The sequence below is a fragment of the Pan troglodytes genome, chromosome 4, assembly GCF_028858775.2.
Source record: "Pan troglodytes isolate AG18354 chromosome 4, NHGRI_mPanTro3-v2.0_pri, whole genome shotgun sequence".
Classification (NCBI taxonomy): domain Eukaryota; kingdom Metazoa; phylum Chordata; class Mammalia; order Primates; family Hominidae; genus Pan; species Pan troglodytes.
Window position 1 is genome coordinate 100,034,445 of NC_072402.2, and position 288,358 is coordinate 100,322,802.

The following is a 288,358-nucleotide window of genomic DNA, read 5'->3' on the forward strand; positions in this document are numbered from 1 at the left end:
CACACACACATTCTCTGTCATCTTGTCCTGCTTACTTTTCTTGTATCTTTTAAAATAATTTAGATAATTTTTTACTTATTTATTATTATCTCTTTCCTAAACCAGAATAGCTTTATACTTCCAGTTCTAGCACAGTTAGGGTGCGATAAACATGTGTTAAATAAAATGAATCAGTGTGAAAGTGATCCACAAAATAGGTATGATTGTATGAATCATTATGATAGCTACCGTTTATTTCAACAGTAACATGCTAAGTCCTTTATCTTAGCATGTTATTGTGTCCTAACCTTCACCCCACACCTTCCATGATGTGGCAAACAGCTTCTAAAATGGCTGTCAATGAAACATGCCTCCTGGCACTCATGCCCTGTGTCATCCTCTCCCCTTGTGTGTGATGACTGGACCTAGTAACTTATTTGTAACAAACAGAATATGTCAAAAGTGGTGAGATGACAAAAAAAAATAGTAACTTTATTGAAGTGAAAATGGGTAGATATGACCTTGACCATCATCAGAGTCAACAGCACTAGTAATACATACTGACATCATGTACTCCATGATATGATACAAAGGGCAAACCACTTCTGTGTTATCCTTCCTGTAATGCAAAATTTCAGCCTAACTCTGAAAAAATATAAAGCAAACCTAAATTGAGAGGCATTTTACAAAGTAACTACCAGTCCTTCTCAAAATTATCAAGATTTTGAAACACAAAAAAACCTTAGGAATGGTCATAGATCAAAAAGACTAGGAAGACATGACAACTAAATGCAATGTGATGTGGGGGATTAGATCCTTGGAACAGAAAAAATGTTTCCACTGGTAGAGAAAATGGTGAAACCTGAGTAAAGTTGTAATCTAGTTTTATAAAAAAAAGTTACAGGAAGTCAATTTCCTTTTTTTTGAGACAAGGTCTCACTCTGTCATCCAGGCTGGAGTACAGTTGTGTGATCTTGGCTCTCCTGGGCTCAAGCGATCTTCCTACCTTGATATTCCAAAGTGCTAGGATTACAGGCATGAGCCACTGCTCCTGGCCTCTGGCTCTTCTTGCTTACTGCTCTGATGAAGCAACTTCCATATGAGCTGTCCTGTGGAGAGGCCCACATGGCAAAGAACCAAAGGATTCAGTGACTGAGGAACTGAATCCTTCCAACAACCTTATTAGTGGGCGAGGAAGAAGATTCTTCCCTACTTAAACATTAAGATGACTACATTTATAGCTGACACATTGATTCCATTCCTGGGACACCCTGAGCCACAGAACTCAGATAGACTGCATCCAGATTCCTAATCCACAGAATCTGGGATGATAAATGTTGTTTTAAGTCACTAAATTTTGGGTTAACTTGTTACACATTAATAGTTGTTGTTTTAAGCTACTAAGTTTTAGATTAATTTGTTATACAGTAATAGATAACTAACACACATGGTTCTGTATAATTATTATCTCTATTTTTACAATGAGGCAAGTGGTTTAAAGAAGTTAGATAACTAGTCCAAAGTTACATAATTAAGCGACAAACTGGAATTTAAACCTGGGCTCTCAGAGACCGTTTATGGTCCGAGTCACTGCATTATAATGCACTCACAAGGCCCTGTACAATAGTAGTTATATTTTTACTAATGAAATTGTTCTAAGCCAGGATAAACTTTTACAAAGCATCTGAACCTATTGCCAAATAAATTTAAGAAAAAAATGCAGCTGGGCACAATGGCCCACACCTGTAATCCCAACCCTTTGGAATACCAACAAGGAAGGATCTCTTGAAGCCAAGAGTTTGAGACCAGCCTGGGCAACTAATCAAGACCCCACTCTACATAAGTAAAAATAAAAATAAATTAGCCAGGTGCAGTGGCTCACGCCTGTGGTCCCAGCTACTCAAAAGGCTGAGGCAGGAGGATTGTTTGCATCCAGGAGTTTGAGGCTGCAGTGAGCTACGATCATGCCATTGCGCTTCAGCCTAGGGGACAGGGACCCCATCTTTAAAAAAAAATAAAAATAAAATAATAAAGAAAAAATACTTCTTAACATCTGTGTCAAAGTAATACTATGTTTTGGGGAGTGGTTATTCACCATAATCCAAATAATAATATTAAGTAATCTTATTTAACTAGTAAATTCTTTCAGCTACTTTAAGGTACTTTTGAAAATAGCATTTAGTGGGCCTAATAATGATAGATAAAATCATTCTATAAGAGTCGGTAGTGATTTAGAGGAATTTCAGGGCTGATCAAGGCAAATGATATGACATGAGCTTTATTTAGGCAACATTTTGACAGGAATGCATGTGGGCAAAGTCCCCCACAGCATGATACCATCCAAAGGCTATATAGCACTTGCGAGGGTAAGGGATGAGGGCAAGGGAACTCAGAGGGGAGAGGGGATCATAGAGAGGTATTGTGTGTAGGTAATGTTACGCAGCACTCCAGCAGTGAGTCTGGGTCAGAGAGCTACAAAAGGCAGAAGCAGCTTGGGATATTTTATAGCTACAGGGTTGATCTTATCTATGGCTAGCAGATGTTGGGCACAGTTTCCTGTGATATACAAAGCAGGCAGGCTCTAACTGGCTAAACATTTATTTGGGCTATGTTGAAAACAACTGGATATGTAAAAATTTGAGTTTGCCACTGGTAGGCTTTTGAGCTCACAGATTGTAGACTGCTGTGAAGAAATAAACCAGCTAAGGGTCATCTTTTACTCATTCATGTAACAGATTCACACTAAAGTTCATCTACAATTGACTTGGTCAAATGACAACAACTTACCTTTAAAAGCTAGCCTGATATACAAGAATAACTTTTAGTTCTCTGGCAGGTAACTCTGAATTGTCAAATAAGTATTTGTTTAGGCATGAGAGGCTCAAAACAGAAAATTATTGGCCTATTGCCAGGCATTGTTGTAGACTGCCCTGGGAACTTCCAAGAGGAGGTGGGATTACCTCTAGACAAAAATAAACAACCTTTTTAATACATATAGTTGCATCATGTATACATATGTAACAAACCTGCACGTTGTGCACATGTACCCGAGAACTTAAAGTATAATAAAAAAATGCATACAGTTGCATCTTCTATTTTTTAAAAAACTCTTTTATTATAAATCAGATACGCATTTTTAACTTCAGGTACGAGCCAGAAAACACAATTTAGAATTATTAATCTGTGTGCTATAAATGCAGATGAAATATAGCAGTTTAAAGGGAATGATCGCCATGAAGTATTCTAAATTTTTTAAGCCCTGTCTCCAAGCCAGAACTCTAGAAATGAGAGAAATCAGCTCCTGAGTAAAATATCTTTACTAAGCTATAATTTAGCATCTGTATTTTTTAGGACATGCTATATTATGTCACATTACGGTAACACATTACTCCTCAAATTGTGGTGCCTTAACATAATAACGAAAAAAAAAAAACCTATTTCTAGCTCCAGTGCATGTTCAATAAGGATTTAAGGGTGTTTGGTATGCTATATATTTTCACTTAGAAGCTCAGGTTGAGTAAGGATCTATCTGAGCTGTACTATCTGAGACATTACAGATGTAGTATCTGATGTACATTACAGATGTACTATCTGAGACATTACAGATGTAGTAGCAGAAAAAGTGAATCTGAAGAGTGACCCATTTCACTTCTGCTCACATTTCATTGGCCAGAATTAGTAATACCTTACTTCAAAAGGACTGGAAAATGTTACGTGGAGGATGCGAATAGAGTATTTGATGAATACTATCTCTGTGACAGTGCCATTTCCCTAAATTTTGTAAAACAAATATGACAATTGTATTGGTTTCTTATTGCTGCTTTAGAAAATGACCACAAACTAGTGACTTTAAAAAAATAAATAAATAAATTTATTATCTTACAGTTCTGAAGGTCAGAAATCCAAATGTGTCTCACTGTACTAAAATCAAGGTGTCACCATTACTTGGCTCCTAGACCTCTTCTATCTTCAAAGGCAGAAATGTTTTTTGCCATTTAACATAACATATTCATTGGTTCTGGGAATTAAGGCACAGACACATTTGGGGGGCCATTTTTTTTTTTGCCAACTACAATATTGTATGAAAAACATTTGTACAGCTTCTGCATACCTGCTATTAAGGATAATGCTTATTATGTTTTGCAATTACTTTCCTATAAAATTCACATTTAAAAAACTGTAAGAACTGATAAGCTTCCTTTTATCAGTTCATGGGAAAGAAGTAACACAATCTGTTTTCCTTTTGTCTTAGAGACAAGGAAGAAGAAAAACAAATTCAATAATGCAATAGGCAATTCAGTATCAGCTTCTGGAACAAGTAAATCCTGTTTCCCTAGGTCATCCAATTTCTTTCTCCATTTAAAAAAAAACAGTTCCCTGCTATTTCCAATGCTGTTAGAAACAAAAGGTATTGTAAAATACATTCATAAAAAAATAGAATATTAATATTGGCACTATGGAATCAGACAAAATCATAGAATACTGGATGCAAAGTGAAAGGAAAAATAAATATTGAACATTATTCTGCAGAATAAACTTGATCTTTTATTTACAACAGAGAGAAAGGCACATATGTAGTTGAAGGAGAGAATATTCAGAGGAATAAAATAGTGTTCCCTCCCTCAAGGAGCATAATATTTATTTCAGGTGACAAAAACATATAATAAAGGCATAACTAGCTACATCTAGCAGGAAATAAGCAGAAAAGTGTCTTATAAATAAATGCTATAAGAGTTGAGTAGCTGGCAAATATTTTCTCCCATTTGTGGGTTGTCTCTTCACTTTGTTGATTGTATCTTTTGCTGTGCAAAAGCTTTTTAACTTGATGTGATCCCATTTGTACATGTTTGCTTTGGTTGCCTGTGCTGGTGGGGTATTGCTCGAGAAATCTTTGCCCATACCAGTGTCTTGGAGATTTTTCCCAATGCTTTCCTATAGTAGTTTCATAGTTTGAGGTCTTAGATTTAAGTCTTTAATCCATCTTGATTTGATTTTTGTGTATGGTGAAAGGTACGGATCTAGTTTTATTCTTCTGCATATGGATATCCAGTATTCCCAGTACCGTTTATTGAACAGACTGTCTTTTCCCCAGCTTATGTTCTTGTCACCTTTGTTAAAAATGAGTTTGCTGGAGATGTATGAATTTGTTTCTGGGTTCTCTAGTCTGTTCCATCGGTCTATGTGTCTGTTTTTATTCCAGTACGATGCTGTTTTGGTTACTACAGCTCTGTAGTGTAATTTGATGTCAGGTAATGTGATTCCTCCAGTTTTGTTCTTTTTTCAAGTTTGTCAATTTTGTTTAACTGTTAAAAAAAACCTTTTTGTTTCATTCACCTGTTGCATTTTTAAATTTCAATTTCACTTATTTCTGCTCTGATCTTTATTATTTCTTTTCTTCTACTAAATTTGGATTTGGTTTGCTCTTGTTTTTCTAGTTCTTTAAGATGCATCATTGGATTGTTCATTTGAAGGTTTTTCACCTTTTTGATGTAGGCACTTATAGCTATAAACTTCCCACTTACGCTGTATCCCATAGGTTTGAGTATGTAGTGTTTCTATTATTATTTGTTTCAAGAAATTTTTCAGTTTTCTTCTTAATTTCTTCAGTGACCCCACTGGTCATTCAGAAGCATATTGATTAATTTCCATTTATTTGTATAGTTTCCAAAATTCCTCTTAGTATTAATTTTCAGTTTTATTTTATTGTGATCAGGGAAGATGCTTGATATTATTTCAATTTTTCTGAATGTTTTAAAACTTGTTTTGTAAACTAACATATGATCTATACTTGAGAAAGATCCATATACTGAATAAAAGAATGTGTATTCAGCAGCTCTTGGATGAAATGTTGTGTAAATATCTGTTAGATCCATATGGTCTATAGTGCAGATTAAGTCTGGCATTTCTTTCTTGATATTCTGTTTGGAGGATCTGTCCAATGCTGAATGTAGGGTGTTGAAGTCTCCAGCTATTATGGTATCAGGGTCTATCTCTCTCCATAGCTCTAATAATACTTGCTTTATATATCTGGGTGCTCCAGTTTTTGGTACATATATATTTAAAATTGTTGTATCTTCTTTCTGAATTGATCACTTTATTGTTATATAGTGACCTTCTTTGTCTCCTCTTAGAGCTTTTGTCTTGAAATCTGTTTTGTCTAGGTATAATGACTCCTACTCTTTTTCAGTTTCCATTGGCATGGGATATGTCTTACCATCCTTTTATTTTCAGTCTATGTGTTTCTTTATAGATGAAGTGTGTTTCTTGTAGACAACAGATCTACGAGTCTTGTTTTTTTATACAATCAGCCAGGGTATGTTTTTTGACTGGAGAGTTTAGTCCATTTAGATTCAATGTTATTATTGATAAGTAAGGACTTACTCCTGCCATTTTATTATTTGTTTTCCAGTTGTTTTATGGTTTTACCCTTCTTCTTTCTTTCCTTCCTGTCTTCCTCTAGATAAGGTGATTTTTCTCTGGTGGTATGATTTAGTTTCTTGCTTTTTGTTTGTCGTATATCCATTGTATTTTTATTTTTTATATATCCACTGTGTTTTTTGGTTTGAAGTTACCATGAGGCTTGCAAATATTATTTTATAATCCATTATTTTAACCTGATAACAACTTACACAATTTGTATCAAAAAACAAGCAAAAGGAAAACTAATGAAAAATCTTTGCTTACCTTCATCCCTCCACTTTTTAACTTTTTGTTGTTTCCATTTATTTCTTACTGTACTGTTTTTAAAAAGCTGTCGTAGTTATTATTTTTGATTTATTCATCATTTAGTCTTTCTACTTAGAATAAGAGTAGTTGATGCATCACAATTACAGTGTTATAATAGTCTTTGTTTTTCTGTGTACTTTCTATTACCAGTGAGTTTTGTACCTTCAGGTGAGTACTTACTGCGCATTAATGTCTTTTGCTTTTCCACTGAAATACTTACTCCCTTTAGCATTGCTTGTAGGACAGGCCTGGCATTGATGAAATCCCTTAGCTTTGGTTTGTCTGGAAAAGTCTTTATTTCTTTCTCACGTATAAAGGATATTTTAATCAGATATGCTATTCCTTCAGTACTTTAAATATGCCATGCCATTCTGTAAGGTTTCCACTTAAAAAGTCTGCAGCCAGACTTTGGAGCTCCATTGTATGTTATTTGTTTCTACTTTTAGGATTTTATTTATTTTTTTTGAGTTTGTAGGTGTGTTATTTTGAGTTTGCTGAGCCCCCAAGGAAACTTTTTTCTTTTGCCAGGGAAGATGTTGAGTTTGTATTCTTGCCATTGTGAAATGACTTGTGAAATGACTTTGTGCAAGGGGTTTTTTTCCTTCTTCTTTTTTTTTTTTTTTTTTTTTTTTTTTTTTTTTTGGAGACAAAGTCTTGCTCTGTCACCCAAGCTGGAGTGCAGTGATGCGATCTTAGCTCACTGCAGCCTCAGCCTCCCGGGTTTAAGCAATCCTGTTGCCTCAGTCTCCTGAGTAGCTGGGGTTACAGGTGCCTGCCACCACACCCAGCTAATTTTTGTGTTTTTAGTAGAGATAGGGTTTCACCATGTTGGCCAGGCTGGTCTTGAACTCCTGACCTCAGGTGATCTCCCCCCTCAGCCTCCCAAAGTGCTAGGATTACCGGCATGAGCCACCATGCCTGGCCTAGGATCCTTTTTTTATCCTTGACCTTAGGGAGTTTCTTTCTCTAGGTTTGGGAAGTTTTCTGTAATTATCCCTTTGAGGGAAACTTCTACCCCTATCTCTCTTTCTACTACCTTTTTAAGGCCAATAACTCTTAGATTTGCCCCTTTGAGGCTATTTTGTAGATCCGGTAGGTGGGCTTCATTTTTTTTTTTTTTTTTTTTACTCTTTTGTCTTTTCTAACTGTATATTTTCCAGTAGCCTGTTTTCAAGCTCAATATTTCTTTCTTCTCGTTGATTTATTCTGCTATTAAAGGACTCTGATACATTAATTGGTATGCCAATTGCATTTTTCAGCTAGAGAATTTCTGCTTCGTTCTTTTTAATTATTTCAATCTTTTTGTTAAATACATCTGATAGAATTCTGAATTTCTTCTCTGGTTTCTTGAATTTCTTTGAGTTTGCTCAACAGAGCTATTTTGAATTCTCTGTCTGAAAATTTGCACATCTCTGTTTCTCTAGAATTGGTTCATTTTTTCAGTTCATGTTTTCCTGGATGGTGTTGATGCTAGTAGATGTTCTTCAATGTCTGGACATTGAAGTGTTAGAGATTCTAGTCTTCACTGTCTGGTCTTTTTTGCATCCGTCTTTCTTGGGAAGGCTTTCAAGATATTTGGAAAGTCTTGGGTGTTGTGATCTAAACTGTATCTACTTTAGAGGGCACTCCAACCCCAGTTAACACTGTGGTTCTTGTTAACTCGTAAGTATACTGGCTTGATGGTCTTTACTAGATCTGGGAGAATTTTCTGGATTACCAGGAAGAGCCTCTTGTTCTCTTCTCTTACTTTCTCCCAAACATAACAGAGTCTCTCTCTCTCTGTTCTGAGCAACCTAAAGCTAGTGGCAGAGTGACACAAGGACCCTTGTGGCTACCACTGCTAAGACTGAACTGGGTCAGACCTGCAGCCAGCACAGCACTGAGTCTCATTCAAGGTCTGTTGTAAGCACTCCCTGGCTACTGCCTATTTTTGTTCAAGGGTCTGGGGTACTGCAATCACCAGATGGCAAAGTCAGCCAGGCCTGCATTCTACCCTTCAGGGCAGTGAGGTCCCTCAGGCCCTGGGTAAGTTCAGAAGTGCCATCCAGGATTCAGGGACTAGAGTCAAATTGTGTTTCAGCTGAGCTGGCCCTGAAACTGCAGGACACAGTCTTTACCATTCTTCCCTCCTTTTTCCAAAGGCAGAGGAGCCTCACTCTGTAGACACCACTATCCCAGGCCATGAGGAATATTGACAGACTACCACTAATGTTCCCTTAAGGCCCAAGGTCTCTTAAGTCAGCTTGTCATGAATGCTGCCTGGCCTGGGACTCAAGCTGCAGGGTAGTCGACTCCCATCTGACCCAGGGTAGTTCCAGAAATGCTGTCCAAGAGTCAAGTTTTGGAACTGGGGACCCCAAAAGCCTGCTTGGTGATTTGCCCCCTGTGGCAGTGCTGGTACCTAAGGTGCAAGACAAAGTCCCCTTTACTTTTCCCTCTGCTTTTCTGAAGCAGAGTGAGTTTTGCCCTGTAGCCACCACAGCTAGTAATGTGCTGAGTCTTTTCTGAAGCCAGCAAATCTCACAGTCTCAACCAAGGCCCTCAGTGTAGTACCTGGGTATTGGTGCTGGTTATTCAGGCCCAAGGGGTCTTCAGTTAACAGGTGATGAATGCTGCCAGGACTGGATTCTTTCCTTCAAGATAGTGGGCTCCTTACTGGCCCAGTGTGTCTGGAAATGTTGCCTAGGTCCTTGGGCCTGGAATGGGAAGGCCTCAAAAGTCTGACTGGTGCTCTATCCTCCTGTAGCTGAGTTGTTATCCTAGATGCAAGACAAAATCCTCCCCACTCTTCCCTCTCCTCTCAAGTGGCAAGAATGAGTCTCTTTGGAACCTGGAGCTGTGCAGCCTGGGATTGGTGGAGGGGTGATGCCAGCACTTCCTTGTCTGCCCCAGCTGGTGTCTCAGTATGTCCTGTGCCCACTCAGTCCACTGTCTTTGGGCTTAGTTCAGCCCTAGGACGGGCCTAACAGTTGCAGTTCTTATGGCCTAGACTGCCTTTAAAGTTTACTTTGAGACACAGAATGCTGTAGGCCTTGCAGGCAATCAAGTTTGGACAGGTGGGATTGATGATTCCCCTCTGGCTAGTGCTGGTTTAAATGACCCTTCCCTGGGTGAGTGTCAGATGAGTTTGGTCTGGTTTCTTGTGTTCTCCCTCCCCCAGCACTGAGATGCTCTCTGCATAATGTGGCCACTGCCCGAGGTTGGCGAGGGGTGGTGTCCAGGATTCAGGATTGTTTTTTCTATCTGTTCAGTGACTCTTTTGGTGAATGTGAAGTTAAAACAAGGTACTATGAGTGCTGACCTGATTTTTGGTTCTTATCAGCACGTTTTCTTCTGTGTAGATAGTTAACTTGGTGTACTTGCAGGAGGAACAATTGGTGGAGTTTTCTATTTCCTCATCTTGATATTCCTCCCCTGATAATTCAATTTTCAAGAGCATTTTGGAAATAGTTTATAACATTGAAGAGATGCATATCTTATTACACAGCAACTCTTATATGAATATATGTATGCATGTAGTATGTATGTATTTGTGCATGGATGTATGACTGGATGTGTTTTCTCTCAAAGCATTCACTCATGAATTTCAAAAGAGTTGTAGGAGAAAATTCATAACAGAATTGTTTGTTACAGCAAGATATTTTTTAAAATGGCCAGGCGTGGTGGCTCATGCTTGTAATCCCAGCACTTTTGGAGGCCGAGGCGGGTGGATCACAAGGTCAGGAGATCGAGACCATCCTGGCTAACACGGTGAAACCCCGTCTCTACTAAAAATACAAAAAATTAGCCGGGCGTGGTGGCAGGTGCCTGTAGTCCTAGCTACTCAGGAGGCTGAGGCAGGAGAATGGCGTGAACCCGGGAGGCGGAGCTTGCAGTGAGCCGAGATGGCGCCACTGCACTCCAGCCTGGGGGACAGAGCGAGACTCCATTTCAAAAAAAAAAAAAAAAGAATTTAAATGTGCATCAACAGAAAATACATAAGTAATTTTTAATTTATAAAGTGGAAATACAACAATCAAAATTAATAAACTAGAGCTACACATATCAAAATGGATGTATGTCAAAGAAATGTTTACTGACAAATTCCAAAACATGATTCATCTGATATCACTTATGTAATATTTAAGAACATGCAACATTTCATCTGTTACCTAAAGATACAAACATATATGGTAAAAGTTTAAAGTAATAGACAATATACTCAACAAATTCAGAACAGTGAGTATCTCTGAGCTAAGAGGAATGGGTATCAGTAAAATGTAATTTCTTTAAGTGGTGAACAAATGGTTACTTATTTTATATATAAAGATTAATATTTTTAAAAAAATTTATATGTCTCAAATTCTGAGAAATAAAACAATTTGCTTATTGTCCTGACTATATAGGGATACTCTAAGATGTCAACTTGATTGAAATCTAGATGTTAATATCAGTAGTTCCTTATCTTTTTAAATATAAAAACTAATATCATCAACTTTGTTGACAACTTTCATTGGGAAAATTTATCATTATTAAGAACCTGCTGTTAATTCAACATTTTAAAATATTTTTATTTTATTAATTAAAATAGTATCCACATGAGTTTTTTATGCTTCAATATTAGGGGATCTAAATTTAAAAGTCAAATGAAAATGCTTAGTGAGTACATGGATTTCTCAAACCTCAGGGAACATCTGTGCCTCACATCTCAGTTCATCAGGGGTCTCCCAGCTGCCAGGTTGTCGACCACTCATCTACATCATGCTTCATTAGCCTAGAAAGCTAACAAAGGATATGAATCTATACTTAATCGGCAACATAGGCAGAACAGGAATATTTCTGAAGGTATGTCTTCAAAATCACTGTGCATCAATATTTACTTGAAACTTGTTTGAAAGAATTGTGTATCTGGCATGCTTGCCAGATATGGATTCATTTATTCCTTTAAAGACTTTAAAGTGCATTAGGCCAGACCATCAGAAACTGTGGACCCGAAGACATTGCTTTCACATGATATAGAATTGGTTTTATCGAACTACTCTCTAGAGGTACGTTATCAGTATACATTGGGGAATGAAACTCCTATTTATTATAAGACTGTTGCTGCTGAAGTGTTTCTTTAAATTGCATGGTTTCTAGCTTGGTGACCTTGATGTGTGCATCATTACTTATTTGTACAAATGAAAGAAATGAGAGTATTTATGTAATATGATTGATGTTAAAATTAATTGTGCTAATTCATATGAAATGCATAAAACAATTTTTAACAGTCAGCAAGCACTCAGTATTATTATTAATATTATTTTCTTTAATAATAAATGGGAATTTCTTTTCTCAAGTCTAAGTATCAGAAATAGTTGTGCATTTTCACATATAGTAGTTGTTCTATAATCACCTGATTAACTATAATACTTTTGCACTAGCTTCTATCTAGAAAGGATATATGATGTCAAAGATAAAATCATTTGAATTTCTTCCTTTTATTACTTCTTGTTGAAGTTTGGAATTTTGATAACAAATTATTTTGTAGTAAGATGATGTTATAAATTGAGTAAATAAACAAATATTTTTTCCTACTACTCCAAGGGCTACTCTATTACAAGTAAACACTTCCTTTTGAACTTGCCAATTTTCTTTTTTTTTTTTTTTTGAGATGGAGTCTCACTCTGTTGCCCAGGCTGGAGTGCAGTAGCACAATCACAGCTCACTGTAGCCTCGACCTTCCAGGCTCAAGTGATCCTCCCATCTCAGCCTCCCAAGCAGCTAGGACTACAGGCAGGAGCCACGATTCCCAGTTAATTTTTGTATTTTTTTGGTACAGTCTGGGTTTTGCCATATTGCCCTTGAATCCTGGATTCAAACATCTGCCTTGGCCTCACAAAGTGCTAGGATTGATCCTTAATTCTTTGGTAACTAAGCATTTTGAAATTAAGTGTTCCTTCTCTCTGTACCACACATTTTCTTTCAAGCAAAAATTTTTTCTTCTGTCCCTGAAACTTACAAACTTTTAAAATGCCTGTCATGTGACCAATATGCCTATTTCTAACCAACTTTTAGAAAACAAAATTTCTATAATTGTGGCAGATAATTGTTTGTTGGTTATCCACCATGTATTCCCTTTTCTTTTAAAAGTAACCCCAGTGTTTTTGTTGTTGTTGCTGTTGTTGTTTTACAATGATGACACATGCACTTCAAAATTACATTTCTAGTTTAATTGTCACTAGGGAACTTCAAGTGACAGTTTAGGACAATGAGTTTAAGTATGTAAACAAAGCCACTGGATGGGACTTTTAACATGTGACTTTTTTCATGCTTGTCTTTGCTCTTCTCCTTTCTCCCTTTCTTTATGCCTATAATAAGGAGAAAAAGCCTGGAGCATCCATGACTATGACAAGGGAAGTCAAATGTTGAGGATGGCAGAGGAGAAAGACAGAAAAAAACTGGGTCCTTATTTTCTTGAGCCTCTGAACCAACTCCAAACTCTCTACTCAAAACTTTCTGCTTTGTGAGAAAAGTCAGCCCCTAATTGGTGCCATTTTGTCGTCATCACCATTCTCTGTCTGACCTTTTCATTTTAGGATCATATACATCCTATGTTCTCTTTAATAAAATTTCATTTACAGAAAGCGGGCTCCTGGCTTTGCTCCCAGCTGGACCAGATGTTTTCAGTTAGTTCATAGAATCACCAATATGTAATTAGTAGTTGTCCTAAAGAAAATAGCCACTTTTCCCAAATTCTTGTTTGAGACTGATACCCCAAAGACATTCATACGCCTAAACAGGTGTTAAATGTTTTAGGAATCCTCTACTACACTATTGCCTTGGTTTTCTCATGGGCTCTTTTCCAATAAGAAATTAGTTTTAATTTCTAAACTAGGCTTTAAAAATATATCTCTCTCTTTACTCACACTTCCGAAACAAAAAGCAATGATTCTTCTCATAGTCACTGCTCCAATGTACATTTTCTGTGCTTTATACTAGGAGAGACACACTTTTCATGTGTATAAAAGAGGTATTTATATGTTTATGGGGGCAGGGAGGAAGGTAATTTTTTAGATCTGTTGTACACTATCTGGGATCTTCATAGACAGTAATGGAGATACCAAAGCTATGTACAATATGCCAGAAAGACTAATAAAAACAGCATATTTGGCCCCAACGAAACTATGTAAGATTTTCTTTAATAACTGCAGTCTAGTTTTTGAACAAAAAATCTTTCCAAATTACAGACCACACGAGAAAAAAGAAAATAAAATCAACATTATTGGTTAGTTAGCACTTGAATATTCTAGGAAGAAGACTATTGAAAGCTCTGCTCATGTAAGCAGTTACTAAACTCAGTCTGTCTCATCAAAGATACTGCTAGTTCATAAATTACATTTCTAGATGGTCTTGAGATGGATTTTTATTACAATGTAGGAAAACATTATATATTTCTTCTAAGAGTGAAAATCTTGTTTAAATTCCAATAAGTTGCTTCCTAAGCATGCATGTTTTGAATTTGCACTCATTTTTTATTTCAAGAGTGTTTTTTTTTTTTTTTTTTTTTTTTTTTTTTTGAGACGGAGTCTTGCTGTCTCCCAGGCTGGGGTGCAGTGGCGCGATCTCGGCTCACTGCAAGCTCCGCCTCCCAGGTTCACACCATTCTCCTGCCTCAGCCTCCCGAGTAGCTGGGACTACAGGAATCCGCCACCACGCCCGGCTAACGTTTTGTATTTTTAGAAGAGACGGGGTTTCACCGTGTTAGCCAGGATGGTCTCGATCTCCTGACCTCGTGATCCACCCGCCTTGACCTCTCAAAGTGTTGGGATTACAGGCGCGAGCCACCGCGCCCAGCCTAATTTTGTATTTTTAGTAGAGACGGGGTTTCATCATGTTGGCCAGGCTGGTCTCGAACTCCTGACCTCGTGATCCACCTGCCTCGGCCTCCCTAAGTGCTGGGATTACAGGTGTGAGCCACTGCGCCCAGACTGTTGTCTCATTTCTTTATGAATGCTGAATTGTTTAGCTGCTGAGAAAGTATATTAGTTTTCTTACTTTCATGTTTAACCTTATGATAAATTGCATCAGTGGAATTAACAGTGTCTGTTCCTTTTAATCTGAAAGAGCTTAAACACAAAAATTATCTAGTGCAGTGATTCTGTGGCAATGGACGAAATCTTTTCTCTTTACTACAGCGAATTTATCTCCCTGTGTTTTGGACTCCACCTTATCCCCTCTGTCTTCTGAGAAATCTAGCTCTATTAGTTATATTTTTTCTCATAAACAACAACCTCCTATTTGCTCCCTGACACCAACCTCTGAACATGCTCAAGCTCATCACAACAGTAATAGCAACAGCCCTCATATCTACCACCCTTTACAAACATCAGTACTCCAGCCAGTTAGTCTTATATTTTCTGTTGACAGCCATATTTATAGAAGTTGTTTACACTTGATATCTCCAATTGCTCTTCTCAAATGCATTCCTTGATCCACTGATCCACTGCCATTTGGCTTCTGCAACTACAATTCCTCGAAAATTGCTTTTATCCTGTTTTTACAACAACCATTTTGTTCATAAATCTAGTAGATCACTTACTTCCCCATGATGCTCAGCAACATGTGGCAATTTTGACTACTCTCACTTTCTTCATATACTGTTTTGCCTTGGCTTTTAGTGTATCCATTTTAATCCTTCCTTTCTTCCTTTTTCTTTCTTTCTTTCTTTCTTTCTTTCTTTCTCTTTCTTTCTTTCTCTCTCTCTCTCTCTCTCTCTGTCTTTCTTTCTTTCTTCACGTTCTTACTTTTTCCCTTTGACCATTTGTTATACGCTATGCTCCTCAAAATCACTTTATACTAGGCCCTTTTCTCTTCTTAGGCAAATGTATCTTTTTCCATGTCTCAAATTATCATTTTTATACATATGATCCCTAATTACTGCTCCATTGAGTTCTCTCTTGAACTTCGTATATGCCTTTTTTTTTTTTTTTTTTTGAGATGGAGTCTTGCTCTGTTGCCCAGGCTGGAGTGCAGTGGCATGATCTCGGCTCACTGCAAGCTCCACCTCCCAGGTTCACGCCATTCTCCTGCCTCAGCCTCCCGAGTAGCTGGGACTATAGGTGCCCACCACCATGCCTGGCTAATTTTTTGTAATTTTAGTAGAGACGGGGTTTCACTGTGTTATCCAGGATCGTCTGAATCTCCTGATCTCGTGATCCGCTTGCCTAGGCCTCCTAAAGTGCTAGGATTACAGGCATGAGCCACCACGCCCTCATATATGTATTTTTAACTGCCAAATGCTACTTGGCTGCTCATTGCTACCACAAACTTAGTATGTGCAAAACTGAACTCATCTTCTTTAAATCTGTTAAGAAATAAATAAATAAATCTGTTAAGTCAATCTGGTTATTACATCCATAATTATTATTGTTATGGAGTGGGCAGGTAACCAAAATTTGTCCAACCAGACTGAGGCAAAAACAAATTTCGTTTTCAGAGTTAGGAAGAAAATTATTTATCTCCCACTGTAAGCAACGCAGCATGTTGCTTCTGTTGCAAATAGATGTTTTATTATTCTCTTAAGCTTCTTTATAATTTTTATTATATAGATCATATTTACATACATTTGTACTAGAATGCCTATAAATGATATTTAGAGTTTTATTAGATGTTACATATGTTTATATATATGATCTGCAATTTGACATTTTTTCTCAAAATTTTATTTAAAGATTTATTCATTTTAATAGCTACACTTCAGTATCATTCATTTTCATATTGGTATTGTTTCCATTGCAAAAAATAGAAACAATGTATTTATGTATTATCTTATTTATTATTATGTGTATTGTTTCCCTTACTTGCCAATACAAACCAAATGCTTTTATAAACATTTCTGAACATGTCTCTTCTTGGACTTACGTGAGAATTTTCCAAGACATAAATTCCCATGAATGGAATTGCTGGATTATGAGAAAGACTCTTTCAACTTAGAAGATAAAACTGAATGGCTGTTCAAAATGCCTGCTTCATTTTACACTTCCACTAGAAGTCTAAGAGAAGTCTTGTTCTGCCAAATTCTAAATGATAAATTTTGTCATGCCATTTTACTTTTTGTCGTTTTAATGAATATGAAATCATATCTTTGTGGTATATTTAGATTTGTGTATCTTCATAATTGCTAATTAGCTTGAACATCTTTTCATATTATTCTTAGACAATTATGTTTCCTTTCCTATAAAATGCCCCCCTTTTTTTTCTTTTGGGGTTTGTCTTTTGCTTAGTAAAGTTAAAAGTTTTATTATTTTATTTATATTAATATATTTGGTATTGCCCTAGACTCAGGGAAGGAGCACCATTGTCTCCATATTCGTGCTTTATAAGGCCCAACTTACTCTAGCTATACTCCAGCTTCACCCTTTACCACTGGATGAGGAGCCCATTAGGCCAGGAGGCTACACCAACACCTCCAGGAACTCGGAGTTTTCTGACCAAGCAGCTCCAAGCCTGCTTCATTAACCGACACTGGCCTTTTCCTCTTCCCTAGATTCATCGGCTGGAGGTTATGCCACATCTCTAGTGTGCACACTCTTAATCCCACGGGGTGGCCAAGGGACAACCTAGAGAAGGTGGGGCTACACAAGAGACAGTTGACATGAGGACTGATGTGCCTATGACTACACACAGTGCAGAAAACACTTAAGCCAACATTTTACTTTAAAAAAGTAGAAAATTCCAGCAATGGGGAAAGGATTCCCTATTTAATAAATGGTGCTGGGAAAACTGGCTAGCCATATGTAGAAAGCTGAAACTGGACCCCTTCCTTACACCTTACACAAAAATTAATTCAAGATGGATTAGAAACTTAAACGTTAGACCTAAAACCATAAAAACCCTAGAAGAAAACCTAGGCATTACCATTCAGGACATAGGCACGGGCAAGGACTTCATGTCTAAAACACCAAAAGCAATGGCAACAAAAGACAAAATTGACAAATGGGATCTAATGAAACTAAAGAGCTTCTGCACAGCAAAAGAAACTACCATCAGAGTGAACAGGCAACCTACAAAATGGGAGAAAATTTTTGCAACCTACTCATCTGACAAAGGGCTAATATCCAGAATCTACAATGAACTCCAACAAATTTACAAGAAAAAAAACAAACAAACCCATCAAAAAGTGGGCGAAGGACATGAACAGACACTTCTCAAAAGAAGACATTTATACAGCCAAAAAACACATGAAAAAATGCTCACCATCACTGGCCATCAGAGAAATGCAAATCAAAACCACAATGAGATACCATCTCACACCACTTAGAATGGCAATCATTCAAAAGTCAGGAAACAACAGGTGCTGGAGAGGATGTGGAGAAATAGGAACACTTTTACACTGTTGGTGGGACTGTAAACTAGTTCAACCATTGTGGAAGTCAGTGTGGCAATTCCTCAGGGATCTAGAACTAGAAATACCATTTGACCCAGCCATCCCATTACTGGGTATATACCCAAAGGATTATAAATCATGCTGCTATAAAGACACATGCACACGTATGTTTATTGCGGCACTATTCACAATAGCAAAAACTTGGAACCAACCCAAATGTCCAACAATGATAGACTGGATTAAGAAAATGTGGCATATATACACCATGGAATACTATGCAGCCATAAAAAATGATGAGTTCATGTCCTTTGTAGGGACATGGATGAAATTGGAAATCATCATTCTCAGTAAACTATCACAAGAACAAAAAACCAAACACCGCATATTCTCACTCATAGGTGGGAATTGAACAATGAGAACACATGGACACAGGAAGGGGAACATCACACTCTGGGGACTGCTGTGGGGTGGGGGGACGAGGGAGGGATAGCTTTACGAGATATACCTAATGCTAAATGACGAGTTAATGGGTGCAGCATACCAGCATGGCACATGTATACATACGTAACGAACCTGCACATTGTGCACATGTACCCCAAAACTGAAAGTATATTAATAATAAAATAAAATTTTAAAAAAGTAGAAAATTCAGAATACATAAAGAACAACATCAAGGTAGTAAAAATCATTAAAAATATATCAGTAATTATGTTGAAAGTATTTCGGTTAAATTTGTACAGTACAGACATTAATTACATGGTATAGACAAATATATTTAGAATATTAAGACAGAAAATATTGAAATTAAAATATGGAAAAAGTTATAGCAGGCAAATATTTAAAAAAGCTCTATTAATTATAAAATATTGCAAGACAAAAGATAATTGAAAGCAAAGAATACTATATGTGATGTAAAAATGTAAGGTTTTATAATTTTTTCCTCCACTATTATTATTGTTGTATTACTGCTACTAATGACAGCACTGCAATTACTGTAACTATTACTACTACTCTTCAATCAGCCAGGTTTTCTGAGATCGAGCCAGGTTTTCCTTTGTTCGTAATTTGTTCTTGCCTCTTATACTGTCCTGGAATTATTTTCCTATTCCGGAAGTACATTTTCAGAAGTTAAGTGACAGTCATTTTTAAGTAAAATCTCTCAATTTTTGTTTGTCTGAAAAAGTATTTTTTTATCCTCATACCCGAAAGGTATTTTTTGCTTAGTATGTAATTTCAGGTTGACAGTTTTTTTTTTTTTTGAAGCCAAATAGTTTTGAAGACAGTTATTTTTTAACCATAAATTTGAAGATCACATTCCACCATTTTTTGGCTTTCACTTTGAAAAGCCTATTGTAATCAAATTTTTCATTCATTTGTATCTAATCTGTCTTTCTATCTCTCATACTTAAAGAACATTTTTATTTTTATATTATGCAATTCTATTTTAAGGTATGTAGGCATAAATTTGAATTCTGGGATTCATGTCTTTTATGATTAAATGAAAAATTTCAATCATTAACTGTCTTAATATTTTATCTCATTCTTTATATTATTTAATTCTGAAACTAAAATTTTTCCTATGTTTGTTCTTTTACTTCAAGCTTCTGCATTTTTTTACTCTGTTTAATATTTGTCCCTTTTTTTCTTTTCTATGATTCTTGGGTAATTTCTTTCAATCTCTTCTCCTGTTCATCGATTCTCTCATTAACTGTGTCTTGGCAGTTCTTTAACCCATGCACTGAATTTTTTATTTTAATTATACTATTCTTCCTTTCTACTGCAAATTTGTTTTTAGTTACTTTCAAATCTTCCTAGATATTTTGATACTTTTATTCTTTACTCATTTATTTAGTTATCTTTTTGTTTCTTTAAAATTTTACATAGTTCTAATATTTAATGATGTTAGATGTTAGAAGGAGGTATTATACAATTCTGCTGTTAATTGTTTCTGCTGACTCTCACTTATGATGGCTTATCTCATCATGTGTTTTGTAATTTTTTATTGTACATGAATGTTTATTTGGTTCAAATCTGTGGGGATCTAAGAAGCCTGGATTGAAGGCCCATGAGGATTTGTTTTGCTTATGACTGGCAGCTTAGTTTGATATCTGCAAATACTTTAAATTAATGGGTTGGCTTAGAATTTCTGGAACATATAGGTAATGTAAATTCTGATCACAATTCCGCGTGATAGAAGGACTATGAGGACCACATCTAAAGGGGATATTTTATTCTTCACAAGAATGTAAGGCCAAAAAGGCAAGTTACTGTGCCCTCTCCCTTTGCTAGAAGACAGGATTAAAAAATGCTGACCAGCTTTTCACTGATGTTATTGCCCTTCAGTGATTCTGGCTTTACAGAGATGAGGAAATTTCCATTCTATCTACAAATATTGTGCTAGTCCAAAGCCTTGTCATGGATTCCTTTATATTATTGTAAGCCCATTTATACACTTAATTGAATATTTGTTGTATTTAAACCAAAATATTGAGATGCTTTTTCATATTTTTCAGATTATTTAGCCTAGAAGTTTTATTTGAAGTCACCCCTTCTTCTCACTCTAACTCAAAAATAAAGAATATCTTTTAAAAGCATATATATACAATTGCTTACAGAGTTCAGAGTTTGGCAAACAGTTCAATTTTATTACCACTTTAAGTAATTTTCCTGTGGCTTTGTTATACACATTCCCCTAGAAACAGAGCCTGGGATAAGGAATTGAGTGCAAGCAGTTTATTTTGGAAGATGTACTAAAGGAGGAATGGAAAGTGAAATAGGGAATGGAACGAAGCCCATAGATAGTGTGCTAATGAATAGATTATTACTAAAGGTACATGGGGCCTAATTCTTCTGAAAACCTATGGGAGACCATGTGAAGCATGCCTCAAAGTTTTCTCATCTGAATGACAAAGAATATTTTGTGTTTATTCTCCAATTCCCCAAAACTAAAGTACGCTCATGGAGTCACATCAAATAACGAATTTTCTGATATTTTTGGCCTACCTTCATTCACAGGTTGAAAGAAACCTCTCAGATGGAGAATCATAGGAGCTTGTGCTAGGATGCTTTCAACATGCAGTAGAACAGTGAATATTGAGAATATATATCACAGACATGTGATAAAGTTTACCCCTTGCACAGCTCAGATTCCCTTGTGCTCTATGTTAAGGTTATTTAAGTTAAATTCCAATATTTTATTTATTGTGTTGCTTCCCTGTATGAGAAGATGAACAATTAATTGGGGGCTATGCCACCAAAAATAAGGAATTGAATAAAAGGTTATTAAGTAGGCTTGGGCGAAGACTTGGACAGTACATTGCAGTTGATTTTGTTCAATTTCATCTCTTAGCATAGTAGCAGCAACTCATCCCTCACTTCCAACCCTAGGTCAGGCACCTGTGCATGTGTTCCTGGAAAAATGTGCACACAGTTACCAGGAACCATGGTGAGAAAAAAACCCACCAATTCCTATAAATATGTGGGACCTGTGCTCTTACCCCTCATTACTGCTTCTAATCACAGAGGTGTAGACAAAGAGGCAGGTAACTGTGGTTGTTACACCTGCTGCCATATTGTTTCAAGCTCCTCTTTTTCTAGCTGAAGTGTCTTTTATAAAATTTAAATGTTTGGAACTCTTTTTCCTCTTCAGTTTTCTCTTCTTACTCCCTTTTGGTAGCAAGGCATTAGAGAGTAAAACATTCAAAAGCAACTGCATAAACAGAGAAAATTAGAAAGTGGCTGCATATGTCCAGGGAATGATGCAGGCTCAGAAAAGACCTGAGGAGGCCTTAAGTTTATACCTCAGGCAGGTTCTTTGCACAGAGAGCCTAAAACAATTTTTACAACAATAAATAAAAATGACAATCAATAAAAATAAAGCTTAGGGTAAGGTGCAGAACCTGATCTCCAGGGTTACAACATTATTAAATTGTCCAGTTTTCAACTAAAAAATTACAAATCATACAAAAGAATAGGACATCAAGACCCATTCCAAGGAAAAAAGTAGACTGGTAGAAATTTTCCCTGAAAAAAAACATGTGATGGCAGAGCTACTAAAAAAAAAAAACTTTAAAGCAAATCTCATAGAGATGCTTAAAGAGAAAAAAAAAGATGTAAAGAAAGCAAAACAAAAAAAGGCAATATGTGAAAAAAATGAAAATATCAATAAAAAGATAGAAAACCTATAAGAAACCAAAAAGAAATTCTAGAGCTGAAAATTATAACTAAAATAAAAATTTACTAGAAGAATTCCAAAACAGATTTGAGCAGGCAGAATAAAGTATCAGTAAACTTGAAAATAGGACACTAAAAATATGGATTCTAAAGAATAGAAAGATAAAAAGATTGAAGAAAAGTGAACAGAGCCAAAGGGACCTATGGGAAACCATCAAGTGGACCAATGTACAGATGATGAGACTCTCAGAAGGAGAAGACAGGGAGAAAGGAGCAGAGAGAATATTTGAAAAAACATTGGCTGAAAAGTTTTCAAATTTGATGAAAGGCATAAATATAAGCATTCAAGAAGCCTGATGAACTCCAAGAAAGATGAGCTCTGAAACAGATGCACATTGAGACACATTTTTATCAAACTTTAAAAAGACAAAGATGACGAGAGAATCTTGACATCAGGAAGACAGAAACAACTCGTTACATATGAGGGCTTCTCAATATGCTTATAAATCCATTTTTTTTTTAAACAGAAACTTTAAAAGCCAGAAGGCAATGGGCTGATATATTCAAAATACTAGAAGAAAAAAGTCAACTCCAAGAAAGATGAACTCTGAAAAAGATGCACATTGAGATACATTTTTATCAAACTTTAAAAAGACAAAGATGAAGAGAGAATCTTGACATCAGGAAGAGAGAAACAACTCATTACATACGAGGGCTTCTCAATATGCTTATAAATTGATTTTTTTTTAAATCAGAAACTTTAAAAGCCTGAAGGCAATGGGCTGATATACTCAAAATGCTAAAAGAAAAAAGTCAACTATGAATTCTATATCCAGCAAAATTGACCTTCACAAGTGAGGGAGAAATTAAGGCATTCCCAAATAAACAAAAGCAGAGAGAGCTCATTCATTACCAGTAGTCGTGCTCTGCAAGAAAGTCCTGCAGAATGAAATGAAAACACACTAAACTGTAACTAAAAACTGTAGTAAGAAATAAATGTCAATAAAGCAAAATAAATGAAAAAATTTTAAATCTAGTGTTATTGTAACAACAGTTTAAACCTCCTCCTTTTGTTTTCTACTAGATTTAACAGACATACATTTTTAAAAACAACTATTAATCTAAAAATTATTATTATTGTAACTTTGATTTGTAACTTTACATTTTGTTTTCTACATAATTTTAGAGACTAATAAATTTAGAAAGAATTATTAGTTTATGTTTTGGAGTACACAATGTAGAAAGATGTAATTTTGTGACACCAACAACCACAAAGGTAGGAGATGAATTCATTAAAGGAGCAAAGTTTTTGTATATTATTGATGTTAAGCTGGTATAACTTCAAATTAGAGTGTTGTAACTTTAGGATTTTAAGTGCTATTTCCATGGTAAACACAAAGGAAACAGCAATAGATAGATGATACATAGATAAATAGATAAATAAAGGAATTTAAATGTTTCACTACAAAAAAAGCTAAACACAAAAGAGAATAATAATGCAGGAAATGAGAGACAAAAAAGCTATAACACATATGGAAAAGAAATCATAAAATGACAGAAGTTAATCCTTCCTTAATTACTTCAACTGTAAAAGTAACAAACTCTTTAATCAAAAGATAGAGATTGGGAAAGTGGATAAAAATCATGATCCAGTTACAGACAGCCCCTGGTTTAAAATGGTTCAATTTATGATTTTTGAACTTTACGACAGTGTGAAAGTGACATGCATTAAGTGGCAATTGTACTTTGAATTTTGATTTTTTTTTTTCCTAGGCTAGCAATATGTGGTACAATACTCTCTCATATTCTCCTGCGATGTTTCCAGTAATCCACAAAATCATGAGAGTAAACAACAATAATGCACTGTGTTCAAAAAATTATATAAGATATTTAACACTATTATAAAATAGGCTTTGTATTAGAATATTTTGCCCAACTGGAGGCTAACGTAAGTGTTCTCAGCACCTTTAAGGTAGGCTAAGCTAAACTATGATGTCAGATAAATTAGGTGTATTAAATGTATTTTTTCATTTGCATTATTTTTATCTTACTATGGGTTTATTGGAATGTAGCTTCAGTGTAAGTCAAGCATTCATATATGCTGTCTACAAGAGATTTACTTTAGATCCAGATCCAGATTAAAAGCAAAATGATAGAAAAATATATTCCATGCAAATAATAACCAAATGAGTAGGAGTGGCTATGCTAATATTAGACAAAATAGACTTTAAAAAGTTGACAAGAGACAAAAGGGACATTATATATTAATAAAAGTTTCAATACTGCAAAAAGATATCACAATTATAAAAATTTATGTATCTAATAACAGACTATCAAAATATATAAAGCAAAAACTACAGAATTGAGGGAGAAACATAAAGTTTTACAATAATAGATGGAGAATTTAATATGCCATTCTCAATAACAAGTAGAACAACCAGGCAGAGACAAATGAGAAATAGAGAACTTAACACAACAAACCAACTAGATCTAACAGACAAATACAGAACACAATGACAGCATACACATTTTTTTCAAATCCATATGGACATTTTCCAGGATAGACCATCTATTAGACCACAAATTAAGTCTTAATAAATTTAAAAATATAGATATCATACAATCTTTTTCTCTCTAATGGCAACAGAATAAAGTTAGAAATTAAAAACAGAAGCAAAACTGGAAAATGCACAAAATTATAGAAACAAAACAGCACAGCCTTAAAGAACCAATGAATTTTTTTTAAATTACAAGAGAAATTAGAAAATACTTAGAGATGAATGAAATTAAAAACATAACTTACCAAAACTTATGGGGCAAAGCAAAAGCAGTGCTTAGAGGGGAAATTTATAACTATAATTTTTTTATTAAAAAAGAACTCAAATCAGCAACCTAACTTTACAACATAAGCAAGTAAAAAAAGAACAAACTAAATTCAAAGCTAGCCAAAGAAAGGAAATTATAAAAACTGGAACAGAGATAAACAAAATAGAGAATAGAAAAGTAATACAGAAGATCAACTAAACCAAAATTTGTTTCTTTGAAAAGATCAACAAAACTGACAAAACTTTAGCTAGATAACCTAATAAAAACTAAAATCAGAAATGAAAAGAGACCTTACTACCAGTTCTACAGGGAAAAAGGGTTATAAGACAGTACTATGAACAATTATATGCTAACAAATTGGATAATGTGAATGAAATAAATTGTTAGAAACACAAAACCTGCTAAGTTTAATCACAAATAACTAGAAAATCTTAGTAGATTTGTAATTAGTAAGGAGATTGAATTAGTAATCAATACTCTCTCAACTCAGAAAAGCTCTGGACCTGGTGCCTTCAATGGTAATTTATATCAAACATTTAAAGAATGATTAACACCAATGCTTCTGAAATTTTCCAAAAAAATTGAAGAGGAAGGAACACTTTCTCACTCATTCTATGAGACCAGCAGGACTCTGATACTAAGTCAAAAAACTACAAGAAGATGAAACTACAGACCAATATCCCTCATAAATATTGAGGCAAAAATCCTCAAGAAAATACTAGCAAATAAAACTCAACAGCATATTAAAAATACCATCGGCACTGGAAAGGGGTCCTGATCCAGACTCTAAGAGAGGGTTCTTGGATCTTATGCAAGAAAGAATTCAGGGTGAGTCCGTAGTGAAAAGCAAAAGCAAGTTTATTAAGAAAGTAAAGTGGTGGAAGAACAGCTACTCCATAGACAGAGTAGGGTGTTCCCAAAAGTAAGAGGAGGAACATGCCCACCCTAGGTATGATACTTGTTTATATATAGGATTAAAAAAAGATCATGGAGAGATGTGCTCTACTACAAGGGTTTGTGATAAAAAACTGATTTTCCTTATTTTTTATATGTGAAGAAAAATACAGAATTTTAAAAATTAAGTCAGTTTGTTGCATAGGTAGTTTGTGTTCATGGTACAAAATACAAATGGTATGAGACACTATGAGTCATCCTACTATTTCATAGGAATTAATAAAAGAGAAAAGAACAATTTAAAAATTAATTTTCTTAATTACTATATTTCGTAAGAATTGATATTGTTATCTTTAAAGCAAAATTAGGAATGCTTCTATTCTCAGGATATCAAGATATCAGGACACTCCTAAGTCTGGGTCTGTTTAGTAAATGTTATCTGTCTGTTCCCTTAGCCATAAACATCTAGAGACTAGGAATGCCTAACTTTCTAGGAATGCAGCCCAGAAGTGGGTAGAGAGGAGCACAGTCAGATAGTGTCAGTATGGTGAGGGTTGCTTAGAACTCTGAGTTTCAACAAAAGGTGATATCTGGAAAATTAATGTGTCCAATTTAAGAAAACATTGAGTAAGCTTGTCTTGCATTCCTCCACAGAGTACAACCACAATATACTCCACAATAGCAAAGCAAAATAAGTAAAATCATTCCATAAACTAAACAGGAAGGCTTTCCAAGAACTGGTCAGTTGTTGGAACCAAGCAGATACAGGGTCTATTGACAGTAAATCAATGGCAGAAATATGAGTGTCTAAAGCTTTCATAGCCTGGGTAATATTATGTGAATAATCTGGAACATACACACAACATTTGGGTTTGATCAAACACATGTTCCTCCTTGGGCTGCTGTTAAAATGTCCAAAGCCATATGATTTTGTAAGGCTACTGAGAAATTTCCTCAGTTAGGAGGGTAAGGGCATGGCATTATTATTGAAAGCTGCAGCCATGTGCTTGGCTAAGGCTTCAACTTGTAACTCAATACTGATTGTAGCTGCCTGTGGGGAAAATATAGCCATTGGGTAGAACCACCAAAATGCCCATTTTTGTCACCTATGGAGAGCCTTTACAATTTCCCAGTTAGATGGGAGAGTCCTATTTAGTGAGGTCGAAGTTTCATCCCAGGAGATAAGGACAACCCCACGTACACCTTCCAGTCCAGTTATAAGGTGAGTATGGCCAGCCATGAGTTCCACAAGCCCATAACCACTCCCAGCGAGAAGGGTAGACACCCATTTTTGGCAAATTATGTTGCCATCCCATCCACATCTGCCTTGTTGAAAGAAGGATCTAATTACATTGTTGAGGTGATAACCATCCCATATCATGAGTTCTAGTCTGGTGGTGACTACTATTGTGACTTTGTAAACAGAGACTCTTTTCTTGGTACCTGTACTTGAACAGCTGTCATCTGCCCAAGTCCATCGTGAACAGTAGAACCTAAAGTTGGGGTGAAGTTTAGCTGTTTCCTAATTAGATGAAAAGGTGCCTTCTTGTCTCACAGTAGGAGAGGAATAGGCTAAGGCCTGTGTGGCTATGATACATGGGAAAAGAGGGGCTATTTTTACAATGTTCAGTTTCTCAATCATAATAAAATCCCCACAAACTTAGGTTGGCCAGTTGAATATGCCAGAGCAATCCGGAAGTGGAGGAAAGTGGCAGTTCTCCACATACTCAACAGTTTGTCTGATTATGTAGAGAGGCTAAAGTCTGTGCCCATTCAGCAAATAAGTTACTTTCTGTGTGATTTCAACTTATACCCAAAAGTAGAATGTTAATCTATATCTCTATGTTACCTATCCCTTTCATTTCTTCTGAACCGGAGCTGGAGGTCCCTGCTTGGCTCACAGCAATACGTGGGATCAGTCTCTTTTGTTCTGTCGGCTTGTGAGACCTCCTCAGAGACAGGTTTAACTCGAGATAAGTGGACCCAGTTGTTTATTCCCGAAAGTTTAACGGCAGTTGGGGTACCATGGACAACTTGATAGGGTACCTTCCATTTGAGGGAAAGTTGGCCTGCTGGGGATATTTCCAAGTTTTTAATAGGAGCCAATTTCCCTGCTGGGTTATAAAAAGATTATCTTCCTTATTAGAGGAAGGGAGTCTTTGATTTCCATATTCAAGGAGTGCCTTTTGTACTTGTCCTATGTTGATTACAGAATTTGGTAGCTTGAAAGTATCTATGTCTATTAGGAAGTTTGTGGTTAAGAAAAGCCTTCCATACATTATTTTGAAAGGGCTGGGCTGGAGATTGCTCTGGAAGCCACTCAAACATGCAACAAGGCTACAAGCGATAAAGACGGCCAGGTTTCTGACGACTCCTGGCATAGTTTAGCACAAGTCCTTTTTAGAGTTTCATGGGCTCTTTCTACTTTCCCTGAAGACGGTGGCCTCCATGCCAAGTGAAGACAGCACTGAATTTCTAGGGGTGAAGATATGTTTTGGGTAATTGTTGCTGTGAAAGATGAGCCATTATTACTCTTCAAGCTCTTAGGCAGCCCAAATCTAGGAATTATTTCCTTTAATAGGAGGTTAGAAATTCAATTTCCTTTTCACACCTGGTAGGAAAAGCCTAGATCCAACAGGTAAAGGTGTTGAGAATACTAATAAATAATTAAACTCTTTACGCTGGGGCATCTGAGTATAATCTACTTGCCAATCTTCACCAGGAAACACCCCCCTATGCTGAACAGGACCTACTAAAGGAAGAGGTAAAGATTGGTTATTTGGGTTATTCTGGGCACAGAGTTCACAGGCCTGACTTACCTGCTTTACTGTTGTAAGCCTTTTCCTATGAAAAGCCAAGACATCAATTGAAACAGGAAATCTCTTCCCAAGTGAGTGGAGTCATGCAAATGCTTAACTATTTCCCACTGATTAGCACCTGGTATCAACAGTTTGTTGTCATTCATAAGCCATCCGGAAGACTCTTGAATTAAACCCTGACCTTTAGCCCATTCTTGTTCCTCTTTAGTATATCTTGGTTCTATCATTACTGGGGCAGATGACACTAATATGCCTACAAGTCCAACTGGCTCCTTTAATGCAGCTGCCTTAGCTGCCACATCTGCAAAGAAGTTTCCCTTTTGCCACACTACAGTCTCCTTTTTGATGCCCTCTGCAATGAATTACAGCTGCTTCCTTGGACAGCAAAACAGCATCCAATAGATTCAGAATTTCCAAATAATGTTTTACTGGGGAACCCTTAGCAGTTAGGAGTTCCCATTCTTTCCAGATAGCAGCATGAACATGAAGTATCAGAAAGGCATACTCAGAATCAGTGTAAATGTTGATTCTCAAGTCCTTTCCCTATTCCAGGGCTCTACTAAGAGCTATTAATTCAGCCTTTTAAACCAAGGTTGAAGCTGGTAAGGCCTGAGATTCAAATACCTTGTGTTAACTGACAACAGCATGCCCAGCTTTCCTGTTTCCCTGGTGAACAAAGCTACTTCTATCGTAAACCATTCTACCTCAGGATTATCTAGAGGCTCATCCTTTAAATCTGGCTGGCTGCAGTAAACTTGCTCCATGACTTGTATACAAGAATGATCTAGGGTACCTGTGTGTTCAGGCTAAAAGGCAGCTGGATTCAAAGTCTGGCATACTTTAAGAGTTACATCAGGAGTGTCTAGCAGCAAAGCCTGATATTTCAGTAAGCATCCCCCTGTCATCCACTGGTGTCCTTTAGCTTCTGTTTGGAAATGCATTGGATAGAGAATTAAGAATGTTACAGTTAAATAAGGCACTCTTATCCAATATGTGGATGACTTAAACTTGGACCCTTGTACTTGGTGTGGGGTTAAAACCTCCAGATGTTGTCCTAAAGCCAGTTTATTAGTTTCATTTACTAAAAGAGCAGTTGCTGCAACTACCCTGACGCATCCAGGCCATCCTGAAATGACGTGGTCTAATTGTTTAGAAAAATATGCCACTGCTTGGGGGATATCTCCCAGCTTCTGGACAAGGACACCTAGGGCTGTTCCTTGTTTTTCAGCTGCATAAAGTAAAAATGACTAGTCAAGATTAGGAATTCCTAGGGCAGGAGCTAATCCTAATTATCTTTTGAGAGCATTAAAAGCTTGTTTACAATTACTATCTGATTCAAAAGGATCTACATCTGCTCCTTTCAGGGCCTCCTATAAAGGCTTGGCTATAAGCCCAAATCCAGGCACTCAAATTGCAAAAGCTTGCCATCCCTAGGAAAACCCACAGCTGCTTTCTAGTTTGGTATTCTGGAATGCCCAAGGTAGCTTTCCTTTCTGGTGCTATTGCCTGGGTGCCAAGGGTTAGGACATATCCTAAGTATTTAACCCTTTGAGTTGAAATCTGGGCCTTATGCAGCAAGAGCCTATACTTATTAGTTCCCAGAAAATTTAGCATCTTAATGGTATTTTCATCTGAATCTCTTTTGGTGGAGCTAGTTACCAATAAGTCATCCATGTGTTGGATAATAGTGTCTTATTTAATTGTAACATTCTTAATTCTCTAGCCAATGCATTTCCAGACAAATGAGGGCTATCCCTAAACCCTTGGGGAAGAACCGTCCAAGTTAATGACTACCAGAATCAGTCTATTCAAAAGCAAAGATGAATTGTGAATCAGGGTGTACTGGAATGCAAAAAAACCGGCATCCTTGGCCGGGCTCAGTCGCTCACGCCTGTAATCCCAGCACTTTGGGAGGCCGAGGCAGGCAGATCACGAGGTCAGGAGATCGAGACCATCCTGGCTAACACGGTGAAACCCCGTCTCTACTAAAAATACAAAAAATTAGCCTGGCATGGTGGCAGGCGCCTGTAGTTCCAGCTACTCAGGAGGCTGAGGCAGGAGAATGGCATGAACCCTGGAGGCGCAGCTTGCAGTGAGCTGAGATCGCGCCACTGCACTCCAGCCTGGGTGACAGAGTGAGACTCCATCTCAAAACAAACAAACAAACAAAAAACAAAACAAAAAAAAAAAACAAAAAAACGGCATCCTTAAGATCTAAGACCATAAACCAATCGGCATCCCTAGGGACCTGGACTAACAGCATGTAGGGATTGGGGACTATAAAATGTAAGGAAACAACAGCCTCTTTGACAGCTTGAAGATCTTGAACAAATCTAAAGTCTCCATCTGGCTTTTTAACTAGCAAGATTGGCATATTATGAGGAGATTCATGGGGACTTAACAACCCAAATTGCAAAAACTTAGCTATTAATGGTTTGATCCCTCTTTGTGCCTCTGGCTTTAAGGGGTAGTGTCTCTTACCAGGGGTATGGGACACTAGGCCTAAGTTAGATGCAAACTGGGGGAATGTTTAACACATTGCCTGGAATCTCAGTATCTCATACTATAGGATTTACTTGGGACGTTACTTCAATAGGTAAACTAGATAAATCCCATATTGACTTACCTCTCTTATCACAGAAAAGGAAAAGGAGCAATCCCTCATCTGCTTTATGATTTCCAAAATATAGCACTGTTAGCAGCTGAATCAACAAATCCCTTTCCAACAAAGGCGTTGTGCATTCAGGCATAATAAGGAAGGCATATGAGTAAACCGAGGACCCTGAAGACCAGCTTAAAGAATAGGCAAAATGGCTTCCATGAGCTTGTCCATCTAACCCTGTGACCATTCAGTTTTTGGGTGACAGAGGCCCATTATAATGGATCAAAACAGAGTAAACAGCTCCTATATCCAGAAGGAAGTTAATATTCTTACTTGCCATGTCAAGGGTTACCTAAGGCTCCTCCTGAGATATGACTAGTTGTCCAATGGGAGCTGTGGCAGAAGGTTCCAGGCCCTGTCACTCTTGGGCTTGACTGGCTATTTCAGCCATTATTGGTTTGGGTGCTGATGGCTCTCTTAAGAGTACTAGGCAGTCTCTCTTCCAATGGCCAGTTTATTTACAGTATGCACATTGATTTATACCCAAGGCACGGTGACTTGGATGCCCAGCTTTGGGCTTTCCACCTTTCTGCATCCCTTATTTAGGCCAAGACTCAGGAGGGCAACTCCATGTGGGAGGTGAGCTTAAGGCTGAAGCCAAGAGCTGCACCTTGTTGGAGGTCCTTCTTGCTCTTTCTGCTCTGTCCCTGTTATTAAAAACTAAAAACGCCATATCCAAAAGCTGTTCCATAGGGGTCTGGGAACTGATCATTGCTTTTTGCAGTTTCCTACTGACATAAGGGGCACACTGGCTTATAAGAGGTACTCCCAAAAGGGTCTTTCCTTCCTTTGAGGCAGGATCGTGTTAGTATATTTCCTAATTGCCTCAACTAACCACTCTTGAAACAAAGCTGGATTCTCATATTTACCCTTAACCTCTTCATAGTTAACAGGTTTTTTCATACATTTCTTCATCCCTTCCAACAAACAAGCAATGATATGATCTCTCCTCCCCAAGTCCCCTGTACCTTTGATAGTTTCATTCTAGATCTTGATCTGGAACTGCTATACCTCCTGCCTAATATATATTATGATTAGGGTTGTGAGCCAATACTTGATCTGCATGGGTCTTAGCCGTCCCCAAAATGTGTTGTTTCTCTTCCACTGTACAACACAGAGGCAACAAAACATGCGGATCCTGCCAAGTTAAACTATAGGTCAGAGTTAATTTCTCAAATTCATCTACAAATTTTCCTGGATTTTCAGAGAAATGACCAAACTTCTCTTTACATATAACAACATCAGACATAGAAAAGGGGACATGTATTCTTACAGTGCCTTTTCCCTCATTTACCACCTCTCTAAGTGGACAAAGATCTCCTCCTGGAGGTTGATAAGAGGCTCTACTATAAGTAGTACTCACAAGGCTAGGTTTCTCAGGGAGTGGTGGGTATAGAGCGGAATTAGACAAGTGAGGAGGGGATAAAAGTTTCTCAATAGAACTTTCAGGTGGACTAGAGGGAGAAAGGACCAACACATCTGAACCTTCAAAGCTGACAGAAGGAGGTTCTGCTCCACTGAAAAATGCACATTGAACGGCGGGTGATTGCACCAAGGGATCATCTAATATGTCTAGTTTTTTTTTATTCCTTTCCTTTCATCAAACATGCACATGTCTGCTGCCAGGTTTTATCCTGATTGAGCAATAAAAATGCTTGAACATATGGTATTTTATCCCATTTTCTCTCCCACTTACAAAACAAATCAAGTTTAAGAATAGTATTAAAGGCTGTAGTTCCAGTAGGTCATTTCTCTTGTTTTTCCAAATAACACTGAGACTAAACAGTATTACATAGAAACACCAGTTTTCTATTCTTAAGCCTATTTAGTTTAAACTGTTCCAAATATTCAAGAATACATCCTAGCTGTGAGTCCTTTGGCATCAATGCTGTGTTTCCCATGAAGGAGGCAGGTGATGTTAAAAAAAATAGTTCCAAACCTATGAGATTGTATTGCCACTGGCCAAGTTCCACCAAAAACGATAAAAGAGGTTTTAAAGGCCAGCTACAGTAATGAGGGGATCCCTGACGAAAACTGAATTCTCTTATTCACACTATCTGAATAATATAAATGAGCTGAGCCATGAATCTCATAAACCACAACATGGAATCCAACAAAAGAAATGTTGAATGAAGTAAAGGAAATGAAGAGGATTTAGATGGGAATGACCAGAACAAACAGGTTCTGCGCAATAGCGGCAGCATGGATTGGATAAGCAAAGCTGATTTGCCTGAATCGAAGACAGGAAAGAAGTGCTTTAAAAATTATTTATTTATTTATTTATAGCGTATAAATGAAATGAAATAGCAAAAAGAAAAGTTCCCTGATTTCCATCCTAATGCCTCTTGATCACACATAGTGGGCATAGCTGCAACAAAACATAACCACATCTATCTAATCTTATTGCTCATAGCTGTTAAATACCAAATCTCAGTCAGTAATTTTAGAGACAGAGACTTCAATGCTTTTTGTTCCCAATGTTTCACAAGCAAATGGACAGAAATTAGGAGGCACATAGGGAAATAGTAATTTAAAGTTCCTAAGACCAGCTAAATGAAGTCTTCTGAAAATGACAGTGAAACTGAGACGGCAACCAAGGAATCGACTCATGCAACAGAGGACAAGGCAGATTAATACAAAGAGCATAACAGTTAACACCCCATGGTGCCAAACCCTTTCTTAGGTGAAAGGGACTTTACTGAGCGGGGCCTCTATCCCCCTAAATCTTAGTAAGGACTCTAACCTTCCCAAATTGGGCCTCAAACCCAAGGTCAGTCCAGTGTCCTTGCCTTAAATGAGAAGAGTCTTTTTAACCCTCTCTGTCTTAGGAGAGGGTCTAACTCCTCTAAGTTGGGTCTCTAACCCAATCCCATCCTTTACCCAGTTACCCTGACACTTATCCAAAGTCAGCAAATCAGTGTCTCAGTCCATTTCCTTTGAGTTAGAGGGGTTTCTTCAGTATCATCCCTTCCAAGGTTCACCAGAAAGATGTGGCCAGAAAGGGGTTAGAATCCGGAGTATGCACCTTCTGTGGGGCTGCACTCACTCTGGATTGTTCTAGAAAGGCTGTCTACAGGTGCCTCCACACTAAATTCCTATGGGGGAAGCCCCAGCTGTGTCTGCTCTGGAGTGCCAGGGGAAACAAGAACCCCCTCTCCAAGAGCCTTCATGATCAGAGACGCTGCCTTCCTGTTGGGGTATAAGTGTGGACTTTCCCTACTGCACCCAACACTGCAATTGTGTCTATGCTGTGAAAAACTACTCAAAATTGGAAAGGTCTGAAACTCATGGCCTGCTGTTCAGATTCTTTTATCCCATGGTGTGATCCCTTGATGTGGTACTCTCCACCTTCCCTAGGGATTAAGCTTCCTAAGAGCCAGACTGCAGTGATTGTTTATTATTCTTCTAGGTCTAACCACCCAGCGGGGCTACCAGGTTCTGGGCTGGGGAAAAAGAGAAATCTAAATGTTTGGAAAACTTAGTTGAGGGAAAAATTGAAGAAAACTTCCCAGCCTTGCTAGAGATCTAGACATCCAAATACAAGAAGCTCAAAAATTCCTGAAAATTTTTCACAAAAAGATTATCATCCAGACAGATAAGTCATGACATTATCTAAAATTAAGGTGAAGAAAAAAATCGTAAAAGCTGTGACAAAAACATCAGGCAACCTATGAAGGAAAACCTGTGAGATTTACAGCTGATATCTCAGCAGAAACCTCTCAAGCCAGAAGGGACTGTGATCCTATCTTTAGTCTCCTGAAACAAAATAATTGTCAGACAAGAATTTTGTATCCAGTGAAACTAAGCTTCATAAATGAAGGAGAGATAGTCTTTTTTCAAACAAATGCTGAGAGAATTAATCACTACCAGGCCAGCACTACAAGAAATGCTAAAAGAAGTTCGAAATCTTGAAACAAAATCTTAAAATATAGCAAAATAGAATCTTCTTAGGACATAAATCTCACAAGGCCAATAAAACAATAATAAAATTTAAAAAAACCAAACTATTTAGGCAACAGTTAACATGATGAATAGAATAGTAGCTCACATCTCAATACTAACGTTGAAAGTGAGTGGCCTAAATGCTCCAGTGTAAAGATACAGACTGGCAGAATGGATAAAAATCCACCAACCAAGTGTCTTCTGTCTTCAAGAGACTGACCTGACACATGAGGACTCACATAAACTTAAGGTAAAAAAGTGAAGAAAGATATTCCATGCAAATGGAAACCAAAAGCAAGCAGGAGTAGCTATTCTTATATCAGATAAAACACGCTTTATAGCAACAACAGTAAAAAAAAAAAAAAAAAAAAAGACCGAGAAGGACATTATACAATGATAAAAGGATTCATTAAAAAAGAAAATATCACAATTTTAAATATATGCACCTAACACTGGAGCTCCCAAGTTCATAAAACAATTACAACTAGACCTAGGAAATCAGATAAACAACAACACAATAATAGTGGGGGATTTCAATACTCCACTGACAGTACTAGATAGGTCACCTAGACAGAAAGTCAACAAAGAAAAAATGGACTTAAACTATATCCTAGAACAAATGAACTTAACAGATATTTCCAGAACATTCTACCCAACAACTGCAGGATATACATTCTTTTCATTGGCACATGGAACATTCTTCAAGATAGATCATATGATAGGCCACAAAACAAGTCTCAATAAATGTAAGACAATCGAAGTCATATCAAGTATTCTCTCAGACCACAGTGGAATAAAACTGGAAATTAACTCCAAAAGGAACCCTCAAAACAATACAAACACATGGAAATTAATCTGATCTTGAATGATTTTTGGGTCAACAGTAAAATGAAGATGACAATTAATACATTCTTTAAACTGAATGGTAATAGTGACACAACTTACCAAAACCTCTGGGATATAGCAAAAGTGGTGCTAAGAGAAAAGCTTATAGGATTAAATGCCTATATCAAAAGGTCTGAAAGAATACAAATAGACAATCTAAGGTCACACCTCAAGGAACTAGAGAAACAAGAACAAACCAAATCCAAAACCAGCAGAAGAAAAGAAATAACAAAGATCAGAGCAGAACTAAATGAAATCGAAACAAACAAAAAACAATACAAAAGGTAAATAACACAAAAAGCTGGTGTTTTGAAGAACATAAAATTGATAGATCATTAGTGAGATTAACCAAGAAAAGAAGAGAGAAGATACAAATAAGCTCAATTAGAAATGAAAGGGGGAGATATTACCACCAATACTGCAGAAATATAAAAGAGAATTTAAGGCTACTATGAACACTATTATGTACCCAAACTAGAAAATCTAGAGGAGATGAATAAATCCTGGAAATATACAGCCCTCCTAGATTAAATAAGGAAGAAATAAAAACTCTGAACAGACCAACAGCAAGTAGTGAGATTGAAACAGTGATAGAAAAATTGCCCACAAAAAAATGTCTAGGACCAGATTAATTCACAGCTAAATTCTGTCAGACATTCAAAGAAGAATTGATACCAATCCTACTGAAATTATTCCAAAAGAGAGAGAAAGAGGCAATTCTCCCTAAATCATTCTGTGAAGCCAGTATCACCATAATACTAAAACCAGGAAAGGACATAACAAAAAAGAAAACTACAGACCAATATCCCTGATGAACATAGATGCAGAAATCCTCAAAAAAATGCTAGCTAACCGAATTCAATAGCATATCAAAAAGATAACACATCATGATCAAGTGGGTTTCATACCAAGAATGCAGGGATGGTTTAACATGCTCAAGTCAATAAATGTGATGCATCACATAAATAGAATTAAAAACAAAAATTATACAATTACCTCAATAGATGCAGAAAATGCATTTGACAAAATCCAGCATCAATTTGTAATAAAAACTCTCAACAAAATTGACGTATAAGGGGCAAACTGCAAGGTAATAAAAGGTATCTATGACAAATCCACAGCCAACATCATCCTGAACAGGGAAAAGTTGAAAACATTCCCCCTGAGAACGGGAATAAGACAAAGATGCCCACTTTCACCACTTCTATTCAATCCAGTACTAGAAGTAATAGCCAGAGCAATCAGACAAGATAAAGAAGTAAAGGGCATCCAAATCCATAAAACGGAAGTCAAACTGTTGCTGTTTGCCAATGATATAATTATATATCTGGAAAACCCTGAAGACTTATCCAAAAAGCTCCTAGATCTGACAGATAAATTCAGCATACTTTCAGGATGCAAAAACCAATATACACAAATCAGTAGAACTGCTATACACCAACAATGATAAAGCTGAGAAACAAAGCAAGAACTCAATCCCTTTTACAACAGCTGCAAAATGAAAAAACACTTAGGAATATACCTAACCAAAGAGGGGAAAGATCTCTATAAAGAAAACTAAAAAACACTGCTGAAAGAAATCACAGATGACACAAACAAATGGAAACATATGCTCATGGATGGGTAGAATCAACATTGTGAAAATGACTATATTGCCAAAAGAAATCTACAGATTCAATGCAATTCCCATCAAAATACCATCATTATTCATCACAGAACTAGGAAAAAAAAATCCTAAAATTCATATGAAACAAAAAAAAGAGCCTGAATAGCCAAAGCAAGACTAAGCAAAAAGAACAATTCAGGAGGTATTACATTACCCAACTTCAAACTATACTACAAGGCTATAGTTACCAAATAGCATGGTACTAATATAAAAACAGGCACATAGACCAATGGAACAGAATAGAGAACCCAGAAACCGGGTCAATTACTTACAACCAACTGATCTTCAACAAAGCAAACAAAAATATAAATTGGGGAAAAAACACCCTATTTAACAAATAGTGCTGGGATAATTGGCAAGCCACACATAGACAAATTAAACTGGATGCTCATCTTTCACCTTATACAAGAATCAACTCAAGATGGATAAAAAACTTAAATCTAAGATCTGAAGCCATAAAAATTCCAGAGATAACATTGGAAAAACTGATGTTGGCTTAGGCAAAGACTTCATGACCAAGAACACAAAAGCAAATGCAACAAATAAATAAATAAATAGATGGGACCTAATTAAACTAAACAGTTTCTGCACAGCAAAAGAAATAAATAGCAGAGTAAACAGACAACTCAAAGAGTGAGAGAAAACATTCACAAATTATGCGTCTGACAAGAGACTAATTTCCAAATCTACAAGGAACTCCAATCAGCAAGAAAAAAGAAATAATACCATCATAAAGTGGTCTGAGGACATGAATAGACAATTCTCAAAAGAAGACATAAAATAGCCAACAAACATATGAAAAAAATTCAACATTATTAATTATCAGGGAAATGCAAATTAAAGCTACAGTGAGATACCACCTCACTCCTGCAAGAATGACCATAATCAAAAAGTAAAAAAATAACAGATATTGTCATGGATTTGGTTAAAAGGGAACACTTTTACACTGCTGGTGAGAATGTAACCTAGCACCACCCCTGTGGAAAACAGAAAGGAGATTCCTTAAAGAACTAAAAGTAGAACTACCGTTTGATCCAGTAGTCTCACTATTGGGTATCCACCCAAAGGAAAAGAAGTCATTATATTAAAAAGATATTTTCACACGCAAGTTTATAGCACAATTCGCAATTGTGAAATACAGAACCAGCCTAAATTCCTGTCAATCAACATGTGGATAAAGAAAATGTGCTACATATACACCATGGAATACTACTCAGCCATAAAAAGAAATGAAATAATGGCATTTGCAGCAACTTGGAGGGAGTTGGAGAACATTATTCTAAGTGAAGTAACTCAGGATTGGAAACCAAATATCATATATTCTAACTTGTAAGTGGGAGCTAAGCTATGAGGATGCAAAGGCATAAGAATGATACAATGGGGTAGGTGTTCCAAGACGGCTGAATAGGAAGAGCTCCAGTCTGCAGCTCCCAGCGTGATCAATGCAGAAGACAGGTGATTTCTGCATTTCCAACTGAGGTACCTGGTTCATCTCATTGGGACTGGTTGGACAGTGGGTGCAGCCCATGGAAGGTGAGCTGAAGCAGGGTGGAGCATCAACTCACCTGGGAAGCACAAGGGGTCAGGGGATTTCCCCTTCCTAGCCAAGGGAAGCCATGACAGACTGTACCTGGAAAAATGGGACATTCCCACCTAAATACCGCACTTTTCCAATGGTCTTAGCAAATGGGAGACCAGGAGATTCTCTCCCGCACCTGGCTAGGTGGGTCCCATGCCCACAGAGCCTTGCTCTCTGCTAGCGCACAGTCTGAGATGGACCTGCCAGGTAGCAGCCTGGCAGGGGGAGGGGCATCCACCATTGCTGAGGCTTGAGTAGGCAAACAACACAGCCTAGAAGTTTGAACTGGGAGAAGCCCACCACAGCTCAGCAAGGCCTACTGCCTCTATTAACTCCACCTCTGAGGGCAGGGCATAGGTGAACGAAAGGCAACAGAAACTTCTACAGACTTAAACTTCCCTGACTGACAGCTCTGAAGAAGCAGTGGTTCTCCCAGCATGCTGTTTGAGCTCTGAGAATGGACAGACTGCCTCCTCAAGTGGGTCTCTGACCCCCGTGTTGCCTAACTGAGAGACATCTCTCAGTAGAGGCCGACTGACACCTCATACAGGTGGGTGCCCCTCTGGGATGAAGCTTCCAGAGGAAGGATCAGGCAGGAATATTTGCTGTTCTGCAGCCTCTGCTGGTGATACCCAGGCAGACAGAGTCTGGAGTGGACCTCCAGCAAACTCCAACAGACATGCAGCTGAGGGACCTGACTGTTAGAAGGAAAACTAACAAACAGAAAGGAATAGCATCAACATCAACAAAAAGGACATCCACACCAAAACCCCATCTGTAGGTCACCAACATCAAAGACCAAAAGTAGATAAAACCACAAAGATGGGGAGAAACCAGAGAAGAAAAGCTGAAAATTCTAAAAACCAGAGTGTTTCTTCTCCTCCAAAGGATCGCAGCTCATTGCCAGCAACAGAACAAAGCTGGACAAAAAATGACCTGACAATTTGACAGAAGTAGGCTTCACAAGGTTGGTAATAACAAAGTTCTCCGAGCTAAAGGAAGATGTTCGAACCCATTGCAAGGAAGGTAAAAACCTTGAAAAAAGATTAGATGAATGGCTAACTAGAATAAACAGTGTAGAGAAGACCTTAAATGACCTGATGGAAACAAAAACCATGGCACGAGAACTATGTCACGCATGCACAAGCTTCAGTAGCCAATTTGATCAAGTGGAAGAAAGGATATCAATGATTGAAGATCAAATTAGTGAAATAAAGCAAGAGGAGAAGTTTAGAGAAAAAAGAGTAAAAAGAAACAAACAAAGCCTCCAAGAAATATGGGACTACAGGAAAAGACCAAATCTACGTTTGATTGGTGTACCTGAAAGTGACAGGGAGAATTGAACCAAATTGGAAAACACTCTTCAGGATATTATCCAGGAGAACTTCCCCAACCTAGCAAGGCAGGCCAACATTCAAATTCATGAAAGATAGAGAACACCACAAAGATACTCCTCGAGAAGAGCAACCCCAAGACACATAATTGTCAGATTCACCAAGGTTGAAATGAAGGAAAAAATGTTAAGGGCAGACAGAGAGAAAGTCGGGTTACCCACAAAGGGAAGCCCATTAAACTAACAGCAGATCTCCTGGCAGAAACTCTACAAGCCAGAAGACAGTGGGAGCCAATATTCAACATTCTTAAAGAAAAGAATTTTCAACCCAGAATTTTATATCCAGCCAAACTAAGCTTCCTAAGTGAAGGAGAAATAAAATCCTTTACAGATGAGAAAATGCTGAGAGATTTTGTAATCACCATGCCTCCCTTACAAGAGCTCCTGAAGGAAGAATTAAACATGGAAAGGAACAACCGGTACCAGCCACTGCAAAAACATGCCAGATTGTAAAGACCATCGATACTAGGAAGAAACTGCATCAACTAACGGGCAAAATAATCAGCTAACATCATAATGTCAGGATGAAATTCACATATAACAATATTAACCTTAAATGTAAATGGCCTAAATGCCCCAATTAAAAGACACAGACTGGCAAATTGGATAAAGAGTCAAGAGCCATCCGTGTGCTGTATTTAGGAGACCCATCTCACTGCAGAGACACACATAGGCTCAAAATAAAGGGATGGAGGAAGGTTTACCAAGCAAATGGAAAGCCCAGAAAAAAAAAAGCAGGGGTTGCAATCCTAGTCTCTGATAAAACAGACTTTAAACCAACAAAGATCAAAAGAGACAAAGAAGGCCATCACATAATGGTAAAGGGATCAATTCAATAAGAAGAGCTAACTATCCTAAATATATATGCACCCAATACAGGAGCATCTAGATTCATACTGCAAGTTCTTAGAGACCTAAAAAGAGACTTAGACTCCCACACAATAATAAGGGGAGACTTTAACACTCCACTGTCAGTATTAGACAGATCAATGAGACAGAAGGTTAACAAGGATATCCAGCACAGGAACTCAGCTCTGCACCTAATAGACATCTATAGAACTCTCCACCCCAAATCAACAGAATATACATTCTTCTCAGCACCACATCACACTTATTCTAAAAATGACCACATAGTTAGAAGTAAAACACTGCTCAGCAAATGTAAAAGAACAGAAATCACAACAACTGTCTCTCAGACCACAGTGCAATAAAATTAGAATGCAGGATTAAGAAACTCACTCAAAACTGCACAACTACATGGAAACTGAACAACCTGCTCCTGAATGACTACTGGGTACATAACGAAATGAAGGCAGAAATAACGATGTTCTTTGAAACCAATGAGAACAAAGACACAATGTACCATAATCTCCGGAACACATTCAAAGCAGTGTTTAGAGGGAAATTTATAGCACTAAATGCCCACAAGAGAAAGCAGGAAAGATCTAAAATTCACACCCTAACATCACAATTAAAAGAACTGGAGAAGCAAGAGCAAACACATTCAAAAGCTAGCAGAAGGCAAGAAATAACTAAGATCAGAGCAGAACTGAAGGAGATAGAGACACAAAAATCCTTCAAAAAATCAATGAATCCAGGAGCTGGTTTTTTGAAAAGATCAACAAAATTGATAGACTGCTAGCAAGACTAATAAAGAAGAAAATAGAGAAGAATCAAATAGACATAATAAAAAATGATAAAGGGGATATCATCACCGATCCCACAGAAATACAAACTACCATCAGAGAATTCTATAAACACCTCTATGCAAATAGACTAGAAAATCTAGAAGAAATGGATGAATTCCTGGAAACATACACCCTCCCAAGACTAAACCAGGAAGAAGTTGAATCTCTGAATAGACCAATAACAGGCTCTGAAATTGAGGCCATAATCAATAGCCTACCAACCAAAAAAGTCCAGGACCAGACGGATTCACTGCCGAAATCTACTAGAGGTACAAAGAGGAGCTGGTACCGTCCCTTCTGGAACTATTACAATCAATAGAAAAAGAGAGAATCCTCCCTAACACATTTTAGGAGGCCAGCATCACCCTGATACCAAAGCCTGGTAGAGACAAGACAAAAAAAGAGATAATTTTAGACCAACATCCCTGATGAACACTGATGCGGAAATCTTCAATAAAGTACTGACAAACCAAATCCAGCAGCACATTAAAAACCTTATCCACCACGATCAAGTGGGCTTCATCCCTGGGATGCAAGGCTGGTTCAACATATGCAAATCAATAAACACAATCCATCGAATAAACAGAACCAATGACAAAAACCACATGATTATCTCAATAGATGCAGAAAAGGCCTTTGACAAAATTCAACAGCCCTTCATGCTAGAAACGCTCAATAAACTAGGTATTTATGGAATGTATATCAAAATAATAAGAGCTATTTATGACAAATCCACAGCCAATATCATACTGAATGGGCAAAAACTGGAAGCATTCCCTTTGAAAACTGGCACAAGACAGGGATGCCCTCTCTCACCACTCCTATTCAACATAGTGTTGGAAGTTCTGGCCAGGGCAATCAGGCAAGAGAAAGAAATAAAGGGTATTCGATTAAGAAAAGAGGAATTCAAAATGTTCCTGTTTGCAGATGACATGATTGTATATTTAGAAAACCCCATCATCTCAGCCCAAAATCTCCTTAAGCTGATAAGCAACTTCAGCAAAGTCTCAGGATACAAAATCAATGTGCAAAAATCACAAGCATTCCTATACACCAATAACAGACAAACAGAGAGCCAAATCATGAGTGAACTCCCATTCACAATTGCTACAAAGAGAATAAAATACCTAGGAATCCAACTTACAAGGGATGTGAAGGAACTCTTCAAGGAGAACTACAAACCACTGCCCAATGAAATAAAGGAGGACACAAACAAATGGAAGAACATTCCATGCTCGTGGATAGGAAGAATCAATATTGTGAAAATGGCCATACTGCCCAAGGTAATTTATAGATTCAATGCCATTCCCATCAAGCTACCAATGACTTTCTTCACAGAATTGGAAAAAACTACTTTAAAGTTCATATGGAACCAAAAAAGAGCCCTCATTGCCAAGACAATCCTAAGCCAAAAGAACAAAGCTGGAGGCATCATGCTACCTGACTTCAAATTATCCTACAAGGCTACATGGTACTGGAACCAAAACACAGAGATAGACCAATGGAACAAAACAGAGGCCTCAGAAATAACACCACACATCTACAACCATCTGATCTTTGACAAACCTGACAAAAACAAGAAATGGGGAAAGGATTCCCTATTTAATAAATGGTGCTGGGAAAACTGGCTAGCCATATGGAGAAAGCTGAAACTGGATCCGTTCCTTACACCGTATACAAAAATTAATTCAAGATGGATTAAAGACTTCAATGTTAGATCTAAGACCATAAAAACCCTAGAAGAAAACCTAGGCAATACCATTCAGGACACAGGCATGGGCAAGGACTTCATGACTAAAACACCAAAAGCAATGGCAACAAAAGCCAAAATAGACAAATGGGATCTAATTAAACTGAAGAGCTTCTGCACAACAAAGGAAAACACCATCAGAGTGAACAGGCAATCTACAGAATGGGAGAAAATTTTTGAAGACAAATGCACACATATATTGCGGCACTATTCACAATAGCAAAGACTTGGAACCAACCCAAATGTCCATCACTGATATACTGGATTAAGAAAATGTGGCGCATATACACCATGGAATAATATGTAGCCATAAAAAAGGATGAGTTCATGTCCTTTGTAGGGACATGGATGAAGCTGGAAACCATCATTCTGAGCAAACTATCACAAGGACAGAAAATGAAACACTACATATTCTCACTCATAGGTGGGAACTGAACAATGAAAACACTTGGACACAGGGCGGGGAACATCACACACTGGGGCCTGTCATAGGGTAGGGGGTCTAGAGGAGGGATAGCATTAGGAGAAATGCCTGATGTAAATGGTGACTTAATGAGTGCAGTTAACCAACATGGCACATGTATACCTATGTAACAAACCTGCACGTTGTGCACATGTACCCTAGAACTTAAAGTATAGTAATAATAATAATAAAAGAATGATAGAGTGGGGTTTGGGGACTTAGGGGGAAGCATGGGAGGGAGGGTGAAGGATGAAATACTACCATTTAATACGGAGTACACTGATCAGGTGATGGTTGCTCCAAAATCTCAGAAATCACCACTAAAGAACTTATCCACGTAACCAAAAACCACCTGTTCGTCCAAAACTACTGAAGGTAAAAGAAGATACATTAAATATCAGTTGCATTTTTATCACTAACAATGAACAAACTGGAAAGAAAAATTACAAAAACAATTTCACTTACAATAGCATCAAAAATAATCAAATACATATGAATTAACTTAACCAAAGAGGTGATTCTTTTGCATGAAAACTATAAAACTTTGCAGAAATAAATTTGAGAAGACAGAAATAAATACAAATACATCTCTGTTCATGGATTGGAAAATTTAACATTGTTAAAATGTCAATACTACCGAAAGTAGCCTACAGATTCTATTCCCTCTCAAAAATCCAAAGACATTTTGTGCAAAAATAGAGAATCCCATATCAAAATTCATATGAAATTTTAAGAGACAATGAATTGTCAAAATCACCTTGAACAAAGCTGGAAGAATGACACTTCCTGATTTACAAAACTGCAGCAATCAAAGCAGTGTGATACTGGCATAAAAACTTATATATATATATATATATGTATATATATATATATAATATATGTATATCAATGTAATAGAATAGATAGCCCAGAAATAAACCCTTAAATATATAGTCAAATGATTCTTAAAAAGTGTGATAAGACAACTCAATGGAGAAAAGACAGCCTTTTCTTTTTTTATTATTATTATAGTTTAAGTTTTAGGGTACATGTGCACAATGTGCAGGTTAGTTACATATGTATACATGTGACATGCTGGTGCGCTGCACCCACTAACTCGTCATCTAGCATTAGGTATATCTCCCAGTGCTATCCGTCCCCCCTCCCCCCACCCCACAACAGTCCCCAGAGTGTGATGTTCCTCTTCCCGTGTCCATGTGTTCTCATTGTTCAATTCCCACCTATGAGTGAGAATATGCGGTGTTTGGTTTTTTGTTCTTGCGATAGTTTACTGAGAATGATGATTTCCAATTTCATCCATGTCCCTACAGAGGACATGAACTCACCATTTTTTATGGCTGCATAGTATTCCATGGTGTATATGTGCCACATTTTCTTAATCCAGTCTATCATTGTTGCACATTTGGGTTGGTTCCAAGTCTTTGCTATTGTGAATAGTGCCACAATAAACATACGTGTGCATGTGTCTTTATAGCAGCATGATTTATAGTCCTTTGGGTATATACCCAGTAATGGGATTGCTGGGTCAAATGGTATTTCTAGTTCTACATCCCTGAGGAATCGCCACACTGACTTCCACAATGGTTGAACTAGTTTACAGTCCCACCAACAGTGTAAAAGTGTTCCTATTTCTCCACATCCTCTCCAGCACCTGTTGTTTCCTGACTTTTGAATGATTGCCATTCTAACTGGTGTGAGATGATATCTCATTGTGGTTTTGATTTGCATTTCTCTGATGGCCAGTGATGGTGAGCATTTTTTCATGTGTTTTTTGGCTGCATAAATGTCTTCTTTTGAGAAGTGTCTGTTCATGTCCTTCGCCCACTTTTTGATGGGGTTGTTTTTTTCTTGTAAATTTATTGGCATTCATTGTAGATTCTGGATATTAGCTCTTTGTCAGATGAGTAGGTTGTGAAAATTTTCTCCCATTTTGTGGGTTGCCTGTTCACTCTGATGGTAGTTTCTTTTGCTGTGCAGAAGCTCTTTAGTTTAATTAGATCCCATTTGTCACTTTTAGCTTTTGTTGCCATTGCTTTTGGTGTTTTAGACATGAAGTCCTTGCCCGTGCCTATGTCCTGAATGGTAATGCCTAGGTTTTCTTCTAGGGTTTTTATGGTTTTAGGTCTAACGTTTAAGTTTTTAATCCATCTTGAATTGATTTTTGTATAAGGTGTAAGGCAGGGATACAGTTTCAGCTTTCTCCATATGGCTAGCCAGTTTTCCCAGCACCATTTATTAAGCAGGGAATCCTTTCCCCATTGTTTGTTTTTCTCAGGTTTGTCAAAGATCAGATAGTTGTAGATATGTGGCATTATTTCTGAGGGCTCTGTTCTGTTCCATTGATCTATATCTCTGTTTTGGTACCAGTACCATGCTGTTTTGGTTACTGTAGCCTTGTAATATAATTTGAAGTCAGGTAGCGTGATGCCTCCAGCTTTGTTCTTTTGGCTTAGGACTGACTTGGCGATGCGGGCTCTTTTTTGGTTCCATATGAACTTTAAAGTAGTTTTTTCCAATTCTGTGAAGAAAGTCATTGGTAGCTTGATGGGGATGGCATTGAATCTATAAATTACCTTGGGCAGTATGGCCATTTTCACGATATTGATTCTTCCTACCCATGAGCACAGAATGTTCTTCCATTTGTTTGTATCCTCTTTTATTTCCTTGAGCAGTGGTTTGTAGTTCTCCTTGAAGAGGTCCTTCACGTCCCTTGTAAGGTGGATTCCTAGGTATTTTATTCTCTTTGAAGCAATTGTGAATGGGAGTTCACTCATTATTTGGCTGTCTGTTTGTCTGTTATTGGTGTATAAGAATGCTTGTGATTTTTGTACATTGATTTTGTATCCTGAGACTTTGCTGAAGTTGCTTATCAGCTTAAGGAGATTTTGGGCTGAGACAATGGGGTTTTCTAGATATACAATCATGTCGTCTGCAAACAGGGACAATTTGACTTCCTCTTTTCCTAATTGAATACCCTTCATTTCCTTCTCCTGCCTAATTGCCCTGGCCAGAACTTCCAACACTATGTTGAATAGGAGTGGTGAGAGAGGGCATCCCTGTCTTGTGCCAGTTTTCAAAGGGAATGCTTCCAGTTTTTGCCCATTCAGTATGATATTGGCTGTTGGTTTGTCATAGATAGCTCTTATAAGGAGGAACTGGTACCATTGCTTCTGAAACTATTCCAATCAATAGAAAAAGAGGGAATCCTCTCTAACTCATTTTATGAGGCCAGCATCATCCTGATACCAAAGCTGGGCAGAAACACAACCAAAAAAGAGAATTTTAGATCAATATGCTTGATGAACATTGATGCAAAAATTCTCAATAAAATACTGGCAAACTGAATCCAGCAGCACATCAAAAAGCTTATCCACCATGATTAAGTGGGCTTCATCCCTGGGATGCAAGGCTGGTTCAATATACGCAAATCAATAAATGTAATCCAGCATATAAACAGAACCAAAGCCAAAAACCACATGGTTATCTCAATAGATGCAGAAAAGGCCTTTGACAAAATTCAACAACGCTTCATGCTAAAAACTCTCAATAAATTAGGTATTGATGGGACATATCTCAAAATAATAAGAGTTATCTATGACAAATCCACAGCCAATATCATACTGAATGGGCAAAAACTGGAAGCATTCCCTTTGAAGACAGCCTTTTCAACAAAACCTGCTGGGAAAACTGGATATCCACATGGAAGATAATGAAGTTGAATCCTTATCTGTCACCACATACAAAAAATAACTCAAAATGGATTAAATACCTAAATGTAAGACATAAAATATAAAATTCTAAGAAGAAAATAAAGGCGATACCTTAATGATAATGCATTCGGCAATAATATAACACCAACAGAACAGGTAGCAACACCAACAAAATACCAAACTGGACTTCTTGAAAATCAAATAATTTTATGCATCAAAAGACCATATGAACAGGGTAAAACAACAACACACAGAATCGGAGAAAATATTTACAAATCATACATATAAGAAGAGATTAATATCCAGAATTTAGAGAGCTCCTAAAATCATCAACAAAAAAATAAATAACCTGATTCCAAAATGAGCAAAAGACTTAAATAGACATTTAATAAAATAAAATATACAAATAGCCAACCAGCATATGAAAGGATGTTCAATACCACCACTCATTAGGGAAATGCATATCAAATCTATAATGAGATACCTTCCTCATATCCATTAGTATGGCTAGTATAAACCAACAAACAAAAACAAAACCACAAAATAACAAGTGTTGGTTTGGATATGAAGAAATTTGAAAGCTTGTAATCTATTGGTAGGAATATACAATGGTGCAGCCAATATATAAGGCAGTGCAGCAATTCCTCAAAAAGTTAAAAATACAATTACTCTACAATCCAGAAATTTAAAATCTGGCTATATATCTAAATTATTGAATGATTGAAAGCAGGATTTTGAAGAGATATTTGTACACCTGTGTTTGTATATTCATGCAATGGAATATTATTCAGCCTGATGCATGCTACAACATGGACATAACTTGCTAAGTTAAATAAGCCAGTGATAAAAAAAAGAAAGACAAATACTGCATGATTCCACTTACATGAGGCACTTAGAAAAGTCAAAATCATAGAGACAAAAAGTATAAAGCTGGTTGTTAGGGGCTGGGGGAAAGGGATAAAAAGCTATTGTTTAATAAGTATAGAGTTTCGGTTTTATGAGAGTTATGGAGATACATGTTGCTGAAGGTTGCACAATATTATGAATGTATTTAATACTACTGAAATGAGAACTTTACAATGGTTGTGATGGCAAATTTTATGTTGTTTGTATTTTAGCAAAATAAAAAATTAGAAAATTGCTGAAAACTGCATTAAAAATAAAACATCTCCTCTACATAATGAGGCAATTTCAAAGTTTCATCAAATTACATCATTCAGCTCCAAGTACAGGTCTTCTATCACTACCATTTGGTCTAAATGTGGCTTATTGTGTTGGCATATTGCTAGATAGAATAAAATAATTCCTATATAGTCACAAAACCTTAATAAAAATTTCCGGTTAGAAAAAATATAGAATAGAAAAAGCACACAGTAGTCACTATACAAATAGAAGATGTAATACACTTCTTTACAGTAGTACTAACAACTTCTTTTTCTGGAAACAAAGTTTTTTAGAAAGCCAAGATGAATAGAAAAAAATTCTTATAGGCTTAAAAAATATATGAAATGCTTGACAAAAGAAGCTGAGATTAGGCTGAATAATGAGAAATTCCAATGGAAGATGATAACAGAAATGCACTTCTAAAATATACACCTTGAGTTTAAGGGTTCACTTTAAAGCATTAAGCCTATATACCAATGTAAAAGTGAAAAAAACCTCAAACTGTTTTTCCTCAGCTCTCACATCACAACAATCCACACAGGCAAAAGACTTCTGTGACCAAATGTGAGGAGTTTCTCCCCACCACCAAGTAAGCAATAAATTCTGCAGTGGAAACAATCTGGGTGCCCTATTCAATTCAATTTTGACACTATTTTCCTGAAGATAGTGTGTGTATTAGTCCATTTCACACTGCTGATAAACATACCCAAGAGCTGGATGAAAAAGAGGTTTAATTGGACTTACAGTTCCACATGGTAGCTGGGGAGGCCTCAGAATCATGGCAGGAAGTAAAAGGCACTTCTTACCTGACAGTGGCAAGAGAAAATAAGAGGAATACAGAAGTGGAAACCCCTGATAAAACCATCAGATCTTGTGATATTTGTTCACATGAGAACAGTATGGAGGAAACCACACCCATGATTCAAATTATCTCCCACTGAGTCCCACTCACAACATGTGGGAATTATGGGAGTACAATTCAAAATGAGATTTGGGTGGGGACACAGAGCCCTACCATATCATTCCACCCCTGGCCCTTCCAAATTTCATGTCCTCACATTTCAAAACCAATCATGTCTCCCCAACAGTCCCCCAAAGTTTTAACTCATTTCAGCATGGACCCAAAAGTCCACAGTCCAAAGTCTCATCTGAGACAAGGCCCTTCTACCTATGAGCCTGAAAAATCAAAAGCAACCTAGTTACTTCCTAGATACAATGGGAGTACAGGTATTGGGTAAATACAATTGTTCCAAAGGGGAAAAATTGGCCAAAACGAAGGGGTTACAGGGCCCATGCAAGTCCAAAATCCAGTGGAGCGGTCAAATTTTAAAGATCCAAAATGATCTCCTTCAACTCCAGGTCTTGCATCCACGTCTTGCTGATACAAGAGGTGGGTTCTTATGGTCTTGGGCAGCTCCACCCCTGTGGCTTTGCAGGATATAGGCCCTCTCCTGGCTGCTTTCATGAGCTGGCATTGATGTCTGCAGCTTTTCAAGGCATACGGTGCAAGCTGTTGGTGGATCTAACATTCTGGGGTCTGGAGGACAGTGGCCCTCTTCTCACAGCTCCACTAGGTGGTCCCCCAGTAAGGACTCTGTGTGGGGGTTCCGACCCCACATTTCCCTTCTGCATTGCCCTAGCAGAGGTTCTCCCCGAGGGCCCGCCCCTGCAGCACACTTTTGCCTGGGCATCCAGGCATTTCCATACATCTTCTGAAATCTAGGGAGTTTCCCAAACCTCCGTTCTTGACTTCTGTGCACTCACAGGCTCAACACCACGTGGAAGCTGCCAAGATGTGGGGCTTCTACCCTCTGAAGCAACAGCCCAAGCTATACCTTGGCCCTTTTTAGTCATGGCTGGAGTGGGTGGGATGCAGGGCACCAAGTCACTAGACTGCACACAGCACAGGGACCCTGGGCCAGGCCCAAGAAACCATTTTCTCCTAGGCCTCCAGGCCTGCGATGGGAGTGGTTTCTGTGAACACCTCTGACATGCCCTGGAGATATTTTCCCCAGTGTCTTGGAGATTAACATTCAGCTCCTCATCTTTTATGCAACTTTCTACAGCCAGCTTGAATATCTTCTCAGAAAATGGGTTTTTCTTTTCTATCACATTATAAGGCTGCCATTTTTTTGAACTTTTGTGTTCTGCTTCTCTTATAAAACTGAATGCCTTTAACATCACCTAAGTCACCTCTTGAATGCTTTGTGCTTAGAAATTTATCCCACTGGATACCCTACACCATCTCTCTCAAGTTCAAAGTTCCAAAAATCAATCTCTAGGGCAGGGGCAAAATGTCACCAGTCTCTGCTAAAATATAACAAGAGTCGCCTTTGCTCCAGTTCCCCAAAAGTTCCTCATCTCCATCTGAGACCACCTCAGCCTGGACCTTATCGTCCATATCACTATCAGCCTTTTGGGCAAAACCATTCAACAAGCCTCTAAGAAGTTCCAAACTTTCCCACATTTTTCTGTCTTCTTCTGAGCCCCCCAAACTGTTCCAACCTCTGTCTGTTACCCAGCTCAAAGGCCCTTCCACATTTTTGGGCATCTTTTCAGCAGCACCCACTCCTGGTACCAATTTACTGTATTATTCATTTTCACACTGCCAATAAAGACATACCTGAGACTGGGAAGAAAAAAAGGTTTAATTGAACTTACAGTTCCATATGGCTGGGAAGGCATCAGAATCATGACGGGAGGTAAAAGGCACTTCTTACGTTGCGATGGCAAGAGAAAATGAGAGGAATGCAAATGTGGAAATCCCTGATAAAACCATCAGATCTTGTGAGACTTATTCACTACCACAAGAATAGTATGGGAGAAAGTGCCCCCATGATTCAAATTATCTCCAACCAGTTACCTCCTACAACACATGGGAATTATGGAATACAATTCAAGATGAGATTTGGGTGGGGACACAGAGCCAAACCATATCAGTGTCAAATCCCACAAGTTTAGAGATCTGTCCCCAAAACTGTCCCTGTTTCAGACACCAGTCACAAGACTGGGCCTCTGGAACTTCTCACCGACAGGCTCCAAATTGGAGTTTCCACAACCCCCTTTTGAGTTGATTAGTTTGCTAGAGCAGCTCACAAAACTCAGGAAAACACATTTACCAGTGTATTATAAGGCACATTACAAAAGATATGTATAGATGAAGAGACATATAGGGTGAGGCATATGCGAAAGGGCATAGAGCTTCCATGTTCTTCCTGAGCACACCACTCTCCAAGAAACTCCACGTTTCACTATCTGAAAGCCCCCTGAACCCTGTCCTTTTGTAACTTTGAGGAAAACTTCATTGGATAGGCATAATTGATAACCATGTCCGAATGTGATTGGACAAAATGGGTATAATCTAATCCCAGCAAGGCCTGTCTGTTCAGATTCTTCTGGGTCTTTCTGTGCAGCATTCCCTCTTCTAGGGTATGAGGCAGGACCCTCTCTGGGATGAAGGTCTTATGACCCACTGTCAGAGTATAGTCTTGCCTACTGGGCAAGTGAAAGGAGGTTAGGAGAAGGTCACAGAGAGACAATCTTTTTGCTGTAACAAAATATATGGAAGTTATGAGCCAGTAACAATGGTTGAAAGCATACATACATACATATATGTGTGTGACTGAGTGTGTGTATGTGTGTGTGTGTAACTACAACTATATATTATGACATTGTTGAGGACCTATTCAAGATAGGGCACAGATCAGGCAAAGACTTCAAGGAAAGAAATGCAAAGAGACATGGTGGCATGGCCTGCAGAACGGGGCCTCATGAACTACAAGCAAAATATGCATACCTTGAAAGTTATAGACTCAAGTTGAAGTAAAATGAATATATACGAAAATACACTTATACCCAGTTTGATTCACTAAAGTAGAGAAAATAGGAATATACAGATAGTCCTCAACTTACCATGGGATTATATCTTGAAAAACCCATCATAATTTGAAAATACTGTAAATCAAAAATGCATTTACTGCTCCTGACCTATCAAACATTACAGCCAAGTCTAGGCCGCCTTAAATGTGCTCAAAGCACTTACATTCACCTCCAGTTGGGAATAGTCATCTAACACAGGCCTATTTTATAATAAAGTATTGAATATTTTATGTAATTTATTGAATACTACACTGAACATGAAAAACAGAATTGTGGTACTTACAGTATGGTTTGTACTGAATGCATATCACTTTCACACCATGGTAAAGTCAAAAAATTTTAAGTCAAACTATCGATAGTCAGGAACTGTCTATACTTTGAATCAAACAGAGTGACCATGTTAGCAGGAAGCAGCCTGGGTAAATTTTGAAAGAGAGCTTATAAAACTTAGAATGCTATTCTGATCTCTCCCTTAAAGGAACTTCCTGCAAGTAATCAACTGAAACTCAATGCAGGGAATCAGTAATATAATAAGAAATGCAGGAAACAGCAGTAAAATGTACTAATAGAACAAATGAAAAACACGTTAGTTTAAGAAATAGGATATTAAAACAATTGCCTCTTTAAGAGGACTAAAAATAATAAATATAATAACTAAGAGGAGCAATTATAAGATATCAAGAGAAGATGGAATGATAGAACTGAGAGAATTTAGGGGGAAAACAAAACCATCACAGAAAAGGAAAAAAGATGAACATGGAGGAAGCAAAGGTAAGAATAGTCGTCTAGAAATCAACCTGATAATCAAATGGAAGAAATCAAAAAGTAAGCAACTGAATCAGAAATAAAGTGAAAAAGAATTAGATATAAAATAATAGAATACACATGCAAATGATGTAGAATTTGCATAATAGGAGTTAGCAAAAACAAAGAAAACAAATGTTGAATATTTCAATAATTGAACATTTTCAAAAAATAAATCTTATATTTGTGTGTATGGGCATTGTGTATAGCTAAATCAAGAAATAGAGAAATACAAACAATCCTAAAGTTTTTCTCAAGGTGCAATGGACTGAATGCTCCAATTCACAGATGAGTATTGTGACTATAGGTTTACATAACAGTAAGTATATGATCTTTCCCTGCATGTTTATTATCATATGAGTAATTTCTCCATTTGTCAAAGTTTTTAAATATTATTTGAACACAAGGAAAAAAGATTGCAGAGAAATCTTTCCTTCTCAAAATATAATACTTCTATAGAAAAAGACAAAAATACTTTTAAAAAAGATTGAATTGATAGCTTTAAGATATTTATATTTCCTTACATTTGGGTAAATAGTTTTATTCTTAAGCTATTTAGATTATAATATATGTAATACAGTTATGCACTGCGCAATGACATTTTAGCTAATAATGAAAACCTAAGATGGTGGTCCTATAAGATTATAATGTAGCTGAAAAATTTCCCCAAGAAAATTAATAGTGAAAGGTTTAGCAGAAGCTTTTGCAGACCTCAGTAGACTCCTTAAAAAGCTTGAAAACATGGACCCCAACACCGAAAGTTTTTCATTAACAGAGAACAAAATTCATGGTTCATTATTTGCTTAAAAGCAAATTTATCATGAAAAAAATAAACAGGCTGGGCGTGGTGGCTCACGCTTTTAATACCAGCACTTTGGGAGGCCGAGATGGGTGGATCCTATGAGATCAGGAGTTCAAGACCAGCCTGGCCAACATGGCAAAACCCCGTCAGGCTTGGTGATGCATGCCTGTAATCCCGGCTACTCTGGAGGCTGGAACAGGAGAACCACTTGAACCTGGTAGGTGGAGGTTGCAGTGAGCTGAGATCCCTCCATTGCACCCCATCCTGGATGACAGAGTGAGACTTTGTCAAAAAAAGAAAGGAAAGAAAGAAAGAAAAGAAAAGAAAGAGAAAGAAAAAGAGAGAAAAAAAGAGAGAGAGAAAGAAAGAGAGAGAAGGGAAGGGGAAGGGGAAGGGGAAAGAGAAAGAAAGAGAGAAAAGAAAAGAAAAAAGTAAACTAAGCAAACCATCATGGACATATTTCTGAAAAAATGCCACTTTCTCAAGAAAAGCCTCAGGCAGGTCCCTCAGAAATTATTCCAGAAAAAGGCATTATTATCATAAAAGATGACAACTCTATGCCTGTCATCGCCCCTGAAGACCTTCCAGTGGGACAAGTTGTGACGGTGGAAGACAGTGATATCAATGATCCTGACCCTGTGAAGGACTAGACTAATGTGAATTTTTGTGTCTTACTTTTTAACATAAAAGTTTCAAAAGTAAAAAATACATAAAAAATTTTAAAAACAGAAAAAAGCTTATACAATAAGGTTATAAAGAAGGAATTTTTGTTGTTTCTCTTAATTCCCTGAGAATATTCATTTTGTTTTAAATTATTACAAAAGTCAATATTTTTAAAAATTTTAAATTTTATAAAGTAAAAGAGTTACATTGAGCTAAGATTAATTTACTATTGAAGAAAAATATCTTCTATAAATTCAGTGTAGCCTAAATGTACAGTGCTTATAAAGTCTACAGTAATGTAATGTCCTAGGCCTTCACATTCACTCAGCAGTCACTCACTGATTTATCCAGAGCAATTTCCAGTCCTGCAAACTGTATTCATGGTAATTGTTCTATACAAGGGTATGATTTTTAAAATTTTATATGCCATATTCTTACTGTTCCTTTATATACCATATAGCCTAGGTTGGTATAGCCTAAGCTATGCCACCTAGGTTTGTATAAGTACACTCTATGATGCTTGCACAACATTTCTCAAAATGTATCCCCGGTTTGAGTTGACATATGACTATATAAGGAGGTATACCAAAACTTTACCTTTTTATAAATCCAATATTCTACTTTGGATGAATAACAGAACAATACCTATTAGAAAAATGTATGCTGTGCTAACACATAATTGAAAACATAACTGAATTTTGATTTGAACAAATAGTCATGTGTCACTTAATGATGGGGATACATTCATTTTGAGAAATGCATTGTTAGCAATTTTGTTTGTGTGCAAATATCATAGAGTACTTACACAAACTAGAGTATATTGTCATTGTGCATCCTCTCCAATCACTTGTAGCCCCTTACTGACCATATAAGCTGTGGATTTTGTGTGCTTAGAGGCCATCTTGAACAAAATAACACAAGATTCAATCAAGCACAAGAGAAAATAATGCAATCAGGAAGCTGATGCTCATGCATCACGATGTGAAGGGGCATATTGTTTTAAAGTAAACTTTTTTATGAGTAGAAGGAGTACTCTATAAAATAACAATAAAAATTATAGTATGGTATTGTAAATACATAAACTAGTAACATAGTCATTTATATTTTTTATCAAATATTATATACGGTATATATAATAATTGTACATGCTATACTTTTATATGACTGGCAGCACAGTGGATTTATTAACAGCAGCATCACCACGAACACATGAGTAATGTGTTGCACTATGACATTCTATCATTGGCCCATTATAGTTTTACAGATTGTATAAGGGTAAATCACCTTTGTATATGCAATCTGTCATTAACTGAAACATCATTATGCAGCCAATGACTGTAAATACAAAATACTAGATATTTCTTTTCAAATAATTATTCTAAAATGCAACTTCTTTGTGTTATGTCTTGCATTTAGATAGAAACAAGTTTAGGTTTTCTATTTTTTTTTAATCTAGGATTTTCAAGTTGGAAAATAGCTGACTGAATTAGAGGTTGGGGTTGATTAAAATATGTTATTATGTCTTTTGCCCAGTTTTTAGTGAGGTTATTTGTTTCTTGCTTACAAATTTGTTTAAGTTTGTTATATATTCTGGATATTAGACTCTTGTCAGATGCATAGCTTGCAAATATTAAAATTTCAACACTATTGTCATTAGAGAAATGCAAATCAAAACCACAATGAGATACCATCTCATACCAGTAAGGATGGCAATTATAAAAAGGCCAAAAATAGTAGATGCTGACAAGGTTGTGAAGAAAAAGATATGCTTATACACTGCTGGTAGGAATGTAAATTAGTTCTGCCATTGTGGAAAGCAATGTGGCAATTTCCCAAAGAACTTCTAACAGAATTACCATTTAACCCAGTGATGTCATTATTGGGTATATATCCAAAGGAATATAATTCAACCTGCCATAACAACACATGGACAGAGATGTGCATTGCAGCCCTATTCACAATAACAAAGATATGAAATCAACCTGAATGCCCATCAATAGTAGACTGGATGAAGAAAATGTGGTACATATACACCATAAAATACTACACAGCCATAAAAAGAATGAGATCATCTCCTTTGCAGCAACATGGATGGAGCCGGAGGCCATTATCCTAAGCTAACTAACACAGGAACAGAAAACCAAATACATGTTCTCACAAGTGGAAGCTAAATTATGAGAACACATGGACACAAAGAGGGGAGCAACAGACATCAGGGCCTACTTGAAGGTGGAGGGGGAGAGGAGGGTGAGGATGGAAAAACTACCTATTGGTTACTATGCTTATTACCTGGGTGACAAAATAATCTGTACAGCAAACTCTCATGACATACAATTTACCTATATTACAAACCTGCATATGTACCCCAAACTTAAAATAAAAGGTATATATATATATATATATATATATATATATATATAGAGAGAGAGAGAGAGAGAGAGAGAGTAGAGTTTGTTGCTTCAGAGTATATATATATATATATATATATATATATATATATATATACACACACACACAAAGAGAAACATGTAATATATGTTGATTACATATATATATATGTAATCAACAGGGAAGGACTATAATTAATGTTTATAGCTAGTAGAAACCTCCTATATCAAGAGTCAACAATAGATTAATAAATTCATCACCAGCACTTTCAATAGCAGATATTCAGACCCTCAGAAAGTAGTCTCACATTAGAGTTTGAAAACCTATATTGTGCTATATATGATACCCAAATAAAATATTATATTAGACAATGTTAAAAATATAAAGAGTGCTTTAAAAATATTAAATTGAACACACCTTTACTTCTCTGTGTCTGCCAGACTGAAAGAACCAAATAAATATAAAAATGGGAGCAAACTCTTTATGGTGCTGAAAACGGAGAAATACGCCATTAATAAACCCCAAATTGACATTTTCCTAGCTACATATTGCATTTCTGGACTACATTTAACACTAGATTAACTGCTAGATGTTACAAGCAGTAAAATTTCAATCTGATATAAAAAAAGAATCCAAAAAGAAAAAGAGTAAGAACCTGAGATTTTTATAGCAATCATTTTAAGAACTCAGAACAAGTGCAACTTGAAGAACACAAATAAATTATCATCAATTTTAAAATATGAGCATTTCCATATGCATTCATTTACAGTGTCCCTTTAGGCAAAAATAAGCACCAGGACTGAGTAGGCTTATGGAGAAAATATTGTTAAGGTTAAACCATTCAAAAATATTCAACTTTGTAACCAGAGCTCTAACAAAAACAATCAGAATCTTAACACACCTTAGCACAGTTAAACCTCCACTAGCATTTCTACCCACCACCATAGTCAGTCCTTTGTAGGATTAAATGCTGGGGCTCACCTTCCTCCTTTAAAATGTAGGTCCTTGAGGATATGAACTCCAAAAAGAGGCCAGTTTCATCACAGTTAGAATTCCAATATTTAGAAGTATCTTTGCAGCTTCTTCACCTGCACTTACAGTATCCTTAGGTACATTAATACTCTCAAAAGTATAATGATCCTTGATGGCATTAACTCATTCAAAATTGACTCCAAAGGAAGGCACTTCTGTGGGATTTTTAGCATTTTTTAAGATTTAATTTATTGCTAAGATCTTCTCTATAATAGTGAAAAACTTCCCCTGATTACTTAAAGAGGTATTAAATTGGAATTAACCAATAGAACTTCTGAGTTATATTTACATTACTTCCCTGTTTATCGATCCTCCATGAATTAGTTTGTGATACAGAAACACGTACTCTGTTATAGCAAAAATCTATATTTAAATTTAAAGTTTCAACAGTACTTCCCAACCCATAATTTTTATTATACCTTCACTGATTTATTTTCTGAAAAAAAAGAAAGCAAGAGAAACATAAACAGGTAATATGTATCTATACACACACACACACACAAACACCCCACAAACACACTGTACAAGCATGTTCAAAGTGGCTTTGAATGTTATTATTTTACTTTATTTCCTAGTTGTATAATTTTTAATATTTCTAGACAGCAGAATATTAAGAAGAAATGTAAATAATCTAAAATTATTAAACTTTACTTCTCCCAGTAAATCCTAAAAATTCTACATACATTAAAATCATTACCAGAAATGTTTCACAATAGGACACTTTATTATGAAAATGCAGATCACCATAAATATATTTTTGCTACTTATGTAAACATAATGTGTGATTTTCCTCTTCTGAAAGTTGGGCACAGAAACAAATCTTGGAGAATCTGTAAAAGAGAAACTCGTTTTCACACTCTGATCCTCAAATGATCTGCAATCCTGCTGGTTCAAACAGAGAAGAGTCAAGCAATCAAGTAGAGTTTTACATGAAGACTAGTTTATAGGTTTTTAAAATGCATGTTGAAATAAAATATACAACAGGAAATAAAAATGTGTAGTAAGATATGAATATTCCCTGCTTCACATTTTCTTCTGCTAGCCACGACCATGAATAGGGCAATGTCCACCCATCCACATAGGGTCATTGACTAATGTTAATAACAGAGGAGAAATTTTGTCAGCTATTATCACTTCTCCCAAGAGAACAGAGAAACATTGTAGAGAACCTTGTTTCACAACAATCTGATTTTTATACAATATTTGGAAAATCTAATTTCGATTGATGTACAATAATGTATAAAAAATTATAACAAAATCTCTATACAAATGCATTTTAGCTTAAAAAATCTATAAATAGTTGACACATTTTCTACATTTAAATATTTCTTCACATTAAATAATTACGATTAATTGTAAAATGAAGTGTAAAAGCAAGCAGAAAAGTGGGTTTCAACTCAGATTATCAGCTAGTCTTTATCAATAAAATCCAAGTGAAGGTAAAAAAAAAAAAGGAAAAAGGTAACAAAAAACAGGTAGAAGTATATGAGTATATTGAATTTTATGTTTACTAAGATTAAAGAAACATCAAAATATTTATTATAAACTGGTCAATTAACCAAAGAAATTTTCTGAGGAAACCTCTGTACATCAAATCATAGATAAATAAAATGTTAATTTTTAAAAGGTTTAAAATAGTCCTTTTTGGAAAATAAATATAACTTTAATTTCAACTTTAATTATATGAACTTAAGTGGCAAATATACTTTTATTTAGAAAAATGGAGAAATAAATATCTACTGCCCAAATCAAAAGTACTAAGAATAAGCTAAAAAGGGAACCTAATTAATTCCAAATAGCAAAGGCCAACAACTAATGGGCTATCACTTCAGTCAAAATTAACCTAGGTGTATTTTCCTATTTTCACTCAATCTCTTTCAATCAAAGTATTATCTTTCATTGAAAGTATTAAATGTGTATTTTATATTTTTAAAAATTTTAAACACAGACTATATTATTATATTTGCACTCAAAATATAATAAAATATATAGAATTATATGAAGCACATTTGTTAAACATGTAATTACATTATTATTACTTTAAATTTTATTAATATTAATATTTCATTGATAGATTGACAACGTGTAATTCTTACACAATGATGATCCAGTTACAAGTCAGTTTCTTCTTTTTTCTTAACTTTTGGATTCTTCACAGTTACATCTGGGAAGTCAGTGTTCTCATTTAGACGACGTTTGTATATGAAAAATGCAATAGTAGTGAAGACGATAGTGCATAGTTTGCAAAGAAAACCTAAATTTAAAAAATGCAATGATCAGATATGTCCATGTATTTAGAACAAAAATGTAGGCAAAAATGCTATTTACCAAAGAAAGATAAGCATATTTCACCTATAAAGGTATAAATTCCCCGATTTTAGAATGCAATTAATGCCATAAAATTATATTAAGTTACTTAAAGGAGATTTTTAAATGTTTATAATATGTTTTAGATTTCTTAGACATATTACCCCCTTCCCAAGTGCAAGGTGTGCTATTACCTCATAGACTGTGTTAATTCTGAAACATGAAATATAGATTCTGACTTTCAAAACTTAGCTATCAATAGGAACCAGAGCTAAGTCATTTCATGCAGCTTTGCTCTTTTTGAAATATTCATCATTTTTCAAATAAAACAAATATTACAGAAAAGTTCATTAATTTTGTAGGTTTTTTCATTTTCATGTTTCAAGCTGCAGAAAGTTAATACATTACAACATTACAAGCATTATACAAATGTACTTGAATATTGGATGCAATATTTAATTAATTCTTTTTCAATTTTTTAAAATTAATTCTTTTTTTTTTTCTTTTGAGACAGGGTCTCACTCTGTCACCCAGGCTGGAGTGCAGTGGCACGATCTTGGCTTACTGCAGCCTTGACCTTCCCGGCTCAAGCTATCCTCCCACTTCAGCATGTGCCACCACACCTGTCTAATTTTTATAGTTTTTGTAGAGACGGGGTTTTGCCATGTTGCCCAGGGTGCTCTCTCAAACTTGTGAGCTCAGGCGATCTCCTTGCCTTCAAATCCCAAAGTACTGGGATTACAGACAGGAGCCACCACCATGCTTGGCCTATTTTTCTTTTTCTTGAAACAGGACCTCCCTTTATTGCTCAGGCAGGGGTACTGCTAACATAGCTTACTGCAACCTGAACGGCTGGGCTCAAGTGATTCTCTGGCCTCAGCCTCCTGAGTAGCTGGGACTACAGGTGGTGACACCACACCTGGCTAATTTTTTAGAAATGGGATCTTGCTAGTTTGCCCAGGCTGGTCTTGAACTCCTGGCCTCAAGTGATCATCTCGCCTTGGCCTCTCTAAGTGTAAAATATTTTACAGTCACAATATCAATTATCTGACATAATGGTTTCAAGATAAAAAGGAAACATTAATGATTCTATGCCATTTATAATGATACAATAACATTTTATACATTTTACAGGGAAAAATACCATTTTTAAATGGTAGTTATCTCTGACATAGTTGTAACATTAAACAATTGTAACATAGTAAATAACACAGTAAATAGTTATAGTAAATTATTCTCTTTAGGGTATAGCTTGTGAAGAAAAATTGAGCAATTTTGAACAACAAGCCAGTAATGCTTCCAAGAAAAAGGGAATTATTGCAGCAGGCAAATTATCTGAAAATGATAGGAAAAGCTAGATTAAAATCTTCTGTTTAAAGACTTGATAGAGTTGATGAAGAAATGAGAAAGAGATAGATTAATATCCAAGGCAGGGCAGAACTTAAGTGGAGGTGATCCGACTTTTGCAACAGCTTTTTCTCTGTGGTTATTTTCTATATTGGATGGGGGCAAGGGGCTAAGACAAACCTTTACTCTGGCAAAAGATGCTGCTGAAGAACAAAGATTCATTTGGTCTAACAGGGCTGAAGTGACAAAGTTGAAGACAGCAAAGCTTTCAAACAAATAGCAAGACATATGCTGGATATCAAAAGCCAAGAGGGTCAGGACACTCAAAGATATGTAGCCTACTTGTGAAGCACAGGCAGGTCTACACAATTTTGCCATTCTAAAGCACTACTATAAGACAAAGTTCTAATCACTTACCCCTCGAAAATTTGAAGCCAGTAGGGAACCAACTCAAACTAAAGCTGCAAACTAGCCACCAGTTGAGTCAGAAATTTAATTAACTTACCCTCCACTTAGGTAGAATAACAGAAGAAGGAAAATGTCTGTTTCTGAAGGCACATATTTATTTCAGTCTGTATTATTCTATTACACAAAAGGCCTGGAATGCAATCATATGTTGCAAGACATATGAAAAAGCCAGGAAATACTATTTCCCATTAAAAGTGAAAGCAGTCAATAAAAACTCAGAGAGTTTCTAGCAGTTGGAATCAACAGGTGGAAACTTTAAAATAATAATAGTTATGGTGAAACATATTTATGTTTATTTATCTACCAGAAAAGGCCGACAGGGTGCATGAAGAAATGAGAAATTTTCAGTATAGAAATACAAACTACAAAATGAACTTCGTAAAATAACTAGAAATTAAAAAAGGAAAGATAACAGAGCATCCAAGATACATGAAATAGTATCAAGTGATCACACATATATTAAATAGAGCCCCAGAAGGAGAGAGTAGGAAAAATGAGATAAAATAAATATTTTGAATGGTGATGTCCAAATACTTTCCAAAAATGTAGAAGACATCAACCCATGGATCCAAGGAGCTCAGCATACACAAAAGAGGGAAAAAAAGCAATGATACACAGAAAACCATACTTAGGCACATTGTAGTCAATTTAACAAGAGTCAGACAAAATCAAAGAGAAAATCTTGAATAAAATCCAAATAAAAAGACATATTACATGTTGGAAAGCAACATCACTAATGACAGCTAACTTCTCGCCAGAAACAATGGAGACCAGAAAGTGATGTAATGCCTTTAAAATTCCGAGAGTTACAGGATTCTATATTAAGCAAAAATATCTTTCAAAAATAAACATAGCCAAAATACAGTCTCGTTAAACAAAAACGTAAAATAATTCATCTCCTGTATAAAAGAAATGCTAAAAAAGATGTTCTTCAGGTGCCTATACTAGAGAGAATATTGCAGATCTGCAGAAAGGGCACATATTTAGATGAACCTAAAAGAATATATGTACACGTACACATACACATACATCATATTAATATTAAAGACAAGATAGATTTTAAGAAAAAGATCACTAATGGAGGGGGAGAAATGGGCATTAAGTAATAATAAAAATAACAATTCATCAAAAAGACATAAAAATCCTATGTGTGTGTGCCAAACAATAGGGCTTCAAAATATCTAAAGAAAAAAATGGAAAAATTAAAAATAGAAATGGATGTATTAACCAACCTACAAATTTTAGCATCCCTCAAGTCAATAATAGAACACAAATACAATGATACAATCTGAACATGATCTGAATAATACAAAATGAGCTAATTGATATTATCAAAAGACAATACCAAATAACTGCAAAATATGCATGTCTAGGTGTACATGAATAATTCATGAGATAGAGCATCTGATAGGTCATAAGAGACGTTTCAATGAATTTCAACTTCTGTGACCCACCAATTCCACTTTTGGGGTTTTTACCCAATAAAACAAAAACATATGACTATGAAAACATTTGTACAAAAATGTGAGCTGGGCACAGTGGCTAGCACCTGTAATTCCAAAACCTTGGAAGGCGAGGCAGGAGGATCACTTGAGGCCAGGAGTTCAAGATCAGCCTGGGCAACACAGTGAGACTTCCTCTGTATTAAAAGTAAATAAATTAGCTGGGCATGGTGGCATGGACCTGTAATTCTAGCTGCTCTGGAGACTGAGGCGGGAGGATTACTTGAGGACATGAGTTCGAGGTTACAATGACCCATGATCTCTCCACTGCACTCCAGCCTGGGTGACAGAGCAAGACATTGTCTCAAAAAAATATATACACAGAAGCCTCATTTATAATAACCAAACACTGTAAACACTCCAAGTATTGTTAATTAATAAGAGAAAGGATAAACTGTAGCATATTCACAAATTGAAATAGTACTTAGTACTCAGCAATTTCTATAAAGCACAAGCTAATGCTGTAGAAAGAACATTAATGAATCTTCCAAGAGCATAAAATTAAGCAAGATACACACGTAGAAGAGTACAGTCTTCTACTTATATAAATTTCTAGACCAAATAAAACTAAAATATTTTTTAAAAATCTGAAAGGAGTCTATCTGAAAAGGAGGGAAAATGACTGGAAAAGGTTATGGGAAAAATTTCCATATTTTGTTTTGGGTGTTTCCACAAGGGTACTCAATTATCAAAAGCCATCAAGTTGAACTTCTAAAATCTATGTTAATTGTATTAATTACACCTCAGTTTTTTTAAATAAAAAGAGTATTGTTTGATATATATATATAGATATAGACATAGACATATATATAGATATAGATAGATATAGAAACAATCTCACTCTGTCACCTAGGCTGGAGTGCAGGGGCACAATCTCATCTCACTGCAATCTCCACCTCCTAGGCTCAAGTGAGTCTCTTACCTCAGCTTCCCGAGTATCTGGGACTATAGGCGTGAGCCACCACATCCAGCTAATTTTTGCATATTTTTTGTACAGACAGGGTTTTGCCATATTGCCCAGGCTGGTCTTAAACTCTTTTTTTTTTTAATAAAGAACAAAATAGTTTGGCAATTTATTAACTGGTAAACTCTAGCATATAAATTTAATGTATAAGTAATTTTCTGCTTATTGAATATTTATATAATTTCAAATTTTAATATTTATTTTCTTATAATAAACAAGGTATTAATTTTTATTATACAATATATAAGTGTACCAAATGGAATTTTGTAGAAATTAGAATAATTCTCTTGCCCTGGCTCATAGTGATTTGCAAAGTAATTTTCTTTTTTTTTAAATTATACTTTAAGTTTTAGGGTACATAAGAAAATGTGGCACATATACACCATGGAATACTATGCAGCCATAAAAAATGATTAGTTCATGTCCTTTGTAGGGACATGGATGAAGCTGGAAACCATAATTCTCAGCAAACTATCACAAGGACAAAAAACCAAACACTGCATGTTCTCACTCATAGGTCTTAAACTCTTGAGCTCAAGCTATCTGCCCAACTCAGGCTTCCCAAAGTGCTGGGATTAGAGTCATAAGCCACCATGCCTGGCCATTTGATATATTTTTTACAAACCGAACAGTGTGACCATCACTTGAATCATGAATGAAATATTGTTAGCACCCTGGCAACCCTACTTATGATTCCTCAGGGTCACTAACTGATAAAAGTTAGTTTTGTTTGCTCTTGAATATATTTATATAGCAAACCAAAATTATGTAAGTGGAATTATATAGGGCCTACATACTCATTTGTGTCTGGTTTCTTTCATTCAACATGTTTGTGTGATTCATCCAAATTTTATGTAGTTGTGTTCTTTTCATTTTCATTGTTGTACAGAATGCCATTGTTGAATTTACCACAATATATTATCCATTCTATTGTTGTTTTTGTTTGTTTGTTTGTGGTTTTTTTTGAGACAGAGTTTCAGGCTTGTCACCCAGGCGGGAGTGCAGTGGCATGACCTTGGCTCACTGCAACCTCTGCCTCCTGGGTTCAAGAGATTCTCCTGCCTCAACCTCCATTTAGCTGGGGTTACAGGTGCCCGCCACTACGCCTAGCTAATTTTTGTGTTTTTAGTAGAGATGGGGTTTCACCATGTTAGCCAGGATGGTCTCGAACACATGACCTCAGGCAATCTGCCCACCTCGGCCTCCCAAAGTGCTGAGATTACAGGCATGAGCAACTGCACCCAGTCCTTCAATTGTTTTTGGGTATTTGATATCTACTTTTGTGAAGAATTTTTTCAAGTCTTTTATCCACTTTTTTGTAAGGTTATCCTTTATTTATTGATTTGTGGGAGTGCTTTATTTATTCTGATAATTAGTTCTTTTTCACTTTGGTTCACTGTATTCCACATTGTTATCTTTTATCTTAATTTTTTTGGTAATAATTTGTTAATTTTACTACAGTCTGATTTATTTTCTAGGTAGTGCTTCATGTGTCCTGTTTATGTTCTTCCTACTCCAAGGTCATGAAAATATTCTCCCATTTTTCTCAAAAGGCTTTATTGTTTTATCTTTCATATTTAGATATGTAATGCGTCTGGAACTGATGTTTGTATAAGATGTGAGATAGGGATCAAAACACATTTTATTAGACATGCATAAAATGGCCAATAACCTTTTTGTTTGTTTAACCATTGCAGGGTCCCCTTCATCGTAATTAGTTGAGTGTGCATATGAAGGTTTGTTTCTGATTTTTCTATTCTGTTCCATTAATCAATGTGTTGATGCTTGCACCAATACCACATTGTATTAATTATTATAGCTCTATAATAGGTTTTTATATGTTAGCATATATTCCTCAATTTTGTTTCAACTTCAATATTCTCATAGTAATTCTTACCCTTTAGCTTTCCATATGAATTTTAGTTATTTTGTCAATTTCAAAAATTTCTCTTGGGATTAATTTGTGATCACATGCTGTAGATTAATTTAGGATAAATGGCATTTATTAATGTTCTTATCTGTGAACTTTTTCCCATTTATTTAGATTTTATTTAATTTTTCTCAAATTGATTTTGTAGTTGTCAGTGTAGACGTTTTATACAACTTACATTTTTTATTGGTATTTGATTTTTTGGTGTTATTGTATTTATCATATTGTATTTTAATTTGGTTGCATCTGGTATTTGGAAACAAAATTGATTTGGTACAATGATTATATATTTAGCAACTTTGCTGAATTCATTTATTAATTCTAATACATTGTGTTCCCTGATATGGGTGCTAATTACAGGTGTGTTCAATTTATAAAAAAAGTGTTGAGCCATATATTTATATGTTCTCTTTCTTATATATGTATATATTATATTTCAATAAAAATTCTACCAAAGAAACCATGTGAAGTGGTAAAAATGGCAAACTAAGAAACAAAATGTTTGCAAAAGGCTTATCTACTCTACTGCAAATGAACTAGAGCTGATGGAATCCTTCATTTGAGGTAAAAGCATTAGATGAGTCATCCTAATTAAAACTTAAGATTTGAAAAAGAAAGATCAGATAGACTTCCTTGCCAACAAAAAGAACTAATGCAACTAATTTTTATTAATATTTTGAGAATCTGATGAATGTCACAGCCTTTTCCCCAGGAGGAAAAAATTGAACTTACAAATATGTGTGCCAAATTTTCCATTTCAAATATACTGGAGTTCATTCTTAGCACTTAAGATTTCACAGATCACTGTTGAGTAACCCGTGCTCTAGAGTAGTGCTAGGCATAAAACCTTTAGCAATGAAGGCAGTCTTCTACATCTGCACTATTCAATAAAGTAGCCACTAGCCAAATGTGATCATTAAAGATGTAAAATTTGCCTACTGTGACTAAGGAACTAAATTTGTAATTGAATTTAATTTCAGTTAATGTAAATGTAAATTTAAATAGCCACATGTGGCAAATGTCCTTCATATTGGACAGTACAACTCTAGCTCCTCTAACGTATTAAGAGCTATCTTCAGCAGTTTACTATGGTTGAAATCACCTGAGTACTTTATTTAGAGTAAGCATGCCAACCATCAATCCATGGAATTCTTTTCTCCCTAAGCTTTATAATGGTTTAATTGACAAATAAATAAAAAGGGTATATATTTATAGTATAAAGCATTAGTTTTTGATGACTATACACTGTAAAATGATTAAATCAATGTAGTTAATATATTTATCACATTATTCGGTTATTTTTTGGGGGGTGAGAACACTTAAGTTCTATTCCCTTGGCAATTTTCAAGTATACAATACATTAACTAAAGTCACCACATTGAACAATAGATGTCAAGAATTTATTACTTCTGTCTAACTAAAATTTTATATCCTTTGACCAATATCTCTCATTTCCCATTTCCATCACCAGCCCCTGTCAACAACTATTCTATTCTCTGCTTCGGTTTGATTTTTTTAGATTCCATGTATAAGTGAGAGCATGCTGTATTTGTTTTTCTATGCCTAGCTTATTTTGCTTAACATGATGTCCTGTAGTTTCACCCACATTGTTGCAAAAGACAGAATTTTCTTCCTTTTTAAGGATGAATAGTATTCCATTGTATGTATATCTCTCATATTTCCATTGTCTATTTATCTGTCAATGAGCACCTAGGTTATTTCCATATCTTGACTATTGTGAATAATGCTGCAATAAACATGGGAATGCAGATATCTCTTAAACATATTGATTTCATTACCTTTGGATATACACCCAGTAGTGAGATTGCTGGATCATGTGGTAGTTCTATTTCTAATTTTTTGAGAACCTGTTTTCAGTAATGGCTGTACTAATTTGCATTCCCATCAGCAGTTTGCAGGGTTCCCTTTTTTCCACATCCTCACCAATATTTATCTTTTTTTTTTTTTTTGGTAATACACATTCTAACAGATGTGAGGTGATATCTCATCGCAATTTTCACTTGCATTTTCCTGATGATTAGTGATTTAGGCATTCAGAAATATAATTGTTGGCCATTTTTATGTCATCTTTTAAGAAATATCCTTTCATGTCCTTTGTTCATTTTTTAATCAGGTTATTTCTTTACTTACTAATAAGTGTTTGAGTTCCTTATATATTTTGAATATTAGCCCCTTATCAGATATATGGGTTGCAAATATTTCTCTTATTCCATAGGTTATCTCTTTACTCTGTTGACTGTTTCCATTGCTGTGCAAAAAGTAGCTTTTTTGTTTGTTTAATGTAATCCTATTGTCTATTTTTGCTTTTGTTGCCTATGCTTTTTACAGTTACATATATTACGTTTAAGGCTTTAATTCATTTTGAATTGATTTTTGTATATAGCATGAGTTCAATTTCATTATTCTGCATATGGCTATCCTGTTTTCTCTGTGCCATTTATTGAAAAGACTGTCCCATTGTGTGTACTTGGCACGTGTTAAAGATCAATTGTCTATAAATGCATAGTTTATTTCTTTGTTCTCTATTCCGTTTCAATGGCCTATGTCTGTTTTATGCCAGGACCATGCTGTTTTGATTACTATAGCTTTGTAGTATATGTTGAAATTAGATAGGGTTATGCTTTCAGCTTTGTTCATTTTGCCAAAGATTGTATTGGCCATTGAAGGTCTTTTGTGATTTCATGCAAATTTTAGGATTTTTTTTTTCTATTGCTGTGAAAAATGTCATTGGGATTTTGATAGGTACTGCTTGGAATCTGTAGGTCACTCTGGGTACTATGAACATGTTAACAATTTTAATTCTCCCAATCTATGAACATAGGATATTTCCATCTATTAGTGTCTCCTCTTTTATTTCTTTCATCAATCTCTTACGATTTTCAACATACAGATCTTTTACCTCCTCAGTTAAATTTATTTCTGTCTATCTCTTTTTTGACACTACCATAAATGGGAATTTTTTTTTATTCTCTTTTAGATAGTTCTTGTTAGTTGTAGAACTACTACTGGTTTTTAAATGCTGATTTTATCCTGGAACTTTACTGAAATCACTTACTAGTTTTAACAGTTTTTTGGTGGAGATTCATACATATATGTGTGTTCATATATACATATATATACATGAGATATATACGTGTGTGTATATATATGAGAGATATATATGTGTGTATATATATGAGAGATATATGTGTATATATATGAAAAGTCTATTGTATATATATGGTGTACACATATATGTATATATATGACACTCTACCAAAAACTATATATAGTGTATGTATATGTGTGTGTATATATATATAGTGTTTTATATACATAAATAATGTCATTTGCAAAGAGAAACTATTTTGCTTCCTGCTTTCTAATTTTAGGATGCCATGTTTCCTTTTTCTTGCCTAATTGTTCTGTTTAGGACTTCCCACACATATTGAATAGAAGTGGATAGAGCAGATAGACATCTCTGTCTTTTTCCTGATCATAAAGAGAAAGCTTTCAGCTTTTCACAACCATGATATTAGGTCTGAGTAAGTAATATATTTGCTTTATTGTGTTAAGATACATGCCTCTATATCTAATTTTTAAAGGATTTTTATCATGAAATGATGCTAAGTTTTGTAAATACTTTTCCTTTACCTATTGAAATTATCGTATTATTTTTATCCTTTATTTTATTATGGCATATCACATTAACTGATTTGTGTATGTTGAGCCATCCTTGCACCTTAGGGATAAATCCCTCTTGATCATAATATATGATCCTTTTAAATGTACTGTTGAATTCAGTTTGCTAGTATTTTCTTGAGGATTTCAGCATTTGTGTTCATCAGGGATATTGGCCCTTAATTTTATCTTCTTTGGAGTGTTTTCATCTAACTTTGGCATCAGGGTAATTCTGGTCTCATAAAATGAGTTTAGAAATGTTCCTTTCTCTTCAATTTTTAAAAAAGTTTGAGAAAGGTTAGTATTATTTCATCTTTAAATGTTTAGCAGAATTCATCAGTGAAGTCATCGACTCCTGTGCTTTTCTTGATTTTGATTGCTAATTCAACTCTTAATTCATTATTGGTCTGGTCAGATTTTCTACTTATTCATGATTATGTCTTTATGAAGTTTTATGTTTATAGGAATTTGTTCATATTACCCAGGTCATCCAATTTGATGTATAATTTTTCATAATAGTCTCATGATCCTTTTATTTCTGTCGCATAACTTTCAATGTGTTATCTTTCATTTATAATTTTATTTATTTGAGTCTTCTCTCTGTTTTTCTTAGTCTAGCTAAGGGATTGCCAGTTTAATTTATTTTAGCAAAAATCCAACTCTTTATTTTGTTATTTTTTTCTATTATTTTTCTAATCTCTATTTCACTGACATTTGCTCTGATTTTTATTATTTCTTTTATTCTGCTGACTTTGGGCTTAGTTTGTTCTTTTGTTTCCCTTGCCCCTTGAGGTGTAACATTAGATTCAGTCAGTCAGTAATGTTTGATTAGAGATTTTAACCTATTTACATTTAAAGTAATTATTGATAGTTAAGGACTCACAACTGCCATTTTTAAATTGCTCTCTGACTGTTTTCTGACTCTGTTGTTTTCCTACATTCCATTCTTTTTTCTTTGCTGTCTTCCTTTGTGGTTTGAATATTTTTTTGTAGTGGCGGTATGCTTTTTTAAATCCTTTTAACTTTTTTAATATTTTGATCAGATACTCCTTATTTGTTACAGTTTCTGGTTACCATAAGGTGTACATAAAATATTTTACAGGTATAACTATTTGTTTTATGCTGATAACCACTTAACTTCCATTGCATATGGAAACTCTAGATTTTAACTTCTCTTCATCCCACATTTACTTAACATATTACTGTAGCTATAGTTATTTTTTCATACTTTTGTTGAGTTGTATGGTACATTTAAAAATGATTTAATCATCACTATTATAGTAATAGAGTATTCCAAATTTGACTATGTATTTGACCACGTATTTACTTTTACCACTGAGTTTTATACTTTCATATGTTTTCATGTGGTTAGTTAGCAACCTTTCAATTCAACATTAAGACCTCCCTTTAGCATTTCTCTCTCTTTTTAAGCAAAAAAGCAGAGATTTATTAAAAATGAAAGTACACTCCACAGTGTGGGAGCAGGCCTAAGCATAATGGCTTAAGATCTTCCCTTTAGCATTTCTTGTAAGTCAGGTCTAGTGGTGTTGAATTCCCTCAGCTTTTATTGTTCTGGAAAAGTCTTTTTTCTTTTTTCTGATGGATGGACTTCTCAGGTGTAGTATTCTTGGCTGGCAGTTTCTTTCTTTCAGCACTTTAAATATATCATTCTACTGTCTCTTGGCCTGCAAAATTTCTGCTCCTAGTCTTATAGAGGTTCCCCTATAGTGATGAATTGCTTTTCTCTTACTGCTTTCAAAATTCTCTCTTGCCTTTGACTTTTGTGAATTTGATTGTAGTGTTTTCAGTGAAGACTTCCTTACATCTTATCTATTTGGTGTTACTTATGCTTCATGGATCTGGATATTCATTTCTCTCTCCAGATTTGGGAAACTTTCTGTCATTATTTCTTTAAATAAGCTTTCTACCCCTTTATCTTTCTCTGTTCCTTCTGGGACTCTCATAATGCATAGATTGGTTTGCTTCATGGTGTTCTGTAATTCCAATAGGCTTTCTTCACTGTTTTGTATTCTTTTTTATTTTCACTCTTCTGACTGGGTAATTTTGAATGCCCTGCCTTCAAGCTCACTGATTCTTTCTTCTGTTTGATCTACTCTGCAGTTGAAGTTCTCTATGAAATTTTTCAGTTTAATTATTGTGTTATTTAGCTCTAAAATTTATTTCTTTTTTATGGCTTGTATCTCTATTGTATTCTCATTTTGTTTGTGTATTATTTTTGTTATTTTTCTGATTTTGTTTAGCTGTCTGTGTACTCGTGTAGCTTATTGAGCTTCAAGATGACTAATTTGAATTATGTGTCAGGCAGTTCATAAGTCTCCATTTTTCTCCTGTTTTTCCTTTTTTTTTTTTTTTTTTTTTTTTCTTGAGATGGCCTCTGACTATGTTGCCTAGGCTGGCCTTGAATTCCTGGGCTCAAATGATCCTACTGCCTCAGCCTGCCAAGCCTCTCAAGTAGCTGGAATTACAAATACACAACACGACACCTAGTGAGTCTCCATTTCTTTAGAATCAGTTACTGGTGTTTTATTGCATTGCTTTGGTGGTGTCATGTTTTCCTGATTATTTGTAATCCTTGTGCCCAGACATTGGATCTGCACTTTTGAAGAAGTAGACATTTATTCCAGTCCTTACATACTTGACTGACCCAGTGCCTGGGTCAGCAGATGGGCTGGCCTGATTCATGGGTCTACAGGAGCTGGCCTAAAGCCTGGATCCACTGTGATAGGCCTGGATCCTGTGTTCACCTTGACTAGCTTGGTGCCAAGGTCCACTGAGATGGACTTTTTGACTGAGCCCATGAGAGCAGGCCTGGACCCTGAGTTTGTGGGGGCCAACCTCAAGCCTATGTTCATGGGGGTTGAGATGGTGCTGGGGCAGGCCTTGAGCACTTTTGGGGTGGGCCTTGTTTCTGCATCTGCAGAGGTGGTTCTAAAGCGTGGGTCTGCAGGGGCCAGGACAGCATTGGGGTCTACTGGAGTGAGCCTGGACCTTACGTCCATTGGAACCTAGGGCTATGGGGACTACTCTGGAGCCTGGGAATACAGGGGACAGGTCTGGAACTTGTATTTGCAAGGGCTGGCCTGGAAGTTGGGTCTGTGAGTATCAGCCTGGTGCCTCAGGCTGCAAGTTCCCAGCCCAGTGCCTAGGGCTGCAGGTGCTGGCCTGAAACTAAGGTTTTTGGGTTCCAGTCTTGTGTAACACAGGATTGGGGGCATAGTCTGTGGGTGCCAGCCTGAAGTGCAGGGCTTTGGGACTCAACCTGTAGTTGCAGCAGGCCTGGAGTTTCCTCCACAGGTGTCTGCCTAGAGCCTGGTGCTAAGAGGGTCAGCCTAGAGCTGTATTTCACTAAGACAGACTTGGTTTCGAGTCAATGGCAATCAGGTTCTTGCTTAGAGTTCATTCCTTCACATGGAGGGTATCTCTCTGCACTGTTCTGCCAGACTTTGGGGAAGGGTGATGCAGGTCATGTGAAATTATACTTCCTACCCTCTTCAATGTGTCTTTTCTTATTTCTCTGCTACATCCATGTGCTATATTCTTTCAATGTAATTTCTCTAGCTCTCCTGAAGGTATTTTCACACATGGATGGTCAAATAAATGTTTCTGTGAGGGAAGAAGTGCTGAAAACTCCTATTCCTCTATTTTGCTGATGTCTTCTAATCCCTGGAATTCTAATTCAGGGCCTCAGAATGTATATTTTTAATAAGAACACCAAGTGATTCCGAGTCATATAACCAATGAAATATATTTAAAAATATACTGGCTTACACTAAATTGCCACACATGCATAATGTTGCAGTTCTCTATCTTTGCCTTTTCTATTTGACTATAATTATTTATGTTTTTAATTATTCGTATCTCCTTTCAATAGCTCCCTACTGGAATCTCTTCTAGTTCACCAACTTTGTCAAGTACATACTGTGTTTGAAAACAGGTAACCATGTTACAATTGTATCTAAAATAAAAATTTAAAGTCTCAGCAAAGTTTTAAGACTTCCTTAAGAACATTTCTTATTTTTGTTGAATTGCCTCTAACAAGTTAATTTTGACTTCTCAAGTGTCATTTTGACTTTTTTGATTTTGTTTTATTTTACTCAGTTTCCAGTGTAGGTCAAACTTGCTGAATACTTGACTTCGGAATTAGAAGGCATTGCTCTATACTTTTATCAAACAGATATTTGTTACTCTTAAATATTAAAGTCTATCATTATGTTTTTTTTGAATTACTGAATCTACTCAGTGGAACCATAAAACATATAAACACTTTAAAGTATGTATCACACAAAACATAATATACAATAAAATCATTTAACGTTTACTCTGATTAAGACTTCAGAAATTAGGCAGTACAATATCCTCATTTAACAGATGAATAAATTATTATTCAGGAAGATCTGATAAGTTTTCCAAAGTTATAAAAACATGTCTAGACTTTCCCAACACTTTGACCACATCTCATACCACCACGGCATCTCAAGTCCCTATATCTCTTATTTATTCAACAAATATTGAAAGGTTATTGTGTTCTAGGCACTGTTATATCATTGAACAAAAGAGAAAATATGAAGTGTAGATTTAACTGAAATAAGAGTAGCTTGATGTTCTCTAATGGTGCAAAAATTTTCTTCAAATTTAACCAACTTTTACTGTGGAGGTAGAAAGGGTTACAAGGTCAAGAAATTTTTTTGTATATGTACCTGGGCAAAATTATTTCCCAAACTAAAATTCTGCTAATTATCATTCTTTATTTGGGAACTATTACATATTTAACTCACTGACTCAAATACATAAATTCTATGGTACTTTAGTTTCTAAAATTTTTACTATATAACTAGATAATCCTTTTTTTTAATTTTTATTTTTTTCTTTTGTTTTTGAAAGAGTCTCACTCTGTCACCCAGGCTGGGACAATGATGACTCACTGTAGCCTCGACCTTTCAGGCTCAAGAGACCCTCCCACCTCAGCCTTCTGAATAGCTGGGACTACAAGTATGTGACACCATACTCAGCTATTTTTTTATTTTTTAAAATTTTACTTATAGAGATGTGGTCTCTATTTTGCAGGCTAAGCCTCCTTTACTCATCAAACTACTTATTTAATTCATGGTTTATAATTATAATTCTACATTACTATTAACAACCATAACTTTTAAAAATAATTTTATTTTTCTAAGTTTTTTAATAAGTATCACTTACATATTCCTACCAATAAGAAAGCCATTTTTGTCTTGTTATATATCCAACAACGTCCTGTGTGTCCACATTTATTAACATCCCGTAAAATACAAGAAGTTTCTCCTGACATTTTAAAGATTGATGGTCCAGGAATAGTCCCTATGAAAAATGCAATGATTGTAAATTCTTTGTGAAAGCACTATTCTCTTAAACATGTAATGCACACACACATAATATATATGAATGACGACTCATCATTCAAAACATATCACTTAAAATTAGCTAATAATTTATTTATAAATAGGATTGTTAATCACTGGAAACAATGTGAGTTTTCAAAAACAATCCATATCCCTCTAGGTATGAAACAATTAGTAGTTTTGCTTCTGTTTAGAATGTTGTACATGTTGCTATTTAAACGACATCTCAATACTTTTATTGGCTTTTATGTGAAAAACTTAGGAGAAAGTACTTAAAACAGAGATACCAAACACTGATTCTGTGAAGTTAGTATGTCTTCAAATATCTTTAATTGTAAAATTTTCAACGACTGAAAAATGAGTTTGCAAATGTATATCTGTTATTTATCAAGACATTGAGAAAAATAACTGAAAATGCAAATACACTGGCATGTTTATAGTAGCCCCAGATTCAGATGACCTCAGATCCAGAGGACCAGCTGTGCTGCCTGAGGGAAACCTCTACACAGTCTCAGACAAAATCTCCACAGCAACAATGATACTTTCAGCCAAAAGTGAGTGAACAGTCACACACCCCCCCACCCTCCCCCCCCACACACAGAGTTGCCCCCAAACACACCAGACTCAGATTCTCAGAACTAAAAACTCTGATGGTGGATCATCTTTCTTGACCAAATATCAGGACCTTCTTGCCTAAATGACTCTTGATTCTTGCCAATGTGCATTATCTAGATTCGCTCCTCTTGGTGAGTGATAGTACTCTTTTTTAATTGCTCAAGTTTAAAAAACAATTGACTACTATTCATTTTTTCCATTTTTTACCATCTTTTTTCAATCCATCATACATCTTTGTAACATTAACTCCAAACATATTTTGGATATGTTGTTTTCTCTCTATTTGTACTACAAACCCTAGAATCCACTTTAATATAACTGTTAGACTTCAGCAAAAGCCTCCCTTTTCTTTTCCTCCACATTTATCTCCCGTAAGTATTTTTTCTTCTATCAGCAGAGTTACCTTTTACTTTTTATTTTTAAAAACTGTTATTATTATTATTTTTAGAGACACAGTCTTGTTATATTGCCAAGGCTGGTCTACAACTCCTGGCCTCAAGCCATCCTTCCTCCTCACTCAGCCTCCCCAAGTGCTGGGATTACAAATATGAGCACTGTGCCTAGCCGGGGTTATCTTTTAAATGTAAATCAAATAATATCTATCATATGCTTAAAATTATCTGGCAGAAAAACCCTAAAATATCTATAGACAGTTTATGTCTATAATATTTAATATCATCTTATTCTACCCTCTCCCATTCAAAAATACTCAGCCTTACTGGCTCCCTTTCCAATGCAGGAAACTTCCTGTGTACTGACTGACTGTTTCCTATGCTACCTCTTCCATTACAAATCTCTTACCTAGTGAATCATTGTCCAAAACAAAAATATTATCTAATTTTTCCCAGTTAAAAAGCTAATTTTAATCACACAAGTAGATCTAGCTATAGAATTTCTCTGATCTCTATCAGAGCCGCACTTAGATTTTTCTACATTTTAAAATTATATGCCTTTCAGTCTTTAATCCAAGAATTTAGTAAATCAGAGGTTCTAAACTGGTCATAATGTGCATTTGAAATCTAGTTTTTGCTATTTAAGAAATTCAAAGAAAATAGTACATTACCTCCCAACATTTATTTGTTCTTAGAAACAAATAAATCTTTGAAAACATTAGATTCAATGTCTTTGGTGATGAAAACATTTAAAAATGTTAGTCTAGGTTAGTAACTTCCCAAACATGCAAGCAATGTAAAGTATTACAAGAGTTTTGTATGAGCCTACCAAACCACTCATATGAGATGATTACTATATTTCAAATCAAATTTGTTGTCTCTTCTGATCAAATATAATATGCATATTTTATTTGATAATTTGATAATTAGAATGAGCTTTGCATTAGGTATTCCCTCTTTACATTGTCTCCTAAATTCTGCAAAGCAGCTCCCCCTTTCACTCGCTTTGTGTCATTTACTATTATTTATTTGTAATACTAAATACACATGTAGACATATATACATATCAAAAAAATTTTGATGTAATAAGAGATTGCCAAAAATCCATACCAAATATTCTCAAAATCACATAGCTTACACCCAAGGCCAGAGAACGCAGTTTGTCAGGTACAACCCTGAAAGTAAATAGCAATGATATAATCAGCACATCATTGTTATTAGCACTAAGAATGTATGCTAGATTCAAGGCTAATCTTTTTTTTTTTTTTCTGGTGCATCAGTTGTACTAAGAATCTTTAGCCAATTGACAGAGTTTAAGCTGGCCTGTTAAAGGACTACAACTCCCCATTTCTCCATATCCTGCCCCTTGCCAGCCATTTCCAAAGGTCCTTGGTCTTCCCAAAGAAGAAGGTTTTTATGGCCCAAATCCTCTTCCCCAGCTCCCATTCCTTTGCTGGAAAGACTTAGCACTAGATTTTATACTTACCGGTTTTCATTCTATCATGTACACTCATTATTTTAGAGTTCTTTTTGCCCCTGTGAGATTCACTCTCCACATTTTTCTACCTCGCTTTCTGCCCCGGGAGGCTGAGGTAAATGGACTATATCAATGGGCTCTCTTGTCTTCTGGCTACTGATTGGGACACTTATGAATGAGTGAGGAAAGTGAGGTCAAGATTTGTATTCAAAGGTTCCCTCCCAGCAGTTACCCAGGGTGACAGTGTTCCATGGGTGAAGGAGTCCTCTCTACAGGATTCCTTTTTTCTTCCCAGCCCTTGTTTCTCTTCGGGCCTGGAGTGGAAGGATACCAGAGGTAATGCACTATTATTTGGGATTCCTTACACCTTACCTACATTTTAAATAGTCACTTAATTCAACCTTACTCAAATTGTTCTAATTTGAGGATGCCACCTCTTTCATGTTTGACCTGTGACTACTACACTCACTATTTAAAAGCTAAAATAAATGAAAAATAACTTTTCCAAATATAAAGAATGAAGATCTGTTTTTCCTACTGATCAAACCAAGCATTTGTTTAAAAAAGAAAAAAATGTATAACCATACATATTAGGAGTTTGGAAAATAAATAAAAATACAATTAAAAATAATCCTTGAACATTTTAAAAAGTTAAAAAATAAGAACTACATTATTAATGGGCATTTTAAATAAACTCAATACTTACTTTTTGTTTATTTGCCTTCAAACTTGAACAATAAACTATATTATGACCAATATTTCATCCAACATGATTCTATTTATAAAAATACAGCACATACACAGTATTTTGTAATATTTTGCAAAAAGTGAGATAATTCTACCCATATCAACCTGGTAAAAATATATATTTCTTCCTCATATATTTACTATTAGAAAAATAAAAACAAATTAACCAATTCTCAAATGATAACTAAATTTTTAAATAAAAATAATTTACACTTTCATTATGAGCAGATTCACTAAAGAGAGTTAAAAAAGTCACGTTTTAGAATCACAGTTTAGTGTAATTTTTGATATAAAAGTGGAAATGTTGCCTAACTATAATTCAGTGTTCTCCTTTATTTAGCATAAGTAATTTTCTTTTATGTCATATGATATTGGAGCTATGTGAAGCACATATATAGCTGACCATTATTCATAAGTATAATCATTAAGCAGTATTTATGTATCTTCAGTTTGATTGCCACCCTCTTTCTAACATACAAAACAAGATGAAAAGATAAATAATTTCCAGGATTTTCCAAAATTATTTCAGTGAATAGCACAAAAATAGCTAAGAAATACGAATACACAACTAAGATTTTAATGAAAAACTACTGCGCTTTAACAAAAAAGCATTAACATTTTAAAAATCTAATCTATAATAGAATAGTTAAGAATTTCTTGAAATAAACAACAACAACAAAAAACTTGTCAATACTCTCCCAACATGTAAAAGGAAGCTTTCACTGTTTTTTATATGGCCTCTAAATTTATATTTTTAATCCATATCTTTCTTATAAGACATCGGTTCTAAATATAAATTGCTGTCTTGCACAAAATTTGTTCTCCCCCTAGAGCTCCCCGTTTCAAAATAAAAAAAAACATGGAACATTTGTTTACGCACTTCTCAAGCCCAAATCTTGGAAAAAGGCATTTTCAAAAAGATCTTTTTTTCTCATTCACCACACCTAATCAGTAGATCCAACACTGTCATTAAAAAATTTTTTTCTTATCTCTTTTTTTATCTCTAATACCACTGCCCAATTTCAAGCCTATAGCTTCATGAAATAAATGAAACAATTTATCTCCCAATAACCACCCTTATCCCTTCTGTGCATTCTCCATATAAGAACGAAAGTGATATTTTAAGATGAAATTCTGATTATTCTAATGCCTCACATTAGGATCCTTCAATGGCTTCCCATTGTTCTAAGAATTAAATCTAGAATTGCAAAGAAAATTTAAAATGGTCAGCCTGATCTAATCAGTGTTATTTCATGCCTCTTCTCAACTTTTGCCCCCATCACCCTCCATGCTCATTACATTCTGTAATATGACATGCTTACAAAGCTACTTCTCCCTCCAGACTTTTTGCATCTGTTGTTCCCACTGTGTGAAATACTTATCTTCCATCCTTCAGGGTTTGGTTCAAATGTAACTTCTTCAGGAATACCCTCCCCGAATCCCCAGAATAAGTTAGACTATCATGTAATTTTCTCATTGTGTTTTTCTATTTTGTTTGGAGTATATTTTAATAGTACAATTCAATATTTATTAGTAAAACTACATTTTTTTTTCTGTCTACCTTGTTACATCTAACATCCATCAGAGGAGTAGAGACCTGGTCATTTGTGTTCCTCTTTTATTCCACTTTTTTCCTTAAAGTGCTCCTCCACTCTCTTATTTGAATCCACAGTGACTACCACAATTAAGGAGCCATAAATATGTTAAAATAATGAAGACAGAAGGGAAAATGTTGAAGAACTAGTTTTCTAAATGAGCCTCTTGATGGAAAGATACAGATACATCATGATTCTTTTCTGTTTATACTGAAGCCCTTCACTGCTTCAGATTTCAGCAAATTTCTCAAGAAGAAAAATTATTTTGTCATTCTTAGCCCCATGTGATCACTGAAAACTGCCCGTTTGCTTGTCTTCCAGTTGTGACCCCCAACCTGGGCCTAGTGCAGATTGCCAGCATCTAGCGTGCATCAAGAATTTGGCAAGTACCTCAGGGGCAGTTTTAGATGCCCAGTTCACCTCTGAAAGCTTCTGCTCTCTCTGGAATTTTGATCCCTTTAGTCCTTTGCCTCTTTTTGACTTTTATCCTTTAACCCAGTCTTTCTAGTTGTCCTCTATATGAGCATTGACCTGTTGCAAATCATTGAATGCTATCCCATTTCCTTGCCTTTAATTATCACTTATTTAACAATAATTTCATATTTAATGTCTTTAGCTTTGACTTTTATCGAACTTTTAAAGATTAAACTTTGTTGAATTTGAATTTGTAATATCGTTACATGCTTTGGAAAGCAAAACAATGTAAAGAAGGCACACTGGAGAAATGTGCTTGCTTATACTCCTATCCTCTGTTTATCTGCAAATAGGTAAATTTATTTCTGTAAGGTTACCTATATCATATTACATACAATATCATATTATATGTAGTATACAATATAATATCATATAGATAACAATATGGATAATAAAAACCTGAGAAAAAGCTAAATGCGAAGGAATAGATTGGTTGAATAAGTGATTGCACTTCTGAGCAATGCAATATTATGCAACTGTAAAAAATAAATAGAGAGGATCTCTATGTTTACATGAAAAAAGATATTAAGAATATATTGTTACATTAAAAATCAAAATAGAGAATGGTGAATATAGTATGCTACCTCCTGTGATGAAAGGATAAAATATAGAGATATACATTTATAGTTACTTGTATGTGCATAAAGAAACACTGAAAGTATAAAAAAGACAGTAACCTTTAGGAGATGGGTAGAAATGGAAATAATTTTGGGAAAAAAATATATCAAGTTACAACAGAACCATTTTTCAACAGTCCATCATTGCTGCACTTATTTAAGATTTCACTTTCATTGCATACTAAATTCCCACATGAGTTGGGGTTTATTTCTATACTTACTATTTGTTTATAAGTCACTACTATTTTTTTAATTATTGAGACTTAAAAAAATTTGTTTTTATTATACTTTAAGTTTTAGGGTACATGTGCACAATGTGCAGGTTAGTTACATATATATATATGTGTCATGTTGGTGTGATGCACCCATTAACTCGTCATTTAGCATTAGGTATATCTCCTAATGCTATCCCTCCCACCTCCCCCGACCCCACAACAGGCCCTGGTGTGTGATGTTCCCCTTCCTGTGTCCATGTGTTCTCATTGTTCAATTCCCACCTATGAGTGAGAACATGCGGTGTTTGGTTTTCTGTCCATGTGATAGTTTGCTGAGAATGATGGTTTCCAACTTCATCCATGTCCCTACAAAGGACATGAACTCATCCTTTTTTATGGCTGCATAGTATTCCATGGTGTATATGTGCCACATTTTCTTAATCCAGTCTATCATTGTTGCACATTTGGGTTGGTTCCAAGTCTTTGCTATTGTGAATAGTGCCACAATAAACACACATGTGCATGTGTCTTTATAGCAGCATGATTTATAATCCTTTGGGTATATACCCAGTAATGGGATGGCTGGGTCAAATGGTATTTCTAGTTCTAGATCCCTAAGGAATCGCCACACTGACTTCCACAATGGTTGAACTAGTTTACAGTCCCACCAACAGTGTAAAAGTGTTCCTATTTCTCCACATCCTCTCCAGCACCTCCTGTTTCCTGACTTTTTAATGATCACCATTCTAACTGGTGTGAGATGGTATCTCATCGTGGTTTTGATTTGCATTTCTCTGATGGCCAGTGATGATGAGCATTTTTTCATGTGTCTGGTGGCTGTATAAATGTCTTCTTTTGAGAAATGTCTGTTCATATCCTTCACCCACTTTTTGATGGGGTTGTTTGTTTTTTTCTTGTAAATTTGTTTGAGTTCATTTTAGATTCTGGATATTAGCCCTTTGTCAGATGAGTAGATTGCAAAATTTTTCTCCCATTCTGTAGGTTGCCTGTTCACTCTGATGGTAGTTTCTTTTGCTGTGCAGAAGCTCTTTAGTTTAATTAGATCCCATTTGTCCATTTTGGCTTTTGTTGCCATTGCTTTTGGTGTTTTAGACATGAAGTCCTTGCCCATGCCTATGTCCTGAATGGTATTGCCTAGGTTTTCTTCTAGGGTTTTTATGGTTTTAGGTCTAACATTTAAGTCTTTAATCCATCTTGAATTAATTTTTGTATAAGGTGTAAGGAAGGGATCCAGTTTCAGCTTTCTACACATGGCTAGCCAGTTTTCCCAGCACCATTTATTAAATAGGGAATCCTTTCCCCATTTCTTGTTTTTGTCAGGTTTGTCAAAGATCAGATGGTTGTAGATATGCGGCATTATTTCTGAGACTTTTAGGGTGCCTTTTAGCTTGTGAGGCTAGGCATCAATTATTGTGCTTCTCTGTTTTAGATTCCCAAGCTTACTCTTGCTTGTTATTTTTCCATAAGAACTTTAGAATCAGGCTATGTAGTTCCACAGTTCTACTGGCATTTTCATTATCATGTTAAAATTATAAATTAACTTAAGGAGAATTGATATACTTGTGGTGTTGGCTTTCCTATTCAATAACACAAGACACATCTTTGCTCTTTGTTCAAGTCAGACTGCTTTTGTGTGATATTTGAGTGTGTAGGGAGTGGGTGAGTGGGGTTTGTTGTTCACTTTTATTTTGACAGTATTATAGCCCCACAGGAAATTGTAAAAATAGTACAAAGCATGCTGTGTATCTTCTCCCAACTTCTTCCAATAGTGACATCTTATATAAATGTAACACAATATACACCTTCTGGCTGGTGGGTACTCTGCAGGGTCCTGAGGCAGTACAGGGTATCCCATGTCCAAGGGGCTGAGTGTGTTAGCTCAGGTCTCTCTTTCTCCTCTTACAGAGCCATGAATGCTTCACCCTCATGACCTCATCTAATCCTAAGTACTTCCCAAAAGTTCCACCTCTCAAATACAGCAGTCAGATTGCCTACTCTCTTAATACTGTTACAGTGTGGATTAAGTTGCAACACGAGTTTCAGAGAGGATCTAGTTCTTTTCTTCTGTTCTGTGGCCATGATTGTTTCATTTTTAAAGTTTAAACTCATATGTAGTTACATTTATATTTTTATCTGATACATGGTAACTTTTTTTGGTGAGTTTTCATTGTCTATAGTAATGTTTGATAATTTTCATTTCATTTGTAGCAGTTACTTGTAATTTTGTCCATAGGCAGAATCCTTTCCTTTTCTACTTACTCATTTTTGAATGCAATACATTTTCTTAAACTTGAGGAAGTTTCCAGGGGTGGAGCATGGGCCAAGCTTTGAACCTATAGGTTATCTCTTCTATTGATATAGTAGACTTCAATATGACTTCTATGTGTAGTAACACTTCCTCTGCCTCTCCAAATATGTCCTAGTTCAAAAGAGCTTTTACTGCCAGCCCAGGGTTTTTAAAATCTCTTCACATTTCTTGCTTTCAGAGGTTATATGCATTCATTTGCAAAAGGTGTATTTCCTGGCTTTTTTTGAGGTCGGCCATGTCCGGACCTCCTGGGAAATTTTCAAGCCTCCTTCTCCTTCTTTCCTGAGAGATTCTTCCTCAACTTATCTATGTAAGTCCTGCTCCCAGAAGGTCCATATCAAGACCAAACCCTCTCCTTCTGAGCAGAAATATATGTTAGAGATACCTGTGATCTGTCAGTCCTTGGGTCCTCTGTATATTTTCTGTTCCTTATAACATCTTCTGAACCTACAAGCTGGTTTCCAGTCCTGCTTAAATTTTGGCAACACTTATATGCAATTTCAACTTTGTCATTTTTTTGTTCTATGTCATAATTGTACTGAAACTATAGTGTGTGTCTCTGTGTGTGTTTTATTCTCTTTATCTCTGTCTTGCTATTGAGAGAAGTGAGATTCAGAACTAAACTTCTAGAATATTACTATTATCTCTTTCATCTCACTGCTGGAAACATTGAATGTTTCAAAGAACACTAACTAATAAATGTTCAATATTGTACTGATCATCTTCAGTCTGAGGTTTCTTTTCTCCTTGTATTTCATATTTTAGTTAATGGAATTATCATTCATTCAGTTCCAAACTGGAAGTCTGGATATAATCATAGATTTCTCCATATTTTGTACCAGGCATATCAAATTAATAAACCTTACCCTCTTATTTATTTTTTTTCAGAGTCTCACTCTGGCACACAGGCTGGAGTGCAGTGGCATGGATCTTGGCTCATTGCAGCCTCCGCCCCGAGTTCAAGCGATTCTCCTGCCTCAGCCTTCTGAGTAGCTGGGATTACAGGCCCTCTTCACCACACCTGGCTAATTTTTGTATTTTTAGTAGAGACAGGGTTTCACCATGTTGGCCAGGCTGGTCTCGAATTCCTGACCTCAAGTGATCCATCCGCAACGGCCTCCCAAAGTGCTGGGATTATAGGAGTGAGCCACCGCGCCTGGCCACCACTACTAAATTCTAAGGGCTTTCCATTTTCTCCAGGTTTTCCCCTCAGCTCCATCTTTCACAGTCTTTTCAAAGCATTCTATCTAAAATGCCATCTGATCACTTTCGCTCTTGAGGTTTGCAGTTTTCAGTGGTTCCCAGGTGTATACACAGAATAGCAACATTCATGTTAACATGGCAAAGAAGGTCGTGTTAATGTGAATTGGGCCCTTACCTAGCTCAAATCTCTTTGCCTCATTCATTATCATGCTATCCTGTCACAGCAGACTTTTTGCCAGGATATTTCACACATTTTTTGGCTTCACTTTCACTGCTCACTTTTCCTGCTAAGGTCTTGTCCCCCGCCTGCTTGTATTATGAGAAATCATTTATCTTTATAAGTCATTTTATGGAATAGATCTTATAGTACTTCCAAATCAACTCAGATAGAAATTACCATTTTCCTCTCTTTGTTTCCTGGTCAGCCTATGCAGGCTTTTCACGCCTTAAAGTTTTTTGTTAGCGTCTTGAAAAAAAAAATTGAAAATAACAAAACAATTATTCTGCACTATGATACAAATGAATATTAAATGGATTTCATATATTTAGGAAGAACGCATAAATAATAAATGTTGGTTTTGTTTAGAATAATAATAAAAATTATATACTGAAATTCTAAAAGTTATTATGCTCCTTTGTTGATGACACTCATGCTTTCTCATAGTCAAATTAAGCAATATGGATGTAAATAGTTAATAAATTCCTATAACCAATTATAATGAGTTAAAATTATAATCAAATCTGTTAAAATTAATATTTTTTCCTATATTTATAACATTTCTATGTGTGTTAAATTAGGTAAATACATTGTTTTAAAGTTAAACAATGTGATATTTACATACTCTATGCAAATAAGTTAGCTAAAAGAGAAATAATTATACACATGAATTGTGTCAATTTAACAACTTTTCCTCTGCATTTGCTACCATGAAACACAGAGTAAATTATTTGCTACAATATTCTAAAATCTTTCCAAAATTACTTTTCTTATATATTAAATAAACAATAATAATGAGTAATATATACATACCGCATCATGGCCAAGACGCTTGGTACACCAGAAAAACCAGAAAATATAAGTGTAGAAAAGATAAAAGCAATGAACAAAGGTAACTTATAGCACTTTGCATCACATTTCCCAGGTCTGGCATCAATAAAATCACCTTCTGCATCTGCAGTTATTAATCCTTCTTTAATGCAAGAACAATTGTAGTACATCTGTGAGTATTGAAGACAGGAAACAATCTTTCAGAAAAATAGTCATAAACAAAAGTTCTTATCATAAAATAAAAATTAAATCAATAACTGCAAGGAGACTCATTAGTTTTATTTCAAAATGTCTTTATATTAAGCCTGCTATGTATTATTTAGAAATGAAACATTAATGATAAATCCAAGGTATTTTACATGGCAAAAAATCTGTGTGTGTGTAATTATAATTACTTAGGAAAAGCTCTGTTAATTTAAGAAATTTTCCTCAAAATATTTATATTCAAATTCATAAGAAATTGTTAAATATATAAATTGAGGGAAATTAAAAATAATGTAACAAAAAATGGAATTTTAGCTGAGATTTAAAATATGGATAGTTACCCAATTGTGAAAGGCTTTGAAACCATACTAAAAAGACTTTATTTTGTATGTAATAATGACAGGGCTGCTATCCATTTGGGACAACAGACACAATGCCTAGAATCTGTAACATATTCAGAACCACATAAAATATTTTAATTTTAAAGCATTTTAAAATCAAAGAAAAAAGTGTATAATAATAAATTATATAAAATGAATATATAATGATGAATCCAGCTTGGATTGTATTTTTTCACACCAATGTGGTGTAGATAAAATAATTTCTTTATCATTATTAATTTTTTAGTGAAGAAAAGAGAGCACGAAGGCAAAAGTGTCTAGAGTCAATGGGATTCATACTGCAGTCCTGAATGGAAAGCCAATGAGAATTTGGAGTTGTGGCTGTAGGGTGGATAATTTAAGGCAGATGAATTGGTGACATTTTCTAAGGAGAATTAAACAGAGTTTAAAGATGCAGAGACCAGTTCGCAATTTATTAATTTATTGGAAATATTCTAAACTACAAAATAAGAAGAAGAAAAGAACAATACAATAAATTTAGCAGAAATATTGAATTAGATTTTACTAGTGAAAAAATAAGAGAAATTAAACATAACTTGAATCTGGGTTATTCAGAAAATTATAATTCAGACAAATTTATGTCAGTTTGATGGGTGAAGTTGCTGAGAGGTTAATAAATATGTTAAATAATATAAATACCCAAATATCCAAATATCAATTCCTTCATTCCACCAAATATTTTTTTGAGTGCCTATATGCCAATCATCAATCTAGGTTTTGGGAAAACACAGTAAACAATAATATAGAAACCACCGTTCCATGTAGAAAACTTTCTATTTGGGGAGACAGGACATTTTTAAAAAAAGGAACTTGAGTATTTAATGATAAGTGCTATGGAGAAAATAATAAAACAAGGAAAAGTACAGGGAATATTGGGGGGGTTATAGGACAATACTTAACATGATCAGAGAATGTTTTGATGATGAAGTGATATTTGAGCTGAGATCTGAAAAAGGTAAGTGAGTGGACCACACGGTTATCTAAAAGAATGTTTCAAGTAAAAAAAAAGGAACAGTAATTGAAAAGCCTTGTGGTAGAGCTTGCTTGAAAAGTTGAAAGAAAAACAAGAACAGAATATGCTGGATCAGAATGAACATGAAGGAGACTAAGAGAAAATAAAATCAGGGTGGTAGGAAAGGAAGGATTATACAGCTATCGGGTGGCAATTGCAAGAGCAATGTAAAGAACTTTGGTTTTTATTTTTAGTGATGTGAAGTCATTGGATGGATATATAAATGACATATTTTAAAAGATCATTGTGACTGCTATATTGAGACTTTTGAAATATGTAGGCAAGGGTAAAAGCAGATAAAACAGTTAAAAGTCTATAAAATAAAGTACAAGACAATAGTGCTTGGGAGGCCAGGGTGGTAATCAGAGAAAATGAAAATGGCCAAATTCAGAGTTTCCTTTGAAAATAGGTTTGAAAGGATTTGCTGAAGGATTCTAGAGTGAAAATGGTCACCAGAAAGAAAAGGTCATATGGGGAAGGACTTCCTAAGAGAAACTATGACTTTTAGTCAAGGGAGGCAGTCAGTCATTCACAGCTCAGGGAAAGAACCAAGAAAATAAACACCATGATTTCACTTGCTTTCCCTGTCTTCCTGATTTCCTATTAGGACTCCTTATCATCTTAACCCAGTCCAAAGCCAGAGGGCAAAGGAGCTTTCATCCTATATTGAGGAGGGTAGAGAAAGGTAAAAAATGAATCTGGAGGACAGACAAAAGATATTTAGCACAATAAATAGTTGTAGGCCATACAACCTTTTAGCCATACAAGATGGCTAAAAGGAGAAATAAAAAATACAACGAAGGGTTCATGAACAGATTATGGAATCAGAAGACATTGGGCTCTAAAAGGATTGAAGAACTAAGGAGTCCATGTACTAGAGAAAGTGAGCTGAAAGAAAGGAAGTTGTAGATCAATAGCAGAATAATTGAAATTGAGATCATGGAAGGAGTAAAGTTATTGTAAAGGCCTAGGGTATGACCACCGAAGGACATTGCATGAGGTGGGGTGCAAACAAGATTACCAGGAAAGAATATGTCAAGGAATTATATGGTTAGAGTATTAGAAAGAGCCTCAAGATGAATTTCAAGATTACTAACCACTGTATTAGAAAGAATGCCAGTGAACCAGGGCCTAAAATCCTCAAGGAATGGGAGGAAGTATTCTTGAGTCTGAAAATGACTGTAACAAAAAGGATAGCAGAAGTAATGCCTGCTCAAGTAAGTTTCAATGGAGAATTGGGAAAAAGTAAAGGGAAAATGGTCTAAAAGTACTAATGAGTGTCTTAGCTCACTTTGTGTTGCTATAACAGAATGCCACAGACTGAGCAACTTATTTCTCATAATTCTGAAGGCTGGCAAGTCTAATATGAAGGTGGTGGCATCTAGTGAGGGCCTTTATGCTGCATCATCTCATGGCAGAAGGCAAAATGGTAAGAGAACAGGAGCACAAGAGAGGGCCAAACTGTTTTTATAGCAACCCACCATGACAATAACAAACCTGCTCCTGCAATAATGACATTAATCTCTTGATGAGGGCAAAGTCTTCACGGCCAAATCACCACTTAATGATCCCACTTGTTAATACCATCACAATGACATTACATTTCAATGACTTTTTCCTCATTTAAATTGGAACACCACGATAAAATTTATAAAATATCAACTTTTGCAAATGGCTTGCAAGCCATTGTTAATTACTATATAATGTTAGTTTCTAAGTTACTAATATAGGCCCACAGTCCTCTACACATAATTTTCAAGTCCAGAGAACTCTGAAAACCAAAGAATTTTCTTTGCAGCTTATTTGATGAAAAAATATGACCTAGAATAATGTAAAGCTATTTAATGTTTTCATTTATCTCTCTAAATGAGAATATCATAAGTGTTGGTATAGAAATATTAATGTTTGATTACAGTTGCTGCTCTGCTGAGTGTGGAATATGATATACAATGATTATGTACTATATTTCTTTTTGAAATCCAACAACTGAGATATTTGAATGCAAGAATTTTGGATAAAAGCTTGTGAGCCTTGAACAGGAGTATTTTTCTTACCCAAATGTACTGTCTCAGCTGAGAGGACATGATTAGTCTCTACACAGTTACCAGAGCATAGTAATGGTAATGAAAGTACAGTGCTAACTTAAATTTTGTTACTTTTCATTATAAAAATAATTCATGACCACTGAAAATATTTTTAAGATATAGAAAAATGAAAAAAGTAAAAACAGTCAAGTCCCCAAAGATGGATATTATCTTAAAGTATTTGTTTTTATTTTCTAAGATATCATGTTAAAAGAACAAAGTGCATAAAATATGTATAATATGCTCCCATTTGTATAGAAAAGACTTTATATGCTTTAACATGTATATTTCTATAATGATGCATAAAAACAGACGGTAAAATTTGTTGCTTCTGAATATGAGCACAAGGTATCAATGGCCTGTGATAGAAAGGAGACATATTTAACAGTACAGCTTAAACTATTTGAATTATTTACCATGAAAAACTACTACTTTATCCAAAAAAAGGTGTAAATTTAAAGTAACATTTTAATGATTATTCATCTGACAAATATTTATTAAGCATCTGCAAAGAAACAGGCAGTAATCTAGATACTGCAAATAATGGTGAACCAAAGAGACAAATTTCCTAACAAGTACAGCATATAATCAAGCTTTTTAACTGAATTTTATATTATACATATACTTTTTTCCTATTTTTCTACTTATTTTTTCTAATTATTTTTCTACTTTTTATTTTTCTTATTTTTTGACTAGTCATCTCTGAAAGGTTCATATTATTCTTTCAAGTACATACGTCACCATTTACATAAACTCATTCCTATAACTTGCCAATTTATTCCCTTCTGAGTTTTAAAATATTACTTAGATGTACAATATCTATTTTATTTTCTTGGAATTGAGACTCACTATGGAAAATACTGCATCTAAGAACATCAGCATTTTAAAGGTTGTTTGATATGTATTCTCAAATTGCTTAAGAACATATTTTAGGCTGGGTGTGGTGGCTCTCGCCTGTAATCCCAGCACGTTAGGACACTGAGGCAGGCGGATCACAAGGTCAGGAGATCGAGACCATCCTGGCTAACATGGTGAAACCCCATCTCTACTAAAAATACAAACAATTAGCCAGGTGTGGTGGCAGGCACCTGTAGTCCCAGCTTCTTGGGAGGCTGAGGCAGGAGAATGCCGTGAACCGGGGAGGCGGAGCTTGCAGTGAGCCAAGATCTCGCCACTGCTGTGCCACTGTACTCCAGCCTGGGTGATGGAGAGAGACTGTGTCTCAAAAAAAACAAAAAAAACAAAAAAAGAATATATTTTGAAAGTTTATAACACCAGAAACATATAAGATTATGTGTTAATTTGAACTATCAACATTTTTTAATTTAACAAATTAAAAAGAGAAAAGGGTATCTCTGTGTTGTTTTTATTTATGTTTTAATTTTAGAGTGAAATGTTATTTTCATAAACTTGGTATTACTATAATGGATTTATGTACACAATGTTAGTATGAAATGTTAGACTAATAGAGGCATAAAATATCCAAGTTTTGTGGGAGAACACTAGAGAATGTATACCTGTGCTCTATTACCTATAAAGAGGCAACTACTCAACTGGCATCGCAGAAATTAAACCAAAGAGCAAGGATGAAAAGAGAGAAGTAAGTTCTACATTTGATGAAACAATAAAACAGCCAAAACTTTAATTCAAAACATATGAAAAATCGTGCCTAAATTAAAAGAAAATACACATACCTCCATACACTGGAGGTATCTCACAGAATTCTCCAACACAGGAACATGAATTTAAAAGCCAAAATATTCATTATATTATTATTTGTTATACAATTTTACAGCATTTAAAATAATTAGTGAGAATCCCTTTTCTGACATAATTTAAGTCCTCCAAGTCTCATCCCTCCAACTGATTACAAATAAAAACTCTGGCTAAAATATGCAAAAAGTAACTACCTGTAGAAGTTCTAAATGAAAGAAAAGCAGCTGAATTGTGAAGGAGAAGAGAAAGATATTGGGGCAGAAAAAGGCATTTAAATTAAAAATTGCTGAAAACTACCCAAATTTGGTGAAAATATAAATTTATGGATTCAAGAAGTTCAGTGAATTCCAAACAGGATAAACTCAAAGAAAACCAAACCATCACACTAATGAAAAGCAAAATTAAAAAAAAAAAAGAAATACTGGAAATAGCTAGATAAAACAATATATATTATATACAAGTAAATCAATTATTTGAATCACCATAGATATATCATCAGAAACCATGGATGCTGGAATACAGAGAAGCATCATATTTACAGTGTTGAAAGAAAATAATGATCACCCCAGAATTCAATGTCTAGTGAAAATATCCTTCAGGAATGAAGGCAAGACAAAGATATTTTAAGTTGAAAGAATACTAAAAGGATGTCACCAGCCTACCTCCTTTACAAGAAATGCCAAAATAAGTTCTTCAAACTTAAGGTAAATGATGATGCTGAGTGAAACTCACATCTTCATGAACGATGAATATTAAATTTCTGGGTAAATATAAGACTACATTATTTTCATAAGATATTTTAAGTACAATTTTTTTTAAACAAGTCATAATATTATCTATCACAAATTTGAATATATGTATAGCTATAAGACATGTTACAACTGCAACATAAATGTTACTGGGGAAAAGTAAAGGTACATATATGGTGAGTTTTATACCTATATGGTGAGTTTTATATTACATTATGTGCTATAATATTAATTCTAAATAGACTGTGAAATGTTATATAATCTAAGAGCCATTCAATTAAAAATCAATTCAAAGAGATAAAACAAAATGTCAAGGTATACTAAAGTGAAATAGCAAAGTGTATTCAATTCCAATAATAAAATGAGCAGCTAGATCTAAACTCAGCCATATTGATAACTCTATTAAATGTAAATAATTTTGGAACTCCAATTAAAAGACAGAATAACAGACTGGAGAAAAGGTAAACCCATTACTCTATGCTGGCTACAGGAGACAGTCTAAACATAAAGACACAGGAAAACAAAAGGATAGAAATAAAATACACCATAAAAATAGCAAAATAATGCTATAATAATGATTTAATATCATGCAAAATACACTTCAAGAAAAAGAATATTATTATCGGAGATGAAAAGGGACATTTTAGAAAGATAAATGAATAGTTCATCAAAAAGATGTGACAATTATTAATATGTACGCATATACACGTTAATACACAACACAAAAATAAAGAGAAATAGACAATTATACAATTATATTAGATCTTTTTCATACACAGTGTTCAGAATTTAATACAACATTATAAGCCATACAAAGTGACAAGAAAATTTGGCTTAAAATTAGAGAAAAATAAACAATATAAGTAGATTCATAGGTGAACTAGATAGCAGAGTTAATAGTAAGAATGTTAAAATAGTTATGATTAATGTGTTCCAGAAAGTACAGGAGACAAATGAATAACATAGCTTAAATTATGTAGAATTTCGCCAGAGATTTGTATTCTAAAAAAAAACATTAATACTAGAACTAAAAAATACAAGTGAAATTAGAACCTCAGAAAATGGGTTTAACAGCAGAGCAGGCACTGCGGAATAGAGGCTTAGTAACTGGAAGATAGATGAACAGAAACTATCTATATTTAAATAAACAGATGAAAGGGGACAGAAAAGAGAAAAAGTAGCAAAAGATTATGGAACAGGAGTAGAAATGACTATTTGTAGTCTGCGTTAAGCAGAATTCCAAAACAACACCCAAGATTCTCTCCCTCTATTGTGTATATCCCTACATAATCCCTAGGACTGTAAGTTGATAAGGAAGTAAAAGGCATGACTCAACTCCGTAGATGGGGGCTCAAACATTGGACCAAATTGAGGACTAGCTAAAACAGGGACAGGGTGAAGCAGCTTTCCATAAGACATGTCCACCAGTGTGCCATGTCAGCTTGCCATTGCCATGGCGACAGTAGTAGTTACCACCCCTTTCCATGGCAATGACCCAACAACCCAGTTACCCCCCGCCCTTTTCCTAGAAATTTCTGCATAATCTGTCCCTTAATTTGCATGTAATGAAAGTGGATATAAATATACCTGCAGACCGGCCTCTGAGCTGTTACTGTGGGCACATTGCCTATTGGGTACTGCTGCACAAGGAGCAATACCTCTCTGCTGCTACTGTATACCAGTGCTTCAATAAAAGTTGCTGTGTAATACCAACCTTGAATGATGCCCTTGAATTCTTTCCTGGGCAAGGCCAAGAACCTTCCCGGGCTAAGCCCCAATACTGGAGCTCATCTGCCTGCATCAATCAGTTTTACTCAATTATATTCTATGGCATAGTTTACTTTAAGAAAGAAAGACTATCTTGGATAAACCTCATCTAATTAGGTGAGCCTTAAAATGTACCGGGCTCCTCTTGAAATCAGAGATACAAAATATGTAACATAAGGGAGATTCTCCGTTGCTGACACTGAAGACGGAGTGGGTTATATGTGAAAGAATGTGTGAGGCCTGTGAAAACTAATACTGGCCTCCAACATACAGCTAGCAAAAAAATTAGAGCCTTCTTTTTTTAACCCAAAGGAACCAAATTTGTTCAATAACCTGAACAAACTTAGAAGTGAACTCTTTCCAAGGCCCTCCAGAAAGGAGCACAACTCAGCTATTACCCTGATTTCAGCCTGTGAGACTTGGAGCAGAGGACCCAGTCATGCATGGCATGTCTGGATTGCTGACCTTAGAACTGAAAGCTAATAAATGAGTGTTATTCAAAACCACTAAAATTGTGGTACAATAATCCCCCCTTATCCATGGGAAATACATTCCAAGATCCCTGAATGTCTGAAACCATGAATAGAACTGAACCCTATATCTACTCTTTTTTTCCTATACATACATACCTATAATAAAGTTTAATTTATAAATTAGTCACAGTAAGAGATTAACAGTAACTATTAATAAAATAGAACAATTATAGCAATACTGTAATAAAAGTTATGTGAAGATTCTCTCTCTCTCTCTTTCTGTGTCTCCCAAAATACCTTAATATTTTCAGACCACAGTTGATTGCAGGTCATTTAAATTATGGATGCAGGGGCTACTGTAATTTATTATGTAGCAATAATAAACTAATACATAGTTCCCAAAAATACAGGAAAGAGAGAGAGAGGTTAATAGCTAAGAATTTTTCAACCGATAGACCTGAATCCACAGACTCAAGATACTCTGTGAAACCCAAGCAAAATAAACATAATCAAAGCCACATCAAAGTAAAACTTCTGATAACCAAAAACAAAGAGAAAATCCTAAAGCATCCAGAAACAGAAGGCAACATATGATATTTTTTAAATGTTGGTGGTGGGGGGAATGAGGAGTAGCGGGAATCACTGCCAATCTAAAGTTCCATACCCAGTGAAAACAGTTTTCAAAATGAAGGTGAAATAAGGTTCTTCAGGCAGAAGAAAAATAATCCCATATGAAATAATGAAAATGCAAGGAAAAGGGTAAATAAAAGTCAATATTGACTGTACAAAAGCCAAATTATAATAGCATATTTCATTTAAAACATATAAAAATACATATTAAAAATAACACAAAGATAGGAGGTCAGTAAATAAAATTAAAATATTCCAATGATATTTAAGCTGAATGAAAACCTGAAGCCTTGCTTCTTATAATCCTTAATCCTTTGGATGTGATTTACTTTCCTTTTCAGAGATAAATAGAATGAAGTTTCTGTTGAACCTCTGGAAGAATATTCCATATTGCTATTTTATAATGAAAACTATATCAGCGGCTGAAAGGAATCAGTCTTGGGGAGATCACAAAAAAAGCCCAAGATTTATTTAATATCTATATAAAGAAATTTGAAGATCTTTGGAAGCATGGATAAGAAGAATATGTGTGGTTCTCAGTGAGGAAAAGCTGCCCAGGAATATTATCAATATCAACAGCAGATATCTATTTTCAGTTTTAGTAGAGCTGTACTTTTCTAGAGAAACCTAAAAATCGTTAGAGGTATAGTATTTCCTACTACTCCTCTCACAAACTTTTGCATAAGTTTCATTGAAGAGCATCTAATTCTAACTTATGTTGGCCCTGATCATATTTTGAATAGGAACATTTAATCAGAATTTTTTCATACTTGACATATTTTCATTGAGAAAATATTTTTCAAAGGGGATTCCATTAACAGTATATAGGTACTTGATCATTTTTTGTATAGTGTATCTTATTTTAATTTTTATTTTGTTAAGATTTTTTTATTGGTATTGATCTTTTCCCATTTGAAATTGATGCTTATTCTATCCATTAATCGGTTCCATCCATATCACATTTTACTAAAAGCTTCTACTTTGTAGATTTTCTATCAAAGCCATTTTTCCTAGCAAGGCTAATTGTCCTATTAGGCAATTTCTTTCATATCGATTTTATTTTTTCAGTTTTCATTAAGTATCAAATGTTATCACACAGTTTGAGTGACTATTTTGTGGATTATTTCTATCACTGTTATTCCTCATGAATTAATTACTCCTTAGAGAAATATAAAGAAAACTATGAAGAGTTTCATGAAATAAATAAAGTCTCTAAAAGAGATTCCCTAGAAAAAAAGGACGCAGGGGTTACAGCTATATCCTTCATGGCCTGTTCAGCTCTTGAATATTCTAGGGAATCAAAACATCAAGGTCAAACAGTTTTACTGTATACTGTGATGACATAGTGAGCATTTAAAAATAAAATGAAGGAGAGGAAGTGGTGTTATGGGATCTTTGGGGTGTCACTTTGGAGGCTGGAAATCTCTGTGGCTAATGTGCCTTTGCCCAAGTTCTTATCCTGTGTCCAGGAAGAATGAGGTAGGCAAACAAGTGTAAGGTTAACAAGAAGGAGAGGAGCTTTACTGAGTGTTAAAACAGCTCAAAGGAGAACTGCAGTGGGTAGCTCCTCTCTGTAGGCAGGTCATCCTGTCCAGTGTTCAGCTCTCAGCAGAGAAGAGTCCCTCGAGAGGGTTGCTCCTCTCTGCAACTGGTCATCCCCATGTCTGCAGCTCTAAGCAGAGAGGGTAGCTCCTCTCTGTAGCTGGTCATCCTTCATTGCTCCATCCTCTCCTCTGCTCTGGCTGATCCCTGGGCTTTTATGGACCTCAGAGGGGAGGTAGTGCATGCTGATTTGTCCATGGGTGGCCATGGGCAGGCCAGAAAAGGCACCACACCTCTTTGTTGCTCTCTCCCATTCACGAAGACTAGCCAGAGCAAGGAAAGAGAAAGAGAATTTTCAAAGAATGGATCCATACTTCTATGCTATTTAAAAGGTGAAAGTTGGAGTAGATAGTCCATCATTTAGCCAAAAGCTTATTTATGCAACTTGGGATATTAAAAAATTAACCTCAACAAGTGGTAGAGTGGTCAACTGTTTTTCATGACAGAAGAAGAAAATGTGTTAGCATTTTCCCAGAGAAATAAGGGATTCTGATGGTAATGGCCCCACAGATGAGCACATGAGGGAATTTTTAAATAGCCTCAATTTACATAAATGCCAAAGGACAAACAGAAATAACATATATTCGAGTCACATGTGTTATTGCCCCATGAACCTCTAACTAAGTCTCTCACTTTCCTGGATGTACTAACAAAAGCATACAAGTTAGGGTGACTTCTGATAAACCATAGAAGGACTAATTTCCACATCTAAATTAATGTGGAGCAGAAAGAGAAACAGCAAAAAGGTAGAGAGTAAACACTTTGGATTCTTCAGTAGAAGGAAAAACTGAGTGAAAGGTGACCAAAAGGATAGTATTCGTCAATCTCTAGGTGTGGAAAAGATTGTGGCTTGAAGTTTCAGGGGATTGGGTGCCGCTGTTAAGTAGCATAGAGCTAAGACAAACTACATAGGGGAAGGTTCTCTCAGGCTGTTTCATTCAACTTTGCTATGGCAAGAGGTAGATAAGAGTTCCCCACTGCTTTAAAACAATAAAGTTGGGATGATGTAATATATATGTGTGTGTGTGTGTGTGTGTGTGTGTGTTTTGTTGTGTTTTTATGAGACATGTTCTCACTCTGTCACCCAGGCTGGAGTGCAGTGGCACAATCACGACTCACCATAGCCTTCACCTCCCAGGCTCAGGCAATCCTCCCACCTCAGCCTCCCAAGTACCTGGGACTACAGTCATGCACCACCATGCACAGTTAATTTTTGTATGTTTTGTAGAGACAGGGTTTCGCCATGTTGCCCAGGCTGGTCCCCAACTCCTGGGCTCAAGTGATCCACCCTTTTAGGCCTCCCAAAGTGCTGGGATTATAGGCATGAGCCACTACACCTGGCCCCATAGATGTGTTATTGAGGACTAAGCTCTGATTTTTTTTTTTTTAATCTTGCCCAAACTCCTATCTAAGGGATCTGGGGACTCATGCCCTTCAAACCATAAATTCTCATCAGATGGGTTTTATTTAACCCTCTTTATCATGACTAACTTTGTAATCTGACTCTGGCATAACATTAGGTAACAAAGAAGAAAATCAAAATATTTTACCTCAAAACATGTTTCTTTGCCATATTTTGAAATGGCCCTGCAAAGCAGTCCTTTGTGGGGGGGAAATGTGCATCTGTAAAGAATCCCTATTAGCATAGCAAATAACGTAACATTTCTTTCAGGTCTTTCCAATCCTGAAGAGGTTCACTGAGAGTCAACCACCTTTTAAAAGGTCTGAATAGGAAATATTTGTCATCTGTTGTCTCTTAGGGTAGCCACTATGAGACTTCAAAAGAACCTTGGTCTCCACAATCTTTTTTCTTAACCTGGACATTTCCTTTCTATTGATCCCAAGTCTTTAGACAAACTCAACCAATTGTCGACCAGAAAATGTTTAAATTTACCTACAGCCTGGAAGCCCCACCCCAAAACCCTACCCCAGCTACAACCCTCCCCTCCCCTGTCTTCAAATTGTCCCGCCTTTCTGGATCAAACCAATGTATTTCTCAAATGTATTTGATTGATGTCTCATGCCTCCCTAAAATGTATAATACGAAGCTTCACTGTGACCACCTTGGGCACACGTTCTCAGGACCTCCCAAGGTGTCACAGGCCATGGTCACTCATATCTGGCTGAGAATAAGTCTCTTCAAATATTTTACAGAGTTTGACTCTTTTCATTGACATTTTAATGTAGGAATATCTCTTTCACTCCCAATTTCCATAAGCTCTTTGTATTGTGGCAATATAAAACAAATTTTTGCCAGGCACGGTGACTCACATCTATAATCCCAGCAGTTTTGGAGGTGAGGCTAAGGCAGGTGGATCACTTGAACTTAGGCATTCAAGACCAGCTTGGGCAGCATGGCAAAAACCCATCTCTAAAAAAATTACAAAAATTAGCTGTGTGCGGTGGTGTGTGCCTGTAGTTTCAACTATCCTGTAGGCTGAGGTGGGAGGATGGCTTGAGCCCAAGAGGTGGAGGTTGCAGTGAGCTGGGATCTCTCCACTGCACTCCAGCCTGGGTGACAGAGTCAGACCTTGTCTCAAAAAATAAACACACACCAAAAAAAAAAAAACAAATTTTATTTTCTTGTCTTTAACACTTAAAAGGGGAAAATAAGAAAAAATAGGTTTTATACAGAGTTGGAAGAAAAATGTTAATAGCATCTACAAGTTGAACATTTCACTAAAGAGGAAGAAGCATAAAAAATAATAATTATAATATAATGAAAATATAAATGTATAACAAAACATAATAATTATAAAAAATAATTACCTTTTTTTGGTTTTGTGCTTTAGAATATGTACACCCTGCAAAGCAGGGAGAAAAATATTCAATATCATCTCTTCCACATATAGAAGAATAAATTGAAGATGAGCATCTACATTTTTCATTGCAAGGAGCCGTGAGGTTTCCCAACTTCCCTGTTCTGTAAAAACAAGATTGAATGTAATCATATTACCATTGTTTTATAATTATTGATGCAAATGTCAAGATATCAGTGAGATCCATAAAATATGCTTATTGAAATAATTTCTTTTTTTAACAGCTTTACTGAGGTCTGAGGTACAATAGACTGCACATACTTAGACTAAAATTTGAAAATTTTTGATATGTGTATACACTTGTGAAATCATCACCAAAATCATGCCAACAAACATAATAATCAAAAGTTTATTTATAACAAACATAATAATAAAAAAAACCCCAAAAGTTTCCTTGTGCCCCTTGGTAATTTCCCCACTCCCTGGCATACACTGATCTACTTTCTGTTACTATTCACTTGTTTGAATTTCCTAAGTGTTTATGAAATAGAATCATAGAATATGTCTGGTTTCTTTGGCTTCTTTCATGCAGCTGGTCTTTATTTGGTCTTTGTATGGTCATATGTTTCCATGTCTCTTGGGTAAATATTAAGAAATAGAATGTTTGCATCATGCAGTAGGTGTTCACTTAACTTTTTAAGAAACTGTCAGTTTTTCAGAACTGTTGTGATATTTTACATTTCCATCAGCAGTGTATAAGAGTTTCGTTTGTTCTCCTCACCAACACTTGGTATGGTCTCTTTTTAAAAAAATGTTAGACATTTTAACAGGGATGTAGTAGTTTCATATTTTGGGTTTTAATAGGCATTTTGCTAGTGACAAATGATGTTGATCATCTTTCCATATATTTCTTTTCAAACTGTATTTTTTATTAAATATCTGTTCAAATCATTTGCCTATTTTGTTGGATTGCTTATTTTTTAATATTCTGGAAGTAATTTTTTTGTTAGATATATTATTTTCCAATAGTTTTTCACATTCTATGGCTTGCTTTTTCATACCATAAACAAGTTCTTTCGAACAGTAGTTTTTAAATTTCTGACAAGTTTCAATTTATCAATTCATTTTTTTCTGGATTATGTGTTTGGTGTCACATCTAAAAGATACTTGCCTAATGCAAGATAAAAAATATTTTCTCTTATATTTTTGGAGTTTTATATTTTATATTTACATCTATAATTCATTTTGAACTAATTATTTTATATGGTGCAAGATGTGAATTAAAATTCATTCATTTGCATATAGATATCTATCCAGCATAATTTCTTAAAATTATTGGAGCAAGACAAAATTGCCCACTTTTAGCAGTCCTATTCAAAATAGTACTGGAAGTCCTAGCCAGAGCAACCAGGAAAGAGAAAGAGAATAAAAGGCTTCCAAATTGGAAAAGAGAAAGTCAAATTATCCCTGATCATTGATGATACAATCTTAGACCTAGAAAAACCTAAAGACGCCATTACAAATCTCTTAGATTTGATAAATGAATCCAGTAAAGTTTCAGTGTAGAAAATTAACATACAAAATTAGTAACATTTTTATACACCAATAAAAATCTAGCTGAGAACAAGCCAGGCTGGGCACGATGGCTCATGCCTATAATGCTAGCACTTTGGGAGGTCGGGGCAGGTGGATTGTCTGAGCTCAGGAGTTTCCGACCGGCCTGGGCAACACAGTGAAACCCCATCTCTACTTAAAATGCAAAAAAATAGCCAGGCATAGTGGCATGCACCTGTACTCCCAGCTACTTAGCAGGCTGAGGCAGGAGAATTGCTTGAACCAGGGAAGTGGAGGTTGCAGTGAGCTGAGATTGTACCACGGCACTGCAGCCTGGGCAAAAAGAGTGAAACTCCATCTCAAAGTAAGTAAGTAAATAAATTAATAAATTAATAAATTAATTAATTAATAAGGCAAGCTTGTTTACAATAGGTCCAAAAAGTAAAATACCTAGGAATATATTAAACTAACAAGGTGAAAGGTCTCTATAAGAAAAGAAAACTACAAGAAAGTAATTGTTGATAACACAAACAAATGGAAAAACTTTCCATGCTCATGGATCAGAAGAATTAATCTTGTTAAAATGATTTTACTGCCCAAAGCAATCTACATATTCAATAAAATCCCCATCAAAATATCAGCATCATTTTTATAGAATTTTTTAAATCCTAAAATGCATATACAAACAAAACTAGAAGCCCAAATAGCAAATGTAATTCTAAGCAAAAGGAACAAAATTGGAGGTATCACATTATCCAACTTCAAATTACATTTTAAGGCTACAGTAACCAAAACAGCATTGTAGTGGTATAAAAATAGACCCATATATCAATGAAATAGAACAGAAAACCCAGAAGAAAAGCCACATATTTACAGCCAACTGATCTTTGACAAAGTTAACTGGGATATACATTTAGAGAAAGGACACCCTTTTCAATATATGATGCTGGGAAAATTGGATTGTTATGTATAAGAGAATGAAAATGGACCCCTGTCTGTCACCATATACAAAAAGCACTCAACATGGATTAAAGACTTAAATATAACTCTCCAAACTCTAAAAATACCAGAAGAAAACATAGGAAAAATTCTTTCAGACATTGGTCTAGGCAAAGAATTCGTGATTGATACCTCAAAAGCACCAGCAACCAAACAAAAATAGACAAATGGGACTTAATTAAACTAAAAAGCTTTTGCACAGCAAAAGATATAATCAACAGAGTGAACAAACAACCTGAAGTTTGGGAGAAAATATTTTCAAGCTATCCTTCCAACGAAGACTAATATCCAGAATATATAAGGAACTCAAACAGCTAAACAAAAACCCCCACAAATAATTTCACTGAAAGGGGGCAAATGACATGAATAGACATTTTTCAAAAGAAAACATACAAATAGCCAACAGGTGTATGACAAATGCTCAACATCATTAATCATCAAACAAATGCAAATCCAAACCATAACGAAGTATGATGTTACCCTAGTCAGAATGGCTATTTTTAAAAAGTTAAAAGATAACAGATGTTAGAAAAGATATGGAGAAAAGGGAATGCTTCTACACGGTTGGTGGGAATGTAAATTAGTACAACTTCTATGAAAAACAGTAGATGTTTTCTCAAAAACTAAAAAATATAACTACCATTCAATCTAGTACTCTCACTATTGGGTATCTAACCAGAGAAAAATAAAATAATATATCAAAAAGATATCTGTAGTTATTTATAGCAGCAATATTCACAATAGCAAAGATAAGAAATCATCCTAAATATCCATCAACAGATGATTGAATTAAAAAATGTGATATATAAATATTTATATATACATATATATACACACACGTTGAATACTATTTAGTCATAAGAAAAAAATGAAATAATGTCTTTTATGGCAACATAGATGAAACGGGAAGTCATTATCTTAAGTGAAACAAGCCAGACACAGACAGACAAATATCACATGTTCTCAGTCACAACTGGGAGCTAAAACTTGTGTACCCATAATTGTAGAGAGTGGAATGATAGACCATGGAGACTCAGAAAGGTAAGGAGGTGAGAAGGTGACAGATAATGAGAAATTACTTAATGGGTATAATGTATATTATTTGGGTGATAGATACCCTAAAAGCCCTGACTTGACCACTTATCTCACCTATGCCTGTAACAAAATTGCAATCATACCCCACAAATTTATGCAAATAAAAAATATATTAAAAATGTACTGAGATTGGTTTTGCAATCCGGAATATGCTCCAACTTGGTAACCATTACATGCGTGCATGAATAGAATGTGTATTGTTATGTGGGCCATTTCTACAAATGTCAATTAAGACAGTTGGCAGTATGGTTCAAACCAGAATTTTTTGATCTACTTCTGACCACTGATTTTTTTGGTCTACTTTTTCTATTTATTGTTGAGCCTTCTTCTATCCATTATCTGACTATAGCTGTAAATGTCTTCATTTCTCCTTGCAGTGTACACATTTTTGCTCTACATGCAGTTAATACATACTTAGGATTGTTATGTATTCCTGATGAATTGGTAATTTTATCATTATGTAATGATCTTCTTTATTCCTGCTAATATTCTTTGCTCTCAAAAATACTTGATCTGGTATTATACTCCAGCTTTCTTTTGCTTGTTGTTAATAAGATACATCTTTTCCCATTCTTTCTGCTTAATATACTACTATCTATATTTGAAATGCATTTATAAAATACAGCATATATAGTTGGGTCTTCTTTTTTTTTTTCAAAATAAAGATTATCTCCCTTTTAACTGAGATGTTCAGCTATGTACATTTAATGTGATTACTAATATGGTTAGGTTTAAATCTACCCTCTTCTTGCTTCCCATTTGTCCTATCTCTTTTTGTTCACTTTTTCCTTTTTTTCTGCCTAATTTGGGATTAAATATCTATTTTTTAATAATTTCATTTTAACTATGTTGATTTATGTGTTGTGACTCTGTTATTTTAGTGATTGCTTCAAGATTTATAGTATACATTTTTAACTTAACACAGTCTACCAACATGTGCTATTATAGCATTTCATGTAAACCCATATTACATATTTTTCTGTTTTAAATAATTATTTTCAAAGAGACAAGTAATAATTTTAAAAATGTATATTTATCCACATAGTTAACATTTTTATTGCTCTTCTTTCCTTTATGTAGATTCATATTTACATCTGGTATCATTTATTTCTGACTGAAAGACTTCCTTTAACATTTTATGTAGTGTGGGTCAGGAGTTAAGACCAGCCTGGCCAATATGGTGAACCCTGTCTCTACTAAAAATACAAAAATTAGCTGGGTGTGGTGGAGGTTACATGCCTGTAATCCCAGCTACTAGGAGGCTGAGGTGGGAGAATCGCTTGAACCCTGAAGGTGGAGGTTGCAGTGGGCTGAGATTGTGCCACTGCACTCCAGCTTGGGTGACAAGAGCGAAACTCCATCAAAAAAAAAATTACTTATTTTTTTCGTCTAAAATTATTTCTCCTTCATTTTTTTGACAGATATTCTCGGTTGATATAAAATTACAGGTGACTTTTTTTTAAGGAGTTTAAAAATATTATTCCACTGTCTTCTTACCTGCATTTGTTTCTGATAAAAATATGCCATTACCCTTATCTTTGGACATTTATACATAAAGTATATGTATTTGTATAAAGTATATGTATATACATATACTTTTTGCTAATTTTTGCTAATTTTAAGATTTGCTTTATATCACTTATTTTGAATAATTTGATTACAATGTGTTATGGTGTAATTTTTTTCATGTTTCTTGTACCAAAGTTTTGCTGAGTTTTTAACATGTTTACAGTTTATTTTTATATGAAATTTGAAAAATTTTGGCCATAATATCTTGAAATATTTTTCTTTCTCCAGATGCCCTCCTTTGGGGACTTCAGTTACACATGCAATGGCCATCTGAAGCTGTTCAATTCATTGACATTTTGTTAATTTTTATTAATTCTATTTTCTCTCTGTTTTCTGTTGGATAATTATTGCTACTGATATGAAGTTCACTTATCATTTATATTTTATAGCTTTGGATCATATTATCTCTCTATGACACAGCTTGTTGGCTGACCACACTAACCCAATTAAGAGACCAAATTAACTCCTGGCCAGGCCATAGTACTTTAGAAAGGCCCCTGGCTCCTAGGTCCTAGCCTTACACAGATGTTAATTGAGAACCAGGATTTACCAGGATTCCTTTACCCAGCACACTCTAAACTCTATCTCCTATCTACAGAGCATCACAATATGGCTGGAATTCTTCCCTGATTTTCATGGGATTTCTGCTTGATTTTAGCCTCCTAGCTTCATAATACAGCAAATTTCTTGAGTTATAAGCTGGCAGAGTGTTGCATCATTTGTTTACCTCTCTCTTCTCTCTGATACCATGGCCTTTCTATGTACTAATTTTTTTCTCTTTAGACTCATATGTCTATTAAAATTCTTGTAATCTTACTAGATGCTTCTGCCCAAACTCTTCACCCAAATTCTCAGCTTGTTGCCAATGTTCAGAATCAGCAAATACTCTCAGGGAAAAAGTGGCTGCAAAAAGTTGCCCCTCCTCTCCATGGTTTGCCTTTTCCCAGGATTTTGGCCTTTAAATTCCTAGTTGCCTAAATAACTCTTTGATTCCTTTAACCAAATCTTTTAAAACTGTATTCAGCTTTTCTAGTTATTCTCAGTGAGAAGATTGATCTGCCATAAACTAATCCATTGTTGCTTAAAGTAGAAGTCTTAAACTCTTATTTTACTTGTTCAGTCCTTTGGTTTCCAATTCCAGTTTTGTTATTTAGTATTTAATATCAAGCTTTGCCCAATTCTTCGAATTTTGGCATGTTTAGCTTAAATGAGATATTACCCATGCATACCTTCAGATGAACTTTAGTTTCATTCTTTGATGTCTATAAGAAGGCAGACAAACCAATTCAGAAACACAAGGTAAGACTGGCTTTGCACAGACAGTTAGTACTGTCTCCTAGTTGCTACCCACCCTAATACAAAACTTTATTTCTAGGTTCCAAACCTCTTCAATGTGTTTTTTCTTCATTACTTTACGAATGCATAAACAGTCATATAAAAAGATACCATTATAATATTTGTGCCTTACTATGAAAATTTAAACTGTACTTTATATTTCTTTTATGTGTTCGATAATTCCAATAATTATATGAACATATAAGGGTTACTGGATAGATAATTATTAATTGCCTGAGGAATATGCTGTAGGATTTTGATGTAAAAGTCTAATATACAAGACTACATTTACCCATCATAATCTTCATTGATCCCAGCAAATTGCACTGGATTACAGCGTACAAAAATAATAAACACAAGCAGTATAAGTGATATCACAGATGTAACCATTATAAATCTCATAAGGGCTTTACAAGACATTTCTAATGTGGAAACAATGACACCTCCCAGAAGCTGGCCAAGTGCACCTCCAGGAATTAAAACAAGTCCTAAAAAAAAGGAGGAGAAAAACACAGTTAAAAATAATCAGCTGATAGTACAGATAATACATATATTGATACAATTTCCTTTGCTCTAAACATATAGCAAACATGTATTTAAACTAAAAGACAGAAAATATACAGTTATGCTAAATAGCTTGATGAACCCGAACCTTAATAGAAACAAAAACCTGTCAGCAGGGCTGAAGCCATAGGCCTACTGACTTCAGGGCAGTGATGGTGAAGTTTTGGTCCTTTATAGTAATGCCATCAAGGATAAACCGGGAACTTAGTCCATGCAAAATGGAAGACAAGAGCTGTCTTATTGAGAGCTATTATTAACAAGCTTCCTGGATTTATAGCTTATCACAAGAGACAGGATTATACTGACAAAAGTTCACAGAGATTTGTTAACAAGAATTGAACCAAGCCACCCATTAGTTCTACGAATGAACGTTCAATATTAATAATCTCACAACAAAGTGGGACTCTAGAAGAGCCATTAAAAGACATTGTTTTCTATCCAAGAGTAAGGAATTACAAACAGGTAAGCAAAAGAAAGAGAAAAAGGAGGGGGAGGAGGAGGAGGAGCAGGAGAAATATAGTCAGAAGACAATCAGATGAGATAGCACAGTAAATTCATACATTGATGCAACTCCCTGTAATCCAAATATATAATACTGTTACATCTAAATATGAATTTAACAAGAAAAACATAGGATAAAAAACAACAAAAAAACCCATTAACACTAGATTAAATTTATAGAAGTGCCTGACAAAGACTTGAAAATAAACAATTTTAGAATGCTTAGAAAGATAAATGACATAAAGAGCTCCAGTCTGCAGCTCCCAGAGAGACCAATGCAGAAGGTGAGTGATTTCGGCATTTCCAACTGAGGTACACGGTTCATCTCACCGGGACTCATTAGATAGCGGGTGTAGCCCACGGAGGCCGAGCAGAAGCAGGGTGGGGAATCACCTCACCCGAGAAGCAGAAGGGGCTGGGGAACTCCCTCCCCTAGCCAAGGGAAGCTGTGAGGGACGGTGCTATCCGGCCCAGATACTATGCTTTTCCCATGGTTTTGGCAATCCACAGATAAGGAGATTCCCTCGGGTGCCTACACCACCAGGGTCCCGGGTTTCAAGCACAAAACTGGGCTGCCAGTTGGGCAGACAATGAGCTAGCTGCAGGAGTTTTTTTTTTTCATACCCCAGTGGCACCTGGAACCCCAGTGAGACAGAACTGTTCACTCCCCTGGAAACGGAGCCGAAGCCAGGGAGCCAAGTGGTCTTGCTCAGCAGGTCCCACTCCCATGGAGCCGAGAAAGCTAAGATCCACTGGCTTGAAATTCTTGCTGCCAACACAGCAGTCTGAAGTCAACCTAAGATGCTCGAGCTTGGTGGGGAGAGGGGCATCTGCCATTACTGAGGCTTGAGTAGGCAGTTTTCCCCTCACAGTGTAAACAAAGCCGATGGGAAGTTTGGACTGGTGGAACCCCCAACAGCACGGCAAAGCCAGTGTAGCCAGACTGCCTCTCTTGATTCCTCCTCACTGGGCAGGGCATCCTTGAAAGAAAAGCAGCAGCCCCAGTCTGGGGCTTATAGATGAAACTCCCATCTCCCTGGGACAGAGCACCTGGGGGAAGGGGTGGCTGCGGGTGCAGCTTCAGCAGACCTAAACATTCCTGCCTGCTGCCTCTGAAGAGAGCAGCACATCTCCCAGCACAGTGCTCGAGCTCTGCTAAGGGAATGACTGCTTCCTCAAATGGGTCCCTGACTCCCATGCCTCCTGACTGGAAGACACCTCCCAGCAGGGGTCAGCAGACACTTCATACAGGAGAGCTCTGGCTGGCATTTGGCAGGTGTCCATCTGGGACAAAGCTTCCAGAAAAGGAGCAGGCAGCAATCTCTGCTGCTCTGCAGTCTCTGCTGGTGATACCCAGGCAAACAGGGTCTGGAATGGACCTCCAGCAAACTCCAGCAGACCTGTAGAAGAGAAGCCTTACTGTTAGAAGAAAAACTAACAAACAGAAAGCAATAACATCAACATCCACAAAAAAGATGCCCATGCAAAAACCCCATCCAAAGGTCATCGGCATCAAAGATCAAAGGTAGATAAATCCATAAAGATGAGGAAAAACCAGTGCAAAAAGGCTGAAAATTCCCAAAACCAGAATGCCTCTTCTCCTCCAAAGGATCACAACTCCTCACCAGCAAGGGAACACAAATGGACAAAAAATGAGTTTCACAAATTGACAGAAGTAAGCTTCAGAAGGTGGGTAATAACAAACTCCTCTGAGCTAAAGGAGCACGTTCTAACCCAATGCAAGGAAGCTAAAAACCTTGATAAATGGTTACAGGAGCTGCTAACTAGAATAACCAGCTTAGAAAAGAACACAGATGATCTGATGGAGTTGAAAAACACAGCACGAGAACTTTGTGACGCATACACAAGTAACAATAGCTGAATCGATCAAGTGGAAGAAAGGATATCAGAGATTAAAGATCAACTTAAGGATATAAAGCATGAAGACAAGATTAGAGAAAAAAGAATGAAAAGGAATGAACAAAGCCTAAAAGATATATGGGACTCTATGAAAAGACCAAACCTATGATTGATTGGTGTACCTGAAAGTGATGGGGAGAATGGACCCAGGTTGGAAAACACACTGCAGGATATTATCCAGGAGAACTTCCCCAACCTAGCAAGACAGGCCAACATTCAAATTCAGGAAATACAGAGAACACCACTAAGATACTCCATGAGAAGAGCAACCCCAAGACACATAATCATCAGATTAATCAAGGTTAAAACAAAGCAAAAAATGTTAAGGGCAGCTAGAGAGAAAGGTCAGGTTACCTACTAAGGGAAGCCCATCAGACTAAGAGCAGATCTCTCTGCAGAAACCCTACAAGCCAGAAGATAGTGGGGGCCAATATTCAACATTCTTAAAGAAAATAATTTTAAACCCAGAATTTCATATCCAACCAAACTAAGCTTCATAAGTGAAGGAGAAATAAAATTCTTCACAGACAAGCAAATGTTGAAGGATTTTGTCACCACCAGGACTGCCTTACAAGAGCTCCTGCAGGAAACACTAAATATGGGAAGGAAAAACTAGTACCAGCCACTGCAAAAACACCAAAATATCATGACCAACAACACTATGAAGAAACTCCATCAACTACTGTGCAAAATATCCAGCTATCCTCATGATGACAGGATCAAATTCGCACATAACAATATTAACCTTAAATGTAAATAGGCTAAATACCCCAATTAACAGACACAGAATGGCAAATTGGAAAAAGAGTCAAGACCCTTCAGTGTGCTGTATTCAGGAGACCCATCTCATGTGCAAAGACACACATAGGCTCAAAATAAAGGGATAGAGGAATATTTACCAAGCAAATGGAAAGAAGAAAAAAAAAGCAGTGGTTGCAGTCCTAGTCTCTGATAAAACAGACTTTAAACCAACAAAGATCAAAAAAGCAAAAGAAGGGCATTACATATTGGTAAAGGGATCAATGCAACAAGAGCTAGCTATCTTAAATATATATGCACCCAATACAAGAGCACCAAGATTCATAAAGCAAGTTCTTAGAAACCTACAAAGAGACTTAGACTCTCACACAATAATAGTGGGACACTTTAACACCCCACTGTCAATATTAGACAGATCAACGAGATAGAAAATTAACAAGGATATTCAGGACTTGAACTCAGCTCTGGACCAAGCTGATCTAACAGACAACTACAGAACTCTTCACCCCAAATTAACAGAATATACATTCTTCTCAGCACCACACAGCACTTATTCTAAAATTGACCACATAACTAGAAGTAAAACACTCCTTAGCAAATGCAAAAGAATGGAAATCATAACAAACAGTCTCTCAGACCAAAGTGCAACCAAATTAGATCTCAGGATTAAGAAACACACTCAAAACTGCATAACTACATTGAAACTGAACAACTTGCTACTGAATGACTACTGGGTAAATAATAAAATTAAGGCAGAAATAAATAAGTTCTTTAAAACCAATGAGAACAAAGACAAGGTACCAGAATCTCTGGGACACAGCTAAAGCAGTGTTTAGAGGAAAATTTATAGCACTAAATGCCCACAGGAGAAAGCAGGAAAGATCTAAAATTGACACCATAACGTTGCAATGAAAAGAACTAGAGAAGCAAGAGCAAAAACATTCAAAAGCTAGCAGAAGACAAGACATAACTAAGATCAGAGCAGAACTGAAGGAGACAGAGACACAAAAAGCCCTTCAAAAAATCAATGAATCAAGGAGCTAGTTTTTTGAAAAGATTAACAAACTAGATACACTGCTAGCCAGACTAATAAAAAAGAAAAGAGGGAAGAATCAAACAGACACAATAAAAAATGATAAAAGGGTGTCACCACTGATCTCACAATAATACAAACTACCATCAGAGAATACTATAAACACTTCTATGCAAATAAAGTAGAAAATCGAGAATAAACTGATAAATTCCTGGACACATACACCCTCCCAAGACTAAACCAGGAAGAAGTCGAATCCCTGAGTAGGCCAGTAACAAGTTCTGAAATTGAGGCAGTAATTAGTAGGCTACCAATGAAAAAAAGCCCAGGATCAGATGGATCGACAGCCAAATTCTACAAGAGGTACAAAGAAGAGCTGGTACCATTCCTTCTGAAACTATTCCAAACAATAGAAAAAGAGGGACTCCTCCTTAATTCATTTTATGAGGCCAGCATCATCCAGATACCAAAACCTGGCATAGACAAAACAACAGAGAAATTTCAGACTAATATTCCTGATGAACAGTGTTGGGAAAATCCTCAACAAAATACTGGCAAACCGAATCAAGCAGCACACTAGAAAGCTTATCCACCATAATCAAGTCGCCTTCATTCCTGGGATGCAAGGCTGGTTCAACATACACAAATCAATAAACATAATCCATCACATAAACAGAACCAATGACAAAAACCACATGATTATCTCAATAGATGCAGAAAATCCCTTCGATAAAATTTAACACCCCTTCATGCTAAAAACACTCAATAAACTAGGTATTGATGGAGCATATATCAAAATAATAAGAGCTATTTATGATAAACCCACAGCTAATATCATACTGAATGTGCAAAAGCACGAAGCATTCCCTTTGAAAGCTGGCACAAGACAAGGATGCCCTCTCGCACCACTCCTATGCAACATAGTATTGGAAATTCTGGCCAGGGTGATTAGGCAAGAGAAAGAAATAAAGAGTATTCAAATAGGAAGAGAGGAAGTCAAATTATCTCTGTTTGCAGATAACATGATTGTATATTTAGAAAACCTCATAATCTCAGCCCAAAATCTCCTTAAGAGGATAAGAAACTTTGGCAAAGTCTCAGGATACAAAATCAATGTGCAAAAATCACAGGCATTCCTATACACCATTAGTAGACAGAGTACCAAATCATGAGTGAACTCCCAATCACAACTGCTACAAAGAGAATAAAATACCTAGGAATACAAGGTATTTACAAGGGATGTGAAGAACTAACTTCTTCAAGGAGAACTACAAACCACTGCTCAAGGAAATAAGAGAGGAAAGAAACACATGGAAAAACATTCCATGCTCATGGATAGGAAGAATCAATATCGTGAAAATGGCCATACTGCCCAAAGTAATTTATAGATTTATGCTATTCCCATCAAACTACCATTGACTTTATCCACAGAATTAGAGAAAACTACTTTAAACTTCATATGGAACCAAAAAGAGCCCATATAGCCAAGACAATCCTAAGCCAAATGAACAAAGCTGGAAGCATCACGGTACCTGACTTCAAATTATACTACAAGGCTGCAGTAACCAAAACAGCATGGTACTGGTACCAAAACAGACATATAGACCAATGGAACAGAACACAGCCCTCAGAAATAATGCCGTGTATCTACAACTATCTGATCTTTGACAAACCTGACAAAAACAAGCAATGCGGAAATGATTCCCTATTTTATAAATGGTGCTGGGAAGATTGGCTAGCCATATGCAGAAAACTGAAACTGGACCCCTTCCTTACAGCTTATACAAAAATTAACTCAAGATGGATATAAGACTTAAATGTAAAACCTAAAACCATAAAAACCCTAGAGGAAAACCTAGGCAATACCATTCAGGACATAGGCATGGGCAAAGACTTCATGATTAAAACACTAAAAGCAAAGGCAATAAAAGCCAAAATTGACAAATGGAATCTAATTAAACTAAAGAGCTTCTGCACAGCAAAAGAAACTATCATCAGAGTGAATGGGCAACCTACAGAATGGGAGAAAATTTTTGAAATCTATCCATCTGACAAAGGGCTAATATCCAGAATCTACAAGGAACTTAAACAAATTTACAAGAAAAAAACAAACAACCCCATCAAAAACTGGGCAAAGGATATGAACAGACACTTCTCAAAAGAAGACATTTATGTGGTCAACAAAGACATGAAAAAAAGCTCATCATCACTGGTTATTAGAGAAATGCAAATCAAAACCACAATGAGATACCATCTCATGCCAGTTAGAAAGGCAATCATTAAAAAGTCAGGAAACAACAGATGCTGGCAAGACTGTGGAGAAATAGAAACACTTTTACACTGTTGGTGGGAGTGTAAATTAGTTCAACCATTGCGGAAAACAGTGTGGTGCTTCCTCAAGGGTCTACAACCAGAAATACTATTTGGCCCAGCAATCCCATTACTGCTTATATATCCAAAGGATTATAAATAATTCTACAATAAAGACACATGCACAAGTATGTTTATTGCAGCACTATTTACAATAGCAAAGACTTGGAAGCAACCCAAATGCCCATTCATGATAGACGGGATAAAGAAAATGTGGCACATATACACCATAGAATAGTATGCAGCCATAAAGAAGATTGAGTTCATGTCCTTTGCAGGGTCATGGATAAAACTGGAAACCATCATTCTCCACAAACTAACACAGGAACAGGAAACAAAACATCACATATTCTTACTCATAAGTGGGAGTTGAACAATGACATAAAAATGAAAGTGTTCATATAAATAAAGAAGAAAAATAAAAAGAGATGATAAAAAAGTGAATAAAATATAAATAAGAAACCTGGATATTAAAAAATATAATTCTTAAAAACTCAAATCTCAGGATGACCTTCGGACTAGAGACAATTATAAGCAAATTGATAAATTGGAAAAGTACACTGTGTTATTACAGTGTGTATTAAAAAAAGACAAAAGAGTGAGAGAAGAATAACCAAAACAAACAAAAGACAATGAGTACAGGGGAGAAACCTGGCAAATGCTACCTCAGCCAGGTGATCAAAGTCAAATTCAAAAGCAGTCACTCACATGGATAGTATATTCCCTTGATATGATGTTTTGAAAATGATACTTTACCTCTGGGTCTTCCTTCCAAAAACTATAATCCCAGTCTAATCATGATAAAAATATTAGGCAATTTTCTATAGTGGGACATCTTACAGAACAACTGGCCAGTACTCCTAAAAACTGTAAGGTCATCAAAAACAAGGAAAGACTGAGAAATTGTCATAGCCAAGAGAACTTCAAAGAGACATGACAACTAAATATAGTGTAGTATCTTGAATGAGATCCTGGGACAGAAAAAGGACATTAGGTAAAAATTGAAAAAAATCTGCACAAACTATTGACTTTAGTTAGTAATATTGTATTAATTTTGGTTCATTAATTATGACAAATCTACCATGCTAATATAAGATGTTTATAAAAGGGGAAACTGGGTGTACAGTATGTGGAAACCCCCTCTCTCTGTGTGTGTATGTATGTGTGTGTGTGTATATATATATATATATGTGTGTGTATATATATATATATATATATATATATATATATATATATATATATATTTTGAGACCGAGTCTTGCTGTGTCACTAGGTTGGAGTGCAGTGGCATGGTATTGGCTCACTGTAACCTCTGCCTCTTGGGTTCTAGCCATTCTCCTGCCTTAGCCTCCCAAGTAGCTGGGATTACAGTTGTGCACCACCATACCACCATACTAATTTTTGTATTTTTAGTAGAGACCGGGTTTCACCTTGTTGGCCAAGCTGGTCTTGAACTCCTGACAAGTGATCCACCCACCTCAGCCTCCCAAAGTGCTGAGATTATAGGCATGAACCACCATATCTGGCCAGAAACTCTCAATATTATTTCTATCTTCAAGATATCTAAAACTGTTCAAAAAATAGTTCTTGAAAAAAAGATAATAAAAATAAATAAGAAGCTCCACAAAAAGGCTTCTAGCAGTTGTGAAAAAACAATACAAGTAATACCAGAAAAACAATTGTTTGAAAAATTGCAGCTGAGGATGAAAAATTTACATAATTAATGAAATATTAGCCCTGGAAATAAATGTACACTCCAACTACTGAGAAGTAACAAAAAGTCACCCTTACAGATAACAAGGTAGGAAATCTTCATAATAACAAGAATAAAGAAAAAAATTGTATAAGCTGCTAGAGGACATATTACTTATATTTTACGTTCAGGGATACATATGCAGGTTAGTTATATAGGTAAACTTGTGTCACAAGGGTTTGTTATACAGATTATCTCATTACCCAGGTAAAAAGCTTAGTACCTGATAGTTATTTTTTCTGATCCTCTCCATCCTACCACCCTCCACCCTCAGGTAGGCTCCAGTGTCTGTTGTTCTCCTCTTTGCATCTATAGGTTCTTATTTAGCTTCCATGTCTTTGCTATTGTGAATAGTGCTGCGATGAACATATGCATGCATGTGTCTTTGTATAGAAAAATTTATATTCCTCTGGGTATATATCCAGTAATGAGATTGCTGCATCACATGGTAGTTTTGCCTTTAGCTCTTTGAGGAATCACCACACTGCTTTCCACAATGGCTGAACTAATTTACACTCCCACCAGCAGTGTATAAGCATTCTCTTTTCTCTGCAACCTCGCCAGCACTTGTTATTTTTTGACTTTTTAGTAATAGCCATTCTGAATAGTGTGAGATGGTATCTCGTGGTATTGATTTGCATTTCTCTAATGATAAGTGATACTGAGGTTTTTTCATATGACTGTTGGCCACATGTCTTCTTTTGAGAGGTGTCTGTTTATGTCCTATGCCCACTTTATTATGGGGCTTTCTTTTTCTTCTAGGTTTAAGCTCCTTATAAATGCTTAAGCTCCTTATAAATGCTGGATTTTAGACCTTTGTCAGATGCTTACCTTGGAAATATTTTCTCCCATTCTGTAGATTGTCTAGTTTACTCTGTTGATAGTTTCTTTTGCTGTGCAGAAGCTCTTAAGTTTAATTAGATCCCATTTGTAAACTTTTACTTTTGTTGCAACGGCTTTTGGAGTCTACGTCCTAAAATCTTTGCCAGTTCCTATGTGCAGAATGGTATTCCCTAGGTTTTCTTCTAGGGTTTTTATAGTTTTGGGTTTTACATTTAAGTCTTTAATCCATCTCAAGTTGATTTTTGTATATGGTATAAAGAGAGAGTCCAGTTTCAACCTTCTGCATACAGCTTGCCAGTCATACCAGCACCATTTACTGAATAGGGAATCCTTTCCTCATTGCTTGTTTTAGTCAGGTTTGTTGAAGATCAGATGGTTGTAGGTGTGTGGCCTTACTTCTGGGCTGTCTATTCTGTTCCATTGGTCTATGTGTCTGTTTTTGTACCAGTATGATGCTGTTTTGGTTACTGTAGCCCCGTAGTATAGTCTGAAGTTGGGTAATGTGATGCCTCCAGCTTTGTTCTTTTTGCTTAGGATTGTCTTGGCTATTTGAGCTCTGTTTTGGATCCATATGAATTTTAAAATAGTTTTTATCTAGTTCTGTGAAGAATTGCATTGGTAGTTTAATAGGAATAGCACTGAATCTGTAAACTGCTTTGGGCAGTGTGGCCATTTTAAAGATATTGATTCTTCCTATTCATAAGCATGGAGTGTTTTCCCATTTGTTTGTGTCATCTCTTATTTCTTTGAGCAGTGTTTTGTAACTTATTGTAAAGATCTGTAAATTCCCTGGTTAGCTGCATTCCTAGGTATTTAAATCTTTTTGTGGAAACTGTGAATAGAATTGCATTTCTAATTTGGCTCTCAGCTGGCTGTTGTTGGTGTATAGAAATATTATCGATTTTTGTATATTGATTTTGTATCCAGAAACTTTGCTGATGGCTGTTTATCAGCTTAAGAAGCTTTTGGGCCAAGACTATGGGGTTTTCTAGATATAGAATCATGTTGTTTGCAAACAGGGATAGTTTGGCTTCCTCTCTTTTTATGTAGATGCCCTTCATTTCTTTCTCTTGCCTGATTGTTCTGGGCTGGACTTCTAATATTATGTTGAATAGGAATGGTGAGAGGGGGCATCCTTGTTCTGGTTTTCAAGGGGAATGCTTCCAGCTTTTCCCCATTCAGTATAATGTTGGCTGTGGGTTTGTCATAGATGGCTCTTATTATTTTTAGGTATGTTCCTTCAGTACCAAGTTTGTTGAGAGTTTTTAACATGAAGGGATGTTGAATTTTATTGAAAGTCATTTCTTCATCTATTCAGATGATCATGTGGTTTTCACTTTAGTTCTATTTATGTGATAAATCATGTTTATTGACGTGTGTATGTTTAACCAACCTTGCATTACAGGGATAAAACCTACTTGATCATGGTGGATTAGCTTTTGATGTACTGCTGGATTTATTTGCTAGTATGTATTGAAGATTTTTGCATGTATGTCCATCAAGGATATTGGCCTGAATTTTTGTTTTTTTGTTGGTCTCTTCCAGGTTTTGGTATCAGGATGATTCTGGCCTCATAGAATGAGATGGGGAGGAGTCTCCCCTCCTCAATTTGTTGGAATAGTTTTAGTAGTAATGATACCAGCTCTTCTTTGTACATTTGGTAGAGTTTGACTGTGAATCCATCTAATCCTGGGCTTTTTCTGGTTTGTAGGCTATTTATTGCTATTTCAGTTTTGGAGCTCATTATTAGTCTGTTCAGGAATTTAATTTCTTCCTAGATCAGTCTTGAGAGGCTTTATGTGTCCAGGAATTTATTCATTTTTTCTAGATTTTCTAGTTCATGTTTGTAAAGGTGCTCATAGTAGTCTCTGATTGTTATTTGTGTTTCTGTGGGGTCAGTGGTAATATCCTCCTTATCATTTCTAATTGTGTTTATTTGGATCTTCTCTCTTATTAATTTTTCAAAAAACCAACTCTTGGATTCATTGTTCCTTTGAATGTTTTTTTGTGTCTCCATCCCCTTCAGTTCAGCTCTGATTTTGGTTATTTCTTTTCCTCTTCTAGCTTTAGAATTGGTTTGCTGTTGCTTCTCTAGTTCTTTTTGTTGTGATGTTAGTTTTTAAATTGGGGTTTTTCTAACTTTTTGATGTGAGCATGTGGTGCTATACATTTCCCTCTTCATACTGCCTTAGCTATATCCCAGAGATTCTGGTGTTTTGTATCTCTGTTCTCATTCTGCCTTAATTTCATTACTTACCCAAAAGTCATCCAGGGTGGGTCATTTAATTTCCGCTTAATTGTATGGTTCTGAGCAATTTAATTAGTCTTGATTTCTATTTTTATTGTGCTGCGGTCCAAGAGAGTGGTTGGTATGATTTCAGTTCTTTTACATTTTCTGAGGATTGTTATATATCTGATTTTGTGGTTGATTTTAGAGTATGTGCCATGTGGCAATGAGAAGAATGTATATTCTGTTGTTTTTTTGGTGAAGAGGTCTGTTGATGCCTCTCAGGTCTATTTGGTCTAGCATTGAGCTCAGGTCCTGAACATCTTTGTTAATTTTCTGCCTTGATAACCTTTCTAACACTTTCGGTGAGGTGTTGAAGTCTTCCACTATTATTTGGTGGGGGTCTAAGGCTCTTTGAAGGTCTCTAAGAATTTAATTTATAAATCTGGTTGTTTCTGTGTTGAATGCAGATATATTTAGGATAGTTAGGTCTTCTTGTTGAATTGAACCTTTCACCATTATGTAAAGCCCCTCTTTGTTTTTTACAATATTTGTTTATTTAAAGTCTGAAATTAGAATTGCAACCCCTTCTTTTTTCATTCATTTTCCCCTTCAGTTTCCATTTGCTTGGTAGATTTTTCTTCATCTATTTTTGAGTCTATTGGTGTCATTGTATGTGAGACACATTTCTTGAAGACAGCATATCATTGGGTCTTGCTTCTCTATTCAGCTTGCCACTCTGTCTTTTCATTGGGGCATTTAACCCATTTGCATTCAAGGTTACTATTGCTATATGTGGATTTGATCCTGTCATCGTGTTGTTAGCTGTTTATTATGCTGACTTGTTTGTGTGATTGCTTTATAGTGTCAATGGTTTACATACTTAAGTGCATTTTTGTAGTGGCTGGTAATGGTCTTTCCTTTCCACATTTAGTGCTTCTTTCAGGAGCTCTTGTAAGGCAGGTCTGGTGGTAAAAAATTCCCTCATAATTTTCTTGTTTGAAAATGATTTTATTTCTACTTCACTTATGAAGCTTAGTTTGGCTGGCTATGAATTTGATTGGAATTTCTTTTCTTTTAGAATGTTGAATATAGGCTCCCAGTCTCTTCTGGTTTGTAGGGTTTCTGCTGAGAAGTCTGCTGTTTCTGCTAAGAGGTCTAGCTTGTAGGGTTCCTGCTGATAGGTCTTCTAATAAGCTTTCCTTTGTAGGTGGCCTGTCCTTTCTCTCTAGCTGCCTTTGACATTGTTTTTTCATTTTGAAGTTGGAGAATCCGATGATTATGTCTTAGGGATGATGTTTTTGTGAAGCACTTTGTGAGAGTTTCCTGCATTTTCTAAATTTGAATGTTGTCCTCTCTACATAGGTTGTGAAAGTTTTCATAGATGATATCCTGAAATATGTTTTCTAAGTTGCTTCCATCCTCCCTATCTCTTTCAGGGATGATAGTGAATTGTAGATTTGGTCTCTTTACATAATTGCATATTTTTGTTCATTTTGTTTGTTCCTTTTTATTCTTTTCTCTTTCATGTTTTCTTTCTGTCTTGTTTCAGAAACCCAATCTTCAAGCTCTGAGATTATTTCTTCAGCTTGATCTATCCTGCTGTTAATACTTGTGATTGCATTATGAAATTCTCATAGTGTGTTTTTATCTCTATCAAGTCAGTTATGTTCTTTTCTATACTGGCTACTTTATCTTCCAGATCCCGTATACTTCGTGATTCCTAGCTTCCTTAGAATGAGTTTCAATGTTCCCCTGAATCTTGATTTTTGTTCCTATCCATATTCTGAATTCTATTTCAGTCATTTCAGCCATCTAAGACTGGTTAAGGACCCTTGATGGAGAACTAGTGAGGTTGTTTGAAGGAAAGAAGACCTTACGGCCTTTTGAGTTGTCAGAGTTCTCGTGCTGCTTTTTTATCTTTGTGGGCTGATGCTCCTTTAATCCTTGAAGTTCCTGTCCTTTGGATTTTTTTTTTCTTTTATCCTATTTGATGACCTTGAGGGTTTGCTTGTTGTATAAGGTGGGTTCATTCAACTGGCTTTGTTTCTGGAAGATTTTAGAAGGCAAAGGCTCAGCTCAGGACTCCTGGACTGTGTGGCCTAACTCCTGGGGACCAGTATTGGGCACTGGCTTTGTTCTCTGGCTCCTCAAGGTAGAAACATGCTGTGCTGGAGGGGTCAAGGTGCTCCTGGACTGCTGGTCACAACACTCCAATGGATGGTGGCAGCCAAAGCACTTTGTAGGGCAGTGGCAATGGGATCCATCCTGTTTGCACGTACCAGCAACAGCAGCAGTGGCAGCATGGCAGAGTGCATGCTTTTTGGCTGTGGCAGGGTGCTGGCAGGTACTGGGGTGCTAGCCTCCATGGGGGAGCTAGTGAGGTTTTTTGAAGGAAAAAAGACATTCCAGCTTTTTGAGTTGTCGTAGTTCTTGTGTTCTTTAAAGGATACAATATTTAAAATTATTATAGTTGCACAAGCTTCTCTTTTGGTTAGCATTTGCATCTTTCGTCTATCCTTTCACTTTCAACCTTTTCATGTCCCCATATTTAAGGAGTGCCTCTTGTTAGTAACATATATTGAAATTTTTTTCCCAATCTGACATTCTTTAGACTATTTATATTTAACATAACTACTAATATATTTATTGGGTGAAAACTTTCTGTATATCTTGCAAGCAGAAGCACTGACTGCTCTTTGTTCTCCACTATCTTTTCAAGGATATTTATACGATGAGTAGCCTTGGATAATAAGTATTTCCACGTAGAGCACAGGACAACTTTGCTTAGAATTTTGGAAGACAGAGAGAGTGTCCCCTCTGGACACTCTTTATCAAGTATAATGCCTCCCTCTGGAGCCAAAGACAAGCATAATTACTGCCCACTATAAAAGACCTGGGTTCCCTAACCTCAAGATTTCTTTCATGTAATGCAACTCATTGTGTGTACAGATATCACCTGGCCTCTTTTCACATCACCCTTTGGAAACTGGAGCTCAGAAACCTAGCAGGAACTCTCATTACTGCTATTGCTGTGAGTCATAAACTTTATTTCATCTCTGACCAAGAAGTTTGGTGTCTTCTTCCAGCACACATGAAACTAAGTTAGGTTAACTTGTTAGCTTACAGATAGGATGAAATTCAAACCCATTACAGATCTGAGCACTCTTGGCAACAACGATGGGATGCTAACAGAGACGTGGCTTTCTGTAGCTGCAAGCTGAAGTAGGTTTAAAGACAGCACCATAGAAAGTACCATAGGTCTTATCAACTCTTCTCTAGGCAAGCAAACTTCCTTGTCAATCTGGCCATCAGCTTCAGGACTGCCCCACTGTAAAAACTATTAATATTTTTTTTTCTTATTAGACAGAAGATTCCTTCTGCTTTCAAGTTACAGATAACAGTTCCAGCAATGTGCAATTACCCTGAGTGTAAAAAGAAAAAAAAATTATAGCCACTATGAGCAGGGACCGGTGAATTATCAGAATTTTAGTTCATTTTCTTGGGACATGATAAAGTGCAGTACATAATTTCTTGTTTAAACAAAATAGCCAATAGCTGGGTTGACTGGAGGTCCAGCTCCTCTTCCAGTCTATCATTGGATCCATTCTTGGATCCATTTTAAGACAATAAAAGATCTCAGAGTTTTTTGTAGTGTGTCCTGACTGCTATAAAGTAGCTTTGCTGTGACCCTCTTAGGAAGATTTTCCTAAGACAAATAAAATTCCTGTGTGAAATCATAGATGAGGCATTGAACAGATTTTGAACTCTCATCATTCCTGAAAAGAATGTGAAGTAAGCTTGTGGGTGGTACTCTGGACAATTTCAATGCATGTTTGTTGTAGCCTCAATATACTGATGCTGTAGCTTCAATTTCTAAATATATAATTAGTATTTATATTCTATAATATTATATATGAATGCTGTTAAACTCCAGAAGTGATAATGGAACACATGAATTGTTACCCAACGTGCCTCCCTGTTTCCTCTCACACGGTCTAACAGAAACAATGTAGAATCCAAGAAGCAGAAAGGAAAGTCCTAGCTTTGAGTATATAAGGTAGCAGGGGTACTAAGAAATGCAGTATTTCCATTCAACACACATCATGGCCAGTGTAAAAGGTTATCAGGACCAGGTGTGGTGGCTCACGCCTTTAATCCCAGCACTTTGGGAGGCCAAGGCGGGCAGATCACCTGATGTCGGGAGTTCGCGACCTGCCTGAGCAACATGGAGAAACCCCGTCTCTACTAAAAAATACAAAATTAGCTGGGCATGGTGGTGCATGCCTATAATCCCAGCTACTCGGAAGGCTGAGGCAGGAGAATCGCTTGAACCTGGGAGGTGGAGGTTGTGGTGAGCCTAGATTACATCATTGCACCCTAGCCTGGGCAACAAGAGTGAAACTCCATCTCAAAAAAAAAAAAAAAGTTATCAGGAGCTGGAGCTGGAGGTTTATAGTGGATTGATTATTGTTGAATTCAGTTATTGCTCTTATAACCCTGGCTATTCCAGGCATTGTGATGTAACCAAATCTACTACACAGACTGATTACATTTAATATACTGTATTAGACTTTGCCAAGACATTCTTTTCTATCCCATTGGCACCCAAGGACAAAGACTAATTCTCATTCATGCTTGAAAACCACAAATATACCTTTACAGTAAGAATACTGTAATATTCTTTAGTTATTCCTCAGGAGTACCTAAAGCTCTGCCATTGGCTACAAGAAGGTGCATAAGAATTTAGTGTGATTCCCGTTACCTTCTGATGCCTAAACCTTTCACTGATAGATGATATGCAGTTGGCTAGAGACTCTCAAGCCTTAGACTCAATGGCTCTAACTTTGGTATTATCACACCTTCACCTGCAAGGGTAACTGATAAATCCCAACAAAACCCAAAGACTGCACATCAAGTTTCTGGGGTACTATGCAAATGGATTCACAATGCTCAATTACTCTGGAAGTCAAGCAAAAAAATGTCTCATTTCCCTCCAACCAAAAGGGAACCTAATGTCACTTTGGACTCTGGGTATCAGAGATGGTAGATGTCTGTCTTGGGCATTCTTTTATAACAGCTAACTTACAGGGAGTGTAATTCGCAAACCTACATTGAAGCTGATAAGCAAGCTGTGGCATACTCTCTTCTTTGAGCTGCTAGAAATTTAATGATCCCCATGAGCTACAAATCTCCATGACTGATAATTTCGTGGACTGCAGCCTCTAGATAAAAGATATAGGCTCCATTCAGAAACACCTGCTGTTGTATAACACTCACTGACTCCCTAAAACAGCTACCATTTGAAAAGCAACTACTAGCTTACACTGCCATCTTGTCAAAACCAAAGTCCTAACTTACAGCAATCTTTTGACTTTGTGAACTTATATTCTCATTTTGGGATGAACTAAACCAGCCTCATAACTATTTGACAAGCCTTACTTGTCAAATGGAAATGATAGATTCAAGAACATAGGGGTGGTCATAAAAGATCATCAAGTGTTTATATCACCACCAGCAGATCACATAGCTCTTCGAAGATTAGAAATTTCTCTAAAATGAAGTTACACTCAGTTACTCAAGGGAGCTTCCTGGCAAGATTAGTGGTATGCTATTCATACACAGCCTTACTGAAGCCATCTTTATGATGAGAGTAATACAATTAGAAACTATAGGGCAAAATTTGTCTGTGACTTGACTTGAAATAATCAATGACACCACCTCATTCCTGGAAAGCACTCTGCTCAGCCTCACTTACTGATCAACATTATTACAGATGATAAAATTACCCCAAATTTCATTCTTGCCAAGGTAGAATTTGCAATTGCTAATGTATTCTGTTATATTTTGATATCTCAGGCTAAGTGGAAAGGTCAGTAGAGAAACTTAAGGAGAAAGCCACCTGATTTTTTAAGATAGACCTTGATGGCTTAAGGATTTGTTCAGCTGGCTAGATCCAGGAGCTTGAGGGAGTCAATACTGCATGTAGCCTTACCCTGGTTCTTGGAATCCATTGATAATAGCCTTAATTAAATATAATAAGAAACAAATGGAATGAATTTACTCCTCACGTTCTGCTGATTTGATTAATCAGAGTGCCCCAAACCTGGTATGCTCATGAAAAAATTTGTCATTATGGCCATTGAAAGCTGATCTATTTTGGCTTTTTGGATAATCTGCAGTCAGACAAGCCTTTTATAAAAAATGTACTCCATAAAAGGTTTAGATTTATACTCAGGATTTCTGCACATCTTATTTGCTTTCTATTTTGCCCACATGCTTTTTGTTTTCTGTCGTTCCTTTCTTTTTTTAATTAATTAAATGTTTCCTATTAATATAGTCTCTTACTACTACTACTTTATTGGTTATCCTCAAAGTTACTGGATGCATCCTTGACCTTTTACACCCTAAAATAAATCATTGCATTTACAACTTTCCTATTAATGCTAAAACTTTAAAACATTTAATTCCATTTGCAACCTCTTTTGGAGAGCCAATTCTCAATATCTCATAAAATTGTAAATGTACACAATAGCAATTTCCCTTCAATGTCTAAACTTACATCAACTTTTACAAATGTACAGAAGGAGATATCAACAAACCTTTTCATTACTATGCTGGTTGGAAGAGAGAAAAAGTGGGAGGCAACAACATATCCATTAATTGGATAATACATAAACAATAGTATACTCATAAAATAGGATCATAAAATAAAATAGCAAACTGAAATGCATTAAATAGATATAGATCAACACAAATCTAAAGAACATAATTTCTGATGAAAAAATAAGCTGCAGAAGAGTATATATAAAGTGATACATAAATTTTAGAAATAGGTGTATATAGACAAGCACATAAGCAGTAAACATGTACAAACATGCATGGGAATGATTCACTCTGACTTCAGAAGAGTGATTACCAGTGAAAAGGAATGAAGATAAATGGGATAAAGGAGGAACACGGAAGTTTTTACAAGGATTTATATGTTAAAAATATTGACACTATGATGGCAAAGTGCTCATATTTGTAAAATCTGCACAAATCATATCTAGGTATATAATTCTTTATATTTTTATTTATTTCAAGTATTTCATAAGTACATACAATAAGACAGTGCAAAATTTTTGAAATGACAATAAGAAGGTAAATCTACCTGCAAGTGTAGTTGCCACAGTGGGTGTTAATATAAACTGATTTTCTAAATATATAGGCAAAAATTCAGAAGCTCCAATAATAACTAAATATTCTGTAGCTTTTGACAGAGCTAGGCATATGAACACTGGATTCTTCATCAGAATCTGGAATAAAAATAAGTTATATATCTATTATTTTATTTTGTTAGATAAAGAGGAATAGACAGAACCAAATGCTAATGATCTGTCTACAAAAATTTACCATTCCCAATCTAAACTGAAAAGATAATTGATAGATAGATGATAGATAGATAGATAGATAGATAGATAGATCAGACAGATCCAAACAGCAATCTATGATTCACCAATATACAAATTCTATAAAAGAAAGTTTGTTTTTGACCATTTAAATTTTGATTTGCTCTTCATACTACTTTAATTTTTATTTATGGGCTTGGAATTTTTTTGTAAAGATTAGAGAAAAATAGGTAAATTATTAACCATATATCTAGAATTTCTTCTTACTTTTGCTTGTCTACTTATTTTTTTAAGCAAGTCTTTTTTATTCAACTAAAACACAAACAAAGAAAATTTAAGCAATACTCAAGAAAAACCAGTAGGACTGCAGAAAATGTTTTATATTTTACTCCTGGAAATCTACCTATACAAATAATTAAGTTATTTAAATTTTGCATTTTGGTAAACTTGTGGAACTTATTTAGAAGGCTAAGATGTGATGGTTTATTATTATCTAATATACTACACAGAGTAATTAAAAAGATAGTAAAATATTAACTTTCAAATTAGTTTCTGTATTTCCTTGGTTATGCGTATCTCACTGAAAATATATTTAGTGCTATTTTATGTTTATATATTTCTAATTTATTTAAATTTTCTTTTTCTGGCCCTAAACATCCCTGTTAGGTGTGATCATAGTCTGCAAACTCAACTAGTTCAAATTCTCAGTGCTATCTAATTTTACATAGTGTGATTCTGCCATATTTATTCATTCCCATAATATTAAATACTTGTCTTGCCTTCAACTCCCTACCATCACAAACTACACTACATTAAACACCCCTGTGCATGTACTTTAAGGTCCAGTGATAGAGTGTCTCTAGAAGCATATATCCTAGAAAGGAATTCCTAGGGCATAAGGATTTAGCATACTTTATTCCACCATTTCTCCAGATTGTTCTCCAGAATGTATCAGATTACACTAAAATGACTATACCACCACAATGATGGTAGTGTTTCATTTTCTTCATTTAGCTTGTACTTTCTAAAAGTTATCAAAGAAATATTTATGGTTTAGCATGCCCATCCAGAACTATGTCATTTCCACATAAAAAGGTCATTAAACTTGGAAAGGCGTTCTAATTGTCACAACGAAACAAATAATGCTACATGACTTCTGAGGTTGGGTCATAAAATGAAAATATGACTTTTGCTGGGATCTTTCACAGTCTCAGAACTTTTGCCTTGGGACTCAGTCACCATGTTGTAAAAAAGCCCAAGAGAGATGCAGAGGATATGTATGGGTATTCTAGCAAACAGACAGTATCAAAAAACTATAGAGCAAACAAGCCTTCAGATGGTTCCATTCTCCAGACTTTGATCACTCTAGCTCAGGGATCCCCAGCCTCTATAGAAAGAGTAAGAGGCCAGTCCATGGCCTGTTAGGAAACAAGCTGTGCAGCAGGAGGTGAGTGGCAGGAGTGCTCTGCATCCTGTTAGATCAGCAGCGGCATTAAATTATCATAGGAGCACAAACCCTATTGTGAACTGCACATGTGAGGGATTTAGGTTGTGCGATCCCCATGAGAATCTAATACCTGTTTATCTGTCACTATCTCCCATCACCCCTAGATGGGATGGTCTAGTGGCAGGAAAACAAGCTTAGGGCTCCCACTGATTCTACATTATGGTGAGTATGTAATAATAATAGAAATAAAGTGCACAATAAATGCCATGAGCTTGAATCATCCTAAAACCAGCGCCTCCACCCCAGAAAAAATTTCTTCCACAAAACTGGTCCCTGGTGTCAAAATGTTGGGGACTGCTGCTCTAGTTGACCCCAAGTATAGTTGAGAGGGACAAGCCCTGTCCAAATTGCATTCTCATAAGCAAAATATATTTTATATTGTTTTAATCCACTAAGTTATGGGGTAGTTTATTATGCAGAAGTAGATAACATAATCACAAACACTTGGTATTATTAGCTGGCTTTCAAAATGTTGCAATGGTAACAAGTATAAAGTAGTACCACAATGCTTTGTTTCCTATTTCTCTAATTTCAAATCTAATTGAAACTTTCTTTACACAGTTCTTAGCTATTGGGATTCTTTTTGTGTGTATGAACTGGCTCTTTCTATCTCTGTTAGGCTTCCTGAAATTTGGGGGTAGATTTTCTAAAAATTGCTTGTGTATTCTAAACATTAATCACTTGGATTTAGATATCTGTCACCCATCTATTAATGTGGTCTACAGTTTCTTTCATAGAACAGAAATCCTTGACTTGATATATCTAATCCATAAAGTTCGAATTCATATTTAATACTATTGCAATCTTGTTTAACATTTTCCCACCTCTATACCACAGAGGTATTTCTTTCATTTTTAACATTAACTGTGTTTTATCTAATCACATTTTATTAACCTGGAAATCACTTTTATACATAATAGGAGGTAGAAATCCATGGTCATTTTTCACAAATAGCCCAATTGGCTATCACATCTACTGAACAATTATCTTTGCAGTGACTCTTTTATTACATAGCAAGTTCTTATGTGTAATATTTAGTCTGTTGCTGAATTCTCAGTTCTCTTACATTGATCTATTAATCTATATCAAGGAAATGCTACACTGTTTTTACTACAGTGGTTTTTCTAGTGAGTCTTAATGGGAAATAGGTCCAGTGCTCTTTGTTTTAGGTATCCATTCCCTTATTCTGCCATACAAATTGTATAATCAGTTTCTCATTTTCTAAAAAAATAAAATTTTTGCCATAGTATTGATTATACTTGCATTGGATTCACAGATTATTTAAGAAAAAACTAACATACATGAATATTGTCATTTCAAACATTAACATGGTTTAGCTATCAATTTATCCCAGTCATCTTTAATAATGTTGCATAAAGTTTTAATTTTTTCATGAAGTTTTTTTAGCATCTCTGTTAAATAAATTTCTGAATTACAGTTTTGTGATTACTTTTTACTTTACTTTTACTTTATTAGCTAATTTTAAATGTAGATTATTCTTTTTATTTATTCTATAGTTTTTTTACTTTACCTTTATTTTTTATTTACTTATTTTATGTAGTAGATTCAAATATTGATTAACTAGAGAATTACAGCTTTTTTCATACGTTCTTCTAGCTCACAAATGTTATTTATTCATTTATTTTAAAATAATTATTGAGAACTGAATATTAAACACATTTACCCTAAAGAGAGTTATAGCTGTATCCTATGATTTTATATAAAAATATTGGTCTGTACTAGCTGCAACAGGCAGAATAAGAAACAAATCTAGTTTTTAATCTTGGCCCTGGAACTGATTTTTGGAGCATCAATAAGCAAATCACAGTTTCTCCATATCTCGTTTTTAGGAAGTATTATATTACACTAGGCAGATTTCTGGATTTAGAGTCAAATACAACACTTATTCTTATGCTCTTAGCCTCAATTAAGCCACAAGTAATGGATATGTGTGTTTGTGTGTGTATGTGTGTGCATAACCTATGTTGTTTTGGAAAAATTACTCATTCTTTTTAAATTACTGGTTCACTATCTGTAAACGAGAAACAATAATGTCTATTTTTCTGAGTGGTTATGATAATTGAATACATGTAATGGTTTAATACAACTTCTGGCACATAACAAGTGTCCAGTAAAAATAAACATTAATTTCTTAATTTATAAAATTAAAGGATTGCACTGGATTACGAGATTTGTTATTTGCAAACTTTAGCGTGCCTTGAATTATCTACATGGTATAAAACACAGATCGCAGCTCCTATTCCAGATTTCTGAATCTGGAATGTGTTTAAGCTCTTTCAGATTAAAAGGAACAGACGCTGTTAATTCTACCGATGCAATTTATCATAAGGTTAAACATAAAAGTAAGAAAACTAATACACTTTCTCAGTAGCTAAACAATTCAGCATTCATAAAGAAATGAGACAACGGGTTGGGCGCAGTGGCTCATGCCTGTATTCCCAGCACTTTGGGAGGCCGAGGTGGGCGGCTCATGAGGTCAGGAGTTCGAGACCAGCCTGGCCAACATGGTGAAACCCCGTCTCTACTAAAAATACAAAAATTAGGCTGGGTGCAGTGGCTCACGCCTCTAATCCCAACACTTTGAGAGGTCAAGGCGGGTGGATGACAAGGTCAGGAGATCAAGACCATTCTGGCTAACATGGTGAAACCCTATCTCTACTAAAAACACAAAAAATTAGCCAGGCATAGTGGCAGGCACCTGTTGTCCCAGCTACTCGGGAGGCTGAGGCAGGAGAATGGCATGAACCTGGAAGGCGGAGCTTGCAATGAGCTGAGATGGCGCCACTGCACTCCAAGCCTGGAGACAGAGCGAGACTCCATCTCAAAAAAAGACGGAAAAAAGGAAGTGAGACATCATTCAGAGTAAGTCTTAATTACTTCAAAGACCCAGATATTCAACTTACTTCTGTCTCCTTATTGTGTATTCATCTAGGTCTATTTTAGCTAGTGACTATTTTCTTCATATTTACTTCTCTTTCTCAATGGCCCTTTGTACTTTTATTTTTGCTATGTCAGTATATCAAAGTTGTGTTGTTTGAGTTTCCCACTCTTCCTCTTATTCATACTTTCCCCCAAAAGAGGAATTGACTAGATTAGTTAGTCACTCTTCAACAAGGTGTCCTTACTGGACATTGTTCTCAAATTAGGACATTTCCCAGGTTTAGGGGTAATCTAAAAATTGCTTTATTAAGCTCAAGTGCTGATGCCAAAAACTGTAACAGTTTTAGCTAAAACATTTGGATTACATTATACAGAGCATGGTAACCAATGCACAAGGAAATATTTCTGGGCACTGTATTCTGAAAGGGACTGTGAGAATAGCAAATATTAAGAATGCCATAGATTTCCTTCCAATAAAATACCCAGGATTTTCTGCATTTTAAAAAGTCTATTTCTTTTCTTAAAAATAAATATGACAGGGAAAGGTGAAAGCCAGATAGATATACAAATGAATATACAAAGAGTTTTATGCAGTGAACTCAGGCTCAATTCTGACAGATGTTGATATAAAAAGTGAGAAATCAGAATAGTGCTGTACAGTAGCAGACAGTGCTATTCAACCATCCCTATCTCGCAGTACTGTGGCTATTAGGTAGCCCTTGTTAATCACAGAATTTATCTACAACCAAGGTTTTTTCCACACGAGAAGGGGTTCATTTTGGTCTAGGATTGCTTTCCAGTTAGGCTAGGTACTCCTACATGTGCTTACTTAGTAAGAGTCTGAAATAAGAGTAGGATCTGCAAATATATAAAGTATAAGGTATAAAGGCTGCAGAAAAGTAGTTTTAAGCTAAGGATAGTCCTCTAATAGAAGTCAGAAACAAATGATGAGGAGGAAATAAAGGCAGAGGAATGTTGCAAGGAGGAAAGGGTTTGTAAAATCTCAACCAGGGCTTATTGAAGGTGGGACATATAGTGTTCCAACTAATTTCTAGAATTTTATCTTTCAAGCATTGATTTACTCCCTACCCTAATCAAGTTTGCATGGCAGAAGACACTGATTCTGCCAGTAAAAGACCTTTCCCTAGAGACAAAAAGGATGAAAACATAAGTTAAAGAGGAGACCAATAAATCACTCTGTTTTACTTTGTGATTTAACTTCTTATTTGATCTGTTCTTGATTCTTTATGCTAAATAGCCATAATTAGCCATAGAAAATAAGTAATGGCTCATCAATCTGTCCATCAGAATAAAATATCTCCTCTAGAAAATGCTGCTAATTGCAAATTTAAAATTTTTTTTGCTAGCTCTGCTGGCATTTCACCTCTTTTATTTTCAGAAAAAACAGTTTATTTAGAGTCACACCTAGAAGATGATTCAGAGACTAAAACTACTACAAAATGTTCTGACCTAAATACAAGTGAGAACTATAATTTTGTTTTCTTTCATTTTGTTTTCAACTTTCATTTTAGGTTTGTTACATGGGTAAATTGCATGTCATAAGGGGGTGTGGTTTCAGAAAATTTTGTCACCCAGATAATCAGAATAATGGCCTCCAGCTACTTCCATGTTCCAGTGAAAACTAAAATTTCATTTTTGTATAGCAGCATAGTATTCCATGGTGTATATATACTACATTTTCTTTATCCATTTCACCACTAATGAGCATCTAGGTGGATTCCATGTATTTGCTATTGTGAATAGTACTGTTATGAACATATGCATGCATGTGTCTTTATGATAGAACAATTTATATTCCTTTGGGTTTATATCCAGTAATGGATTGCTGGGTCAAATGGTAGTTCTGTTTTAACTTCTTTGAGGAATTGCCACACTGCTTTCCACAATGGCTGAAGTGATTTATATTCCCTCCAGCGGTGTTTAAGAGTTCCTTTTCTCTGCAACCACACCAGCATCTGTTATTTTTCCACTTTTTAAAATAGCCATTTTTGCTGGTGTGCAATAATATCTTATTGTGGTTTTGATTTGAATTTCCCTAATAATGAGTGACACTGAGCATTTTTCATATGTTTTTTGGCCACGTGTATGTTTTCTTTTGAAAAGACACTCTTGAAAAAGTGTCTGTTTATGTCCTTTGCCCATTTTATAGTGGGGTTGTTTGGGGTTGTTTGGGGTTGTTTTGCTTGCTGATTTGTTTGAGTTCTTTATAGACCTTTGTCAGATGTATAGTTTGCAAATATTTTCTCCTATTCTGTAGGTTGTCTGTGTACTCTGTTGATAGTTTCTTTTGCTGTGCAGAACGCTTTAGTTTAATTAAGTCCCACTTGTCAATTTTTGTTTTTGTCAGATTGCTTTCAGAGTCTCCATCGTGTCTTTGCCTGGGCCAGCATCCAGAATGGTATTTCCTAGATTGTCTTCTATGGTTTTTATACTTTAGATTTTACATTTAAATATTTAATCCATCTTAAGTTGATTTTTGTATATGGTGAAAGGTAGGGGTCCAGTTTCAATTCCACATATAGCTAGCCAGTTATCCCAGCATCATTTATTGAATAGGGAGTAATTTGCCTATTGCTTGTTTTTGGTGGCTTTGTTGAAGATCAGATGGCTGTAGGTGTGCACCTTTATTTCTGTGTTCTCTATTCTGTTCCATTGGTCTCTGTGTCTGTTTATGTACCAGTACCATGCTGTTTTAGGAGTCTTGTAGTATATTTTGAAGTTGGGTAGTGGCATCCTCCAGCTTTGCTCTTTTTGCTTAGGATTGCTTTGGCTCTTGAGGGTTTTTGTTGTTGATGATGTTCCAAATGAATTCTAGAATGGTGGTTTTTACTAAGTCTGTGAAAAATGTCATTGGTAGTTCATTAGGATAGTATTAAATCTGTAAATAGCTGTAAAATGGGCAGAATGGCCATTTTAACTATATTGATTCTTCCTATTCATGAGTATGGAATATTTTTCCATTTGTTTGTGTTGCCTTGATTTCTTTCAGCAGTGTTTTATAGTTCTCCTTGTACGGATCTTTGAACATCCTGGTTAGTTGTATTCCTATATTTTAGTCTTTTTGTGGCTATCGTGAATGGGATTGCATTCTTGATTTGGCTCTCAGCTTGGACATTATTGGTGTAGAGAAATGCTACTGATTTCTGTACATTGATTTTGTACCCTGAAACTTTGCTGAAGTTGTTTATGAAATCTGGGAGCCACTGGGAAGATACTATGGGGCTTTCTAGGTATAGTATTACATTGTCTGTAAAGAAAATAAGTTTGACTTCCTCTCTTCCTATTTGGATGTGCTTTCTTTCTCTTGCTCTGGCCAGGACTTCCAATACTATGTTGAACAGGAGTGGTGAGAGAGGGCATCCTTGTCTTGTTCCAGTTTTCAAAGGGGAATATTTCCAGGTTTTCCCCATTCAGTATGATGTTGGTTATGGGTTTGTAATAGATGACTCTTATTTTGAGGTATGTACCTTCGATGCCTAGTTTATTGAAAGGTTTTTTGTTTTTTGTTTTTTGTTTTTGAAATGGAGACTCACTCTGTCGCCCAGGCTGGAGTGCAATGGAGCGATCTCGGCTCACCGCAACCTCTGCCTCCTGGGTTCAAGTGATTCTTCTGCCTCAGCCTCCCAAGTGGCTGGGATTACAGGCACCCACCACTATGCCCTGCTAATTTTTTGTATTTTGGTAGAGACAGAGTTTCACCATGTTGGCCAGATCAGTCTCAAACTCCTGACCTTGTGATTTGCCACCTCAGCCTCCCAGAGTGCTGGGATTACAGGTGTGAACCGCCACGCCCGGCCCTGTTCAAAGTTTTTAACCAAAAAGGATATTGAATTTTATCAAAAGGATTTTCTGCATCTATCGAGATGATCATGTGCTTTTGTTTTTAGTTCTGTTTATGTGGTGAATCACATTTAGTGATTTGTGTATGTTGAACAAACCTTGCATCCCAGAAATAAAAGCCTACTCAATTGTGGTGGTTTAGTTTTTTGACGTGCACCTGGATTCAGTTTGCTAGTATTTTTTTGAGAATGTTTGCATTTATGTTCATCAGGGATATTGGCCTGAAGCGTTCTTATTTCACTTGTGTCTCTGCCAGGTTTTGGTATCAGAATGACGTTGGCCTCATAGAACGTGTTAAGGAGGAGTACCTCCCCCTTGATTTTTTTAGAATAGTTTCAGTAGGATTGGTTATCAGCTCTTCTTTATGTGTCTAGTAGAATTTGGCTGTGAATCTGTCTCATGCAGAGTCTTTTCTGGTTCGTTGGTCGTTTTTCTTATAATTGATTCAATTTTGGAACTCAATACTTGTCTGTTCAGGGTTTCAATTTCTTCCTGGTTCAATCTTAGAAGGTTGCATGCTTCCAGAAATTTATCCGTTTCTTCCAGATTTTCTAGTTTGTGTGCATAGTGGTGCTTGTAATAGTCTCTGAGGGTTTTTTGTATAACTGTGAGGTTAGTGGTAATTTCCCCTTTGTCATTTCTGATTATGTTTATTTGTATCTTGTCCCTTTTCTTCTTTATTTGTCTACCTAGTGGTCTATCAATCTTATTTATTTTTTCTAAGAACAAACGTTTCATTTCATTGATCTTTTTATGGTTTTTCTCATCTTCGTTTTGTTCAGTTCAGCTCCGATTTTGTTTCCTTCTTTTCTTCTGCTACCTTTGGAGTTGGTTTGCTCTTGTTTTTAGTTTCCCTAGGTGTGATGTTAGATTGTTAATTTGAGACATTTGTAACTTTTTTATGTGAGTGTTTAGCACTATAAACTTCCTTCTTAACAATACTTAAGCTGTGTTCCAGAGATTCTGGTATGTTGTATCTTTGTTTTCATTACTTTCAAAGAATTTCTTGATTTCTGCCTTAATTTTATTGTTTACCCAAAAGTCACTCAGGAGCAGACTGTTTAATTTCCATGTAATTGTATGGTTTTGAGAGATCTTCTTGATATCGATTTCTATTTTTATTGCACTGTTGTTTGAGAGTGCAGTTGGTATGATTTCATTTTATTTGAATTTGTTAAGAATTGCTTTATGGCTGATTGCGTGGTCAATTTTAGAGGATGTGCCATGTGCAGATGAGAAGAATGTATATTTTGTTTTGGTTAGATGGAGTGTTCCATAGATGACTGTTAGGTACATTTGGTCAAGTGTCAAGTTTAGGTCCCAAATATCTGTTAGTATTCTGCCTCAGTGATCTGTCCAATACTGTCAGTGGGGTGTTGAAGTCTCCCACTGTTATTGTGTAGTTATCTAAGTCTCTTCACAAGTCTCTAAGAACTTGTTTTATGAGTCTGGGCATTCCAGTGTTGGTTGCATATATATTTAGGGGAGTTAGCTCTGCTTGTTGAGTTGAACCTTTGTCATTATATAATGCCCCCCTTTGTCCTTTTTGATTATTGTTGGTTTAAAGTTGGTTTTGTCTGAAATAAGAATAGCAATCCCTGCTCTTTATTGCTTTCCACTTGCTTGATAGATATTTCTCCATCCTTTTACTTTAAGCCTATGGGTGTCCTTGCATGCGAGATGGGTCTCTTGAAGATAGCATACAGTTAGATCTTGCTTTATTATCCGACTTGACGGTCTGTGCCTTTTAAGTGGCAGCTATAACCCATTTCTGTTCAAGGTTAATATTCATATGTGTGGATTTGATCCTATCATTGTGTGGTTAGCTGGTTGTTATGTAGACTTGATTGTGTATTTGCTTTATAGTGTCAATAGTACTTGAGTGTGTTTTTGTGGTGGTCAGTAATGGTGTTTCATTTCCATGTTTAGCATCCCCTTAGGAACTTCTTACAAGGCAGGCTTGGTGGTAACAAATTCCCTTAGCATTTGCTTGTCTAAAAAGTATTTTATTTCTCTTTGGATTATGAAGCTTAGTTTGGTTGGATATGAAATTCTTGGTTCTAATTTCTTTTCTTTAAAATTCCAGAATATAGACCCCCAATCTCTTCTGGTTGTAGAGTTTCTGCTGACAGGTCTACTGTTAGCTTGATGGGGTTGACTTTGTAGGTGACCTTTCCCTTCACTCTAGCTGCCTTTAGTGTTTTTTACTTTGCATTGACCTTGGAAGATCTGATAACTATGTCTCTTGGGGATAGTCATCTTGTATAATATCTCACAAGGGTACTTTGAATTTCCTGATTTTTTTTTTTTTTGAGACAGAGTCTCGCTCTGTTGCCCAGGCTGGAGTGCAGTGGCATGATCTCGGCTCACTGCAAGCTCTGCCTCCCAGGTTCATGCCATTCTCCTGCCTAAGCCTCCCAAGTAGCTGAGACTACAGGCACCCGCCACCACACCCAGCTAATTTTTTGTATTTTTAGTAGAAATGGGGTTTCACCGTGTTACCCAGGATGGTCCTGATCTCCTGACCTCGTGATCCGCCCGCCTCGGCCCCCCAAAGTGCTGGGATTACAGGTGTGAGCCACCGTCCTGACTTTTGTATTGACCTCTCTAGTGAGATTGGGGAAATTTTTGTGGACAATATCCTCCAATATGTTTTCCAAGTTGCTTGCTCTTTCTCCCTGTCTTTCAGGGATGCCAGTGAGTTATAGATTTGGTCTATTAACATAATCTCATATTTCTTTGAGGTTTTGTCCATTTTGTAAAATTATTTTTTATTTTTGTCTGAGTTAATTCAAACCACTGGTCTTCAAGCTCTGAGATTCTTTCCTCAACCTATAATACTCCCAATTATGTCATGAAATTCTTTTAGTGCGTTTTTCAGCTGTATCACCTAGATTTGGTTCTTTCTTAAAATGGCTACTTAAGCTTTCATCACTTTCATCATTTTACTGGATTCCTTATATTCCTTGGGATGGGTTTCAGCATTCTTCTGAATATCTAAAATCTTCATTTCCATGCAGATTCTGAATTCTGTCATTTCAACCATTTCATCCTGGTGAATAAGCATTGCTGGGGAGCTAGTGAGGTTGTTTGGAAGTAAAAAGACATTCTGGCTTTTAGAGTTGCCAGGCTTTTTGTGCTGGTTCTTACTCATGTGTGTGGGCTATGTTCCTTTAACCATGGTGTAATTTGACTAGAGTCAGTTGACTTCATTTCTGGATGTTTTCAGAGGGCCAAGGCTTTGTGCAGCATCTTTATTTGTGACAGAATTCCTGTGCTTGGTTTCATAGCGGGATATATTAGCCAAGTATTTTCAGTGTTGAAGTTTGGGCTGCAATCCAGTAGATGGTACTTAAGCATCATGGCCAGTAGGTGGGCTCTTGCTCAGCCATGCAGCACCTCTGTATTTCCTTGTATTTGCAGCCATGCTCTCTCAGTGCTCTGAGAGTGTGGGCTCCTTTCCCACTAGCACTGGCTGCAGATCTCAGCTTGGCATTTCCGGGCTGCGCATCATAGCCCTGGGGCAAGCTGATGCCTTTTCTTCCCTCCCTGGCTTGGAGGCACCAGGGGCAAGGATCTTGGCAGTGGCAACAGCAGAGGGCCTTTCACTAATCTCTTGGGGCTCCACTCCAGAGAAGCACACCAATTGGTATGATTAGCCCAGGGTGAAGTACCTGTGTTGCAGGCCCAAGCCGAGGTGCCCTGCCTAGTAGTGAGCAGGGGGCTCACAGGCAAGAAAGACTGGTCTTTTCTTCACAGGGCAGCCATGGCATGCTGGAGGTGTGAGTACAGCACTCAGACCCTTTATCTCTTTCCCAGCCTAAGGATAGTAACCGTGGTACCACTGCAGCAGCAAGGGCAGAGGGGCTGTGAGTTGTCTCTGGAATTTCCTCCCCAGAGAAATGCAGAGCCATCATCAACTGAAGGGTTCAGGTTGGGGCAGGGTGACTGTGCTGGGTGCCCAAGTGGAGAGGCCCTGCCCAGTGAGGAGTCACAGGGGCAGGATTCCATGTGGAAAACAATCTGGTCGCTTTTGTATAAGGAAGCTACACTGTGCAGGAGGCCTGCAATAGTCCTTAAGCTCATTGCTCCCTATCGAGCCTGAGGGCAGTAGAGTGGCATAAATAGCAGGCCTGTCTGTTACCTCTGGGAGCCCCATCCCAGGGATATACAGAGCTGCTACCAGCCTGAGAGCTCAGGCAGGGGTGGGTTGGCTGTGCTAGCATCCCATGCCAGTGAACTTTGTCTGGCAAGGTGTAGTGGAGGCTAGGCCCTCAGTCCATCTTGCTTATCAGCACTGTGGATATGGCCCCTATCCTGGGGGCATGTGAGAGAACCTGGCCTCCTTTATTGGCAGAAACACAGCTGCTAGCATAGGGGTGTTCAGGAGTCCATTGCCCTGGGATTTGGCATGTACCTGAACAGCAGCTCTGCACAGGCTCCATGCAGCTCTTCATGTCATTCTGGAGGCCCTGGATGGAGTGGGTTGGGGGAATCTCCTGTGCCCAGGGTTGCAAAGATCTGTGGCAGAAGTGTGGGACCCTGGGAGCTCTCACTCACTTGCTGTTTCCCCTCCGTGGGGAGCCTACCATGGTTCTATACCAATCCCAGGTGGGCAACTGTCCTGTCTCAGTCTTCCCTCTTCTCCATGGGTCATGTTGCTTCCTTGATGAATCCCAATGTGTCCTCCTGGACAGGCCAGTTGATAAGCTAGTGTTTACTTGCCACTCTGTCTCCTCTCCATGACAGCAGCACACACTAGCTGCTTCTAGTCAGACATCTTGGCACTCTCTAATATAGTTTTGAAAATTATGTTATTTAAATAGGATTTATATTGATTATTCTTTCTATGATAGCTATTTACTTGCTTTCAAAGGAAATTCATTGTTTTAACTACCAATAGGAAGATGACTAAATAATTTGGACAGCAGCTTCCTTTGATTTATTTTGTCAACAATTAACAGTCACATAGCAATAATAGCTAACATTCATTTTGTCTTTTACAGTTCACAAGATGTTTAATATCATAATATTCATTGACACTTCCTTATTCATCTGAGTCCTATTATGCAAATATATAGTCCCTGTAATAAGGCAGGAAACTTACACGTGAGATGAAGAAAAAGGATAAGAGGGTTGAGCTCTCTGTTCCACACATTTAGAAGGAGCTTTTCCTCTATAAAATATTATTCCTTACCAAATTCCATCCAGGATTTATTTTTTTGCTTTTTGCTTTTCTGTGATCTTTCCTAACCTCCAAACTTTATGTTTTTTTTCTTTTTTTAAATATTTGTAATCCATTTTATTCTTACAGCTATAGAGAGGTAGCTTTTTTTCTTATCCTCTGTTCTACCTTCTGTTCTAAAAGTCTAATTCCAACTACTTTTACGTTTATAACTTTTAACCTCGTGGATATTATAACTGCATAAAAATGTTAAATATTTTGTATTTGTTTCAGCTTTTATACTTTATTTTACTTGCATCTATCTTGTCTACTTTAAAACTATTAAAATTACTGACATTTTCATAAACTCTTTCCTTTCCTTTTTGGAAAAATGTTTTAAAAAACATAATGACCTGCAAGAAACATGGTAAGAGTAGATAATCCATTCGAAAAATAGCCAGTTTTTTGTCTCACTTTAATAAAAATTCATTACAAGAAAAGACTATTTTTTAAAACCTATGCCTAGACACTCAGGAGAAGTATATTTAAACCAGCTCCCAATCAATAAGTCTTATAATGATGGTGACATATGATTTCTTTGTTGGAATGATTTTCTAGTTGTCCTTGTGTCAAGAGTTTCTAAACAGCCATTGGATTTCAAGAAAATGATCCAAACCAAATGGCATGAACCATGAGGGATAGAACTATAGAATTAATAGAGAAAGACAATTGGCCTTTAGAAAGTTAAGTTCCTCCAAATACTCTTTTTTAGTTTTATTATTTTCCAGTCAGTTTTCCACTCTTTTATCAAGATAAAAGGAAACTTTGGTTATGTATTCCCCTAATTTTTTGTGCAATTCTTCCCCTAATCTAAAATCAGAGATATCTCACATAAGCCCAGTTCAAGACCAGCCTGGGCAACATAGTGAGATTTCTCTACATAAAATTTAAAAATTAGCTGGGTATGGTGATGTGCACCTACAGTCCCAGCTACTCAGGGGGGCTGAGGGAGACTGAGGCTGCAGTGAGCCATGATCATGCTGCTGTGTTTCAGCCTGGGTGACAGAGTGAGACCCTGCCTCAAAAAAAAAAAAAAAGAAAGGAAAAAAGCAAACATTTTAAAAATTCTTTTGAACATTCTTATAATAGTTTACATGAAGTCTTTGTTTACTACATCCAACACCTGAGCCACCTCAGAGACAGTTTGTACTGACTTTTTCTTTATATGGGCCACATTTTCTTTTTTCTTTGCATTTTTCATGAGGTTTTGTTGAAAATTGGACACTTTAAATAATACGTTGTAGCTTTTCTGGATTCTGACTTCCCCATCCTCAGGAGTTGCGTTATTGCTGTTTTCTGTCTCTTGTTTATTACTTTTCAGGACTAATTAAATAAATTCTATCTTCCTAGGAGTATGCAGCCACTGAAGCCTATGTTCTATTTTTAATTATTTTCCTCATTTTTAAGCCTGGCTTCCCAGGAGTCACCCTGGGTCAGCATACCTTGATGGCCACCCAATAATTGGGCAGGGGTTTTACTTAAATATCTTGAGTCAGTAGGGCTTCCACTTTTTGCTGAGGGGATCTGTACATGGATTGGATCACATATTCAAGTTTCAGGCAGTTTACAAGCTGCTTTGACTTTCACTTTCTGTTTATGTAAGGACTTGTGCTCAGCCAGGAACCAGTAGATAACTGGGGCCATCTCTGACCTCTCCTGAGTGTGTGAACCCTTTCAGATCCCCATGAATATATTAAAGCTTTCAAAGCCTAATATCATTGGCCAGATGTATCTTTTACATTTTTGGCTGGTTTACTGTTACCCCTAACAAGTATTGCTGCCTCTGGTAGCTACGATGCTGGCCTTTTCCAAAGACTGGCCACCAATATTGTAATTGCTGACTACAATGTCCCAGGACTTTTCCATGGAGCTCAAAACTAGATCAACCACCTCAAGTGGCAGGAAGACTGTTAGCCTTCACTGTTACCAAGACATGGAGGGTAGGGAGGAAAGAAAAGACAATGGATGCAGTCCCAAATTTAAATGCCACAGACCCTACTCTTCTAACCAATGTTCAATAATTCTTGAATAAATGCTTTCAATTTATTGTATGCCTTTGCTTAATTTCCAGAGTTTCAAAATAGTTGTTGACAATTCTGCCAGTTTTACCACCACATTTTGGAGGTCAGGATTTTCCACGTTTCTCTCTCTGCAATTCTAAAAGTGCCACCTTCTGATAAACTTCAAAAAGAAATCAGATATCATCTAGTTATCTACTCAGATAGATGTTAGTCAGAAGTCTAAGATTGTTACCAGGCATTATATTGTTTTATATCCTGTCTAACAATAATAATAAAATCCTCCATTTCCAAGTAAGAAGAATTGGAATTGGCTTGCTTTTTTTTTTCTTTTCTGGCAGTAGACTTAAAACAAAAAAAAAAACCTTAAAACACTCATGTTTAAATTTTCTCAAGTGTTTTTAATAATTGTGTCTTAATTTTTAGCAATATGAAAGAGATTATAACTAATTGGCTTCTGTATTGTTAAAATATATGTACATGTAATATTTTGATAAAAATTAAAACTAAATACAAATCTGAATTAAATGTAACTAATTAGGAGGGATGGTTTATGATTTGATTAAAAGATAAACACAGAATAGAAACAAGTAAACATATTTCTGATTTTATACAACATATACATTTGTTTTAGGATTAAACCAGTATAACTATATATATATATATATATATATATATATATATATATATAAATTATGTTATAACAAAGATCTATGAAAACATTAAGGAGGGAGAAACTCATTTTGCCTGGGAATATAAGGTGAAATTTGACAAAGAGTTTTTTTATAATAGAGAAGAGAGAGAACGACATTTTAAATAGATAGATTAGCATCTATCAAAATACAGGACTATAAAATTACCTAATGTGTCCAGGAAAGACCAAGTGGCTGGAATGTGGAGGAGAGAGGGATAAAATTCTAAGAAAATGGGATAGGAAAATTCAGTTGATGCTACTGTGAAAGATCTTCAAAGTCCTATTAAAGGGTATGAAATTCATCTATCAAGTAATCTGAGAAATGGCGTGATAAAATCTGTATATGAGAAATACAATTTTGCAAACAACAGAAAGGATGAAGTTATGAATAGCAGAAGAGAAAACAAATGGAAAGTCAAATCATTATTTAAAAGTTGGTGTTAACTCTACAATGTCTATATTGTAGACCTTGTTTCACTTAGAAAAACAAAGATTTTCTTCATTTAATATTGAGATATTTTCCACAAAACATGATGTTTGTGGGACTATTTTTCAACTTCTAGAGTTCTCTTCTGAGTTACTTAAACATAATAAAAAAGATAATGTTGATACATGCATGTCATCCCATTAAATGCCTTATTTACTTCTGCAGAGAAAAAATTAACACGAAATAATATAAAACTAAAAGAAACAGAAGGAAAATACCTGGTGCCAATCTCTGACACTAGTCAAGTTATTGGCTAAGCCAGCCCTATTTTTTATTATCTGTAGAGTGAACAAGTTAGTTAAAAGACTTCAAAAGTCTTGATACAAAAATCCTCAATAAAATACTGGCGAACTGAATCCATTAGCACATCAAAAAGCTTATCCACCATGATCAAGTGGGCTTCATCCCTGGGATGCAAGGCTGGTACAACATATGCAAATCAATAAACATAATCCAGCATATAAACAGAACCAACGACAAAAACCATATGATTATCTCAATATATGCAGAAAAGGCCATTGACAGAATTCAACAACCCTTCATGCTAAAAACTCTCAATAAATTAGGTATTGATGGGATATACCTCAAAATAATAAGACCTATCTATAACAAAACCACAGCCAATATCATACTGAATGGGCAAAAACTGGAAGCATTCCCTTTGAAAACTGGCACAAGACAGGGATGCCCTCTCTCACCACTCCTATTCAACATAGTGTTGGAAGTTCTGGCCAGGGCAATCAGGTAGGAGAATGAAATAAAGGGTATTCAATCAGGAAAAGAGGAAGTCAAATTGTCCCTGTTTGCAGATGACATGATGGTATATCTAGAAAACCCCATTGTCTCAGCCCAAAATCTCCTTAAGCTGATAAGCAACTTCAGCAAAGTCTCAGGATACAAAATCAATGTGCAAAAATCACAAGCAATCTTATACACCAGTAACAGCCAAACAGCCAAACCATGAATGAACTCCCATTCACAATTGCTTCAAAGAGAATAAAATACCTAGGAATCCAACTTATGAGGGTTGTGAAGAACCTTTTCAAGGAGAACTACAAACCACTGCTCAAGGAAATAAAAGAGGATACAAACAAATGGAAGAACATTCCATGCTCATGGGTAGGAAGAATCAATATTGTGAAAATGGCCATACTGCCCAAGGTAATTGATAGATTCAATGCCATTCCCATCAAGCTACCAATGACTTTCTTCACAGAATTGGAAAAAACTGCTTTAAAGTTCATATGGAACCAAAAAAGAGCCCTCATTGCCAAGACAATCCTAAGCCAAAAGAACAAAGCTGGAGGCATCATGCTACCTGTCTTCAAAATATACTACAAGGCTACAGTACCAAAACAGCATGGTACTGGTACCAAAACAGAGATATAGACCAATGGAACAGACCAGAGCCCTCAGAAATAATGCCGCATATCTACAACCATCTGATCTTTGATAAACCTGACAAAAACAAGAAATGGGGAAAGGATTCCCTATTTAATAAATGGTGCTGGGAAAACTGGCTAGCCATGTGTAGAAAGCTGAAACTGGATCCCTTCCTTACACCTTATACAAAAATTAATTCAAGATGGATTAAAGACTTAAATGTTAGACCTGAAACCATAAAAACCCTAGAAGAAAACCTAGGCAATACCATTCAGAACATAGGCAGGGGCAAGGACTTCATGTCTAAAGCACGAAAAGCAATGGCAACAAAAGCCAAAATTGACAAATGAGATCTAATGAAACTAAAGAGCTTCTGCACAGCAAAAGAAACTACCATCAGAGTGAACAGGCAACCTACAGAATGGAAGAATATTTTTGTAATCTACTCATCTGACAAAGGGCTAATATCCAGAATCTACAATGAACTCAAACAAATTTATAAGAAAAAAACAAACAACCCCATCAAAAAGTGGGCAAAGGATATGAACAGACACTTCTCAAAAAAAGACATTTATGCAGCCAAAAGACACATGAAAAAATGCTCATCATCACTGGCCATCAGAGAAATGCAAATCAAAACCACAATGAGATACCATCACACACCAGTTAGAATGGCGATCATTAAAAAGTCAGGAAACAACAGGTACTGGAGAGGAGGTGGAGAAATAGGAACACTTTTACACTGCTGGTGGGACTGTAAACTAGTTCAACCATTGTGGAAGTCAATGTGGCGATTCCTCAGAGATCTAGAACTAGAAATACCATTTGACCCAGCAATCCCATTACTGGGTATGTACCCAAAGGATTATAAATCATGCTGCTATAAAGACACATGCACATGTATGTTTATTGTGGCACTATTCACAATAGCAAAGACTTGGAACCAACCAAAATGTCCAACAATGATAGACTGGATTAAGAAAATGTGGCATATATACACCATGGAATACTATGCAGCCATAAAAAATGATGAGTTAATGTCCTTTGTAGGGACATGGATGAAGCTGGAAACCATCATTCTCAGCAAACTATTGCAAGAACAAAAAACCAAACACTGCACATTCTCACTCATAGGTGGGAATTGAACAATAAGAACACATGGACACAGGAAGGGGAACATCACACACTGGGGCCTGTTGTGGGGTGGATGGAGCGGGGAGGGATAGCATTTGGAGATATACCTAATGTTAAATAATGAGTTACTGGGTTCAGCACACCAACATGGCACATGTATACATATGTAACTAACCTGCACGTTGTGCACATGTACCCTAAAACTTAAAGTATAATAATAAAAAAGAAAAAAAAAGTCTCACCCAGATTTAGGTTGAACCCTTTATGGGTGTTTTCATAAGTTAATTATTAGAAAATTAAACAGGTCAACTAAGTTGGATTGTTCAAGTAAAATATTTTACTTTACCCAAAGAGCAGCACATAAATCCTTGATACTAGTTCCAAGTTTCAGATCTTTAAGTCTGCTGTCAAAAAAATGAAGCTGTTTACGTTTCCTAGCTTTTATCCGTGTTGAACCTATATATAAACAAGTAAAAAAACTTATGACATATTCAAATAACTAAAACCCATACATAAAACCTACATACACACCCTAATAAATTCAATTAATCCTGAAATGGCAAATGAGTTATTTTTGAACAAGCTAAACTCAATCTCATTAATTAAAAGACATAATCTTCTAAAACAGTGTTGTCCTGAAGAACATTCTGTGATAATGAAAACTTTCCATATCTGCCCAGTCCAATACTGTAGCCACTAGCTACACGTGGCTGTTAAATACTTGAAATGTAGCTCCTATGACTGAGTAAATAAAATTTTAATTTATTTTAAAACTTAGCCACACTTGATTTGCTCTAAAATATGAGGGAATAATCTTTGATATAACTAAAACTATTTTGTGCCAATGAAATGTACTATAATCAGGAGAGTTATTTGATTTCTTTGACTTTACATGTATTTTTCAGTGTTTCTAAGAAAATTTTAACACTTATTATTTTATCTTACAATTCTAAGGTAGTCAATACATTAAATGCTAGGAAAGTAGATTTAAATATGCTTGTTTTCAAGACACTGTATGAACTCTAGATATAAAGTGTCTTTAAAAGGAAATAATGAGAAACAAAAATATGCACTAATTCTAATGAAATTCTGGTCCAGGTGTGGTGGCCTACACCTGTAATCTCAACGCGTTGTGAAGCTAAGGTGGAAGGATAGTTTGAGGCCAGGAGTTTAAGACTAGCCTGCACAACATAGCAAGACTCCATCTCTAGAACAAAAAGGAAAAATTTAAAAAACTTGCTGAACATGGTGGCATGCACCTGTAGTCCAATTCTACTCTGGAGGTGAGGCAGGAGGATGACTTGAGCCCAGAAGTTTGAGTCTGCAGTGATCTGTGATCATACCACTGCACTCAGCCTGAGTGACAGAGCAAGGCCCTGTCTCAAAACTAAATACAAAGAAGAAGAAATTCTGGTACATAAATCAAATAATATTTGGCTGTAATGCTGCTTTATTTGCTTAAATAACACTAGCACTTGACACTGTATCTCTATGACAAACCACTACAGCGAGAGGCATACTCATTTTATTAAAAATGTAATATAGTCATTCTATGAGAATAAGAACCATGGTGAAAGAAACTCTTATCCTCCAATTTAATAAATTACATTTTATAGTCACCTGGCATATTGTTTGGAAAGCATGACAATGGTATTAATGTACACCATGCAACGACAGCGGCAAAAAGAAAATTAATCCACCAAGTCCATAGCCATTCTGGACTACCATTATTGACTGTAGTGCTTTAATAGAGAAAAGTGAAAAAAAAAAAAAGCAACTTTAGGTATTTGATTACAACAAAACCATAATCAAACAGAGTGGAGAAAGTGAGAGTGAGAGAGGGAGGGTTGGAGAGTGAGACAGAAATGGAACTTTTTTTGTTAATTTGTTACTATTGTTTGTTTTGTTGAGTGGGAGTAATTGTGAGTCCCCAATTATGTGCTTGTTTTGTCTTACAGGATTCTAATATTTTCCCTTTTCCTTCTTTTTCTTGGCACCACTCAGGTAGCAAAAAGTACTTGTTTCTTCCTATTTAACTTATTTTTATCCACCAGAAGCTATGTATTTGGAACACTACCTTTTTAAATCTTACCTTTCCTTTAAAATCATTCTTAAAAATCAAGCACTGAGACCTTTATGACAAGCTTGGCCCCTTATGTTGCACAACTGAAGCTTTTTATGGCATTTAATCCTTTCAATTACAAATATTTTGAAATCCCTTTCTTCTAGTCCCTTCTCTGAACTTTCAGATTTAGTGTGAATGTATCCTTCTAGTTATTATTCCAAATCACCCTTAGGACCCTTTGCTGTCTTCTGTCTTCTCTGCAATTTTTCTTCATCTGCCTTTGTTCACCATAAAGCCTTGCAGTGGGGAAGGTGATACTGGAAAGTCGAGGGTTCTATGCTGGGATTTGTTATTATTCTCATTTTACTCATAATTATTTTGCAGTTTAAGCATACTTTGTCTTCAATTAATGCTGAAGCCAGGGATTTGTGGAGAATTTTCATAGTTGTGAAGCTATTCTATCATTTAAGGAGGAGATTAGGGGAAGTTGATTAATACATAGACGCCATTGTCTTCTACTTCACACACATTTAAGACCCCCTCCAAACAGTCATTGTGGGAAAATGCTCACATCCACAGAAACCATAGTTTTGGAAGTGCTGGTCTTTCATGGGTGTTTCTGTTGCCAACCAAGATCTGGTGAACAACTTCTTACAGACCTTGTTTCTCATAGGAATGTAGAGAATGTACACTGTCTTATTCACTGATGGGACAGCTCTTTGTCTACTGCTAGCATTATTAAGGAATAGAAATTCCAATTTTCCTAGGGTTGCAGTCTTTGTCATTACCCACTTGTCTCATATATATATATATATATATATATCTGCATATGCTACACTCAGGGAGTTTCAATTCCAGATTGTCACTAGGGCTGCATGTTTCCTCATTGATTATAATAGTCAGGAGTTTTTTTCACTTTTGAACCCAGCTATGTATTCTAACTATATACATTATATTACATGTGATTATTACATATGTGTGTATAATTGTGTACCCGGAAGAGGTAGGGAAATCAACTAAAAAAACTATCAATTGGGAAAAACAATATAATGGTTATATATAAAATATAGAGCTTCCATTCACAATACTAACAAATGTATGAAATGCCTAGGAATAGGCTTAATGGAATATGTTCAATAAAGGAAATTATAAATCTTTATTGAAGGGTATAAAAGAAAAACAGAGAAAATAGTGTAACATACCATATGTATGAAAAGATAACAGTCCTAATGTGGCCCACAAATTCAAGTAATTCAAATCAAAATGCTTTGATTAAAACCTGAGATTATAAAATTTAGATTGAAGAGTCATTTTGCAAACATAGCCCCAATGTTGGATGAAAAACAATAATAAATGGGTACTTCTCTTACCAAATAGAAAACTATACAATAAAGCTTTAGTAACTAAAATATTGTAATATTGGCATGGGAACAGAAATGTTTATCAGGGAATAGATTAAATGAGACAAGAAGGAAATCTATGGATACAGGTAACTTTAGTTTATGATGAAGATGGTATTTAATATCAATAAAAAACACATAATGATACATAAATGTCATCAGTGCAATTAGATATCCTGTTGAAGGAAAAAGAGAAGCTTGGCCCATGCCTCTTATATGCAAAAATAAACTGAAATTGAATGTTAAATATAAACATACAAACACATTTACAAAAGTACTGGAGAAAATATAGTCAAATATTTTAACAAGTTTATAGAGCATAAGAACTTCTTGTCCTAGCCAGAGCAATTAAACAAGAGAAAGAAATAAAGGGCATCCAAATCAGTAAAGAGGAAGTCAAACTGTTACTGTTCACCAATGATATGATTATATAGCTAGAAAACCATAAAGACCCATCCAAAAATCTCCAAGAACTGATGAATGAATTCAGTAAAGTTTCAGGATAATGTATCAATGTACACAAATCAGTAGCACTGCTATACACCGACAATATCCAACCTGGTAAACAAATCAAGAACTCAATCTCTTTTACAACAGCTGCAATAAAATAAAATAAAATAAAAATACTTAGGAACATACCTAACCAAGGAGGTGAAAGACCTCTACCAGGAAAACTACAAAGCACTGCTGAAAGAAATCATAGGTGACACAAATGAATGGAAGCACATTCCATGCTCATGGATGGATAGAATCAATATTGTGAAAATGACCATACTGCCAAAAGCAATCTATTGATTCAATGCAATTTCCATCAAAGTACCAAGATCATTCTTCAGAGAACTAGAAAAAACAATCCTAAAATTCACATGGAACCGAAAAAGAGCCTGCATAGCCAAAGCAAGACTAAGTAAAAATAACAAATCTAGAGGCATCACACTACCTGACTTCAAAATGTACTACAAGGCTATAGTCAGCAAAGCAGCATGCTACTGGTATAAAAATAGGCACACAGACCAATGGGACAGAATAGATAACCCATAAATAAAGCCAAATACTTGCAACCAACTGAACTTTGACAAAGCAAACGAAAATTTTAATCGGGGAAAGGACGTCCTATTCAACAAATGGTGCTTGGATAACTGGCAAGCAACATGTAGAAGAAAGAAACTGGATCCTCATTGTCCATTTATACAAAAATCAACTCAAGTCTTACCTTATTGTCTTACCTTATACAAAAATCAACTCAAGATGGATCAAAGACTTAAATTTAAGACCTGACATCATAAAACTTCTAGAAAATAACATCATAGAAACTCTTCTAGATGTTGGCTTAGGCAAAGAGTTAATGAACAAGAATCCCAAAGCAAATCCCAAAAGCAAAAATAAAGATGAGACCTAATTAAACAGAAAACCTTCTGCACAGCAAAAGAAATAATCAGCAGAGAAAACAGACAACCCACAGTGTGGGAGAAAATATTTGCAAACTATGCATATGACACAGGACTAATATCCAGAATCAACTAGGAATTCAAACAAATCAGTAAGAAAAAAACAATCCCATCAAAAAGTGGGCAAAGAACATCAATAGACAACTCTCAAAAGAAGATATACAAATGCCCAACAAACATATGAAAAAATGCTCAATATCACTAATTATCAAGGAAATGCAAGTTAAAACCACAATGAGATACTACCTTACTCCTGCAAGAATGGCCATAATTAAAAAATAAAAATTAGTAGATGTTGGTGTGGATGTGGTGAGAAGGGAATACTTTTACACTGCTGGTGGAAATGTAAACTAGTACGATCACTATGGAAAACAGTATGGAGATTTCTTAAAGAACTAAAAGTAGAACTACCATTTGATCAAACAATCTCACTACTGGGTATCTACCCAGAACAAAATACGTCATATGAAAAAGACACTTGCACATACATGTTTATAGCAGCACAACTTGCAATTGCAAAAATATGGAACCAGCCTAAATGCCCATCAACAAATGAGTGGATAAAGAAAATGTGGTATATATACACCATGGAATACTACTCCACCATAAAAAGGAACAAAATAGGCCGGGCACGGTGGCTCATGCCTGTAATCCCAGCACTTTGGGAGGCCGAGGCGGGGGGATCACCTGAGCTCGGGAGTTCAAGACCAGCCTGACCAAAGTGGAGAAACCCCATCTCTACTGAAAATACAAAATTAGCCGGGCGTGATGGCGCATGCCTGTAATCCCAGCTACTGGGGAGGCTGAGGCAGGAGAATTGCTTAAACCCGGGAGGTGGAGGTTGCAGTGAGTCGAGATCGCGCCATTGCACTCCAGCCTGGGCGACAAGAGTGAAACTCCGTCTCAAAAAAGAAAAAAAAAAAAAAAAAACAAAACAGGAAGAAAATAATGGCATTTGCAGCAACCTGGATGGAACTGTGCATGTTCTCACTCATTAGTGGGAGCTAAGCTATGAGCATGTAAAGGCATAAGAAGAAATGTAGTGGACTTTGGGGACTTGCGGGGAAGGGTAGGATGGGGGGTGAGGGATAAAAGACTACACATTGCGTACAGTGTACACTTCTCAGGTGGTGGGTGCACCAAAATCTCAGAAATAACCACTAAAGAACTTATTCAGGTAACAAAAAAAAAAACATCTGTTCCCCAAAAACTATCGAAATAAAAAAACAGAACTTCTTACGCAAGAAAGAACATTCAAAGTTTACGGAAAGAAAAATATTGACATATTTGATGATAAAAAACTTTTAAAGTTTCTATAATATACCATATACAAAGTTTAAGGACAGATTGGGAGAAATTATTTGTCATAGGTCTAGCAAACAATTAATATCCATAATAAGTGAAGAATTTTTATAAATCTATAAGAAATAATGAACCAATATAAAAATAAGACAGGAAATAAGAAGCAAATTCAAAAAAATACAGAAGGTTAATATACATACTGAGTCCTAATAATACATTCTCTTTGAGTAATTTAATAAAAGGGACTATTTAAGTGACATAAGGAAAGTTTAAAGAAATCCGTATGGGAAGAGTTGGTATCCTGGGTCTTGCAACAGAAAAGAGCCATTACCACCTGAAAAGGTGCCTGAAGAGGCAAGAGGAGACAGAAATTAAGTGAGCTCTACAGGTGGTTGTATCAGAGGGTCATAAGACAAATGTAGCCTTTATTAAAGAGACACCACCAAGCCATTGAGATTCATCAGGAAAGGAAAGGAAAGAATAAATATCCAGATTTAAGTTTCCTGATGCTCTCAGATCTCTTGCCAGTGCTCTTCACAAGCCAAGCCTAAAACTAAGCTAGATGGTAAAGGAGACCATTGATGTTGTCTATAATAGGTCAACCTCTTTAGGTACAGAGCAGAGTGGAGAAAAGTAGGGAGTGGAACTATAGCAGCAAACTGATGATATCCAACACAATCCATCACTTTTGTACCTCAGAATCTGCTAGTGCCCTTTGCTGGAAAAAAAAAATCTTGGGTGAGAAAATTCTTGAGATAACTACACCAAATCCTGTTAGCTATTATACAATTATTGGGTTATAATAATTCAAATATATTTGCAACTGAAAACTAAAACACTGTTGTAGAAGATGTTGTTAGTGTCCCATTTGTATTATGTCAGCTAGGCATTCATCACTCCCATATATAACAAATGATTAACTTTGAATAGCAGGAACTTTATGCTTGGCCCAGTTCTCAGAGAGCAGGTCAGAAATACCTAGGGCTTAATAATAACCCCAGGAGCATCGCTTGACCAACAATTTCTAGGAGTTAGTGGATATATATATATATATATATATCTGGGATAACTCATATCTTACACTGTCCGCCAGAGTTCTCCAGTGGGATTGAGTCCTAGTTGCCCCAAGCAGTAAATTGCTCAATATAATGAACACTTTATTGTCTTCTTTAACTTCCCATGCTTATTTCCCCACTACCCTATCATGCTTCCTAGTATCATTTCTCAAATTAATAGTGTGCATTCATGTATTTATCTCAAATTCTTTGTCTCAAGTACCTCGAGAGAAACGCATTATGTCTAAAACAGTTACCATTACCAGGGATCATCATATAACCTAGAAGAATAAAAATTAGAAGAAAATTAACACAAAACCTAGTTGCTACTGTCCCTGCATCATTAGTAGTGACAAGGTCTGAGTTTACCATCACATCTTCCTTCATTCACCATCTATCATATGAATACCTTACCCTCAGTTAGCACCTTGGTTGGAAAGAATACTTCACCTGGTGAGGTGACCCAAACTATCATTCCTATAAGATCTGAGCCTTAGTGGTATTTTCTTTAATGAGTTGAGGCAGTTATTCATTAAAGAGAACTACTGGACAATGTGAATACTAAGAATCAAGTAAATCCCCTGGATTTCAAACAAAGTTGTGCCTGTCTCTACTATACAGCAGAAACCCATTCCTCCCCCACCAGAAACTCAGAATATTCACATTAGTTAGTATTGGGATTCTCTTTTTCCTTTTTAACTTTTATTTTAAGTTCATGGGTATAAGTGCAGGATGTAGAAGTTTGTTAAATAAGTAAATGTGTGTCAGGGGTTTGTTTTACAGATTATTTCATCAACCAGGTATTAAGCCTAGTATTAATTAGATGCTTTTTCTGATCCTTTTCCTCCCCCCATCCTCTGCCCTCAAGTAGGCTGCAGCTATTTTTCCTATCTATGTATCTATGTGTTCTCATCATTTAGCTCCCATTTATAAGAGAAAATATACGGTATTTGGTTTTCTATTCCTGCATTAGTTTACTAAGGATGATGGCCTCCGGCTCCATTCATATCCCTCCAAAGGACATGATCTCATTCCTTTTTATGGCTGCATAGTATTCCCTGGTGTATATTTACCACATTTTCTTTGTCCAGTCTATCATTGATGGGCATTTAGATCAATTCCATGTCTTTGCTATTGTGAATAATGCTGCAATGATCATATGTGTGCATGTGTCTTTATAACTGGATGATGTTTATCTTTGGTATATACCCAGTAATAGGATTGCTAGGCTGAATGGTATTTCAGTCTCTAGGTCTTTGAAGAATTACTGCACTGTCTTCCACAATGGTTGAACTAATTTATACTCCCACCAAGAGTGTAAAAGAGTTCCTTTTCTCCACAGCCTCACCAGCATCTGTAATTTTTTGACTTCTTAATAGCCATTGTGACTTATGTGAAATAGTACCTCATTGCGGTTTTGATTTGCATTTCTCTAATGATTAGTGATGTTGAGACTTTTTTCATATGATTGTGGACCACATGTATGTCTTCTTTTGAGAAGTGTCTGTTCATGTCCTTTGCCCACTTTTTAATGGAGTTGTTTGTTTTTATTCTTGTAAATTTATATTCCTTATAGATGCTGGATATTAGACCTTAGTCAGATGCATGTTTGTTAAAATTTTCTCCCATTCTGTAGGTTGTCTGTTTACTCTGTTGATAGTTTCTTTGGCTGTGCAGAAGCTCTTTAGTTTAATCAGATCTCAATCGTCAATTTTTGTTTTTGTTGCAATTGTTTTGGTGTCTTCATCATGAAATCTTTGCCCATGCCTATTCCTGAATGGTACAGCCTAGGTTTTCTTCTAGGGTTTTTGTAGCTTTGGGTTTTACATTTAAGTCTTTAATCCATCTTGAGTTGATTTTTGTATATTGTGATTTTTACATATGATGTATATGAAGTTCTGATTTCTTTGTAAACCTCGTCTTTACCAAAAATACAAAAACATTATCCTGGTATGAGGATGCATGCCTGTAGTCCTAGCTACTCCAGAGGTGGGAGGATCACCTGAGTCCAGGAATTGAGGCTTTAGTAAGCTGTGATTATACCACTGCACTCCAGCCTGGGTGGCAGAGTAAGAATCTCTTTAAAAAAAACAAAACAAAACTGGTGGCAGGCAAGAGATCTTGTGCAGGGGACCTCCCATTTATAAAACCATCAAATATCATGAGACTTATTCACTACATACGAGTACAGTATGAGGGAAACTGCCCCCACGATTCATTTATTTCCACTTGGCCCTGCCCTTATCATGTGGGGGTTATTACAATTGAAGGTGAGATTTGTGTAGGGACACAGCCAAACTGTATCAGTGGCATTGAATGTTCTTTTGCATTTGTGTGGTATCAGTTGTAATATCTCCCATTTCATTTCTAATTGAGCTTATTTGAATCACCTTTCTTTCCTGGTTAATCTCACTAATGGTCTATATATTTTGTTTATCTTTTCAAAGAACCAGTGTTGTGTTTCATTTATCTTTTGTATTTTTGGTTTCAATTTCATTTAGTTCTGCTCTGATCTTTGTTATTTCTTTCCTTCTGCTGGTTTTGTGTTTGGTTCATTCTTGTTTCTCCAGTTCCTTGAGGTGTGACCTTAGATGGTCTAATCATGCTCTTTCAGACTTCTTGATGTAGGCATTTAATGCTATAAACTGTCCTTTTAGCATTGCTTTTGCTGTATCCTAGGGGTTTTGATAGGTTTGTGTCACTATCATCGTTCAGTTCAAAGAAATGTTTAATTTCCATATTGATTTCATTATTGATCCAATAATAATTCAGGAGCAGGTTGTTTAATTTCCATGTATTTGCATGGTTTTGAGGTTTCCTTTTGGAGTAGATTTCCAATTTTATTCCACTGTGGTCTGAGAGGATACTTGATATGCTTTTGATTGTCTTAAATTTATCGAGACATATTTTGAGGCCTATCATACGGTCTATCTTGGAGAATGTTCCGTGTGCTGAGGAAAAGAATATATCCTGCAGTTTTGGGGTAGAGTGTTCTGTAAATATCTGTTAAGTCCATTTGTTCTAGGGTATATTTTAAGTCCATTGTTTCTTTGTTGACTTTCTGTCTTGATGACCTATCTAGTGCTGTCAGTGGAGTACTGAAGTCCCCACTATTATTGTGTTGTCATCTATCTCATTTCTTACATAGAGTAGTAATTATTTTAAAAATTTAGGAGCTCCAGCATTAAGTACATATATATTTAGGATTGTGACATTTTCCTGTTGAACTAGACTTTTTATCATTTTATAATATCCCTCTTTGTCTTTTTTAACTGTTGTTGCTTTAAAGTCTGTTTTGTCTGATATAAGAATAGCTACTCCTGCTCACTTTTAGTTACCATTTGCATGGAATATCTTCTTCTACCCTTTTGCTTTAAGTTTGTGTGAGTCCTTATGTATTACGTGAGTCTCTTGAAGACAGCAGATACTTCATTTTCTTCTAGGGTTTTTATGGTTTTAGGTCTTACGTTTAAGTCTTTAATCCATCTTAAGTTAATTTTTGTATACGGTGTAAGGAAAGGATCCAGTTTCAGCTTTCTACATATTGCTAACCAGTTTTCCCAGCACCATTTATTAAATAGGGAATCCTTTCCCCATTGCTTGCTTTTGTCAGGTTTGTCAAAGATCAGATGGTTGTAGATGTGTAGCGTTATTTCTGAGGCCTCTGTTCTGTTCCATTGGTCTATATGTCTGTTTTGGTACCAGTACCATGCTGTTTTGCTTACTGTAGCCTTGTAGTATAGTTTGAAGTCAGGTAGCGCGATGCCTCCAGCTTTGTTCTTTTTGCTTAGGATTGTCTTGGCTATGCAGGCTTTTTTTTTTGGTTTCACATGAAGTTTAAAGTAGTTTTTTCCAATTCTGTGAAGAAAGTCATTGGCAGCTTGATGGGGATGGCATTGAACCTATAAATTACCTTGGGCAGTATGGCCATTTTCACGATACTGATTCTTCCTATCCATGAGCATGGAATATTCTTCCATTTGTTTGTGTCCTTTTTTATTTCATTGAGCAGTGGTTTGCAGTTCTCCTTGAAGAGGTCCTTCACATCCCTTGTAAGTTGGATTCCTAGTTATTTTATTCTCTTTGTAGTAATTGTGAATTGGAGTTCACTCATGATTTTGCTCTCTGTGTGTTGTTGGTGTATAGGAATGCTTGTGATTTTTGCACATTGATTTTGTATCCTGAGACTTTGCTGAAGTTGCTTATCTGCTTAAGGAGATTTTGGGCTGAGACGACGGGGTTTTCTGAACATACAATCATGTCATCTGCAAACAGGGACAATTTGAATTCCTCTTTTTGTAATTAAATACCCTTTATTTCTTTCTCTTGCCTGATTGCCCTGGCCAGAACTTCCAATACTATGTTGAATAGGAGTGGTGAGAGAGGGCATCCTTGTCTTGTGCCGGTTTTCAAAGGGAATGCTTCCAGTTTTTGCCCATTCAGTATGATATTGGCTGTGGGTTTGTCATATATAGTTCTTATTATTTTGAGTTACATTCCATCAATACCTAGTTTATTGAGAATTTTTAGCATGAAAGGCTGTTGAATTTTGTTGAAGGCCTTTTCCACATCTACTGCGATAATCGTGGCTTTTGTCGTTGGTTCTGTTTATGTGAGTGGATTATGTTTATTGATTTGCGTATGTTGAACCAGCCTTGCATCCCAGGGATGAAGTCCACTTGATCATGGTGGAACTTTTTGATGTGCTGCTGGATTCAGTTTGCCAGTATTTTATTGAGGATTTTCGCATCGATATTCATCAGGGATATTGGCCTAAAATTCTCTTTCTTGTGTGTGTGTCTCTGCCAGACTTTGGTTTCAGGATGATGCTGGCCTCATAAAATGAGTTAGAGAGGATTCCCTCTTTTTGTAGTGATTGGAATAGTTTCAGAAGGAATGGTACCAGCTCTTCTTTGTACCTCTGGTAGAATTCAGTTGTGAATCTGTCTGGTCCTGGACTTTTTTTGGTTGGTAGGCTATTAATTATTGCCTCGATTTCAGAACCTGTTATTGGTCTATTCAGAGATTCAACTCCTTCCTGGTTTAGTCTTGGGAGGGTGTATGTCTCCAGGAATTTATCCATTTCTTCTAGATTTTCTAGTTTATTTGCATAGAGATGTTTATAGTATTCTCTGATGGTAGTTTGTATTTCTGTGGGATCGGTGGTGATATCCCTTTTATCATTTTTTATTGTGTCTACTTGATTCTTCTCTCTTTTCTTCTTTATTAGTCTTGCTAGCGGTCTATTTTGTTGATCTTTTCAAAAAACCAGCTCCTGGATTCATTGATTTTTTGAAGGGTTTTTTGTCTCATGGGGTGTTCCCTTGATGTGGTGCTCTCCTGCTTCCCCTAGGGATGGGGCTTCCTGAAAGCTGGACTGTAGAGATTATTATTTCTCTTCTGGGCCTAGCTACCCAGTGGAACTACCAGGCTTCAGGCTGGTACTGGGGAGCATCTCTAAAGAGTCCTATAATATGACTTGTCTTAAGGCCTCTCAGCCATGGAATCCAGCACCTGTTCTGGTGGAGGTAGCAGGGGAATGCAGTGGATTCTGTGAAGGTCCTTGGTTGTAGTTTTGTTTAGTGCACTGGTTTTCCGATTGTTTTTTATGCTTGCAATAAAGGTGTCATGTGGACAGACTCAGGACCTCTGATTAGCCAAGATGTTATAGGCGGTGGAGTTAGCTTTGTTTTCTCCTTTCTTGGGGCATGGTTTTTCTTTCGTGAGTTGTTGTAATGATTTCTCCATGGTCATTTTTCACATGGGCCCATTAATGAAGACCTAGGTTGGTTTTTAAAAAAAGAGACAGAGGCTCACTGACATTAACAGGATTGGTGATACTGTTCGACTGACTTGAGAACCTTCCAAAGTAAATACCTTCTTCATGCACCCCTTCAGAGAGGTTCAATCACATGTTCTCCTTACCACCTATTTTCCAGTCTTGCTCTAAGTCTCTAACTACCCAAACAAGCTGAACATAAATCATTAGAGATTTATACCTCAGGCCATCTCTCCTATATTAAGTGAACAACCTTAATACAGGACAGCCTGAAATTCTAACTGCTAGACGGGTTTCCTGTATCTTAGGGTCACTGTTTAGTGAAGCCATAATGTAGTGACCATTCCTTTCTGAACATTCACACCCTTAAATGTTTCCTTTTCTCTGGAAATATTCTCTAGCGTTGTTAAAAGAACCCATACAGCCCAGAATTCTTTAAAATTACTTTTGTCATTTGAATTAAATGCTACACCCCCTTAATTTCCTAAAGCCTTAATCCCAATCCACAACCTGTGATAATTTTAATAACTATGTCCAATTTATCCCTAGCAAGAATATCTGTGTACACAAACATTCAACATAGTTCTGGAACCCTATTGCTACTTCTGATACTACTTCTAATATCACTCAGAATCCTGGTAGAAAATGTATAGTTAACTCACACTAGATCATTTGAAGAGTGATAAGGGAACTATTTTTAGTAATGTGGGCAGACTTCAGGAAAAATAACAAGGCACAGTATAGCATTCTGGGGCTAGCTATAGTAGCAAGCTCTTATCACAGCCCTGAATGTCATTGGAATAGTGCTTAATAAATGTTGAGGGTATCCTGCTGATAGCCATGGCCTTCAGAAGAGAAATACAACCAATCTGGGTACAAGCCTTCAGGAAGAACCGAAAGAATAAATGCCGTAATCTTAAGCTTCCCCTGCCTTCTCATCTGCCAATGACTCTCAGTGGCAAAACCCAAGTGAAATCTAGATAGAGTACAGGGGAATACATTGAGGCTGTCAATACAGGTCAGCCTCCCTGAGCAGAGGAGGGTGGAGAAGATTTTAGAAAGATGAAGAGTAAATTTAGAGAGGCAAACAAAATATATTCAGCACACAGCTTATTCCCTGAAAACTTATCTGTTCCCTTTTATGATATTTGTCTGGTAGTTACCAAAACGTTATACTAGCTGGGTAAGAACCCAAGTGAGTTGCCAGGGGAACTAGCAGGATAGTTTCCAGGTAGTACCTGTAGCAATAAACAACCATGGAACTATTCTTCGTTATCTCAGTTTCTACTAGTTCTTCCTTCATATGAACTCAGAATTTCAGAAATGGAAGGTACACTTCTCTATTTTCTTAAAGTGGTAGGTATAGCTCCTTAATTAACTCCATCATCTCAACAAGAGAACAAGAAAAGTTGAGGAGGAGGTAATTGATGGTACTAGTTCCCAATATATAATTAAAATACAGCTTTAAAATATATATTTATGTAGCTGTAGAAAGGAAATAATAGAGATTACAGCAGAAATACTGTAAATGAAATAGAGCCTGGAAAAACCATAGAGAAAATAAACAAAACAAAGAGATGGTTTTTTAAAAGAGATTAACAAAATTGACAAACCTTGGCCAGAGAAATTAAGAAAAAAGAGATAAGACTCAAATAACAAAAATCAGAAATGAGCGGAAGACTTTACAACTAAATGCCACAGAAGTAAGAAGAATCACAAGAAACTACTATGAATAATTATATCCCAACAAATTAGATAACTTAGAAGACATGGATACATTTCTAGAAACATTCAACCTACCAACACTAAATGATGAAGAAACAAAGTATCTGAACAGACCTGTAACTAGTAAGGCGATTGAATCAGCCATCAAAAACCTCCCAACAGAGGAAAGCCTAGGGCCAGATAGCTTCACTGGAGAACCGTACCAAATATTTCAATAAGAATTAACAATAATCCTTCTCAAAATCCTCCAAGTAATTGAAGAGGAGGGAATACTTCAAATTCTTTCTATGTGGCCAAGATACTCTAATACTGAACCTAGACAAAGATACTACAAGAAAACTACAGACTAATATCTCTGATGAATACTGATGAAAAAAATCCTAACCAAAACACAAGCAAATTGAATGTAACAACATATTAAAGGGAATATACATCATAATCAAGTGGGATTTGTTCCTGGAATATAAAGATGGTTCAGCATATGAAAATAAATCAGTGTAATACACCACATTAACATAATAGAGAAAAACCACATGATCATGTCAATTGATTCAGAAAAAGCATTTGACAAAATTCAATGCCCTTTTAGGACAAAAACACTGAGAAAACTAGGAATACAAGGAAATTACACCTCAATATAGTAAAGGCCTTGTATTAAAAGCCTACAGTTAACATCATACTCAATGGTGAAAACCAGCAAGTTTTCTAAGATCAGGAACAAGTCCATAGTTTGTTCTCACCATGTTCGACATAGTACTGGAAGGTCCTAGCCAGAAAAATTGGGGAAGAAAAAGAAATAAAAGGCATCCAAACAGGAGACGAAGAAGTAAAATTATTCCTGTTCTCAGATGACATGATCTTATATATAGAAAACCCTAAGGATCATACATACTTGCATACACATAACATATGTGTAACTATTAGAACTACTAAATGAATTTAGTAAAGTTGCAGGATGCAATATCAACACACAAATATCAGTTGTGTTTCCATACACTGACAATGAACAGTGTACAAGGAGGAGAAAGACTTGCGCATTGCAAACTATAAAACATTATTGAAAAAAATTAAAGACACAAATAGATGTAAAGCGATCCCATGTTTATGGATTGAACATGATAATTAATATTAATATTCTTAGAATTAGAATATTGTTAAAATGTTTATACAACCCAAAGTGAAATACAGATTTAATGCAATCCCTATCAAAATTCCAATGGCGTTTTTTACAAAAATAGAAAAAAAATCCTGTGGAATCAGAAAACACCCTGAACAGCCAAATCAATCTGCAAAAAGAAAAACAAAGTTGGAGGCATAACACTTCCTGATTTCAAATATATTGCAAAGCTACAGTCCTCAAAACAGTATGGTACTGGTATAAAGACCGACACACAGACCAATGAAATAGAATAGAGAACCCAGAAATAAACCCTCATATATACGGTGAAATGATCTTTGACAAGGGTGCCAAGGCTACACAACGTGCAAAGAATTGTCTTCAAAAAACAGTGTTGGGAAAACTGGATATCCACATGCAAAAGAATGAAGTTGGAACCTTACCTTACACCATATACAAAAATTAACCCAAAATGGATTAGACATCTAAACACAAGGCTTGAAACCATAAAGTTCCTAGAGGAAAGCATAGGGAGAATGCTTCATGCCATTGGATTTGACAATTATTTTTTGGATATTACACCAAAAGCCCAGGCAGCAAACCAAAAACAGACAAATGCACTACGTAGAACTTAAAAACTTTTTTGCAGTAAAGGAAACAATTGGCGAAGTGAAAAGGCAACCTGCAGAATGGGAGAAAACATTTGCAAACCATGTATTGAAAAGAGGCTAATATGCAGAATATATGAAGAACTTCAACCCAATAGCAACAAAAAACAATCTGATTTAAAAATGGCCAAAGGACTTGGATTGATAAAAGAAGGTATACAAATGGTGAAGAAGCATTGAAAAGATACTCAACACTACTAATAATCAGGGAAATGCAAATCAAAACCACAATAAGGTATCACCTTGGATCCATTAGGATGGTCACTATCAGAAAAACAAACAAACAAACAAACAGAAAAAACAAACAAAACAGTATTGGTGAGGATGTGGAGAAATTGGAACCCTGTGCACTGCAGGAATGTAAAATGGTGCAGTCGTTATAAAAAACAGTATAAAAGTTTTTTGAAAAAATAAAACTGGAAAAATAGACTTACCATATGATCTAGCAATCCAGTTTCTGAGTATATATACAAAAGAATTGACAACAGGATCTCTGTGGGATATTTGTACACCTGTATTAATTGCAGCATTATTCACAATAGTAAAGAGCTGGAAGCAACTTTAATGTCCATTGAAAAATGAATGAATAAAGCCAGTGTGGTATGTACAATAATACAGTGGAGTATTATTCAGCCTTAAATGAAGAAGGATATCCTGTTATCTGCTACAACATGCATGAAACTTCAAAATATTATTTAAAGTGAAATAAGCCAATCACAAAAAGAAAAATACTGCATGATTCCAGTTTTATAAGGTGTCTAAAATAGTCAGACTCTCAGAAAACAAAAGTAGAACAATGATTGCATTTTTGCAAGATGCAAAAATTCTAGATATATATTGAAAAACAATGTACACATAGTTAACAGTGCTGTACTATGCACTTAAAAATGTTTAAGATGTATATTTCAGATGTATTTATATGTACAAATATGTGCATATAAGTCACATTTGCATATATTTTTTCTAAAACTATGGTTATTACAAATTAAATATATATATTTACTTGTAAGCTATGGTAGCTATTTAGTAAGTATTTTATACAATGTAAACAAAAAAAGAAAAAATAATGCCTTACTTTGTTGCAGAAGTAGTATTCTCAGGGACTTTAACTAGTGGTGCTCCTAGCACATAACCCAGAGCATATCCAATCATTAATGTACATTCTGCAATACCTGTAAAATAAGCACTGAAACTGAACATCAAACAATTTCATAAGCCAGCTTCGTTATGATAAAAATTGACTGAAATTGATTACTTCTGAAAGCTTTTCATAGCATTCTGTATTAGTCAGAGCTCTCCAGAGAAACAAAATCAATAAAAGACAGAGAAAAACAGTAATGGAAAACCAAGTATCATTATGTTCTCAGAAGTGGGAACCAAGCTATGAGGATGCAAAAGCATAAGAATGATATAATGGACTTTGGGGACCAGGGGGTAATGGTGAGAGGTGGGTGAGGGATAAAAGACTGCACATTGGGTATAGCGTACACTGCTTGGGCGATGGGTGCACCAAAATCTCATAAATCACCACTAAAGAGCTTATCTATGTAACCAAATACCACCTGTTCCCCCCAACACTACTGAAATTAAAAAAAATTTTAAACACAAAAATAAAAATGACCTTCAAAAAACAAAGACATAGAGAACAGACAGATTCATTTTAAGGAATTGGCTCATACAAAATACAATTATGAGGCCTAGCAAGTCCCAAATTTGTAGGGCAGGCCAGCAGGCTGGAAATTCAAGTAAGAGTTGATGTTACAATCTTTAGGTAGAATTGCTTCTTCAGAAAACCTCAGTTTTTGCTCATAGAACCTTCAACTGATTGAACGAGGCCCATCCACATTATGAAATCAGTTTTGCTCAAAATCTGCTGATTGTAAATGTTCATCGCATCTAAAAATGACAGTCACCAAAACATCTGGAGTAGTGTTTGTCTTTACAACTAGGTGTCATAACCCAGCCAAGCAAACACATAAAACTAACCATCATACATACTATCCAATGCATGTATTAGAGAAACTCAGTATATAATTCATTATACTTTATTTAATCTATATATTTAATGTAATATACATGAAATGTATTTAATATAACTAGAAATTAAAAATATCTTATTTTATTTAATTTGGGGTGCTCTAGCAAGATGATACTTTAAAGTTATCATTACTTCTGCACCCTTCACCTTAGCTACCAGGATGTGTCAATACACCTTCGCAATAAGTATATAAAAACAACTTTAAATTTATTTTCAAAAGTGATAGTTAGATAACCCTGTAAAATAGATGATCTACCAGTACCAGAATCTATTGCAATATAAGACAGTACAGGTTATTCTGAGATATAGCCAGGATTACTTATTGTAGGATACAGTGGCATAGACATTGTAAATAGGGATAGTATGCTATTATTAATTAAGTATATATACACATATATGAATATACATATTTATAAATGTACATACATATACATAAAGAGTATAATTTTTATTAAGAAAGTATTTTTTGTTTGTTTGTTTGAGACGGAGTCTTGCTCTGTCACCCAGGCAGCAATGGTACGATCTTGGCTCGCTGCAATCTCTGCCTCCTGGGTTTAAGCAAGTCTCCTGCCTCAGCCTCCAGAGTAGCTGAGATTACAGGTGCTCGCCACCATGCCCAGCTAATTTTTTTGTATTTTTAGTAAAGACAGGGTTTCACTATGTTGGCCAGGCTGGTTTTGAACTCCTGACCTCAAGTGATCTGCCCACCTCAGCCTCTCAAAGTTCTAGGATTACAGGCATGAGCCACCATGCCTGGCCGAAAGTACGTATTTTTTCAATTGCTCTATATATTTTCAGTGACATTAAGGTGACTTGTCTAGAATCTCAAATGTCAAACAGCTACTTAGAATTAGGTGAATCAATGTGATTTGGAGGTTTAGCATACCAATTATCATTTATTACAATGTTATCATAAGGGCCAATAGTACTTCTATATCAGCTTAGATATGCATACCAAAATTCAAAGAAAACTCAAAATGGGTCAATCGTAATAGAGGGGGTAAAACTTGCCTAAATAGATACCAGCTGAGTGTGTAGCAACATTCTCATCAATAAAGGTTATTCCAAGGATATAAAGAGGCATTCCTGCTATTCCCTGCACAGTCTGCCCAAGGATGAAGAAAGACAGGTATTTTGATTGGAACGATATACCACTGCTCTGGCAGCCACTGACAACCTTTATTTCTTCGCAAATATCTTTTGAAAATACAATGATTATATTTTTGTTAATTGAACTCAAACATACAACAAATGTGCAGTATTCTTTATCAAATATTTTACAAGCTATTTCCAAAATTATGCTTTTTTCTTTTAGTTAACATTTCATTTACATTGAATGTAGTAGTACTGCAATCAATCATCATGTTCTCAGAAAAATGCCATCATACAATTTGGGCCAGACACAGCACACACCTGTAGTACCAGCTACTAGGAAAGGTGAAGTGAGAGGATTGTGACAAGCCTGGGCAACATATTGTGACCCCGTCTCCAAAATAAAAAATAAAAAAAAGGAAGAAATTGTGTGGGAATCCTGCAAAAGATGCATATATTATAAACCAAAACATAAATGTGCATGCATGATTGTATATATGTGTGCATAAATATGTTTGTATATATATATGCATTTGCACACAGACATAGCACATATTCCTCTTAAATTTGGCATCTAGTTCCCCTGACTTTTGACCCTAGGCTAAAAGTATTTCTAATGTTCTAGATTATCTGAGTTATCAAAGAGTACTTTCTGAGTTTAGTTTTATGTTCACCTCTTTAACAATCTTTATATTCACTTTGTCTCACTCTGATTAAATAATTTCCCATTTTAAACCCACTAACTTTTAGAACATATGTTCATAAGGACAAGGCATTATACAGTAAACATTTCTTTCCGTTAGAGTTAGTCATTATGTGGTCATCCACTAGATTTTAATATCTTTCAGGTCACAGTATATTTCTTATACTTTTTTTTATTCACATGGTTATATAACAATATTAAGTAAATGCTTGTGTAATTAAATTTGTTTGTAGATTGTTAGATCCAGGCAGTACTATTAGATTATATTGGCCATGGTTATTTAACCATGGGTTGACATTTAACAAAATGCTCTTAAAATAATATTGTAGAAACACTATTAAAGTGCAGATTGCAATACAGTATACAAATGAAAATTTTCATCTGGTTTAGTATCCATGTGAAATGATTTTGACTCCATATCAAGTGGGAGGTAGTCTCTACAACTGTCATTCAAATGCCAAAGGTTCAATTTTATACAGACATATTAACTTGTGATATCAGTGTCAATGTGATATTTCCAACACCCTGACCTCTTAGTTCCTTGAACTTTTTTCCTGTTATGCACTGTACTCCACCTACCTTGGCTAGTTATATGTTTTGGCTCTGTGTCCCCACCCTAATCTCATGTGGAATTGTAATTCCCAATGTTGCGGGAGGGAACTGGTGGGAGGTGACTGGATCACGGGAGCAGATTTCCCCCTTGCTGTTCTCGTGATAGTGAGTGAGTTCTCACATGATCAGGTTGTTTGAAAGTGTGTAACACTCCCCACTTTGCTCACTCTCTCCTGCTACAATGTGAAGATAGGCTTGCTTCCCCTTCAACTTCCACTATGATCGTAAGTTTCCTGAGGCCTCCCCAGCCCTCCTGTACAGGCTGCAGAACTGTGAGTCAATTAAATCTTCTTTCTTTATAAATTACCCAGTCTCAGGTAGTTCTTTATAGCAGTCTGAGAATAGACAAATACAGCTAGTAATTTTAAATGTCAAAAATAATAACTACAAACCTTTCCTAATGATAATTTCAAGCATCTACATTCTAACCACCCCTATCTTTCCGCTCACTCTTTCCAGCAACCCAATTCCAACAATCCTTAAAATTCATCAGGGTATATAATCCATTGATTCTGCTCCTTTTCACTATCCCAATGTCCCCTTCATGTCCTTACTTCTTTCACTATCATTTAAATACTTTTAATTCCCTTGCTCTCTTTCAAATCATGCAAAACCATGGTAAAACTGCAACCCTACTCAAAATAACTCTTCTTCCCACTCCCTACATGTACTGTTAAAGCTTGATGTGGCTGCACAACCATGCAAATCCCACTTTGAGTTCATGATTAATAAACTCAAGGAGGTCCTTCAAGCTCCTGATAATAATAAAAAATGCCCCTAATCGATTCACTCTTCCCTTCTCAAAGAAAATTCAAGTTGTTTGTTTCCCTTCTCCTAGGGATCACAGTACTGAGCTTCCTACTGAAAAACATCTGAAAATAAATGTTTTCTATCAATAGACTAAAATTAATCATTAACTTCCTCTGTGATGACATATATGTCCACTGGAATGCTACAATTAGTTAATTAGCAAACTTGGTCATATAAATCAAATGGATGGATGGATAGATATACAGACAAATAATTATCACAGTCTATTTTAAGTTCCTTGAGCCAAGGTTTGAATGAATATTGATTTGATGTATGACAGTATATTTTAAAACCTTACCTTCAATTCCTACCTTACTTTGTTTATTTTCTTCATGAATGGATGGAAAAGCACATACAAGTGATCCAAGTCCTATTAAAAAGGAGGAAGCTACAAACCATATTACTTTTTTTCTGTCTCCATAGAATGCTATAAATATTGCTACCAGGCCAGATGAAATATCGTAACTCTTTTCCAATGCCAACTTCTCAATGGTTTTCAGTTGATATTCCTTCTGAAAATCGCCAATGCTGACATCTATAAGACCAAACACCACACCTAAAATGTAAAAAGAAAGAGAAAACAACGATATGCATTTTAAGAGGTCATTATGATTATTACAAAGCAAAATTTAAATTACATGATGTAAGTTTATTTTAAATTATTCTGAATGTTTAAAAGCTATAAGCATGTAACAATTCCTTTTCTAAAACATAAATAGGCCTTAACCTCTACAAAATATTCACTAATTGAATTTTTGAAGCTATTTTTTAACTACCTCTCTGAGTAATTTCCTAAAGAATAGTGATTGCTGTGTCATCTCACTTAGTACTGATCTTTGTTTTTATGTATTGCATTTCACATTATAAAAAATTTAAAACCATTACTAATATAATATTTATTTATCTACCATATAGAATAGAAAATAAAACATTATCAAAATAGTTAAAGCCCAATGCATATTTCCCAAACTCGTTTGTCTCCCTCCCCTCCATAATCAGCATCCTGTATTTAAAGTTTACCAGTTTTTAGCCTTTTTAACATTTTTGACAATACATATGTCCTTAGACAATATCAAGTATTGTTTTTCATGTTCTTGAATGTGAAATGAATGGTACCATATTATGTGTATTTCTATCACTCAACATCCAACTAGGAAAAAAGTAATCATAATCACACTAAGAATTTGAAACAAAATTAATTGATGTAGGGATTGATTACAAAAGTAGTACATTAGTTGGAGTCCAAATGGTTACTAATCAAAATTCATGATATCTATGCAACCAAAGTTACCGGTGCATAGGCTGCTGCTACTATTGCTGCTGCTGCTGCTGTTAGAACTGCAATCACTACCTTTTTTTTTTTTTGGCAGGAAGCCAGGAGCCCACAGTCTTCCTATGACAGGGAGCTCACCTGCTGATTTTGATGCCCTTGCAGGTGCCAGAGCCCATGGGCTCTATAGTGCTGATAGCATCACATTTATTCCTGAGCATAAATCCAGGAGCCTTTAATCACCCAGCATTGCTCCTGATGCCAAAACCACCAGAAACAGAAAGGAAAAGAGAGTCTTCCCTTTGCCCTTTTGCAAATCTGCTGCCACAGATTCACTTGCAGCATGTAAGTCGAAGTCAGCTGGGCCCCAGCAACTCTGGGAATTGTGGTTTCAGACTTCCCATTCCCCTTGCAAATAGGAGTGAGTAATGGAGTTCATGGCCAACAGACAAATAACTTGCAGCGTTTATCTTTTAGACTACTTGGTATACATTTTCACCCTTCCTCCCATATTTAAACTTTCATATCAAATAAGTAGCAATATCATCATGCTTCTGCCTAATGTATCACAATTATCATTTTACAGAAATGCTGTTACACTTTCTCCCAAAAAAGAGAGATACATAGTCTAATCAATCACAATATCTATCTCAGTGTAATGCTAATCCTTCAGTTTAATCACAAACCTGAATGGATTTTTTAACTTAAAAACCAAATTGCAAAGGTAACCATCAATAGTTAAGCAAATATGTCACAGCCCTAACTAAATTTTTGAGGAGAAATATATTGCCAAAGAAGCCACGAGCCAGATTTGGAGCCACAACTAGTTTCAGCAGACCAATACCAGCAGGAAACAACATATAAAAACTTTGCTGCACCCAGGATAAGAATTTTCTTTAACTTTTACATTAGATGTGGCCAAGGAGGATAATGGCCAATGTAGGAAATAAGTCCTGTTAGTAACTGAGTTTATCTCTAAGGTGGGGTTATTAATTCCCCTTCCGATTGAGGCATATTCTATAACCTAGAGATTAATTTATATGGTTCGCTACCTTCCATAAAGTGTTAATAGAAAAATAAAATAGGAAAGGAGAGAAAGAGAGAAAATAAAAAACCAGAACATATACCTATATAAACATATACACACGCAAATGTACATATGACATATTTGTGTGTGAATCCACAAGACAAGCAAGTAAGAGGAAATGCAGAGCTGCTACAAGTTTTATTTCTCTAAGTGGTTATGAGACTATAGTTGATATTCATAACTTCCTTCTTCTACTATTCACTCGCTCTTCTACCCCTTGATCGCAGATAACATACACAGATTGTTCTCTCAAAGCACATACCCCATCCTATAGGACAGCACTACAAACTTGTTTACTACTGGGAGTGGTTGAATGTTGTCTACTACCACGAGTCTTATCCAAGTCTTCAATAAGACATCATAATTATCTATAAGAGCAAAAGTTCTGGTTATTGAGATATGTAGTAAAATCAGTGAATTACATGAACATGAACCTTCTGCTATACTTCTTTACTGTAAAATTAGTTCCTTAATTAGAAGCAATGTGTTGGTAAATATGGTAATACTGCTTTATATGGCATTCATTAAGTCCAGTTATGGTAGTGTTAGCAGGACCATGATGACAAAAGAAGAACCCATATCCAAATAAATGTCTAATTTAGTGAGGAGAAATTATTGCCCACTTCATAACAGAACCAGAACTATATAATACCTGCCTCCAGGTAACTGGTTGGTTTCACTAAGGAATGGAGCCAATACCTAGATTATATTGACTCTTCCTGGTAGCAAGGCAGGCATTCAGCAGTGCAACAACCAGACGAGCTCTGGTGAAGGTAAGGCCATGTATTCACCTCTTATATAACCTCCATCCTTGATGTAATTGTCACTATAAATAAGACCCCATTGAACAAGAGATAGAATGGCTAGGGAAAGAGGCTGGCTAATATTCATATCTATCTATCTACTTCATTATTGAGAGCCTCTTGTGCAATGGCTTTCTTTTGGTGAACATTCATTCAGATAGGATAACTCTGCTCATATGGAGAGACTCACCACTTACACAGCCTTTCTAATTACCAAATGGTCAAACAACTGGGCAATGTTTGGCAATATGGACAATCAGATGTACTGCTCAATGTTCTTTCCACAGGGAGAATTTCCTTTTTCCTCTACTTTTCAAGGCCTCCCCTAAGTCTATAATGCTACCATAGCATACTTCTACCATTGAAAAATCACAGAGGCTCACCAAAAAGTGTGCCTCTTTCTTAATAGTGAGTGGTACAATAGCACACACTTTTCCTTCATTTTGGAAGAGAGAGTGTTCCATATACTCCAAACCAATTGGTGTCTAGAACTACTACTGAAGTGGCAAGAAATTTTTGGTATATAGAATATTTTCTCATAGGATAGATTTTATGTTAATCATTCTGGGAAGGCTGGATCTGATTTGAGTTATGAGTCTGGCAGCAATGGGGTATGGGATCGTTTATAAGGGGAATTAGCGTTCCTTTAACTCAGGTGAGGCCAATTCAATGTCTTCAAGCAAGGAACTGTTTCTCTTCAGATATAAGAGGAATAATTGTTCCTACTGGCAAAGAAGGTACAGGATTTGGGGTTTCATGTTTCTCAGGTTCACCAAATTTCACCCAGATGCCTTTATCCTAATTCTCAAGGTTTCTTTTTTCTCAAATCAATGCCCCAGCTCCCACAGAAGTGATCTGGTGAGTTTGAGTTCAACTTATGTTGCAATTCTGCCGCCTGTGAGTAAGAGTTAGTATTGACCAAAAATATGTGGCTAAAAATAATAAGAGTTTCTTATGAAACTATGAGAGAAGCTCACACGTTTTCTAACCATACCCTAAACTTTTCATTTTCTTTCTGTAAACTTTTCAATGCAGTTAAAGCTTCCACCACAAGAGTCAATTGCAGCACCTATTTTGTCTTTCAGTGTCTTGCCTTCAATAAGAACTTTATCCTAGGCAATAATTTAAATGACTCTTTTTGTTGCTACATGCCATGGATTTCTAGTGAACCATAATTCACAGGCACAAATATCACTGTTTTCATTGGCTCCAAGCCCAATCATGTCAGACAGCTAATTCCAGATTTCCATCTTTGAGGGTTCGTTAGTTTGTTTTGTTTTGTTTCTCCTGGTTCAATGACCGGTACAGAATATTATATCAAAAGTCATATTACTGGCTGGGTGCAGTGGCTCACACCTGTAATCCCAGCAGTTTGGGAGGCCGAGATGGGTGGATACCTGAGATCAGGAGTTCTAAACCAGCCTGACCAACATGGTGAAACCCTGTATCTACTAAAAATACAAAAATTAGCCAGGCGTGGTGGCGGGTGCCTGTAATCTCAGCTACTCAGGGAGGCTGAGGCATAAGAATTGCTTGAACCCAGGAGGCAGAGGTTTACAGTGAGCCAAGATTGCGCCACTGCACTCCAGCCTGGGCGACAGAGGGAGACTCTGTCAAAAAAAAAGGTCATATTATTTTTGTAATTATAGATAAATTACTTTTATTACATTGGTGAAGCTGAAAAAGTTTACTTAAAACATTTCCAAGCATTTTTATGTTATATATCAGAACTTTAAAAAAAAATAAGATTATTAATAAACACATACTTTAACCAGTTTCTTAGCCATACTATCCTTAATAAAATGTGATTCATATCTTTTCTGAAAAAATATTTTAGTAGTTTTTACAAAGTTAGGTGCAATATATTAAAGTTGCTTTTTACAGTTTTGCAGTGAAGGGTTAACTGAACAGGACTGGGTTGTTTTAAAAAGGCCTGGCCAGGAGCATGGCTCATGCCTGTAATCCCAGCACTTTGGGAGGCTGAGGCGGGCGAATCACCTGAGGTCAGGAGTTCGAGACCAGCCCAACCATCATGGAGAAACCCCATCTCTACTGAAAATACAAAATTAGCCAGGCTTGGTGGCATCTGCCTGTAATCCCAGCTATTTGTGAGACTGAGGCAGGAGAATCGTTTGAACCTGGGAGGCGGAGGTTGTGGTGAGCTGAGATTGCGCCATTGCATTCCAGTCTGGGCAACAAGAGTGAAACTCCATCTCAAAAATAAATAAATAAATAAATAAATAAACAAATAAAATAAAAGGCCTGACTTCAGGACTGGCTCTTCGGTGGCCCCCAGGAGAAAAGCTCTAAGCCCTTGGAATATTCTATCCAATAACAATGTTTTTATATGGCAGAGGCCTTGGGCCATATTGTACCAGTTTGATCACACAGTTTATGTTAACAATGTGATTTATGGTGAAGATCTTTCTTGTCATGGGGTGTGGGTGTGGAGTCTGAGTACCTGAGGTTAGTCACAGAGGTGTTGCATGCCTACATGACTGACAGAAAAACCCTGACCGTGAAGGCTCACGTAAGCTTCCCTGGTTAGTAACACTTTGGATGTGTTATCACACGTGTTGGGAGAAATAAGCATGTCCATGTGATTCCACTGGGAGAGGACACATGAAAACTTGCGCCTGTTTTTTTCCAGACTTCATCCCATGTGCCTTTTCCCTCAGCTGATTTTAATCTGTATCCTTTCACTGTAATAAACCATAACCAAGAGCTTATTTTAAGTCCTGTGAAGTCCCAGGGAATCATTTAGCCTGACTGTGATCTTAGGGGATTCCAATACATAGTTAATAAATTTGAAGTTATTACAACCTCTATTGACGTGTCACTGTAGAAAATGATATTTTAATTGATAAAAACTCTCTACAAGTGTGTAAGTGTCTAGTAAGCTCAAAAACAAGCACTGTTAAATGAAGGATGTTCTCAATTATATTTTCATATTAAACTATTTCAACCAAAATATTACATTCAGAGAATATTTCTTTGAAAAATATTTTACAAGACAAAACTCTTCAAATAAGTTGTCTCTATTTATGATTACTTTGTTTCACCAAATTCAGCTATGTAAAGCTATAGGTCTACTTAAGTTCATTCAATTCAATTTAAAAAGTATAAATTTGCCTAGTTAGAGCAAAGGAACTATCCAAAGATTCTTTCCCAAAATAAAAATGTGTACAAAGCACAATTAAAGGATTTCTAAAATAAATCTTGTATGCTACTCAAGCTCTCATAGTTTGTTTAGTTCCTCTCTTAGTTTTGGAGGGATGCATTTTAGTATCTTCCCATTTTTAAGCTTTGTTTTCAATAATTAAAATTCAACAAAAGCTTCTAATATTTTAGAAGTATGGTGATTCATTCATTGAATACTTTAATGGAAGATTTTCAGCTGCTTTTAAACAAAAGTACAACTGCAAATTAGAGAATTTATTTATAAAACAGTTCAAAATCATAAATCAACTGAGGTTAATTTATAAAATAATGAAAAAAAGTCCAACATTTGTGAAGTCTATTGTTTCCAGGAGGCAAAGAAAGGCAATGTATACCAATAAGATGAAGTATTAATACATAAAAACTTGAACATGAATAAATGTTTGTAAATGTTGATGTTAAATATTATATTTTCTTAGGATACAATTAGGAATTGTTTGTGTACCAATTCCAAGCACATTTCTGCTTCACTGCTTTCCTAGTACCATAAGTACATTGTCTTTACTATGATTCTCTACCCAAAAATTCGTGTAAATATCGTTACAGAAATAAATAATTGTATCTTCAAAAATGAAAATTTAAAAATATAGTATTCACATTAATATCAGGTGTTTATCTTCAACAGAATGAACTTCCAAAACTTTCCTTTAATTTCACAAAAAATAAATTATTATTTGAGTTAATGTATTTTCTATTTGAAGTTCCCGATGGTACTGATATAAAGCTGGCATTATTTAACAATTTGAAAAACTGTCCTTCTGCTAATGGGGTGAATTCATTTACAGCTATTATTTTAATTTTCATATGTGAATATAAAAATTTGGAATTGAAAATGAGTAAAATTAAACTAGAACAGTTAAATCTAGATGAAAAAATCATACTTCACAAAATGTTTTGTAAATAAGCCTTTTGCAGCTGCATGTGTTATCTTTTTCAGCTGTAGTCTTCTAAAATCACCATTAACTTCAGCAGATTTATGTCTTCAGGTTTTTATGTGGTCAGTAATATCACTATGGCCTTTGATAAATAGTAAATGTAAACAATGTACAAGTCTTCATCAATTTGCTTAAGAATAGCACATGCCATTTTTGATGTCATGGTGCCAAAAAAGGTATACTAGAAAGTAAAAAAGCATTACCAAATAACAAAATCATAAAATGATGGTTATATGCACTATATGATAAATGAAAATACCGTAGTACAAAGTGTGCTTAGACTACTATGCACTCTGTGACTTTACTCTTCGGCCACTGTTTCCTACAGATACTTTAAGTAAAGCTAATCTATTATGTCTAATGCTTCCCACTGACCCTACCAACAGGTAGCCTGGTGACTTCATGTATCTTGCAAGTCGCAGCATGGACCATCACAAATCTGGCTAATATACCAAGTGGGTGGCAGAACCAGCTGCATCAAATACTTGCCCAACCACTCAAAATTGGGTGGAGTTAATTTTAGAGACTAGATCCAAGATTACTTCATTTTTCAAGAAATGCACATCACACTGTCCCTGAAAGGAATTTTCATTAACACTACATGTGGACAAGGTCTAGAAAGAAAGACAGGTTATTGCTGGTTGTCTTTTAGATCTTACTCTATGTCAAAGTAAGAATTGTGTTCAGCACACAAATTTTTTAACCACTGTAAAACAAGACCAAGGCAGAATCTAAAAGCACAAAGTTAGGACCAACTAAATCCATCCCAGCTTGTTTAAATAAACTATTAATAATAATACTTAGCAAAAAGGGAGAAAATTGCAATGAAAAATGGGACAGCTGGCATAAACGGGAGCTGTTTCACATAAATTAAAGCATATAGTCAACCAGTTAAGTAGTAAATATGTTCCCCTACAATAAGGCAATTAATTAAACAAAGTAAGGGAAAATTTTATAACGATAAAGAGTATAATTCCAATACAATAACTATCATTATATTAAGTATTAACTGACATAGGGTTAAATAAATAAAATGAGAAAATAAAGAAAACATAAAGAGAAACAAACCAAAACAAATCTCAATGTTTTCAAACTGTTACATATCAGGTGAGCAAAAATCAGTAGAATCACAGAAAATAGCAATATACAATTCTCCTAGATTTATCAAATGTTAATGTTTTGTTATATTTTTCACATGAGTTTCCAAATATTCTATTTTAAAAAGTAACATGTTAAGATACACTTGAACAACTCCCTTTGATATAGTTCCCTGACCTGTTGATTACACTTCCATTAATAGTAGACTAAATAATTCAATTCTCTCATTCTGCTGAGAATATGAAAGTTAAAAAATACTTTTAGATCTGTTTGAAAGCATAAAGAGCTAACTAAGCAATGAGAAATTATGGGGACAAGATTCAGGAGAAGAAGAAAACCCAAACAGGTAATCCTTGCCTAACAGACACTTGACACTTCAGTCAATTTAATTTAAGCAATAATGTTGTTACTACAACCTAGAGATATCAGCGTTCCATATTTGCACTGGCAACAAGGTCAGTACTGTCTTCAAATTTAGTCACATCAGAGAAAAAATTCTAGATTTCCCATTTTAAGGAATAATTTCATCTATCAAAAAATTGATCATTTTTCATTCAAATACAAAAGAAGACCCACTCTAAAAATGCTAGAAAATGAGGATTTAAGAATTAGGGCTTACATTCAAATATTGGGAGAACTGAGAGACAGAAGATTGAGGAAGTCACATAAAAAGTCAGGAAGTTACAGCCAGTAGGCCAGGGGAGACAGAAGCATAGAAAGCATAGAAGCATAAAAGTTAGAGGCCCTTTGGTTAGGGGTATGTCCCACTGCTATTTCTCCCCTTTATTTTCTTCAAAAAGTCATCAAGAAATTGAGCAATGCTCAAGAGCTTCTGCAATAGTTCCCAAGAGCTGCATCAGCCTGCAGGAGCAAAGTGGGTGGTTTTTAAATGCTCAGCAGGATACACGCAACCTCAGACCTGCAAGGATTTGCTTGCAAACATCTCTGGAGAAGGATGACTCTCCTCTCCTTCTCTTCAACCTTCCAAACATCGCATACGTTACCCTCAGTGGAAAACTCTAAAACAGAATCATATGGAAAAGGGGGATTTCCAGAAATTTAAATTATTACCCAGAATATTTAAGGAAATCAAACAATTCAATAGCAAAACAAACAAACAAACAAATAATCCAATTTAAAAATGGGCAAAAGCCCTGAATAGGCATTTCTCAAAAGAAGACATAAAAATGATCATCAGATCTATTTTTTTTAATGCTCAACATCACTAATCATCAGGGGAATGCAAATCAAAATCATAAGATATCCAGTTACAATGGCTGTTAGCAAAAAGACAGAAGATATGTATTAGCAAGGATGTATAGAAAAGGAAGCCTTTATACACTGTTGGTGGGAATTTATGTAAGAATAACCATTATAAAAACAGTATGGAGGTTCCTCAAAACTAAAAATAGAACTACCAAATGATCCGGCAATTCTGCTACTGGATATATATTCAAATGAAATAAAATCAGTATGTCAAAGAAATATTTGCATCCCCATGTTTATTGAAGCAATATTCATAATAGTTAAAATATGGACCAACCTAAGTGTCCATTGACAGATGAATGGATGAAGAAAATGTGGTATATACACATAATGGAATATTGTTCATCCATAAAAAAGAATAAAATCCTGTTTTTTACTACAGCATGGATAAAGAACATCATGTTAAGTGAAATAAGCCAGACATGGAAAGACAAGTACTGCATGATCTCACTCATATGTATAATCTAAAAAGGTTGATCTTACAGAAGTAAAGAGTAGAATAATGGTTACTAGAGGCTGGAGAGGGTGGAAGGAGGGATGCACAGAGGTTGGTCAATGAGTACTAAGTTACAGTTAGATAGGATATATCAATTCTGGTGCTCTGTTGCACAGTAGGGTGACTAGAGTCACCCTATTAACAATAATGTACTGTATACTTCAAAATAGCTATAAGAGAGCATTTTGAATGTTCTCACCACAAAGGAATGATAAATATATGAGGCAAAGGATTTGCTAATTATACCAATTTGATCATTACACAATATAAACATAAATTGAAATACTACATTTTATCCCATATGTATGTACAATTATTATATGTCAATTAAAAAATAAAATAACTATGATCAATATGCTAAAGACATGTATTAGTCCATTTTCACATTGCTATAAAGAACTACTTGAGACTGGATAATTTATAAGGAAAGGAGGTTTAATTGACTCACAGTGTGTCTGGAATTGGTGGGTTCTTGGTCTCACTGACTTCAAGAATGAAACCGCGGACCCTCACGGTGAGTGTTACAGTTCTTAAAGGCGGCGTGTCTGGAGTTTGTTTGTTCTGATGTTCGGGTGTGTTCCGAGTTTCTTCCTTCTGGTGGGTTCGTGGTCTCGCTGGCTCAGGAGCAAAGCTGCAGACCTTCATGGTGAGTGTTACAGCTCTTCAGGCGGCACATCTGGAGTTGTTCGTTCCTCCTGGTGGGTTCGTGGTCTCGCTGGCTTCAGGAGTGAAGCTGCAGACCTTCGCGGTGAGTGTTACCGCTCATAAAGGCAGTGTGGACCCAAAGAGTGAGCAGCAGTAGGATTTACTGCAGAGAGCGAAAGAACAAAGCTTCCACAGTGTGGAAGCGGACTCCAGGGGGTTGCCACAGCTGGCTCCGGTAGCCTGCTTTTATTATCTTATCTGGCCCCACCCACATCCTGCTGACTGGTCCATTTTACAGAGAGCCGAGTGGTCTGTTTTGACGGGGCACTGATTGGTGGATTTACAATCCCTGAGCTAGACACAAAGGTTCTCCATGTCCCCACTAGATTAGCTAGATACACAGTGTCCACACAAAGGTTCTCCAAGTCCCCACCAGAGTAGAGTAGCTAGATACAGAGTGTCCACTGGTGCATTCACAAACCCTGAGCTAGACCCAGGGTGCTGATTGGTATGTTTACAAACCTTGAGCTAGATACAGAGTGCTGATTGGTGTATTTACAATCCCTTAGCTAGACATAAAGGTTCTCCAAGTCCCCACCAGACTCAGGAGCCCAGCTGGCTTCACCCAGTAGATCCCCCACCGGGGCCGCAGGTGGAGCTGCCTGCCAGTTCCGCACGGTGCACCCACACTCCTCAGCCCTTGGGTGGTCGATGGGACTGGGCGCCGTGGAGCAGGGGGCGGCACTCGTTGGGGAGGCTTGGGCCACACATGAGCCCACGGAGGTGGGGGGAGGCTCAGGCATGGCGGGCTGCAGGTCCCGAGCGCTGCCCCACAGGGAGGCAGCTAAGGCCCCGCGAGAAATTGAACACAACAGCTGCTGGCCCAGGTGCTAAGCCCCTCACTGCCTGGGGCTTGTGGGTGGCCCGGTGGCTCTGAGTTCGGGGCCCACTGAGCCCACGCCCACCCAGAACTCGTGCTGGCCCGCAAGTGCAGTGCGCAGCCCCGGTTCCCGCCCGTGCCTCTCCCTCCACACCTTCTTGCAAGCTGAGGGAGCCGGCTCTGGCCTTGGCCAGCCCAGAAAGGGGCTCCCACGGAGCTGCGGCAGGCTGGAGGGCTCCTCAAGCACGGCCAGAGTGGGTGCCAAGGCGGAGGAGGTGCAGAGAGTGAGCGAGGGCTGTGAGGACTGCCAGCATGCTGTCATCTCTCAACAGTTCTGCAGGCTGTACAGAAAGCATGGCTGGGGAGGCCTCAGGGAGGCCTCAGGAAGCTTACAATCATTGTGGAAAGTGAAGCAAAAGCAGTCACATCTTACATGGCCAGAGAAGGAGGAAGAGAGTGAAGGGGAAGTGCTGTACACTTTTAAACAACCAGATCTCTTGAGAACTCACTATCACAAAACAGCAAGGGGGAAGTCTGCCCCCGTGATCCAATCACTTCCCACCAGGACCCTCCTCCAACATTGGGGATGACAAGTCAACATAAGATTTGGGCAGGGACACAAATCCAAACCATATCAGGACTCTATTGGAAAGAATGGACAATATGCAACAACAGATAAGTAATGTAAGGAGAGAGATGGAAACTCTAAGAAAGAATCAAAATAAAATGTGAGAAATCAGAAACACTGCAGCAGAAATGAAAAAAAATGTCTTTGATGACCTCCTCAGTAGACTGGATAGGGTCAAGAAAATACTCAATGGGTGCACTTCCAAGATGGCCGAATAGGAACAGCTCCAGTCTACAGTTCCCAGCATGAGCAACATAGAAGACAGGTGATTTCTGCATTTCCAACTGAGGTACTGGGTTCATCTCACTGGGGCTCGTTGGACAGTTGGGACAGGACAGTGGGTGCAGCCCACCGAGTGTGAGCTGAAGCAGGGGAGGCATTGCCTCACCTGGGAAGCGCAAGGGGTCAGATAATTCCCTTTCCTAGCAAAGGGAAGCGGTGACAGACGGCACCTGGAAAATCGGGTCACTCCCACCCTAATACTGCGCTTTTCCAATGGTCTTAGCAAAGGGCACACCAGAAGATTATATCCCGCTCCTGGCTCAGAGGGTCCCATGCCCACGAAGCCTCGCTCATTGCTAGCACAGCAGTCTGAGATCAAACTGCAAGGCGGCAACGAGGCTGGGGAAGGGGTGCTCGCCATTGCTGAGGCTTGAGTAGGTAAACAAAGCAGCTGGGAAGCTCTAACTGGGTGGAGCCCACCACTGCTCAAGGAGGCCTGCCTGCCTCTGTAGACTCCACCTCTAGGGGCAGGGCATAGCCAAACAAAAGGCAGCAGAAACCTCTGCAGACTTAAATGTCTCTGTCTGACAGGTTTGTGCATTGTGCACATGTACCCTAGAACTTAAAGTGTATTTTAAAAAAATACTACACAAAGGGTACATAATGCTGCACAAACTCTTTCAGAAAAAATGAGGAGGAAAGATAAGAAGGGGAAAAACATCCCAATTAATTTAGCGAGACTACTATTACCTGTTACTAAAGACAGACAAAAACACTCTAAGAAAACTGTAGAACAATACTCGCACAGAAACAAAAATTTTTAACAAAATTTTGGCAAATTAAGTCCAGCAATACGCAGAAAAAGACAATAATCCAATAAAAAGGGCTTATCCTAGGAATGCAAGGTTTGTCAAATATCCAAATATTAAAAAACGCAATATATCATATTAATACAACAAATTTTTCCTTATGAACATCTCAATAGAGGCAGGAAAAAGCACATGATAAAATTCAACACCAATTAATGACAAAAAATTCTCAGCAAACTAATAAGAGATATCCTTAAACTGATAAAAGGCATCTTAAAAAATAAAACCTACAGTTAACATATTTAACTGTGAAAGGCTGAATTTTTTCTATCTAAAAATCAGAAAAATATCAATGAACGTTGCTTTTCCTAATTTCTATTGACCATTGTACCAGGGAGCCTAGCCAGTGGAATAAAGTGACAAACCGTAACAAAAAGCATCCAGATTGGGAAGAAGTAAAACTGTCCTTATTCACAGATGATATAATAATGTATACTAAAAAATCCTAAGAAGTCTGCAAAAAAATGACTTCTGTAACGTAATAGGTTAATTGAACAAAGATGCAGGATAGAATATGTAAATGAAGATGATATATCCAGCATGTTCAGTCATGAGGACACTTAATATCGTTAAGAGGTCAATTTTCTCCAAATTTATAGACTCAACAAAATCTTAGTAACTTTTTTAAAGAAATTGACAAGTTTATTCTAAAATGTATATGGAAAAGCAAAGATCTAGAATAGCCAAAACAACTTTTAAAAGGAACGAAGTCGAAAGGATACCTGATTTTAATGCATATAATAAAGCTACAGTAACCAATGCAATATAATATTTGCATAAGTATAGATGTATTAGGAAAATAGAACTGAATAGAAAGTCTCGAAATAGACTCAGAAAGAGATCAGAACTTCCACAAAAGTATCAAGATAATTCAATGGATTAAAGGGCACTGTTTTCAATAAACTATACTGGAATAAAGCATTTTTTCTATATGAAAAAAATTTAAAACTTGATCCTTTCCATACACCAAAACAGTTCATTCAAAATGGATCAGAGACCTAAACATGAGAGCTAAACTATAACACCTCTAGAAGAAAAGCAAAGTAGAAAACCTTCATGACACTGAGTTAGGCAATAGTTTCTATGATAGAAGCCAAAAAGAATGAATCATTTAAAACATTAATAAATTATACTTCATCAAAGTTGAAAGTTGAATCCTTTCTTCGTCAAAAAGACACAGAAAAATATTAAAAAGCCATGGATTGGGAGAAAATATTAGTAAATATTTATTCAACAAAAGGCTTGCATCCAGATTATATAAAGAACACTCAGTAATAAGAGAAACAACTCAATTTATTAAAGGGCACTTCACAAACAAAGACATATAAATGGATAAAAAGCATATAAACAGATGTTTGAGACAATTGGTCATTGGGGAAATGCAAATTAAAATCACAGTGAGATCCCATTATACAATCACTGGAATAGCTAAAATTTTAAGAACTGACAATACCAACTATTAATAAGAATGTGGAACTGGAACCCATATATTGCTGACGGGCAGGATTGCAAATGGTACAGCCACTTTGTAATTTGGCAGTTTCTAGCAGGTACACTTAAATACTTATACAGCCCAGCAATTATATTCCTAGTTATGTATCCAACAGAAACAAAAATATATGTCCACACAAATATGTATATGCAATTCCTCTTAACAGCATTAGTTATAGTAGTCAAAAAAATATAGAAACAACGCAAATGTCCATCAACTACTGAGTGGATATAGTGGATAAAATTCCATTCAATGATACTATTCACAATAAAAAAGAGCAAACTGTTAATACACACAAAAACATGAATGAATCTCAAAACCATCAAGCTATTAAAAGAAGCCAGAAACAAAAAAAAACAGAAACTGTATGATTCCATGTATATTAAATTCTAGGAAATGTAAGACTCTAATGACAGAAAGTAGGTCAAGGTCACCTAAGGTAGGAGGTAGGAGCAGGAAGTGACTGCAAAGGGGCATGAAGAAAATTTTAGTGTGATGGAAAGTTTCTAAAATTGATTGCATTGGCTGGGCACGGTGGCTTATGCCTGTAATTCCAGCACGTTGGGAGGCCGCGGTGGGCGGATCACCGGAAGTCAGGAGTTTGAGACCAGCCTGGCCAATACGGTGAAACCCCATCTCTATTAAAAATACAAAAAAATTAGCCTGGCATTGTGGCGGGCACCTGTAATCCCCACTACTTGGGAGGCTGAGGCAGGAGAATCACTTGTACCAAGGAGGCGGAGGTTGCAGTGAGCCAAGATCACATCATTGCACTACAGCGTGGGTGACAAGAGCAAGACTCACTCAGCAGAGGCAGTCTCAAAATTAATTAAATAAATAAATAATAAAAAATAAAATTGATTGCACTGGTAGTTTCATGTCTGTACATATTTACTAAAACTCATTGAATAACATACTTTGAAAAGTGAATTTTATTGTACATAAATTATATCTAAATAAATCAGAAGGAAGGATGGAGGGAAAGGGAGAAGAAGAGAGGAAGGGAAGGAAAAAAGGCCTGAGTCTGGTCATAAGAAAACATCAAACAGACCAAGATTGAAGCTCATCCTGCACTACAAAGAAACCATACTCTGTAAGACTTTCAAGGACATAGGAAACAAGAAGAAAGTATGAGGAAGTGTTCCAGATTAAAGAAGACTTGTAAAATATGACAACTTAATGCAACATATGTTCGTGTATAGAATTTTGGCCCCAAAATGAAAAGGAGACAATATTGAGACAGCTGGCAACATCTGGATGGGACCACCAGTTCATAATTGGATGGTAGTATTGTACTGATATTCCTGCCTGTGAGGAACGATGGTTATGTAAGAGAGTGTCTCACTTTGGGAAGTTGCACACTGGAGTAGTTAGCAGTAGTGGTGCACCATGTCTGAAAAACTGGGCATGTATAGGGAAAGAGAAGGCGAAGGAACAAATGTGGTAAAATGTTAACAGATGAAGAATCTGGTTGACTCACAGGAAGCAGGTGTTGTTTGTACTGCCTTTGTATCCCTTCTTTATGTTTGAAATGATTTTAAAATTGTTTACAATGTAAAAATAATAAATAGATCAATTGACAAATAGAAAAATGAAGAGATATACCATTTTTATGAATGGAAGACTCAATATTATACCCAAACTGAGCTAACTACCTGTATGAAGTCAGTTAAGATACAGAGCTAAAAACCATATACTGTCCATCACTTGTTCAGAAACCTTCAATGGCTCCTCATTACCCACCTAATAAGGGGATTACACTAAATTAGATAATACTTGCAAAGCACCTTACCCATGACCCAACATAGTGGGAAGTAAGTACCTTTTATATCCTTTCAGAATTATGTCTGGTATTTAAAGGCCTTCATAATCTAGGCATAATCTGTCTTTTCCTTTCTTTTAAAATTCATTTATGCATCGAATACATATTTACTGAGTGTCTCCTATACCTCAGTCACTAAGGAGACATGATGGATAATATAAATATAATTACCCCCTTATGGTGCCTAGATGAAACCATTATCCAGCCAAACTTGTCATTCACTATTGTGAAACAAGCCTTTCTAAAACAAAACACGATTCATTAACTCGCTTCCCTATTCAACAAATACTCTTTAATTTCATTCTGGCTTTCAAAACTGTACCTACTATAAAGGCATAGTTCAAATGCTTGTTCTTCTAAGAAACTTCTTTGATAATCTCAAGACAACAAACTCGATGACAATTTATTTGTTTTTCTAGTATGGGTCTTACAACATACAGCCTTTTGATTGCACTTATTTAGACCTAGCATCTTAGAGCAAAAAAGAGAACAGGTTTGTCAAATTCCAATGCCATCATTGAAAAGAGGCTAGTAAAGAATCTTGATGTAATAGGGGAGGTGAGAGCTGTGGTCAAGTAGAGAGGCATGCCAAGTCTAAAGTGTTCAAATTCACCTTCTTCAAAATATGTGGGCAAAAATAACAACCTCAAGTTTAGATTCTCTTGTATAAATTCATAGATGAGGAAAAAAGATCCAATAGAGAGTGGCTGAGCCAGAATGTCGCAAATTTGTGAGCAGGATCAGAAACCATTTAATGATCATAGACACCGTTTTCAACTTTATTTTAAACTCCAGGTGATTCAACCCAGAACTTCTCAGAGTTGGTGACCAAACAACGATAAATGACTCAACAATATCCTCTCTGCAGCTGGCTATCTGGAAGCCAGGCCCTCATCACCCACAACGTGTAGGATGGACTGTGCCAGTCAGGTTCTGGAGGAGGTGAGGCACCCAAGTTCGTGCCAGCCGGTTAACCTGTTTTTGAAACTACCTTTGCAAAAATTATAAATGAGGAAATTATGACAGTGAAACAGATTGGACCTAATCCACTCCTTCTTGCTTCTAACCTTTAAACTCCTTGTTCATTCCTGGGCTTAGGCCGAACTAACTTTGGGAAGGAATTCATTTCACAGTTTGACTCTGAAACAAAATTGATAATAGCTCTTTTCTGAAAAGATCCCCTTGTTGCCTGGGGACTAATCTGCCTTTGCAGGACTAACAAATTATCTACAAGATTAGAAATTAAGGTTAAGGGTCATGCAGCCTCTGGCGCCAAGAGTCTGAACCTCCGCAAATTGCTCCTGGGGAAAACATCATTATTGTAAAACCTAAGCTCGGTGCTTGAGATATTTTGCAGACCCTGCACTGGATGGTTGAGCTGACACCACCCAGATAAGTAATCGGGGTCAACTAGTTCTGCCATCCCACCCAGGAACAGAAGATGGCAAGAAAACCTGACTTCGACCACACTATGATTCCCTGACCAACCTGACCAATCAGCACTCCCCAGTTCCCGAGCCCCTGCCAGCCAAATTATCTTTAAAAACTCTGATCCCATCCCAGAATGCTGGAGAGACTGATTTGAGCAATAAAAAAACTCTGGTCTCCCGCACAGCCGGCTCTGCGTGCCTTACTCTTTCTCCATGGCAATTCCCCTTCCTTGATAAATCTGCTCTGTCTAGGCAGCGGGCAAGGTAAACCCACTGGGTGGCTAAACTTTGATCCGACAACGCCTTGAGAAGTCAGAAAGCAGCCTCAGGCTGGGCCACCCCAGGGCATGCTGGGCCACCCCAGGGCGTCCTCCGCCATACTCCCTCTCCCGCCTCCGCCAGTGCGGCCCCAGCTGCCCTCGCCACAACAAACCGCCTCCTTCAGGCTCACCTTGACATATGAGCAGGATGCAGTAGAAAATCATGAAGCAGCGAATGTTATTGCAACACTCACAGCAGGTGCTGACTAAGCAGCCCAAACCACAGGGCTGCTCCAAACTGTCATCCACTTTTCCCGGCTTCTTGGAAACTGAGGACTTGGCTTTTGTCCTTTTTCGGAAACCGCCGAACCTTATCAAGGCCTCTGGAAGTAGTCTCAGATACCGGTGTTTTTTCCTGGGCTTCGAGGACTTCGGGGTTCCCTTGACCCTCCTGTCCTTAGCAGGCTGGGCCCGCGCGGCCTCCAGCGGCTCTACTCCCCTTGAGACTTCATCCTGGCCCCCAGGGTGCCGGGCGACGCCTACGAACATGGCTCACCCTGGGCGGCTCCTGGCGACGCGGCCCGAGTGCTCTCGGCAGCCCGTCCTGCCTGGGCCAACCCAAAGGCCAGCCTGGCGAGGGCGTCGGAGGACTCGGTGGCCACAAGGGGCTCTTGCCGCCCAAGCCTCCAGAGCGAACGTTTCTCCTAGGGCAGGAGGCAAACGTCCTCCCAGGGGGTTGACGGTTGAGGACTTCCAAAGCTGTTTTCCTTCTTTTCTTCCACGTGCGGAAGGAAAAAAAAAAGCTAAAACTAGATTTTGATAACTGCTAACACAGACAAAGAGCACCAGAAGCATGGAAAAAAAAAAAAAAAAGTGGAACTGTCCGTCCCCAGTTTCCCCAGACTTACTTTATTATGGTGGCTTTCCAACTGAAAAATCTCACTAGAAACAACCTGAAAATTGTTGAAGGACCAGGAGAGAGCAGAAGACATTAAAACAACAACAACAACAACAACAACAACAACAACAAAAACAGTTTCACCGCAGTAAAAGATTTGGACGAACAAAAATCAGAAATCAATGTCCGAATGAATGTCCTTAAGTGAAGTGTTTTACACATAGAAATTATTGCCCTAGAAACTCTATCCCAACTCAAGAACAGAAAAGATTATTATTTCCCACCTTAAATGAGGGCACGAGGACCAGAGGATTATTTTTTCAGGTATAAAAACTTTATTGAAGAGAAAGAATGTAAGCGAAGAGTAGTAGGATATGAAACGTGGCTTTCTTTTTTTAATGAAAATGCAACTTCTTATTGGTTTTCTTTTCTTAGGCTGATATATAAGCTCTTTAGGCCATGTATATGTGGAGGGTGACCTTCCAGGAGAGATGGCACTATCTTCTCTCCTATGGATTAGACATTGTGTTGCCAAAACCAATTTAGCTCTTCAACAAGATTTTGTGCTGCTCCAATAGTGCTGGCCTGGTAGACCAGGGAAAGAAGAATTAAGAACCACTGACCTGAAGCCTGATTTTGACTCTACACTGCTTCATGATAATAAATGTAAAAAAAAAAAATCCACAGGAATCCTAGGAGGTAGGAAAGACAGTGGGGAGTGGTGGGCTCTTATTCTTGTGCTTCAGAACCAGAATAGGTACTGCTTGGGTGCAGAGCGGAAAAGACAACTCCATTAAAAATGAATGCTACTGGGAATTTTACTTCTACCCAGAATGTAGAAAGCCAAATAAAATGTAACCCCCACTCCAATAATAACAACAACAACAAAGCTGGATAGTATGAAAAAATACTTTTTTTCTCAGAGAGCTACATTTCTATAGCTATGGTTGCTGTAAAGAAACTAGGCAAATTGATTCTAAAGGACAACAAGCCCTTCAGAAAAAGGATGGGACACACAAACCATTTTACTTTTCAAAGAGCACAGAAGGAAGAAAGAGCAGTCATAAAGGAAGATAGAAACACTTGAAATTTTAATGAATTCTTAAAGGCCAAGGGAAGCTTAATAGTTTAGAAACCCTAGAAGCCTAAGAAACAAGGGGAGTCTATACCCGTTTACCAGATCTTTGCTTAAGGGAAAAGATTTGGTCGTGGTAGACTGTCCCTGAGAAAGAAGAAGGAATACTTGCCCTCCCACCTCCACTGACCCTTCTGCTCTCCAAAGCAAAAGCAGTTTTGCCTCTGGGATTGAGGCAGGAAACTCTCATGCCCTCCAGTCTGTGACAAAGGTTATCTGTTACAGAAGAAAAAACCCACTGAAGGAGGAGCAGCAAACCATCCTGTCCTATATGGCCTACCTTAAGATTGACTGCCACCAGAGAGGGATAGAAATAAAACAGTTTGCCAAAAAGAGAGGAGCAGGAACTTCATTTCTTCCCAAGAACCCCACTGAAACAAGGCAAAGCCCAAACTTGAGGTTCAGGCATTCAGAGCATGTCCAAAATTGAGGCTGGACCAGGGACAACCTAGCTTCTGCCCCAATGAGGAGTTTTGCATGAGTGAAAAAACAGCACTCCACCAATATAGGTGAGTCAAGAGAGCAGAGGGAAACCCTACCTGTGGTGCAAGCATACAGGACCTGCTGAAAGCTAAGGCTGGAGTGGAAACACTGACAAACATACCTTCAACATTCTTTGATCAGCATATTTTTATTACATAATATAGGACACTGTCATCCAGCTACAAAAATTGTACTCTAAGTATTTAAGTAGAAATTGTGGATATTTGTTTACCTTGCTCATTTAACCTTAGAAAACATCACACTTAATTCATTTTGGCTACCTTTATGATAGTACCATGCATGATAGAATTTCATGGTATGGATTTACTATAATTTATTTAACCACTTTCTTTTATATTGATGGGTATTGGATTGTTTTTCAATTTTTGCTCTGACCATACTGAAATTAACATGGTTGTGTGTATTTTCCTGAAAGACAGATCACTGATTTTAAAAATCTTTTTATAGATGATGTCGATCAGAGTTATAAAACTATCTCAATTCCAGAAATATTAAATGTGAAAAAAATTGTCTTTGAATCTTAAAATGTATGCATATTAATTACATGTTTCCTAAAAGTTAGCAAGTAATTATAGTATAAAATTTCGATACAGGCAATGAAATATAGCTACCAACTAAAGCATTCCCTGATGAGTTCAGCAATCCAAGTGCTTAAGATATTCAAGAAACCAGCTTAAATTAAACAATGAATGTTTATGCGGTGCTCTTTTATATTCTCTATGTAATATCTATTTCCGCTAAAAGCTCTAAACATGTAGGAAGAACTACTCACTAAAGTAACATATTGATGATAATTCATATAATCCTTTTAGCAAATGAGCCTATGAAGTAGATAAACCGCATGATGGTGCAAATTATAATAATGTGGCTTAATATAAGATGACCTCAACTATTAAGAGATATAGAACTGTTTTCTCTTTTAGTAAATGGTCCTCATTTGCTTTGCTTTCCTGGTAAATGATTTTTACTTCCTCCCTGATAGACAGTAGTGATATTTTGCTACAATTTCTAATATGCTACCACCTATAATATCGTAGTGACGCTTGTTACATCTTTCCTTCACAATATAAGATTTACAGGTCCTATGTTGAAACTAATGTTAGATATCTGGGTGCTATAAGTACTATTTTTCTTGATAACTACAGACTTTTTATTTTACTTTATTTTACTTTTTGCTTTCTGTGAATCTTTTCAGTTTACTGAGATTAGAAGTCTAACTGCTAGATAAGTAAAATGCTACATAATTTTTTAAGTCCAGAAGAAAACAAAGGCAACTGGAGGAAACGGGTGGGGACATGAAAGAAAGAAGCATTATATGTAATGAATAAAGTATAGACTTTGCTTAGTTGATATGTGATTTGGGGTAAGTCTTTTAAACATTCTGACCCTTAATTCTTCATTTGTAAAATGAGGATAATAATTATCCCATTTGAAAAATTACTGTGAAGATTAGAAGCAATATATTAAAAGTATCTAGCTCATTTTTGGCATATGCTTAAACAAAGATAATTATGTTTCAAATTATTAGAATAATGAGCCACCATATTAAAAAGTAACTACTGTTATATATACCTCCCTATAAGTCAGACCCTTATTGGTGAGTAGAGATTTACCGATTGAGGGGGAAAACCTATCAGCAAATGTTTTCACAAAAGGCTGTAAAGAGATGGCAACATTTCAGATTATCTGTAATGAACTGGTAGAATTCAGATAAGTAATAATGTTTGCAGGAGGCATAGCAGACTAAGTTGATGTTTGTTGTGAGGTACATTAGAGGTATTTTTCTTTTCTTTTCCTTTCTTTTTTTTTGAGATAGAGTCACACTCTGTCACCAAGGCTGGAGTGCAATGGCCCAATCTCAGCTCACTGGAACCTCTGTCTCCTGGGTTCAAGTGATTCTCTTGCCTCAGCCTCCTGAGAAGCTGGGACTACAGGTGCGTGCCACCACACCTGGCTTGTTTTTTGTTTTTGTTTTTGTTTTTGTTTTGTATTTTTAGTAGAGACAGGGTTTCATAATGTTAGCCAGGATGGTCTCAATCTCCTGAACTTGTGATCCGCCTGCCTTGGCCTCCCAAAGTTCTGGGATTAGAGGTGTGAGCCACCAAACCTGGCCCATTAGAGGTAATGTTTAAGACACTTAGGAAGAAAATCAAGTGCTGTGACAATAAGTTGTAAAGCTTCATGAAGTAGCTTCAGGGACAACAAATTACCCTGATGGGGAGAGAGCTAGAATCAAAAGTGGAATAATATTTAGATCCCCAGAAATGGTTCCCTACCTGAGACCTTATGGAAACAGAGACACTCAGAAGAAACTGGGAGGCCTGGAATCTTACAATTAAGCAATGTGTAAACATTGAAATAAACATGATATGGTTTGGCTGTGTCCCCACCCAAATCTCATCTTGAATTCTCATGTGTCATGGGAGGGACCTGGTGAGGCAGTTTCCCCCTTACTGTTCTCATAGTAGTGAATAAGTCTCACAAGATCTAATGGTTTTATAAGGGGTTTCTGCTTTTGCTTCTCTCATTCTCTCTTGCCACCACCCCGTAAGAAGTGCCTTTCACATTCTGCCATGATTATGAGGCCTCCCCAGCCATGTGGAACTGTAAGTCCATTAAGCCTCTTTCTTTTGTAAATTACCCAGTCTCAGTATGTCTTTATCACCAGTGTGAAAACAAACTAATACAGTAAATTGGTACCAGTAGAGTGGGGCGCTGGTGAAAAGGTATCCGAAAATGTGGAAGCAACTTTGGAACTGGGTAACAGGCAGAGGTTGGAACAGTTTGGAGGGCTCAGAAGAAGACAGGAAAACATGGGAAAGTTTGGAACTCCCTAGAGACTTGTTGAATGGCTTTGACAAAAATTCTGATAATGATATGGACAATGAAATCCAGGCTGAGGTGCTCTCAGATGGAGATGAAGAACTTGTTGGGGACTAGAGCAAAGGTGACTCTTGTTATGTTTTAGCAAAGAGAGTAGTGACATTTTGCCCCTGCCCTAGAGGTTTGTGGAACTTTGAACTTAAGAGAGATGATTTAGAGTATCTGGCAGAAGAAATTTCTAAGCAGCAAAGCATTCAAGAGGTGACATGGGTGCTGTTAAAGGCATTCAGTTTTAAAAGGGAAACAGAGCATAAAAGTTTGGAAAATTTGCAGCCTGACAATGTGATAGAAAAGAAAATCCCATTTTCTAAGGAGAAATTCAAGCCAGCTGCAGAAATTTGCAAAAGTAACGAGGAGCCAAATGTTAATCACCAAGACAATGGGGAGAATATCTCTAGGGAAAGTCAGAGACTTTTGTGGCAGCCCTTCCCATTACAAGCCCAGAGGTTTAGGAGGAAGAAATGGCTTTGTGGGCCGGGCCCAGGGTCCCCATGCTGTGTGCAGTCTAGAGACTTGGTGCTCTGTGTCCCAGCTGCTCCAGCCATGATTAAAAGCGGTCAAGGTACAGCTCAAGCTGTTGCTTCAGAGGGTGGGAGCCCCAAGCCTTGGAAACTTCCATGTAGTGTTAAGCCTACAGGTGCACAGAAGTCAAGAACTGAGGTTTGGGAACCTCTGCCTAGATTTCAGAGGATGTATGGAAACGCCTGGATGCCCAGGCAAAGTTTGCTGCAGTGGGCAGTGCCTCATGGAGAACCTCTGCTAGGGCAGTGAGGAAGGAAAATGTGGGGTAGGAGTTCCAACACAGAGTCCCTTCTGGGGCACTGCCGAGTGGACCTGTAAGAAGAGGGCCATGGTCCTCCAGCCCCCAGAATGGTAGATCTATCAAGAGCATGCACCATGTGCCTGGAAAAGCCACGGACACTCAATGCCAGCCCATGGAAGCAGCCGAGAGGGGGGCTATACCCTGCAAAGCCACAGGAGCAGAGTTGCCCAAAGTTGTGGGAGCCCACCTCTTGCATCAGCATGACCTGGATGTGAGACACGGAGTCAAAGAAGATCATTTTGGAGCTTTAAGATTTGACTGCCCCACTGGATTTCAGACTTTCATGGGGCCTGTGGCCCCTTTGTTTTGGCTAATTTCTTCCATTTGGAATGACTTTATTTACCTAATGCCTGTACCCCCATTGTATCTAGGAAGTAACTAACTAGCTTTTGATTTTACAGACTTATAGGTGAAAGGGACTTCCCTTCTCTCAGATGAGATTTTGGACTGTGGACTTTTGAGTTAATGCTGAAATGAATTAAGACTTTGAGGTATTTTTGGGAAGGCATGATTGGTTTTGAAATGTACGGACATGCGATTTGGTCAGGGCGAGGGGTGGAATGATATGGTTTGGTTCTGTCCCCACCCAAATCTCATCTTTGAATTCCCACGTGTTGTGGGAGGGACCCGTTGGGAGATACTTGAATCATGGGGGCAGTTTTACCCATACTGTTCTTGTGGTAGTGAATAAGTCTCATGAGATCTGATGGTTTTATAAGGGGTTTCCGCTTTCACTTCTCTCTCATTCTCTCTTGCTGCCACTATGTAAAAAGTGCCTTTTGCCTTCCACCATGATTGTGAGGCCTCTCCAGATATGTCGAACCGTAAGTCCATTAAACCTATTTTTCTTCCCAGTCTTGGGTATGTCTTTATCAGCAGCATGAAAATTGACTAATACAAAACTATTTTTACTCATTAGGTAGAAATTCAGAAATTCAGTGTGTAAAATGGTAAAGCGGATTGAAGTTGAAGATATTAGATCATTTAAGAGGTCAATAAATGAAGTAATAAACATGCGAATGAGAAGACTGATGATGAAGAGGACCTTTAAAAGTGTATTTCTGTTACGGTTTTTTTTTTTTTTTTTAAAGTGATTTGAAGCCATTTATAATGATTGCTAAGTGGCATGCTAAAGTTTTAAAAAACAAATAAAGCATTAAAAAATAAGTATTTTTGAAAAGAAATTCTTCTGACACTTGTTACAATAGTAAGGAAGACTTTACTGAGGACTATTGTAATGTAGGAGAGAAACTGTGCTCAGCTCGTGAATACAACAAAAACAAGCAAGTATTTGTAAGCTAAAGAGCAGATTGAGGGTGTCAGTGGATGGAAAATTATTAACAGGAGATATCAAAGGTAGGGAGATTCTTGCTAAACTGACTTAACAGGATTCTTGCTAAAGGCAGGCCAAGGACTTAGATATCAAGGGTGTGGGATGAGGAACTTGATCAGATATGAAGGTTGATCAGACATTGAGGGTCTGATGACTTAGCAGAATTCTTTGCTAAGTCTTATTTAGACAGGCTGAAGACAGAGCCCAAGGATGAGGCCTACACAAAAAGAGGGCTCAATAGAGTCTGTTTAAAGTTTGATCAAAGAGTCTTTGTCGGTATGTATATTTAATGGTTTGCTTTTTGCACTGTTAACATTTGGTTTATGGTACCTGAAATAAATCTATTTTGATATATAGGTAATTTTGAAGATAATACCTTAACAAGTTTTGAAAATAACATGTCTCATTGATGTGTTGAAAAGCTTATCAGCCAAATAATAAATTTATTAAATAAAGCTCATCAGTCAATACCACTGCTAACACCTTCATAGCAGTAAGGGAGAATGGACAGCAAAGGGAATCAGGGAAGTATACTTAAAGGGTTTTGGGTGCTAGAGTTAGTCACAGGGTGGTCATGTCAGGGAATGGTGAGAACTTGTGAACTACGCAGGTTTTGGCACAGTCAGTGATTGAATTTTCAAAACACGTTAAGAATGTGGGGAGTTATTGTTGGATCAGTTTGCATGTATCAGGGTACAAGATCTACAGACATATGGGTCCTAAGGAATAGATGTTAAAAGAGATTGACTTTAAGAGATCAGTGTGGTCTGTAGTCACGATTTGTTTGCATAAGTTTATCTGATTTGCTAGTGCATTTTGCCAGCTGTGGTTTCTGTTGATATACTTAGCCCTCCCTTACAAATTAGCTGCCAGTAGGGATTCCCCTTTTCCTCTACTTCATCAGAGGTACTAATGTTTTAAAAGATTTAATTTGCAGCCGGGCACGGTAGCTCATGCCTGTAATCCCAGCACTTTGGGAGGCCAAGGCGGGCAGATCATGAGGTCAGGAGATCGAGACCATCCTGGCTAACATGGTGAAACCCCATCTCTACTAAAAATACAAAAAAAAATTAGCCTGGCGTGGTGGTGGGCGCCTGTAGTCCCAGCTACTCGGGAGGCTGAGGCAGAAGAATAGCATGAACCTGGGAGGCAGAGCTTGCAGTGAGCCGGGATCGCGCCACTGCACTCCAGCCTGGGCGACAGAGGGAGACTCTGCCTCAAAAAAAAAAAAAAAAAAGATTTAATTTGCTGCCATCTAGAGGGCATATACTTTTATTCTTAGACTAAGTCTAAAAGAAATGGATTTTGACATTTAAAATAGATTTCCTCTTCTGTTACTTTTGTTACTTATGTTTTCTTTCTGGAAAATATTTTCAATTGTTTTTAATCACAAAGTTATTTAACATTTCCAATCTTGTTTCCAGTACTCTATGAGAGGTGAACTATTGTTATTGATTATGAACAGTATACAACAATGTATCTTTATCTTTGTTTATATTGTGGTAACTTCTTTTTTTTTTTTTTTTTTTTTGAGACAGAGTCTCACTCTGTCACCCAGGCTGGAGTGAAGTGGCCCCATCTCAGCTCATTGTAGCCTCTGCCTCCCGGGTTCAAGCATTTCTCCTGCCTCAGCCCCTGAGTAGCTGGGATTACAGGCACTACCACGCCCAGCTAATTTTTGTATTTTTAGTAGAGATGGGGTTTCACCATGTTGATCAGTCTGGTCTCAAACTCCTGACCTCGTGATCCGCACACCTCGGCCTCCCAAAATGCTGGGATTACAGGTGTGAGCCACTGTGCCCTGCCTGTAACTTTTTAACTGTGCACAGTATATTTGTAAAACAAGTTCTAAAGCAAAATGAAATGGAGTTCATGGGTAAAGATCTCCTTTTTGCAGAATTTAGGGATGAGTCATGAATAGAGAAAGATCTTTGGAATGTCAAGGAAGAGAGAAATACTGAAAAGGTATTGACGCAAATGCAGGAACTGAGTGGAAATATATACATATATATAAAATAACATTTACAAAATCCAAAGATTATTTACTTGTAACTATAAATGTGCTAAAGAGAAATACAGAATGCAATGAGAATATACAAGAAGATCTGCCCTAAGTTAGAGGATTAAAAAGGATTCCCTCAGAAATCATTTAAGCTAAGATCCAAAGAATGATTAAGAATTTTCTAAGCCAAGGACTAGGTATAAGAAGAACAGAGGGAACAGCTTATATGGCAGAAAAGAACATTGCACCTTCAAGGAATTGAGAAGGGGCCAATGTAGTTAGAGTCAAATGCACATGACCAATGTTACCGTGGTCATGTAAACATTAGAGGCTTTAATCTGCAGAACAATGGAAATTCATCAGTGACTGATGACACAATCACACAGCATATGTATTTCTCTTGCATTATTCTAGCTATAGTGAGCAACCAGTAAGAGGATTGACATGGGCAAGAAAACATATAGGGTGATATAGTTATCTTACTGAGATTTCATACATACTCTACGAAGATAACTATTTTGTATAGTCAGATCTCCCTCTAGGAATATCCAAATCTCTTCATCACATTTATTTTCCCTTCTCCAACCCTAGGAGGGAGAGAACATGTATTGTTCTCTAAATGTTCTCCTCAGAGAAACTCTTAATATTTATGCAGTCACCTTGTATAATTGTGAGGCTTTTAGGCCACCTTGTATAATTGTGAGGCTTTTAGGCCTTTTGAAACTAAAGCTAGGAAAACTCAATTTATTGTGTCAGCGAATTAACCTCTTCATAACTTTCCTCTGTGGTAATGAGCAAACAGCAAGCTTTTTCCTTTTATGGGAAAAAGAAAGGAATAAGAAAAGGAGGAAAATATACCAATATTTATTAGCTATTGCAAAAATGTCATCCAAGTATAGATAATTCTATATATTCAACAAACTTCAAACATAAATAATATGGTTCTGATAATGAATTCCAATTCCTTCTTATTTAAATAATAGAAGTCTTAAGACAAATGTACACAAGTGAATGGTATAAAATTGCTGTTATACATTTTTTGTCATCTAAAAAAGTCATTTATATACAGTTTGACCAAGAGTTTAGAATTTCCATGTTCTTTACCTATAATTTTTTATAAACTCACATTTTAAGAACCAAGGCATTATCAAGTGTATTTCAATACCTCTAGCCCTATAAACATACCTGTCTCAAACCTTTAAAAAGCTAGATATTATGAAAGTCATCTTCTTCTAGGTATATTCTGTAAAGTGTTCTCTCATTGCACTGGAAGAGTTTTCTAGCCATGTTTCTTAGGACTACAACTTTTTATTGGATACGATCTAAAAAACATCCTCCACTGTGCGGAGATCATTGATTTAGATGCTTCTTTTACTACAAAGTTTAAATCTAATATGCCCTCCCCACTCCCTACTGTGTAGTGGCCCATTATATAAAGGCTATGTACATCACTAGTCTGCAATATAAGTAATCCAAGTCTGCATCCTGCTTGGATGGAGGAAACCCAGAGCTTTACCAGTTTCACTTTCTCCATGAATTTCTTGGATGTTTCTGAAGGATATTAACATATTTTATAAATCCCTAATGTGAACCTATGATTTTTTAAAATGATACAATCACCACCCATACAAAAAATCAGTAGGGTCAAATATTTATTTATCACATTAATGAGGGTATCAGCAAGATCATGAGGCTGGTTCCAAAGTAATTGGGGAAAGCAAAGTATTTATAGTGGCTTAAAGACAGAAGAGTTGAGTAAGAATTCTAATTTAAATTGGCTAATGCTAATATTAATTGGTTAATATCTTATCAGGCAATAAAACTGTAACTTTCAGGAGTCATCTTTTTTTACAGGAAATCACTTGCATCTCTTGAATAAAATTCATTTCTATTACTATCAGAAAAGAATCATTTGTATCAGTTTTCATACGTTAGTGTCTACCTTTACAGAGACAAAAAAAATTCTGTTCATTTCTAAATAGAAAGTCAAAGAAAAGTACTAACCCCTAGAGAATCAGATAATGCCATGTAGCCTCTGCTGGACAGTACCTAGCACAAAACTGAAAGAATATCCGATAATCTTATTTGCCTGTTTCCAAGGTTTTGATAATTTTTCTTAACATTTGCTTAATATCTGAGCTGCGAATTCCAGTAAGAAAGACACAGTACACATCTTCTGAAGCTTGCCACTAACTGACCTGAAACTAGCCGTGTCCAGGTTGTTACCCTTCTCTCCCAACAAGTTAATCCTAAGTGTACACTCCAGCCAAAGTAGCCTACCATTTTGATTTGTCCAGGTCTGAGCGATTTCCTGAAATATTATATTTTTCAGTTCAAAAGTGGGAAATCCCAGGCAAACCAGGAGAAGTTGGTCATCCTAATACAAGCCTCTTCCTTAATTCCACAAAGAACAAGGAACCCCAAAGTGTAATGTAACATAAAGCTAAATTTTACTTAAACCTTTGGGATATTATAATATAGAATTACCATATCAAAAAGAAGAGAAAAACTCAAAACCAGACATTACATACTCCCAGCACCCTCTGGGTCAAAGCATTCCAATGGAACTCCTTGAGGATATCTCCGCCCCTAGTCTCCAAACTCTTGCCACATTAGATTTAACTTCTCCACACACAGGAGTATCCTTCAGCATAACTGTCTGGACTAGGATGCAGAACCAGGACTCCCCAAGGACTCTAGAAGGAGATAAAATGGGGAGTTTTTTTATTATTCTGAAAGAAAACAAATTTCAGAGAGGTGACTTCATTGCTAAGTAAGAAAAAAGTTTATTTATAATGTGGAATAATTCCACTTTTTATTATGATATATTTCTGTTCCAGAATGGGATATTAGCTTACCTTAGGAATAGCCCTATTAAAATGTTTATATTTCTCCCCTAAAACAAAGAATATAACTGATCTCAAAGGTAAATTCAAGTTTCTCCACTTATAGAAACAAAAAATTCCTTGCAGTTTTGAAGTTGCAGAATTTTCCCCCACTTAATATGTGGTAATTTGTATTTTTCAAAGATGGCTGCAATAATATAACCTGCCGGTCATGTCCTCTCATGATGTGACATTGATAGCTCCCCATCAAAAGGTGGCATCTGTGTGTCTTCCCCTTGAATCTGGGCTGGCTTGTGACTACAGCCAAAGTGATGCATTCTGCCTTCTGATGCTAGGTCATAAAGGAATTTGAGACCCACCATCCTAAGTTAAAAATATATATACATAAATTCAAAAATAATTTTTAAAAATTGTGACACGGACATGACAAGCTAAGAATTGTGTTCACATACAGAAGTAGATAGGAATAAAAGATTTCTTGGCTCTAACCATCCCTAATTATTCTTAATACTTTCACCTGAAAATTCAATTAGGTCCTCCTTCAATTTTGTTGAAAGCAAAATATTGGAAATCGCCAAACTTGCAACAATATTTTTAATTATTACCATCATTCATTATTTCAACACTAACAACACCATTTCATATAGTTGCTTTGTTTGGCATAGGAACATTTATGCATTTAGTGAAAACAGCACAGTAAGATTCTGGATGAGTAAGAGGTGTGCCTTAAATTGGAGTGTGGAAAAGAAAGGCTGTGAAAAGAGAGAGGAAAACAGGCATGACACTCTGGCATGACCCTTCCTCCAGCCTCAAGTTCTCAGGCACAGTACACGCGGAGTTCAGGTTCAGAAAATGGATTTCCTTCAAACAGTCCACAACTTTAAAAATGTTCATGTCTCAGGTTTAGGCCACTGTATTAACTTACTTTTTTCTTAAAACAATGCCATGAAGTAGCTGCTTTTGATCTATTTTACAGATGAGAACATTTAGACAAAGATAATATTACATTACTTGCCCACGGTCACAAACTTACCAACTGGCAAAGCCAGGATATACATCCAAGTTATTTCTAAAGCCCACATTCTTCGGCATTATCCAGTGTGCCCTTCAAACACTAAATATACAAACCACATGTCTTAGTCTGCTCGGGACAGTACAACAAAGTACCACAGACTGGGTGGCTTAAACAACAGGAATTTATTTCTCACTGTTTTGGAGACCGGCAAGTCCAAGATTCTGGTGCCAGCATACTCTGTTTCTGGTGAGGCCTCTCTTCCCGGCTTGCAGATGTCCATCTTCTCACTGTGTCCTCACATGGCCTTTTGTGAACATGAAGAATAAAGAGATCAGTAGATGCACATGAAGAATAAAGAGATCTTTCTCTCTTCCTCTTCTTATAAATCCAAAAGTCCTGCTGGATTAGGATACACTTTTCCCCCTGCTTATGACCTTATTTAACCTTGATCACCTCCTAAAAGTTCTGTCCCCAAATATCATCACACTGTGGGTGAGAGCTTCAACATATTAGTTGGGGGTTGGGGATACACAAGCATTCAGTCCACAAAACTACATATCAGAATAAAAGAGAAAGTAGGAAGAAAATGATGTTAAGTGAAAATAAAGGAAATTACAACTGTCAGGAAAGAAGGCCCAGCCACAAATCAGCATTTTTCTTTCCCAGTTCTTGCTCTGAGATCTCATCTGTCCTATTGTCCCAAGAGCAGAACTAAAGAAAAAGTACAATTAGTGTCCTTTGGGAGATGCAAACCCTGAATCAATGTAATTGCAAATCATGGAAGATGTTTTCCTTCACTCACAAGGAAAGAAGTGGATTAGCTCCCTGCCATTTTTTCCCTCAAATAAGAAATGGCAATTTTACTTACATTTTCCTAATTTACTAGTTTTTCTTAGCAATCTGTTCTTTCTTTAAAAAAAACTACTTAAAAAAGAGTTCATTTTAAAGTGCCAATAATCTTTAAAATTTAATATTTGAGTAGTAAATTGAACTAAGCTCTCACTTGGAGTAGTATTTTTTTTCTGCACCACAGTAAAAGATAAGTTGGTTTTAGAAATGGAATCTTCAGGTTCATGCTTCCGTTAATTTCTGAATCTGTGTTTTGATACATGAATTTATTAGATGGCATTGGTATAACAAGTCCAGAACCTTAGCTGAAAGTGTACTATGAATCTAGGGTATTCCACAGTAAAATAGCATCTCTAGGGAAATCATCTTACTGTAAATAATATTAACCTTACGAGCATAGGGAAACTCCATTATCTGCAGTCTCAAAGACAGTAGATTTAGCCACAATCTAGTGCATCTCAATAGCAATTCAACAGACTATGGCAATTTTTTGTTGCAAAGCAGCTCTCACTAAGAGCTCAGGCAAAGACTCACTTGTCTGAAATAATGAAAAAAAACAATTGGTCAATAATGATACAAGCCACAGCATGGTAAGTATTGCTTATATACTGTGCCTGATTTTGTCACAATTTCTGCACATACCCATGCTTGTCTATGAAGAAAGAGAAAGAGGAGAGAAAGAAAGAGAACAGGACATTTTGAGCCTAAAGTGAGGGGACAGTGTGTTTAAAAGGCTGATACATTTCATGTAGTGAGAATCAGGTTCGTTATTCCATTACTTTCAGATTTGGGATGCTATTGTTTACTTGTGTGTCCAACAGGGCAATAAATCTATTTACCTATAAACAACGTAGAGATATGTATTGCTATTTAAATTTCTATTTTTTGTTTCTTTATGTTTGTAATTTTTCCTAGAATGTCAGAGCATTAATATTGTCAGTTGAAATTCCTGTTCTGCTGCTACTAATTTTTAACATTTCAGAACCTGTTTTCTTATCTCTACAATATGGACAATAATGCCTTACTATGACTTTGTACTGGGTATGAATTAAAATTAGTGTATGAAACATCTACTACGGTGCAAAGGACTCATAAATAAGGATGATAATGGTCATAACTAGGATCAACTATAAATCTATAGGCCAAGTCCCTCATGCAGTACACAGCACAGAGTTGGAGCTCAGTATAGGCATATGTACACGTGTTGTTATTCAAGAGGCAGGGCACTTCCTGGTCAAGTTTTAATTTGGACACAAAAGATACACTAATGTGAACTCATGTGTTGGAAATCTTCGTTCTGTTGTGAACAGAAAAAAAGCGACTCTCCCACCTTGTCACTTCTGTAGTATGTGCAGTCCAGTGTCTTATTCATGTACAGATCATAGAACCAGGGCCACAGATCTCACTGTGAAGATGGGTATAATGATATGGACTAAGGCAAGGTTTAGGAACAGTCCAGTAGATTGAAGCCAGGAAAGAAATGTAGTGGGCAGAGTTGTGACAGACTGAAGCTTACAAGAGCTTGGTCTGGAGTTCAGTAGAGGTATAAGCAATAATATTAATAGTTCAGATCTAAAGAATTGTTTCAGAAGTAAATCCCAGCATTAAAAATCCCATGCAAGATTACTGATATTCTTTCTTGCTCTTGGGTTCTAGGTGCAAGGTTTGCTGGGTTGGGGTGAGCCACCAAATGGTAAGACCTCAGTCAGGGGGTATTGATATGAGCTCAAGTTGGAGAAGGGCTTTAGGAAAACCCATCAGGTGTCAATACACATTAGAAATCAAGTCTTCCAAAAGAGAGTGGGAGTCCTTTGGATCATCACCTGTTGCTATGGTCCTCTACGCAAACCCATGAAGTTATGGAGAAAGAAGTGTGAATGTACTAGAGTATGAATATGTGTGTGATTATATTGTAGGCAACCAGTACTGGTATATCTTTTAAACAGGAGTGAATTAGCCTAAATGATCAGGGATTAATTGGAGACCTTAGTATATAAAGGGCCTTGAATGTTGAGAGACAAATCTCCATGGGTCTCTCTCATTTCTGCATATCTTACATGAAATGAACACATTGAATAGACTGTAAATGTTGAAGAGTTTAAACAAGTTAAGGGTATAGAAGCATGATTCTAAACACCTGATGTTAAGTATTTGATGAAGATAATGAAAAAAAGCATTTAATTTTAAGATAAAATAATTTTTTCTGTGACTACTTATTTGCAATTTATCTCAAAATATACAATATGAAGAATCCAAAATGGCAGTTTAATCTAAAGAATAAAGGAAAGGCAAGGAAGTTCCTGGTATTGAATAACATATTCTAAATGACAGTGAAAGATTTATCAGGTAATTGGCAGAGTTCAGATAAAAATAGGAACATTTACCTCCAGCTAGGGAGAAGCCAACAAATTAAGATGAATAATGATTTTTTAAATGAGATTAAATTTGGATTTAATATAGTTGTTAAATGAGAATAGGGCAAGGTTTCCTTGGATATGGAACATGCTGTCTATTCTGTTATTTAAGGTCTAAAGCTTATTAACTTTTGGACAGAATTCTGCTTCTACAGAGGCTACATATCGCTTTTAAATGTTTCTTTTTGTTCGTTTGTTTTTGCATGAACCCATCATCTCTCATTTATTTGCATTCCCTGGCATCTTACTAAAATCTAACCTAATTGAAGTGTTTGCTTTGGAAGCCAGTGCTAATCAGGCAAAAGAAACTTCATACTGACAGTTTTCCAATACCTGCGTGTCATACCTCACTAAACCCAGGTGAATTTCAAACCAAAGTAGGCAGAGTTTCAGCAGCACTGTCAGAAGGTTTCACTCCTGAAATGTCAAAGGACAAACATTAGCGATATTTTGTGAAAGGAAAAATAAGTGCATGTAGGTTACCGCAAGTTTAACAAGTTTAACTCTTGACAAAAGGAAAAAAATAAATATTAAATGTATATATTGAATTAACAGGTCACACTGGAAAGGGGTGTGTGCGCGCGCGTGTGCACTTGTGTGTGTTTATTAAATGCTATGGTTCTAATAGATGAAAATTTTCTCTCAGAAACACGTTATCTTGTTCTGCAAAAACATCCTCACATTTTTCTAAAGCCTCTGGCCAATCGACATCACACTCATGAAATGTGACAGTTGGCTTTTCTGTCTTGTATTTAAGTAAACTGATATCAGTTTTAGTTTCTTTTTAATTTTAACTCTTGTTTTTACCCATTGGTTATGATTCTTAATAATCACTTATCTATTCATTCAGTAAGATCCTTTACATAAAAGACAATATATTACAATATATTACAGTGATTAAGAATATGGGTTTGAAAATCCATCTGCCTGGCTGTGTATCTTGACTCCATTATTTACCAGTTCTATGCAGTGTTTTAGTGCCTTGGTTTCCTCAAATGTAATTAAAGGATAACAATACTATTTATCTTACAGAGGGTTTGCTGTATTAATTGAGGCATGCATCATTCCTAGCCTAAAATGCTATAGAAGGAAAGGATAGGAATGAGAGTTAGGTCAGTGCAAAGCTATAAGGACTATGGACTGGGTAGATTTCCTTGGAACCAAGAGTATGTGGCAGACAAGTACTGGCATTCCAGGAGATGACAATGCATGTAAAAGCATACTACCATGTAAAAAGACAGCACATTTTGGGAGTTTCCAATACTTTGCTATGGCTGGAATAAAAATGAGTCTAAAGGAATAGTGGAAGATAAGACTGGAGAAGAAAGGATGAACTCACATGTTATCAGACATGTTTTATTATACAGTATTACATTCACTACAGAGAGCTTAGAGTATAATAATTTCATTTTATTTATGTATTTATTTTTTTGAGGCAGGATCTCACCCTGTTCCCCAGGCTGGAGTGCAGTAGCACAATCATAGTTCACTGCAGCCTCAAACTCTCTAGGCTCAGGTAATCCTCCCACCTCACCCTCTCTGGTAGTTGGGACTACAGGTGTGCCCCACCACACCCAGCTAATTATTTTTGTATTTTAGAGACAGGATTTCATCATGTTGCCCAGGCTGTTTTCTAACTCCTGAGCTCAAGCTATCCTCCCACCTTAGCCTCCCAAAGTGCTAGGATTACAGGCATGAGGCACTGCACTCAGCCAATATTTTCATTTTAAATTGAATAACTTTTATTACTCACAAGAAGCAATTTATGGCTCACCATAAATAATTAAAAATGTATGTTTTCCTTTAAGTGAGACGATAAATAATAGGCAACATTTTTATGATTAATCTTCATTGTCTTGCTCTCTGAGGAAATAGAAAACAGCCCAGCAATGTCTATTACCATTTTTCTCATCATGAAGAGTCTCAAAGAGAACTGAACAGTTTAGAACCCCAAGAAACAATAACTTACCAGTGACATAGATTTCTTTTTCTGTTCTGTGAATTGAATCCTCTTTTTCTCTTGGGAATTGCTCTTTACCTATTTGCTGTGGTTCTAATAATGTGTTGATCCCAAGTTGACCAATCAAGCACCAGATGCTTCTGGAATTAATGATTACTCCAGGAGCAGACACATGACCCAAGCAGAGCCAAGCAGTCCTTTGCTGGAAATTAATATACACTCTGCATGAAAGAAGCTCTCCTTCAGAGATTGAGAGCCCTAATAATTATGTAATTCTGCCATTTTTAGGGTCAACATTGATGTCACATGTAGGCAGCCTACTTGAATCCAACAAAGAGTAAAGCAAAGACAAGAGATAGAGAGGGATTTTCTTTTTTTAAAAAAAAGATGTCTTGAATAAGTAAGCTCCCAAACTGGCACTAACATTTAGAATGCTCAGTTATAACTACCAATAAATTTTATTTTTTGTTAAACTAACTTAATTAGATTTCTGACTTTAGCAACTAAAGATAGATCACAGATAATATGGGATATGAAAACTTATATCAAGAAAACTGAGTAGACAGAATAAACACAGACATCTTTGCACATTTTGTCTATGGTAGTCCATTTCATATATCTTGTTAAATTCTTCAAGAGGTAGTTTTACTATATGTGTTTACTTTAAAAGGTCTGGGGAGAATTGAAAAAACAAAAACCCAGGCTCTAATAAAACTCATCTGTGTCTTCTAAAATCACTAGCATCTAATTTTTTTTAGGAACCACATGAACCACAGGAAATAGGTAAGGTGATTTAAGGGTATAGATGTTGAGACCCCTCCACAAGGGTTTGCAACTAGGTTTTGCCACTTACTAGTGATGGGACCTCGACCAAGTGACCTAACCTCTGTGTGCTTCAGTTTTCTCCTCTATCAAATGGAGATAATAATTGTTCCTACTTCATTAGGCTACTGTGCAGATTAAATGGGTTAGTATAAGTAAGAGGCTTAGAGAAATGCTAGGCACATAATAAATATTATACCAATATTGAAATAAGAACATACAGTGATAGGTTTTTGTTTGTTTGTTTGTTTTTTGAGACGGAGTCTCTGTCGCCCAGGCTGGAGTGCAGTGGCGCAATCTTGGCTCACTGCAAGCTCCACCTCCCAGGTTTACACCATTCTCCTGCCTTAGCCTCCCGAGTAGCTGGGACTACAGGTGCCTGCCACCACGCCCGGCTAATTTTTTTGTATTTTTAGTAGAGACAGGGTTTCACCGCGTTAGCCAAGATGGTCTCGATCTCCTGACCTCGTGATCCACCCGTCTTGGACTCCCAAAGTGCTGGGATTACAGTTGTGAGCCACCACGCCCGGCCATAGTGATAGGTTTTAAGATGTTGTGTAAAACTGCAATATAGTTTTTATTAAATAAATAAATAACAATAACCTTTGTTAAATTATTGTCACTAACAACATTTATGTTAAATGATGAATTTTGGATTAATATAGCTTATATAACTCTGGTACTGGCTCTTTGAATTATAAACTCCTTTGTGTGTTTTTTAAGAGTTACTTAGGTTCTTTTTTAAAAAATAACATCCAATGTGCATGCTTAATCAGAATTATTGGACAAGTAAATCACTTCCTAAGAACTTTAAGGAAGACAACAGAAATCACTAACTTAATTAAGAGCTAGAAGTCAGTGGAGATAATTACACAGGCCCGTCTGTAGTGAACTCTGACATGGGAAAATGACTTGGAAAGTCCTTGACCAATTTTCAACAGTAAAATCAATGATAGGGAATGAGCTACTCACCAAGTTCAGTAAGTAAACAGTTATTAGTCCACTGCAATTAGGCCTGGGATCCATTACTCGTATTTGTAGGTAAGTATGTGCAAATTGCAGACCAACTTAATTTAATATTTGCTAAAAATGAAGGAAAGAGATTAAGCATTGAGAAAAGGAGACAGAAAACTGGCACTGTTCCTTACCAGGTAAGAGATTTTTATTAAAACATAATATTTCTGTGTCTCAAGGCCTTATTTATGAAATAAATATAATTCTTGCCCTAATTAACTCAAGGATTGCTATATAGTTCAACAGAAATAATTTTTATTGAAGTGTTTTTAAAGTTATGTGATGAGATTGCAAGCCTCCTCTTCTTCTATATAACTTACTGTCTTCCAGGTAATATGGACCAAACGCTTTGCCTATAATAGCGCTAACTATTAAATCCTTGCTATGAAGCACATATCACTTCCATTGTATAATGAATACATGGAGAAACAAAAAGAGAGACACAGGGAAATTAAAACATTGAGAAACTGGTAAAAAATGACCCACACAGCAAGTGAGTGAGTCCAGATTCAAACACAGGTAGATCAATTATAAATATATTTCCATTATGCCTAACCCAAAATGGCTTCTGTGTTTTATCAGCTACCCAATCTCCTTTTCCCTTGGCTTCACTTCTGATTCCAGCCATGGCTGTGGTGATCAGTTCAGTATTTGCTTTAGTTCTCTTGGTGCTGACAGTGTCTCAACCCAACCAACTGGTCAGGCTTTTTCAGTTCTGTGCCCTGAGAGTCCTGAAGGGTCCCATTCGGTATACACACAATGGTAGTTAGAGGTAGTAACCATGGATAACCCTCAATGAGTGGGGAATGAGAGCCCAAGGCCAAATGTCTCTTCCGGAGCATCCTCAGGTGGACAATTCTGGAAGGTATTCAGGGCCCTCCTCGGATGGAGCCTTTATTACTGACAGAAATGACCAGCTCAGTAACTTACCTTGGTCTTGGCTTCTCCTGCCTTCCCGTTTGACTTTAGCCTCACTGCGGCTATCTGTAACTGCCTCCCAAATAACTACTGACACACAAGTTCTTTTTCCAGGCTTTGCTTTCTGGAGGACCTCAATTAAGTGAACTAACTCAAAGAATGACAGGTGACCAAGTTTCAGCTAAATTAAGAACTCTTAATATCAAGCACTAATAAAGGAAAGAGCTTCATTATTTCACATCTTGTGAACAAAACAAAAAGATAGAAATGGGAGAAAGTATTCACAGTTGTGGCCACAAGGAGAAAGAATTTCACCATCTGGATATTCCTCCTCAGCACACATGGGGTAGTAATGAATACTATGTTTATGAGCCCTTAAGACAAAAACTAGTCTCCACTGGGCTTCCATATTTATAGTTTATCTTGTTTTTACAGAGAATAATCTACAGACAAACAAGTAGGGGGCCTCAAAGCATAATTAGACCAAGCAAAAAATTCTCCATACCAGCCCCAGGTACTGGGCTTATGTGGTACTTCCACTACCACATACTCACTGTCCTGGCTCTGTTTATTAAAATAAGCCTACTGCTGGTGTATGCTTACCTCTAAGGTGGACAGAATAGAAAGAGAGAGGGAGGCTGGGTGTGGTGGCTCATGCCTGTAGTCCCAACACTTTGGTAGGCCAAGGTGGGCGGACCACAAGGTCAAGAGATCGAGACCATCCTGGCCAACATGGCAAAATGCTGTCTCTACTAAAGATTCAAAAATTAGCTGGGTGTGGTGGCGCGTGTCTGTAGTCCCAGCTACTCAGGAGACTGAGGCAGGAGAATTGCTTGAACCTGGGAGGCGGAGGTTGCAGTGAGCTGAGATCGTGCCATTGCCCTCCAGTCTGGTGACAGAGAGAGACTCCATCTTTAAAAAAAGAAAGAAAGAAAGAAAGAAAACAAAAAAGAAAGAGAGAGGGAGATGAGGTACAAAGGGAGTGTTGTTTCTCTTTGCTCATTTAAAACCCAGTTAAAGGAGAAAGCAGGTCTAATTATCATCGGTCTATGTGGATTGCTGTACTAGGAAAAAAATATTTACTAAGATTAGAAATCAAAGTATTTATCTGACTAGTTCATGCTGACCAATACAGGGTTACCTTGGGCCTATTATATATTTGAAGCCCCAGACATTTACTTTTCTGGATTCTGAACATCTCTGTGTCATTTTCTCTTCTATTTTCCAAAGGAAAAAAATTAATATTATACATCGAGATATTCCAACACTTGAATGATTTCTCTTATCCCAGCCTCCAAGGTTAAATAATAGAAAAGAGCCACAAGAAATATTCCCTACACTACAATACTGACCGTTTTCTACTGTTTAAAATTAATATGAGAGCAAGGTTTGTGGGCATTCCTTAAGATTATTTCTATTAAATATCACTAAAAGGGTCCACTGAAATAGTAGCATTGTTTTGTTTGTTTGTTTGTTGTTCGTTTGTATTTTGAAACGGAGTCTCTCTCTGTTGCCCAGGCTGGAGTACAGTGGCGTGATCTTGGCTCACTGCAACCTCTGCCTCCTGGGTTCAAGTGATTCTCATGCCTCAGCCTCCCTAGTAGCTGGGATTACAGGCACCCACCACCACACCTAGCTAATTTTTCTGTTTTTGGTAGAGACAGGGTTTCACATGTTGGCCAGGCTGGTTTCTAACTCCTGATCTCAGGTGATCAGCCCAATTCGGCCTCCCAAAGTGCTAGGATTACAGGTGTGAGCCACCACGCCCAGCCTAATTGTAGCATTCTTAATCTGTCTTGCCACAGTACTCTCATTTGCAAAGCTTGGATGATGTAATCTAATTGACACAAAGAGGATGAAATGAAAAATCTATACAAGCCTCCTGGCCCAATGTTCAGTATACTCCAGTTGCAAAAAAAAAAAAAAAAAAAAAAAAACCAAACAAACAAAAAAAACAAAAATTATTTCTTTCTTCCATATGTAGAAATGAGAGACTTTACTTACTCCAGATTATACCAATGTGCATATTACTAAAATGATTTAATAATAGCTATCACTTAGTACTTATTATTCATCAAGTACTGTAGAAAGTATTTTTTATGTGCTCTGTAATTAGTCCTATACTTTATTAAGTACACACATTATCACTATTTCACAGATAAAAAAAAAAGTCCAGAGAACCACCTAATTTACTAAGATTATACAGCTAGGTCTAACACAAAAGCCTAAGCTCTGAACCACATGGATATTTATAAGTATATAAATATCACTATACTATCAGTTGATTAAAGATTTAACAAAAGGTCTAATGAAAAATAGTCCACAGATAATCACTAACCACTATTAGAGAGTCAAGCTAGAACATTCTATCAAATTAACTAGAAATTCTGTTTTTTAATAAATATCGACTACTCAATAGTCTTAATCAATGTAGATGTTTTACCTATTAGAAATATCATAAAACTTGAAGCTCAAAATTAACCAAGTATTTCTGGCAGAAAAACAAGGACAAATGGAGAGCTGGCGGGACATTAACTATCATCTGAACTACTAAAATAGTTTTAAATGGGTTAATGTAACCTTTAGCACATCCACAAGGAAATGTCTCCTTAACAAGGAAGTCTAAGGGATAAGGTTTACTTTTTTGTTTGCTTGTTTGTTTTACCCTTCTTAGATCATTAAATTGTTTTTCCAAGTGACATACTACTGCCAGTAACTCAGTTTATTCTTAAAGTAGTGGTTCTCAATCATGGCCACACACGGTAATCATCCAGAGAGCTTTAAAAAACCCTGATATCTGGGTCCCATCCTCAGGGATTCTGATTTAATTGGTTTGGGCTATGATCTGGGTATCAGGATTTTTTTAAAGCTCCCCATATGTTTCTAATATGCAACCAGAATGGAGGACAACTGTCCTAAGACCTATTACAGGGACTACACATTTCCCATACCTCTACCTTGATGCTCTATGGAAAATAAAATTCTAGATAACCCAGAATTATTCTCAAAGTGGACTTGAGGAGCTACTCACCTATGCAGAGCTGTTGATCTCTTTGCTGGTTTGTGTGACAACCTGCTAGAAACTCTGCTTTGTCCCAAAGGGGCTTTAAAGAGATGTACGCTGCTTCACAACATGAGACAGAACTGCTTGCAACTTTTCTTTGCTCACGAAGCAAATATTCTACCAATTTAGAAGGCCACTTAAACCACCCAGATACTATCCTTCAGAATAAATTGAATACAAAGGGATAAGTCTCCTAAATACAAAATATCATGATAAAAATAAGGTGCTTTGGTTGAAATACTTGGGTGTCTTACAGCAATAGAATATATTCTAAACAGTGAAAATCCTACATCTCTATAATTGTATAATGCATAGTAACAGATTCTAAGAGTTTTTAATTTGGAGAATAATGCCCTGTGATAGAAGATATTCATTTTATAATGATTTGTGATTAAGGCATATCTTCAGAGTCTTAGAACATATCAAATACATGATGGTAATTTAATATTTCTGTAATCATATGTAGTTGCTTATTGTTTCAGAAAACTAAATTGAAAAAGTATATCCTTTCTAATTTCTTCAGGTGGCTAATTAACATAAGAAAGTTTATTCAGATATTCTCATCTCTTTCTCCCTATTTAATTTCCACTTTCAAAAAAGATGGTGTGATTTGAAATAGTTCAAATCATCTTAAAATAGTTCTTTATCAGTTCCCATCAACCAAAGACTACTTGGAACACACTTGTAGTTTACAAAGTTAGGTTCATCACTTGCAGCAAGGAAGACAGCATACCATGGAGTAATGGGTATATAAAAATTGGGGAGTAAGGGAAGAAACACAGGGGGTTGGGGGCCTGGAGTGAGAAATAGAGTAGTCTAGGTTGAATGATCACAGTTTGTAAACTAGGGAATTGCTGGAACAGTTAGTGTTCTCTTTAGAGAATCCTTGAGAAGCTACTGTTATGTCAATCTACCTATGGTATTATCTTGAAATATACGGGTCTGAGCGAACTAGTGCTATAAGTCTACAATGGGTATCATTCAGTACAATTTATCTGTTTTGCAAGGCATGGCACAATACGCTTTGAAAAGTTGTGGTTTCTGTTTCAATTCTCAGTTCCCACTCCAGCAGACTGGGTGTCAGCAAAGACATTTTTCACTATAAATATGTTAGTTGTATAAACATCTTGCCTGCTGGTTGTTCTATGGTAATCTTTAATTACATTTCTAATCTCCTTTATGGATATTAGACATTGTACATTGCAAAAAAATTAATGAAAGATTTAAATTAAGTGCTTCCTCAGCATAATTCCTTGGCAAATTATCCCAGCTAGACTAACTCATTTCCTAAACCTATAACATGAAACTCAAACATGAGTGCACACTTTCCCATCACTCAATTATATTGTCTCTATAGAATTGATCACTATTTGAAATTATCTTATTTATTGATCTATCTATTATCTTGAAATAGAGGATGTCACAGAAATACAAACAACCATCAGAGACTACTATGAACACCTCTATGCACACAAACCAGAAGATCTGGAAGAAATAGATAAATTATTACATATATATCCTCCCAAGACTGAACCAGAAAGAAATTGAATCCCTGAAAAGACCAGTAATGAGCTCTGAAATTGAATCTGTAATAAATTGCCTACAAACCAAGAACAAACCCAGAAACAGATAGATTCACAGACGAATTCTACCAGATGTGCAAAGAAAAGCTGATACCATTCTTACTGAAACTATTCCAAAAAACTGAGCAGGAGGGACTCCTCCCCAACTCATTCTATGAGGCCAGCATCATCCTGATACCAAAACCTGGCAGAAACACAACAACAAAAAAACTTCACGCCAATATACTTGATGAACATAGATGCAAAAATCCCCAACAAAATAATAGCAAACTGAATTCAGCAGCACATCAAAAAGCTTATCCACCATGATCAAATAGGCTTTATCCCTGTAATGCAAGGTTGGTTCAACATACACAAATCAATTAATGTGATTCATCATATAAACAGAACTAAACACAAACCACATGATTATCTCTATAGATGCAGAAAGGGCTTTTGATATAATTCAACATCCCTTCATGTTAAAAACCCTTAATAAACTATGCATAGAAGGAACATGCCTCAAAATAATAAGAGCCATCTATGACAAACCCACAACCAACATCATACTGAATGGGCAAAAGCCCATTTGACTGAATGAGCAAAAGCCCAACTGACGTTTTCAAGGGGAACGCATCCAGCTTTTGCCCATTCAGTATGATGATAAAAGAGGGCACCTTGTCTTGTCTTTTACCACTCCTATTCAACATAGTATTAGAAGTCCTGGCCAGAGTAATAAGCCAAGAGAAGGAAATAAAGGACATCTAAATAGGAAAAGAGAAAGTCAAACTATCCCTGTTTGCAGATGACATGATTCTGTATCTAGAAAACCCCATAGTCTCAGCGCAAAAGCTCCTTGAACTGATAAATCATTTCAGGAAACTTTCAGGACACAAAAATCAACATACAAAAATCAGTAGCATTCCTATACAACAACAACAGCCAAGGTGAGAGCCAAATCATGAATGAACTCCCATTCACAATTTCACAAAAAGAATATAATACCTAGGAATACAGCTAACAAGGGAAGCGAAGGGCCTCTTCAAGGAGAACTACAAACCACGCTCAAAGAAATCAGAGATGACAAAAACAAATGGAAAAACATTCTATGCTCATGGGTAGAAAGAATCAATATTGTTAAAATGGTCATACTGCCCAAAGCAGTTTACAGATTCAATGCTATTCCTATCAAACTACCAATAACATTTTTTTACAGAACTGGAAGAAACTATTTTAAAATTCATATGAATCCAAAAAAGAGCCCAAATAGCCAAGACAATCCTAAGCAAAAAGAACAAAGTTGGAGGCCTCACATTACCCAACTTCAAACTGTTCTACTGGGCTACAGTAACCAAAACAGCATGATACTGGTACAGAACCAGGCACATAGATCAATGGAACAGAATACAGAGCCCAAAAATAATGCTGCACACCTACAACCATCTGATTTTCAACAAGAAGGGAGAGGGCCAGGAAAAATAACTAATGTGTACTAGCCTTAATATCTGGGTGACAAAATAATATGTACAACAAACCCCCATGATACATGTTTGCCTCTATTAACAAACCTGCATATGTACCCCGAACCTAAAATGAAAGTTAAAAAAGGAAAGAAAAATAGGATTCAAGAGAACAGATATTCATGACCACAATCTCAGTGTGCCTCCTAGAATAGCATGTATCAGGCAGTAGGTGCACAATGACAACTTGTTGAATAAATTAGTAAAAATGTTTATGTAATCTTATTATTTGATTTAACTTATTGATTAGAAAGACTTTTTGAAGTAAGCTGATAGATAATATAATCATATATGTTTTAGATAATCTTAAATAGTCTTCAGAACTCAACTAAATATCAATTTCATTATTGCAAAGTATATAAATTGTAAAGAAGCACTTATTAGAATTTTGCTCTTTTTTGCAGCTACAAGGGAGCAAAAAAATAATTTGTTAAGATCTCAGGAGTCACTGGGAAAAAATAATTTCTGGTTCAATTCATTCATCATAGGTATTTTAGCAATCTATTTACAGTATTATTAGGTGGATATAGGAACAATACTAAGATAAAGTAATTTGTAAAGGTTCATCTGACTACAAAAGCACATTTATTATTCTGAGAGTTTTCTTTATTACAAAACATACATTTTAATACAACTAATGTTAATGATTAATGTGAGATTCTAGATGGTTTTTGTTTTATCTGCATCAATAATGATTAATGTGAGATTCTAGATGGTTTTTGTTTTATCTGCATCAAATGAGAAAACTTTTAGAAAAACATATTTTCTTACTATGAGTTTTATGTACATATATATGTTTTGTAGTCATAAGTTTTCAACTTTTCATGAGTTTGTTTTTTCATGAAAGTAAGAGAGTAAGCAGAAAGCAAGTTTGAGCTTTCCTTTCTGTCACTTTTTCTTAACTCATAAACTAATTTTCAAATTAGAATTATTCAGATGTGCAAGGCTCCTTCCAGACTTTCAGAATAAGTCAGCACAAAACATTTGGATTACCATTTCAAAAATCACTGTTGAATCTTGGTATTTATATTTTAAGTTAATACCAGAAAACTTTGCACAAAGTTTGAATTTATTATTAACTTCTAGATATCACTGTCAGAAATAACTTATTCAACAGTTGAAGATTGGTGGTAGCTATTGAGAATGACAAAATCATGAACTGGTAATACTGTATGTTGTATATGAACTTGCTAACAAATCTTCTCTGCAAAGGTTTAATAAATTTGTTGACTTACATTCCACATAATTAAAAGTTATATAACCTATAAATGGAAGATATGTCAAATCTATGTAATACAGACAGAACTGCAGACTTTAAAATTCTTTTTAAAACTTTTAATAATTATTAAGTTAGCCACATGTGAATGTTAAAGGGGAATTGCAGGAATTACCTTCATTTTGTGCACTCCAACAGTCACAGCTATTGTAAGTTTCATATCACATATTGTTTTCTACACTGAACATAAGTGTACTATACCACAATCAGAATCATTGAACTTCTGTTACAACAACTTTATTTATATAGTTCTGTCACTCAAGTCAGAGTTAACTACAAGTATCATACACTTCTTTCAGTCTAGTTTGCCTATAAGGCTTGCAAATATAATAGTTACAATCAGGTTTTATTTTTCAACTGGCTAAAATTTGTAAAGAAAATTGAGCATGAAGAGCATTAACTCTGATAAGTAGACTATACCGTCTTATACTTTACCTATAAGTGTAAAACATATTTTTCTGGTATTTTGACAGTAAAATGGTTTCACTTGTTGTTTTTAAATCAATGCTCATAAATAATCTTTTCCACCATTCCCAATTAAAAATATTACTACAGTAGGAAACTTTTGTTGGTTTGCCTGCCTAGTATTTCTTCTCCCATCTATGGTAACAACAGTTAAGTTTTCTCCAATTCATTCTGATTTGGACTGCTCCCACATAATGTTCAGGACTACTTCTCAACTATAGGGTGGCCACATGACCCACTCTGGACCAATCATAGCACCTCATCTCCTAGCACAGTTAATTGACACAAGGCTGGTCTCATGACTTAAGCAAAAGCAATCGTTTTTACTGAGACTAATATAGATTTATTAAGAGTTTTTCCACTAAAATTCTAAGATGAATGTATATAAGCTTCAGCTAACAGAAATCTTCTTCCTCGTCATCTGAAAAGAGCCTAACTTCAGAATGAAGCCAACATACAGAAAGAAGGAATACAGATAGAATGACAGAATTCTGATGAGATTATTTAAATCTCTTACAACTGAAGCGTATCTCTTCAATTCCAGTGTTGTGTGCCAATGAATCCCTTTGTTTTTGTTTTCTTTAGCTGGTTTAATTTGTGCTTTTATTTCTTACAACTTACCGATTCCTAACCAATGCAACTTTGTATCCTTAAATGTGATATAAATACCAAATTCATGAAGTCATTAATTCTATTTGAGTTTCACCAGCAGATTCTATTTTTTAACTCTTTTGAGTATGTTTAGAATTAATGTACTAATATTACAGTGTAATTATTTTGGAAAATTTTTAGGAAAACATTTTATCTTCTTACTATGAATTATATATATGTGTATGTATGTATGTGTGTTTGTCTGTGTACATTATCATTAATGTTTAACCACTGTGTTATGCTTACTAATTTTGTCCCTAGTGTGCCAGTTTTGTTTTGCTTAAAGTAACCAGTTGTTATCTTACAATTGTTTTTGTTGTACTAAATCCTCTGCTACAATTTCTTAGTCACTAGATTTTATCCAGGTTCCTCTACCCACACCTTCATGATATGGGATGATAAATACTGGATTCTTGAAAACTTTCGTCTTCTGTTTGCCTTCTTTCAGGTATAATCTCCAGACTTCTACCTGGGTTTTCTCTTTTCCATGGAATCTACACACCAGATTAGACTGAACTATAATATACTGAGGGAAGAAGGGGAGGAGCAAGCCAGTGGGTCTTGGTCATTGACAGTGGAGTATTTTAAACTCCCTTGTACTGGCGTGCCTTACTGCATTGGTAAGCACTGTGGAGAGATGGAATGTGAATTATCTCCCAGAGGAAAGGACAAAAGGCTGAGCAAGCTCCTGATTAACTGCACTGAGTTGTCCAGGGTGTATCTCCTGGGCAAGGAAAACAACAGACCAACAGAGACTGCCCAACTTTTATTTTCAAAACAAGATAATTAAGAATGTTTACTAAATGGCTGCTGTGTGTTATTTTAGATAGTCTATGTATTATGCCCTAAACCAAGTAATTTTTTGCTTTATAAAAATCAATCTGGCAAAAAGATTAGCATATTTCCTCTTTAAATTTCCACAGTGATACTGATGTTGGCCTCTTGTTTCCTGGAAAAAGGCAGAAAACTCAGTTTATGGAATGGTTACTATTACTTGCTAGGACTGAGAAGATAATTTGAAATTTTACCAAGTTCTCTTGTATTTCATAATTCCTACTATACAGTAAATTATGCCTCAGGGAACAAGTTTTGTTTATGTTTTTTGGTTTTGTTTTTTGCAAGGCAAAAGTCTGTAGCAACTGAAGCTAAGAAGACCTCTAATAAATTACAGCAACATATACAGACTAAAACTTATGAATTGAAGGACATATTCAATTTGGCCTGACTTGTTGGAGTGAAAAGGAAAGATAAAGCTGAAATAGCTATCATGGAACATGAACTAAAAGAGAGAGAGGGGAAAAGAAAAAGACTTTCCCGAATATCACGCAAGAAAACAAAAATGAAACCATAACAAATGTATATTTTTAATAGCCCTTAAATTCAAATGCACCTCAGGGAATTTCACTTGGATCTTTATAAAATCATAATATAACGCCCATGTCTTACATTTGTCACTATATTTTTGCTACAGCATTTACCAGCTGGAACCTGAGTTCTGCATAAGATGCACAGCCATCTGTAAACTCAGGCATAGTCACTAGGCTGCTGCAAAGCTAAAATCCACTACTGAAGTAGGAAAGAAAAGCAACAACTAATAGAAGAAGGTAACATAAAGGGAAAAAAAATTGTCTATGTTCCTACATAATCTGATTCAACTGAGTTAATCAGAATTAAGGTTCTGACAATTGAAGATGTGCTTACACACAACACCCAGTTTAACTACTTTACTAAAAATACCAGATCAATTCAGTCAACTAGTTAATTCATTTAAAAATGAGAGACAGAGAGAGAGAGAGAGAGAGAGAGAGAGAGAGAGAGAGCCTGATTGTAAGGTTGAACTAACATGTGTTTGACTGAACTTTGTCAATTTTGGTCAAAAATAATCAAACCAGAACTGCATGTATCTGGATAAAGTTATTCAAATATCTTAATAATTCTTAGCACTTCACCCAGGCTGTTAGGACAATGGCTTAAATGTGTTGGTTTTCCATAAATGTGTGTTGAATATTGTTACAAAGATGTCATGTTTCATCAAACAGTACCTGGTCAGTATTGAGATCCCTTTTAAATGACAGAGGGAAAAACGTCAAAAGATATTTTAGGTTCTGGGATACAATAGGTCAAATTTAATCACACAGACACTTTCATAATGTTTAGAATGTTTCAAAATAGTAATCACTCAGTTATTCATTATTATAAAATATTTTAAAATGAAAGAGATATTATTAAAAGAATTTTAGTAACTGTATAAGAACCCCCTATAAAATGAGTACACATGTGTTAAAGCTAATCAGAATTGCTAATGAAATGACTTCTTTCATGATGGGTTTATTATGCCAAGCTAGTGCCTGCGAAAGTGCTGTGTAAACTTAATGCCTGATCTACCTGGTTTTGACTACTTATTAATAGATGTTTTGTAGTACTTTAATTAGGGCTTTTGGAGGCAACAACAAAAGGGTGATATTTATAACAAGACCTCTTCATATCTTAAATTTCGCAACACATGTGCTTTAACAAACCTGAAGTAAATTATAACTGTATAATCTATAATTTGGTATTAATTTCCAATCTTTCCTTTCTTGAAGAAAGCCTCAGTCCTGAAAGGCTAGAGAATTGACTTGGTCCTGGTCTTGGCACAGACTTAGTTTCTTTTTTCTCTTCTATTTATATCTTTGAAACATGGTGCCCTTTTCTGGAGAACCAGAAATGGATCATGTCGACTGAGCCGTTTTCTTCCTATCAGTACAGAGCAGCTCCAGTCTCTGTCAGATACCAGTCAGAGTTCAGATTTGCTTCAACCACAAACAGTTACCAATTGTCCGTGAACTACTTTATTTGTTCCTATTGCTATTGCACAAATCTGTGCAATTAAGAACTTTTCTTTAAGGCTGGGTACAGTGGCTAATGCCTGTAATCCCAGTGCTTTGGGGGGCCATGGTGGAAGGATTGCTTGAACCCAGGAGTTCCAAGCTACAACGAGCTATGGTCATGCCACTGTACTCAGCCTGGGTGACAAGAGTGAGACCTCATTTCTAAACAAAATTAAAAATAATAAGCTTTTCTTTAAATAATAATTATCCTATTCAACCCATCTAATATGATGTCCTTTCCCTGTCACTGGCAGAAAAAAATATCAAATGATCATTTTGATGATCAAGCAGACACAATTTTTTAAAAAGTCATGTTTAGCAAGAGTAATTTAAACAGAAAGCTTTAGGAAAATGCTGATTACCTCTGAGACATGGCACTATCAAACATGTGCAGAAAACTCAGTCTCTTCAGCAGCAGCATCTGTACTGCATATTGACTTTAAGAACTTAATATACTCCAGGACTATGACTATATATTGTGCGCAAAATACGGTCTGAGTTAGTTTTTTAAAAATGGCGGTAAGAGAGTCTATTCTGTACCTCCAAATGACTTCTGTTAAACCACTTAACTTCAGTAAACACTGGTTTCCTCAATACTAAGTTGTAGAAATCAACTTTTGCCTCTTACATCACCAGATTGTTGTAAGGGTGTTGCAATAATATGGACATTGACTTCCTTTGAGGGAAGAAATTTGTAAAACATAAACTCACTAAACAAACCTCTTTCCATTAGAGGAATTGAAACAGGATACAGTCCTGAATAAGCCACAGTTTCAAAAAGCAGAGATCACTGGTGCAGGCACACAGGAAGCATGGCTCTACAGCCCATTAGAAGCCATTTATTGTTTTTATATAGAATGTTTACCACAAAACAGACAAATTATTACATACGATAGGTTAAAGGTTTATAGTTAAACTCTCTTATAATTTATAGCTAACCAAGTTTAATGTGCATGGAAAGTTTCTTCTATTAATAGGTTATAGAAATTATTCTCTCAAGAATTTAGAATTGCATCTTTTAACTTAGCTATCTTAAGAGTTGAATCAAACTGCAGTGAATAGTTTATCATATAAACTGCCATACTATAGAAAAGAAATATTCTATAAATTTCTAAACCAGGTGAATTTTCTTAATTTCCTGTACATACTAGTATAGCTCATAACATTAAACATGGGCAATATATTCAATAGTATATAAGATGAGAAACAATTTAGCCCTGGAATACTCATGGCCACAGTGGGAATGACATCATGATCTTGGCCGGTTCCACTCTTCAGGGACCGATGCTGCTAGGAAACATGAGAAATATGAAGCTTTCCAGCCATTTGGGATGACCATTCTAAATTGAGAATAAAAAAAGTTCCCAGTTGCAGTATGTCTTAGAAAAACAATAGAACATCTGACCACTGATAAGAGTCTGCCCAGAATAAGAATGGCTTTCCAACATCTTACATTAATGGCTTTTTGACGTCCACTATTTACATGAGAGAATTTTGTGTCCTGGTCCTCTTGGAAAGTGATTAGTCCAATTTACAAAACCCATTGAATACTTATTTTAATGTTCTGGTGTAGAATATAAAATTTAAAACCTCTTGATTTTTTCAAAGATGGATATCCTCTGAAATGTATTTTTCATAGTAAAAATATGGGAGAAAATAATGACATGGTCCTGAATGAACCAATTTCCCAATATTTTCTACTACCCAAATTTTTCTGTTTTATCGATGTAATTCAATGTATCTAAACCATTTAAGAAAATATTCTCTACTTAGTGGGTGGAAGAGGTTTTCATCAAATGAATCAAAGAAGTACAATGAGATAAACTATATTTCTAATTCTTAACATAGCTACTTTAGCATAATTTAAATTCATAAAGTCTTATTAAAGAGTTTCTTAAAAATAGAGTTTTATTACTGTCAAATTGCCTGTAGCATGGTATGGAAAGTACTAATAGCACTTAGGGCCTTGCATTCTATAGTAAATGCTTATCTTGAAACTGGTTCCACTAAATTACTTGAAAACAATGAATTCTCAAGGCAATTTAAAAATCCTTCTTATGAAGAAAGTCATTGGTAGCTTGAAGGGGATGGCATTGAATCACAGAATTGGAAAAAACTACTTTAAAGTTCATATGGAACCAAAAAAGAGCCCACACTGCCAAGTCAATCCTAAGCCAAAAGAACAAAGCTGGAGGCATCATGCTACCTGACTTCAAAGTATACTACAAGGCTACAGTAACCAAAACAGCATGGTACTGGTACCAAAACAGAGATATAGACCAATGGAACAGAACAGAGCCCTCAGAACTAATGTCACATATCTACAATCATCTGATCTTTGACAAACCTGACAAAAACAAGAAATGGGGAAAGGATTCCCTAAAACCATAAAAGCCCTAGAAGAAAACCTAGGCAATACCAATCAGGACATAGGCATGGGCAAGGACTTCATGTCTAAAACACCAAAAGCAACGGCAACAAAAGCCAAAATTGACAAATGGGATCTAATTAAACTAAAGAGCTTCTGCACAGCAAAAGAAACTACCATCAGAGTGAACAGGCAACCTACAGAATGGGCGAAAACTTCTGCAATCTACTCATCTGACAAAGGGCTAATACCTGGAATCTACAAAGAACCCAAGCAAATTTACAAGAAAAAAACAAACAACCCCATCAACAAGTGGGCGAAGGGCAAAGGATATGAACAGACACTTCTCAAAAGAAGACATTTATGCAGCCAAAAGACACATGAAAAAATGCTCAACATCACTGGCCATCAGAGAAGTGCAAATCAAAACCACAATGAAATACCATCTCACACCAGTTAGAATGGGAATCATTAAAAAGTCAGGAAACAACAGGTGCTGGAGAGGATGTGGAGAAATAGGAACACTTTTACAGTGTTGGTGGGACTGTAAACTAGTTCAACCATTGTGGAAGTCAATGTGGCGATTCCTCAGAGATCTAGAACTAGAAATACCATTTGACCCAGCAATCCCATCACTGGGTATATACCCAAAGGATTATAAATCATGCTGCTATAAAGACACATGCACACGTATGTTTATTGTGGCACTATTCACAATAGCAAAGACTTGGAACCAACCAAAATGTCCAACAACGATAGACTGGATTAGGAAAATGTGGCACATATACACCATGGAATACTATGCTGCCATAAAAAATGATGAGTTCATGTCCTTTGTAGGGACATGGATGAAGCTGGAAACCATCATTCTCAGCAAACTATGGCAAGGACAAAAAACCAAACACCGCATGTTCTCACTCATAGGTGGGAATTGAACAATGAGGACATTTGGACACAGGAAGGGGAACATCACACACTGGGGCCTGTTGTGGGGTGGGGAGAGCGGGGAGGGATAGCATTAGGAGATATACCTAATGTAAATGACGAGTTAATGGGTGCAGCACACCAACACGGCACATGTAACAAACCTGCAAGTTGTGCACATGTACCCTAAAACTTAAAGTATAATAATAAAAAAAAAGAGTTCCATAAAGAAAAAAAATAAAAATAAAATAAAATAAAAGATCAGGTTGCCAGAGGTTTGGGCAGGAGGAAGGAGGAATGAAGAGAAGGATTTGTAAGGCAGTGAAACTACTCTGTATGATACTGTAATGGTGGCTACAAGTCATTATGCATGTGTCCAAACCCGCAGAATGTACACCTAGAGTGAAGCCTGTGGGAACTTTTGTTTAATGGATACAGAGTTTCAATCTGGGAAATGGATCCTGGTGATGATTGCACAACAGTGCAAATGTACTGAATGCCACTGAATGGTACAATTAAAAATGGTTAAAATGGCAAAAATTTGTTATGTATATTTTACCATGATTAAAAGAAGAGCAAGAAATCGGTAAACTATGGGCTTTAAGTAATAATTATGTCACAATATTGGCTCATCCATTGTAGCAAATGTATAACACCAATGGGAGCTGTTAACAAGGGAAGTGGGGGGTGGTTAGTGGGTATCTGGGAACTCAGTACTTTCTGCTCAATTTTTATGTAAACCTAAAATTGCCCCAAATATAAAGTCTATTATGTTTGTTTGTTTGTTTGAGACGGAGTCTCATGCTCTGTCCCCCAGGCTGGAGTGCAGTGGCACAATCTCGGTTCACGGCAAGCTCCGCCTCTCGGGTTCATGCCATTTTCTTGCCTCAGCCTCTCAAGTAGCTGGGACTACAGGCGCCCGCCACCACGCCCGGCTAATTTTTTGTATTTTTAGTAGAGACGGGGTTTCACGATGTTAACCAGGATAGTCCCGATCTCCTGACCTCGTGATCCGCCCGCCTCGGCCTCCCAATATATATATATTTTTTAATTCTTTCACATAATTTTGCAAAGAAAAAGTTTATCCCTCTTCTAAATTGAAGTAGGCTTTCCTATAATTGCACATATCTGAAAAGAGACACAAATTTCATGTAAAATGAATGAAATTTTATCAGGAAATTAACTTTGAAAATTAATGTATGTACACCGCTGTATGTAGAATGAGGTTTTACCTTTTGTGCTTTTAAAAATTTGCTGCTTTTACTTTTATATAATGTTACTGTCAGTCCCAGAATATATGTGAACTCCTAGAAGATAGAAACCATGCTTTATTTATCTTTCTTTGCATCTGCTGGACCTAGTATTGTGTCTGCCATATATTCAATACTGAATTAAAGTCGAAGGATAAATAAATAGATGTCATGAATGATCTCAAGTCAAACAGCTGCATAATCATCTCTTTATATATTCATTTTACATATTAATTCTACTACTAACATACAAAATGAAAAAAAGAGATAATTTGAAATTATAAGGGTTTCTTGCTTTCTCAGTACTCTATTTCAACATATCATTTTACCTTTAAGAAAATACGTTTTTCACTAGTTAGTGTCTTAGATTCACAAGAGGTTATATAGCACCTGATCCAACTTCAGACAGGAACTGGAGCAGTGGTTGCCATGGACTGGGAGTGAAGAGAAGGAATGAAATGCAAAGAGGCATACATAAACCTTTTGAGATTAAAGTATTCCATGTCTTGTTTGTTGCCATGATTACACATTATGCACATTTGTCAAAAGTCATTGATTGTACCACTAAAAAGGCTGACTTTTACTGTTCAAACCTTTGTCTAATTGGTTTTGGATTTTTGTTTCCTCAATATTGAATATTTTAATGTTCAATTAACCTGACATGCCAAAAATCGCCTGAGAGAAAGGCAATTTTCTCCTACTATTTTTCTCCTACTCTAGCTTCATGTTATTTTCTGTTTTTGTTTTATACATTTAATTAGATTTTGTTTTATGCATTTGATTATTCTTTGGGATTTTCTTACCTTGAGAGCATAAACTACTATTGAGAAATATGATTCAAAATAAAATAAGAATGTTCAAACAAAAAGTAGGGTAAAAATTGACATGAAATTCCTCCAATTCAAATGTAAATGTAAATTTTATAAACATTTATCTTCATATATACACTAGGTGGAGCCATTTGCTTAAGCTAGTTGTAGGAAAATTGACAGAGTGTATGTTTAATTTTGTAAGAACCTCCAAACTTGTTTTCCAAAGTAGCTGTCCCATTTTGCATTCCCATCAGCAACATATAAAAGTTCAATTGCTTCATATCCTTATTGTCACTTGGCCACCCATTTATTTTAGTCACTCTAATAGCTGTATAGTAGTATCTCATTATAAATTTAATTTACATTTCCTTAATGAGTAATAATGTCAAGTATCTTTTCACATGCTTATTTGCTTGCTTTATATCTTCTTTGCTGAAATGTTTATTCAAATCTTTCACCCAATGTTTATTGGTTTGTTTGTTTTCTTAATGCTGAGTTGTGAGTGCTCTTTATATTGCTATACTACCCAGAAATTCCACACCTTTACATCTTTCAAGATAAATGAAAATCTATATCCATACAAATTTCAATATGTAAATGTTCATAACAACCTTATATTCCCCAAACTAAAAACAGCCTATCAACTGGGGGATGGATGAATAAGCTGTGGTATAACCATACAATGACATAGTACTTAGCAGTAAAAAGGAATGAACTACATGCAACAACATAGATGAATCTTAAAAGTATAATGTGGACTGTAAGAAGCCAGACACAAAAGGCTACATTCTATATGACTGCACTCATGTGGCATTCTTGAAAGGAAAACTTCAGGCTGAAACTGCATCAGTGGTTGCCATGGACTGGGATTGAGGAGAAGAGGCTGCATGCAAAGGGGCATACCTATATAGACCTTTTGAGATTAAAGTATTCCATAGCTTGTTTGTTGTCACAATTACACATTATGTACATTTGTCAAAAGTCATTGACGGCACACCTAAAAAGGCTGATTTTTATTGTTCAAATCCTTTGTATAATTAGTTTTGATTTTTGTTTTCTCAATATTGAATATTTGAATGCTCAATTAACCTGACATGCCAAAAATCGCCTGGGAGAAAGCAACTAAGATTATAAACATTCTGAATAATTCTGGCAGATTTTGTAAAAGTCTCTATTAACAGGAAAATCTTAACATTTATTTCTCTTTCTTAACATATTTTAAATGTGCATTGATTTTTTAAAAATATATTTATTTGAGAATCTCAATAACTCTAATATGAGAGGGTAATGTTTATTTTATAATAAATAGTCTAACTATAAGCTTGGAAATAACATAATAGGATGTCCTGGAGGTTTACACAAATCAAGTATCATTACATACTGTTCTTTCATCATTAGATACGTTCTGTCTTTTACATATATGTGAAAATTATTTTACTACTAAATATGAAAAATCAAATAACTATTAGAAGAGCATTCTGACTTATAAATATGTATACATTTGTATGTGTATATATGTAATATACATATGCATATATAAATTATGTATTCTTAAGCCAGACAAAAATATCTCTAATTAGAAATTACATAATAAATAAATTTAGTTCTAACTTTACTCTTACTATAGAAATAGAAACTTTGAAAACCCTGTTTTCTATAGAACATAAAGATGAGATCTATTTTATTTACAATTATTGGGTTTTCTAAAGGAATAACATCTAGTATATCTGAAAAAAATGCTTTATTAGCACTTCTTAAAGTATACACAGTAAAATATCACATTTAATTCACGTAGTGAGAAAACTCAAAATTTTGTAGCCTATGAGGTGACCAAGAAAGACGGCTGGCAGAAAATCCTCGACAATGTGAGAAATAATGTGAAGAAATACAAAAATATTTTTGACTGAATTTGGCTTTGGGAATTGTAATAAAATTATAGTCTTCAGCTTCATAGAAGGGTATACTGGGTTATAAAGTAGGCTAATAGCTATAAAGTAACAGAGTACTAGCATGTCTATGAATTCTTCTGATCAGATTCTAATTACAGTACTCTTCTTCTTGGCTCTATATTTTGAAAGGTTGCATAGAGTAGCAAAATAGTGGTAATTTTCTATCAGATAAAAATAGATATTTTTATATATGGCGATCTTGAGAATTTCTGAGATTCTTTATACAGAACTTTGATATGTGGGACTCTCCAATAACTCCTGACATCATAGCATATGGACAATTCAGATTATTTCTGTTCAAATATTTAATAACACATATTTATTGAGAATCTACCATACACAAATCCAAGCTATATACTATAGGAGAAACAGAGATATATGAGTTACAGTCCCTGCCTACATCAAACTTTATTTCTCTTGTCAGTTTTGTTTTTAATTTTTATTAGTTTTCTTGACATGAAATTCAGCCAATTTAGTGATTTTTAGTATGTTCACAAATATGTGCAATCACCACAGTCAATTATAGAATATTTTTATCACCTCAAAAAGAAACCCAGTACCATTTATCACCCTCCTATCTCTATTGCTCTTATCTGGTGCAACACTGGCATCATACCTTCTTTTACTTCTTTAATCATGATTTCCTTTAGTAATGTGAGCTTTTTCATAGTGGCTACTTTGAAAGACTTTTCTATGAAACTTGATCCCTGGTCATTCTCACAGGACTTTCTGTTACCAGTTTTTGTTTGTTTGTTTGTTTCCCTTGTTGTTTCTGCTATCTGGGTCTTACTTTCCTGTTTTTGTTTGTTTGTTGGTTTGTTTGTTTGTTTTAATGCCTTGCAATTCTTTGCTGAAAACTGGAAATTTCAGATAATATATTGTAGAAACTCCAAGTACTGGTTTCCCACTTCCCAGGCTTGTCATTTTCATTTGTTTATTTGTTAGAGACTGGCTAGATTATTTTAGTGAAGTCTATTCCCTATGCCCACTCCCCCGCCCTTCAACACACACACAAAGTGTTAAGTCTCTGTTAATGCTTCTCAGTGAAGCAGAGATATGCTTACAGTTACCCTATGATGTGACATAATGACAGTGGTATTTGTAGGGTTTTTCTTCCTTTCTTTCCCTAACCATACTCATTAATGTTAAACTCCATTAATTGCCAGCTGGTTGTTCTATTACTTTCAACAATGTCCTAAGGCACAAATTTCCCTGCAAATTAATTCAACCAAACTGTGGCTTTCAGGAAAAAAATAGATTTTGAGGTCAGTGTTTGATATTTGTCCTGACCTATGAGGACTCCTCCCAGTGGTCTCATTCTCTGATTCTCTCCTACAAACCTGCTAGCCTACAGTCTAAGATGCATTGTCATTAAATCCAAGAATCTCCTCCCAAGTGCCTTTCACCACAATCTCCACTATTATTGAGAGTATTCTTAAGCTTGAACTTCTCCACGCTGTGTTGCAGTGAAGTCAATTCCTTTGAGATGAGATTAGAAACTGTTTTATGGCCTGATTCTTCTCCCAGGTGAACTTGCTGAGCTGGACTCAGGAACTGGGTGTGGGAACAATGGAAAGCTTTTCTCTGCATGACCACTCTACTCTAGAGCTGTGCATTCAGTGATGGGAGGGGTGGAAACAGCCAGAGATCCTCTCAGCTTGCCTGTCCTGTCATGGAACCATTGCCTCATGAACCTACGGGAAGTGCATTCAGGACCCCAGTATTTTCAGTACTCCATCTCTCATTAGCAATCACCTGAAATTTAGCCTCAGCAATGGGTAGCTAGGACAGAATGAGAAGTGCGGAAGACCTCCAGGGACTGGAGCTGCAGCAGCCTCATGTTCTTGACTACAGCAGTTTGGAGTAGAGTCTCTACCTTGTTGAACTGGTAAGGCAGAACAAAAAAGCAGTCTTGGTTCAAATGTCACAGACTCTCACCTTTCATACCAATCTTTCATAGATTTTCTTGAATAGATGTTTTTGAATTTGCGGTTTGTACTTAGGGCCATTTCCAGAAGCTTTGAATGGTTGTTTTAAAATACTTTTCACCAGTTCCACTGAGGAATGAGTCAGGGGATCTACTGACAATGTCATGGCACAGATTGATTGACTCAAACTGTTTGTTCTTTTTCTATGTCTGTGGTTCAATTAACATCAGTCTATGCTGATGTTGAGCATAGACTATGTGCCAGTACCCAGTGCCATAGGTATAATATCCCTGCTCTTGAAGAGCAAATGATCTAGTGAAAGGTACAAATAAATAATTACAACTCTAAATGATAAAAGCTGGAATTGAAAAGTATATAAAGTACAATGGAAGCCCAAAGGAGTATTTGACAGCTTTGAGGATGGAGGTGGAAACAACATGGAAGATCCCATGAAAAGTATTAGAATCAAAGGATAACCTGGGTAAGCTTCAGCTCTGCTAGACCCACTGTCCTTTAAAACCATTTTAAATAAAAACAGTTACTGTAATTGTAATATCAGATAACAATATTGTTATAGACAATTGAATTTTTTAATCTTTATGAAATAAAAGCATCTGAGACTTTATCTATAATATGTAATCCAAGGATATCACATTAAGCAAATACAATTTCAAGTCAGGGTCCCCAGCTTTCCCACTTCTGCTAATTCCAGTTGTACCCTTGAGCCCTTTTTATATAGAAATCTAAAGTCTCCAAAATTTGTGGAAGAGAGGGTACAGTTCTGTATTATTATGGTAGCCTCTAAGAACAAAGGAATAGGTGGCAGGTTCACTTACTTTCTAACATAGCAGTGTTAAATTAGTTTATCCATGGACAGTCTCTGTTCTTATTTCTCTGTTCCCATAAATATATCCCCTATTCCAGAATCAGCTACAAAACATAAAATGCATCTCAAAAAGAAAGAAAAAAACCCACAAGGTTTGGCAAAAGAAAGAAGAAAAATAAAACTGAGTCCTCTGTCTTGCCTCATCGCCTGGACTGGTATGTGAGTTTCTTATTCTGATGTAGGTGGAAGGGCCCACTGGCTTAGCTTAATTCATAAACAGCCTCCACTGGGCTGGACCAGTGTTGAGCAAAAACATTCAAAATATCATGACTTTGGCTAAAGAGCTTGGAGCAATTGAGATGGTGTCTGGAAAGTCATAAGAGCTGGTGCATGCCTGGGATGCAGCATATAACCTGTTTTTTACCTATGAAATGGAGCTTATTCATTCTACCTTTAAAGGGTCTTACATACCTGCAATATTCTACTTGAACAAACTATGTGTACATCTATGACCAGTGGTTTTATTATTATGACTATGACTCCTCCAGCTTAGTACAGCTATCCTGTTCTTTCTTTTGTTACTTTGGCCAAAGTATAGTCATGGACATTAACAACCTCTATCTGATAGTGATAGTTAATTTTATGTGTTAACTTTGCTGGGCTAAGGGATGTCCAGATAGCTGGTAAAACATTATTTCCAGGTGTGCCTGTGAGGGTGTTTCTGAACGAGGTTAGCATTTGAATATGGATACTGAACAAATAAGATTGCCCTTACCAGGGTGAGTGGGCATGATCTAATCTGTTGAGGGCCTGAATAGAACAAAAAAGGCAGAAGAAGGGCGAATTTGCTCTCTCTGCCTTGTGCTGGGATATCCATCTTCTCCTGTCCTCAGACATCTGTGTTTCTTGTTCTCAGGTCTTTGGACTCAAGCCAGGACTGACACCATCAACCCCTTCTCTGCTACACAGGACTTCTGACTCAGACTAAATTACATTGTCAGCTTTCCTGGTTCTCCAGCTTCAATATGGCATGTTATAGGATACCTCAGCCTCCATAATTATGTAAGCCAATTCCTATAATAAATCTCCTTATATAAATATACATGTATATATATGTGGGTGTATATGTATGTCAATATATTAGTCAGGGTTCTCCAGAGCAACAGAGCTAATCGGATATATGGATACATATTTTTTCATACATGAAAATATGTATTTTATTTCAAAATATGTATCCATATATCCTATTGGCTCTATTGCTCTGAAGAACCCTGACTAATACACTGACACAGACAATATTATAAATACGATTGCATTCAGACACTTGATCTTTGACTCAGGCATCTCGAGTGGTAATAATGACATATTATCACCATGAGGATTAATGATGGATTTTCTTCACCATGTACACGTTTGAATATAGGCTGACTGGAAATGAGTCAGAATGATGGAGGAGAATGAAGTTGTAGAGTTTCCATAGCATATTAGATTTTTTTTCCTTATTGAGATATCATCATGGATCATAATTCGCTTGAGATTAAGTGACTGACTCTATATAGTCTTGTCAAAAATAACTGAACAAATGTCAGCCTCTCTTCTAGTGAAGTCTCTCTTTTTCTCATAGGACTTGCAATAATGCTATTGTTGTAGTATCTTTTTTGAATTATGTCAGAGTCACTGAAATCTCTTGGCACCAGGTTCTGAAAAAGACAACATGTTGAACAGTGAGAAATGGAGGAGCGGTGTGATTAATTGTCAAGAGAGAGAAGCACAGAAGCATAACTCTTCTTCCTGACAGATGCTCCAGCTGATTACATACAGTCAAGTGACAGAGTTGTTACAGATATTTGGCCAACTGTTTTAGGTACCATCTGCTCATTTTCCCCCAGAAGAGTAACCCCTTTTCAAAGGTTAAAGGGAAAGTTAAAAAGCCTGTTTTGACACTTCACAAATTTTCACCAATTTCCAGAATTGTGAGTCACTTAAATGAAATGCAAAGAAAAATTAACATCATAAGGGCAAGAGCCATCAGATTTGAGCTGGACAGAAAAAAAAAAGATTACAAAGCAAATAAATACAGCTTGTCATTATTTCTTTTGTACTTTCTTTGTGCAGACTGAGTCAACCAGAATCCATATCATAAGCTGGACATTTATGTTACCCATAGGAATTCCTGTTATGCATCCTCTTACGTTTGAATGAAATAGATAAGGCAAGTTTGGGAAAGGGGTGGTGGATAAGAAAAGAAGTATTTGCAGAGAATCCATAGGTGTATCCAAAAGAAAACTCAGCAGAGAAGGCACCACTGTTTTTTCTTCAAAACTGTAATTGCCTAGTCAGTTCTTCTTGCCCACTGCACACATAAAACCAGTTCACTGAGACAGCAAGATTGCAGTAAAGAGATTTTAATAATCCCAGGGTTAGCCAAATGAAAGGATGGGACTAATTACACAAATCAGCCTCCCTGAATACTTTGAGACTAGGGTTTTTCAAGGACAGTTGGTAGGCAGGGGACTAGGGAATGAGGAACTCTGATTGGTTGTATTGGGGATGAAATCATAGGTTGTCAAAACTGTCTTCTTGCACTAAGTTGGTTCCTGGGTGGGGGCCACATGACCAGATAAGCCAGTTTCTTGGTATGGGTTCCTGGTTCAGGTGGGGCCAGCTGGCCCATCAGAGTACAGGGCCTGGAAACTACCAGTCTTAGGTTTTACAATAATGATGTTATCTATAGAAGTAAGTGAGGAGGTAACACATCTTGTGACCTCTGGCTACATGACTCCTGAAGCATAAATTTAACCTTCTGGCTAATTTGTTAGTTTTAGAAAGTGGTTTTGGTCCCTGAGCAAGGAGGGGGCTGGCTTTGGGAAGGAGCTCTTATTATCTTTGTTTTAAAGTTACACTATAAACTAAGTTCCTCGAATAGTTAACTTGGCCTACACCCAGGAATGTACTAGGACAGCTTGGAAGTTATAAGCAAGATGGAGTAAATGAGGTTCAATTTCTGTTACAATTTTTGCAAAGGAAATTTCAATACCACCTAGGAGCTAAAAGGTACATTTTCCATTTGCTATGGATTTTAAGCCTGAAAGCATCTGAGGAAGTGTAGTGTGGTAGTTAAACATCGATGTCAGGTAGATTCACATGCAAATCCCAATTCGGCCACTTACCAGCACTTTATGTAATCTTGGCCAAATTGCCAATCTACATCTCATCTTCTTCGCATTATTGAAAGGGCCTCCAGAATATTCATATCAAACAACACCATGGATGATCTAGTCATAGAGAACTCCATATAAATTGTGCCTCCTTCAGTTAATAATGTGACTAGCCCTGTGCTTGATATACAGTGAGATTAAAAACGGCTGTTGTTATATAGTCAATGTTCCAGCCTCTGCTGTAAACAAGAATGAGGAAGTTCTACAAATGTTAGTGTAGCATAGGGGTAAAAACATGAGTGATAGAGCCAGACTACAAGTATTCTAATATTGAGTTGTGTGCTTACTATCATGTGACCATGGGCAGTTTATTTTACTCTTGGTGCTTGAGTTTCTTCATTAGTGAAAGGGGGATAATAATAGTCCTTACTTTTGAGGGCTGTTGTAAGCATTAACTAAGTTAATACATATAAAACAATGGGAACAAAATCTGGTACATAGAAAACAATAAATGTGTTAGCTATAATTATTTATAGGTTATGTGAAAAGCTATCCTAAATGTGTTGTTAAGGTGAAAAAGCAAAGTGCTGCATACCTGAAACAAATAGGGGAATTTCACATATTTTTACTTACACATATATAAAATTTTCTTGCAAGAATTGCTAAGAAACTAATAACATTAATTACCTAGCTGGAGGGGAATTGAGTAGAAGGCGGAGAGAGAGTTTTCATTGTAGGACTCTTCACGCTTTTTGAATTTTGAGCCTTCTAAATGTATTAACTGTTCAGCAATTAAATTTTAAAATATAGCTAATATTATTATTACAATCAAATTGATATCACTTACCTTATTGCTATTATTATCCTAATCAAATATTGGGTAGCAATTATGATATACCATAATACACAATGTATTCAACGGAGTTCAAGACATGTTATCCCAAAATATGGCACCTTGGCATATTGAATATTTTAAGATGAAGAAATTTGAGAAACAGGATATATGAAAAGGTGTCTCTGACCTTTCCCACATCCTTCTCCCCTGAAGCAGGTCATAAAAACTACGAAGGATTTTTCTGACCTTCCCCTGAAGAAGGTTGTAAGGCCTTCATGTGAGACGTGCCCTCTCATCCCATATGTGGAGGAAAGGAGTATTCTTATCTCTGAAGACACACAGAACAGAGAAGAATCTGAAAAAAAGACTTCGCTAAGTTTCCCCCCAGTTTACCACCACTGGGTTGTACTCTTTGCCCTTTCTCCATGACAATCCACTCTTTATCAAATTGGTATAAAAAACACACTCGGGGCTAGGTACGGTGGCTCATGCCTGTAATCCCAGCACTTTGGGAGGCCGAGGCAGGTGGATCATCTGAGGTCAGGAGATCAAGACCAGCCTAGCCAACATGGTGAAACCCTGTCTATACTAAAAATATAAAAATTAGCCGGGTGTGGTGGTGTGCCCCTATAGTCTCAGCTACTCGGGAGGCTGAGACAGGACAATCACTTGAACCTAGGAGGCGGAGCTTGCAGTGAGCCGACATCACACCACTGCACTCCAGCCTGGGTGACAGAGACAGACTCCATCTCAAAAAAGAAAAAAAAAAGCAGGTTTAACTGTTTCTTCAGGTCTTTATTTCCTATGAAGGCTTTGTGTTCCATTAAATTTATATTAAATAAATCTGTATGCTTTTTGTAAAAGGGCCTTAGCCATGAACCTAGGATTGATGAGGAAAAGACATCTTCCGTCCGCTACATATTACACAAAGGAGATATTGGACGTCTCATTCAAGAGCATTTATTTGGACACAGCAGATACATACAAGCCTGCAACACAAGAAAATACACCATGAAAGTTGTATGTAGACCACATGCTGGGGTGGGTGGAGGGGATGGCAGTGGGATAGGTGGAAGGACAGAGCAACCATTCTTGTTTGCACTCTCAGTAAAGCCTTGAAGGAAGCATTACCTTTCAAAAACATTCCAGGTAGAAGAAATGTTATGATTTGATGACATAAGATAGTATATGATTGGGAAACATCAAGAACTGTAAGGCATAAAAGAACACAGAATATGACTAATGCTGGAGTTTGGAAGTAAGTAGCTTTATTCATGTTTCAACTAAGAGAACTTTCTGCTAGCTGGAATAAATAAATGTGTGGGTGTCTGCACACACACGTGGAAGTGTGTTTAGCTAGGAATATATATTGAATGTGAAAGATAATTATGCAGCAGAAAGGAGAAACTTTATTAAAAATAACCACATTGATTGATCAACCCTACAATTGTAACTTTCAAACATCTATGTAAATACAGTAGCAATTAATAATTGTTATCTTCTCACAGAAGTATAGAAGTCTGAGGCCTTTAGAAAATGAGTTTGTAATTTCAGTTTACAAAGCCTGAATCAATTTAATTGTAGAGCATAGATATTATTCTAATGTTTTCTTGGAACTGTCTCCATTAGGATCTTCTGTGAAGTTTCCTCCACATATAAGAAGCAAAAAGCCAGCTCTAGTCCTTCTCATTTGTATTCTGTTAAACAAGTCCTTGAGCCAAAAATTACAAAGGATTTGAATTTAACAAACATTTTCTTAGTATCTACAATGGGCTGAGTTTTCACAAACATCATTTTTTAACCCTTACAATACTGTGAAGACATATTTTAATTGCTACTTTACAAATAGGCAGATTGTTTTAGAGATTTATGATCTGGCAGATCAGGAATCAGAATTCAGGTAAGGTTTGTGTGTGTGTGTGTGTGTGTGTGTGTGTGTGTGTGTGTGTGTGTGCATCCACATGCATATATGTAGGTGGGGGGGCAGAATGAAGAAAAACAAGGGCCAAATCAATGAAATTTTCACTACTGCAATATTTCCTCAGGATAGAATTCTAAGTATGTTGTTCTAGGAAGTGCAAGAAGATGTACAGGCATCTACATATTTCCCTTAGTTAAGATTACAATTTGTCTTTGCCAATTTATCTTCCATTTTTTTGCCGTGTCATTTATCAAATTATTGCTTGTCAGATCCAAATATATGCTTTATGATCTGCTTTGTGACAATGGAGTGAATCTATTTAAGCAATTCTCCTTTTCAGTAACTACAATGTTATGTTTTTTTCAGTAGAGAGGGCTGGAAGGACATTACAGGAAAAAAGAGCTTCTCGTTCTATTGCTTATATGGCCTGTTTTTTCCTTCTTGTCCCTACACTGGCAGCCAGAGGAGTATGGGTGGGGATATGCAGTGGACATCCTACTGCTGGCCCAGAGCATGCGACCACTTGGTGCAGTCTCAGTCCCAAGTCCAGTCTGGTAACCGCTTTGCTGCAGCGTTCCATACACAGGCATCACACATCTGCTGACTCTAACATCTCAGCTGCTCTGTGCACCCCCTCTGCAGCGTCGGCTCACCTGCACCCCCTACTGCCTGGAGACCGTAGGCCAGCTTTGGCCATTCAACCCCCATGAACTTCTCTGTCATCTAGTGGGCTACAACCACACCTTCTCTAACGAGGTCTGAATCCCAGACACGAGCAGAGGCCACCCTTCCAAGTTTATTTCTTCCTTACACTCTTTCTTAACCCTAGGATAGGCTTCAGGGTTCTCCTGACATCTTAATAGTTAGTTCCCTATTAAGTTATAATTAATAGTTATGAGTTATAATTAATAATTATAGTTATAATTTATAGTTAATTCTTATATTAAACTTTTCTTCTTCAAATTATTGTGTGGCTTCTGTCTGTCTCCTCTTGGACTCTGATCTAATCTCTTTGTTATTTTTCAAATAAAGCATATTAGACTATGCCATCTAGCCTTCTTAAAGTAGGATTTTAATGTGACTTTCCTCACTACTAAGAAAATTGAGTTTGGAAGGAAGCAGGAAAGGAGACAGCTAAGGATAATTACCTTTATTTGACTAATATAAAAGTCGAGCAGTTAAAGGTGATTTGGTTCTGGTCTGGGCCTGTGTCTACTAAGAAGAATTCTAGCTCAACAAAACACTCCTCTCCAGAGATTGCACATTCTTTTCAGTCAGAATTGAAATATATTTTGTCCAGAGGAAATACTAAGAAAATCATTTTAGAAAATACCAGTTTCAAGGTTTCTGGGGAGAACTGGATATAAAAATCATTTTGTAGGTTTCTTATTCCACCTGAAGATTTTTAGCAAGCACTTAGGAATAAAGTCTTATACACTATTGTTAATACAAATTAATAATTTAACAAAAATTTGAAATTTAATATATTTTATATCTTAAGAAAAATTGCATTTGTATGGACTAAATGTTTGTGCTCTGCCCCAAAATTCATACAGTAAAGCCCTATCCCCAAAAGTGATGGTATTAGGAGGTGAGACCTTTGAGAAGTAATTAGGTTTAGATAAGGTCATGAAGGTGGAACCCCCTGATGGGATTAGTGCCCCTATAATAAAAGGAGGAGATACCAGAGCTTCCCCTCTCAGCCATGTAATGATACAACAAAAAGGCTACCACTTTGCAAGCCAGGAAGAGGGTTTCACCAAGACCCAAATTTGCCAGTGTCTTGATCTTGGACTTCCCAGGCTCCAGAACTGTGACAAATAAATGTCTCTTGTTTAAGACACCAGTCTATGGGATTTTGTTATAGCAGCCCAAGCTGACTAAGACAGCATTGTGTCTTAACAAAATGCAACTGATGATTTAATCGTATTGCACTATTTATTTTCAGTTCTCAGAATGGTCCATGTTCTCTCAACCCAAGCACTCTGCAAATGCTGGGCCCTTGACCTGAGACATCTTTCCTTTCAATATCCCCATTCTTCTTCTGGGCAACTGTGTATATTATTCATATCTCAGCTTATATATTATTTCCTTCAGGAAATCTTCTCTCTGATTGCATTTCCCCTCTCCCAGCCCCTAACACACAAACATAAGATTATACTGAATTTCCTTTTTATATGCTCCAGTCCTTCAATACAGTATAAACTACCTGAGGGCAAGAATATTATCTTGTTCAACATGTTTACCACATAATAGGACATCAACAAATATTCTGTTCTTTTACTACTCTTAGCTTTTTTGAAAAAAAAAAACCCTCATCTAGAGTCTCAGCCAGTTGTTCTCACAAAAAGTTGCTCTCAACGTTAAAGAAAGGTAACAAAATTCGCAGATAAGATCGATCTCAAACTCATTTTTCACAACCTGTGAAAGATGATGAGGTATTTGGAAAAGACAAACACTTGCCAAATCACAGCTATGAGTGGTGATCTCAAAAATTAAATAAAAGTACTCACAAAGGCATTTTTGGATCATTTGCAGATAATCTTTTGGAAAGCATTTTTGTTCGTTCTGTGAAGTTAAGTAAATCTCACAAATGAGGAATCTTGGCAGAGTCAGACTGTGAGCTTTTACATTTGTTCTATGATACTTAGGACAGAATAAGGAATCCTTCTAGAAGCATCATTGCCTCTGTAAACTTTAAACACATTTTCTCGAGCCAATATTTACCTTTTGGCAGCTAAGTATGAGAGATTCAGCTTCTGGAATTTCTGTCCAATCTTGAATGATGTTGATAGAGTGAGCATTTTATGAGAACCTCACTAATGGTTTTATCTAGAAGGTAGCATTCCTTTAAAATATTCTAATTTAACTTATCTCTTTAATTGTTCAGATCATCGATAAAAATGTATTTGTTTTGTTAGCTGAGAGGAAGAAAAATTATTGCAAGCTTCAGAGTATAATCATGCAAACAGCTCCAACTATTCAGTGTGTGGGAGTTTGTTTCTTGGAATTAACAAGAGGGGTTATGAAGTATGACTGCAGGAAGAGAATGTTGCTCTTTGGAATAGTTCAATATTCTAGAGCAAGTATAAATTAGCTATTTAAGCCAATAACATTCAAAGTATTCTAAATAGCTGCCAAATTATGAAATACATGAAACAGTGGGGAAGAGACCCAGAAACTGGTCCTCAAATCACTTAACAATATTTTTCTAAGCTGTGTCACAAACAGATGGACACAAAAATGTGTTCTGTTTTCCCATTCATAGTTGTTCTAGAAAAGAAACACTTTCTTAATATAGAGGCATTTACAGCTGGTGTTACACTTCAGATGTTAACCATCTCTGTTTTTCATCATCAGCTACAGCATAATATGCATATTCATACCTGCCATTAAGGCAGTAATACTAAGGGTAGTCAGAGCTAAACTGTCTCAGTCCTTTAGGAGCTTAAGACAGCCAATGAACATACGTAATATGCATAGAATCTAGCCAGTCATGCATTTATTAAAGTACAAGAGCCAAACTTTGCTTATAGGCTAAAGAACCAGTGTCACATCACAAACCTTTCAACTCAGTGTGAAAAGTGATTATGATAATATGTATAATATGTGTCAATAAGGTGCACAGATGCCTAATGCTCACCATCTTTTGGTAGGTGTAAATGAGCCAAGAAGTGACTGGGAATGATATGTAAGTGTGTTCATCGGGTCACAGAGCTTTCAGACATTCAAAACTGGACGTAGATTAACAACCCAAGAAAATGCAGCCAGAAGGAGGAAATGGTATCTATAAAGTGCATAAGGAACAGTGAAAGCATTCACACAAACATATCCTAAAAAGGAAGTGTTGGTTAAATTGTGCAATTGTCCAGAAGAGTGTTTTGGAAGATAGATTACAATGCCTTATATCATCTGATATAAGGGTACTCATGTATTAACATAAAACATATCACCTGCTTCCAGTGCATCTCCTACATTGCTCCACTCAGCTACATTTCTGTTTTTTACTTTCTACCCCATTTTGCTTGAGGAAAGGGATGGCTGTTGTTCCTGTACTATGCCTCCCTTATAGCTTTCGCATTAGCTGTTTCCCCCATCTAATTTCACATACCTGACTTCTTATCATGCACATCTCAGGTTAATTATTTCTTCCTCAACCAGCATTCACCTTCAACAAGTTTCCTTGACACTTCACCCTATTTTATTTTATGTTCTGGCATTTTTGTCTATGTGCATGCCTGCTCACTTATATGTTGTTCCTTTTCCACCTCCTATCAGTAGAAAGTGAGCCCCATGAAAGTAAAATTCTTCTCACTCTTGCTCATTGCTAACTTCCCAGCATATAAAGCAATTCCTACCACACAGTAGGCACTCAATAAATAGTTGTTGAATTTATGATTCTTTTTCATATATTCTTTCTTTATGAAGAAAAAGTAAGAAAATTAATGACAAGCTTAGTGCTTTCAAAAAGCAGTATGTAACATAATCTTATACCTGATATTAATTACTTGAAATTTTAGGGTAAGTAGAAGGAGTTAAAGAAATAAATACAATCTAGCAAATCTTTATCTGAATCAAGTCTCCAGAATATTAAAACCAGAAGATACAGAAATACATCTCTTAAGAATTAACTCCAGTAAATCAACCTAGGTGCCCATCAACAGTGGCTTAGATAAAAAACATGTGATACATACATAAAATGGAATACTATGCAGCCATACAAAATGCTAAATCATGTCCTTTGCGGCAACATGGATGTAGCTCTCCAGCTTAGCAGGCCATCATCCTAAGCTAATTCACATAGGAACAGAAAACCAATACCACGTGTTCTCACTTATAATCACTGTGATTATAGACTACTAATATCTAGTTTTAAGAAAACTGGCCAGGTGTGGTGGCTCACACCTGTAATCCCAGCACTTTGGGAATCTGAGGCGGGTGGATCACCTGAGGCCAGGAGTTCGAGACCATCCTGGCCAACGTGGTGAAATCCCGACTATACTAAAAATAGAAAAATTAGCTGGGCATGGTGGCAAGCATCTGTAATCCCAGCTACTAGGGAGACTGAGGTGGGAGGATTGCTTGAACCTGGGAGGCAGAGGTTGCGGTGAGCTGAGATCATGCCAGCCTGGGTGACAGTGAGACTCTGCCAAAAAGAAAGGAAAGAAGGGAGAGAGAGAGAGAGAGAGAGAGAGAGAGAGAGAGAAAGACTAATATTTGTGAATAGCTAAACTGGCCTAGGTCAATCACCTTAGATTACTTACATCAGTTAAATTTGCTCAGGTCACTTAGTGAATGAGCAGAGACTGAAATTATTTCATCTTTTTATTGAGTACACAGCTAGTCTATTTGTATGGCCATGTGACTGAATTTGGCTGATGGAAGATAAATGCATGTGATATATGCAACATTCAGGCTTGGCTCACTAAAACCTCCCACCTAATTCCATGTTTTCTTTGCTTTGTGTCTTCCAGCTACCAGAAGACTCTGATGTAGGGGATGACAGAGCCAACAGATGCCTCCCTCAACCTAGTGATTTACATCCATCACATAATCAAGAAATAAGCTGTATTAGTCCATTTTCACACTGCTATAAGAACTACCTGGGACTGGGTAATTTATAAAGAGAAGAGGTTTCATTGACTCACAGTTCTGCATGGCTGGGGAGGCCTCAGGAAACTTACAATCATGGCAGAAGGAGAAGCAGGCACATCTTACATGGTGGCAGGCAAGAGAAAGCAAGCAAGAGCAGAGAAAACCGCTTTATAAAACCATCAGATCTCATGATAACTCACTCACCATCACAAGAACAGCATGGGAAAAGCCACCACCATGATCCAGCCACTTCCCACCTGGTCCCTCCCTTGACACGTGGAGATTATGGGGATCATAATTTGAGATGAGATTTGGGTGGGGACACAGAGTTAAATCATATCACAAGCTTTTGTTGTATTAAGTAACTGAAATTTTAGGATTTTCTATTTATATCACTTACCCTACCTTGATTAATATAGTCAATTTTGCATCACTTAAGAATCATAAGCTTTTACCTACTCTGATTTACAAACAAATCTTGGTAAATCAATATGTATTAATGTGCTATTTTACATACAAGATTGATCAAATTTACACATTTAATAAATGCCCGGTTCAAAATTTGTACCCAAGTTTTTCTGATTCCAAATCCCCGCATTCTTTTTACTGCCCCACATCACACAACTCCCATACTTATTTCAATGGAAGAAGAATTGAAAAGTGAGTTAAGTGTTGATTTTTGCCAAACTAAGATAACTAGAAAGATTTTCTAGTTTTCAGCATTAAGCTCTGAATAATAAGCCACCTAAAAATAAAATGCAATCTTTAACAGAGCTGCACATCTGTGAATTAAAAGCACCAATTTTTCTATTCTCTTCACATTAACACAATTCAGTATTTATAGTCTCATATTTGGTTTACTTCTATCATATAAAACCAGATAATAGCCAGTAATGAAACGTCATTTTCATAGCTCTGAAGCAAACAGCAAATATCTCTATTTTCAATATTTTATGCTTATGATATTTAGCAGAGGCTATTTCATGCATTAAAGGGTACTCATGTATTAACATAAAACAAAGTAAGGAGTACCACTCTCTCTTTCCATGTAGATGCAATATAGCAAATCCATTAAAATGAGTGATTTTTCTCCTTTAGCTTCTTATGAACATTTTATAGTCATTAGCACATCCTCTGAGTGCATTGAATATTCTCTTCAATACATCTCTTTTCCTTGAGGTATACTATATTATTAACAATGGTATAACATCTTTTTTTCTGTTCTCTTCTTTTTTAAAAAAATTTTTTAAATTATACTTTAAGTTCTTGGATACATGTGCAGAACGCGCAGGTTTGTTACATAGGTATACACGTGCCATGGTGGTTTGCTGCACCCATTAACCTGTCATCTACATTAAGTATTTCTCCTAGTGCTATCCCTCCCCTAGCCCCCTACCCCCTAACAGGCCCTGGTGTTTGATGTTCCCCTCCCTGTGTCCATGTGTTCTCATTGTTCAACTCCCACTTATGAGTGAGAACATGCAGTGTTTGGTTTTCTGTTCTTGTGTTAGTTTGCTGAGAATGATGGTTTCCAGTTTCATCCATGCCCCTGCAAAGGACATGAACTCATCCTCTTTTATGGCTGCATAGTATTCCATGGTGTATATGTTCCATATTTCTTTTATCCAGTCTATCATTGATGCACATTTGAGATGGTTCCAAGTCTTTGGTATTGTGAACAGTGCTGCAATAAACATATGTGTGCATGTGTCTTTATAGTACAATGATTTATAATCCCTTAGGTATGTACCCAGTAATGGGATTGCTGGGTTAAATGGTATTTCCAGTTCTAGATCCCTGAGGAATTGCCACACTGTCTTCCACAATGGTTGAACTAATGTACACTCCCACCGACAGTGTAAAAGCATTGCTATTTCTCCACATTCTCTCCAGCATCTGTTGTTTTCTGACATTTTAATGATCACCATTTTAACTGGCATGAGATGGTATCTTATCGTGGTTTAGATTTGCATTTCTGTAATGACCAGTGATGATGAGCTTTTTTCATATATATGTTGGCCACATGAATGTCTTCTTTTGAGAACTGTCTGTTTATATCTTTCGCCCACTTTTTTATGGGGTTGTTTTTTTTCTTGTAAATGTGTTTAAGTTCTTTGTAGATTCTGGATATTAGCCCTTTGTCAGATGGATAGATTGCACAAATTTTCTCCCATTCTGTAGGTTGCCTGTTCACTCTGATGATAGTTTCTTCTGCTGTGGAGAAGCTCTTTAGTTTACTTAGATCTAATTTGTCAATTTTGGCTTCTGTTGCCATTGCTTTTGGTGTTTTAGTCATGAAGGCTTTGCTCATGCCTTTGTCCTGAATGGTATTGCTTAGGTTTTCTTCTGGGGTTTTTATGGTTTTAGGTCTTATTTTTAAGTCTTTAATCCATCTTGAGTTAATTTTTGTATATGGCGTAAAAAAGGGGTCCAGTTTCTGTTTTCTGCATATGGCCAGTCAGTTTTCCATTATTTGCCTTTTTATATATTGTCCAAATTTAAATTAACATGATCAAAAAATGCCCACACTTTGTCCAGAGAGATGACTATCTCACACAATCCAGAGAGAACATGAAATGATTACAATTCTCAGGAGTATGTTTTATCCATTTGGATTTACTGCTTTAAAATATGGATATTTTGGTTGCATCAACTCTGTTTCTAAAATTTATTCTAAGAAAATGATAATCTATATACCCAATGATTTAGCCTCAATTTTATTCATTGCAGCAATTATGTTTTTGTTACATATAACCCTCTTGGTCTTTTAAAAGGAACCTAAAAGACAACATAATAACTAAACATATGTAAACTTTATTTGTAGGACGTGAACTGTATGTTTTATTTTCTTCATTTATGTTCCTTCATTGGGGATATAACTTGAATTTTGCCATAGTTTAGACAATCTAGAATTACTTAAATAAAACAAGGACTACTATACTTTCCTCTTTGTCTTAATACCCCAATTAAAAACAGAAGAAAACATTTTTCAAATTTTTGATATTACATAGTGCACATTCTAAAATTTATTCTAGTTTGAAAAAATGTGCCATTGACCATAGAAGGTATTCAATGATTAAACATATTTCTCTGAAACAGTTATCAAGTATGCTAATCTAGTTTAACCTCTTAACCTGCAGAACACCTCTAAATCAGTACTTAATATTGTTCGTAAGGAATACTTTTAGGGTGTTCTTAGAAACTCTACTGTCCTCTCAGGTAATGATTGGCCAAAGGGACTTTGAGCTTATGAGGTTAACTTTTGTGGTTGATTGGTTGGGTATTTCTAATTTCATTATAAATATGTAGAAATTTTTCTACATAGCAGTGATGGTCATGGCTGCTGAAAATCCTTTATAAAAGATTAATTTTACTCTAACTTCTAGACTGATGATTACTTTTATTATAAATGCTATATTTAAATGTCAGCTCTTTAAATATGGTGATTAATTTGCTTCCCTAACTATATTGCTCATAATTAAATTAACAGGCAAAAAAACCAAACAGAACCTCAATGCCTTGTGCTGAAGTAATTTTAATCTTATTTTCTTGAGACATCAATTAAATAATATTTCCAAAATATTATTATCCTATATATTATTATTTATTATTGTTATCCTATATTATCTTATTGTTATTTTTAGTCATAAAATATCAATTATGAGAAAATCTATTCTTAAAATATATAAATATATATATTAACCCTCAATGCTAAGCACTTCCAACTCAAATAAAATATATAACTTCCTAACTGGAATGGCCTTACCTCTTTTTCTCAAACACAGTCATTTGGATGGAAATCAGAGGAGAAAGGCTAAGTGCCCAGGGCCCTAAAATCTTTGTATAAGAATGATCATATGCCACACATGGTTCAAATGGAAGAGATTACATGGTTCAGTTCCTTTCAAGAATGTCAAGTATTTTATTCCAAGTTCACTCTTACAGCAGCTGAATGCAAGATAAACAAGGCCCCTTGCCTATTGATATATTCTAAACAAGCAGCAGAGGAGATTAAGCCTGTGTGCTAGCTTTCATGCAAAACACAACCACAGGGCTCCACAAGCCACAAGGAGCCTCAGATGTAGCCTTTTGCCATTATTACCAAAGGAGTTTTTATAGACATAGTCAGACTTGTATATGTATTAAAAGTCTTCATTTGACAAATATAAGTATGTAAAGCATATCACAATGTTGTTGGCTACCCTGGTTTGATAGCTCCCCATTTTTAGGATATGGGGAGTTTCAAAGAATAGACATATCCCAAATCTCTCAGGAATTCTGAGAGGCACTCAGCATACTCATTGGTTTAGAGACAAATCTTGATCAGATTTCATTTTGCATTGTGATTCCTTTTTTAAATTCAGTAAGAATTCTATGAGTTCTAAGTTTTCAGAGAATTTAGCCGGACTTAGAGCAATCTTCTTATGATTATTAAAGGCTAAATTTAGCTTCTTAATAATCATATATTCTTGAGTTAATTCCTTTTTCATTGTTAAAAAAGTGATGTAAGTATCTATATATCTCTTACCTCACAGTGTTAGTCTTCAAACAAGCCACTAGACCACCTAAGATGAAGCATGTTAAATGCTCTAGCACCACCTGGAGGGTGAAGGGATGTTTGGGTACATTAAAGAGACCAGTTTCATAACCTATTATATTTATGCATAAATGATGCAGTGAGAGTTCTGTGTACTTGTGCTTACACTTTTCTACAGAATTACAAGAAAGAAATCAAGTGTTCTATGGAAAGTTAAACAAATATAACAAGACTCTATTTGAGAAACAGTTTGATTCTGGCTGAAGGATAATTGCAGGTTATAGATTACTGAAAGAAATTATTAAACATTTCACCTTTCACTGAAAAGAATGTGGCAACCCCAAATTAAAAGTAGGTGGACAATTTAAGTCTTGTGAAAGATGCAGAAACCTGAGTAATAAACTGGATGGTATTACCTAACTGGCTAGAAAATTGTCACTGTCGGTGGATAGGAGAGTGATGTATTGTTCTTTGTGTTTTTGGTCAGGTTCAGCCACAGGGAGTTTATGAAAGGAACTACCACGAAAGGAACTCTTCTGACTTAAATTGAAGACAGAGGACAGGAACCATTATACTTTGGCAGTCATTAGAGACCTAAGGTGGTCAGTCTTCCTTGTCAAATAAACAATCAATGAGCTAACTTCCTCACAAACATCTAGTGCTTTAGTTTATTTATAGGTAGTGAAACATGTTTTTTATAGTCCTAAAACAGACTTCACCCTAGTTCAATTCCGTGCCAATCAAATATATTAATAAACTTACTATACACAATTGTAGAGAGAAAATGTCTATGGCATTATAAATAAATTGTCACATATTTTTAATACCTATGCATAGTGTATTAGCTCATTTTCACATTGCTATAAAGACCTACCTGAGACGGCATAATTTATGAAGAAAAGCGTATTAATTGGCTCACAGTTCCACAGGTTGTACAGGAAGCATGGCTGGAGAGGACTCAGGAAACTTACAACCACAGCGCAAGGCAAATGGAAAGCCAGCATGTCCTAAACGGTTGGAGCAGGAGGAAGACAGAGAGTAAAGAGGGAGATGCCACACACTTTTAAACAACCAGATCTTGTGAGAACTCTATCACAAGATAGGACTAGGGAGTGGTGTTAAACCATCAGAAACCACCCCCATGATCCAATCACCTCCCACCAGGTCCCACCTCCAACACTGGGGATTACAATTCAACATGAGATTTGGGTGGGGACACAGAGCCAAGCCATATCACGTAGTATCCTCAATTAAACCAAACAGGGTTGTTCAATTGTGTCAAAGTCATTGTAGAAATAATAGATTTCCTTAGAAAAAGATTTCCAACTTTCTTGGTACTTCATAAACAAATGAGGATAGCAATGTGACTTTCTTAATACTCAGTAACTTGTTAGAAGTTTATCTGAAAAAACAAAGTGCCTCACTCTGTTGAGAAAGCTTTGGAAAGGAAAGGACATGACGCACACTATGGAAAGGAGTTTGAACATTTCTCAAAGAACTTAAAACAGAACTACCATTCAATTCAGCAATCCAATTGCAGGCTATATATCCAAAGGAGAATAGACCATTTTACCAAAAAGATACATGCACTTTATGTTCATCACAGTGCTATTCACAATATCAAAGATATAGAAACAACCTAGGTGCCTATAATGATGGATTGGACAAAGAAAATCTGGTATATACACAACATGAAATATTATGTGGCCACAAAAAAGAATGAAATCATGCCTTCTGCAGCAACATGTTTGGAGCTACAGCCCATAATCCTAAGCAAACTAATGCAGCAACAGAAAACTAAATACCACATATTGTCACTTATTAGTGGGAGCTAAACATTGAGCACACATGGACATAAACATGGGGATAGTAGACACTGCAGACTACTAGAAGGTGGGGGAGGGGAGGTCAATGGTTGAAAAACTACCTATTGGATATTATGCTCACTATCTGGATGCAATATACCCATTAAAAACCTGCACACATACCCCTGTATCTGGAATAAAAGTTGAAGTTTTTTAAAAAAAATACCAAACATGATCATGTTGAAAGTAACTATTTTTACTTGTATCAAATACATATGGCATTTACTATTTTACTATAGATATGTTCCAATTAATGTACTTTGATCTCCTTTGTAGACAGTATGGTCAGCTCTGATTGAAAGACTAGAGAGACATAAACAAGAGGCTCTTCAGTCTGACTTATTCAGTGCCAAGCACAATGGCATGAATAAAGCTGTATTGAAAACTTTATTTGGTTATGCCAAAGAAAATTTAATTATGACAGTGGCAGATGCAGATTTCAATTCCATTTCTGCACTTTTTCTTACAGGGCTTTCTGGCATTTCAAGGTTTTCCCAAGTCTTTCCTTAATAAAGTTTTAACCGACTTACTCAGTTTCATTCTAAATCTCATTTTCAATATTTGAAAGGCATAAAAGCCTTTTGAAAAGTCAAATATATGTTAGTTCACAGTAAACTACAACTATTGCAAAAAAATACACTTCTCCTCATTAGGACATAAGTATTTTCATCAAAGAGGAAAATGACTTCAATTTTATTTACAGGTAGTGAAAATTCCAAGCTAGTAAATGGTAATGCTATAATTGAAACTTGAGCTGGACGTGGTATCTCATGCCTGTAATCCCAGCACTTTGGGAGGCCAAGGCAGGAGCATCACTTCAGCCCAGGAGTTTGAGACCAGTCTGGGCAACGTAGCGAGACCCCGTCTCTACAAAAAATAAAATATTAGCCAGGCATGGCAGCAAGTGCCTGTAGTTCCAGTTACTCAGGAGACTGAGGCAGGAGGATACCTTGAGCCCAGAAGTTCAAGGCTGCAGCGAGCTGTGGTCATGCCACTGCACTTAGGCCTGGGTAACAGAGAGAGACCCTGTCTCTATTTTAAAAAAAACATTTTTTAAACCTTGCATATATTAAGCCCCAATGCTAAGCACTTCCAACTCAAATATAGTTCCTTTGAATTTTCCAAGAAAAACATAATATTGCATGTTCATGTCTCATTGCATCAGGATGCATCTAGCTCAATTCTTCTTTACATAGAATGAGATGCTTTGATAGGTAATGGTTTAAGGTACATTTATTACCAGTGGTTAGCTGCAGAAATATAAACTAATGTTAATAACATGAATAAAATATAATTTGGATAGTGAAGTTATTGTTATTTTTGCACATATGCATACATGTAGCCTTCCATTAGATTGGATAATTGACACTTGATTGTGTAGGCCAGAATCTGGGAATAAAGATTATTGATATGATGATGTCTTGGAGGGAGCTTGAGATACAATCTATACAACTCCTTACCTGTAAACATGTCATGCACTGGAAAAAAATACATTTTTAGTTCAATTTTAAAGATCTATTATAATGCATAAATGGTTATAAATTATCTTCTTAAAGTCTTTCTGGAATGGAATTTCTAGAAGCCTCTTCTAAAAGGTTTACACTTTTGTTTTTTCATATCAAATTTTGGTTGCATTAAATAGGATTTGGTCAATGCCCTCGTTTGACCATTGACAAAGGTGAAAAGTAAGGCTTTTTAAAAAGATAATTTGCACTTCTTATTTAAAATTAGCTTCTTTGTTCTAAGAATATATGTCATTTTAAAAAGAGTGATGTCACTGTCAAAAACCTGGTTCCATAATCCCTTTAGTATTCCAATTGTCTGTCCTGAATATTCCTTATTCTTATATTTGATACTGTAATCTCTAGTCTGCATATCTTCTTTTGATGAGCTTTTCTTAATGGTGTGTAGTAATTTTTTAAATTTCTTTTTACTTCCATGTTGCAAATATTTTTCCCAACATCTATTTGTTTTCCATAAGCAGTGTTTGCTTTAATGAGATTATATTAATTAGACTTTTCCTGAATTACTTCAGGATTTTTTGTTTTGGTGAAGTGGGCTTTCCTCATCACAATCCTACATTAATTTTTTGTGCTTTTGTTTTGATATGGCTGTAGTTAGCATTTATTTTGTTTTGGTTTGTTTATGTTTTACATTTAGTTCTTTTATCTAAAATGTATTGTGTGTGGTTTGAAGTAAGAGTCAACTTTTATTTTTAAAATCCATGGTAACTGTACTAACATTAATGAATACTTTATTTTTTATTTTCTTAAATGCTCCATTTCAAGTCAAACTATCTTTGTTTGCAGATGACATGATCCTATATCTAGAAAACCCCATTGTCTCAGACCAAAAGCTTCTTAAGTTAGTATACAACTTCAGCAGTCTCAGGATACAAAATCAGTGTGCAAAAATTGTTAGCATTTCTATACACCAACAATAGGCAAGCCAAGAGCCAAATCATGAATGAACTCCCATTCACAGTTGCCACAAAAAGAATCAAATATCTAGAAATACAGCTAACGAAGTGAAGAACCTCTTCAAGGAGAACTACAAACTACTGCTCAAAGAAATCAGAGATAACACAAACAAATGGAAAAACATTCCATGCTCATGGATAGGAAGAATCAATATTGTGAAAATGGCCATACAGCCCAAGGCAATTTATAGATTCAATGCTATTCCCATTAAACTACCACTGACATTCTTCACAGAATTAGAAAAAGCCATTTTAAAATTCACATGGAACCAAACAAGAGAATGAATAGCCAAGACAATTGGAAGCAAAAAGAACAAAGCTGAAGGCATCATGTTACCAGACTTCAAACTGTACAACAGGGCTACCCTGACCAAAACAACATGGTACTGGTATAAAAACAGACACATAGACCAATGGAACAGGATAGAGAGCCCAGAAATAAGACCACACACCTACAGCTATCTGATTTTCAACAAACCTGACAAAAACACGCAATTGGGAAAGGATTCCCTATTCAATAAATGCTGCTGGGATAACTGCTTAGCCATATGGAGAAGACTGAATGAAACTGGACTCGTTCCTTACACCACATACAAAAATCAACTCAAGATGGGTTAAAGACTTAAATGTAAAACCCAACAACTATAAAAATCCTGAAAGACAACCTAGGCAATACCATTTAGGACATGGGCATGTGCAAAGTTTTCATGACAAAGATGCCAAAAGCAATTGCAACAAAGGCAAAAATTGACAAATGGGATCTAGTCAAACTAAAGAGCTTCTGCATAGCCAAAAACTATCATCAGAGTGAACAGACAACCTACAGAATGGGAGAAAATTTTTGCAATTGATCCATGTGATAAAGTTCTAATATTCATCATATACAAGGAACTTAAACAAATTTACAAGAAAAAAAACATTAAAAAGTGGGCAAATGATATGAACAGACACTTCTCAAAAGAAGACATACATGTGGCCAAAAAAATATGAAAAAAAGCACATCATCACTGATGATTAGAGAAATGCAAATGAAAACCACTAAGAGATACTATCTCACAGCAATCAGAATGGTTATCATTAAAAAGTCAAAAAACAACAGATGCTGGATTGGTTGTGGAGAAAAAGGAATGCTTTTACACCTTGGTAGGAGTGTAAATTAGTTTCACGATTGTGGAAGACAATGTGGCAATTCCTCAAAGACCTAGAAACAGAAATACTGTTTGACTCAGCAATCCCATTACCCAAAGGAATATAAATCATTCTATTATAAAGATACATGTACACGTATGTTCACTGCAACACTTTACAATAGCAAAGACATGATATCAACCTAAATGCCCATGAATGATAGACTGGATAAAGAAAATATGGTACATATACATCACAGAATACTATGCAGCCATAAAAAAGAATAAGATCAAGTCCTTAGCAGGGACATGGATGGAGCTAGAGCCCATCATCCTCACCAAACTAACGCAGGATCAGAAAGCCAAACACTGCATGTTCTCACTTATAAGTGGAAGCTGAACAATGAGAACACAAGGACACATGGCAGGGAACAACAACACACACTGAGGCCTATCTGTGGGTGGTGGGGGAAGAGGGAGAGCATCAGGAAAGATAGCTAATGCATGCTGGGCTTAATACCTAGGTGATGGCATGATCTATGCAGCAAACCACCATGGCACACGTTTACTTACATAACAAATGTGCACATCCTGCACATGTACCGCTGAACTTAAAATAAATAAAATAAATACTCCCTTTCAGGGGTGAAGGATGAATAATTTCTTCACTGCATTGAAATTACAAACTAAACTTTCATAAAAATGTTATAAATATATTTATATGATATATACTATAATTATATGTATTTATATAATCAAGTATATTTTTTCATTCTATAAAATATGTAATATATTATACTTTATATATTTATATTTTATATTTTTCATATATATGAATATTCACATATATCTACTTAGCTTTGTAAACCATTTTATTGATTTATTTCTACGAACTTTTACTAATACCACGGTTTCAATTATGTAAATAAAATGGAATTTTCATATTTGACAGGAAAAATAACCCCCCAACTTCAATCCTTTTTACAAAATAATCTTTTCAATGCTGTGTAAGGTCTGTCAAATGTATGATAGACATGGCTTGTTGAATTTCCATCTTAAATTGTTTTTCCTGATCTTTTTCTTATATATCAGCTTACAGAGTACTTTGGCATCTCTAAAAATGACTAATGAGGGTTTTGTTAGTATTATTATGGCAGGTAAATAGATATTATAGATGGATATCATAGAGTTATAATTCATATGCCATAAAATGCACACTTTCCAAGTGTACAATGTGGTTTTTAATATATCCACAAGGCTGTGCAACCACTGTCACTAATTCAGGAACATTTTCATCATCCCCCAAAGAAACTATTAGTGGTTATTTTCCAGTCCCTCATTCCTCCAGCTCTGGAAACCACATATCAATTTTCTGTCTCCATAGATTTGCCTTTTCTGAACATTTCATATAAATAGATTCATATGGAAGTTTCTAGTTCCAAAATGGTAGCAGATAAGCAAACTAGCTTAACTTCCTCACACTGAAAACCAAAAACAAAGATACAGCACTGAGATTACCACCTGTAATGTCCCAGAATTCAAATATGATGATGAAACAGTTCCTGGAGCTACAGGGAATAAAAAAAATCTTCCCCCAATTTGGTCAGCACCAAGTGTATGGAAAATATTCCCCCAATTCCAGTTTCTACACTGGAAAAAATGAGATTGAGATGGACAACCAGCTTCTGTACCACCTTTGGTTCCCTGGCAGGAGACCTGTCCCTGCCTCAACACACAGGAAGCATGGCAAGTACCTGAAGGGAGAAAAAGCCCTGAGGACAGTCGGAGACAAAGAAGGGAGGCAGGAGTACTATCCTCAGGCCTGGAAACTCTGCTACGTAATAGAGGATACCAAATCAGAGTGACTTTTTAGCAGCACCACAATGTAAGAGGTACACTTCACAAGTCCCCCGAGGAATCCCTAGCCAGCCTTCCCACTCTGCCAGGATATCCCTTTTGGGACCTCCCCTATTCAGGAGGGCCAGTACTCCGATCCTTTCCTGTAGAAAAGTCAAGCCTGAACGTACAGCGCCGTCTAGTGGCAACAGGAGGCAGACACCTAGTGGGAAAAGCAAAAGAAATTCAAGTAAATTACAAAGAATCTCTAAGCAACTATATCCAATAAAAAACAAAACAAGCCAGACAAAGAAGACTGGAATAAATCCTCCAAGCAACAATATAGATTTACATACACAAAGACAGCAGCAACCAGGGAGCCACGACCTCCTTAAATAGACAAGGCAAGGAACCAGTAACTGACCCTAATGAAGTGGTGGTATGTGACCTCTCTGACGAATAATTCAAAATAGCAGTGGTAAGGAAAGTCAATAATCCCCAAAATAACACAGAAAAAGCATTGCAGAAGTTTATCAGAGAACCTTAACAAAGAGATTGGAATAATTTTAAAAAGTAAAACAGAATTCTTGGAACTGAGAAATACACTTACTCAGCTGAAATATTCATTAGAGACTCTCAGCAGCAGAAACAGATTAATAGAGGAATGAATTTATCAGCTTGAGGAAGGCTATTTGAAAATATAGTCAGAGAAAAAAAAGAGAATGGAAAGCAACAAAAATTACCTACAACATATAGAAGATCACCTCAAAAGACCAAATGTGGGAATTATTGGTATTCAAGAGGAAGTTGACCAAGAGCAAGGAGTAAAAAGCTTATTCAAAGGAATATTAATAGAAAACGTTCCAAAACTTGAGAAAGACATAAATATCCAGGTACAGGAAGGCCAGAGAACACCAAACAGATTTGATCCAAATGAGACTACTCTAAAGAATTTAATAATCACACTCTCAAAAGTCAAGGGCATAGAGAGGATCTTAAAGGCAACAAGAGAAAAGACAAATAACGTATTTTAAAAAACATGAAAAGTAGCTCCAATTCCTCTGACAACAGACTTCTCAACAGAAGCCATACATGCCAGGAGAGAGTGATAACATTTTCAAGGTGCTGAAAGAAAAAAAAAAACTGCTATCTAAGAATACCATATCCAGAAAAGGTCTCCTTCAAATATGAAGGAGAGAGAAAGTCTTTCCAAGGCAAACAAAAGCTGAGATAATTCACCACCACCAGACTTGTCTTACAAGAAATGCTAAAGGGAATTCTTCAGTCTGAAAGAAAGAAAATGTTAATTTGCAAAAAGAAAACATTTGAAGGTATAAAACTCAGTGATAAAATTAAATACACAGACAAACCCAGAATTCCCTAATACTGTAATTGCGGTTTGCAATCCACTCATAATTGTACTATGACACATAAAAGACAAATCTCTCAAAAACAATAGCAATAGCAACCTCTTAAGAGATAGTAAAAATATATAAATTGAGACAACCAAAAGTCAAATTGTAGGAAAAATAAAGTGTAGAGGTATTTTTAAGTTATTTTGTTTTATTCTTTTTTCTAATCAAAGATAAGCTGTCATCTCTTTGAAATAACTTTTTATATCTAAAATGTATTCTGTAAGCCTCGTGGTAACCACAATACAAAAACCAACAATATGCATTGATATGGCTTGGCTGTTTCCCCACCCAAATCTCATCTTGAATTGTAGCACCCATAATCCCCATGTGTCATGGGAGGAAGCTGGTGGGAGATAATTGAATCATGGGGGCAGGTTTTTTCCATGCTGTTCTCATGATAGTGAATAAGTCTCACAAGATCTGACGGTTTTATAAAGGGCAGTTCCCCTGCACAAACTCACTTGCCTGCCCCCATGTAAGACATGCCTTTGCTACTCCTTTGCTTTCTGCCCTGTGAGGTCTCCCCAGCCATGTGAAACTGTGAGTCCATTAAACCTCTTTTTCTTTATAAATTACCTAGTCTCAGGTATATCCTTATAGCAGCATGAGAACAGACTAATACATATTTATATACTAAAAATAAAAAGCAACAAATTAAAAGATACCACCAGAAAAAAACAATTATCCTTAAAGGAAGACAGTGAAAAAAGAAGACAGGAAGTGAGGAGTTACAAAATAACCAGAAAAGAACCAACAACAAAAAGGCGATAAGTCCTTACTTATCAATAACATCTCAACGTAAATGAACTGGATTCTCTAATTAAAATGCATAGGGTGGCTGAATAGGTAAAGAAAGAAGACTCAGCTATATACTGCCTCCAAGAAACACACATCACATATGAAGACACACATAGATTAAAAGGGAAGGTATGGAAGAAGATATTCCATGGAAATAGAAACTAAAAAAGAGCAGTAGTAGCTAAACTTATATTAAATGAAATAGATTACAAGTCAAAGACTGTAAAAGGACAAAAAAGGTCATTATGTAATCATGAAGGATATTACAAGTAAGAGAATATAACAATTATAAATACTTATGTTCCCAAGAAGGGAACACCCAAGTATATAAAGCAAACATTAATAGATCTAAAGGGAGAGATAGACTGCAATGCAATAATAGTAGGGGCATTTAACACCACATTCTCAGTAATGAAGAGCTCATTCGGAGAGAAAATCCACAAAGAAACATCAGATTTAAACTACGTACTTGACCAAATGGACCTGATACACATTTGCAAAATACTTCACTCAACTGCTACAGAATACAAATACTTTTCATCAGCTCATAAAACATTCTCCAGGATAGACCATATCTTGGACTACAAAACAAGTTGTGACAAATTTTTAAAAGTAGAAATTCTATCAAGTATCTTTTAAAATTTTTAACTTTTGTGGGTACAGAGTGGCTGTGTTTGTTTATGGGTTACATGAAATACTTTGATACAGGTATGCAATGCATAATAATAACTTCAGGGCAAATGGGGTATCCATCACCCAATTTATCCTTTATATTACAAACAATCCAATTTTACTCTTTCAGTTATTTTTTAATGTACAGTTACATTACTTTTTACTATAGTCACCCTGTTGTGCTGGCAAATGCTAGGTCTTATTCATTATTTCTAAAATTTTTTAGTACACATTAACCATCTCCACATCTCCCCCAGCCACTCACTTCCCTTCCTATCCTTTGATAACCATCCTTCTACTGTCTGTCTTTATGAGTGCAACTGTTTTCATTTTTGGCTTCCACAAAATCACAAAGTAAGTAAGACCATGAAACATTTGTCTTTCTGTACTTGGCTTGTTTCACTTAATATAATGACCTCCAGTTCTATCTATGTTGTTGCAAATGACAGGACCTCATTCTTTTTATGGCTGAACAGTACTGGATTGTCTATATGTACCATGTTTCTCTTCCACTCATCTGTTAGTGGACACTTAGGTTGCTCCCAAATATTGGCCATTGTGAATAGTGCTTCAATAAACATGGCAGTGCAGATGTCTCTTCGATATAGTGATTTTCCATCCTTTGGGTATATATCTAGCAGTGGGATGGCAGGATCATATGGTAGCTCTATTTTTAGTATTTTGAGAAACTTCCAAACTGTTCTCCATAGTGGTTGTACTAATTTACATCTCTGCCAACAGTGTACCAGGGTTCTCTTTCCCCACATCCTCACCAACATTTGTTATTGCCTGTCTTTTGAATGAAATTTATTTTAATAGGGGTGAGATGATATTCATTATAGTTTTGATTTGCATTTCTCTGATGATCAATGATGTTGAGCATCTTTTCATATACCGGTTTGGCGTTTGTATGTCTTCTTTCCTGAAATGTCTTTTTTCCATTTTTTGATTGGATTATTAGATTTTTTCCCATAGAGTTGTTTCAGCTCTTTATATATTCTGGTTATTAATCCCTTGTCAGATGGGTAATTTGCAAATATTTTCTCCTTCTATGGGTTGCCTCTTCATTTTGTTGATTGTTTCTTTTGCTGTGCAAAGCTTTTTAACTTGACATGATCCCACTTGTCCATTTTTGCCTTGGTTACCTATGCTTGTGAGGTATTACTCAAAAAATCTTTGCCCAGTCCAATGTCCTGGAGAGTTTTCCCAAAGGTTTCTCATAATAGTTTCATAGTTTCATAGTTTGAGGTATTAGATTTAAGTCTGTGTTCCATTTTGATTTGATTTTTGTACATGGTGAGAGATAGGGGTATAATTTCATTCTTCTGCACCACTATAGATGTATGAATTTATTTCTGAATTTTCTATTCTGTTCCACTAGTCTATGTGTCTGTTTTTATGCCAGTACAATGCCATTTTGGTTACTATAACTCTGTAGTATGAATTGAAGTCAGGTAATGTTATTCCTCCAGTGTTTTCTTTTCTTTTTGCTTAGGATAGCTTTGGCTATTCAGTCTCTTTTGTGGTTCCATATAAATTTTAGGATAGTTTTTTTCTATTTCTGTGAAGAATATAATTGGTATTTTGATAAGAATTGCATTGCATCTGTAGATTGCTTTGGACATTTTAAACAATATTGATTCTTCCAAGTCATGAACATGGAATATCATTCTTTCTTTTTCTTTTTTTGCATTCTCTTCAGTTTCTTTTATCAATGTTTTAGAGTTTTCATTGTAGAGATTTTTCATTTGTTTGGTTAAGTTAATTTCTAGGTATTTTATTTTATTTTATTTGTAGCTATTGTAAATGAAATTACTTTCTTGATTTCTTTTTCAGATTGTTTGCTGTTGGCATGTAGAAATGCTACTGATTTTTATGTTGATTTTGTGTCATGTAACTCTACTGAATTTGTTGATCTATTCTAATCATTTGTTGGTGAAGTCTTTAGCTTTTCCCAACATAAGATTATATTATCTGCAAAAAAGCATAATTTGACTTTTTCCTTTCCAATTCGTATGCCTTTTATTTCTTTCTCTTGTCTGATTGTTCTAGCTAGGACTTCCACTACTATGTTGAATAATCTTGGTGAAAGCGGAATCCTTGTCATATTCCAGATTGTAGAGGAAATGCTTTCAGTTTTTCTCAATTCAGTATGATACTAGCTGTGGGACTGTTATATATGGCTTTTATGATGTTGAGGTATATTCATTCTATACCTACCTTTTTTTACGGTTTTTATCTTGAAGGGATGTTAAATTTTATCAAATGTTTTTTTCAGAATCAATTGAAATAATTATATGGTTTTTGTCCTTCATTTTGTCGATATAATGTATCACATTGATTAATTTGCATATGTTGGACTATCCTTGCATCCCTGGGCTAAATCCCATTGGGTCATAATAAATAATCTTTTTAATGTGCTGTTGAATTCCCTTTGCTAGTATTTTGTTGAGGATTTTTGCACCAATATTCATCAGGGATATCGGCCTGTAGTTTGTTTGTTTTTTTAATGACTCTGATTTAGGGTAATACTAACCTTGTAGAATGAGTTTAGAAGTGCTGCCTCCTGCTCTACTTTTTAAAAATAACTTGAGTAAGATTGTTATTAGTTCTTTAAATGTTCGGTAGAATTAGGCAGTTAAGCCATTGGGTCCCAAGATTTTCTTTGCTGGAACACTTTATTATGGCTTTGATATCATTGCTTGTTGTTGGTCTGCTCAGGTTTTGAATTTCTCCATGGTTCAATCTTGGTAGGTTATATGTGTTATGTGTCTAGGAGTTTATCCATTTCTTCTAGATTTTCCAATTTACTGAAATATAGTTGTTCATAGTAGCCACTAATGATCCTTTGAATTTCTATCATACCAATTGTAAAGTCTCTTTTTATCTTGAGTCTATTTATTTGGGTATTCACTCTTTTTTTTTTTTTTTTAGTCTGGCTACAGATTTGTCAATTCTGTTGATCTGTTCAAAAAATCTATGACCTGTGTCATTGATTTTTTTATTTTTTCATTTCAAACTCATTTATTTCTGTTCTGATCCTTATTTCTTTTCTTCCCTTTCATTACCTTTAATGGCAAAAACAATTACTTTTGCACCAACCTAACATTTATTTAAAGCTTTTCTTCTTTTTATATGCAGGTGCTTATTGCTGTAAATTTCTCTCTTAGTACTACTTTTGCTGTATCCCATAGGTTTTGAAATGTAGTATTTCCATTATCATTTTTTTCAAAAAAATTTTTCATTTTTTAAAATTTCTCCATTACCCCACTGGTCATTCGGGAGCATATTTTTTAATTTCCATGTTTTTGTATAGCTACCAAAATTACTCTTGTTATTGATTTCTGGTTTTATTCCATTGTGGTTAGAGAAGATGCTTGCTAAAATTTCAATTGTTTAAAATGTTTTAAGAGTTTTTCGTGACCTAAAATATGGTCTATCCTTTAGAATAATCCATGTGCTGAGAAAAAAATGTGTATTCTGCAGGCTTTGGATGAAATGTTCTGTAAATATATGTTAGGTCCATTTGGTCTATACTGCAGATTAAGACCAATATTTCTTTGTTGATTTCTTGTCTGAAATATCTGTTCAATGCTGAAGGTGGGGTGTTGAAGTCTCCAGCTATTATTGTATTGAGGTCTATCTCTCTCTTTAGCCCTAATAATATTTGCTTTATATATCTGAGTACTCCAGTGTTGGATGCATATACGTTTACAATTGTTATATTCTCTTGCTGAATTGACCCCACTATCATTATGTAATGACCTTCTTTGTCTCTTCTTACAGTTTTTGTCTTGAAATCTATTTTGTCTTATAAAAGTACAGCTACTTCTGCTCTCTTCTGTGGTTTCCATTGGCATGGAATAGCCTTTTGCACCCCTTCATTTTCAGTCTATGTGTGTCTTTACAAGTGAAGTGTGTTTCCTAAGGCAATAAATCATTAGGTCTTGTTTTTTGTTGTTGTTGTTGTTTTTTGTTTTGTTTTGTTTTGTTTTTTGTTTGTTCGTTTTTTTAATCCATTCAGTCACTCTATGTCTCTTTATTATAGAGTTCAGTTCATTTATGTGTTATTGATAAGTAAGGACTTATTCCTGCCATTTTATTATTTGTTTTCTGGTTGTTTTGTGATTTTCTTTTTTTTCTTTCTTTCCTTTCTGTCTTCCTTTTAATGAAGATTTTCTCTGGTTGTATGATTTAATTTCTTCCTTTTCATTTTTTTGTGTATCTGTATTAGGGTTCTCTAGAGGGACAGAACTAATAGGATATATATATGTATGTATGTGTATATATAGATGTATGTATATGTATATCTATCCGTGTGTGTGTGTGTGTGTATATATATATATATATATATATATATGAGTTTATTACAGAATATTGACTCACACAATCACAGGTTGTGTAAGTCCCATAATAGGCTGTCTGCAAGCTGAGAAGCAAGGAAGCCAGGCCAAGTCCCAAAAGCTCAAAAGTAGGTAAGCTGATAGTGCAGCCTTCGCTCTGTGGTTGAAGTTCCAAGAGTACCAAAGCTGATAAGCTTGGAGTTTGATGTTCAAGGCCAGGAAGCATCCAGCATGGGAGAAAGATGGAAGCCAGGAGACAGCCAGTATAGTCTTTCCGTGTTCTTCTGACTGCTTTTTATTCTGGCCACACTGGCAGCTGATTAAATTGCACCCGCCGAGATTGAGGGTGAGTCTGCCTTTCCCAGTCCACTGACTCAAATGTTAATCTCCTTTGGCAACATTCTCACAGACACACCCAGGAATGATACTTTGTATCTTTCAATCCGATTAAGTTGACAATATTAACCAATGCAAGTCCACCCTTTGTCCACTTGAACCCATACACACCTTCTGAAATCATACATAATCTTCAAATAAAGACAGTAATAAGGTCATAATTATGCCTAACATATAAACAGCTATCCTTTGTACAACCGGAAATGCACCAATCTCCAACCCAAATGCTATTATGCAAAGTTAACAACACTTAAAAGCTGATTTGAAGTCAATAAATCTTATATCACATGATAAAGGAAAAAGAAAGGAAATAAAATGAAGATATTTTCTTAGTACAAGTGTATATGGTATCCATTGTGTGTTTTTAAACTTGAGGTTACCATGGGATTATCTCTCCATGCCACATGACCACTGCCAGTGGATGGGTGAGGGGTGGCATTGGCAATTCAAACTGTCTTTTCTATTCTTTTCAGTGCCTCTTCAGTGGTATTAAATTACAGCCAGGAACTATGAGCGTTCACCTGATTTTTGTTTCTTTTGAAGGTGATTTTCCTGAGTAGAGAGTTGTTTAATTTGGTGTTTTTACTGGGGAGGCAGTCAGTGGAGCCTTCTATTTGACTATACTGCTCCATTTTCTCTCAAGTATCTTTTTTGACCATAATGGACTGAAGTAGAAATCAATAAAAATATACAAACACATGAAAATTAAACATGCTCCCGAATGACCAATAAATCCATAAAGAAGTTAAAAAGAAAAAACTTTCCTGAAACAAATAAAAATGTAAACACAACATACCAAAATCTATGGAACACAGCAAAAGCAGTACTAGGAAGAAAGTTTATAACAATAAACACCTACATCAGAAAAGCAGGAAGACTTCAAATAAAAAACCAATATTGCACCTCAGGTAGCTAGGAAAGGAACACCAACCAAACCAAAATTATTAGAAGTAAAGAAATAATAAACATCAGAGCAAAAGTAAATGAGATTGTGACTGCAAAACCAATACAGAACAATAAAAAGAAAAGTTGGTTTTTGAAAATGTAAATGAAATAAACGGACCTTTATCTGAACTAACATAAAAAGAGAGAGAGGAAGCCCAAATAGTAAAATGAAAAATTAAAAAGGAGACATAACAGCTGAGACTACAGAAATACAATAATCATTAGAGATTATAAGGTTGGTGCAAAAGTAATTGCGGTTTTTAATATCATGACTATCTATACCAAAAAATTAGAAAACCTAGAAGAAATGCGTAAATACCTAGATACATTCAATCTATCAACATTGAACCACGAAAAAATAGAAAACCTCAATAAATTAATACTGCATAACAAGATCAAAGCCATAATAAAAAGTCTCCCATCAAAGAAAATCCCAGGATCTAATGGCTTCACTGCTGAAATCTACCAAACATTTAAAGAAGAACTAACACAAATTCTACTCAAACTCTTCAAAAATATTGAAGAGGAGGGAATACTTCCAAACTCATTCTACAGGCCAGCAGTATGCTGACACCAAAACCAGGCAAAAATACACACACACAAAAAGATAACTGCAGGCTAATAGCACTGATGAACATAGATGTGAAAATCCTCAACAAAATTCTAGAAAACTGAATTCAACATTACCTTAAAAAGATCATCCATCATGACCAAGTGGGATTTATCTTAGGGATGGGAAGGGTGGTTCAACATATGCAACTCAATAAATGTGATACATTACATTAATAGAACCAAGAACAAAAACCATATAATTATTTCAATAGATGCTGAAAAGCATTCAATAAAATTCAACACCTCTTTGTGATAAAAAAAAAAAACACCCTCAACAAACTGGGTATACAGGGAGAAACCTCAAAATGATAAAATCCATATATGAAAAACCCACAGCCAACATCATACTAAACAGGTAAACACTGAAAGCCTTTCCTCTAAGATCTGAAACAATACAAGAATACCAATTTTTACCACTTTTACTTAACAGAATACTGAAATTCCTGGCCTGAACAATTAAGCAAAGAAAAGAAATAAAGGGCATCTAGGTTGGGAAAAAAAGAAGTCAAGTTAGCCTTATTTGCAGGTGATGTGATTTTATATTTAGAAAAACCAAAAGATACCACCAAAAAAATTGTTAGAACTGATTAACAAATATAATATAGTTGCAGGATACAAAATAAACATAAAACAATTAGTAGCATTTATATACACCAATGGTGAACAATCTGAAAAAGAAATTAAGAAGAGAAACCCACTTATAATAGCTACAAAAAATATAAAATACAAAATATCTAGGAATCAATTTAATCAAAGAAGTGAAAGCCCTGTATAAGGAAAACTATAAAACTCTGAAAAAAGAAATTGAACAGAATACAAAAAAATAGAAAGGCATTCCATGCTCATAGATTAGAAGAATTAGTATTGCTAAAACGACAATACCACCCAAAATAATTTACAGATTCAATGTAACCTCTATCAAAATACTATTTATATTCTTCCCAGAAATTGGAAAAATATTATAAAATTTATATGGAACCACAAAAGACCCCAAGTAGCCAAAGCAGTCCTGAGCAAAAAGTACAAAGCTGGAAGCCATCCCTGACTTCAAAATTTATTACAAAGCTGTAGTAACCAAAAGAGCATGGTAATGGCATAAAAACAGACACATACACCAATGGAACAGAATTGAGAATGCAGATACAAATTCATATATTTAAAGCCAACTCATTTTTGACAAAGGCACCAAGAACATAAAAATGGGGAAAGGACAGTCTTCAATAAATGGTGGTGGAAAAATGAAATAACCATATGCAGAAGAATGAAACTAGGCTCCTATCTCTCACCTTATTTAAAAATCAAATCAAAATGGACTAAAGACTTAAATCTAAGACTTGAAACCATGAACCGACTAGAATAAAACATTGGGATAATGCTCTAGGACCTTGGTCTGGGCAAAAATTTCTTGAGTTAAGACCTCAAAAGCATGGGCAACAAAAGCAAAGATAGACAAATGAGATTACATCAAGCTAAAAAGCTTCTGCACAGCAAAGGAAGCAATAAACGAAGTGAATAGACAACCCACATAATGAGAGAAAAAAATGCAAACAATCCATTTGACAAGGTACTACTACTAACCAGAATATATGAGGAGCTCAACTCAATCGTGAAAACACAAGTAATCCAGTTTAAAATGAGCAAAAGTTCTGGATAGAAATTTCTCAGAAGAAGATTAACAATGAGAAACAAATATACAAAAAAAGTGCTCAACATCACTAATCTTCAGAGAAATGTAAATCAAAACCACATTGAGATATCATCTCACCCCAATAAAAATGACTTTTATCAAAAAATCTGGCAATAATGGATGCTAACAAGGATGAAGCAAAAGGAGAACCCTTATACACTGTTGGTGGGAACTTAGATTAGTACAGCCACTATGGAGAACGATATGGAGGTTCCTCAAAAGACTAAAAATAGAACTATCATATATAACCCAGCAATTCCACTACAGGGTATATATCCAAAAGAAAGAAAATTGGTATATTGAAGAGACATCTGCACTCCAATATTTATTGCAGCACTATTCATATAGCCAAGATAGGGAATCAATCTAAGTGCCCATCAATGGATGAATGGATAAAGAAAATGTGATACATATATACAATGGAATATTATTTAGACATAAAAAGAATGAAATCCTGTCATTTGCAGCAACAAGAATGGAACTGGAGGTTTTTACTTGAAATATGTTAATCACTGAAAGATAAATATCGTATGTTCTCACTCATATGTGAGAGATTAAAAAAAGCAGATCTTATTAAGTTTGAGAGTAGATTAATGGTTACCAGAGGCCAGAAGGGTAGAGGGGAGGTGGAGGATAAATAGAAGTTGATTAATGGGCACAAATATACAGCAAGTTAGAAAAAATAAAGCCTAGTGTTCAATAAATCAGAAGGGAGATACAGTTAACATCAATCGATTGTAAACTTCAAAATAGGCAGGAGAGAATAACTTAATTGTTTTTAGCATAAAGTAAAGATAAATAGTTTAGGTGATGGATATCATGATTACTTATGATATCCTAATTTTTACACATTATTTTACACATTACATGAATGTATCAAATTATTGCATATACCCCCAAAATATGTACATCTATTATGTATCAATAAAAATTATATTAAAAAATAGATTTATATAATATGTAGCTCTTTGTGTCTGGTTTCTTTCACTTAACATAATGCTTTCAAGGTCCATCCATGTTGTAGCATGTATCAAAACTTCATTCTTTTTAAAGCTGACAATATTTCATCATATAGATATACATCATTTTGTTCATCCATTTGTCAGTTCATGGACTTTGAGCTGTTTCTACCTCTTAGCTATTATAAATACCATTACTATGAACATTTGTGTACAAGTTTTTGTGTGACCAAATTTTTTCATTTCTCTGGATACATGCTAGGAGTCTAATTGCTAGGTCATGCGGTAACTATGTTTAGGTTCTTTAGAAATGCAAAGCCATTTTTTAAAGTGCCTGCACTATTTTACATTTTCACTAGCAATGTATTTTATCCAGAAATGTATGAAGATTTCAATTTCTCCACATCCTCATCAACACTTGTTATTGCCCATGGTTTTTATTCTAGCCATTCTAGTGGGTATAAAGTGGTATCTCATTGTGTTTTCAAATTGCATTAACCTAGTGACTAATGGTGTCATCTCTGAGTATCTTCTCATTTGTTTGTTGGCCATTTGTATATTTTCTCTACAGAAATTACTTTTCAAATATCTTGTGCATTTTAAATTTTTATTTTTTGTTAATATTATTTTTAATTGACAAATCTTAATTGTATACACTCATGGAGTATGGTGTGATATTTTGACATATGTATATAGTGTGGAATGGCTAGATCAAGTTAATCAATATATCCATCACTTCACTTACTTACCATTTTCTGTGATGAGACACTTGAAATTTACTAGGCTATTTCGAAGTATAGGATACATTATTATTAACTAGAGTCATCCTGCTGTGCAATAGATCTAAAAAGCTTTTTTCCTCCTGTCTAACCGAAACTTTATATCCTTTGACCAATATCTCCCCATTTCCCCCACCCCCAACCCTCCAGTAACCACCATTCTATTCTCTGCTTTTATAAGTTCAAATTTCTTAGATTCCACTTATAAGTGAGATCATACAGTATTTGTCTTTCTATGCCTGGCCTATGTCACTTACCATAATGTCCTCCAGGTTCATCCATGTTGTCACAAGTGACAGGCTGCTGAATTGTATTCGTGTGTGTGTGTGTGTGTGTGTGAGTGTGTGACATTTTCTTTTCATTCATCTGTTAATGGAAACAAGTGTTAATTTCATATCTCAGCTATTGTTAATAATAGTGCAATGAACATGGGTATGCAGATATCTCTTCAACATATTGATTTCAATTTCTCCGGATCTTTACCTAGAAATGAAAGTGCCAGATCATATTGCCAATTTTTTTTAAACATTGGGTTATTTGACTTTTTATTATCGTGTTGTAATTGTTCTTTATATATTATAGATTCAAGGCCCTATTTTAATATATGATTTTTAAATATTTTCTCCTAGTTTGTGGGTTGTATTCACTTTCTTGACAGTATACACTGAATCACAAAAGTTTTCAATTTTGTTGAGTCCCAGTTCTTCTATTTTTATTTGGGTTACTTGTGCTTTGGTTTCATAGCAAGAAACCATTGCTTTACCCAAGATCACAGAGGATTATATGCATGTTTTCTTTTAAGAGTTTTATCTTTTTGGGTCTTACAGTTAGGTTTTTTATCACTTTTGAGTTTTTTTGTATTGTATTAGACCAAATTCATTTTTTCCACATGGATATCCAGTTGTCGCAGCAGTACTTGAGGACTCTTCTTTTCCCATTGAATTGTCTTGGCACCCTTGTGGAAAATCAATTGACTACAGATGTACAATTTTACTTTGGAACTCTCAATTCTATTCCATTGATCTATATGGCTATTCTCATGACAGTAGCTTACTGTCTTGATTACTGTATAGCTGTATAGAAAGATTTTGAAATCAGAAAGTATATGTTGTTAATATATTAATTAATAATAACATATAAATATATATTTAGTGGTTTAAATTCATTGGTGTACCTTTTTTGACCAGTGGAAATGTATTCTGATGATCTCTTTCATCCTTTAGACATGATCAGATTAGTCATATATTATTCTTACTTTGTAATGTAGGAGTTGCTAAGCTAAACTTGTACATTTTTTTTACCAGACCTGTAATCTGTTGTTTCTCCAGGTGTTCTGTTTCTTTTTGGTGGAAAATTGTATTTAGAGTCCACAGTCTGGACACCTGCAACATTTACTGGTACTAGGCTGATCATTATTTGTACAACTTTCAATACACAAAACTAGAAATTTTTTTTAGTAAAAATATGTCTCAGTGGATCATACAGATGCTTTGGACCCTATTAACCTTAAATCTCTGTCATGCCAAAAATCTCAATTCTCAAAGCAAAAATTATTTATTTGCTTTGTTCAACACTACACTCTCCATAATCTCAGAATAACTATAACAACATTGTAAACATTGGAAGAGTTTCTGGTTTCAGCATCTCCTTTAACGATGTATAGTAAGATCACTCTGTCACAGCTATGTGAAACAGTTCCTACTTATGTGGTTATGCCACCAACTTGATAAAAATTTAGGTTCACTTGTTTTATCCATTTTTTAATTAACTGTTTTATAATTACATAAAATATATATTTCCTTTAGAGAAATGACTCCAAGTCTATAAAACAGAGTACAGCCTAAGAATTTCACCTTCTACCCAATCCTCTCCACCTACTGCTATCTTCACCCATATTATTTTTTTGTAATTTTATGGTTTATCCTTCCATTGTTTTATTTTATCATAAGCAAACATGTTTAGGCATATGAGCATTAACATATTATGCACATTTCTATTCACTTTGCTTCCTTCATTTATATGCACTCTGAAGATAATTTTGTAAGTCCGTTTATATTTATTGATATGATCATTATTTTATCCTCACTTTTGTCATGTTGTTTGTTTGTTTGTTTGACACAGGGTCTTTCTCTGTCACTCAAGCTGGAGTGCAGTGGCACGAACATGGCTCACGGAAGCCTCTACTTCCTAGGCTCAAGAGATCCTCCTGCTTCAGCCTCCTGTGTTGTTGAGACCGCAGGTATCTGCTACCACAACAGCTATTTTTTTTTTTTTTTTGTAGAGACAGGGGCTCTCTATGTTTCCCAGGCTTTGAACTCGTGGATTCAAGCAGTTCTACCACCTCAGCCTCCCAAAGTGCTGGAATTAGAGATGTGAGCCACCATGCCTGGCCTGTCATATTGTTTTATACATATACATGTTTATATGTATGTGCATTTGTCTTGTATATAGATACTTTTTGCTCTGTGATATGTTTTATTCTAGCCTCTTTTTATTTCTCTCAGTATAACTTTAAGTATTTAGGAAGTTTGTAATTTCGTTTTAAGAGTTTATCACTTTGGGATTATATTTTTAGAATCACAATGAATTCACAGCTTAATTTGCAAATGACTGATTTATTTACAATACAGAGTCTTCCCATCCATAGTAATTACATATCTGTTTATTCATGTTTTCATGTCGTCTTTCAAGTCTTTCAGCAAAGTTTTATGTTTTCTTTAAGCTCCTGATATGGACATTACTTAGGTTTCTTCTATAACATTTTACTGATGCTAGTTTCTGATGCAGTTATACATGAGCTTTTTCTCTATTTCACTTTCTAATTGGTTATTTCTGTCATAGTTAAGCTATCTATTTTGTATGTTGTCATCTTACTAGACTCTGTTTCTAGTTCAGTTTAATTAACTTTTAAAATTTATTTATTTATTTATTTATTTATTTTGAGATGGAGTCTCACTATGTCACTCAGGCTGGAGTGCAGTGGTGCGATCTTGGCTCACGGCAACTTCTGCCTCCTGGGTTCAAGCGATTCTCCTGCTTCAGCCTTCCAAGTAGCTGAAATTATAGGCACCCGCCACCACACCTAGCTAATTTTTGTATTTTCAGCAGAGACGAGGTTTCGCCATGTTGGCCAGGCTGGTCTTGAACCCCTGACCTCAGGCAAACCACCGGCCTCGGTGGGTTTGTAATCCCAAAGTGCTGGGATTACAGGCTAGAACCACCACCGCACAAGTCCTAATTAACTTTTTATTTTGAGATACTTTTAGGTTCACCTGGAATTATAAGAAATAATGCAGAGAGATCCCTGTACTCTTTACTCAATTTGAAAATACTAAAAATTCTAAAAATAGTTTTCTTATAATTTAATTATGCCTTTGCAAATTCTGTTATTATGGCAGTTCTTTTTCAGCAACTGTCTATATATATATTTTATCATCTAAAACAAATCTAAATAACTTATTAAATTTTCTCAATACATTCTATGTAATCGTTGATATAATTTCAAATTTTAAATGATATAAACTGAAATATAAATAGGCAAAAATCTGGCATAATTTCCATGCTGTTCTTTTGAAATAATAAATGCAAAACAAAGCATTTGACAGTTACCCAAGAGCCTGCTAATGTCTGAAGTATATAGACTCTCTTATGAATCTACTTTTAAATTCTTAAATAAAATACAATGCATGATTCACATATTACCTGCTCACCAAAAAGTCATCATGCTCAGGAATGATTGGAGAACTCTCTAATGGTTGTTAGATTCCTGTTCATCCCAGTAGATAAATACCTTTTGCAACCATAAATGCTCAATAGGAAGCTAAAATACTGCTTTCATATTGACTTGGTGAGCATGTTTCATACTCTGACAGCTGCCTTTCTTTCTCAAAAATGACATACTAACAACACATGCTAAATGTATTGAGATGTGAACGGAATATATAACATTTGTACTGAATTCATTATGTCTCCAGCTGCTTTCGTTTAGAAAGAAAGGTGCAAGTGTGTTACTATTCATTTTAGGCATATATTGGTATATTTATATTAAAAAGAGATTAACATAAATTAAGCAATCAAATCTAAAAGAGTGCCATTTGGTTGGAACCTCTGAACAGCTTCCATTTTACCCATCATCCCCATTTTGCAGACCTCAATTTCGGTATGACAACATAGTAACTAAACAGGAATGAATATTCTTTTCGTATTTTTCACTATAAGAAATTTCACAGGATAATAACTTTAGAAATAAATGAAGAGAAAATCTTATTTCAATTATACCTACAATGTCCCTACATTTGTATGTATTTAGACTTACTTTAATAAATAACATAATAAGATTTTTTACAAGAACGTAACCAACTCTGCATGCTCCTCTATGCTCCCTGCATAGATTTTTTAAAATTAAATATGGAGAATCAGAACCTATATGTATCTAATAATTAATCGTATATATGTAATGATGTTTTTCATAGGCTGAAATTTTATCAACAAAATACAAATTACATGTTTGGTCAACAGTATGTGCATATTCACAAATGCCTGGTCCTCAAGAGAATGTAAGGATATAACATAATAATATAGAGATGATTTGCCCATCTTACAAAGATAAAATACTGAAAATGCTTTCAAAGTTATGAAAGTTTACTTTAATCTTCAGTCATACTACATTTTTCTATGATTTCTGGATCACTGTTGTTTAATAGAAATAGAAATATAATGTTTAATAGAAATATAATAGAAATATTAAAAAATTAAAGGTAATTAATTTTTTAATATTCATTTTCAAAAGTTTAAAAGAAACATAAAAAATAATTCCAATATATCTTTATTAATCCAATATATTAAAAATATCATTTTAACATTTAATAAATATTCAAAAATTATCACTGAGACTTTTTGTGTTGTATTTGTCATGCTTGCTCACTGAAATCTGGTGTGTATTTTACATGTTCAACATATGTCAATTCAGACTAGCCCGTTTCACTTGCCAATAGTCACATGTCATGTGGCTAGTGGGTACTATACTGGATAACTCTAGGTGAGGCAGATCATTATGCATTATACAGACTATGAATAAGTTCTGCGAATTATGAGGTACAGAAGGTGCCAATATTATCTCAAAAATAAACTGCACCCGGTACGTCACCTTGTAGTAAGGCATACAATTTTACTGAATATAAGTCAGCCTAGAAATCAACAAAGTATATTGAAGCATAAACCAACAAAACAAAAATTGCCTGACATTTGGTGCCACCCTTAGTATCACTCCTTCAGTCATAATTTAATTTGTCCACATTAAAAAGACATAGAAGTTACGGAAAGAAAAGAAAAGTTATATTTGAAAACGCTTCAAATTGTTTAAATATTAAAATTTCTTTTTTTAAAGCCTATTTCAAAAGTAAGCAGGGTTTGGCAAAACTTTTTTGTAAAGGGCCATATATTAGATATTTTAGGGGTTTTTTTTTTGGCCATACAATCTCCATTACAACCACTCTACTCTGCAGTAGGAGTGGGAAATAAGCCATTGACAATATGTAAACAAATGCATGTACCTGTGTTCATATGAAACTTTATTTACAAAAAAAAACAGATGATGGGGCCATAGTTTATCACCTCTGGTTTAGACTACCTTCCTTGCAAGTAAAAGAGCTCAAACTTGTTGCATATTTATTGGAAGGAGCAGGAAAAATAATCGTAGTCCGGATGTTCAGAAGATGTTGGCAGGAACCTATTTTCTCTCTATTTCTTGGTCATTTGCCTCCCCAGGTTGAATGCTCTTATGACACATGATCTCAGAAGGTGAGAAAAAAAACTCTCTGTCTTCTAGCAACTACATCAGTTCTTGAAAGGATATTGAGGCCTTGCTTAAGCCATTTTCCTATCCTTGGATCAATCAACATTCCAGGCCACTCACTGCTCAGCCCTGCTCACATGCCTACCTCTATAAAAGAAGGAGGGACATTTGATTGCTAGACTAGCTAGATGAGAGAGAAGCAATTAACAAAAGGCCAAAAAGTCCACATAATTTATGAGAGAAAAGGAAAGTATAGGGCAGGGATAAATTACAGTGTTCACTATGATGGTTTTGCGTACCTTCAACCTTAGATTGAAGGCAATTGCTAAAGACAATATTGCCCAAAAGCCTAATGTTTTGCAATGAAATTCTTTAATAAATATATATATATTAATGATATATTAATGACAAATTGGAAGCTACTCACCAATATCATTATATCTCAGGACATTCTCATTACTGACCCTTAACTCCAGTGGAAACTAAGGAATACTAAGAGGAACCAAGACTTTTTCATCTGAAAGTGTCAGGCACTCAAGTGAAATAGGGGACAAACACAGATTTTAGGTATGATAATAGCCTCCTGATAAGCAAAAGACAAATGTACAGAGTATAGTAACAGATACCCAGTGGTACATACTGGAGGAAAATCACCAGAGTGGAAATTTCTAACAGGTTGGTCAAGAAATAAGTCATATGATCTAGATCAAGGGAATGTATCCTGAATCAGGTCACTGGCAATTGCAAGAATGCAATTCCAGCCTTACAGCATTTCAGTTGCTATTCAGGTTTCTAAAACATGGTTTCACATACCAGGGCCAGAAAGAAGAATGAATATTAGGTTTCAGAAGAAAAAGCACAACAGTGTTAAGTGCTGCTGAAGGTAATGCTAGCAATTAATACCTGGCTGTCATTCTGGAGTTCCTTTTCTCTCTTTCATCCAAGGTCAAGATTTTCCTAACATATAACACAAGGCTGTGCCTAAAGTGAATGACTGATTCTTCAATGAGGGAAGAAGACACAGAAGCTAAAAACAAGGTAGGGTCTTAAGACTAGAGGATATTTTTAAAGATTGTAAATAAAGTTTCTACTCTTGGAAATAGTTGCCTTTTAATTTTTAATGATAATTTAAGTTCTACAGGCAATAAATAGAAATTTGATAGTGTTTTGAAGCTTATCTGTAAAAGTAATATTTAATTGTTTTCCATGACGTATTTCTAGGTTATATCCTGATACATAATAGAAATGGAAATATTTTCTATGGTACAATGCTGAGAAAATAAAGCTTCAATATCATAGAAAATAGTTTCCATTTCAACCGTGTACTAATTAGGGCATCACCTGAATTGCTGTAATAAAGGGACCCCAAAATACAGTGGCTTAAATATGACAGGATGTATTTTTCTCTAACATAACCCAAAGTAGGGTGGTCTGGTCACCAAGTTTCTGCAGGTTCCCAGGCTGTCAGGAGAGCTCAGCCAACATCAACATTCATTTCCATCACTAAGTCCAAGGAAACTGCCAGTTGTCACCTGTTTTCAGTCTGTGAGAAGCAGAAAAGACAAAAGAATTTAAGAACAGCAGTTTCTTAATAAGGACGTTGGAAGGAGGAAGCATCACATATCTTATCCAGTTATATCTCACGGTGAGAGCTTTGTCATAGGACCTTCCCTAGGTGGGTAGCTACGGAGAGGTTGAAGTGGGTTGCAGTTCTATTAAATAAGAAGAAAGACTGGATGTTGGAGCTTGATTAGCAATATCTGCTACCAATTATTCATGCCTTTAGCTTGCATTTAATAGGTACCTAATGGGGGTCAATTACCACTCAAAACATTTAAAAATGATTTTAAACAAATAGAATGTAGCCCTTGCCCTTGAGAAACACATGGTATAGTGAAGATGTCCATGGAAACAATTTCAGCAAAGTAACTGCATTTTTTTGGAGTATGTATATGAGGTTCTCTGAGCATGGAGGATAAAGCACTATTGTCCACATGAGAAACTCAAGAAAAGATTCCTAGTGGAAGTAGTGCAGTGTTTGAACTGAATCTTTCAAAATGATTAAAAGTTTACTAGGTAAAGTAAGAAAGAGTGCTTTGGTCAGCAAAGGCTAAACAGAACACTGGCTTTGGGGGGTGGGATAGATCTATTTCAGTGTGTGTGTGTGTGTGTGTGTACATGCGTGCACATGGATATATGTTTGTGTTAAAGCAGAGAAGTCAAGTGGGGGGAATGATGAATGACAGAATATGAGTCAAAAGGTATACAAGGACCATATTATGGGTGGCCTTGTGAGGAATTTGGAGTGGATTATGAAGCCATTGCAAGACTTTAAGCAACAGAGAGATGTGGTTCATTGGCATTTCAGAAATTTCATTTTGGTTGAAGTCTTCCCTTACAAGGGCTTCGAGGGAAGAAATTCTTCATTTTGATGTAATTCAACAAATATTTATTGAACACTGTCTTTGTGCCAGCCCTATTTCCTCCTTGTTACCCTAGAAAAAGCCAACTTTCAGTGAAATTTGTTGTCTGAAGACATTTCCCTGTGTGACAAATTCTCTCTTGGGACATACCCTAGTCTTTAGAGGACAGAAAGCGTGAGAGAGAGTGGATCCTAAGTAAAATATAATCTTTCACTTATACAGGTCTCCAGTTTCAGCCCCATTGAGTTATCATAGCAGACTCATCAGGTTCTCATGTAAACAAACAAACAAAAACAAAACAAAATCTTCCAGCAAGTATACCCCTCTAGGTTTCAGACATGACCTGAATTCCAAAGGTGAGCAAAATTGAGAGGGAATCAATAAAAGCATCATATCTTATCAGGAAGTTGGTCTATCACCCATGAGAGCAGTTCTGAATTTCATGGCTGGATATCATTTTATTTATTGTGACTACAGAAGAAATGATAGTATCAGATGCCAGGAAATTACTACTCTCAGTTACTTAAGAAGAGAACCAGCTCCACGGTTTTGCATAATCTGTCACCACTCTTTATGGGTGAAAAGAACTTGAATTGGGAATTTCATCACTGTATAATTAGATCTGGCTAGATATATTCCAAACTATTTATTTCTATCTTTTGTGTAAAATCTTTATTCTACTTTCTAATGACTTCAGTCAACTCGTTAAAAACTATTACAGTAATGAAGATATTAAAATACAAAAAAATGAAATAAACAAATTCTGGAAATACCCTCTAGAATATTTATTTTCACCACCAGATGGCATTATTTAGTTTTTTTAAGGTTAAAGAAAAACTACTAGCATAATACCATCAGCAATAGTTTAATATGAATGAACGATCTTGTCTCAAACAAAAAAAAATCATCAAAGAAATGAATTAATGTCTGTCCTTTGTTCCAGCGCCATCCATCTGTACATAATGTTGCTTCCTTTGAAATCAGTTGAAGATTAAATATGTATAAGGTACACACTAGGGGGCACTGAGATAGGAAAATAGGGCCACACGTGCCCATGTTTGGAAACAGATGGTTTGAAAGTGAATAAAGGTAATTAATAATAATGATGTCTTGCCTGCATGAAGCAGCTGTCCTCCCCAGAACTCAAGAGCTTCTTTCATTCCCTCATTTATCCTCCCAACACCTAGTCATGACATCAACAATGGAATGGATGCATCTATTTGTTTTGTTTGGTTTTTGGAGTTTTTTTTTTTAACCTCCATACAGTAATAACCCTTTCTTACGCAACAGACCTACATCGTTAGATGGTTACAATCGCAACATATGTAAATACCTTGCAGGTTGTGCTAAATAATGGAACTAAAACTTTCATACCACAAATACATAAAACTGCTTGAGTTTGTGGGAAAGGAAGGCAGAATAACTTGGAAATATCTGTTATAGAAATTCAGACCTGAGAGTACTACTCTATGTGACAGATAGCTTTTTTAAATGTGGATTGAGATTGAGATATGTTATTCATATAAGATTTGAACTAGAATAAAAGGTATCTGATTATGAAATTAGATAATATTTTTGTTTGATTTTTCCCCACTGAACTATACTACTTCCTTTTCAGAATCCCAAGTCTTGTGAATATTAAGGGACCTACAACCTTGTTTTCTAAGAAACATTAGAACTTGAAATCATAATTGTTTACGTGTTAATCTAAGGAGAGTTTTAATTTTTTAAACATCTATTTACTGAGAAGTTGTTATCTGATAAGAGTATACCAGCTCAGGAAGCAATAATTTTTTTAAAGGTAAATTTAAATTGTCAGTACTTTAGAAGAAATTAACTTAAAACTTGTGTCCCATTATGTGCTAAAACAGTGTCTCAAAAAGCAGAAACTACAACTGTTAGGACCCTAACAGAAGAGAGTGGAGTAGGTCCAAAACTCCTTTTTAAAAAATGCTAGCTAGATCCTTTGATCTATAATTTTCTTCTCTTCTATTATCCAGTGGGCTGCTTCCAACTTTTCACTCCAGCCCCATTTTCTCCTTCTCCCAAACCTGCAAATGTCCCCAGCTGACGAGGACAGCCATCAATTACTGTGTGTTTTTTGCTCTTTTATTGAATAGAGATCATAGGATGCCTCAAAGGGAATAAAAACCTTCAGAATTAATGTCCAACAGATACAGCCCCCTTCCCTTAAGCAAGGCCCTTGAAGTTATTACTAGTTCCTACAAAGATTTAACCATTATTTTGAAATGGTATTATGATTTCTTTTTCTAATTCTGTAGATCCCTTCTTGCAATAGAATTGCAAGAGAAGCGTTATTTTCCCATAAATCACAGTATCTATTACCTCCCTTTAACTCTCTTCCCTTTAATTGCTGCCAATTCTGAATACACTTCTACAGCTTGCATGATATTATTGGGATGTGAATGACCTGCATCAAAGAAACCTGAAGAGACATTAGGATTTCTGGGTCATGAAATCAGCGCCAGTTTAACAACGAATGTCAAATAAACCCAAATCATCCCAAGGTCTGCATGAGATTTGGGCTAGTTTTTTGGTTAATTGCTGGTCTAATGAATCTTTGGAATGACCCAGCAGTCCAGAACACTTTTCTAAGCTCTTACTAGTTCTGAGAGTGTCACGTTTGAATCCACAGTCATTATTTACTTTATGTCTCTTGAATAGTTACAGGCCTTACTTCCCCCATACAGTCCCAAATCTTTACCCCAGCCAACACATGAAATTATTCATCATTCAAAAACCTTTTACTAATGTTCTACTACGTTGCAGACACTGTAGTCTATACAAAAAACATAATAAAAAGAATAAAGCTTAGATTCTCAAGCGCTTAGATTCTAATGACTTTTGGGGAAATATCAGAGAGTAATTGTCAGGCAAGAGAAATGTCAAGTAACCTGGATATGAGAACAGGAGTTCTATAGAGCTCCAACCTATTCCTTTTTAAAGCTGTTTAATTTTCTACTTCAAATTCAGAGCCAATAGATGCTAAAGGAAAGAGTGTGTTGTCAGATGAGTTCAAATTCCATGATTTATACTTACTCTTGGGTGACTTGGGTAAGTTATTTTAATTCTCTCAGCTTTCCTTTTCTCATCAAGTTTATGAAGACAGACGATGACTACCTCGCCAGATGGCTGGGAGGATTAAATGAGATGGTATCTGGAAAACACTTAACAATATGCTTGGCCTTCTACCAAATGTCTACTCAGGACATCTTAGGGTTAGCATTTATTGATCAGCATTTTTTGAGACCAGGATCTTTGCCAGGTAATTGCTCATCTACTAGCTCATGATTTCTACACATCAGCTTGGAGGTAAACCTTATTATTCTCATATCAAAAGGAGACTCAGAAAGGAGGCTTGCCTAATGTTACACAGCTAGCAAGTTGTAGGGCTAGACTCAAAATCATGCCTTTTCGTTTCAAGCTCAGGGTTTTTTCTTTATACATTTTCAAGGAATACAACATTGTCTTGGAAAAGACATTCCCCAGAGGACTTTCACAGGTGCTCAGAGTTATTTAGTCCAGTTCTGCAACCCCACAGGTCAAAGTTGTGTTGCTGAAACCTGCCCTTGTCAGGTTTATGTAGGGAAGATAGAATAAAGCCTCCTCCCTTGAGGTGAGGCAGAGAGCATTTATGCTTTTCCCCACAGAGCGTATGTTGCCACAGTCTGCAGAATAAGAAGGAAAGAATTGAGTTGATTGTTCTTTGTGCAGTAATGAGATGGGTGGATTCCCAAAGTTATTGGTACCCCAAATGTGATGGAGCAATTGGCATAGCCAGGTACATAGAAGTGTTTCTCTATGCCTGCTCTTTAGAACAAACCCTCAAAGGAGACAAAAGCTTCAGCATGAAAGGCATGAGAGCAAGCAACAAATGCCATGAGCCTATCAAAGGACTCGGATACCTTTAAGATCAGCTCTTAGCTCTGAACTAAACTGTTCTCTGAACTAAAGCTGTTCTGTGAAATAAGGCCAGCATTCTACCTGAATTTGCCTTTAGAGATGAATCACATGATGAAAGGCAGATGTGTCCATGTATCATTAATGAACTCAGAATCTGATGCTTGTATTAGTAAATGTCTTGATTCGAAACAGTATTGAGAGCAGAATGTCTAATAGGTAAATTATCAGTTGGATTTATTTTAGCACTGTAAATTCACCATCCATCATTCATGTGCCAAGAGCTACCTGGTAACAGTTTTCATTCATCCACCTTAGTGGGTTGGAGAATACTAATTGCTCTATTTTGTTTTCACTTTTACTCAGCATCCTATTTCCCAACTCTTATCTATCATTGATAAGATTTTTAATTTACTGAACAGGAAATTTGATTCTAAACTCAGTGTAATACTTTGCATATACATTAGCAATATATAACATTCTTTGGAACTCAGCAAATATTTAAATTTTAAAAAATATTTTATACACATAGATGGTTTGAAATCAATGTCCTTAAATATTAGCAATTAAATGAAAGATTGTACTGCTCTTCAGAATTTTAACTTTACTTTCAATTTTTTTAATAGAATTTAAGGCATTGCTGATTAGTGTGTGAGTTTGTGTGTATGTGTATAGCAGGGTTCATAAAGCATTAGATCCCCCAATATTTCTAGAAAAGAATTATGTCTTGAATATATCTTTGTTTACTCCCAATTCATTGTTTTTACAATGGTGTTCTCAACTACTCTTGACCCAGATTTTTCACCTTAGTTGCCTCCCTTGAATACTCCCACATCATGCAGTACATAACCCTTTTTTAAACTCAGAACTTGAACTGTCATAATTTTCCATTCCCAGCGCCATTTAGGAGTCATGAAGGAACACCTTCTCTTGGCTTCTCATTTCTAAAGGTCCCAATGCCTTCCAAAGGTGCTGCTTTGGCCTACCTCCTTCATAAACATCTGTCAATTACCTTCATAATGACAATGCTGCCTTCATCTATAACTTCCAGAAACTTCTCCCACCTTTCTAGATAATGTGGTACTGAGCACACATTTTTCTTCACAACCGCCATTATTTGTCATCATTCTAAGTAACAAAAAATGTATTTATGAATTATGAGCCACCTCAGTATCATGCTATTCATGCCCCTCCTTTCATCAATGACATGCATCTACCTCTATCTCTGGACATTTACCTTGTAGACGGATCACATTATCTAAAAGCACTACACTACAACCAAGATATCAAGTTCACTGCACTTTTTCTCCGCCACAGCCTCTTTCTCCTCACAACTCATAGAACTCCTTCCTCTCGTGCTTTGCAGTCACTCAAACCTCTACACTTTACTCCATCCTTGATGCCCTTTTGGCTTTACTTGGTCCTTTTGTCTACTGAATCTGTGGGTTAACTTTTGTAGAGATTCTCTCTCTTACTTAAATATCCAACAATATGCTAAGATCCACAAAGAGCAGAAAAAATGTGATATGTAATCCTTATTCATAAGCAGTTTACAGCTTAAGAGAGGAGTTAAGAAATTTGTGTGTGGATGTTTCTACTTATTTCTTTTTCAAAGTAATGACAATAACTTTTGCCTTAATTTTCCTCAGCATTAACACAGTCTTTTTTCCAGTCATCTGGCTTCTTAACTGTAAACTCCATTTTCACATTTGAAAAAATACTTACGCCTGAAGTATAGAGAACTAGAGAAAAATGACTTCAGTTTGCTCTCTTTTCTTATAATGATCTTATAAAATGTGCTTGCATCCATTTGGAAAGGATTTTTCCTTAATTATTTTGAATACTGTCTTTAAATTTTGTGGCAATTAAAATTAAGAACTGGTTAGCCACTTGTGATGGTTAATTTTATGTGTGAACTTGTTTAGGTTGTCGTGCCCAAATTTTTGGTCAAACACCAGTCTACACATTGATACGAAAATATATTTTAGGTATGTTTAACATTTAAATTGTTAGACTTGGAGTAAAGCAGATCACTCTCCATAATGTGGGTTGGTCTTATCTAATCAGTTAAAGGCCATAAGAGAAAACACTGAGGTCTATCAAGGAAGAAGGAATTCCACCAGCAGACTGCCTTCAGACTGGAGCCACAACATGAACTCTTCCCTGGATTTCCAGCCTGCCATCCTGCCATGCAGATTTTAGAATCGCCAACTCCCACGATCATATAAGCCAATTACTCGAAATAATCTCTTGAAATATATATATATATAACAAGATTATATATACATATCAATATATAGATATATCAAGATAATATATAGAGATATATATCTCAAGATGATATAAATATATAATATCAAGATAATATATAAATACATAGATCTTATTTGTTCTAGAGGAACTTAACTAATGCACCACATTATACTGTGTGAGCAGCTTATGATAAAATAATATTCTTTGATACAGAAATCTTTATTGTTATGAAATCATCAAGAAATTCTGCTGCTTGGTTAAACCAAGCAGCATAATTTTCATTATTAAAATTCTATTAAAAACAGAAAAATCTAATTGCAGCATTAATAATCAAATATTTGGCAAAATTCAACGTGTTGGTTTCATTTAAATACACTGAATTAACTGTTGCTTCTCCTTGGGTAATGGGATTATCAAGATAAGTACAGAGTTTCAAATATGGCAGAAAGTGACTTATAAATAGCACTCAAAAATTCACATCAATCTCTCATCTATACATTAATTCACCAGTGAATTATAAATATCTATTTTTTTCAACAAATTTTGTGGTTTCTGTTTTTAGTTTATGAGGCAAAAAGCACCAGAGCAACATTAGCACATAAAGTAGAGAAGAAATTTTTCACTGCTTACTTACTGCCAGTCACATTCGAATAAGAAAGACAAGAATTTGCTAGACTAAGGGAAAACATGGCTCTAACCCAATATGATTCATTTCTCAGGGTGGGAAGGACAAAGAAGACATTGTGTCTTGGATGTCTTTTTGTTGTTGTTATTGTTATAGCACAATAGAAAACTAATCATAGCTAATACTAAAAAAAAAATCGTGTTAGTAAAATGAACTGTAATTGGAAACAGAACAGATCTCACAGAAGATGGAAGGGCAAGAAATCAAGCCACAATAGGAGGAGACCTGGGAGGAACTTAATGAGTTCAAGTCTGTAGTGCCTGACTATTTTCATAATGAAGTGTTTATGAAATTACCAGAGACCTTATGGGTCAAATGGCTGTTGTGTTTGAGAACTTGAACAAGATTGGACAGGTTTAAGAAGGTTCAAAAGAACCTCTACTTCTGTTTCAAAAAGGAAAATGCAGTAATAACCTAGAAAATTATAAAGCAAAAAACTTAGCTGGAAAGAATAGTGAGAGGAAATCAAGGCAAAAATGATTGGCAAGACCCTTATAAAAAACAGGGCAATGGGTGATTATCTGTTTATTTTCTTAAATAATAAATGTAAAATAATAATTTAATCAATGGTAAGGTGTTGGTCCTGGCATATTAGAGCGGAGATACAGATTTTAGTCTCTTAAAAATTTACTTAAGATCCTGCATGATACTCTCCATCAATATTACAGGAAAATAAGTTTCCGCATGGCAGCTATAGTATCTGCTAATTTATCAAACATAATTGGAAAATGAGGTCTACTCTCCTTCTTTTCCACAGTGAAATTTTTAGATGAGTTAGGAAAAGAGATGTTGAAATATCTATAGAGAGGCATTATGACACAGTTACGTGTGCAGACTTGCTATTCAAACACCTTAAGTTTAAATCCTCATTCTGTTTCTTACAAGGAATGCGATCTTGGGCAATTTGCACAATCTCCCCAAGATTCACTTTCCTTATCTGCAAAATGGGAATAATAATAGTATCATCTAATGAAAAATTAATGGGATTATAGAAGTAAAAGACTTGGCAGAGTGACTGCTCAATTAATGATAGTACTAGGTAATTTAATAGTAATCCTTCTATTTCCCACTAAATTGTGAGTCCCTCAAGAGCAAAGATTACACATTGCTCTTCCATATGCCCACTGTATATAATAAGATGCCTAACAAACTACCGGCCTGGTATAAATTCAAGATTTCATATTTACTGCTCACATTTCATACTTAATAACTTATATGGGGCAGATACTCCAAGTTAATAATAACAGGAAACAAGAACAGTGTGCACTGGACATGAGACAGTCTGGAAGAGGCAGGAAGGGAAAAGATGTGCTGCAGGAGGTAGGAAGGGAAGGGATATGCCTGGCTGGAGGGAAGAGCCAATCAGTTCTTCATTGATCAAGGCAAGTAAGAGTCAAACATCAGGGCAGGTAGGTTAATAAAATGACACCAGAAACACGAATTCAGGCGTGAGCTTTATTCTTGACCCAAGCACCGTCTACTCCATCCCCTTTTATAATTCCTATTGGAATCATAGATATTTTCAAGATGAAACTGCTACCTATTGGTAGACAGAAATACTATGGTTGTATGTGGATTTTATGACTACAGAAAATATATACTAGCTGGGGCCACATGTGTGATTTTATACTTAGAAGAACTGAAGGGAAAATCAGATAACCATCTAATAATTTCTTCAACAAATTCTGTGGAATGCTTATTATGCACTAGGTGCTAAGGACACAAGTATACATGAAACTGCCTGCTTTCTATCTGTTTATTGGAAAACTCTAACAGGCAGTCATGTAAGCAAAAAAGTACAGCAATGTTAGAGAACAGCCATTGAAATACGTGCAAAACTCTGTCAGTGCACTGAGAATGAAAGTCTTAAAATGAACTTGACAGAGGAATTGGCGTCTGAGGGGTCTGTGTCCAGGGTGTGTAGGCTATTCAAGACTAAAGGAATAGTATCAGTTACCGATCTGAGGCTACACATAACACCAAGACTTGATACTGACTTGAGGCAGCTCCATGCTATGACCTGGCATTTAGAATCATTACAGCTTTTATGATAGCTGTCTTACTCATGCTCACAGTTTTTTCACTTTCAGGTTTCAACTATTAGGTAGTCGAGGTGGCTAGGAGTCTTCTCTTATTGTGTTATGTGGGTTAATAAATGGTTGGAGTGTCTGAGGGAGCAGTTATCAGTTAAGTCATTAACAACTATATTAGTCCATTTTCACACTGCTGATAAAGACATACCCAAGACTGGGCAATTTACTAAAGAAAGAGGTTTCATTGGACTTACAGTTCCATGTGGCTGGGGAAGCCTCACAATCATGGCAGAAGGCAAGGAGGAGCAAGTCACATCTTATATGGTGGCAGCAGGCAAAGAGAGGAGCTTGTGCATGGAAACTCTTGTGTTTGTTTGTTTGTTTTGAGATGGTGTCTCACTCTGTCGCCCAGGCTAAAGTGCAGTGGTGCGATCTCAGCTCACTGCAACCTCTGCCACCCAGGTTCAAGCAATTCTCTTGCCTCAGCTTCCTGAGTAGCTGGGATTACAGGTGTCCGCCACCACACCTGCCTAATTTTTGTGTTTTTAGTAGAGACAGGGTTTCACCATTTTGGCCAGGCTCTCCTTGAACTCCTGACCTTGTGATCCACCTGCCTCGGCTGGAAACTTCTGTTTTTAAACCCATCAGATCTCGTGAGACTCATTCACTATCACAAGAACAGCACAGGAAAGACCTGCCCCCATAATTCAATCACCTCCCACTGGGTTCCTCCCATGACACATGGGAATTGTGGGAATTACAATTCAAGATGACATTTAGGTGGGGACACAGAGCCAAATCATATCATTCTGCCCCTGGCTCCACCAAATCTCATGTCCTCACATTTCAAAACCAATCATGCCTTTCCAATAGTCTCCCAAACTCATAACTCATTTAAGCATTAACCCAAAAGTCCACAGTCCAAAGTCTCATCTGAGACAAGGCAAGTTCCTTCCGCCTATGAGCCTGTAAAATCAAAAGCAAGCTAGTTACTTCCTAGATACAATGAGGGTACAGGTATTCGGTAAATACAGCCATTCTAAATGGGAGAAATTGGCCAAAACAAAATTGTTACGGGGCCCATGCAAGTCCAAAATCCAGCAAGGCATTCAAATTTTAAAGCTCCATAATTATCTCCTTTAACTTGAGGTCTCACATCCAGATCACACTGATGCAAGAGGTGGGTTCCCATGGTCTTGGGCAGCTCTGCCCCTGTGGCTTTGCAGGGTACAGCCTCCCTTTTGGCTGCTTTCATGGGCTGGTGTTGAGTGTCTGTTGATTTTCCAGGTGAACAATGCAAGCTGTCAGTGGATCTATCATTCTGGGGTCTGAAGGACAGTGGCTCTCTTCTCACAACTCCATTAGGCAGTGCCCCAGTAGGGACTCTGTGTGGGTGCTCTCACCCCATGTTTTCCTTCTGCACTGCCTGAGCAGAGGTTCTCCATGAAAGCCCAACCACTGCACCAAACTTCTGCCTGGGCATCGAGGCATTTCCATACATGTTCTGAAATCTAGGCAGAGGTTCCCAAAACCAAATTACTGACTTCTGTGCACTTGCAGGCTCAACACCATGTGGAAGATGACAAGGCTTGGGGCTTGCACCCTCTGAAACCATGGCCTGAGCTCTACATTGGCCCCTTTCAGCCACAGCTGGAGTGGCTGGGACACAGGGCACCAAGTCTCTAGGCTTCATACAGCACAGGGACCCTGGGCCCAGCCCATGAAACCATTTCCTCCTACACCTCCAGGCCTGTGATGGGAGGGGATGCTGTGAAGACCTCTGACAGGCCCTGGAGACATTATCCCCATTGTGTTGGGGATTAACATTTGACTCCTCATTACCTATGCGACTTTCTGCAGCAGGCTTGAATTTCTCCTCGGAAAATAGGTTTTTCTGTTTTACCGCATTGTGAGGCTGCAAATTTTCTGAACTTTTATGCTCTGCTTTCCATATAAAACTGAATGCCTTTAACAGTCACATCTTGAATGCTTTGCTGTTTAGAAATTTCTTCCACCAGATACCCTAAATCATCTCTCTCAAGTAGAAAAGTTCCACAAATCCCTAGCGCAGGAGCAAAATGCTGCCAGCCTCTTTGCTAAAACATAACAAGAGTAACCTTTGCTCCAGTTCCCAACAATTACCTCATCTCCATCTGAGACCACCTAAGCCTGGACCTTATTGTCCATATTGCTATCAGGCTTTTGGTAAAACCCATTCAACAAGTCTCTAGGAAGTTCCAAACTTTCCCACATTTTCCTGTCTTCTTCTGATCCCTCCAAACTGTTCTAATCTCTGCCTGTTACCCAGTTCCAAAGTTGCTTCCACATTTTTGGGTATCTAATCATCAACATCCCATTCCTTGTACCAATTTACTGTATTAGTCCATTTTCATACTGCTGTTAAAGACATACCCAAGACTGGGCAATTTACTAAAGAAAGAAGTTTAATTGGACTTAGAGTTCCATATGGCTGGGGAAGCCTCACAATCATGGCAGAAGGCAAGGAGGAGCAAGTCACATCTTACATGGATGGCAGCAGGCAAAGGAAGGAACTTGAGCATGGAAACTCCTGTTTTAAAACCCATCAGATCTCATGAGACTCATTCACTATCATGAGAACACTGCAGGAAAGACCTGCTCCCATAATTCAATCACCTACCACTGGGTTACTCCCATCACAGGTGGGAATTGTGGGAGTTACATGTCAAGATGAGATTTGAGTAGGGACACAGAGCCAAACTATATCAACAACCTTGGGAGAATATCCAGGAATATTTAATTGAGACTGATACTATGATAAAAAATCCTTGTGTTTTTCTTTGACTTGGATATTGGGAAGCAATTATGCTTACAGAATCTATAGGTGAAAGAAAGTCCAGAGGACTGAATTAGACCTTTTGCAATCATGATGAAATCAGACTACTGATTATAATAAACTTGACTATGTAAGTAAGGACAAATACTAGCAGACTTAGGCAGAAATTTCAAAATTAAGGAAAAGAATGTAGACTTAACTGTGTATTTAAAAATATGGTGGAAAATATATTTGAGCAATAGTATAAAATAATTGTCCCATATGCTATGAATTGTTAAAAGATTTCTTGAACTTGGCCAAAAAAATCACATTACTGAAAGAACTTGAACTGAAAGAACTTGAACTAGAGAGTAATTAGTGGAGTGCCATAAAAATGTGTCATAGCTCAATGCTCTTCAGCTTCTCCTATCTTATTTTCCACAAACTAGTCACTTCAATGTCAAACTCCAACCATAATGAAAATACTAAGCACACTCTTTTCAATTACTTTTATAAGTTTGTAGATATTCTGTTCTGTTAATGCCCCAATAATTGTTAGGAAAACCCAATGTCCCACTTAAATTAGTGCTTCTCCATCCATCTGTGGCAATGGCCCAATTTTTATTTCTAATCCAGCAAAGATCAGTGTATTTATAAAATACTATAGAAAAGAATTTCTAGGTAAATAAAATTACGTAATTAGACATAAAAAACCACTGGTCCAAATTGTTTATTGTTACATTCAAAGACATAAATTATTCTGTCAAATAATTTGACAGGCTTATAAGAGTTTCTAAATACTTTCAATGCATTTACTTATCTCATCATTGATCAGTAACAGTCATGAGTCAACACAGGTCCAAGAACTACACTTAGAGTAGCACTAACTTAGGTCCTGGTGTACACATGTCTCTAATGGGGAAAAAATGTCTAGGGGAAGTGGCAGAACAATACAATGAAATGATGTTAAAAGCCCAGGACCAGAAGTCAGAAGCCTTGTGCTCCCGCCATACCAGCTCTTTCACTAACTAAAACTCCCTAGCCCTACAGTTTCTTTGCCTAGGAAATTATGGATTAGTCTAGATGATTTTAGCAATCCTGTCTGGCTATTAAATGCCATGTTTCTATGAAATGAAGTCTTCTGAAGAAAAATAATCAGCTAGGTTATTTACCTTGGAGAAGAGAAAGTAGTAAGAATTGTTAATTATGTTCTACTTTATTTGCATGGATGCAGTTCTTTCTCTTCTTCATGATCCACACAAAATTACACGTGGATATAGGCGTAGTGATTCTGCCATCTGAACGACCAACTTTAACCACCTACAAATAATTGGAAATACTGCAGTAAACTTTAGACATATCTAAATCTTCTATTGCCATCTCCATAATAATTATAACTTTGGTGCTGGTGCCAGTTGTCATATAAATGAAGTTTTAGAATACTGAGAACCAGGATCACAAGTCCCACATCCATTAAGCTTAGAACAAAAGGACATAGACTTCAATTTTACTGTCAGTTATTTATATACATAATGTTATTTTCTGTTTAAAGCAAGTGTTGCTCAGCTCTGGAATACTTTACCCGCAAGGGTTATGTACTTTCGTTTTTTGAAGCTCATTAAAAAGAAGGTACTTTTTCCTTCCTGAAATGGCTTGGTAATGACTAACGTAAAAGCAGAACAGTGAACAAAAGAGACTCCAGCACTGTGACTTGTTGTTGTATTGTTATGTAAGCCTTAACTTAAGAAAATATTAGCTGATAATAAGATTTAGCTTAATTCTCCTAGAAATAAGGATATTTCTACTCTTCAGCTCCAGTGTCTTTATTTCAGGCCCAGGTTAGCTTTTCAAGTTCTCTTTTTGTACCAGTAAGTGTGTCCTGGAAGTTTCTCTCTTGTGCTCCACTTCCGTCCTGACTTCAGAGTACTTCTTCTTTAGGTACATTCTATCAGAAATTAGTTTTAAAAATACAGACAAAGGCATGAGAGTAGGTAACTTTTTCTGGATCACTGAATATTCTTCCCAGTGGAGAAATTATTCCAGACCAGACTTTCTTAACAATGACACATCATGCCCATCAGGGTTCAGAGGTTAAAAACTGTCTACATATGCTGACTCCAAAAACTTCTGAAAAGATGAACTGTTCTTCCTCAGTTACAAACAGAAAACTGGAAATGTTTGCCCAGATTGTCCATCTTAACTAAATGGTCCATCCTATGTAAAATATTCATCCTACCAAGTTCCAAACAGTAGAAGTAAAAAATATACCTTTGCTTGCACGAAATGAAAATGTTGTATGGGAAAAGTTTTATATAAGGATTAAAGAAGTTCACTGAGCCCAACAAGTCAGTTTGTTTCCTTTCAACACTCTATAGCCACTTGGAATTAGAGTTTCCAATTACTGACTCTGTACTTGAGCATGTGGTATATTGAGTTATTGCTATCTGACTTAGATGAAAGTGTATTCCAAAAGTTCATTCAATTCAATTCAACACTATGTGTCCTAGCACCTATTAAGAGCAATCCACTTGTGTGGAGTAGTGTGAGTCACTACACCCCAGAAATTCCAATCTAGATGAGGAGGAAGACACACATATATAGATTACTCCAACAAAGGTCAAACTTTGATAACTGCCATGAAAGAGGCTCAAGACACCTAAAGAGTCAAGGGAGAAATTGATTCAGTATGAGGAAGGTTTCTTAGATGCTAGGGCCTCAAGAATAAGTAAAAATATTTTGAAAAATATATTTTCTACTATGAAAGTAATACAACTTCACTGTGAAAAATAAAAAATAAAAGTCATATACAATCCCACCAGCTGAAAATAATTACTTTTAACACTCATGCTAACATTTTTGTCTATATATATGTCAACACAAATATTCTTTAAAGAAAATTTAATAGTCATCAGTGTTCAGAGGTATACTCCCTGGTAATCTGCCTTTTCCCCTTAACAATACATAATTAACATTTTTCTATGTCATTAGCTATTCTTATGCAATAGGTATGGCTCATAAGTTTCATGTTTTCTTTTATTTCTTCTCCTGATTATGGCTGCTTAGAACTTGACATTAAGAGGATCATGAGACCGTCTTTTAATTAAATGAGAAGAAAACTATTTAGCATGTTTTCACAGGTTCAGGTTAATGATGCCATGCTACAAATACCAACTATTGGCTGACTCACTTCTATATCTCTATTAATACCACATCTTATTCTATCAAATAATTGCAAATAAATTTTAACCAATTCCATGTTTTGGGGCATTAGGTTGTTTTCTATGCCTGTTACACATAACTCTATGATGAATCTCCTTAT

At 36.1% G+C, this 288,358-nt stretch overlaps 1 protein-coding gene across 21 annotated transcripts; it reads right to left on the reverse strand.

The window, feature by feature from the left end:
* Positions 1 to 59,937: 59,937 nt before the first annotated feature.
* Positions 59,938 to 187,034, reverse strand: SLCO6A1 (solute carrier organic anion transporter family member 6A1). Of its 21 annotated transcripts, none has more exons than XR_010157286.1 (15): positions 186,488 to 187,034; positions 168,173 to 168,430; positions 165,669 to 165,854; positions 163,695 to 163,791; positions 147,681 to 147,802; positions 146,407 to 146,516; positions 126,614 to 126,758; positions 107,783 to 107,978; positions 100,949 to 101,102; positions 87,524 to 87,711; positions 78,947 to 79,011; positions 76,661 to 76,788; positions 65,781 to 65,893; positions 61,331 to 61,488; positions 59,938 to 60,064 (listed from the first exon to the last, which is right to left on the reverse strand). XR_010157286.1 is itself a non-coding variant. In XM_009449413.5 (14 exons), the coding sequence occupies exons 1-13, from the start codon at positions 186,843 to 186,845 to the stop codon at positions 61,346 to 61,348; spliced, it is 2,160 nt and encodes a 719-aa protein (XP_009447688.3). In that variant the 5' UTR covers positions 186,846 to 187,034; the 3' UTR covers positions 59,938 to 60,064; positions 61,331 to 61,345. The 21 variants fall into 21 exon arrangements, 9 of the variants coding, with proteins under 9 accessions (XP_009447688.3, XP_016809042.2, XP_016809043.2 ...); XR_010157287.1 differs by having other exon boundaries at positions 59,938 to 60,116; XR_010157288.1 differs by lacking the exon at positions 65,781 to 65,893.
* Between the last annotated feature and the right edge of the window lie 101,324 nt (positions 187,035 to 288,358).

What these genes read in the sequence shown, in the direction of transcription:
- SLCO6A1 (XM_009449413.5), bottom strand. Translation starts at nt 186,845, where the DNA reads ATGTTCGTAGGCGTCGCCCGGCACCCTGGGGGCCAGGATGAAGTCTCA. An exon ending in CATCCTGCTCATATGTCAAG is followed by an intron (nt 168,431 to 186,487) that starts GTGAGCCTGAAG and finishes TTTACATTTTAG; the next exon opens with GTGTGGTGTTTGGTCTTATA. An exon ending in TTTCTTATTGGTAGGAATAT is followed by an intron (nt 61,489 to 76,650) that starts GTAAGTGATACT and finishes TTTTAAATTTAG; the next exon opens with GTTTTCTTTGCAAACTATGC.